Genomic DNA, 280,501 nt, shown 5'->3' with positions numbered 1-280,501 from the left:
CACAGAAGGCTGAGGTTGCAGTGAGCTGTAATTGTGCCACTGCATTCCAGATTGGGCAAAAGAGACCGTGTCTTAAAAACAAAAAACAAAAACCAAAAAATAAAAAACACACAAGGAATAACAAGTCTGATATCAGCATTCAAATTTTCCGTCCAATAAAAGACACAATAAGGCTGGGCACGGTGGCTCACGCCTGTAATCCCAGCACTCTGGGAGGCCGAGGCAAGTGGATCATGAGGTCAGGAGATCCAGACCATCCTGGCTAACACGGTGAACCCTGTCTCTACTAAAAAATACAAAAAACTAGCCAGGCGTGGTGGTGGGTGCCTGTAGCCCCAGCTACTCAGGAGGCTGAGGCAGGAGAACGGCGTGAACCCGGGAGGTGGATCTTGCAATGAGCCGAGACTGCGCCACTGCACTCCAGCCTGGGTGACAGAGTGAGACTCCATCTCAAAAGAAAAAAAAAAGACACAATAAGAGACAAAATGCAAGTGGCAGACAGGGAGAAAATAAGATTTAAAGGCAGAAAGAATTACTGCCGAAGAGCTATAGAGGATTCTTAGAGAACAGTACAAAAAAAGAAAAAAATGGGCAAAGTAATCAAAGATGTACTTCATGAAGGGAAAATAGAAATATCGTGAAAGCATCGGCCGGGCATGGTGGCTCACGCCTGTAATCCTAGCACTTTGGGAGGCCAAGGCGGGTGTATCACGAGGTCAGGAGATTGAGACCATCCTGGCTAACAAGGTGAAACCCCATCTTTACTAAAAATACAAAAATTAGCTGCTAATTTTTTGTACTTTTAGTAGAGACAGGGTTTCACCATGTTAGTAGCCAGGATGGTCTCGGATCTCCTAATCTTGTGATCTGCCCATCTTGGCCTCCCAAAGTGCTGGGATTATAGGCGTGAGCCACCATGTCCAGCCGATAGGTGGTTTTAAAGGCAAGCAGGGAGAAGACAAACCACCAGTGAATGACAAAAATTATTACAACAGATCACTTAGCAGAAAAACTGGAAAACCAAAGGTAATGGAAGGCTACTTTCAAAGTGCTGAAGGAAAAATCTATCAATCACACTAATTCAAGAGTAAGGGTGAGATAAAGACTGTTTCAGAGGCTGGGTGTGGTGGCTCATACCTGTAATCTCAACACTTTGGTAGGCCAAGGTGGATGGGTCACTTGAGCCCAAGAGTCTGAGACCAGCCTGGGCAACATGGTGAAACCCATGACACAAAAATCAGCAGGGTGTAGTGGCATGCGCCTGTTAGTCCCAGCTACTTGGGAGGCTGAGGCAGGAGAACTGCTTGAGCTCTGGGGATTGAGGCTGCGGTAAGCTATGATTCACTCCAGCCCGGACAACAGAGTGAGACTCTGTCTCAAAAAAAAAAAAAAAATTCAGAAAAGCAAAAGCAGAGTTCATTTCCAAGGATACTAGTCAGAGGAATTAGAAAATATTGGTCTTCAAAAAAAACCCCAAGAATGAAGGAAGGAAAAACAAAGGAATTGATGAATATGATGAATGTGGGCTAGGTGTGGTGACTCACACACCTGTAATCCCAGCACTTCAGGAGGTTAAGGTGGGGGATCACTTGAGTCCAGGCATTTACGACTAGTCTGGGCAACATAGTGAGATGTCATCTCCTTAAAAAAAAAAAAGTTGATGAATGTATATTTTTTTTATTTTTTATTTTTTTGAGACGGAGTCCCGCTCTGTCGCCCAGGCTGGAGTGTAGTGGCCGGATCTCAGCTCACTGCAAGCTCCACCTCCCAGGTTCATGCCATTCTCCTGCCTCAGCCTCCCAAGTAGCTGGGACTACAGACACCCGCCACCTCGCCTGGCTAGTTTTTTTTTGTATTTTTTAGTAGAGACGGGGTTTCACCGTGTTAGCCAGGATGGTCTCGATCTCCTGACCTCGTGATCCACCCGTCTCGGCCTCCCAAAGTGCTGGGATTACAGGCTTGAGCCACCACGCCCGGCCCGATGAATGTATATTTAAATCAAATCCAATGTTGACCATATGAAATGCAGAAATCATGACTTAGAATTAATGGAACAGGCCGGGCGCGGTGGCTCAAGCCTGTAATCCCAGCACTTTGGGAGGCCGAGACGGGCGGATCACGAGGTCAGGAGATCAAGACCATCCTGGCTAACCCGGTGAAACCCCGTCTCTACTAAAAAATACAAAAATCTAGCCAGGCGAGGTGGCAGGCGCCTGTAGTCCCAGCTACTCGGGAGGCTGAGGCAGGAGAATGGCGTGAACCCGGGAGGCGGAGCTTGCAGTGAGCTGAGATCTGGCCACTGCACTCCAGCCTGGGCGACAGAGCGAAACTCCGCCTCAAAAAAAAAAAAAAAAAAAAGAATTAATGGAATAGACTAATTACTGGACAACAGCGGCCAATGAGGTGGGAATGGGGCAACAAAATCAAGTGTTCTGAAGTCCTCAGGTTTTTCATGATTCATGTTGGACCTGCTCATGTCAGAAATAAAAGAATAAATGTAGTATAAAACTTCTAAGCCCACAGAGCAGTGGTTTTTAACCAGGGATGATTCTATTTCCAGAAGATACTTGGCAATGTTTGGAGATGATTTTGGTTTTCAGTCTGACTAGGGGGCAGATGTTCCCAGGGGCCAGGGATGCTACTAAATATCCTATAATGCACAGGATAGCCTTCCACAACACAAAATGATCCAGCCCCAAATGTCCACAGTACTGAAGTTGAAAAACATTGTAGAGGTCAGAATTAAAAACAAAAACAAACAAACAAAAAACCCGATCAATCCAGAAAGCTGGCACGAGGTAAAAAACAGCACAAAAAGGACAGGCTAAATAGAAAGTATAAAGTAAGGTATCAGCAATTACAATAAACATAAATGGCCTTGATAGGTCAGATAAAGACTGCATTAGACTGTATTAAAAACATGTTTGTAACAGGCATCCCTAAAGCAAAAAAACATAAAAGCCAAAAGCGAAAGGATGGGACAGGTCAATGCCAACCAAAGAAGGGTTTTATGGCTCTTTACAAATCAAAGAAAAATTTGAAGTAAGGATCACAGGGCAATGTACCAGTAACAATGTGCCTCAAAACACAGAGCAGGCCAGGTGCAGTGGCTCACGCCTGTAATCCCAGCACTTCGGTAGGCTGCGGCAGGCGAATGATCACTTGAGGTCAGAGTTCAAGATCAGCCCGGCCAACATGGTGAAACCCTGTCTCTACAAAAACACAAAAATTAGCCAGGCAAGGTGGCACATGCCTGTGATCCCAGCTACTCAGGATGTTGAGGCAAGAGAATTGCTTGAACCTGGGAGGCAGAGGTTGCAGTGAGCCAAGATCGAGCCACTGAACTCCAGCCTGGGCAGCAGAGCGAGACTCCGACTCAAAACACAAACAAAAACAAACAACAACAAAAAATGCAGCAAGGCCAGGTAGGTTTGTAGGAAGAAAATAGCAAATCAAAGCACAGTGGGAAATTTTATTTTTCTGTTTTTTGAGTTTTTTTCCTGATCAAATACTTCAGATTATATTTAAATTTTTAAAAATGTTTTAATGTAATTGTTTAATTTTTATAATGGGGGTCTCAGTATGTTGCCCAGGCTAGCCTCAAACACCAGAGCACAAGTGATCCTCTTGTCTCAGCTTCATGAGTAGCTGGGACTACAGGCACATGCCACTGCAACCAGCCGTAGTGGGAGGTTTTATTTTACTTATTTAATTTTTTTTTATTTTTATTTTTTTTGAGATGGAGTCTGGCTCTGTTGCCCAGGCTGGAGTGCAGTGGCACAATCTCGGCTCACTACAAGCTCCGTCTCCCAGGTTCACGCCATTCTCCTGCCTCAGCCTCCCGAGTAGCTGGGACTACAGGCGCCCGCCACCATGCCCAGCTAATTTTTTGTATTTTTAGTGGAGATGGGGTTTCACCGTGTTAGCCAGGATGGTCTCGATCTCCTGACCTCGTGATCCGCCCACCTCAGCCTCCCAAAGTGCTAGGATTACAGGCATGAGCCTCCGTGCCTGGCCTAATTTTTTTTTTTTTTTGAGACGGAGTCTCACTCTTGTCACCAAGGCTAGAGTGCAGTGGCATGAGCTCGGCTCATTGCAACCTCTACCTTACCTCCCGGGTTCAATCAATTCTCCTGCCTCAGTCTCCCGAGAAGCTGGGATTACAGGTGCCCACCACCACGCCTGGCTAATTTTTGTATTTTTAGTAGAGACGGGTTAACATCATGTTGACCAGGCTGGTCTCAAACTCCTGGCCTCACGTGATCCGCCTGCCTTGGCCCCCCAAAGTGCTGGGATTATAGGCATAAGCCATTGCACCTGGCAGGTGGGAGGTTTTAATGAACATCTTTTAGAAATGAAAACTCAGAAGAACAGAAAAGAGTTACGCAGGCCGGAATGTAGTTAGCCAATCTGATCACACAGCTGGATGAAAATCTACGTACCAATTAGAATAAAATGCTTTCTAAGCACAAGTGGAACATTTGCTAACACTGACCAGGTCAAAGAAAAAGTTCAGCAAAGTCCAGACTACAGCCTCTTGACTTCGAGGCAGCAAGTTAAAAGCCAGTAACAGAAAGAAAACCAAATACAAGAAAACAACAAGTAAAGCAAACCCCTATTTATTTGGAAAAATAAAAACTTGTTTTGCAGTAATTGACAGATCAAAGAAAAAACTTGACAGAAATTAGAAAACACCTAGAACAGGGCAGGCACAGTGGCTCATGCCTTGTAATCTCAGCACTTTGCGGGGCAGAGGCAGGTGGATCACAAGGTCAGGAGTTCAAGATCAGCCTGGCCAATATAGTGAAACCCCATCTCTAATAAAAATACAAAAATTAGCCAGGCGTGGTGGCATGCACCTGTAGTCCCAGCTACTCGCGAGACTGAGGCAGGAGAATCGCTTGAACCTGGGAGGCAGAGGTTGCAGTGAGCCGAGATTATGCCACTGACTCTAGTCTGGGTGACAGAGCAAGACTCCGTCTCAAAAAAAAAAAAGGAAAAGAAAACACCTACAACTACACAATGATGAAAACAGCACATCTCAAAACACGCGGCAAATGAGAATGCAGAATGCAGGTAACAGTTCCTAGACTGAAAATGCTGGTCTTTAATGCCTGTATTTTAAAAAGAAGGCTCAGTCAGGCATGGTGGCTCACATCTGTAATCCCAGAACTTTTAGAGGCTGAGGTAGGAAGATCACTTGAGGCCAGGAGTTTGAAACCAGCCTGATTATCATAGTAAGACTGCGTCTCTATGAAAGAAAAAAAAAATCAGCTGGGTGTGGTAGTGTCACTCGCCTTTAGTCCCAGGTAGTGGGGAAGCTGAGGCAGGAATATCACTTGGGCCCAGAAGTTCAGGAGTTTAAGGCTGCAGTGAGTCCTGATCGCATCACTGCACTCCAGCCTGGGTGACAGAGTAAGACCTCTCTCCAAAAAGAAGAAAAAGAAAAAAAAAAAAAAAAAAGGACTAAAGATGAAGTACTGTGGGTCCTGAAGCTTCAGGTGGCAGCAAGTCAACAGTCATGGTGTTGAAATGAATGGCAATAACACATTCTGGGATGTGGGTAACGCATGGTGCTCTCAGAATGGTCTTGTTGGCTTCACTGTATGACTGATGATCCCCCAACAATAAACAATCTACTGCTTGTAAACTCACTGGACAAGCCATAAAGTCAAAGTGAGAGACACTCCAGAACAATATGTACCTTATTCCACCACTAGAAAGAAGATTCAGGAGTAAGTCCCACCTTCAACAGTATAGATAATAAAAAAGTTTAAAGTACAGATAATAAAAAACAGTTTAAACATGTAAAAAATGGGACTTTTTATGTATTTGTACTTTTAGGGCTCATCATTAACTTGATTATAATTGACTAAAAGAAAAGAAGACCAAAGACTAGTGACCTCACTGTTCAATTTACAACTTATGGGACAGAACTATGGACTAAAACAATGGGAGGTGGAAAGAAAGTGTTAACAAAAATCACAGCAGAGGCTGGGAGCGGCAGCTCACACCTATAATCCCAGCACTCTGGGAGGCCAAGGCAGGTGGATCACCTGAGGTCAGGCATTCGAGACCAGCCTGATCAACAAGATGATACCCCGTCTCTACAAAAAACATAAAAATTAGCCGGGTGTGGTGGTGGGCGCCTGTAGTCCCAGCTACTCAGGAGGCTGAGACAGGAGAACCACTTGAACCCAGGAGGCGGAGGTTGCAGTGAGCCGAGATCCTAGCACTGCACTCCAGCCTGGCTGACAGAGCAAGACTCTGTCTCGGGGGAAAAAAAAAAATTGCAGCAGAAATTATGGAAACTAAAAACAAGAAACCAGTTGAGAAAATGAAGAAAACCAAGTCTGTCATTTGAAAAGACTAATGAAAGAGGCCATTAAAAAACAGCAAGAAAAAGGCCAGACATGGTAGCTCATACCTGTAATTCCAACACTTTGGGAGGCTGAGGCAGGTGGACTGCTTGAGGTCAGGAGTTTGAGACCACCCTGGGCAACATAGCAAGACCCCATCTCTGCAAAAAATACAAAAAAAAAAAAAAAAAAGAAAAAGCTGGGCGTGCGGGTATGTGCTGCGGTCCCAGCTACTTGGGAAGCTGAGGTGGGACGATCGCTTGAGCCTGGGGGTCAGAGGTTGCAGTGAACTCCAGCCTAGGTGACAGAGCAAGATCCTGTCTCGATAAATAAATAAAATGTTTTAAAAAGCAAAAATGAACACCTAAGTGATATTAATTGTCAGACGGGGGTTTAACTAACAGTGGAAGGTTAGCAAAATGGCAAAGTTGGATTTATCCTAGAAATGTAAGGACTAGGAAACACTGGAACATCTATTAATACAATTCCCCATATTACCAGATTAAAGTAGAAGACAGCTCCCTTACACCTTACCCCAATACATTCAGAAAGTAATATGAGAAAATCTCACCAAGACACATGATCAAAATACTCTCAGATTCAAGTAATAGATCCTTTAACTCAATAAATTCAAAAAGTACTTTAAGGAAACCTCAGACTCCTAAGGAAAATTCTTCACAATTAGGGTCACAGGGAATTAATGTGAACATCACACCTTAAACATCAGAAAACAGGAATCATCAGAATCATTTACTTTCAAGTCCAGGCCAAGACCTTGGACACTTGCTATGTGCACAGCATTCGGCAGTGATGTGGAGGGGTCAGCCAGTCAGGAGGACCATGCTCCCAGCTGTCACCCCTGGGTGCTGCAAGGACCTCTCCTGTGGAAAGGGCTCCTGAAGCTGCCCTGCCACATGACATGCTTCCTGTTCTGAACCTTCTGCATAGACTGGGGTCTGGCATGGTCTGTGGCCATCCTGTGAAAACAAGAGACTTGAAAGCACCTCCCTGAAGGTTTGTGAAGCGAGGATGCACGTGTACAGTTAAATAAAACAGGCCGGGTGCGGTGGCTCACGCCTGTAATCCCAGCACTTTGGGAGGCTGAGGCAGGCTGATCACATGAGGCCAGGAGTTTAAGAACAGCCTGGCTGACATGGTGAAACCCCATCTCCAGTAAATATACAGAAATTAGCTGGGCATGGTGGTACACATCTGTAATCCCAGCTACTCAGGAGGCTGAGACACGAGAATTGCTTAAACCCAGGAGGTGGAGGTTGCAGTGAGCCAAGATTGTGCCACTACATTCCAGACCAGGAGATAGAGCAAGACTGTGTCTCAAAATTTAAAAAAAAAGAAAGAAAATAAAAGATAAGATAAATCAGACATATACAGGGTGGTATCATTTATGGAAATTTTTCAGACACATAAAATATTCTCTTAGAAATAAAAATACAGCAATGCCTTGGCAAGACACCAGCCAAGACTGCGATTATGTCTCTCTTGGGGATAGGGAGGCTAACTCACCTTGAGGAACAAAAGGCATGTCCATTTCATCAATAACAGATACTTCCTTTGTTGAAACAAAACTTAAACACCACCAAGAAAGTGAAAACACAATCCATCAAATGGGAGAAAAGATTTATATATGTGTATCTAGAATATAGAAAACTCTTACAATTCAATAATAAAAACACAAAAACCCAATTTTTAGAAATGGGCAAAGGATCGTGTCTTAGTTCGGGCTGCTACAACAAATACACTGGGTGGCTTAAACAACAGAAATCTATTTCTCACAGTTTTGGAGGCTAGGAGATCCAAAATCAGCGTGTCAGCATGATTGGTTCTGGTGAGGGTCCTCTTCCTGGTTTGCAGATGGCCACCTTCTCAGTGTGCCTTCACAGGGCAGAGCAGGAAGCAGGAGCTCCTGAGAGCTCTCCTGTCTCCTCTTATAAGAGCACTGATTTCATTCAAAAAGATTCTACCCTTGTGACCTCATTACCTCCCACAGGCCTCCTCTTCAAATACCATCACAGTGGGGATAAGGCATCAACACACGAATTCTGAGGGGATACTACATTTACCCCACAGGAGTTCTGAATAGGTATTTCCCCAAAGACGACATACAAATGGCCAATGAGCACATGAAATGATCAACATCATTAGGTATTAGGGAAATGCTGATCAAAACCATAGTGAGACATCACTTTACACTCACTAGTATGTTCAATATTTAAAAACAAACAAAAACAGTAGCAAGTATTGGCAAGGATATGAAAAAACTGGAATCTTTATTCACTGCCGGTGCAAATGTAAAACAGTGTAGCTACTTTGGAAACCAGTCTGATGATTCTCAAAAAGGAAAATATGGAGTTATCATATGATGCAGCTATTCCGCCTGCTATGGGTTCGATATGGTTTGTTTGTCCACACCAAATCTCATGCTGAAATTTAATCCCTACCGTGGTGGTGCTGGGACACGCAGCCTACCGGGAAGGGTTTGGGTCATGGAGGTGGAACCCTCATGAATGGCTTGGTGCTGTTCTCACAGTAATGAGTTCTTGCTCTCATGAGACTGGATTGGTTCTGGGGGGAATGAATTAGTGCCCCCAACAATAGGCTGTTATAAGGCCAGGACATCCCTTGGGTTTGGCTCCCATTAGTATGTGCCCACTTCCCCTCTGACCTTCTCTGCCATATTTTGATGTAACATAAAAGCCCTCACCAGAAACCAAGCAGAACTATGAGCTGAATAAACCTCTTTTCTTTGTAAATTACCCAACCTCAGGTATTCCTTTATAGCAACACAAAATGGACTAAGTTTTAGTACCTACACTCTCACGTATCTACTCAAGAAAAATGCAAAAATATGTCCACAGATAAACTTGTAGATGGATGTTCATGGCAGTACTATTCATAAAAAACAAAAGAGAGGAAACAATCCAAATAAATGCCCAACAACGGATGAATGGATGAACAGATAAACAAAATGTGATATATCCACACAATGGAATACAACAGCCATAAAAAAAGAATAAAGTACTAATCCCTGTTCTAACACAGATGAATCTTGAAAACATTATGCTGCATGAAAGAAACCAGACACAAAAGACCATATATCGTAGGATCTCATTTACATGAATTGTCAAGAACAGGCAAATCTACATAGACAGAAAGTTGGCCAGTGGTTGTCAGGGGTTGGGGGAGAAGTGGGGAGAACAGGGATTAACTGCCAATGGGTACAGGTTTCTTTTTGGACTGATTAAAATGTTCTGAAATTAGATGGTGGTTATGGTTGCACAACTCTATGAACACACTAAAAGCCACTGAACTGTGCACTTTGAATGGGTGAATCATATCGTATATGAGTATCTCCACAAATCTATAGTAAGTGCATAGAAGCATTCAAGAATAGTGCTAGGAATGCTACGCACATGTTCCCTGTAAGCGGGCAAGTCTCCTTCAGCCTGACTTGCAACTCTTTCTCAGCTTGGCAGTATTACCCAGAAGGGCATATGGTTGGTTATCTCCAGAGGTGTTAGGTTGTCACAAAGACTGAGGCAGGGGGAGCTGCTAGGATCTGATGAGCCTGGGCTGAGGATACCAGACAGCGTACCATGCTCAGGACCACCCCACATGATGCCTGACCATCCTGTGGACCAATGTTCCTGCAGGTAGCCACCTGGGGTACTTGAGAACAGGACATCACATGGGCTATACAAGACATTAGGGGGAAGGTGCCTTCATTTTTAGGAGAAGGAGGCATATAGCAAATCCAGATGCTGCCCTGAATTCATGGACTCATATCCCACTCTAAATTCTCTCTTCTTGTTGAAACTTGGCTATTCCAACTACATCCCTTGCTATAGTCTGAATGTCTGTGTCCCTCCCCAGAATTCATATTGAAATCCTGACTCCCGAACGCATGGCATTAGGAGGTGGGTCTTGTGTGGTGATCATATCATGGAGGTAGGGCCCTCACTGTTGATATCAGTGCACTTAGGAGGCCCCAGAGAGCTCCCTTGCTCCTTCCACCCCATGAGGACGATTAGAAGGCATCATCTATGAAGCAGAAAGTGAGCAACGACACTCACTAGACACTGAATCTTCTAGTGCCTTGATCTTAAGACTTCCCAGCTTCCAGATATGTAAAAAATAAATTTTTGTAGTTCATAAGCTACCCAGTTTATTGTATTTTGTTACAGCAGCCTGAACAGATTAAGACATTGTCAGTCGATGAGGGCCTGAGTGCCATCGTGAAGTAACAGATGATCACACCTATACAGGAGAACAACAGGACAGGCTTAAGGAAAATAGTGTAAATTAGGACATTTAATATAAAAATCTCAATTTAATTAGGATTGTTTTAAAAATCTCTCTTATTATTTTTAGCCATATAATGGTAAAAAAAAATTATGATTGTGAATATCATTATTTGAGACAGGGTCTTGCTCTGTCACCCAGACTGGAGTGCAGTGGCATGATCACAGCTCACTGTGGCCTCACCCTCCTCAGCCCAAGCGACCCTCCCACCTCAGCCTGTCAAGCGGCTGGGACTATAAGTGTGTGCCACCATGCTCAGCTAATTTTTTTTTTTTTCTGTAGAAAGAGGGTCTCACTATGTTGCCCAGGCTAGTCTGGAACTGCTGGCTTCAAGCAGTTCTTCCGCTTAGGCCTCCCAAAGTACTGGGATTACAGGTGTAAGCCACCAACCACACTTGGCCAGTACAAAGATTATGTTGTAAAAAATTCATCTTGATGGTAGTTCACATATTTTGGGGGTTTCCTATTTTCTCCCTCTTCCTCTGACACTCTCCATCACACACACTCTCTGAAGCCCCCAGTATTACTGATTCTCTCCCCAGTTTGTCCTCTTCCCTATTGTCATTAGTGGAAGTGATCTCCAATGCTCCCCCGCCCCACCCCACGCCCCCCCTGCCCTGCCCTTCCCTTCCCTTCCTTTTTTTTCTGAGACAGAGTTGCACTCTGTTGCAACTGCAGTGGTGTGATCACCGCTCACTACAGCCTCGACCTCTCAGGCTCAGAAGATCCTTCCACCTCAGCCTCCCAAATAGCTGGGACTACAGGCATGCACTACCATACCCAGCTAATGTTTTGTTATGTTTTGTAGAGACGAGGCTTTGCCATGTTGTCCAGGCTGGTCTCAAACTCCTGGTCTCAACTTAGACACCTGCCTCGGCCTCCCAAAGTGCTGGGATTACAGGCGTGAGCCACTGTGACCGGCTATCTCCAAGAATTTCTACACACCGAATACTGTCCCAGCACATGCAGAGACTTCAGGAGAGAACTGTTTTGTGTGATAAGTTGCCCCAGTGCTGTTGCAAGTCAGAACACAAGGAGTGACTGACTCATTGCCTGTTGAAAAGACAGCCTGTTTGTCTTGCTGCAACCTGCTTAGTACTTAGAACCTGTTTTCACCAAGGTACTCTCTCTCTTCCTTTCCTACTTAATCCACCTGGTCTGTGTCCATTTCCCTAACATTCACTGTTTTAGCCGCATCTACTTATTCTTCACTCACTTCATCCAGTTCCACTGAAGACAGTGAATTCTGACTGTTCTATTTCTCTTATTCCAAACATAGTCTCCAACAACTAAATGCTTCCTATGTCTTCTAGGGTAGCTATGCCCAAGCATTTAAAAACAGAAACATGAATTGTTAATACAAATGTCTTTTTTTAATTGATTCTTTACACAGACTTAGGGCTTTAGAATTTTAAAAATTATATGGATATTTGATAATACCAGTAAATTAAGAGTGCACTGCAAAACAGATTATAAACAGTGCACATTACATAAAAATTAACTCAAAATCGATCAGCCTAAATATAAAAGCTAAAACTATAAAACTCTTTTTTTCTTTTCTTTTTTGTTTTTTTTGAGACGGAGTCTCACTCTGTCGCCCAGGCTGGAGTGCAGTGGTGCGATCTCGGCCCACTGCAAGCTCTGCCTCCTGGGTTCACGCCATTCTCCTGCCTCAGCCTCCCGAGTAGCTGGGACTACAGGCACCTGCCACCATGCCTGGCTAATTTTTTCTACTTTTTTTTTTAGTAGAGACGGGGTTTCACTGTGTTAGCCAGGATGGTCTCGATCTCCTGACCTCATGATCTGCCTGCCTTGGCCTCCCAAAGTGCTGGGATTACAGGCATAAGCCACCACGCCTGGCCCTTTTTTTCTTTCTTAAGAGACAGGGTCTCACTCTTTTGTCCAGCCTAGACTGCAAGGTGCAATCACGGCTCAACACAGCCTCAATCTCATGGGCTCAAGTGATCCTCCCACCTCAGCCTCCTGAGTAGCTGGGACCACAGGTGCACACCATCACACCTAATGTTGTTTTTTTTTTTTTTTGAGACAGAGTCTCACTCTGTCTCAGGTTGGAGTACAGTAGCATGATCTCAGCTCACTGCAACCTCCACCTCCTGGGCTCAAGTGATTCTCTTGCCTCAGCCTCCTAAGTGGCACACACCACCATGCCCAGCTAATTTTTGTATTTTTAGTAGACAGGGTTTCACCATGTTGGCCAGGTTGGTCCCAAACTCCTAACTTCAAGTGATCTGCATGCCTCAGCCTCCCAAAGTGCTGGGATTACAGACATGAGCCACCACACCCAGCCTAAATTTTTTTTTTTTTTGGTAGAGATGAGGTCTCACTCTATGGGCCAGGCTGGTCTTGAACTCCTGGGCTCAAGCAATCCTCCCACCTCAGCCTTCCAAAGTGCTGAGATTACAGTTGTGAGCCACCATGCCTGGCTTAACACTTTTTTTTTTTTTTTCTGAGAGAGAGTCTCGCTGTGTTGCCCAGACTGAAGTGCAGTGGAGTGATCTCAGTTCACTGCAACCTCCTCCTCCCAGGTTCAAGCGATTCTCCTGACTCAGCCTCCCGAGTAGCTGGGATTACAGGCATGCACCACCACGCCCAGCTAATTTTTGTATTTTCAGTAGAGATGGGGTTTCTGCATGCTGGTGAGGCTAGTCTTGAACTCCTGACCCAAGGTGATCAGCCTGCCTTGGCCTCCCAAAGTGCTGCGATTATAGGCACGAGCCACCGTACCCAGCCTGGCCTAACGCTCTTGGACGGGAGCAGTGGCTCATGCCTATAATCCCAGCACTTTGGGTGGCTGAGACAGGTGGATCACTTGAGCTCAGGAATTCGAGACCAGCCTGGGTAACACAGTGAAACCCCATCTCTACTAAAAATACAAAAACTAGCCAGACATGGTGGCATGCACCTGTCGTCCCAGCTACTTGGAAGGCTGAGGCAGGAAGATCACTTGAGCCCAGAAGGCAGAGGTTGCAGTAAGCTGAGATCATGCCGCTGCATTCCAGCCTGGGCAACAGAGTAAATATCTGTCTCAAAAAAAAAAAAAAAAAAAAGAAAAAAGAAAAAAAATTAAATTTAAATTAAAAAAAAAACAAAACAACTTTGTAGTTCAAAGAATATCACCAAGAAAGTTAAAGGCAACCCACAGAATGGGAGAAAATATTTGCAAATCACATATAGGATAAAGGACTAGTATTCAGAATATAAGTGTCACAATTCGGCCGGGCGCGGTGGCTCAAGCCTGTAATCCCAGCACTTTGGGAGGCCGAGACGGGCGGATCACGAGGTCAGGAGATCGAGACCATCCTGACTAACGCGGTGAAACCCCGTCTCTACTAAAAAAACACAAAAAACTAGCTGGGCGAGGTGGCGGGCGCCTGTAGTCCCAGCTACTCGGGAGGCTGAGGCAGGAGAATGGCGTGAACCCGGGAGGCGGAGCTTGCAGTGAGCCGAGATCCGGCCACTGCACTCCAGCCTGGGCGACAGAGCGAGACTCCGTCTCAAAAAAAAAAAAAAAAAAAAAAAAAAAAGTGTCACAATTCGATAATTTAAAAAAACTCAGGCCAGGCATGGTGGCTCCCGCCTATAATCCTAGCACTTTGGGAGGCCGAGGCGGGCGGATCACGAGGTCAGATCAAGACCATCCTGGCTAACACGGTGAAACCTATCTCTACTAAAAATACAAAAAATTAGCCAGGCATGGTGGCATGCGCCTGTAGTCCTAGCTACTCAGGAGGGTGAGGCAGGAGAATCGCTTGAACCCGAGACGAGGAGGTTTCAGTGAGCCGAGATCGTGCCATGGCTCTCCAGCCTGGGCAACAGAGGGAGACTCTGTCTCAAAAAACAAAAACAAAAAAACCACAAAACTCATTTAATAAATGGACAAAAGGTCTGAATAGACAATATTCAATAAATAAAAATGCTCAATATCATTAACTATCAGAGAAATTAAAATCTTTTTTTTTTTTTTTTTTTTTTTTTGAGACAGGGCCTTGCCCTGTCTCCTAGGCTGGAGTGCAGTGGCACGATCTCGGCTCACTGCAACCTCCACCTCCAGGGCTCAAGCGAGCCTCCTGTCACAGCCTCCTGAGTAGCTAGGACTACAGGCATGTGCCACCACACTTGGCTAATTTTTGTATTTTTTGATAGAGATGGGGTTTTACCATGTTGCCCAGGCTGATCTTGAACTCCTGGGCTCAAGCCAGTCCCCTGCCTTGGCCTCCCAAAGTGCTGGGATTACAGGCATGAGCCACTACATCTGGCCAAAATATAAATCTAAACCACAATAAGATACAACTTCATACCCAGTAAGATAGCTGTAATCAGTTCTACTCCTAGGTAGCTATCCCAAAAGAAATTAAAACATGTATTCTTGGCTGGGTGCAGTGGCTCATGCTTGTAATCCCAGAACTTCGGGAGGCCAAGGCAGGCAGATTGCTTGAGCCCAGGAGTTCGAGACTAGCCTGGGCAACATGGCGAACCCTCTTCCATACAAAAAATACAAAAATTAGCCAGGCATGGTGATGCACACCTGTAGTCCCAGCTACTCAGGAGGCTGAGGTGGGAGGATCGCTTGAGCCAGAAGCAAAGGCTGCAGCGAGCTGTGGTCATGCCACTGCACTCTAGCCTGTGTGACAAAGTGAGACTCCATTTCACACAAAAAAAAAGTGGAAACAATTAAATGTCCATCAACAGATGAATGGATAAGCAAAATATGTTCTGTCTACACAATGGAATATTCTTTTTTTTTTTTTGAGACAAAGTCTCACTCTCTCACGTAGGCTGGAGTGCAGCGTGAGCTACCACGCCTGGCAACAATGGAGTATTCTTCACATGCTGGCCAGGCATGGTGGCTCACTCCTGCAATCCCAGAAGTTTGGGAAGCCGAGGTGGGTGGATCATTTGAGGTCAGGAGTTCAAGACCAGCCTGACCAACATGGTGAAACTCTGTCTCTATTAAAAAAATACAAAAAAATTAGCCGGGCATAGGTTGGACAAGGTGGCTCACACCTGTAATTCCAGCACTTTGGGAGGCCGAGAGGGGTGGATCACCTGAGGTTGGGAGTTCGAGACCAGCCTGACCAACATGGAGAAACCCCATCTCTACTAAAAATACAAAATTAGCTGGGTATGGTGGCACATGCTTATAATCCCAGCTACTCAGGAGGCTGAGGCAGGAGAATCACTTGAACCAGGAGGCGGAGGTTGCAATGAGCCAAGATTGTGCCATTGGACTCCAGCCTGGGCAACAAGAACAAACTTCCATCTCAAAAAAAAAAAAAAATTAGCCAGGTGTGGTGGCCCTCGCCTGTAATCCCAGCTACTGGGGAGGCTGAGGCAGGAGAATTGCTTGAACCTGGGAAGCAGAGTTTGCAGTCAGCCCGGATAGCTCTACTGCACTCCAGCCCGAGTGACAGAGCAAGACTCCATCTCAAAAAAAAGAAGATCCATGCTACAACATGAAACATTTTCCTAAGAGTAAGAAGTCACATACAAAAGACCACATATTGTAGGCTATTTACATGAAATGTCCGTAATAGGCAAATCTATCAGACAGAAAGTAGATTAGTGATTAGCTAGGGCTGGAAGGGATGGCAAAGATGGGGGAGTAACTGCTAATGGTATGGGTTTTCTTTTTCAGGGGTGATGAAAACACTCGAAGACTGGCTGTGGCAATGGATATACAAGTTAGTTAATATAATAAAAAAAACACTGAACTGTACACTTAAAAGTGTAAATTGTACGCTATGTGAATTATATTTCAATAAAGCTGTTTAAAAGAGTAACTGTGTCAATTCTGTAAGGGTCAGAATCCCTGGTCTAGACCCCATCTGCCATATTTCCGGTATTTTAGGACTTTATGAGGGAAATAACAGTCCTTGCAGGGCTGTGCTGAGTTCATGTAGACTTCCATTCCCTGGCACTCACCTCTGAAAGGCAGAGGGATCCACTCAGGCCAGGTGCGTGGATACTTGACATCGATGGCTGCTGGACATTAGCCATTTATGCCCATCCACACGACTCCAGCCATCTCTGTGGAATACCCATAATAATGTTTACTTTACTTGTTCACAACTTTTTAACAAAAATAAATCATTTACCAACTTTACTCCCATCCTGATAAAGTCAGTCATGTGATTGCAAGTGCGATAAAGAGTCTGATTCCATTTTGGATGGTTGCTGACAGCTTTCAAGCCCCCACCCCTTTCTCTTTCTCCCTCTCATCTGGGCATGCTAACAAGAAAGTATGAATGTTTCCTCCTTGGTGCCAGCAGGAAGTTCAAACTACGCAAGCCCCAACCCCAACGCCAATATCTAATCACAAAGAAAGCCCAGCCAAGGCCAGGTGCACTGGCTTACACCTGTAATCCCAGCACTTTGGGAGGTCAAGGCAGGGGAATCGCTTGAGCCTAGGAGTTCAAGGCCAGCTTGGACAATGTAGTGAAACACCTTTAGCCAGGCGTGATGGTGCATACCTGAAGTCCCAGCTACTTGGGAGTCCAGGAGCTCAAGGCTGCAGTGAGCTGTGATTGTGCCACTGCACTCCAGCCTGGGTGAGACAGCAAGACCTTGTCTCAAAAAAGAGAAAACAAAAACTAACAAAAATTATATAGTATTGGCCGGGCGCAGTGGCTCACGCCTGTAATCCCAGCACTCTGGGAGGCCGAGGCGGGTGAATCACGAGATCGGGAGATCGAGACCGTCCTGGCTAACACGGCGAAACCCTGTCTCTACTGAAAACTTCAAAAAATTAGCCGGGTGCGGTAGTGGGCAGGCGCCTGTAGTCCCAGCTACTCGGGAGGCTGAGGCAGGAGAATGGCGTGAACCTGGGCATTGGAGCTTGCAGTGAGGTGAGATCATGCCACTGCACTCCAGCCTGAGCGACAGAGCGAGACTCCGTCTCAAAAAACAAACAAAAAAAAATTATGTAGTATCAACTTGAAAAAGTTTACTCAAGACCTCAAAGGGCGGCCAGGCGTGGTGGCTCAAGCCTGTAATTCCAGCACTTTGGGAGGCCGAGACGGGCGGATCACGAGGTCAGGAGATCGAGACCATCCTGGCGAACATGGTGAAACCCCGTCTCTACTAAAAATACAAAAAACTAGCCGAGCGAGGTGGCGGGCGCCTGTAGTCCCAGCTACTCCGGAGGCTGAGGCAGGAGAATGGCGTAAACCCGGGAGGCGGAGCTTGCAGTGAGCTGAGATCCGGCCACTGCACTCCAGCCTGGGCGACAGAGCCAGACTCCGTCTCAAAAAAAAAAAAAAAAAAAAAAAAAAAAAAAAAAGACCTCAAAGGGCATTTGAGTAAGTGAGGAGCTAGACCAGGTACACAGATGAAAGGGCCAGGTACTGAAACCAGGACAACTCTCACTAGACCCGTAAAAGCAATGCCTTCCAAGCAAATCTCTGGAATAATTTTACTGAAGCATGACAAAATTCACATTGAAGAAGACAGCTCCTGAATATCCATGACAACTCCTTAAAAAACAAAAGGAAGAGAAGAAGAAGAGCTGGGAGTAGTTGTTTTGCCAAAAGTCAAGGATTCTCCTTAAAGTTCCAGTAGGCAAGCAACCCAGTGAAGGTACAGGAAGGACAGAGCCCCAAACAGACTTGGAGGCATATAATAGTTTAGAAGGTGGGAAAGGTGGCCTCACACATTAGCACAAGTAAGTATATCTCTTGCTGTCTTTTCAGATGGAAAAATAATTACAATTCCAAATTCACTCACACTCGCCCACATGCTTATAAGACCTACATAGTATGTGAGAAAAAAATTTTTTTGAATGATTAGAAATATAGAACTAGGCTAGGCGCAGTGGCTTACGCTTATAATCCCAGGACTTTGGGACGCTGAGGCAGGTGGATCACCTGAGGTCAGGAGTTCGAGATCAGCCTGGCCAACACAGTGAAACCCTGTCTCTACTAAAAATACAAAAATTAGGCCGGGCGCGGTGGCTCAAGCCTGTAATCCCAGCACTTTGGGAGGCCGAGATGGGCGGATCACGAGGTCAGGAGATCGAGACCATCCTGGCTAACACGGTGAAACCCCGTCTCTACTAAAAACACAAAAAAAAACTAGCCGGGCGAAGTGGCGGGCGCCTGTAGTCCCAGCTACTCGGGAGGCTGAGGCAGGAGAATGGCGTGAACCCGGGAGGCGGAGCTTGCAGTGAGCTGAGATCCGGCCACTGCACTCCAGCCCGGGCGACAGAGCAAGACTCCGTCTCCAAAAAAAAAAAAAAAAAAAAAATACAAAAATTAGCTGGGCATGGGGGCAGGCGCCTGTAATCTCAGCTACTCGGGAGGCTGAGGCAGGAGAATTGCTGGAACCTGGGAGGTGGAGCTTGCAGTGAGCCGAGATTGCGCCACTGTACTCCAACCCCGGGCAACAACAGCGAGACTCCGTCTCAAAAAAAAAAAAAAAAAAGAAAAAGAAAAAGAAATATAGAACTACAAGAATATCTTTGAGTTATCAGGGTAGAAAAATGCTGTTGTTATTGTTTTGTTTGTTTTTTTTCAGATGGAGTCTCGCTGTGGCCCAGGCTGGAGTGCAGTGGCGTGATGATGACTTACTGCAACCTCTGCCTCCTGGGTTCAAGAGATTCTCTTGCCTCAGCCTCCTGAGTAGCCAGGACTACACGTACCTGCCACCACGTGCAGCTAATTTTATATCTATATCTATCTATCTATCTATCTATTTTTTTTGAGAGAGTCTCGCTGTGTAGCTGGGCCGGAGTGCAATGGCGTGATCTCTGCTCACTGCGACCTCCGCCTCGTTCAAGCAACTCTCGTGCCTCAGCCTCCCAAGTAGTTGGGATTACAGGCATGCGCCACCACACTCAGCTAATTGTTTATATTTTTAATAGAAATGGGGTTTCACCAAATTAGCCAGGCTGATCTCGAACTCCGGACCTCAGGTGATCTGCCTGCCTCAACCTCCCAAAGTGCTGGGATTACAGGCATGAGCCACAGCACACAGCCGAGAATGTTTTGTTTTGTTTTGTTTTTTAAAGAGACAGAGTCGGCCGGGCGCGGTGGCTCAAGCCTGTAATCCCAGCACTTCGGGAGGCCGAGATGGGCGGATCACGAGGTCAGGAGATCGAGACCATCCTGGCTAACCCGGTGAAACCCCGTCTCTACTAAAAATACAAAAAACTAGCCAGGCGAGGTGGCGGCGCCTGTAGTCCCAGCTACTCGGGAGGCTGAGGCAGGAGAATGGCGTAAACCTGGGAGGCGGAGCTTGCAGTGAGCTGAGATCCGACCACTGCACTCTAGCCCGGGCGACAGAGCAAGACTCCGTCTCAAAAAAAAAAAAAAAAAAGAGACAGAGTCTTGCTTTGATGCCCAGGCTTCAATGCAGTAGCATGATCATGGCTCACTGCAATCTTGAACTCTTGGGCTCAGCAGCTATGACCATAGGAGTATGCCATCACACCTGGCTTATTTTATTTTATTTTATTTTATTTTTTTCAGATGGAGTCTTGCTCTGTCGCCCAGGCTGGAGTGTAGTGGCGCGATCTCGGCTCATTGCAAACCCCGCCTCCTGGGTTCGCGCCATTCTCCTGCCTCAGCCTCCCTAGTAGCTGGGACTACAGGTGCCAGCCCCCAATGTCCGGCTAATTTTTTGTATTTTTAGTAGAGACGGGGTTTCACTGTGTCAGCCAGGATGGTCTCGATCTCCCAACCTCGTGATCTGCCCGCGTTGGCCTCTCAAAGTGCTGGGAATACAGGCGTGAGCCACCACGCCCAGCCATTTTTTTTTTTAATGTTTTGCAGAGGTTGGGTCTCACTATGTTGCCCAGGCTGGTTTCAAACTCCTGAGTTCAAGTGATCCTCCAGCCTCAGACTCTCAAAATGCTGGGATTAAGGCATGAGCCACTGCGTCAAGCCAAAAAAATTTTTTTTCTTTTTTTTTTTTTTTTTTTTTTTGAGACAGTGTCTGACTCTGTCACCCAGGCTGGAGTGTAGTGGCATGATCTCGGCTCACTGCAACCTCCGCCTCCTGGGTTTAAGCGATTCTCCTGCCTCAGCCTCCCGAATAGCTTGGATTGCATGTGCCTGCCACCATACCCGCCTAATTTTTATATTTTTAATAGAGACAGGGTTTCACCATGTTGGCCAGGCTGGTGTTGAACTCATGACCTCAAGTCATCCGCCTGCCTCAGCTTTGCAAGGTGCTAGGATTATAGGCGTGAAACACCGCGCCAAGCCAAAGAATTTCTTAAACAACTTACAAAAGGCACAAAACATAAAGAAAAAGATTTGAAACATCTTACTATATCAAAATGAGTAATACACCATGAACATAAAAGAACATTCAAAGTACCATCTCTAGAATGGCTTATCAATTACAGAAGGGAAAAAGTGGAGGATCCCGGCGAGAGCACTTTAACCACATGACAGAAGTCTGATCACCACCAGCCTCACGTGCTTCCTGACATGACACACCAAGAAGAACATGATGTCACTCAGACAATGCCCTGCCAAAGATAAGAGTCTGAATTTAATACTGGGAACATCAACTGAACATCAAGTGACAATCTACACAACCACCAGCTGGGTCTTTTAAAAAAATATCAATTTCATGGGAAAAAAAAAAAAAAAGAAAGGGGAGTGCCATTCAAGGTTGAGGGAGACTAAAATAACATGACAAGTAAATGTAACACAGGATCCTGGATCAAAAGAAATACCCAAAAAACCATACAAACTATATCAGCTACATACAAACTATATCAGACAAGAGTTCTGTATCAATAATAAAGTACCTGGGGCCAGGTGCAGTGGCTCAGTCCTGTAATCCCAGCACCGTGGGAGGCCGAGGTAGGCAGATCACTTGAGGTCAGGAGTTCAAGACCAACCTGGTCAACGTGGCGGAACTCCATGTGTACTAAAAAGACAAATATGAGCTGGGCATAGTGGCACAATGCCTGTAATTCCAGCTACTTGGGAGGCTGAGGCAGGAAAATCACTTGAGCCTGGGAGGTGGAGGTTCCAGTGAGCCAAGATTGCACCACTGGACTCTACCCTGGATGACGGGGATAAGATTCTATCTTTGGCTGGGCGTGGTGGTTCACGCCTGTAATCCCAGCACTTTGGAAGGCTGAGGTGGGCGGATCACGAGGTCAGGAGATCGAGACCATCCCGGCTAACACAGCGAAATCCCATCTCTACTAAAAATACAAAAAATTAGCTGGGCATGATGGCGGGCGCCTGTAGTTCCAGCTACTCAGGAGGCTGAGGCAGGAGAATGGTATGAACCCGGGAGGCAGAGCTTGCAGTGAGCCGAGATCATGCCACTGCAGTCCAGGCTGGGCAACAGAGTGAGACTCCAACTCAAAAAAAAAAAAAAAAAAAAAAAACAGATTCTATCTTAAAAAAAAAAAGTATACTTTGGTGTGATAATAACACTAGTTTTGTTCAAGAATGTTCTTTTTGGTTGGGTATGGCAGCTCACACCCGTAATCCCAGCACTTTGGGAGGCCAAGGCAGGAGGACTGCTTAAGGCCAGGAGTTCAAGACCAGTCTGGGCAACATAGTGAAACCTCATCTCTATAAAAAATACAAAATTAAAAAACAAGAACGTTACTTTTCTTACAAGATCCTGGCTGAAGTATTTCAGAGTGAGGTATGATATTTACAACATACTTTCAGTAACTCAGTCAAAAAAACTAAGTGTATGTAAATATATGTCTGTACCACACCTACCTCTGCAACACCTGCTGTCTGTATGAGTGTGTGTGTGTAAAATATAAAAAGAGAACCCGGCCGGGCGCGGTGGCTCAAGCCTGTAATCCCAGCACTTTGGGAGGCTGAGAAGGGCGGATCATGAGGTCAGGAGATTGAGACCATCCTGGCTAACATGGTGAAACTCCATCTCTACTAAAAAATACAAAAAAAACTAGCCTGGCAAGGGGGCAGGCGCCTGTAGTCCCTGCTACTCGGGAGGCTGAGGCAGGAGAATGGCGTAAACCCGGGAGGCGGAGCTTGCAGTGAGCCAAGATCTGGCCACTGCACTCTAGCCTGGGCGACAGAGAGAGACTCCATCTCAAAAAAAAAAAAGAGAACCCTATGTCAGAGGTGTTTGAACCAAAGCTAACCTCCATCTTAAATGGGGACTGGGTAAAATAAGGCTGAGACCTACTGGGCTGCATTTCCAGACAGTTAACGCATTCTAGGACACAGGATGAGACAGGAGATTGGCAAAAGATACAGGTCATAAAGACCTTGTTGATAAAACAGCTTGCAGTAAAGAAGGCGGCTAAAACCCACCAAAACCAAGACGGCGACGAGAGGGACCTCTGATCCTGCTCCCACTAGCACCATGACAGTTTATAAATGTCATAGTAACATCAGGAAGTTACCCTACATGGCCTAAAAATGGTAGGCATGAATAATCCACCCCTTGTTTAGCATAGAATCAAGAAATAACCATAAATATGGGCAACCAGCAGTTCTTGGGGCTGCTCTATCTATGGAGTAGCCATTCTTTCATTCCTTTACTTTCTTAATAAACTTGCTTTCACTTTACTCTGTGGACTCACCCTGAATTTTCTTTCCTGAGATATAAGAACCCTTTCTTGGGGTATAGCTCCGGTCCCCCTTTCTGGTAACATCTATGCATGTGTTTGAGGCAGGGAGAAGAGAAAGATAAAGCTGATGTGGCAAAAAGTGTTAATAATATGAGAATCTGGATGGTTTTACAAGTGTTAAACTATTCCTGCAACTTTTATGCAACTGTGGAACTTTTCAAAATGAAAAGCTGGGTGAAGAGAGAGGGAAACAAGCAGTAGAATGGAGGAAAGTCACTTGCTGTGGGAAAAGAAAAACAGACAAAAGCTGGGTATTCAAAACGTACTTTAACAAGCCCAACTTCCAACAGCTAAATTTTTTTACTTGGCAAAAAATAAGGGACCTTTTCGGGCTGATGGTAATTTTAATAAAGGTTTAGGTTGCATTTGTCAAAACTCATCAATGGTACAGTGAAGATCTGTGCATTTCACTGAAAGTCAATTTTGGCTCAAAAAATTTAAAAAAGCACTATTGAACTTTAATTCATGGTGAGCACAGTGAGCTGTCTGAGGGAGAAGTGTTGTGATATATGCGACTTACTTTGAAATGTTTCCAAAAATAAGTGGATTCATGGATGGCTGAAAGGATGGACAGAAGGAAAGGTAAGGGATACAGTAAGTTCAGCAGATGTTAACGGGGTCTTTCACTGCACAAGTCTTTCAGCTTCTCTATCTAAACCAACATTTTCTGTCATAAAATATTGAGACTGGGAGAGTGTACAAAGGAAATAAGCCACTAAACCAAGGAAAAAGACAGCGAAATGGTCACTAAACAGGTGCAAAAATGCGGCCCTCACTGAGAACTGCGGTAAAACATGATTTTGCAATATCAAATGGAAAAACACACAGGTGATCTAACACCTGTGAGACTGAAAGGGGAAGCAGCTCAGCCCCCTGGCTCACGGCCACCAATTCAGCCGGAGGCCGACCCAAGCCTACACTGGCCCTCCCACCAGCCAGTAGAAAAGCGGTAGACTCGGGGGTTACCCCAGGGACGGACCAGGACCCGGACCCCAGCAGGCGCGGCAAAACTGTCTCTATGGGAGGGCGGGATAGAGATGCGAGCACGGAACTCACGGGTGACTCTAAGGAAAGAGCGGGGGCGTCCAGACCAGCCCGGGAGCCACCTCGCCCTCAGAGGAGTGACCCCAATCGCCACAGAGCGTCCCCACCCGCCAGGACAACTACGCCCCTGGCCAGACCCTCGCCCTAGCGAGCCCGACATGCCCACTACCCACGTGAAACCCACCCGCGGACGCGCCCCTCGCCTCCCCACAAGGACCCGGCGGGCCTCCACCCGCCAAGCCGTCCCCCCGAGGGAAACGGAGGCAGCGCAGGGCTCAGGGATGTGTTGGCACTTACAGTTGGCGGCCGGCGGCAGCCATGTTCCGGGCGATTGCGCTTGCGCGGCTGCCGGGAGACGGATGTGCGCGTGCGCGGAGTCCCCGCGCTTACCCAGCCCAATGCTGGAGCTGCCGCGGGTAGCGGGTTATTAGCCCCGTGGACTTGCCTCAGGGCGGACGCGCAGGAGTTTACTTTCTCCTATGGCCTCCGCTGATTTTTAACCCGATGCTATCATTATTTTGTTATAGAGTCTTCCTTTTACTTACTGCATAATTTCCTAAAATATTTCTATAACCTTTTTTTTGAGATAATGTTAAAATTCAGAATAAGTACACTCATTATTCATTGGCAATATAATTATTTACTGGGTGCGTGGCTCACGCCTGCAATCCCAGCATTTTGGGAGGACTAATTTGTTAAAATGACTAGATCTAAGAAATGTAAACAAAGCCAGTAACTTTCCTCTGTAGTAACAGCCGGTTGAAAATGAAAACTACACATTGTTTTCATTCTTTCAGTGATTCTCTTAAACTTTAGCATGGGAAAATTGGAAGCCTAAATATTTACTGACAGGGAAGAGAGAAATTGTGGTATGAGAAAAGGAGCAATAGGGGGTGGTTAAAACAAACGGACTGGGCTCACCTAAGGTCAGGAGTTCCAGACCAGCCTGGCCAACATGGGGAAACCCCGTCTCCACCAAAAATACAAAAATTATCCAGGCGTGGTGGCAGGCGCCTGTAATCTCAGCTCCTTGGGAGGCTGAGGTAAGAGAATCGCTTGAATTCGGGAGGTGGAGGTTGCAGTGAGCGGAGATCGCACCATCACACTCCAGCCTGGGGGACAAGAGCGAGACTTTGTCTCAAAAAAAAAAAAAAAAAAGACTAACTTATATACAAGATGGACAGTTCTCCAAAAACTGAGTGCAAAAAGTAAACTGTGCACTTATCCACATGATACAACTTACGTGGAAATAAAAGACACAAAATCTGTTATACAGAGATTCATACATAAGTAGTAAAGTAACAATAACATGGACTAGATAGATTGTCCAACCTCAAGAAAGTGGCACCTGAGGGGAGAGAGGGGAAAGAGTTGGGGAAGAGACAAAGGAGACCTCAGTTACACCTGTGATGCTTGATACGAAAAAACAAATCAAAATCTGAAAATCTGACTATATGTTAACACAGGTAAAATCTAGATGATACATGGGTGTCATCTTTATTATTTATATATTATTCTATTACTCTCCGAACCTCTCCGCAGGTTGAAATACTTCACAATTTTGAAATGAAAATTGGAAAAAAAACTCTAATCCAGAATAGTGATTAAATTGTCACTCACAATAGTGATGCTGGGAGCAACTTGGAAATCAATTAGCAAAAGCAATAAAGGATTTTCATGAAGAAAATACAAAAACCTCATTAACAGACCTAAAGTTAAGTTCAGAACACAATGACATATTATTCCTGAATGGAAAGTATTTTTTTTTAATTTCTCCATGAAGGCCTACATATTTTTTAAAAATTTTTTTTTTTTTTTTTTTGAGACGGAGTCTCGCTCTCACCCAGGCTGGAGCGCAGTGGCACAATCTCGGCTCACTGCAAGCTCTGCCTTCTGGGTTCACGCCATTCTCCTGCCTCAGCCTCCCGAGTAGCTGGGACCACAGGCACCCGCCACCATGTCCGGCTAATTTTTTGTATTTTTAGTAGAGATGGGGTTTCACTGTGTTAGCCAGGATGGTCTCGATCTCCTGACCTCGTGATCCGCCCACCTCGGCCTCCCAAAGTGCTGGGATTACAGGCGTGAGCCACCGCGCCCGGCCTATTTTTTTAAAATATTAAAATATCAGACTGGGCACAGTGGCTCACGCCTGTAATCCTAACACTTTGGGAGGCCAGGCTGGGGGAATCACCTGAGGTCAGGAGTTCAAGATGAGTCTGGCCAACATGGTAAAACCCCATCTCTAAAAACATAAAAATTGGCTGGGCACGGTGGCTCATGCCTGCATTCCTAGCACTCGGTCTCAAAAAAAAAAAAAAAAAAAAAAAAAAGATCTTCACAAAACTACTAAACAAAATTATAGCAATTCCAATTCAAAGACTCCTCCCCACCCCCGCCATCTCACAGAATAAAACAACTTAAAGATCATATGAAAAGTCCAACAGTATCTGGTTAAAAGAATAGTCAGAGGCTGGATACGGTGGCTCACGACTATAATCCCAGCACTTTGGGAGGCCGAGATGGGTAGATCACTTGAGGTCTGGAATTCAAGACCAGCCTGGCGAACATGGTGAAACCCATCTGTACTAAAAATACAAAAATTAGCCTGGTGTGGTGACGAGCACCTGTAATCCTAGCTACTCAAGAGGGTGAGGCAGGAGAATTGCCTGAACCTGGGAGGCGGAGGTTGCAGTGAGCTGAGATCGCACCACTGCACTCCAGCCTGGGTGACAACAGGAGACAGGGTGCTACTCTGTCTCCAAAAAAAAAAAAAATCAGACACCCTTTATTAGATACTAAAATGTATCATATTAAGCAGATGGGCTAAAACAGGCACTAAAACACACAAATATCAGAAGAGTAGAAGAGTATGAAAGAAGAGATGAGTAAAAGTAATCTAGTAATAAAGTTAACAATAAAGCATAACATCATTAATAATAACAAGGGTGTTTTTTCTGTTCAGTGGCAAAGAGAAATCTTTAGTGCTAAGTATTGTGCTGGCACAAGTGTATATTCTTTTTTGTAGTTTTTGAGACTGGGTCTCACTCTGTCCCCCAAGCTGGAGTGCAGTGACAAGATCTCAGCTCACTGCAACCTCCACCTTCCAGGTTCAAGTGATTCTCCTGCCTCAGCCTCCAGAGTAGCTGGGATTACAGGCACACACCACTACACCCGGCTAATTTTGGTATTTTTAGTAGAGACGGGGTTTCACCTTGTTGGCCAGGCTGGTCTCGAACTCCTGACCTCAGGTGATCCATCCACCTCAGCCTCCCAAAGTGTTGGGATGACAGGCGTGAGACACTGCGCCCGGCCACAAGTGTATATGCTTCTAGGTCACAGGTAGGCTATCTTTTTCTGTAAAAAGCACAGTAATAAATATTTTCAGCTTTGCAGACCATAAGGTCTCTGCCATGACTACCCAACTCTGCCAGATAGCAGCCTAGATAATACTAAACAAACGAGTGTGACTGCATTCCAATAAAACTTTACAGAAACAGAAGGCCCACTGAGGCCATTGTTTGCCAATCCTTGTTCAGGAATTATCTGTTTATTCTTGGGGTAGGAGATTTTCTACATCAAGATAAGCATCCCAGAAGTCATTTACAAAATGACTTTTTTTTTTTTTTTCTTAGGGATGGAGTCTTTGTTGTCTAGGATGTAGTCCAGTGACATGATCATAGCTCACTGCAGCCTTGACCTCATGGTCTCAAGCAATCCTCCCATCTCAACCTCCCCAGTTGCTGGGACTACAGGTGTACACCACCATGCCTCTAATTTTTTTAGTAGAGATGGGGTCTCACTATTTTACCCAGGCTGCTCTCAAACTCCAGGGCTCAAGTAATCCTCAGCCTCCCAAAGTGCTGGGGTTACAGGCATGAGCCACCTTGTCTGGCCAACATATGTGATCTTTTTCCGTTTTTTTTTTTTTTTTTTTTTTTTTTTTGACAGTCTAGCTTTATCGCCCAGGCTGGAGTGCAGTGGCGTGATGTCGGCTCACTGCAGCCTCCAACCTCTGCATCCCCGGTTCAAGCGATTCTCCTGTCTCGGCCTTCCCAGTAGCAGGGATTATAGGCACGTGCCACCACGGGTGGCTAATTTTTGTATTTTTAGTAGAGACAGAGTTTCACTATGTTGGCCAGGCTGGTCTTGAACCCCTGAGCTCAGGCAATCCGCCCGCTTGGGCCACCCAAAGTGCTGGGATTACAGGCGTGAGCCACAGTTGTTGCTTCTTTAATGGGGCACTCAAGGCATTTTGTTGCTGGCTCAACATCCCTTTCAGGCCCTCACTGACCTATGCCACACGGCACTTGCGCCCAGGGATAAAGAGCCGGATCAGCTTCTGCTCACCCCAGTCCTCTTGCCAGAAAAGCCCTCTGGCCTTTGTCCAGTTGCTGGACGCTGCCTCTTCTTTCTGGTTGGTCTCCTCCTCCAGGAGGCATTCGCGAACGCCCCAGTGGAGCCACACGGTCCATGCCTCTTCCACTTACTTCCCCAGGGCTCACATTCCACAACTACTAAATCAACACCGACAGACTCATAAGCAGCCCCTTCCTCGTCCTTTTTTCCCTCCGGAGCTCGGGAACGTCTGCCGGGGATGAGGGGGTCTCGCAGACCACCCCCCGCTAAGCGGAGGTTGGGGGCTGTCACCTGGCCAGGTGTCCGGGGACCGGCTCGGGCGGCTGACACCGCAGTCCACGAGAAGCGAGGATGATCCTTGGACTGTGGGCAGGATCGCTGGCAGGGGAGGCCCTGCCCGGAAGGCGGGATCTGGGGACGATCCCCATTCCTACCAGCCGCAGACGCGGAGCGCACAGGAGTCGCCGCAGCCCCAGCCCGTGCACCCACAGCGGAGCCGAGGCCGCAACTCCGGGCCTGTCGGCCGGAACCCGCAGCTGTGTCCCGGGCCGTCCAGGTTGCGGCTACCCCTTAGAGCCCCGGGCCCCGCACTACTCTGCAGTGGCTTGGAGACTCCGGGTCATCACGCCCCTCCGCCAAGGCGGAAGCTGGACCCTCCGCTGCACATGCGCGCCCACTGCGGCGCAGTCGCTGCGCATGCGTATGCTTCCACCGCCTACATCTCCCAGAAAACCCCGCGATGTGGTGCTCCACCGCTTCATCCCTCAGGTTGCGTTAGCCGCGACGATGGCGCCCTCTAGCGGCAGCAGGTAGGCAGTGGGGGTCCTGGGCGTGGCTGTATGCCCGTGTTCTGGGAGGATACCTGGCGCCGACCTTGAAGGGACCTGAACGTGAGAGGGAAAAACGCCCGTGATGCCAAGGCTTGGGCAGCGGACAGCCAAAATCCTGAAACCCCGAGATGCTCCCTGTGATTCACTTTCCAGAGGCCCCTCAAGGCCCCGACGCTGGCCCGGAGGGCGGTCGCTGACTATCTTGAGACTGAAGCTCACTTTAGGATCCTGGGCGTTCCTGTCAGTTTTTTTATGAATACAGGGAAAACCAGTGGCTTACTGACAGTTAGTTTAGAAACTCCCTGAGGAGGGCCGGGCGCGGTAGCTCGCGCCTGTAATCCCAGCACTTTGGGAGGCCGAGGCGGGCGGATCGCCTGAGGTCAGGAGTTCAAGAGTAGCCTGGCCAACATGGTGAAACTACTAAACATACAAAAAATAGTCTCTACCAAACGGGCACCTGTAGTCCCAGCTACTCAGGAAGGCTGAGACAAGAGAATCGCTTGAACTCGGGAGGCGGAGGTTGCGGTGAGCCGAAATCGTGCCATTGCGCTCCAGCCTGGGCAACAAGAGTGAAACTCAGTCGCGAAAGAAAGGGAGAAAGGGAGAAAGAGAGGGAGGAAGGAAAGAAGGAAGAAAAGAGAAAGAAAGAGTCTCTGAGGAGCAAGCAATTCCCTCAGCCAAAGAGGTAAGAACTGCAAAATAAATATTGCATTTACCTTACCCCAACATTGTATTAAGAACATTTTCAAACAGGCAGAAAATTTGAAACAATTGTGTGGGCCCGGCCCAGTGGCTCACACCTGTGCTTTCTGCACTTTGGGAGGCTGGGAAGGGAGGGTCGCTTGAGCTCAGGAGTTCGAGAACAGTCTGGGCAACATAGTGAGACCTCATTTCTAAAAAAAAAAAAATTTTTTAATTAACCGGGCTTTGTGGCACGCACCTGTAGTCCCAGCTACTCAGGAGACTGAGGCAGGAGAATCCCCTGAACCCTGGGATGTTGAGGCATGATTGTACCACTGCACTCTAGCCTGGATGTCAGGGTGAGACTCTGTCTCACAAGAAAAAAAAAAAAAGAATTGTGTGAACACCCACGTATCCAGCCCCTGGGTTAGATAATTAATATTCAACAATATATGCTTGAGCCAAGTATCCATTATTGCATTTATTTCGATAGTAATTAAACAGGGGATTGAGTGACTATGGGCCAGCCGTGGAGGCTCATGCTTGTAATCCCACACTTTGAGAGGCTGAGGCAGGAGAATCACTGGAGCACAGGAGATCAAGGCTGCAGTGAGCTGTGATTGTACTTCAGCCTGGGTGACAGAGTGAGACCCTGTCTCATAAGAGAAAACAAACAAACAAAAAAAGAGTGACTAATGGACTCAAGCCAATTAGCATCTGCTTATTAGCACATATGCTTTCTAGTTGCATAAACTGAGTCAAAAGATTTCATTTCTCTAAAACTTTGTCATTTAACTATCACAGCAGAGTATAACATACATTGCTGTATGAGGACTGCATTAGCTAATACCTGTGCGCTCTGCATGATAAACCTTCAATGCAAATCCGCTGTTTAATTACTGAAGCATATTTTGGAAGAACTGCTACAAGTACAATTCCTAGAAGCTAGAAAGAATGGCATAAACATTTAAAATAGTTTTAGTCATATACTATGAAATTTCCTTTCATATGTCTTCTACAATCAGTGTGAGAAGGTCATTGCCACCCACGTTCACCCAGCAGAGACTCATGTTCTCTAAGCTTTGCATGTCTCTATTGTTTTCTGGTTTTCTGTTTTGTTTTTTTGAGATGGAGTCTTGCTCTGTCACCCAGGCTGGAATGTAGTGGCACGATCTCGGCTCACTGCAACCTTCGCCTCCTGGGTTCAAGCGATTCTCCTGCCTCAGCCTCCTGAGTAGCTGGGACTACAGGCGTGCACCACTACACCCAGCTATTTTTTGTATTTTTAGTGGATACAGAGTTTCGCCATATTGGCCAGGTTGGTCTCGAACTCCTGACCGCATGATCCACCCGCCTCAGCCTCCCAAAGTGCTAGGATTACAGGCATGAGCCACCATGCCTGGCCTGTTTTCTGTTTTTGTGTAACAACTTACCACAAAATTAACAGCTTAAAAACCACATTTTTTTCTGCTCTTTTTTGGAAACGGAGTCTCGCTGTGTTGCCCAGGCTGGAGTGCAGTGGCACCATCTCGGCTCACTGCAAGCTCCACCTCCCGGGAAAAACCACATGTATTTATTATCTCACTGTTCTTGTGAGTCAAGAGTCTGGACATAGCTTAACTGGGCCCTCTGTTTAGGATCTCCAGAAGTAGCAATCTAGCTGTCAGCTGGCTACATTCACATCTGTAGACTTGATTGTAGAAGAATCTACTTTCACGTTCATTCAAGTTGGCTAAATCCATTTATTTGCAGCTGTAGAGCTCACAGTAGCTTCCTTTTTTCAGGCCACCAGCAAGAGTCGGTAACTAAGCCTTCTCATTTATTTATTTAGACAGAACCTCACCATACTTTGTCATCCAGGCTGGAGTGCAGTGGCGCAATCATACTTTACCACAGCCTCAACTTCCTGGGCTCAAGCATTCCTCCTGCCTCAGCATCTCAAATAGCTGGGATTACAGGCATACACACCACCATGCCTGGCTAATTTTTAAAAATTTTTTTGTTTAGCCGGGCATGGTAGTATGCACCTATAGTCCCAGTTACTCGGGAGGCTTAGGCAGGAGAATCACTTGAACCCAGGAGGTGGACGTTGCAGTGAGCCGAGATTGCACCATTGCACTCCAGCGTGGGTGACAGAATGAGATTCTGTCTCAAAAAAAAAAAAAAAGGTGGAGACTAGTCCTCACTATGTTGCCCGGGCTGGTCTCAAACTTCTGACCTTAAGTGATCCACTGGCCTCAGCCTACCAAAGTACTGGGATTACAGGTGTGAGCCACTACCATCGGCCAAGCTCTGTTTCAAAGACTTTTAACTGTTTTGGAACATCTGCAAAATCCCTCAGCTTTGCCAGATAACCTAAACTAATCATAGTGTCACAACAGGAAGTGCCACAGGTACCATCATAGAATTTTTTTTCTGTCACAGTATACAGCCCAGAAATTGAAATGTATTGTTCATTTAAATTGCATAGTTTGTTTGTTTGAGATGGAGGCTTGCTGTGTCGCCCAGGCTAGAGTGCAGTGGCACAATCTTGGCTCACTGCAACCTCCGCCTCCCAGGTTCAAGTGATTCTCCTGTCTCAGCCTCCCTAGTAGTTGGGATTACAGGTGCACGCCACCATGCCTGGCTAATTTTTTTTTTTTTTTTTTAAGTAGAGACAGGGTTTCTCCAGACTGGCCAGGCTGGTCTCAAACTCCTGACCTCAGGTGATCTGTCTGCCTCAGCCTTGCAAAGTGCTGGAATTACAGGCTTGAGCCACCACGCCCAGCTTAGCTTGCATGTTCTTTTTTTTTTTTTTGAGACGGAGTCTCGCTCTGTCGCCCAGGCTGGAGTGCAGTGGCCGGATCTCAGCTCACTGCAAGCTCCGCCTCCCGGGTTTACACCATTCTCCTGCCTCAGCCTCCCGAGTAGCTGGGACTACAGGTGCCCGCCACCTTGCCCGGCTAGTTTTTTTGTATTTTTTAGTAGAGACGGGGTTTCACTGTATTAGCCAGGGTGGTCTCAATCTCCTGACCTCGTGATCCGCCCGTCTCGGCCTCCCAAAGTGCTGGGATTACAGGCTTGAGCCACCGCGCCCGGCCTGCATGTTCTTAATAACCAGCAAATTTGCACATGTCCTGTAAGTCTGTTCATTAGCTACCCAATTGTTGAGGAGACTGGTCACTTCATATAGTTCACCCACGTCTGTGCTGGAGTCTGTCTCACAGCTGCGCATTAAGTTTTATGTAACAGCTCCCTGGCTTCCTTTTCCTCTGATTTTTTTCTGTCTGGCTTCTCCAGGCGTCACAGTTAAGGATCAGTAGATACTGAGATGGAGTTGGAACTGCAAAAGGTTTATTGGGGGACATACCTCACACCTCTATTCACACCACATGAGCTAACATCCTGTTTGTTAAAGCTAGTCTCGTGTGTTTTAGTCCTAAGGCAAGGAACAGGGAGAGGTTCTGTGTTAATTATCCACTGCTTTGTAAGAAATTACCCCAAAACATAGCAGCTTAGGCTGGGTGCGGTGGCTCAAGACCAGCCTGGCCAACGTGATAAAACCCCGTCTCTACTAAAACAAATTAGCAAAGCATGGTGGTGCTCTTCTGTAATTCCAGCTACTCAGGAGGTTGAGGCAGGAGAATCGTTTGAACCCCGGAAGCAGAGGTTGCAGTGACCAAGACTGTGTCATTGCACTCCAGCCTGGGCAACAGAGTGAGACTCTGTCACAAAAACAAAAACAAAAACAGGGGCCGGGTGCGGTGGCTCACACCTGTAATCCCAGCACTTTGGGAGGCCGAGGTGGGCAGATCAAGAGGTCAGGAGATTGAGACCATTCTAGCTAACACAGTGAAGCCCCATCTCTACTAAAAATACAAAAAATTAGCCAGGCGTGGTGGCGGGCGCCTGTAGTTCCAGCTACTCGGGAGACTGAGGCAGGAGAATGGTGTGAACCCGTGAGGCGGAGCTTGCAGTGAGCAGAGATCACGCCACTGCACTCCAGCCTGGGCGACAGAGCGAGACTCCATCTCAAAAAAAAAAGAAAAAAAAAAAGACAAGACAAGAAAAGAGAGTGAGGAGTGACTAGTAGCAGATATTGATCTGTTTTCTCATCAGCCACCTGGAGAGACTGGGCTTATTCTTATTTGCTCAATCACTCCTGGCAAGACAGATTTGGAAACAAATCCACATGCTTTGGATCTGCTTAATCCCAGCATTTTCTCTCCAGCTCTTAAAATTATGGTTTTTAAATAGACTGAACAAGCCATAATTTATTTGTTCAATGAACAATTGTAGAAGTGTAAAAATTTGCCGGGCGCGGTGGCTCAAGCCTGTAATCCCAGCACTTTGGGAGGCCGAGATGGGCGGATCACAAGGTCAGGAGATCGAGACCATCCTGGCTAACACGGTGAAACCCCGTCTCTACTAAAAATACAAAAAATTAGCCGGGAAAGGTGGCGGGCGCCTGTAGTCCCAGCTACTCGGGAGGCTGAGGCAAGAGAATGGCGTAAACCCGGGAGGCGGAGCTTGCAGTGAGCTGACATTCGGCCACTGCACTCCAGCCCGGGTGACAGAGCAAGACTCCGTCTCAAAAAAAAAAAAAAAAAAAAAAAAAAAAAAAAAAAAAAAAAGAAGTGTAAAAATTTATCTGATTTTTTTCCAGATTGTGAAACTATCATCAAAAACAAAGAGATAACCAGGAAGGAAGACATTTATCTTAAAACCATATGCCAAGCCAGGCATGGTGGCTCATGCCTGTAATCCCAGCACTTTGGGAGGGTGAGGTGGGTGGATCACAAGGTCAGGAGTTTGAGACCAGCTTGGCCAACACGGTGAAACCCCGTCTCTACTAAAAAAAAAAAATATATATATATATATATATATATATATATATTTACACACACACACACACACAAAACTTAGCTGGGCATGGTGGTATGTGCCGTAATCCCAGCTACTTGGGAGGCTGAGGCAGGAGAATTGTTTGAACCCAGGAGGCAGAGGTTGCAGTGAGCCAAGATTGCGCCACTGCACTACAGCCTGGGTGACAAAGCAAGACTCCGTCTCAAAAACAAACAAACAAAACCAAAAACAACAACAACAACAACAAAAATGCCATCCTGAAAATGGAAAGATTCACAAAGAATGAACTTCATTTCTTCACATTTGGAAGAAACCAGGACTGTAAGGTCCACTTAGAGAAGCAGAAGGAAGACCAGGAGGGATGGGTGGAATAAATGATGCTTGAGCAACACTGATTCAGGAGGGAGGCTGCAAGAATAAGAAATGCGCAGCTAATGTCAAGTAGAATTCAAGCCTTCTTCCACTAAACAATATTCTGTTTTGTTTCATTTTGTTTTGTTTTGTTTTTGAGATGGAGTCTCACTCTGTCACCCAGGCTGGAGTGCAGTGGCGCAATCTCGGCTAACTGTAAGCTCCGCCTCCTGGGTTCACGCCATTCTCCTGCCTCAGCCTCCTGAGTAGCTGAGCCTACAGGCACCCGCCACCAAGCCCGACTAATTTTTTGTATTTTTAGTAGAGACAGGGTTTCACCATGTTAGCCAGGATGGTCTCCATCTCCTGACCTCGTGATCCGCCCACCTCGGCCTCTCAAAGTGCTGGGATTACAGGCGTGAGCCACTGCACCCAGCTTTGTTGTTTTTTGAGACAGAGTCTCACTCTGTCACCCAAGCTGGAGTGCAGTGGCATGATCTTGGCTCACTGCAACCTCCACCTCCTGGGTTCAAGCAATTCTCTGCCTCAACCTCTCAAGTAGCTGGGATTACAGGCACCTGCCACCACGCCTGGCTAATTTTTGTATTTTTAGGAGAGATGGAGGTGTCACCATCTTGGCCAGGCTGGTCTTGAACTCCTGACCTCGTGATCCACCCGCCTTGGCCTCCCAAAGTGTTGGGATTAAAGGTGTGAGCGACCATGCCCAGCCCACTAATCAATATTCTTATCAGCAAACACCACTACATACATGATTCATTGTAAAACAAAGTTCAGATTTAATAAACCATAAATGCACAGGGAAAAACCCCTGAAAATCATGATTTGGGGAATGCTTTTGGTCAAAACACTCAACTTCTTAGACTTGCAAGTAGTTCAGTGTAGAAAAGCCTTATATATGAAATATACGTAGTAAATTTTTTAAGTGTAGCACAAGCCTCAGTCAATGTAAGAATTCAGGTTAGAGAGAGTTCAGTTGAATGTAAGGAATGTGGGAAAGTCTATTCAGAGCTCCTCTCATCTTTGGTTTGAGAGCACTCACAGAGGTGACAAGCCCTACAGATGTTCTGAATTGTGAGAAATCCCTGTTTATGGTAAATACTTTCTGACATCAGAGAAGTCATACTGGAGAGAGACCATATAAATGTAATATATGTAGAGAAGTCTTTAAACAGAGCTCAACCCCAGTGGTGTATAAGTAAACTCTCTCAGGAAATAGACCTTACAAATGTGTTGAGTGTTGGAGAGTCTTTATGGAGAAATATTTCTTTCAGTATGTTTCAGAACTTATACAGGAGAACAATACTATAAATGTAATCGCTGTAGCAAAGGCTGTAGATACAAATTATACCTTATTCAATATGAGACAATTTATACTTGTGGGAAATTATATATTTGCCGTGAATTTAGGAAATTCTTCTAAAGAAGTGAACACTTTTACCCTATAGCTAAGAATCTATAGAGACACCTTATAAAGGTGAACATTCAGGGAAAGGTTTTACACTTTGCTCCTCCACTACTGAAAAATCAGAGAAGACACACTGGAGAGCAAAGCGATGGATATAGTCATCATGGGAAAGGCTTCAGATGCAGCCTAGCCCTTATGATGTGATATCAGAGGACTCATACTGAGGAAAACCCCATACATGTAATTTGCGTGAAGAGCATTTGGGAGTTTTTCTCATATTATTGAACATAAGAGGACTCATACTGGAGAACACTATGAATGTAGTCAGTGTTGGCAAGCTTTCAACCGTGGCTTTTACCTTATTTGACACCAGGAAATTCATACAAATTAGAAAAACTCATTGAAAAAAAATCAATGTAGAAAAGCTATTGGTTGGAATTCCATTTTATTTGACATCAGGGATAAATTATAAAGGAGGCAAAAGCCACCATCTGTTTTTTAACTCTTAAGTACCTGAATGTAACCAGACTGCAAACTTGTGACTCCCTGCAGCCACAGATCAGCAGGGATAAGTTCTACTCTACATATGTCCCTAATTTGCCATAGAAACACCCATTTGATGGGGACTTAGGGTCTAGGCCTGATAAACAATGTCTCATAGAAATGTCTGTCATACACAGCCGGGCTCAGTGGTTCACGCCTGTAATCCCAGCATTTGGAAGGCCGAGGCGGGTGGATCACAAGGTCAGGAGATCAAGACCATCCTGGCTAACAAGGTGAAACCCCGTCTCTACTAAAAATACAAAAAAATTTAGCCAGGTGTGGTGGCGGGCGCCTGTAGTCCCAGCTACTCGGGAGGCTGAGGCAGGAGAATGGTGTGAACTTGGGAGGCGTAGCTTGCAGTGAGCCAAGATCGCGCCACTGCACTCCAGCCTGGGGGACAGAGCGAGACTCCATTTCAAAAGAAAAAGAAATGTCTGCCATATGCCTGTAATCTCAGCTACTTAGGAGGCTAAGGCAGAATAGCTGAACCCAGGAGGTGGAGGTTGCAGTGAATCGAGATCACACCACTGCACTCCAGCCTGGGCGACAGAGCAAGACTCCATCTCAAAAAAAAAAAAAAAAAAGGTTGCCATAGATAATCATGGCTGGGCACGGTGGCTCACACCTGTAATCCCAGCACTTTCGGAGGACAAAGCAGGTGGATCACTTGAGCTCAGGAGTCCAAGGCTAGCCTGTGCAACATGGAGAAACCCCATCTCTAATAAAAATACAAAAATTAGCTGTGCGTGGTGGTGCATTCCTGTAGTCCCAGCTACTTGGGAAGTGATGATTGCTTGAGGAGGTCAAGGCTACAGTGAGCTGAGATGGTACCACTGCACTCCAGCCTGGGTGACTAAATGAGACCCTGTCTAAAAAATGAAAAAAGAAGAGAAATGGTTGTCATAGGTAATCACATGTAAATGTTATCAATGGCAACAGCTTTTCTGTTTTTCTACATCACATATGAATAGAAGAACCACCAACCTTGAAGAGTGCTGCAGAAATCATACACCTTTTAGTGTCATGGGTGTCATTATGTGTATGATTTTATGATAGTCCTAGATGAGGGCTAAAGGATATGCTATCAATTTTTTTCCTGCATAATCCAAATATTATCACTCCAAACAAATCAGAGAGCTTTATACTAACTTGCCAATACTTTGCCAATGGCATTCTGCTACTTACTTAAATAGAGGCATCATAAAGAGTTGTATGTTGGCCGGGCATGGTGGCTCACACCTGTAATCTCAGCACTTTGGGAGGCCGAGGCAGGAGGATCACCTGAGGTCAGGAGTTTGAGACAAACCTGGCCAACATGGTGAAACCCTGTCTCTACTAAAAATACAAAAATTAGGTGGGTGTGGTGGCACATGCCTGTAATCCTAGCTACTCTGGAGGCCGAGGCAGGAGAATCCGTTGATCCCGGGAGGCGAAGGTTGCAGTGAGCCGAGATTGTGCCATTGCACTCCAGCCTGGGTGACAAGAGCAAAACTCCGTCTCAAAAAAAAAGAAAAAGTTGTATGTATGTTCACATTTCTAAGGGCATGCCCAGTGTCTTGGCAGGGTTAAAAAGACATCGTAGCCTGGTGAAGTACCCATACTCCAAAACTGGTGCAAACTTCACAACTTTCATTGAAAATCTCTTACAAAGGGCACAGGAGATGAGCAGCATTGGTTTCTCTTCTGAAACCCTGGACATCAGAAGATAAGTGAAGATTCCAGAAACAAAAAGACTCTGATTTCAGGATTTGATGCTCAGCAAATATATCATTCACAGATATGAGGAGAGAGTAAGCACTACAGACCTGTTAGCATTCAAAATTTGTATTCTTTCTGGAAAAGTTGCCCAAGAGAACATAATAGTAGTTTCTCACAATGGAAGTATGAGCCATGTCCCCAAAAGACATCTAAAAGGACATCCGTAGAAGCATTAGGTCATAAACGGCCAAAACTGGATACAGCCCAGCAGTCCCTCAATAATAAAATGGACAAAGTGTGGTCCATCCATAGTGGAATTCTACTCAGCAATTTACCAAACATGAACTACTGATACATGCAGCAACTTAGATGACTCTCAAACACATTGTGCTGACTGGAAGAAGCTAGACACAGAAAACCATAGACTATATGATTCCATTGATAGGAAGTTTGAGGACAGAAACAAACTTATGATGATAATCAGGATAGTAGTTAACTCTGGGAGATATTAACCAGGAAGTGGTACAGGGTTTTGGAAAGATATTTTCTGTTGACCTGTGTGATGGATTTTTATATATGGGTATTAAATATTTATATATTTAGACATACATAAAAAATCTCATCAAGCTGTGACAATTTGGACTTTATGCCTATATATATGTATATATATGTTTAAAGTTTATATAGTTTACGTATATAAAGTTTATATATAAACTTTAATTTAATTAATGTTTTGAGACACAGTCTCACTCTGTTGCCCAGGCTGGAGTGCAGTCGTGTGATCTCTGCTCACTCCAGCCTCTGCCTCCTGGGTTTAAGTGATTCTCCTGCCTCAACCACCTGAGGAGCTGGGATTACAGGCAAGTACCACCACACCTAGCTAGTTTTTGTATTTTTAGTAGACAGTGTTTCACCATGTTGGCCAGGCTGGTCTGGAACTCTTGACCTCAAGTGATCCTAATGCCTTGACCTCCCAAAGTTCTGGAATTACAGGTGTGAGTCGCCATGCCTGGACTAAACTTTAATTTTAAAAGTTTTAAAACAGCTGGGCGTGGTTACTCGTGCCTGTAATCTCAGCACTTTGGGAGGCTGAGATGGGCGGATCACGAGGTCAGGAGATCAAGACCATCCTGGCCAACACAGTGAAACCCCGTCTCTATTAAAAAATACACAAATTAACCAGGCGAGACAGCCCATGCCTGTAGTCCCAGCTACTCGGAGGCTGAGGCAGGAGAATCGCTTGAATCCAGGAGGTGGAGGTTGCAGTGAGCTGAGATCGTGCCACTGCACTCCAGCCTGGGAGACAGAGCGAGACTCTGTCTCAAAAATAAATAAATAAATAACAGTTTTAAAACTATATGCAAGCTGGCCGGGTGCAATGGCTCACGCCTGTAATCCCAGCACTTTGGGAGGCCGAGGTGGGTGGATCATGAAATCAAGAGCTGGAGACCATCCTGGCCAACATGGTGAAACCTTGTCTCTACTAAAAATACAAAAATGAGCTGGGCATGGTGGCAAACGCCTGAAGTCCCAGGTACTTGGGAGGCTGAGGCAGGAGAATCACCTGAACCCAGGGGGCAGAGGTTGCAGTGAACCGATATTGCGCCACTGCACTCCAGCCTGGTGACAGAGCGAGAGTCCGTCTGGAAAGAGAGAGAGAGAGAGAGAGAGAGAGAGAGAGAGAGAGAGAGAGAGAGAGAGAGAGAGAGAGAGAGAGACCTATATCAAGCTGATGGGATGATGGGATCCAAAGGACTTATGCTGCCATTTTAAACAGTCTCAAAACAAAAGATAAAGCAAATGAATCTGCCGCTGCTGTGCTATGAGTCAGGATGCTTGCTGGGCTGGTAGCAACTAGCCCACCTCATCAGATAATTTTTATTCACATGCCTGGAGACTTAGACAGCCAGAATAGCTTCAGGATCAGTATGATCCAGCAGTTCAACAATGTCTTCAAATACTCAGTTTCCCTCCACCTTTCCCATCAGTGGTCTGCAATATTGATTATTCTTAAATTGCTCCCATTGACAGCAATATGGCTCAGCTGCTGCTGCTTTTTTTTTTGGAACGAAGTTTCACTCTTATTACCCAGGCTGGAGCGCAATGGCACGATCTCGGCTCACTGCAACCTCTGCCTCCCGGGTTCAAGTGATTCTCCTGTCTCAGCCTCCTGAGTAGCTGGGATTACAGGCACCCACCACCACGCCTGGCTAATTTTTGTCTATTTAGTGGAGACAGGGTTTCACCATGTTGAGCAGACTGGTCTTGAACTTCTGACCTCAGGTGATCCACCCGGCTTGGCTGCCCAAAGTGCTGGGATTACAGGCGTAAGCCACTGCGCCCGGCCAGTGTGGCTCGGCTTCTTTCAAGAGACTGGGCTTTGTTTTCTGTGTTAGTTTCCTATCACCACTGTAACAAATCACTACAAACTCAGTGTCTTAAAACAAGAGATAAGATAAATATTAAAATAAGACAAATAGATTCTCTCATTTCTGAAGGCCAGAAGCATGAAATCCATACCTGGGCCAAAATCAAGCTGTTGGACAGGTTGTACTTCTCTTGGAGGCTCCAGGAGATAATTCATTCCTTGCTTCTTCCAGCTTATGGTGGCTGCTGGCTTTTTCCTTTTTTTTTTTTTTTTTTTCTGAGACAGAGTCTTACTCTGTTGCCCAGGCTGGAGTGCAGTGGCGTGATCTTGGCTCACTGCAATCTCCGCCTCCCAGGTTCAAGCAATTCTCCTGCCTCAGCCTCCCGAGTAGCTGGCATGACATGCACATGCCACCAAACCCGGGTAATTTTTGTATTTGTATTTTTAATTTAATTTTATTATTTATTTATTTTTTGAGACAGAGTCTTGCTCCATCACCCAGGCTGGAGTGCAGTAGCACAATCTCGGCTCACTGCAACCTCTGCCTCCTGGGTTCAAGCCATTCTCCTGCCTCAGCCTCCCCAGTGACTGGGGTTACAGGCGCACAACACCATGCCCAGCTAATTTTTAAATTTTTAGTAGAGACCGGGTTTCACCATATTGGCCAGGCTGGTCTCGAACTCCAGACCTCGTGATCCACCCGCCTTGGACTCCCAAAATGCTGGGATTACAAGTGTGAGGTACCACGCCCGGCCTATTTTTATTTTATTTTAATTTTTTTGAGAGGGAGTCTCACCCAGGCTGGAGTGCAGTGGCATGATATCTGCTCACTGCATCCTCTGTCTCCCAGCTTCAGGCAATTCTCTGCCTCAGCCTCCCGAGTAGCTGGGATTACAGGCACCTGCCACCATGTCTGGCTAATTTTTGTGTTTTTAGTAGAGATGGGGTTTCACCATGTTGGCCAGGCTGATCTTGAACTCCTGACCTTGTGATTCACCCACCTCAGCCTCCCAAAGTGCTGGGATTACAGGCGTGAGCCACTGTGCCCAGCCAGCTTTTGTATTTTTAGTAGAGACGGGGTTTCATCATGTTGGCCAGGCTGGTCTCAGACTCCTGACTTCAGGTGATCCTCCCGCCTCGGCCACCCAAAAGGCTGGGATTACAAGCGTGAGTCACCACACCCGGCCTGCTGGCATGTTTTGACTTGTGGCTGCACAACTCTGGTGTCCACCTCCACAGTCCCATCACCTTCTCCTTTTCTGCGTATGTGCGGTCTCATCTGTCTCTGCCTCCCTCTTTTAAAGATACATGTGATTACATGCACAATCCAGGATCATCTCCCCTCGCAAGATCTTTAAATACATATGCAGCCCCTGTCCCTATATAAGGCAACATTCATAGGTTCCCAGAATTCGGGCCTGACATCTCTGGGGGCCATTTTTCAGCCTAACACACTCTCCTAACTTTTAATCAAAGTCCTGGGCTTCACTCTCCGTTCATGTTCATTGCTTTGACACTTGTCATGGACAGGAGGGTGCCCTGCACTGACTGGCTTGGACCAGTGCTTCAATGCCCGTGGATTAATCACTGCAGCAACGGAGACAGAATGAGGCCAGTGGGCCATCCCCTGGAGCTGAGATTGACGGGCAACTTCACCCATAGCTGCCCAAAAGGGTATCTGGGGTGTTCTGAGGATGCTCTGGGGTGTATTTGAGGAAAGGGATGAGTGGAAAGGTCTCATAAATGAATCTTTTTTCTTTTTTTGAGATGGCGTTTCACTCTTGTTGCCAGGCTAAAGTGCAGTGGCACGATCTCAGCTCACCACAACCTCTGTTTCCTGGGTTCAAGCGATTCTCCTGCTCAGCCTCCCGAGGAGCTGGGATTACAGGCATGTGCCACCACGCCCGGCTAATTTTGTATTTTTAGTATACACGGGGTTTCTCCATGTTGGTCAGGCTGATCTCAAACTCCCGACCTCAGGTGATTCGCCTGCCTTGGCCTCCCAAAGTGCTGGGATTACAGACGTGAGCCACCGCACAGCCTCACATGAAGACTTTTCTCTCCCTTTCTCAGTCTCTTTCTGTCTCTGTCTGTCTCTGTCTCTTCTCTCTCTCTCTCATGTTTTGAAATTCTGGATTCCCTCCTATACCCAAGGGAGAGCTCACACTTCTCCCTTACCTCAGTGGAATGCCATCTTTCCCTTCCAGCACCCCATTCAGTCCTCCACCAGGGTCCCCAGGTCCTGGTAGCTAGCTGCTCCCTGGATATTGGGACTTCACTCAGTTCCAGATTTGTGTTTTGTTGTTGTTTTTTGTTTTTTAGACAGGGTCTCACTCTGTTGCCCAGGCTGGAGTGCAGTGGCCTGATCATAACTCACTGCAGCCTTAATCTCCCGGGTTTGAGAAATCCACCCACCTAAGCCTCCTGAGTAGCTGGGATTACAGGCACATGTCACCATGCCCAGCTAATTTTTTAATTTTTTTGGTAGAGATGGAGTCTCACTATGTTGCCCAGGCTGGTCTTTAACTCCTGGTCTCACGTGATCCTCCTGCCTCAGCCTCCTAAAGTGCTGGGATTGCAGGCATGAGCTGTCGACCCTCAGTTCCAGATCTTTGCTGGCAGCAAGTCCAGAAACTTCCGCCCAGATCTGGTTTGTGGCCTTATAACTTAACGTGAGGAGAGGTCTCTGGGGTAGATGGGCTCCACCCAAGCTGACTTTTGTGCCAGCTACTGTGGCTGTGCCACCCACCTTCATTGCAGCACAGTCCAGTGCCTTCTATGGATGACAAAAAAAACCAGCTACACTCTTTTCCAGCTTTTCTCACAGCCAGGACATGGATACATGTGTTAATCCTGGCTAACAGGGTCAGAGCAAGTCAACAACAGAGAAGTCTTCTGAAAATTTTGTATTACTTCTTTTTTTTTTTTTTGAGAATAAGTCTAGCTCTGTTGCCCAGGCTGGAGTGCAGTGGTGTGATCTCGGCTCACTGAAACCTCCACCTCCCGGTTCAAGCGATTCTCCTGCCTCAGCCTCCCAAGTAGCTGGGACTACAGGCGCGCACCACCACTCCTGGCTAATATTTTGTATTTTTAGTAGAGACGGGGTTTCACCGTGTTGACTGGGCTAGTCTTGAATGCCTGACCTTGTGATCCACCTGTCTCGGCCTCCCAAAGTGCTGGGATTACAGGCATGAGCTGCTGCGCGCAGCCAAAATGTTGTATTACTTCTTTGTGGTAGGGAGAGTAATGCCCCCTTTCCTTCAGAGATGTCCACATTCCAAACCCTGGAACCTATACATATGTTACCTTCGCATGGCAAAGGGGACATTGAAGATGCCACTAAGGATCTGTTTTTGTTTGTTTTAGAGACAGGGTCTCACTCTGTCATCCAGGCTGGAGTGCAGTGGTGTGATCATGGCTCACTGTAGTCTGGAACTCCTGGGCTCAAGCGATATTCCTGCCTCAGCTTCCTGAGTAGCTGGGTCCACAGGTGCATGCCACCACACCCAGCTATTTTTGTTGTTGTTGTTAAGACAGGGGTCTTGCTCTGTTGCCCAGACCGGTCTCGAACTCCTTGGCCCAAGCGATCTTCCTGCCTCAGCCTCCCAAATTGTTGGGATTACAGGTATGAGCCACCATGCCTGGCCAGATTCTTGAGATGGGTAGATTATTCTGGATTACTTGGGGTGGGCCCTATTTAATCAAATGTCTTTGTATAACTTGAAGCCGGAATCAGAGATGATGATGTGATAATGGAATGAGAGATTTGAAGAAGCTACACTGCTGCCTTTAAAAATGCAGGAAGGGGCCATAAGCCAAGGAGTGCAGGTAGTCTCTAGAAGCTGGAAAAAGCCAAGAAATGGATTCTCTCCTAGACCCCCCAGAAGGACCACAGTCCTGCTGACATTTTAGCCTAGTAAGACCCATTTTGGACTTCTGACTTCCAGAGCTGTGAGCCAACAAATTTGTTGTTGTTTTAAGACACAAAGTTTTGGTAATTTGTTACAGTGGCAATAGAAAACAAATACACTTCCTGATGCCACCTTCTTTAGCCAAATGTTGCATGGCTACATGCTAGACTTGGAACTGCAATCACCATCTTAAGACTGCAAAGATGTGTGCCTCCGAAAAAACCAGGGCCATACACTGGGGAGGGCTGAGTTAAAGGATGGACAGTGCCTGGCTACAGCTTATACTTGAGCCCAGGAGTCAGCCCTAGAAGCCCTTACATCTGGATTTAATTACATTTTTTGTTTTGTGACTTTTCTTTTTGTTTGTGCTGAGACAGGGTCTCTTGCTCTGTTGCCCAGGCTGGAGTGCAGTGGCGCGATTACAGCCTCGACTTCCTAGGCTCAGGCGAGCCTCCCACCTCAGCCTCCTGGGTACCTGGGATTACAGGTATACACCACCATGCGCAACTCGTGTTTTTGTTTGTTTTCGTAGAGATGGAATCTCACACAAACAACTGGGCAAGTATGTTGCTCAGGCTGGTCTTGAACTCCTGGGCTCAAGCGATCCTCCCATCTTGGCCTCACAGTGTTGGGCTTACAGGCATGAGCCACTGCGCCCAGCCTGGACTTAATGAAAAAAAGAACAACTTTTTTTTTGAGTCAGAGTCTTGCTTTGTCATCCAGGCTGCAGTGCAGTGGTATGATCTCAGCTCACTACAACCTCTGCCTCCTGGGTTCAATTAATTCTTATGCCTCAGCCTCCCAAGAAGCTGGGATTACAAGCATACATCACCACACCTGGCTAATTTTTGTATTTTTAGTAGAGACAGGTTTTTGCCATATCAGCCAGGCTGGTCTCAAACTCTTGACCTCAAGCAGTCCACCCACCTCAGCCTCCCAAAGTACTGGGATTACAGATGTGAGCCACTGTGTCCAGTCAGTGAAATTTAAGATAATGAATGGTGGTGTAGTGTCACTTCTGCCAAAACTACACCTTACATGATAACCCTTTCTTGCTCCCCACCAGCTTCTGCTCTCAATTCTCGTTTGGTCATGCTGAGCCACGGTTTCGGGTCTCCTAGAAGCAGCCATCACAGGTAACCAGTTCTGCCGGCTCGGGATGGCCCCTGCTGCCCTGACTCAGAGACACTTCCTGTAAGGCAGACATCTCATGCAGAGCAGAGGCCACTACAGTCAGAAGGAAGGGCCTGGTAGCCTCAGAGGCACAGCCAAGGGGCTGCAACAATGGAAAGAAGATATTCCACAGGTCCAAGGATGTGACATGGAAGCACCCTCTGGGATGTGGTGGACTCAAGAGATCCATGCAGATGTGGGTGCTGTCTCTCTCTCTTTCTCTGTTCTTCATAGAGTGTGGCATGGGTCCTCTCTGGGTGAAAATAGGTGCCCAGAATCACACACTTCCATTCAAAATAAATTGTGTCAACCTGCTGAACCACAAAATGATTCCCTCGCCATGGCCCCAAAGAGCTCTGTGATAAGAACTGTATGCTATTGATGGATCTGAAGTCTAAATTTTGGCAAAAGCAAAGAACACGCCTGAACCAGTCATTTCTGCAGGTGTTTCTCCTTAAGATGAGTTTGAAGCCAATTGGTTATGTGAAGAATAGCAACCAGTTCTTTCTCTCACACTGGAGGAGGGAGAAGCAGAAACAAAGTTCAAGGGTCAAGCCTCCCAAAAGGCTCTGTTGTAATCCTATGCGCTCTTTCATCGTATCTAGTGATGAATTTGGGTAACTGACACTTTACTCTTTGGCCATCCATCCTCGAACTTGATAAGCATTTTCATTTACGTAAGTTTACTTGTAATACTTCCAAAACTTATCTTCACATTTCCCAGCGAACTAATTTCAGACATTTTATGTTTTTATGATTCTATTGTGAAAGGAACCTCCATTTCAATATACCCGTTGCAGGTATAGATTTTGTGCATTGCTTTATGGTGTTGATTTGTCCATCTTTTTTATTCTGCCTGGCTTATTATAATCTTGATTTTTTAATTTTTCAATTGGGTTTTTAAAGTATGTTAATGTTAATAAATGCATTTTTAGGTTTCCTTTCCCAATTATTACAGCACTTAGGTCTATTTCATATCAAATTGATTTATTTATTAAGACAAGGTCAAGCTCTGTCACCCAGGCTGGAGTGCAGTGGCATAATCAGGGCTCACTGCAGCTTCAACTTCCTTAGCTCAAGATCCTCCTACTTCAGCCTCCTGTGTAGCTAAGACTATAGGAGTGTGCCAACACACCCAGCTAAGTTTTTTGCTTTTTTAATACAGATGAGGTTTTGCTATGTTGCTCAGGTTGGTCTTGAACTTCTGAGCTCAGGTGATCCTCCTGCCTTGGCATCCCAAAGTGCTGGGATTGTAAGTATGAGCCTGGTCTCATACTTTATTTGTAGTAACAAGAATATCTGGAAAATGTTCAATACTGCTGAGAGCAGATTTCTTTCATTTTCGATGTGTGTATCCTCCATGGTTGTTGAACAGAGGAGTAAATAAGAAAAAGACTCAAGAGAGATGGGAGTCAGTTCTCATCAGAGAAAAAAAGGTCTATTCCCAAGGCAGAGAAATATTGAGATGGGTTGTGTTCAGGACTAGCAGGAGGTGTGTGGCTGGCTTGTTCCTTGTCTACATCCTACTGGCCTAAAGAAAAGATGCCCCACACTAAGGACAGCAAGAGGGAAAGAGTGAGCCGCCTCCTCTGTGACTTCAGTGGGCAGCTTAACTAGCACCAGGAAAGACCTATACTTGCAGATTTTCTTTGTGAGAAAACGGTGTTGGTTATTTGGGTTTTTATTTATTTCCAACCAAACATGCCTTAACAGATACAGGGTGCAAAGGTGGTACTAGATTATTCCAAACCGGCCTCGCTGGTTTGTCCGGCATTCTGTGGACTTCCTGCATTCCTCTTTGAGGCAGGTCATTTTCTGGAGGTTGTTTGTGATCAGCCTCTGCTCAGAGCCCAAAGTCTTAGCCTCTCCCCCATGTGCTATGTCCAGTGTGGATTATCCTGATGGTGAGCTTACCTTTGATGTTGGGGGAAACAGGCAAAGAATGAATGAGCAGCAGTAACCAAAGAGCCTCTCTTCTGGGAACAAAGCTATGATACTAATAATTCATAGTTCAAATGCACATTAATTTTTACAATACGTTCCCAAGCTCTCAGAAGTTCACAGAGGTGTCCTCAATGCTCACACTTCAAAGACGGAAAGACACATCTTTCTTCTTTTTAAAAACGATTTTAAAATGTGTCCCCCTTTACATGGAACGATTTGAGATGCTCTGTGTGATGAAAGAGAGACAGAGAATGATGAGTGGAAATCAAATCCTGGGTCCAGGATTCAGTTGCACAGCTGGTTTAGGACTCAGTTGAACACCACCAGCTGCCATAATGGTCCAGCTGTCATTATCGTTTGGGCCAACTTATAGCTTTACATATTTTATTCTTAGTCATATGTTGCTTAATTTGAACCAATAGAAGACCATTGATTTAAAAAAGCATATGGGGCCGGGGCAGTGGCTCATTCCTGTAATGCCAGCACTTTGGGAGGCCGAAATGGGCGGATCACCTGAGGTCAGAAGTTTGAAACCAGCCTGACCAACATGGTGAAACCCCGTCTCTACTAAAAATACAAAAATTAGCCGGACGTCATGGCATCTGCCTGTAATCCCAGCTACTAAGGAGAATGACGCAGGAGAATCGCTAGAACCTGGGAGGTGGAGGCGGAGGTTGCAGTGCCATTGCACTCCAGCCTCGGCAATAAGAGCGAAACTCCATCTCAAAAAAAAAAGCATATAGAAGAATATTAATATATTTAAATAACTCAGTATCGCAATAAACCTATGTCTGACTATGTGGAATATATATATATTTATTTGAGATGGAGCCCCCTGTAGTAGAGACAGGGTTTCACCATGTTGGCCAGGTCGGTCTCGAACTCCTGACCTCAGGTGATCCACCCACCTCAGCCTCCCAAAGTGATGGGATTACAGGTGTGAGCCACCGCACCTGGTCCTATGTGGACTATATTAAGAGAGAAAAAGTAAAAATTAAACTTTGCAATTGAATGAAATAACTACTATTTCTAAAACACACATTTTCACTTATGATCCATAATGCCTTCTATGCAATTCAAAATTCCAGATATTTTCTAACAGAAAATTTCTCCCTGTTATGAGTCTGCAAAATTTATATGAACAAGGCTATTTATATTTTGTCTCTCTGCTACCTAGTGTAAATATTCTTGTATTTTGCTACAGATATACTCATGTGTTTGATGGTCAGATGCTACCCCAAACCTCTTAGGGATTTATATACTGTATGGTGTAAATACATTACCATCCTACTAAAATCCAAATGATTGTGAATTACAAAATACATCTGGCCCAGAAGGTTTTGAACAAGCAATCAAGGCACTGTCTAAATCCAACAATGATGAATAACATTTTTTCAACATTTTACATGCTTAATAGTTAACATTTCTTCAGAAGTCTTTTTTTTTTTTTTTTTTTTTTTTACAAATTACAATAAATTAAACAGCATATTTAATTTGCTAAACAGGAAAAGAGTATGCAATTACTAAAAGTTGAATTTAAATGGCTCTCATAAATCAATCTTCAATAATATACTTATTTAAAACCATCTTTAGGTTGGGTGCGGTGGCTCATGCCTGTAATCCCAGCACTTTGAGGGGCCGAGATAGGCGTATCACCTGAGGTCAAGAGTTTGAGACCAGCCTGGCCAACATGGCAAATCCCCATCTCTACTAAAAATACAAAAATTAGCCAGGCATGATGGCACGCCCTGTAATCCCAGCTACTCAGGAGGCTGAGGCAAGGAGAATCGCTTGAACCCGGGAGGCAGAGGTTGCAGTTGAGCCAAAATCGCGCCACTGCTCTCCAGCCTGAGTGAAAGAGCGAGACTCTGTCTCAAAACAAACAAAACATCTTTGGCCAGTCATGGTGGCTCACGCCTGCAATCCCAGCACTTTGGGAGGCCGAGGCAGGAGGATTGCTTGAGCCCAGGAATTCAAGACCAGCCCTGGCAACACACTGAGATCTCATCTCTACACAAATATTTGTTAAAAATTAGCGAGGTGTGGTGATGCACACCAGTAGTCTGTCCTAGCTACTTGGAAAGCTGATATGGGAAGAACACATGAGCCCAGGAGGTTGGGCCAGCAGTAAGCCATGACTGCTTTCCAGCCTGGGTGACAGAACAAGACCCTGTATCAAAAACAAATTCTTTTAATCAAAAATCAGGTTTTATCCTATACCACATAAATAGAAATCATTAGAAGAATTTCCACCAGCCTGGGCAACATGGTGAGGTTTCTGTCTCTACAGAAAAATACAAAAGAGGCCGGGCGGGGTGGCTTATGCCTATAATCTTGGCACTTTGGGAGGCTGAGGCGGGCGGACTGCCTGAGGTCAGGAGTTCGAGACCAAGCTGGCTAACACGGTGAAACCCTGTCTCTACTAAAAATACAAAAATTAGCCAGGCATAGTGGTGCATGCCTATGGTCCAAGCTACTTGGGCAGCTGAGGCAGGATAATCACTTGAACCCAGGAGGCGGAGGTTGCAGTGAGCCAAGATTGTGCCACCTCACTCCAGCCTGGGCGACAGAGCAAGACTCTGTCTCCAAAAAAAAAAAAAAAAAGTCAGCCAGGTGTGGTGGCGTGCACCTGTCCTGTAGTCCCAGCTATTTGAGAGACTAAGGTGGGAGGATCACTTGGGCTCAGGAGGCGGAGGCTGCAGTGAGTTGTGATTGCACCAATGCATTCCAGCCGGGGTCACAGAGCAAGACCCTGTCTCAAGAAAAAAAAAAAAAAAAGAATTTCTAAGGGGGTTTGCTTCCTTGCGATTAAGGGCCTCCATCAAACTTGAATATGAAGGGTTAGACGTATCCCTATTCAAATCCGGAACAAAACAAGACTGACTATTAGTAAACATGACTACTTGACATAGCTCTGTCATACTAGCTAGGACTATACAATGTTACTTTTTTAAAGTTGAAGTATGGAAAAGGAAGATATCAAATTACTTATTAATTGGGGATAGTGTTATATCTATAATAGACAAGAAAAATCCAAGGAAATATTATTAGACTGTAAGATATCTGCAGTCTCTAAGTAAATACTCCTATGCCAAAATCAACACACTAACAGCAACAACAATTAAACAACGTGTAGCCTGAGGTTGGATCCTCCACAGTGACCAAAAAAACTAACAACCCGTGGAACAAGTTTAGCAGGCAATGTACAGGACCACCAGAGGGAGGCAGAGGACTGCTGAGACCTGCCAGGAACTATTAAGAAAGAGTGCACAGTGCCCTGAGCACCGAGAGAGATCATCAAGGCCCTCAGATCCCAAGAAGACAAGACCATACCAGGACCTGGGACCTAAGGAAGATACGAAAACACCAGATGTCGGTCCTTGAGGAAGCCAAGAGAATACCTCCTTGTCCTGAGCTTCCAAGGAAGATGAGAGCACCCTGGGTCCAACGATGGTGGCACACACCAGGTCCTGGACAGTTAGAGACTTCAGTTTCCTCTCCCTAGACATAAGAACCTCAGCTTCCAGGAGCAAACTGGACCACAGGGGGACACTGGGCAGAGAATACTGCTCCTCCTCCCCAGTGCCTGGGGTACAGTTAGCCCTAATCATCTCTCCAGAACTAGGGTGGACGTTTGGCCTCATTCCCATCACACTTACGGTCCACCTAGTCTTCCCTCCTTCCCCTTGCATACCCCTGACCTTCCTACTCCCTTCCTCTAATCCCCAGAACTAGGGTGGACATTTGGCCACGTTCCCACCACACTTCCGGTCCTCCGAGTTTCCCTCCCCTCCCTGACCTTGAGTGACACTTGGCCCTGTCCACCCTCACTTCTAGGCAGGACCCATCTCCCAGAAACATAGGTGTCGTCAGTCCCAACTCCTGCACACTTCCTGCTCTCCCAGTCCTCGCCTTCTTTCTCGCCTTTGAAACTGGTGGAACTACAGTACCTCCCCACTCCCCCCCGCGACTTCCGTCCTCCAGTCGCGCCCCCTTCCCCAAAAGTTGCGTGGACCCTAGCCCCGCCTCCTTCTCCCCGCCCTCCCTGTCCCCGCCCCTCCACCGAGATGGACGGCCAGTTAGGCCCGCCCCCTGCACTTCCGGCCCTACCCGCCCTTCCTCTTCCCAAGGGACGTCATAATTAATCCCGCCCCCACCGCCACCAACTAAGCATCACCTACTCCGCACTTCCGGCCTGACCCCTGTCCAGCTCCTTTCCTATCTCCAGCTTCTGCTCTGCCCCAAGAGTGGTCGCCTTCGTGGCAGGGCACGACTCTCTTCCAGCTCGGGTCGCCGCCCACATTAGTGTGGGGCCCTGCGGCCTAGCGTCCCTCATCAGAGGCTTCCCCTTGCCTAGCTGGACCGCCGAGGGACATCGACGAGTGCCCTCCTCCTGCCTTCCCTGGCTTCGCCTGCCGCCCCTAACCGGCCGGTCAAGATGGCCGCCGCTGGGTGAGGCGAGCTGGCACGCCGCGGGGGCATCTGGGAGTTGTAGTCCGGGACGGCGGGCTGACGCACTTCGCCGCCGGCCGACGGGCGCCATTGTGCGGCGCGCGCCGGGTGAGTGCCGCGCGAAACATGCGTCCGTCGGGGGCTGCGCTGGGCGGGTCCGGAACCGTTAGTTGGGGGCGAGCGCGTCCTCTGCATTTCCCGCCGAGCTCGGGTACCCGGAGCTGGCCGTGCCTGCAGTCCTCCCGCCGCTCTGTGGGATGGGGTCGGTGACCCGGAACCCCGAGGGGAGACAGTGCTTTCGGGGCGCCGGGGTGGAGAGAACAGATCGCCTCCGGGAGCGTGGGGTCTGGGCCAGGGAGGCGATCCCCTCCGATGCGCGGGACAGAGGAGGCTCGGTGTCCTCTCGGGGAGGGGAAAACTGGTGCTATCCAGTACTGTGGAGTCCTGTGACTCACTCTGGGCGTTTTCCAGTTTGGCTGGACTTGTCATTTCCCGCTGAGGGAGCCGTTCCTGGGCGGAGGCTGGGGTAGCTCCCCAGCGGAGCTCTTACGCCTCTCCCTCCCCTCCCAACTTCGGTTTCCTCAGGACTCTGCCCACTTCCACCAGAGACACATTGAGAAGGAGGAAACTATGGCCTCAAGGCTTCCGACGGCCTGGTCCTGTGTGAGTAGAGGCTTCCTTCGGCTTTTGTGTCCGCTGCTGCACCTGGGGGGATGCGGATGGTGGTGAGATACCACCTTCCCTGAGATACCCCCGTCCCCCAGAGCACCTCGGGGAGGGGTAGATTGGTTGGGCAGGAGAGATCCTGCGTGATAGTGGAACCGCAGGTGGTTTGGTTTTCCAAGGGTGTAGTTAGAGTGGAGACCAGATTGTAGGGGCTTCTGAAGGCCAGGTCAAGGCTCTTCCTTGTATCCTTTATACTGGGAAGAGTAATTGACAGGACTTTTGTTTGTTTTTTTGTTTTTTTGAGATGGAGTCTCCCTCTGTCGCCCAGGCTGGAGTGCACTGGCGCCATCTTGCAACCTCCGCCTCCTGGGTTCAAGTGATTCTCCTGCCTCAGCTTCCTCGAGTAGCTGGGACTACAGGCGTGTGCCACCATGCCCAGCTTTTTTTTTTTTTTTTTTTTTTGTATTTTTAGTAGAGACGGGGTTTCACCATGTTGGCCAGGCTGGTCTCGAACTCTTGACCTAAGGTGATCCGCCCACTTCGGCCTCCCAAAGAGTAATTGACAGGTCTATGCAGGGATCAGGCTTATGTTTAGATTTCAGCAGATAAATTGGCATTGAGCAAGAGGTGACAGCAGCAGAATTCAATAACAAATAGAAAAGACAGGTGAGGATGGATCCCTGACAGGTGAAGGACATAGAAAGAAGCATCAGGGCTCTGGGTAGGGGCTGACAGCTTGGGTGTGATGGTGCAGCTCAGAGAATTCCCTAGGAGGCATACGCACCACTCTCAAAGTCAGAATTTTCAAATGAATAAGAAATAGGGCCGGGTGTCGTGGCTCACGTCTGTAATCCCAGCACTTTGGGAGGCTGAGGCAGACGGATCACGAGGTCAGGAGTTCGAGACCAGCCTGACCAACATGGTGAAACCTCATCTCTACTAAAAATACAAAAATTAGCCGGGCGTGGTGGTGTGCACCTGTCATCCCAGCTACTCAGGAGGCTGAGGCGGGAGAATCGCTTGAACTCGGGAGGCAGAGGCTGCAGTGAGCTGAGATTGCACCACTGCACTCTAGCCTAGGAGACAGAGTGAGACTCTGTCTCAAAAACAAACAAACAAACAAATAAATAAATAAATAAATAAAATAAAATAAATGGACAGGTTGTCATATGCTACAGAGGACTCATGTGTTGCTCTCCTTATTGTAACCTGAATAGAGTCAAGCTTGGGTTTGCTTGGGGTTTCAGACAAAGACAGAAACTCAGGATGAGACTGCCAGAATGTCCTTGGGTCATCTTGTAGACCATTCTGTGCTTTCACTGGCCTGGTCAGCCTCCCCTGTCTTTCTTTTGTCATGGATGCGGACGGCCCATGGCTGAACAAGAATCTGGATTTTTAGGAACCAGTGATCTTTGAAGATGTAACACTGGGTTTTACCCCGGAAGAGTGGGGACTGCTGGACCTCAAACAGAAGTCCCTGTACAGGGAAGTGATGCTGGAGAACTACAGGAACCTGGTCTCAGTGGGTAAGGCTGGCCTCCAGGTCAATAAGGATCTGTGTAGCACCTCAAAGTATGTGTCTGCTTGGGTTCAGACTGCAGGGGCACCAGTAGGAAAAGGGCAGCTTTTCAGTATGACTTCTGAAGCCTTGCCTAGTCCATCCCTCCCTGAATACCAGGGAGATGGGTCTGTGGGGGATGTTTTCAGCTGCAATAGTGGATGCTTATTGTTTTTGTAACAAGAGCTCCAGCCAGGCATGGTGGCTCAGCTCAGGAGACTAAGGCAGGAGGATTGTTTGAGCCCAGGAGTTTGAGACCAGTATGGGCAACATAGACCCTGTCTCTATTTAAAAAAACAAAACAAACAACTCCACAGAAATTCCAGACAATGTGATGCCAGTGTCCCAACGGTTTAGGAGTAGCACCAAAGAGCCTGTCCCTGCCAGGCACGGTAGCTCACGCCTGTAATCCTGGCACTTTGGGAGGCTGAGGCAGGCAGATCAGTTGAGGTCAGGAGTTCTAGACCAGCCTGACCAACATGATGAAACCCTGTCTTTACTAAAAATACAAAAATTAGCCAGGCACCCCAACTACTTAGGAGGCTGAGTCAGGAGAATTGCTTGAACCTGGGAGGTGGAGGAGGTTACAGTGAGCTGAGATTGGATCACAGCACTCCAGCTTGGGCAACCAAGCAAGACTCTGTCTCAAAAAAAAAAAAAAAAAGGCCTGTCCCTTCAGACTCTGGTTATTGTGAACCTTTCCATGTTCCCCCTACTCATTGCACAGCTGTGGCTCCAAGCATTGCATCTGTGCTCAAGGCAGAAACAAGGAGAAGGGGTAGCCCCAGCCAGGTCTCTTTCACAGCTGTTATGTTGAACCAGAAAGCAAAAGCTTTCCCAGCTGACCGATCTGTCTTTGTGTCTGGCTGACCAGAATTGGGCCCCTTAGCTGCTTGGCAAAGGAGTCTTAGAAAGCCAGCAACAGGGATGGATGGAGTTGTGTTCACCACTCTAGGCCAGAAGTCATGTATGTCATGCCTTAGCAGGGGAGAAGCTGGAGATGGCTTGTGCTGCAGTAGGATAGCATTTTCTCCCGAACACAGACCCCCACAAGCCCTGTCTCTTTTCCTTTGAGCAGAACATCAGCTTTCCAAACCAGATGTGGTATCTCAGTTAGAGGAGGCAGAAGATTTCTGGCCAGTGGAGAGAGGAATTCCTCAAGACACCATTCCAGGTGAGAACCAGACATGGGAAGCCCCCACAGGGAAGGGGCCAACTGATTAGTCAGGGACCCATATCTTGGAAAAGCAGTAGGCATTGGGATACCCCAGATGGGGTGCTGTGATGAGCAGTTGCAGAACCAAACTGGCCCCAGAATCAGCAGTGTCCTGCTTGGTTGAAAGTGAACCTGTTGCCGGTGGCAGGTGATACTTGTGTTGACAGTAGAGGCTCCCTTAGTCTGTTACATGCATTGTCTACTCTGCCTTCCCCTCATAACCACTGGTAACCCTGGTGTGTATTTCCAGCCAGACTTTCTTACGTAGGCTTATGTGAATGTATGCGAATATATATATACATTTTGAGGGTGTTATAATACAGACAGTTCAGCTTCTTTTTGATTTGGAGACTGGCTCTCACTCTGTCACCGAGGCTGGAGTGCAGTGGCATGATCTCAGCTCACTGCACCCTCTGCATCCTGGACTCAAGCTGTCCTCCTAACTCAGCCTTCCAAGTAGCTGGAACTATAGGCAAGTACCACCATGCCCATTTAATTTTTTTTTTTGTAGAGACAGTGTTTCACCATGTTGCCCAGGCTGGTCTTGAGCTCCTGAGCTCAAGTGATCCACCCACCTCAGCCTCCCAGAGTGCTGGGATTTCAGGCATGAGTCACCGGGTCTGTCTGGTCTGCTTTATTTTATTTATTTTTTGAGAGATGGCGCCTCACTCTGTTGCTCAGGCTGGAGTGCAGTGGTATGATCTCAGCTCACTGCAACCTCCGCCTCCCGGGTTCAAGTGATTCTCCAGCCTCAGCCTCTGCAGTAGCTGGGATTACAGTGTGCACCATGACTCCAGGCTAATTTTTGTATTTTTAGTAAAGGACAGTTTCACCATGTTGGCCATGCTGTTCTTGAACTCCTGTCCTCAAGTGATTCACGCACCTTGGCCTCCCAAAGTGCTGGGGTTACATGCATGAGCCATTGTGCCCGACCTCCGCTTTATTAACAGCTTCGGTGTGGTCCACATTTGATTTTTCTTCTTTTGATGGACATTAAATTTACTACAGAAAACCTCCTTGCATACTTTGTTTTTGCATGAATGAGTTGATTTTTCTGTAGGTTGGATTTCTAAAAATGGAACTACAGGATCAACCAATGTTGTAAACTAAAAATCTGGTAGTGACAGATTACCATCTCAGATCCTTTAAGGCCAGGCACAGTGGCTCACGCCTGTAATCCCAGCACTTTGGGAGGCTGAGGTGGGAGAATGTTTGAGACCCTGTCTCTCTAAAAAAAATAGGCCGGGCACAGTGGCTCGTGGCTGTAATCCCAGCACTTTGGGAGGCCAAGGCAGGCAGACTATTTGAAGTCGGGAGTTTGAGACCAGCCTGGCCAACATGGTGAAACCTCATCTCTACTAAAAATACAAAAATTAACTGGGCATGGGCCAAGTGCGGTGGCTCACGCCTGTAATCCCAGCACTTTGAGAGGCCGAGGCGGGCAGATCACGAGGTCAGGAGATCGAGACCATCCTGGCTAACACAGTGAAACCCCATCTCTACTAAAAATACAAAAAATTAGCTGGGTGTGGTGGCAGGTGCCTGTAGTCCCAGCTACTCGGGAGGCTGAGGCAGGAGGATGGCGTGAACCCGGGAAGTGGAGCTTGCAGTGAACTGAGATCATGCCACTGCACTCCAGCCTGGGCGACAGAGCAAGACTCCTTCTCAAAAAAAAAAAAAGAAAAAAAAAATTAGCTGGGTGTGGTGGTTTGTGCCTACTTGGGATAATCCAATCCCAGCTACTTGGGAGGCTGAGGCAAGAGAATCGCTTGAACCCAGGAGACAGAGGTTGCAGTGAACAGAGATCATGCCACTACGTGACAGAGTGAGACTCCATCCCCCCCCATAAAAAAAAAAGTACAAATATGTATGTATATACATAAATATAAGTCTTTTTTTTTCTTTCTTTTTTTTTTTTTTTTTGAGGCGGAGTCTCCCTCTGTCGCCCAGGCTGGAGTGCAGTGGCCAGCTCTCAGCTCACTGCAAGCTCCGCCTGCCAGGTTTACACCATTCTCCTGCCTCAGCCTCCTGAGTAGCTGGGGCTACAGGCGCCCGCCACCATGCCCGGCTAGTTTTTTGTATTTTTTAGTAGAGATGGGGTTTCACCGGGTTAGCCAGGATGGTCTCGATCTCCTGACCTCGTGATCCACCCGTCTCGGCCTCCCAAAGTGCTGGGATTACAGGCTTGAGCCACCGTGCCCGGCCAAACATAAATCTTTTAAAATAGGCAAGGCACAGGGCTCATGCCTGTAATCCCAGCAATTTGGGAGTCCAAGGCAGGAGGATTGCTTGAGGCTAGGAGTTTGAGGTTATAGTAAGCTATGATCGTGCCACTGCACTCTAACCAGGTTGACAGTGAGACCCAGTCTCAAAAAAAAAAAAATTTAAAATCCTTCAGAATACATAGAGTTGCTGAAGTAAATGACAGCTCTTTTTCTTCTTTATCAACAGCAATTTGTAATGGTCTTTTGAAGGTTTGCAGATCTGATGGGATAAATACAATGTGTTCAATGTAGTTCACATTTTCCTCACAATGGACCAAGTTGGACATATTTTATAAATCTATGGCCTGTTTGTATTTTTTCTTTTGTGAGTTCATGTATTTTCCCATTTTTTTCTTTTTTATTTGTAGGAATTCTATATGTTCTGGATGTGAATATTGAAATATCATATCCTAGACCATGTATTGTCTACCTTTCTGTAGTCTCTATACAGAAGTTTTATAATTTCTTTTTCTTTTCAAATATGTCTTTATTTCTGTTCTAGATTCTGTATCATATATAGGTAGATTATCCAAACACTTTAGTGTGTTGTGGTATTTGTTATATACCTCAAACTGCTGCATTCAAGCAGTTCTCCTGCCTCAGACTCCCAAAGTGCTGGGATTACATCACTTAAATTTTTTTCTTTTTAGTTCAGTTTATCTGGAATGTCCTTTTATATATGGATGGGGTTCATCCTCTGCTTACTGGAAATACCAGTTTGTTATGGACTAAGTAGCTATCTTTATATACAGGCCTCTATGGACTCTCCCTTCATCTTTTCTGTCTGAGTAAAAGCCATGTTACTGTGCTTTGATATATAATGGTTCCCCTTGTTATTAAAAAAAAAAAAAAGTGTTAGCTGGCTTTAGCCATCTATTTCTCCAGATAAACACTTACTCTCAGCTTGTCAGTGTTCATTGAGAAAATCCTGTTGGGATGTGTATTACATTTAATTAGGTTTTCATTATTACTGTTACCTGGTCAAGTTAATCCTGCCTCATGGTCTTGCATAGTTGTTCCAGATGAACTTGTCATGCTCGTAAATTCTTTGATCTTTTTTGGCCGAGCACGGTGGCTCACACCTGTAATCCCATCACTTTGGGAGGCCGAGGTGGGCAGATCACGAGGTCAGGAGTTCGAGACCAGCCTGACCAACATGGTGAAACCCTGTCTCTACTAAAAATACAAAAATTAGCTGGGCGTGGTGGCGGGCACCTATAGTCCCAGCTGCTTGGGAGGCTGAGGCAGGAGAATCACTTGAACCCAGGAGGCAGAGGTTGCAGTGAACCGAGATCATGCCACTGCACTCCAGCCTGGGCGACAGAGCGAGACTCCATCTCAAAAAAAGAAAAAAAATTCTTTTCTCTCTCTCTTTTTCTTTTTTTTTTGAGACGGAGTCTCCCCCTGTCACCCAGGCTGGAGGGCAGTGTGATCTCGGCTCATGCAACCTCCACCCCCTGGGTTCAAGTAATTCTCGTGCCTCAGCCTCCTGAGTAGCTGGGACTACAGCCATGTTCCACCATGCCTGGCCAGTGTTTTTATCATCTGTAACAGTTGTGTTACATCATGCAGTTGTGTTCATCGTGGGTAGTATGTCCAAAATCGTGTGAAGCTCAGAGTGTGAAGAGTTGGTATCTAGTCTGACTTAAATGGAAAAGTTAGGTTTTGATGAGCTTGATGCTGGATTCTGCTTTGATTCAAATCAGTTTTATCTGGATTAACAAATAGTCATCTTGTCTTTTCTAATGAATGAAAATCGGCAATATCTCCTATTTCCCTTCTAGAGCTTACTAAAGTGGTCACACGATTCTCCTTTGAGCAGTTAACATAGGAGTATAATATTTATAGAAGTGCTTTTGTAACGTGCTGCTGGAGTCCTGAATTTCTAAAGGAGTTTTGTGTCAGTATTCGTAAGTTACGTTGGGGAGGTGGTTTTCTTTGTGTGTTTGCTTGGTCAGCTTTTCTATCAGTGTGCTGAATGCAGAGCACACTGGATGCTTTCCCTTCTCTTTGTTTTCTGTGCTGTGATGCAAGCGGCATCAGAACTACCCACTTCTGGCAGTACTGAGCTGTGACATCCTCACCTAACTCCCATCCTTGGTGATGACCTGTTTGCCACAGAATGGAGGACTAGAGTCTGTGACTCTCCCCGACCCCCAGCCTTTCTCTGGGCCCTGTTTCTGGTTTCTTTGTATTTCAGCTTCCTGGCTCAGCATTAATATTTTGTTTTTCGTTTCCACATTCAAAGTTTTTCCTTCCGTTCCCTTCACTGAAAATCTTTGTTAGCAAAAGAGGTCACTAAACTATTTCACCTGCAAGGTCTCCAGCAATGCAAGTACTTTGTATCTGCCTGCAGTGGTTTCTGTGCCCCTTAGTTTTTGAGACGGAGTCTTGCTATATCACCAGCCTGGAGTGCAGCGGCGCCATCTCGGCTCACTGCAACCTCCGCCTCCCAGGTTCAAGTGATTCTCCTGCCTCAGCCTCCTGAGTAGCTGGGACTACAGGTGTGCACCACCACATCCAGCTAATTTTTTGTATTTTTAGTAGAGACAGGGTTTCACCATGTTGGCCAGGATGCTCTTGATCTTTTGACCTTGTGATCTGCCCACCTCGGCCTCCCATAGTGCTGGTATTACAGGCGTGAGCCACCGCGCCCAGCCCAGCCTCCTGATCTTCCTTTTGGTCTTTATGTCTCTGGATTACTCAGGCTGTGACAGGTCTGCATTTCATCCTTCTTGGCGCTCAGGACCCATGTTCTGAATGGGCAAACCTCCAGGCCATACACTTCTGGATGATCTGGTAGTATCCTAAATCTGGCTGGTATCTGGGGCACTGTGGGTGCCACACATCTTGGGAGAGCTGGCTCTACAGGTGACAGACTCAGGTTGGTGTCCCAGAGTCAGAGGCCACATGAGGGGAGGCTCATCAGGAGGTACTGTTGCAGCTTAGGCCTGAGGTGATGGGTGTCCAACTCATCTCTGCTCTGTCACAGAAAGAGTCCTTAACTAGATGCTGTCCTTCCTCTTCTCCTTCTCTCACCTCACAGATCTTTATGGAGGGCCTTTTCTGTCCTGTGCAATATACTCACTAAAAACTTTGGTGATAAACCAAAGCACTTGCATAATCCCTACCATCTTAGACGTCATAGTCTAAGCAATCATGGCCTTTCACAAACATGTTACACAGATACAATGATAAACGTACTGAGAAGGAAAAGAACCTGGTATAAAGAGGGGGAGCAGTGGGGAATTACTTTGGAAGACCTAGTCAGGAGACACTGCAGGGGTGAGATTTAAGCCAATTCCTGAAGGAAAATAAGTCCGTGGACATACAGGATTAGTGGTGAAGAGAGCTTCTAGGCATGGAGGCACCATTTGAGGTGACTGTCAGATGGGAAAGAACTTGGCATTTTGAGGGGCCCTTCGAGCCTAGTGGACTAGGAGCAAGTAAAATGAAGGGATGAGACGCTGCTTTTCACAGCACAGCTCACTCAGGGTGGCTTGTGAAGCAAGAATTGTGGTATGTCACAGATTGGAGGCAAGCAGGGCCTGCAGTTACACCTGGTAATACCTGCTAACGTGGTAATAAGTGGCCTGAGAGTAACAGCACATTGGGGGAGAGTCAGGTGTGTGTGATTCATAGGTGAACTCAGTGGGACTAGGCGAATAATTGAGAGGCATGAAAGAACAGGCCACCAAGAATTTCTCATAGGTGACTGTGTCTAACATATTTCGCATGTAAAGTCGGACCTCCTGCACATAACAAAATGCCACAGATACTCAAGTCCCCAGTATAAAATGGTGTGCATATGACCTACTCACATCCTCCCATATAGTTGAAGTCATCTCTAGGTTACTTATAATACCGAATATGATGTAAATGCTGCGTAAGTAGTTGTTATACTGTTTAGGGAATGGTGACAAGGAACAGAAGTTTGCATATGTTTAGTACATTTGCAGCCATCCTTTATATATATTTTCGAGTTGAGGTGTCACTCTATGTATCACCCAGGCTGACGGGTAGTGGCATGATCATGGCTCACTGCAGCCATGAACTCCTGGGCTCAAGTCATCCTCCTGCCTCAGCTTCCCGAGTAGCTTGGTTACATGTGTGTGCCATTACACCTGGCTAATTTTTATATTTTTTTGTCACCATGTTGCCCAGGCTGGATTGAGCTCCTGGCCTCAAGCAATCCTCCACGTGTCAGTTTCCCAAAGTGCGGAGATTACCATCTTTAGCCACCATGTTTGGCACATCGTTCTTTTTTTTTTTTTTCTCAAATATTTTCAATCCAGAGTTTGTTGAATTCACAGATGTGGAACCCACAGAAGATACAGGTCCAACTGAACATTCTTTTTGTCAATATCTTTTTTCTTGTTTTTTTTTTCTTTTTTTTTTTTAGAGACAGAGTCTCGCTCTGTTGCCCAGGCTGGAGTGCAGTGGCGCCATCTCAGCTCACTGCAAGCTCCACCTCCCGGGTTCACGCCATTCTCCTGCCTCAGCCTCCTGAGTAGCTGGGACTACAGGCGGCCACCACCACACCCGGCTAATTTTTTGTAATTTTAGTAGGGACGGGGTTTCACCATGTTAGCCACGATGGTTTCGATCTCCTGACCTCGTGATCCGCCTGCCTTGGCCTCCCAAAGTGCTGGGATTACAGGCGTGAGCCACTGCCGCGTGGCCTTTTTTTTTTTTGGAGAGTCTTGCTCTGTCACCCAGGCTTCTGGCAGGCATTGGTGCAATCTTGGCTCATTGCAACCTCTTGCCTCCTAGGTTCAAGTGATTCTCCTGCCTCAGCCTCCTGAGTAGCTGAGACTACAGGACTGTGCCTGTATGTGTCCATCGCTTCTTTTAAAAATATGATAAAGGGACCAGGTGTGATGGCTTATGACTGGAATTCCAGCACTTAGGGAGGCTAAAGTGGGAGGATCAGTTGAGCTAAGGAGTTCAAGACCACCTGACCAACACAGCAAAACATCATCTCTACTAAAAATAAAAATAATAAGCCAGATGTGGTGCTGCATCCCTGTAGTCCCAGCTCCTTCGGAGACTGAGGCAGGAGGAGTGCTTGAGCTTGGGAGTTTGAGGCTGCACTGATCTGTGATTGTTCCCCTGCACTTCAGCCTGGGCAACACAGCAAGATACCATCTCAAAAAAAAAAAAAAATATATATATATATGTATATAAAACGAGATAAAAGGGCCAGGTGTGGTGGTACATGCCTGTAACCCCAACACTTTGGGACGCCAAAGCAGGAGAATTGCTTGAGGCCCGAAGTTTGAGACCAGCCTGGGAAACATGGTGAATACAAGTCTCTGCAAAAAAATAAAAATTAGCCGGGTGTGGAGGCAGGAGGATCACTTCCGCCTGGGAGGTTGAGATTGTAGTAAGCTATGTTAGCACCACTGCACTCCAGCCTTTGTTTCAAAAATTGTGTGTGTGTGTGTGTGTGTGTGTGTGTGAGAGAGAGAGAGTGTGTGAGATAAGGGAGAAAAATAATTTCTGAGTTTTTGGCATTAGCCAAGGATGTGGGGATGTCTAGTAAAGACCTAGACTTTGCTGAGGAGAGGAAATAAGGGGTTTCTGTTTTCTGTGCTTTTTGTGTTTTGTTTTTTACCTTTTTTTTTGTTTTTTTTTTTGAGGCAGGGTCTCACTCTGTCACGCAGGCTGAAGTGCAGTGGCCCCATCTCACGTCACTGCAACCTCCACCTCCCAGGTTCAAGCAATTCTCCTGCCTCAGCCTCCTGTGTAGCTGGGACTACAGGCACCTGCCACCACACCTAGCTGATATTTTGGATTTTTTAGTAGAGACAGGGTTTCACCATATTGGCCAGGCTGGTCTTGAATCCCTGACCTCAAGTGATCCTCCCACCTGGGCCTCCCGAAGTGCTGGGATTACAGGTGTGAGCCACCACACCTGGCCTGTTTTTTACTTTTTATGTTGAAATAATTTTTAATCTTCTTTTTCTTTTTTGAGATGGAGTCTTACTCTGTCACCCAGGCTGGAGTACGCTGGTGCGATCTTAGCTTACTGCAACCTCTGCCTCCCGGGTTCAAGCGATTCTCCTGCCTCAGCCTCCTTAGTAGCTGGGATTACAGGCATGCACCACCATGCTCAGCTGATTTTTGTATTTTTAGTAGAGACAGGGTTTCACTGTGTTGGGCCAGGCTGGTCTCGAACTCCTCAGGTGATCCACTTGCCTCGGCCTCCCAGAGTGCTGGCATTATAGGCGTGAGCCACCACACTCGGCCCCTATGTTGAAATAATTTTAAACAAAAATTTACAATAGGCTGGGCACAGTTGCTCAGGCCTGTAATCCCAGCACTTTGGGAGGCCCCAGGTGGGAGGATTACTTGAGAAAAGTGTCAGCAACAAAGTAAGACTCTCTCTGTACCACAAACAAAACAAAACAAAACAAAACAAGCGTTGGGGCACATGCCTGCAGTCCCAGCTACTTGGGAGACTGAGATGAGAGGATTACTTGAGCCCACGAGGTTGAAGGTGCAGTGAGCCAAGGTCATGCTACTATATCGCAGCCTAGGCAACAAAGAGAGATTCTGTCTTAAGAAAAAAAAAGGTCAGGTGCGGTAGCTCAGGCCTGTAGTCCCAGCACTTTGGGAGGCCGAGGCAGGCAGATCCCAAGGTCAAGAGATTGAGACCATCCTGGCCAACATGATAAAACCTGTCTCTACTAAAAATACAAAACTTGGCCGGGCACAGTGGCTCACACCTGTAATCCCAGCACTTTGGGAGGCCGAGGCAGGCAGATCACAAGTTCAGGAGATTGAGACCATCCTGGCTAACACGGTGAAACTCTTATCTCTACTAAAAATACAAAAAATAGCTGGGTGTGGTTGTGGGCACCTGTAGTCCCAGCTTCTCGGGAGGCTGAGACAGGAGAATGGCGTGAACCCGGGAGGTGGAGCTTGCAGTGAGCCGAGATAGCATCACTGCACTCCAGCCTGGGCGACAGAGCAAGACTGTCTCAAAAAAATAAATAAAAATAATAAATATATAAATAAATAAATAAATAAATAAAAATACAAAAATTAGCTGGGCGTGGTGGTGCTCGCTTGTAGTCCCAGCTACTCAGGAGGCTGAGGCAGGAGAATCGCTTGAACCCAGGAGGCAGAGGTTACAATGGGCCGAGATGGCACCACTGCACTCCAGCCTGGTGACAGAGTGAGACTCTGTCTCAAAACAAACAAAATATATATACATACACACACACACACACACACACACACACACACACACACACACTAATAGTATGGATAACTCAATAGCTTTCACATTGATTGAAGTTTTTGAACTGTCCCATGTCTTAACTGATTCTTGGAATGACAAATGAATGAGAAGGCACCATGGAGACACTCAAAGGTTTCCAAAGTCAGTCGAATACACCTATTTATACCTAAGAAGGACATCCACACAGCACATAAAAACATCCGTTTGGAAGTCATAGGTGTTTAGAATGGAATGCTTTACTGTGAGTGTGAGATGAGAGAACTGTCTTCTAAAGTGGTCGGTTTCTCCCAACAATGGCATGGCTGTGCCTCTAATTAATGCACAGAATTGGTATTGAGCTTAGACTTGGACCATTTTGACAACTCACCCTGTGTGCTTCTCCAGCTTCCCATGATAGCAAGAATGGCAGTTAAGTCAGCAGTTCCCAACCTTTTTGACACTAGGGACCAGTTTTGTGGAAGACAGTTTTTCCATGGACCTTGGGGTGGGGAGGGATGGTTTTGAGATGAAACTGTTCCACCCCAGATTATGAGGCATTAGATTCTCATAAGGAGCATGCAGCCTAGATCCCTCACATGCACAGTTTACAATAGGGTTCATGCTCCTGTGAGAGTCCAGTGCCACTGCTGATCTGACAGGAGGCGGAGCTCAGGTGGTAATGCTCACTTGCCTGCTGCTCACCTCCTGCTGTGCAGCTTGGTACCACTTCATGGCCTGGCAGTTGGGGACCCTTGGTTTAAGTAGAAGGGAAACAAATGCTAGGACAAATGGCATTCATCCTCAGGAAAGCACTGAATAAGGAATGATGCTGTGACAGTAAGCAATGTAGAGAAATAAATTAGGCGGCACTCAAATCTTCAGCTCTCTCTAATTTCCCTTCAAGAACCATTGCCATATATGTGGCTGTTGGGTGGAACACTTGAGATGTAAACTGTTAAGAGTTTAGTCATTAGGAAAGGAATGCAGGGAAGAGACTATCATGAAGGTCATGATTTAGGAAACCCTGCAGGGCATTTTACATTTTTTACTTCTCAAGAAGTTAAGTAGGGGCCAGGCACAGTGGCTCATGCCTGTAATCCCAGCACTTTGAGAGGCCAAGGTGGGCAGATCATTTGAGCTCAGGAGTTTGAAACCAACCTGGGCAACATGGTGAAACCCTGTTGCTACATAAAATACAAAAATTAGCCAGGCATGGTGGTGTGTGTCTATAGTTCCAGCTACTTGGGAGGCTGAGGTGGGAGGATGGCTTGAGCCTGGAAGGTGGAGGTTGCAGTGAGCTGGGTTCTGCCACTGCAGAAAAGAAAACAAAGTTAAGTAGGAAATGAGTCCTACAAATAAGAACTTGGCAGCTTTTTGAAACATAGACCAAACGTGAGTCTGAAAAAATAAGTTTGATGAGGAGAGTGTTTTATTGGGAGGAAGAAAGCCAAATTCTTCTTGAGATTCCTTCCTTTGTATAGCTTGAGAAGGTCACACAGGCCATGGAGTGATCAACGGCATACCATTATTTTATCCAAGAACAAGATGGAATAAATGTGTTTAGTTTGAAAAAATTCACTTTCAGTCTGTCTTTGCCCTCTTTAATGTTTTTGCCCTCTTTAATGTCTTTGCCATCTTTCATGGGACATTAACCAGCAAACACCCCCAATGAAGTAAGTCCTTTTCACGAACTTTTCAACATCTGAGAACTCACACAGGGAAGAAACCTCAGAAATATGATCATGTGAGGGAAGATTTCTGGCCTAACTCAGTCTTATCTTGAGAGAATTCATACTGGAAAAGTTCTTACATTGAGTATTGCATCGAAGAGCTTCTGAAACCATGAGAATATAATTGCTGTGGGAAAGATTTAATGCATAGCTCTCTTACTCAGCATCACAGAAGTTGTACTAGAGATTACCTAAGAACATAGGGTTGGAAAGGCTTCGGGTGTCCCAGAACTCAGTGGCAAGGGTCCCTCTCTGAACACAGCATTTTGGGAACCCCTTCAGTAGGAGTCCTCATTGTTTTCAGCATCAGAGGACTCATATGGGCAAACATCCTGTGAATGTAATCTGTGCAGACAAATAACCAGCCTTAACTCTCAACTTATGTGACAGAACGAAAAAAATGCACACTGGAAAGAACCCCATTGAATAATAAAATTGAAATGTCTCATCCTATTTTTATATCATGTTGTAGAGAAGGCAAAGCCTACATAAAACACTGATAAGTATGTAAATGTAGTTAGTCTTGTCTCTTCTAATTTGCTTATTATCTGACCTGAACATTTAGAACAAATATTTAAAATATGGATGAGAGCAGGTGTTCTTTTCCTTCTGTATGTCCCCATTTGCTAACACAATGACTGAATTACTAGGAGCTCAGTACATACTGTTGAGCGAATAGATGTCTGAAGAAGTTGCAGGAGACAAGAATATGTCTTCAAAGAAGACTGAATATAAGGCAAGGCTTTGAAACAAAAGGGTAGGTAAGAGAGGGTAAAGGAAAATCTTTTTTTTTTCCCCCCCAAGACGGAGTCTCGCTCTGTCGCCCAGGCTGGAGTGCAGTGGCGCAATCTCGGCTCACTGCAAGCTCTGCCTCCCGGGTTCATGCCATTCTCCTGCCTCAGCCTCCCATGTAGCTGGGACTACAGGTGCCCGCCACCACGCCCAGCTAATTTTTTTTTTGTATTTTTAGTAGAGACGGGGTTTCACCATGTTAGCCAGGATGGTCTCGACTTCGTGATCCACCTGTCTCCGCCTCCCAAAGTGCTGGGGTTACAGGCGTGAGCCACTGCGCCCAGCCAGGAAAATCTTTACTTTGAGTGCTACAAAGAACTTTGCAGGGCCCACATTCTTGGCAACTAGGTTGAGTCTGGAATGTTGGGTGGCTGTCAAACATGTTTTGGCTGGAATTCAGTGAAGCAGAGTGATTTCATGCTTTGTGATCTTTTATTGAAGAACACTTTACATTCTGTGCCACCTCCCACATATCTGATCTCTAAGACTTATGTAAATCGTGACCCTCTTATCTGGGGACCACTCTCCCTGTGTTTCAGGGCATGTACTCAGGGATAACTTAAAAGCCTGAACTGTCTTAGCTAGTAATTAAGAAGGAAAACAAATGAACTAAGTGTTTGAAGCAGACATTTTTTGGGGGAAAGAAAAATACCATCAACAGTCCTATAGAAAGGAACAATGGCTTTAAGGGAATAAAAAAAGAATAACAATAAATCAGAAATAGAGAAGAAAATAATATTCCAAGAACTCATTTTGTGGGTAGACAAAATGCCAAAATGACTTTGAGTAAGTAAAGAATAAATAACCAAACAGTAAACCTGTATAGGGGAAAAGAACCTGTACGGATATTTTACATGTAGTTTTTAGTTACAGTACTTTGCACAGCTGTTACAAAGAATGAGAAACCTCTTTATGACTGATTTGAAACCGTATGTGTGTACTTAAAGTATATGACATTTTAATATATAAATATATATAAACTATTAAAATTACATTCAAGTGTGCTTGCTTTGGCTTATACTAAAATTGGAACAGTACAGAGAAGATTAGGATAAAAATTTTAAATTTAAATTTAAAAATTTAAAAATAAAATACACAGTCAAGTGCGAACACTTACAAATATGGTTGTGTGTCAGTTGATTATCAGTGGAAAAACGTGGAGGCTTCTTTGGAATTTTATATTAATTTTTGGAGGTGCTGCCCATAACCGTGCTCAGAGAATGGAAATGGTAGCTCCTTCCTGTTGTGTCACTGCTTCCTGGTCCAGTTCCTGACACAGTATAGGTGCTCAGTAATTATTTGTTGAGTGTAGGAATGAACAAACAAAACATGGAAAGATTTTTGGAAAAGTATAGAGTTGACAAAATTAGTCCTAGGAGAAACATTAAAATTAACTTTCTTTTTTGTTTTTGTTTTTTGTTTTTTTAAAGAACAAATTGACCACTTGCATCTGAGTACTGCCCTGAGCAGTGGAGATTTTTTAACTTCCCATTAAAGACAGGGCTGGGTGCAGCGGCTCACACCTATAATCTCAACACCTTGGGAGGCTGAAGTGGGAGAATTGCTGGAGCCAATAATTGGAGACCATCCTGGGCAGCATAGCAATTCCTGGGCTCTACAAAAAATTTAAAAATTAGCCGTGCATGCCAGGGTGCACACCTCTGAAATACTATTAAAATGATACCATTTGGCCGGGCATGGTGGCTCAGGCCTGTAATCTCAGCACTTTGGGAGGCCGAGGCAGGTGGATCACCTGAGGTCAGGAGTTTGAGACCAGCCTGGCAAACATGTCGAAAGCCTGTCTCTACTAAAACTACAAAAAATAGCCAGGTGTGGTTGTGGGCGCCTGTAATCCCAGCTACTTGGGAAGTTGAGGCAGGAGAATTGCTTGAACCCGGGAGGCAGAGGTTGCAGTGAACCGAGATTGCACCATTACCCTTCAGCCTGGGTGACAGAGCAAGACTCTGTCTCAAAAAAAAAAAAAGATTCAGCAAAATGACATTACAAAATAAATTTATAATAATAGCTTGGCTTGGCCAGGTATGGTGGCTCACACGTGTACTGGGGTGGCTCAATCCCAATACTTTGGGAGGCCAAGATGAATGGATCACTTGAGGCTAGCAGTTCAAGACCAGCTTGGCCAACATGGTGAAACCCTGTCTCTACTAAAAATACAAAAAATTAGCTGGGCGTGGTGGCATGCACCTGTAATTCAGGAGGCTGAGGCATGAGAATGGCGTGAACCCGGGAGTCGGATGTTGCAGTGAGCAGAGATCGCACCACTGCACTCCAGCCTGGGCTAAGGAGTGAGATTCTATCTCAAAAAGAAAGAACAAGCTTTGGTTTACACCAGGAATATCAAATTTGACCTGGATATACAAAAGATATTAAAACCTTTAAAAAGTTACACCAAAGAATAAATTATTAAGGATGAGCAGGACCTATTTGAAGAAAGTCATAAGTGCTGGAGTGTGGAATACTTGATAAAATAGAAGTATTAACTTATTTTGAGGGCTTAAAAAGGCTAGAAGTACTGATGTGTTTCAGCACTAGTGTCCTGAAGTCATTCTAGCCATCAACCTCTGGAGAAATGCTGCTGGAGCCATTTTACCATGGGACCAGAAATACAAGTCCCTGACATGGGCTTGGCTGAAAAGAAGCAAGTGGGGTGCAAACTATGTGTGCTCTCATGTTACAAAGAAGCTATGTTGAACCAACAAATATTACTTGAGCACTTGCCAGGATTCCAGGTACTGTTCCAGGACTGGATCACAGTGACGAGTGGGGCAGGTCTTACACCTGCTTTCATTGGGCCTACATCCATTCCATGGCTGACTGAATCAACAGAAATGAGCTTGCCCATTCATTACCTCAGTCGCACTGGGCACCTTTCAACTGCTCATTGACCCTGCAGCTAATGCTACTATGTTGGACAGTACAGATTAGAACATCTCATTTATAGAAAGTTCCATTGGACAGCACTGCTCTAGATAGGGTGACAGACATGATAAATTAATCAGATATTTGGGATGGTAATCTGTTGGAAAGAGAAGGAAACAATGGGATATGTTGCTGGGGGACAAGCGAGATATGGGTGGACAGCAGTAGTTTAGAACTAAGCAGGAAGATGGTTCTGAGGAGGTGACATTTGAGCTCAGAGCTGAATGGGAAAGGCGAACCAGGTGAAGATGTTGGGGAAGACTATACCAGGCAGGAGGGTGGTGCACATGTGGATCTCTGGATGAAAGGCCTTATTCTAGGAAAAGTAAGATGCTGGCTGTGGGAGACCCCTTTAGTGTCAAGGGCATGAAATAACAGGGTTTGGAACCCAACTCCTTTGTTGCCCACTATGTTAGGCCGTTCTTACATTGCTATAATTACCTGAGACTGGGTTATTTATGAAGATGAGAGGTTTAATTGACCCACAGTTCTGCAGGCTGTACAATGGTGGCACTGGCATCTGGTTGGCTTCTGGGGAGGCCTCAGGGAGCTTTTTACTTATGGTGGAAGGCAGGGAACAGGCACATCATGGCAAAAGCAGGAGCCAGAGAGAGGAAGAAGGTGCCACACACTTTTTTTTTTTTAGACAGGGTCTCACTTTCACCTAGGCAGTGGTACGATCATGACCCACTGCAGCCTCGACTTCCTGGGCTCAAGCGATTCTCTCACCTCAGCCTCCTGAGTAGCCAGGACTACAGGCGCATGCTGCTACACCTGGCTAATTTTTTGTAGAGATGGGGTTTTGCCATGTTGCCCAGGCTGGTCTAGAATTCCTGGGCTCAAGCAATCCACCTACCTCGGCCTCCCAAGGTGCTGGGATTATAGGCGTTAGCCACTCTGCCGAGCCACACTTAACAACCAGATCTCGTGTGAATTAACTTATCACCAGAAGGATGGTGCTAAGCCATTCTTGATGGTTCATCAGGCCCCACCTCCAACACGGCATCACTTTTCAACCTGAGATTTGGTAGGGACACAGAACCAAACCATATCATCCACTCTGCAACCCTGGGCAGGGTTCCTAGCCTATCCCAACATGAATTTCTTTATTATTATTATTATTTTTTGCTTTCTGAGATGGAGTCTTGCACTGTCGCCCAGGCTGGAGTGCAGTGGCACAGTCTTGGCTCACTGTAACCTCAGCCTCCCAGGTTCAAGCGATTCTCCTGCCTCAGCCTCCCGAGTAGCTAGGACTACAGGTGCACACCACCACGCCTGGCTAATTTTTGTGTTTTTAGTAGAGATGGGGTTTCACCACGTTGGCTAGGCTGGTCTCAAACTCCTGACCTTGTGGTCTGTCGGCCTCAGCCTCCCAAAGTGCTGGGATTACAGGCGTGAGCCACCGCGCCAGGCATATTTCTTTTGTGTATGGGTTGTACATTTGCTTCCTGTGACTGTGGGCAGCCTTCGTGAAATGGTGGTACTGTCATTCATTCGAAAACTGAGTGATGTCAAGATCATCAGCAGCCTTTGGCAGATCCTCCTCTAGGCTCTACTTTGGGGTGTGAGATCCACAAGTCCCAGTTGGCAGCCTCAGTGGTCCACTGGAGGAGACAGACGCAGAAGGTAATCCAACAAGGAGCTTAGTGGCACTGAGGGAATGATGAGAGAGAACAGGAAAGCTGAGAGCTTTCCGAACAAGGAGGAAAAGTGATGGGGTACTGTGCCCAGGGATTAGGGGAGCTGAGGGTAAGTACTTTTCTGACTCTTCCCCCACAAGCTGCTGAAAAGATCATTGCTTTTTGTTGTCTTTTGGACTAGTATACCTGGCTAATCAGCATTCACTGGGAAACAGCACTGTGAGGAAGACAGCTGCCTAAGGCCTGTTTGTCACTGTGGAAGGGAAGCAGCAGAGAGGTAGAAATAGCCTGAGAGAAGAAAATAGTGTCAAGAAAGAGAAAGTAGCAGCTCCCCTCAGCCCTTACACATGCTGTGCCTGGACAGTATCTAATCACTTCGGCTGAAGAAACTCAGGCTCAAGAAGTTAATCTCTTGATTAAACCCCTTGCTCTGAGCCTCAGTGAATTTGTTTCATAACCCATTAGACAGTTGTAGGTGAGGGGACTGCGTTGCTACGGGCTCATTCAGCTGCTGCGCTCAAAGCCATTTGGAGTTCCAGCTGATAGGGATCATGCAGCTCCACATGAGTGGGTTGGGTCAGTCATGTCTCTGGAATGAGATGGGTGGAATGAGAATCCAGTTCCACCTCTGCCTGCTGGTGAACTTAAGAGCTTCCATTTTCTTCTCCATGAAGTGGAGCAGCTAATTTCCTGGAATAGACAGTGGTAAGGATTGTCCTAAAGGTCTTGGGATAGTCTGTGGGTTGAGATGTGGAAGACTGAGGTGCACAGAATGAGTCCATCACTTCCCCACCAGTTTCTGGGTTCGTGGCCTGTCTTGTTCACTGTGGTGTCCTTGGTTCCATAGCACGCAAAAGGTGCTTTATGATAACTGTGTACAGAACAGAGTGTGGCGCCTCATGGGTTGATGATCAAGATTAAAGCAGAAGTAAGTACATTAGAAGCGGGTGGGATGGAGTAGAAGAATCCAACAGTTTTCCTAGGGGCTAAGGCACTAAAATCCCTCAAGGAATACAGAAAGAAAATTTTAGAAATTTATGAAGTAACATGTTAAGATTTTTTAAGTGTCATGCATGATTACCTAAAATAGTGCTGGCGGCCCAGTGCTGGTCTCCCACTGACCCCCCCTAGGAAGTAAAGATTCAGTTGGTGCATGTCCCATGTCCTAGGCATTTAGTCCACTGCTGCTGGGCCGCCAGTAAATCTTATCCCCAGCTGCTTCTCAGGAAAAAGTCAAGCTTTAAGAGCTGTAATTGGGGCCTGCGGTGGCTCACACCTGTAATCCCAGCACTTTGGCAGGCTGAGATGGGCGGATCACCTAAGGTCAGGAGTTCGAGACCAGTCTGGCCAACATGGCAAAACCCCGTCTCTACTAAAAATACAAAAATTAGCTGGGCATGGCGGCGGGCACCTGTAATCCCAGCTGACAGAACTGCTTGAACCAGGGAGGCGGAGGTTGCAGTGAGCCGAGATCGCGCCACTGCACTCCAGCCTGGGCGATTAGGAGCGAAGCTCCGTCTCAAAAAACAAAACAAAACAAAAAAACGCTGTAATTGAGAGAAAATAAATGAAGTATGCCCTCAAATGAAGAAAAGTTATTTGGGGCAAAGTAAGTCTCCAGAAGTCCTAAGAAACAGAAAGGGAATTAAATATAGATCACAGCAGTTATAAATGAGCTGGAGAGGGCAAGCCCCCAAAATGAAAATACCTCAAAAGCTTATTTGGGGGAAGAGGTTGGAAATAGGTGCTCAAGTGTGTCTGATTAATCTTATCAAGAAGAAAAATCACTTCAAGCGTAGACTAGGAATGGTCAAGAATTAAAAGCGTGGCTCAGGTCCTGCTCTACAACTGCGCCACCTCGCTGGAAGGACGGCGTGGGCTGCAAGGAGGCGGCGCGGCCGCTGGCTCTGGGCGGATCCCAGCGCGGAGCTGACTACCTGGGCCCGTGCCAGCAGCGGGCACCTCCAGTCAAACCTGCGCAGCGCGCAAACAGGAAGCCCAGACAGACCAGGGCTTGTACTCGAGGAACGGGAGAGGGAAGGGGTTGGGAGCCGCCTGCTGTGGCCTCAGCGGAAGGTCTCCCCCAGCCCGCGAAGTCCAGCGAAATACTTGCAGGTGGGGCAGGCGTGGAAGCTCCTGCCGCGCTGCCCCGTTGCCCCATGTAGGCTCAGGACGTGTCCCTGTCAGCGGGGAGTGGGGAGAACGGTACCGGAAGCCCGTGTCTCGGAGGCTGCTGGGAGCTGTAGTGCCCGCGGGTGACGTAGTTCTGGGCGCTTTTCCGGGTCCGGGAGGCGGGGTTAGAGGCGTGGCCTGGAGGCGTCGACCCATTTCGCTGGCAGAGAGAGCGAGTCTTGTGTGGACGGTGATCTGGGCGAAAGGGTCAGCTTATGGTTGTGGCCTCGAATTCCTGAGTGCGCGATGACGGAGACCAGGGCCGAGGAGGGTCTTGTGCAGGCGGCCGCCGGGCTCTGAAAGATGCTTCCGCTGGAGCTTTTTTATTTTTAACGTAGCTGCAGCTGTTGCACACTAGTAATTTTATGCCCTGCTACCGCTTTTCTGCGTTGTAGTAATCCCGCTAAAACTAGTGCAGGTTTTACTGCTTACAAGGGAGTTTTTAACAATTTTCTTAAACTGTGTTACAACACTACCTGTTCTTCCGACTTTGTCCTAACACACACCGCGCGGGGCAGGAATTGTATGTTGTGGAAATAAAGACCTAGGCCGTCCAGATGAGCACACGCAGAGGTTGACTCAGAGCCAGGTATAGTAGGGAGCCAGCCATGGTCCCTTGTGTTCCGTAGAGAGGGTCAAAGGCAGGTAGGGAGTGAGAAGACGTGCATTTATAAGGGAGGGTTCTGAGTGGAGAACCCTATTGGCTTGGCGGGGAACAATAAAAGGGTATATGGCAGTCATCTAAGTCCTGACCTGTGCTTGTTGCCAGAGGTTGTGGGTCAGTGCTGTGTTAGCTATATTTGGTTTGGCTGTGGTGTTTTTATTCATTCCCTTGGTGCCTGTATACCTATCTTCATCTCCGAATAGCTCCAGTAGATTCATCCAGTGAACGTATCTGTGGTTCCTTGCTGTGGCTTTGCTAGTTCATGCTGAGCTACTTCCTGGTGGAATTGTACTGACTATTTATACTCACAACAGCAAGGGTGAAATTGCAGGTTTGTTCTTGTCGTTGCCACTAAACATTACAAATATCAGAAGTAAGTCATAATCTGTAGTTATTTATGCTTTTATATTTGTTTTTAAGGCTTCATTTGTTAGGGACAATGTCAGGCTTGGTAACCAAGGCTGGAGTACAGTGGTGCAATCATAGATAACTGTAAAATCAAATTCTTGGGCCCAAGCAGCCCTCCTGCCTCGGGCTCCCAAGTAGCTAGGACCACAGGTGTATGCCATCACACCCGACTAATTTAAACTTTTTTAGAGACAGGGTCTTACTATGTTGCCCAGGCTGGTCTCAAGCTCCTGGCGTGAAGCGAATCTCCTACCTCGGCCTCCCAAAGTGCAGGGATCACAGGTGTGAGCCACTCTGTTGGCCAGATTATTTAGAATTAGCATTTTAGAGGGGAGTTTTAGTGGGCTTTCTTGTTTCCTGTTGTTTTGTGCTGCCTCCTCAGCATTTCAGGACCGTCCTGGAGTTCAGTTTAGCAGTGTGCTCTTGTGGACTCTGTGCCAGGACCCAGAGCCCCTGCCTTTCCCAGATATCCTCGTTCTTGTCCCCAGTGGAGGTTGGAGAAGGTTATTTTTCCTGTGACTGTGGATACATGTACAGTGTCACAGACCCCTTGTCAACCCTCATTGCCTTTTGTTCTTTTCCCTATAACAGCTATATGGAGATATAATTCACACATTGTAAAGTTCATTCTTGTTAAGTGTACAGTTCAGTGTTTTTAAATATATTCACAAGGTTGTACAGCTTTCACTACTAATTCCAGAACATTTTCTTCACCCAAGAAAGAAACCCCATACCCATTAGCAGTCTCCCACCAATCCTCTCAATTTCTCCATTTCCTAACAATTACTAATCTACTTGTCTGTCTTTGGATTTTTATATTCTGGACATTTCATATTATATGTCGCCTTTTGTGTCTGGCTTATTTTACTTAGCACGATGTTTTCAAGGTTCACCTGTGTTGTAGCATATATTAGTAGTACTTCATTCCTTTTGATTGCCAATATTTCATTGTATGAATAGATCACAATTTGTTTATACATTCCTCAGTTGATAGACAATGGATTATTTGTACTTTTTGGCTATTATGGATAACACTTCAGTGAACATTCTTATAGAAGTTTTTGGGGGCATATGCTTTCAATTTTCTTAGCTATATATACTTGGGGGGAATCTCTGGGTCATGGATAACTATGTGTTTAACTTCTGAGGATTTGCTAACCTGTTTCGCAGAGTGGTACAGCATTTTATATTCCCACCAACAGTGTATGAGTATTCCAGTTTTTCCACATCCTCTCCTGTTACCATCATCTGTGGTAACAGCCATCCCAGTGGGTGTGAAGTATATTCCACTGTGGTTTTGACTTGTATTTCCCTAGTGACTAATGATGTTGAGCATCTTTTCATGTGCTGATTCTCATTTATCTTGCTCTGCTTTTGACTTACAGAGTATCCTGAGCTCCAGCTGGACCCTAAATTGGATCCTCTTCCTGCTGAGAGTCCCCTGATGAACATTGAGGTTGTTGAGGTCCTCACACTGAACCAGGAGGTGGCTGGTCCCCGGAATGCCCAGATCCAGGCCCTATATGCTGAAGATGGAAGCCTGAGCCCAGATGCCCCCAGTGAGCAGGTCCAGCAGCAGGGCAAGCATCCAGGTGACCCTGAGGCCGCTCGCCAGAGGTTCCGGCAGTTCCGTTATAAGGACATGACGGGTCCCCGGGAGGCCCTGGACCAGCTCCGACAGCTGTGTCACCAGTGGCTACAGCCTGAGGCACGCTCCAAGGAGCAGATTCTGGAGCTGCTGGTGCTGGAGCAGTTCCTAGGTGCACTGCCTGTGAAGCTCCGGACATGGGTGGAATCGCAGCACCCAGAGAACTGCCAAGAGGTGGTGGCCCTGGTAGAGGGTGTGACCTGGATATCTGAGGAGGAAGGTAAGTGGAAGGGTGGGTAGAGGGACAGCTTAATGAGGGTGTCTTGGAGGACCCTGTAGGGGAGATAAGAACTCCAGGCTTCCTGGGAAGGTCGTGGGAAGGATTGTGCCCACTCCATACAGACTGAGGACATCCACGTTCCCCACGTGTTCCTGAGTCAGAGCCACTGAAACCCCATTCTTTAGCCCTTCGTGGGCTTCTGATGGATGCACACAGATGAAGTGCTTCATTTTCATCCCTCTGGCATCCCTGCTGCACCATAAACCCTATAGCACTTGATAAGATAGATGGGACTACTGAGCTCACGGAGCCTGCAGTAGCAGGAGAGACAGAGATTTGACAAATGAGAATGCATAGAAAAATGCTGGGGCTGCGAGGAGCTCGAGGTGATGGTAAGGTTCATGAAGGTCTGCAGCTGACACCTGGTGTGGAGTGGAACGTGGTCAGGGTAAAGAAAGCGGGTAGGAAAGATGTGCCATGTAGAGGGAAGCACCGCCTGTAAGGACCAAGATGGAAGGGATCACAGTAAATGCAAAACTCAGAAAAATCGGGTATGTCTGTGATGGAAGGGAGCAGAGGGTGGAGCTGGCACAGCCAGTGGGGACTTTAGTCCTAAAGCAAAGCAAAATGTTCTTCTAAAACAGTAGCGTTCGATCCCTGCATTCCAGAAACTGGTGGCACTACTGGATTTGACCTTTAGAGATCCACCAGGCTGCATGTGTGGTGGATGGTGGACAGAGGATGGGGGTGAGGCTGGACACACAGGCTACCCGCAGCTATTGCCATGCCCTTTGACGGGTGGTGTCTCGGATAGGAACAATGGTGATGGCCGACTGGGGACAGTACACGTGTGGAGTGTGTATTTGGAAGTAAGACTCCAAGACTCGGTTTCTTCATCAGGCTGAGTTTCACAGCGTGTGCGTGCTGCTGCATTGCTCACCTCCATTTTCCACATTCACGGGTGCCCAGAAGAGGTTTCTGATGTGAGCGAATGATTGACTGGTTGATGTTTGTGATTGTGGGGAAGGGGAAGGTATCCTGCAGGGGGATGGTGGGATTCTAAGAGGCCAGGGCATCCTGGAGATGCAGGTATCCGAGGCAGCAGGGCAGGCACTTGCATGAGTTGTGTCAGATGCACCAAGTCTGGGGTGCTGTACTTGGCAGAATAATTGCCCCAAAGGTGTCCATGTCCTGCCTCCTGGACCCTGTGAATAAGTTGCCTCACATGACAAAGGGAACTTTGCAGAAACAATTAACTTAAGGATCTTGAGAGGGAGAGATGCACTGGATTATTTGAGTGGATCTAACATAACCACAGGGGCCCTTAGGAGAGGGAGGTTGGAGGGTCAGAGGAGATGTAATGATAGAAGCAGCTGATAGAGGAAGAAGCCATAAGCCAAGTGTTTGGGGTGGCCTCTAGAAGCTGGAAAAGGCAAGGAATGGATTCTCCCTTGGAGCCTCCAAAAGGAACACAGCCATGCTGACACCTTCATTTTAGCCCAGTGAGGCACAAACCGGACTTATCTCCAGAACCATAAGGTAATACATTTGCATTAATCTGAGCCGCTGGCATTGTGACAATTCACTATAGCAGCAATAGGAAACTAGTTAGTTAGGTGCCAAGGAGACAGTTGTAGGGTTAATGAGGTGAAAGTCAGTGAATTCACCCTTTGTTTAACCTCAGGGGTGAATGAAATAAATTAGTGCCACAGAAGACAATGGGAAGAGGCTTTCCAGAGAACCCTGAGAATCTCACATTATGTGATCAGTGTGTTAGCTGGGACTCTTGGATGTGACTGCTGCAAAGCCTTGCACAGAATGGCTCACGGGAGAAGGAGAATTTATTGAAAAAGTTCCATGGTGCTTGAGCATCAGGCAGGGCTGGACCCAGGAGCTCCAGTAGTGTCCTCCAGACTTGTTCTGTGTCTCATTCTTACCTCTTCTGCTCTCCACTGGCTTCACTCATGGGCAGGCTGTCTGAGTGAAGAAACAGGGATTTCTGTTTCCCAAATGTTCCAGCTAAAGCCTTGTTGGCTCCAATCATCTGGCTGTAGGCTGTGTTCATCCCAGATCTAATCACTGTGGCCAAGAGAAAGGGATGGCCCACTGGGCCAGCCTAAGTCATCTTGTTGCCCACCTTGATGGTGGGGGTGGATTAGCATTGTGGAAGCCTGTAGACCATGTGGGGTCATGTGAGGAAGGTTAGAATGAAGGAGCTGTGGTTAGAGGCACCCTCGGGCTGGGTGGAGCTGTTGTTTCCTTAGGTGGAGGAGCCTTGGTGATGTTCACTTCAAGATGGCTGCATGTTGTGGGTCCGGGGACAGTCTCACCTTCCACGAGGTGGGAGGAGAGAGGGAGGAAGGAAGAGGTGCCTGAATAGGTGGGGTGGAGGGCTTGGAGGCCGGAAACAGGGGCTTTGACTCTAAGGAGGAGGTGTCAGTCAGCTGCCTCACAGGAGGGGCTGGGGCCCTCAGCCGCCCTCGGCAACGGAAGGAGTGGTCTCAGCAGTGAGGACACTGGTGCCCTGTGACCCTTGGAGGGTGAGCCATCCTGGGCCCATCCAGGTGCGGGCACTCGGGCACGTGCTGTGAGGGGAGCTGAGCTGGTGAGAAGGGAGGATAGGAACAGAGGCTGTCATGGAGTCACAGTTCGATGCAGGTGTGCGGTGGCCCCATGGGTTGCAAAGAGGCCACCCTTGGCTTGCCCAAGGGTCCCCACACCTGCTGACCTCCTCTGGTTGGTGTCTCCTCCCAGTACTTCCTGCAGGACAACCTGCCGAGGGCACCACCTGCTGCCTTGAGGTCACTGCCCAGCAGGAGGAGAAGCAGAAGGAGGATGCAGCCATCTGCCCAGTGACAGTGCTCTCTGAGGTAAGCGGGGAGTGTCACCCTTTTTTGGTCACAGCATCTCCTATGGGGCAGGCCCACCCCTGAGGCATCCACTCTGCCCTGGGCTTTCCTAAGACCTCCCACAGGCTGGGGCATTCTGAGATTCTGAGCTCTTAGGTCTGTGCTGAAGCAATCTGAGTATGAAGAGCAGCCCTGCCCTCCAGCCACCATGGCGTCATTGGGGACAAGGCATGGTGAGTCAGGAGTTGAGAAAGCAGGAGGCAAAAGGGAAGGAACTAAATGTTTACAGAGACTTGAGAGGTGGAACTACCACAGGCAGGCACATCTGTATGTAGGTCAGAACAAGAGAGCCCTCATTCAGAAATGCATACTTAGGTATTTATCTTTGTTATCTGGGGTTTGCTTCAGAATAACCCAGAGCTGGGGTGTGGGTGAAAAAGATTGGTTTTGATGTGCTGACCAGTAGGGTAGTGGTATGTATGTGTCATTGGTCAGAGCTGTTTGCACTGCAAGTGGCTCATACTGGCTCAAGCGTAGAAGTAAATTTATTGGCTCTCATGTTTTCTCTAGTAGGCTTCAGGCAAGGCTGCATCCAGGTGCTCCCAGGTGATGGGAAGAATCTCTGGCCAACCTGTTTCATGGCTCTGCTTTCTCCCCTTTCTTCTTCTTCCTTCTTCTTCCTTTTTCTTCCTCCTCCTCCTCCTTTTTTTTTTTTTTTTTTGAGATGGAGTTTCGCTCTTGTTGCCCAGGCTGGAGTGCAATGGCGCAATCTCAGCTCACTGCAACCTCTGCCTCCCAGATTCAAGTGATTCTCCTGTCTCAACCTTCTGAGTAGCTGGGATTACAGGCAGCCACCACTACACCTGGCTAATTTTTGGTTTTTTTTTTTTTTTTTTTTTTTTTTTTGAGACGGAGTCTCGCTCTGTCGCCCAGGCTGGAGTGCAGTGGCCGGATCTCAGCTCACTGCAAGCTCCGCCTCCCGGGTTTACGCCATTCTCCTGCCTCAGCCTCCCGAGCAACTGGGACTACAGGCGCCTGCCACCTCGCCCAGCTAGTTTTTTGTATTTTTTTTTAGTAGAGACGGGGTTTCACCGTGTTAGCCAGGATGGTCTCAATCTCCTGACCTCGTGATCCTCCCGTCTCGGCCTCCCAAAGTGCTGGGATTACAGGCGTGAGCCACCGCGCCCGGCCAATTTTTGGTATTTTTAATAGAGATGGGGTTTCACCATGTTGGCCAGGCTGGTCTCGAACTCCTGACCTCAGGTGATTCACCTGCCTTGGCCTCCCAAAGTGCTGGGATTACAGGTGTCAGCCACCACGCCTGGCCACTCCCCTTTCTTCTTAGGCAGATTCTGCCCCATGTAAGCAAAATCCCTCAGATCCTGGTAAAGCAGGTTGGGCTAAACTGACTTCCTGGTCAGTTCCCCAGAAAGGACCAGTCATGGCTGTGCCAGGGTGACTGCCCTCCCCCAGGTCAGCCCTGTCGACAAAGGCAGGGGCTTAGTTGTCATTTCCACCAAGTGGGAAGACAGTATTAATAGATGGAGAACCCTCTGCAGTGGGAAGATTTCAGCACTGGGCAAGCTGGATAGAGCCGTTAGGATGGAGTTGTTTGCTTGTTGCACTTGGAGCTCTTTATGAAGCAAGGGCTCTGCGTCCCAGCCTGAGACCCAGACCCTGGTTTGGACCCATAGAACTCTTGTGGGCCCTGGGTTGGTGTCTCTGAGCAAATCCCCAAAGCAAGAGAGTCCCTAGCACAGTGAGCTCTGTCAGAACCTCCCAGCTGGCCTTTCTTCTGCCCTCACTGACAACCCTCTGACACTCTTGCTGAGCATAGACACACGTGTGATGTTACAGGAGCCAGTTACCTTCCAGGATGTGGCTGTGGACTTCAGCCGGGAAGAGTGGGGGCTTCTGGGCCCGACGCAGAGGACTGAGTACCGGGATGTGATGCTGGAGACCTTTGGGCACCTGGTCTCTGTGGGTAAGGCCGTGCCCCCTCTTCACCCACCTCAGGGCTGGTAGGCCACAGGAGCCCCAAGTCAGGGGTGTTTACCTTCTCTGGACTCCACACTGGGCATTCCCTCAAGGGGCCCTTGCTCCGTCCAGGGCCTGTTAAGTGGAACTGTAGACTTACAGGGGTGGGGACATTGGTTGGCCAGAAGCAGCCTTAGGTCCAGTGAAGGAGTGATTTGCTATCTATCTCCTAAGGGAGTATAAGAGAACAGGAACTCGAAGAGCTCAGAGGATACTCCCTACCCTTTCTGTCCCTTGTTCACCAAGGTCAGTGCTCCCCTCCCTGCTGCTTCATTGCTTTTCAGTCTCTCTCCAGGTTGCATAACTCTACTTGGAAAAAAAAAAATCCTGACTTTTGAACTTAATTATGCATTTCATGCTCTCAGACCCATCCCAGCACATCTCCCTGTTGTATCCACATCTTTTGTTTATTTTTTTCAGGGTGGGAGACTACATTGGAAAATAAAGAGTTAGCTCCAAATTCTGACATTCCTGAGGAAGAACCAGCCCCCAGCCTGAAAGTGCAAGAATCCTCAAGGGATTGTGCCTTGTCCTCTACATTAGAAGATACCTTGCAAGGTGGAGTCCAGGAAGTCCAAGAAACAGTGTTGAAGCAGGTGGAGTCTGCTCAGGAAAAAGACCTTCCTCAGAAGAAGCACTTTGACAACCATGAGTCCCAGGCAAACAGTGGTACTCTTGACACAAACCAAGTTTCGCTCCAGAAAATTGACAGCGTTGAGTCCCAGGCAAACAATGGTGCTCTTAACACAAACCAAGTTTTGCTCCAGAAAATTCCTCCTAGAAAACAATTGCGCAAATGTGACTCACAAGTTAAAAGCATGAAACATAATTCACGTGTAAAAATTCATCAGAAGAGCTATGAAAGGCAAAAGGCCAAGGAAGGCAATGGTTGCAGGAAAACCTTCAGTCGGAGTGCTAAACAGATTACGTTTATAAGAATTCACAAGGGGAGCCAAGTTTGCCGATGCAGTGAATGTGGTAAAATATTCCGGAACCCAAGATACTTTTCTGTGCATAAGAAAATTCATACAGGAGAGAGGCCCTATGTGTGTCAAGCCTGTGGGAAAGGATTTGTTCAGAGCTCTTCCCTTACACAGCATCAGAGAGTTCATTCTGGAGAGAGACCATTTGAGTGTCAGGAGTGTGGGAGGACCTTCAATGATCGCTCAGCCATCTCCCAGCACCTGAGGACTCACACTGGAGCTAAGCCCTACAAGTGTCAGGACTGTGGAAAAGCCTTCCGCCAGAGCTCCCACCTCATCAGACATCAGAGGACTCACACTGGGGAGCGCCCATATGCATGCAACAAATGTGGAAAGGCCTTCACCCAGAGCTCACACCTTATCGGGCACCAGAGAACCCACAATAGGACAAAGCGAAAGAAGAAACAGCCTACCTCATAGCTCTCAATCCAGTTGAAGAAACCCTTTCAGCTTGACCCTGCAATATAACGTGCACAGGCCTGCTTGTGAATCAGAACTGAATGTGAAAGGGAAGCATTGAGTGAGGACATTCCCAGAACCAAAGGACAACTGAGGAGACTGCCCAGCACATAATGAATAAATAAAATGAGTGAAGAGTTATTAACATTAGTTGGAAAAAAGATTTCCCATTCACTTGATATTGTTTGTTCACTCATTTAGTCATTAAAAGTGAGATTAATAAAATCTGAAATGTTATATAATAACTTTTAAAAAGCCAGGTAATTAATAATCTGCACTGATACTATATCCACAGTACCACAGTATTTATGTATATGAATTAAGGATTAAAAGATAGTGTGGATAAATAAACTATTGATCTATTTCTGTGTAGAACCTCTGTATTTCCTGCCTACTTAAATATCTCTATAGTAATGATTAATATTTAAGGAACATTAAAACACAAGGAGGGAGATTATCAGATAGTTCTAGAAGATTCTGTGCAAGGCTGCAGCACCTTGAACACAAGATACTATGTGAGTTGGGATGACTAGATCTTTCTATTCCTTAGGGGGTTGTCATGACATGGTTAGGTGGAGGTAAGGAAAACTTAAACCAAAAGGGCTGGAAACCCCAGGCAAGTGTGGGGCTTCCTGGGAATACTCATGTTTCTTTTGTTTTTTTGACACACAATCTCGCTGTGTCACCCAGGCTAGAGTGCAGAGGTAGAATCATAGCTTACTGTAGCCTCAAACACCTGGGCTCAAAGGATCCTCCTGGCTCAGCCTTTCAAGCAGCTGGGACTACAGGCATACACCACCATGCCTAGCTTCATTTGGTTTGTGTTTCCATTTTTCCTGAGAGACTGTCACAAGGAAGGCAACTGCTCTGGCCAGGAGCCCATCACTTAAGCAAAAAGACACTGGCAGTACTAGAGCATGTATTTGCCCACAGTTCACATTCTTTCTCCAGGTCACATAGCCCATAGTATATGACCCGCTCCATTCTTGTTCTAGGCTCCACTTTTGCTCTTGAGTTCTGTGTAACATTTAAAAACATAAAACTCTGGACCAAAAATACTTAGGTTCAAGACACTGGTTGAGTGCTACTCCGCATAGCTTCTTTAGAACCCTCGGGTCTTGCCGACAAGGGTGAGGTGCAGTCATGCCATCTAGGGTGAGAGTACCTCCTTTCTCTGCAGAAATGAAACACCCTTGGAGACAGGACCAGAGTAGATGCCTTGAGCCCATGTGCCTGGAGAATGACAGTGGTACACCAGCAACCCTATTGCCATTCACACATTGGGCATGGGCCTTGTGGCTGCTATGTTGCTTCTAGTCATTTCAGCACTTTAATATGGCACATGTTGCTTCTTTGAGAACATATGAGTTGAAGAACTTGCCCAGGGATGTTAGTTGGTAAAAAAAAGCTTCCTCAGCTGTTCAGAACTCTACAATATAACCTCTCAAGAATGAACCAAAGAATAGGACCCTTGAGATTAGAATCTGGTAAACTCAAAATTCCCAGATTCCAAATCCTAGACAGAGGTGTGAGTCCAAAGCTTTAGTGATGGCTTCAGGAACTGAGGTGATGGTTTGAGCTGGGTCTGGGAAAATAAGGGACCCAGGAGTAGGAAAGGGGGGGAGAACATTCTAGGGTATGAGAGAGCTAATTGGGACTACAAGGTACAAGGCCAGTGGGTCCATTCCAAGGTATGGAAATGGCTCATCTCATGGCTGGCACTTGGGCTTGAGGTGGCTCTAAGGCTGAGTTCAGTTGTGTTGGGTTCTCTCATCCGAAGAGCTAGGGTTCCAACAGAATTAGGCAGAAACAGCATGGCTTTTTCAGACCCAGCCTAGGTCCCATGGTGTCACCCTAGGACAGTCTATCCTTTACAAGCCAGTCACTAAGGCCAGCCAGATTCAGTGGGAAGGGGGTTAAACTCCATCTCTTGAAGGGAGAGTAGCAAGGTTAGGAAAGGCAGGAGAGTGTAGTGGCCAACTCTGGATAAGGTCTACAAGTATGCCAGCATTTACCTTTAAATACTGTGTATCCCCACCTGTACTTGCAAGACAGGAAGAGGAAGGCAGGGAGAGAGACTGCATGTGTGGAAGCTGACACACTAGACACAAGTATTAGATGTGGTTTAAATCCTGACTGTGCTCCTCACTGGGTCTGTGATTGTCAGAAAGAGGATTAATGCCTGGCGGGTCCACATTCCATATATCCAGTACACCAGTGAAAAGGTACATGAGGGGCCAGGCGCAGTGGCTCAAGCCTGTAATCCCAGCACCTTGGGAGGCCGAGGAAGGCGGATCACGAGGTCAGGTGATCGAGACCATCCTGGCTAATAAAGTGAAACCCCATCTCTACTAAATAAAAAAAATTAGCCGGGCATGGTGGTGGGCACCTGTAGTCCCAGCTACTCGGGAGGCTGAGGCAGGAGAATGGCGTGAACCCCAGAGGTGGAAGTTGCAGTGAGCCGAGATCGCGCCACTGCACTCCAGCCTGGGCAACAGAGCCAGACTCTGTCTCAAAAAAAAAAAAAAAAGAAAGAAAGAAAAGGTACATGAGGCTGGGCACAGTGGCTCATGCCTGTAATCCCAGAACTCTGGGAGGATCATTTGAGGCCAGGAGTTAGAGATCAGCCTGGGGAACAGGGTGAGATCCTGTCTCAAAAAACATAAATAAATAAAATAAAAAGCCAGGTGTGGTGGCGCACCTGTAGTCCCAGCTACTCAGGAGGCTGAGGTAGGAGGAATGCTCCAGCCTAAGAGTTTGAGGCTGCAGTTAGCTATGATTGCACCTCTGCACTCCAGCCTGTGTGAGAGAGAGACTTTGTCTCAAAAATAAATTGAAAATTTGTAAAAAGAGGTTACAAAAATGTTAGCTTCTTTGAGAACACATGCAGTTGAAGAACTTGCCCTGGGATGTTAACTGGTAAAAAACAGTCTTCTCAGCCATTCAGAACTCTACAGTATCACCTCTCAAGAATGAACCAAAGAGTGGGACCAATTCCAGCACATCCACTTATTTGTTCAACAAGAGTATCGTTATCATTTACCAAGAAGATTATCCAGCCAGTTGAGCAAACTCTGATTAATTTTAATAGGTTTTACTAAAATCTCTTGGATTTCCATTCTTTTATGTTTCTAATTTTTACGTAGTTTTCTTCTGAATACAAAGTAACAGAAGATTTGATTTTTTAAAAATCGCTCTTTCCACCATCCTTTGATGCTGTCCTCACGGTGCAGATGAATATCCTGGCTGATGTTCTTAAGAGAATCAACAATGCTGAAGAGAGGCAAAAGACAGATTCTTGCTGGGCGTGGAGGATAACGCCTGTAATCCCAGCACTTTGGGAGGCCAAGGTGGGCAGATCACAAGGTCAGGAGATCGAGACCATCCTGGCTAACACGGTGAAACCCCGTCTCTACTAAAAATACAAAAATTAGCCGGGCGTGGTGGCAGACGCCTGTAGTCACAACTACTTGGGAGGCTGAGGCAGGAGAATGGTGTGAACCCAGTGGGCAGGGCTTGCAGTGAGCCGAGATTGCGCCACTGCACTCCAGCCTGTGCGACAGAGTGAGACTCTGTCTCAGGAAAAAAAAAAAAAAAAAAAAAAAATATTATTAGGCAGTGCTCCAAAGACATTCTCCGGTTTCTAATTGTGATGATGAAGCATGGTTACATTGGTAAATTTGACATCACTGATGATCACAGAACTGGGGAAATTGTTGTGAACCTCACAGGCAGGTTAAACAAGTGTGGAATGATCAGCCCCAGATTTGATGTACTCAAAGTTCTAGAAAAACGGCAAAATAATCTGCTTCCATCCCGCCAATTTGGTTCCATTGTACTGACTTCAGCCGGCATCATGGACCACGAAGCAGCAAGACAAAAATACACAAGAGGGAAAATCCTGGGATTCTTTTTCTAGGTGTGTAATGCTTACAAATAAAATGCCTCAGTGGACTACAGTGCATCCAAAAACATAAACAAAATCACTGACATTTGCACCACACAAAAGTTATCCTCCAATAGTGTGATCTTTCTTTCTTAGGGTGTAAAACCACACTCGGGGTTGTGGTATTTGATGCTGTGCGAAATGATTTTGCCTTTCCCTCATAGCTCGCGATTCCCTGTCACTGCTGTGAGAATTTGCGGGGCTATTCAGCATGGCCAGCATGGGTCCGATTGAGGAGGGTCCATCCGAGTTGCACAGGCTACGGAGTGGCTCCCCGGGTGCTTTCCAAGGCCAGGTCTCCACCTCGAAGTGCGTCAAAGGCTGCAGGCCCGGGGGAGGCTGACCAGGACCCGAGGGAGGACGACAAGCGAGGGGGACGTTGGCGGAGGGGTTGTTGGCGGGGGCGTTTAATGGCGGAGTCGCGACCCAGCCGAGCCCACAGCTGTAGGAGGCTGGTTCTGCCTCTCTCCCGAAGCGTCGCCCCGCTAAGCTTCAAGCACCAGTGCACACAACTGCCGACTTTCCAGAGCCCACAGTCGGCTTCACGCTGGAAGCCGGAAACGAGAAGTCCCCAGAGCCCGCGTGCGCTGCCCTCCCGAACTGACCTACCGAATCACCGCACCGCTTCACGCTGGAGGCCGGAAACGACAAGTCCTCAAAGCCCGCGCGCTCTGCCCGCCCGAACTGATCTACCCAATCACCGCACCGCTTCACGCTGGAGGCCGGAAACGACAAGTCCTCAAAGCCCGCGCGCTCTGCCCGCCCGAACTGATCTACCCAATCACCGCACCGCTTCACGCTGGAGGCCGGAAACGACAAGTCCTCAAAGCCCGCGCGCTCTGCCCGCCCGAACTGATCTACCCAATCACCGCACCGCTTCACACTGGAAGCCGGAAACGACAAGTCCCCAAAGCCCGCGCGCTCGGCCCTTCCGAACTGACCTACCCAATCACCGCACCGCTTCACACTGGAAGCCGGAAACGACAAGTCCCCAAAGCCGGCGCGCGCGGCCCTTCCGAACAGACCTACCTAATCATCGCACCGCTTCACACTGGAGGCCGGAAACGACAAGTCCCCAAAGCCCGCGCGCTCGGCCCGCCCGAACTGACCTACCTAATCATCGCACCGCTTCACACTGGAGGCCGGCAACGACAAGTCCCCAAAGCCCGCGCGCTCGGCCCGCCCGAACTGACCTACCTAATCATCGCACCGCTCCGACCAAGCGGCGACACACGATGCCCAGTAAGAGTCATAAGCAACCTGCCTCATCCAATCAGCGTCTCGCCTGCCCGGTTAGTTCCTTGTCTTGCCCAACCAGATTCTTGCCTCCTCCAAACCGCTTCTTGCGTGTGCCTGTGCCTGGCCCAGTCAGCGGCTTGCGCCTCTTCGCGCCCCGCCCCGGCCTGGTGGAAACAAACTCGGGGCCATTTTGGCTACACCTGGGAGCAGGGCGCCCCGCGGCTGGCTGCGGCCCTGCGAAGATGAATGGCCCCGGATCTGTGGCGGCCCGCCTGCCCCCTGGGGACCCCGTCCTCCGCCTGGGGGGTAGTGTCAGGTGCGTTTGAACCAGAGCAATTCCATCTTGAATAGGGGCTTGGTAAACTAAGGCTAAGACCGGTTGGGCTACATTCCGAGTAAGTTAAGGCATTCTTAGTCCCAGGATGAGATAGGAGGTCGGTACAAGATACAGGTCATACAAACCTTGCTGATAAAGCAGCTTGCGGCCGGGCGCGGTGGCTCAAGCCTGTAATCCCAGCACTTTGGGAGGCCGAGACGGGCGGATCACGAGGTCAGGAGATCGAGACCATCCTGGCTAACACGGTGAAACCCCGTCTCTACTAAAAAGTGCAAAAAACTAGCCGGGCGAGGTGGCGGGCGCCTGTAGTCCCAGCTACCTACTTGGGAGGCTGAGGCAGGAGAATGGCGTAAACCCGGGAGGCGGAGCTTGCAGTGAGCTGAGATCTGGCCACTGCACCCCAGCCTGGGCGACAGAGCGAGACTCCGTCTCAAAAAAAAAAAAAGCAGCTTGCAATAAGGAAGCCGCCCCAAACCCACCAAAACCAATATAGTGATGAGAGTGACCTCTGGTCGTCCTCACTGCTACACTTCCACCAGCGCCATGACAGTTTACAAATGCCATGGCAACGTCAGGAAGTTATCCTATATGATCTCAAAAGGGGAGGCGTGAATTATCCACCCGTTGTTTAGCATATCATTAAGAAATAGCCATAAAAATGGGCAACCAGCAGTCCTCAGGGCTGCTCTGTCTATGGAGTAGCCATTCTTTATTCCTTTACTTTCGTAATAAACTTGCTTTCACTTTATGGACTGGACTTGAATGCTTTCTTGCGTAAGATCCACAAACCCTCTCTTGAAGTCTGGATCGGGACTCTCCAGTAACAGTGAGAGCCCAGACTGGAGCCGGGTGGTCGCAGGTTCCCAGGGGTTTGGGGCCCTAGGGAGGTTGGTCTGTGCAACCGCCAGGCCCGGCCGATGTCTCCTCATCAGGCTCAGGCGCACGCGCTGTGCTGGCCTGGCCATCAATCACAGGTGAGAAGCATCCCGTTCCCGCCTTGGGAATTGCCCAGCACCTTCCCATCCTAGATGCCCAGCCTGGCCTGGCCACGGACTCTTGGTGAAGGGTCGGGTGGCGCATCACTCAGCTGTGGTAGTGGTGATGATGGCAGGGGTGCTGGGGGACTCGAGCTGTGTCCTGAGCAGAAACTTGAAAGAAATGTGAGTAGCTCTGCCGAGACCACGCATCTCCAGGCACTCCCAGTAGGGGGAATATCGAGATGCTTACCACACCAGTTAGTGTTTTGCCATATCCAGGACCCTCAGTCTTATTTACTGACTAAAAATTTTTATTATTTATTTATTTATTTATTTTTTTTTTTGAGAAGGAGTCTCGCTCTGTCGCCGAGGCTGGAGTGCAGTGGCGCCATCTCGGCTCACTGCAAGCTCCGCCTCCCGGGTTTACGCCATTCTCCTGCCTCAGCCTCCCCAGTAGCTGAGACTACAGGCGCCTGCCACCTCGCCCGGCTAGTTTTTTGTAATTTTTAGTAGAGACGGGGTTTCACCGGGTTAGCCAGGATGGTCTTGATCTCCTGACCTCGTGATCCGCCCGTCTCGGCCTCCCAAAGTGCTGGGATTACAGGCTTGAGCCACCACGCCCGGTCATTTTTTGTATTTTTAGTAGAGACGGGGTTTCACTGTGTTAGCCGGGATGGTCTTGATCTCCTGATCTCGTGATCCACCCACCTCGGTCTCCCAAAGTGCTGGGATTACAGGCGTGAGCCACCGCGCCCGGCCTGCTGAATAATTTTTTTAAATCCATGCGTTAAAATTCAAAATTTATAAACTGATTAAAAAGGGGTCATTCGGGTCGGGTGCTGTGGGTCAGGCCTGTAATCACAGCACTTTGGGAGGCCTAGACGGGTGAATCACTTGAGTTCAGGAGTTCCAGACCAGCCTGGGCAACATAGCAAGACCGCATATCTGGGAAAAAAGAAAGAAAAAAAGCTGGGCATGGTGGCACACACCTGTAGTCCCAGCTACTTGGGAGGATCGCTTGAACCCAGGAGTCGGATGCTGCAGTAAGCTATGGTTGCACCGCTGCACTCCAGCCTGACCAGCAGAGGGAGACCTTGTCTCAAAAAAAAGAGTGGTGGGGTGGGGCCTTTTGGTTATTTACTTGCCAAAATAAACGTGAGTTAAATACAGTTGGTTAAAGGCCCAGCGCAGTGGTTCACACCTGTAATCCTAAAACTCTGAGAGGCCGAGGTGGGCGGATCACAAGATCAGGAAATCGAGAACATTCTGGCTAACACGGTGAAACCACGCCTCTACTAAAAATACAAAAAAATTAGCCGGGCGTGGTGGCAGAGGCCTGTAGTCCCAGCTACTCGGGAGGCTGAGGTAGGAGAATGGCATGAACCCAGGAGGTGGAGCTTGCAGTGATCCGAGATGGGAGGTGGGTGGATCCGTTGAGGTCAGGAGTTTGAGAACAACCTGGGCAACCTGGAGAAATCCGTTCTCTACCAAATATGCAAACATTAGCCAGGCAGGCCTGTAGTCCCAGCTACCCAGAATCCTGAGGCAGGAAAATCCCTTGAATACAGGAGACAGAGGTTACACTGAACTGAGATCACGCCACTGCACTCCAGGCTGGACAAGGAGTGAGACTCCATCTCAAAATCATCATCATCATCATCATCATCATCATCTACAAGGGAAAATGGCAAAAGTTAAGACAATTTTGAACAGGAAGAACAAGGTAGGGAGTGTCTTACCAAAATGAAAGTGTATTGTTAAGCTGAAGTAATTAAAACTGTGACCCTGGGCCGGGCGCGGTGGCTCAAGCCTGTAATCCCAGCACTTTGGGAGGCCGAGACGGGCGGATCACGAGGTCAGGAGATCGAGACCATCCTGGCTAACACGGTGAAACCCCGTCTCTACTAAAAATACAAAAAACTAGCCGGGCGAGGTGGCGGGCGCCTGTAGTCCCAGCTACTCGGGAGGCCGAGGCAGGAGAATGGCGTAAACCCGGGAGGCGGAGCTTGCAGTGAGCTGAGATCCGGCCACTGCACTCCAGTCCGGGCGACAAAGCGAGACTCCGTCTCAAAAAAAAAAAAAAAAAAAAAAAACTGTGACCCTGGAGCAGAGACAGATCAATGCAACAAAGCTATGTAGAGATGGCATTTGTGGCATATGATAAAGCAGCCATTTTCAAGTTATCCAGAAAAGAGGGAATGTTCAGAAAATGTGCTGGGAGAGTATATAGTTGTCGGGAAGAAAATTAAGTCAGACCTCCATAATACCACACAGAAAGTTCAATTTCAGAGGGATGAAAGAGCAAACATAGGGTCGGGCACAGTGGCTCATGCCTGTAGGCCGAGGCGCGGGTGGATCACCTGAGGTCAGGAGTTGGAGATAAGCCTGGCCAACATGGTGAAACCCCATCTCTACTAAAAATACAAAGATTAACCAGGTGTGGTGGCGGGCGCCTGTAATCACAGCTCCTCAGTGGACTGAGACAGGAGAATTGCTTGAACCTGGGAGGCAGAGGTTGCAGTGAGCCAAGATCGCGCCACTGCACTCCAGCCTAGGTGATGGAGCAACACTCTAAAAAAAAAAAAAAAAAAAAAAAAATGGGCCAGGCGCAGTGGCTCACGCCTGTAACCCCAGCACTCTGGGAGGCCAAGGTAGACAGATCACCTGAGATGAAGGGTTCGAGACCAGCCTGGCCAACATGGAGAACCCCATCTCTATTAAAAGTACAAAAATTAGCCGGGCGTGGTGGTGGGTGCCTGTAATCCTAGCTACTCAGGTAACTGAGGCAGGAGAATTGCTTGAACCCGGGAGGTGGAGGTTGCAGTGAGCCGAGACAGAGCCACTGCACTCCAGCCTGGGCGACAAGAGTGAGGCTCTGTCTCAAAAAAAAAAATCAAACTCAACAATTTATCCAAAGGGTGACAGTATATTCAAACTCAGTTTGCTTCAGGAATGCAAGAATGCTTCAGGCTGGGCGCGGTGGCTCACGCCTGTAATCCCAACACTTTGGGAGGCCGAGGCGGGCGGGTCACGAGGTCAGGAGATGGAGACCATCCCAGCTAACACGGTGAAACCCCATCTCTACTAAAAATACAAAAAATTAGCCAGGCGCAGTGGTGGGCGCATGTAATCCCAGCAGCTCAGGAGGCTGAGGCAGGAGAATGGCACGAACCTGGGAGGCGGAGCTTGCAGTGAGCCCAGATGGCACCACTGCACTCCAGCCTGGGCCACATAGTGAGACTCCATCTCAGAAAAAAAAAAAAGAAAATGATTTAAAAGATCAAAAGGAAAAATAAACGCTTATGACAGTCAAGAAAATTATAATCAAAATAATAGTCAAAGAACTGGCCTTGCTTGATATTAAAATGCCATTATAATCTCAACCGAATGGTATTATTATTATTATTATTATTATTATTTTGACACAGAATCTCACTCCGTCGCCCAGGCTGGAGTGCAATGGCGCGATCTCGGTTCACCGCAACCTCCGCCTCCCGGATTCAAGCGATTCTCCTGCCTCAGTGTCCCGAGTTGTTGGGATTACAGGTGTCCGCCACCACGCCCTGCTACAGAGTGGTGTTATTGTAAGAACTGACAAATGGATGTGTAGAAGAAAAATGATAGCTTATTTGAAAAGTGATTTTGGGAGAATTCTAGCTCTCCCGGTAAGCTGATGCCTGCATCAGACCCCAAACAAAAGTAATTCCTAATAGACTAATGATTTGTGTGTTTTTAAAAATTTTTTATATTTTGAGACAGAGTCTTGCTCTGTCACCCAGGCTGGAATGCAGTGGCATGATCTTGGCTCACTGCAACCTCTGCCTCCCAAGTTCAAGCAATTCTCCCCACTCAGCCCCACTAGTAGCTGGGATTATAGGCATGTGCCATAATGCCCTAATTTTTGTATTTTTACAATTTGCCCTAATTACATAATGCCCTAATTTTTGTATTTCACAACATGGTGAGACCCCGTCTGTATTTTTAATAGAGATGGGGTCTCACCATGTTGGCCATGCTGTTCTCAAACTCCTGGCCTCAAGTGATCCACCTGCCTCGGCTTCCTCAAGTGCTGGGATTACAGGCTTGAGCCACTGCACCTGGCCAGATTTGCATGTTTTAAAAAGTGCAAAAGAAAATTTAGAAGACTACATAAACATAAAATCTATGGCTTGCAATGCTTTTTTAAGCAAGACCAAAAAACTCATATCTATTCATAAAGGAAGAGTAGACATATATAATTTACATAAAAAGAATTTTTTTTTTTTTTCCGAGAGTCTTGTTCTGTCACCCAGGCTGGAGTGCAGTGGTGCAGTCTCGGCTCACTGCAACCTCCGCCTCCTGAGTTCAAGCGATTCTCGTGCCTCACCCTCCTGAGTCGCTGGGATTACAGGCATGCACCTCCACGCCTGGCTGATTATTGTACTTTTAGTAGAGAGGGGTTTTGCCGTGTTGGCCAGTTTGGTCTTGAACTCCTGGTCTCAAGTGATTCTCTTTTTTTTTTTTTTTTTGAGACGGAGTCTCGCTCTGTCGCCCAGGCTGGAGTGCAGTGGCCGGATCTCAGCTCACTGCAAGCTCCGCCTCCCAGGTTCACGCCATTCTCCTGCCTCAGCCTTCCAAGTAGCTGGGACTACAGGCGCCCGCCACCTCTCCCAGCTAGTTTTTTGTATTTTTTAGTAGAGACGGGGTTTCACCGGGTTAGCCAGGATGGTCTCAATCTCCTGACCTCGTGATCCACCCGTCTCGGCCTCCCAAAGTGCTGGGATTACAGGCTTGAGCCACCGTGCCCAGCTCAAGTGATTCTCTTGCCTCAGCTTCCCAAAGTGCTGAGATTACAAGCATGAGCCACTTCATCTGGCCTAAAAAGATTTTTTTGTATGCTAAAATAGATACCACAGATTTTAAAAAGGAAATAAATTGTGTACTGAGAAAAATATTTGTTACACAAATGACAGACGACATTAACATTTATAAACTATCACGAGCTCCTATAAAGTGCTAAAAAAGAAAAAAAAATTAATTAGACAAAACACAGAAAACAAAACCCAAATAACCAGTAAGAATATGTAAAGATCCTGAAAGCACAAGTAGCTAGGGAATACAAATTAAATGAAATGTTACTTTTACCCAAAATACTGGCAAAATACAAAGGATAATACCCAATGCTGGAAAGAATAGGGATCATTATTCTCACTTTGGAAAGCAATTTGGCAATACCTAAGAGAATTAAAAATACACTTATCCTTCAACTTGTGCAGTCCCACTGGAGAGTCTCTGACCTATAGAAATGAAGGCACTAATCCTAGGTGTTCAGGGGTGTTTACTACAGTATTGTTTATGAGTGTTTGGAGACAGAGAAGGGTGTGGGAGGTGAATGCTAGGATTTTACACTGGAAGAGGTGCAAATGAGGGGGGAAGAAGTAGGCTGGAGCAAATTGAAATCTATGTCTGCTATAATTAGTTAAGAGAAAATATGAATGTAAGGTTCAATGTATGAAGTTTTTCTTTTTTCTTTCTTTTTTTTTGAGACAGTCTTGTCTTGTCGCCCAGGCTGGAATGCAATGGCATGATCTTGGCTCACTGCAACCTCTGCCTCCCGGATTCAAGTAATTCTCCTGCCTCAGCCTTCCGAGTAGCTGGGATTACAGGCATCCACCACCATGCCTGGCTAATTCTTGTATTTTCAGTAGAGACAGAGTTTTACCACGTTGGTCAGGCTGGTCTTGAACTCCTGACCTTGCGATCTGGCCACTTCAGCCTCCCAAAGTGCTGGGATTACTGGCGTGAGCCACCGAGCTCAGCCACAATGTATGAAGTTTTACTAGACATGTAAAAGTGAGCATGTGCTTGGGCAAAAATGAAATAGAGTCATCCAAAAATCAAAACATAGATTTGATTTCAGGATGGGAGTCTATGTCATTTTCTGTTTGAATTTTCTGTTATTTCCTGAGTTCCAACTTTTTTCCACTGCAGATAATTCATATTATAATATTTCCATAAACCTGGCTCACAGAATAAAAGTTTGAAAAGTTTATTTCAATAATCATTAGAAAAATTATGGCTGGGCACGGTGACTCATGCCTGTAATCCCAGCACTTTGGGAGGCCGAGGCGGGCGGATCACGAGGTCAGGAGATTGAGACCAGCCTGATCAACATAGTGAAACCCCATCTTTACTAAAAGTACAAAAATTAGCTGGGCGTGGTAGCACATGCCCGTAATCCCAGCTACTCAGGAGGCTGCGGCATGAGAATCGCTTGAACCTGGGAGGCAGAGGTTGCAGTGAGCTGAGATCACGCCACTGCACTCCAGCCTGGGCGACACAATGAGACTCCGTCTCAAAAAAAAAAAAAAAAAAAAAAAAATTATGGAAGTGAAAAATTGTGCAAAAATGAGTGTGCACCAACTTTCTGTCAGAGTTTCACCTTAATCAACTAATAAGAAAGCAAACAAAAGATAAACTGTACAAGCATGCCAACAATAATCTTTATTTCTGCCATGTTTTACCCTTTAATATTCACAAGAAAAGTCATACAGGAGGAAAATTTTATAACTATAGTAAATATAGACAACTTTAACAACACTAGATCTATTGACCAAAAGGAAAAAACAAAAAACAACCCCCAGTATATCCCTAGCTGTATACCAGAGAGTCTTAAAAGATAAAATAATTTGGCTGGGTGCGGTGGCTCACGCCTGTAATCTCAGCACTTTGGGAGGCCGAGGTGGACGGATCACGAGGTCAGGAGATTAAGACCATCCTGGCTAACATGGTGAAACTCCGTCTCTACTAAAAATACAAAAACAAAATTAGCCAGGCGTGGTGGCAGGCGCCTGTTGTCCCATCTACTCCGGAGGCTGAGGTGGGAGAATGGCAGAACCCTGGAGGCAGAGCTTGCAGTGAGCTGTGATCATGCCACTGCACTGCAGGCTGGGCGACACAGCGGGACTCTGCCTCCTCAAAAAAAAAAAAGATAAAATAATTCATATGATTATAATAAATGTGAGAAAAACTTCTTTTACAGCTCTTGTCTTTCTCAAAGGGGGAGGACTCCTCCTTGACAGAAACCCCATGGATGTATTCAACATGGTAAATCGTTTTGATGGAACTCTCACCTACTTGCACATCACAACTTATACCAGATAGAAAATTTATTAATGTAATCAATGTGGAAAGTTTTTCAGCCTGGTGCTCCCACCTTGTTAGACACTGCATAACTCATACTGCAGACTCTGGGAATATCAGGAACATCAGAGAGCTTTCAGCAGGAGGTCTTATCTAATTGGGCAATAGAAAACTCACACTGAAGAAAAACAATTCCATTGTAATCAATGTGAGAAATCTTTCAGTGACATCCTTGATTTTAATTTGCATCAAGGAGAGCGTAATGGGGAGAAGCCTTATGAATGTATTCAAGGTAGGAAATCTTGCTATACAGCTCTGGGTTTGTTGCACATAAAATAACTCATACTGGAGAGAAGCTTCATGACTGTAATCAGTGTTGGAAATGCTTCAATTACAGTTCTCACTTGTTGCTCATCAGATAAATCATACCTCAGAGAAACTGGGAGTGTCCTGAGTGTGACAAATCAGCTGTAGCTGATTACTTATTTGGCATCAGAGATTTCACACTAGAGAAAAACCTCATGAATGTCACCAGTGTGGAAAATCCTGCGGCAAGAATTCTCACCTTACTGAACAGCAAAGAACTCATTCTGGAGAGAAGCCTATAAATGTAGTCAATGTGGAAAAACTTTCAGACAGAATTCTTACCTTCTTGTGTATGCATCAAAAAATTCATATGGTCAAAAACCAACATGAATGTCTAAATGTGAAAAAGCCTTCAGGAGACTATCTGACCTATGGAACACCAGATAATTCATAATAGAGAGAAAGCGTATATATATAATCAGTGCAGAAAGGCCTTTCAGGCAGCATTCTAGTCATGTCAGGCACCAGATAACTCATTCTTGAATCAAACTGTTAATGAACTTTTTATTTTATTTTATTTTATTTTATTTTATTTTATTTTTTTTTTGAGATGGAGTCTTGCTCTGTTGCCCAGGCTGGAATGCAGTGGCAGGATCTCGGCGCACTGCAAGCTCTGCTTCCCAGGTTCACACCATTCTCCTGCCTCAGCCTCCCAAGTAGCTGGGACTACAGGTGCCCACCACCACGTCCGGTTAATTTTTTGTATTTTTAGTAGAGATGGGGTTTCACCATGTTAGCCAGGATGGTCTCGATCTCCTGACCTTGTGATCCGCCCGCCTCGGCCTCCCAAAGTGCTGGGATTACAGGCGTGAGTGACCACACCTGGCGAATGAACTTTTTAAATTGAGACAGGGTTTCGCTCTGCCTTCCAGGCTAGAGTGTAGTGGCAGGATCATCACTCCCTGCAGCCTCAACCTCTTGGTCTCAAGTGATTCTCCAACCTCAGCCTCCCAAAGTGCTGGGGTTACAGGTGTGAGGTATTGTGCCCAGCCATAACATTAAAAATATTTTCTTCCCCTTTATTTGGACATCAAGGTAAAAGTAACTTTTTTTTTTTTTTTTTTTTTGAGACAGGGGCAGGCTGGAGGAGTGCGGTCGCACCATCTCGGCTCACTGCAACCTCCACCTCCTAGGCTCAAGCCATTCTCCTGTTTCAGCCTCCTGAGTAGCTGGGATTACAGGTGCCTGCCACCACACCCGGCTAGTTTTTGTATTTTTAGTAGAGACAGGGTTTTGCCATGTTGGCCAGGCTGGTCTTGAACTCCTGACCTCAGGTGATTCACCTGCCTCAGCCTCTCAAAGTGCTGGAATTACAGGCATAAGCCACCGTGCCCGGCCAAAGGTAACATTTTTAATGTAACAATATATGGTCATTCTTTGCTCTTATGACACAATCCTACAAAAGGCAATCACTAAGCTTAAGCACTAAGCCTAAAAATGAATAATATAAACACTGATGTGGAGAAAGTTGTTCCTCAGACGACTGCATTATTGATACAGACATGGAAACAATAGACAGAGATGTAATATCAAAGTTCTTATTAAACATTTTTCCACGTGAGACCCTGTGTGTAGTTTCTTTAGGCAGATTCTGTAAGACATAAACATGCTACAAAGTGAAAAATGCATGATGTATCTGATTGTTTCACCATATTAAAGTATGTTTGCAGCCATGCGCGGTGGCTCACACCTGTAATCCAGACACTTTGGGAGGCCGAGGCAGGCGGATCATGAGGTCAGGAGATTGAGACCATCCTGGCCGATATGGTGAAACTCCAACTCTACTAAAATACAAAAAATTAGCTGGGCGTGGTGACGCGGGCTTGTAGTCCTAGTTACTTGGGAGGCTGAGGCAGGGGAATCGCTTGAACCTGGGAGGCAGAGGTTGCAGTGAGCCGAGATTGCAGCATTGCACTCCAGCCTGGGCAACAAGAGTGAAACTCCATCTCAAAAAAAAAGAAAAAAAAATTAAATCACTATAATCCTAAATCTCATTAGAAATATCAGGATAAATCCAAAATATATTTTTTCTTAAAAAGTAATTTTACATTGAAGAAGTCTATAATGGCTACCCTAGTAATAATGAGTCGTTCTAGTGCACAGATTGTGGTCTCTGAAACACATTTCCCACTAAAAAGAACCAGGCTCCTCAGGGAAATAACAGATTCCAGGGCTGAAGCAGGACATTTGCAGAATGCCCATACCAGAAAGCAAAGAAGCTATCAAAGAGTACTGGGGTCATGTCACAAGGACATAGGAGCAAGCTTGAAGGAGCTCCTCTTGACCAAGGTTGGGTCAAGTGGAGAATTAAGTTATTCACTGAAATGAATTAAAACACACTCAATATGTTAAAAATCCACATATGGCTGAATCCATATTCAGTGTTTAAATTACCCCAATTGTATCTTTTTTATATTTTACTTATTTGAATTAGGATATGAACAAAGTTCATACTTTTGTTTTGAGATGGAGTGTCGCCCTATCACCCAGACTGGAGTCCAGGTGCGACCTTGGCTCACTGCAACCTCCGCCTCCCTGGTCAAGCGATTCTCCTGCTCCAGCCTCCTCAGCCTGTAATCCCAGCACTTTTGGAGGCCAAGGCGGGTGGATCACGAGGTCAGGAGTTTAAGACCAGCCTGGCCAACATGGTGAAACCCTGTCTCTATTAAAGATACAAAAAATTAGATGGGTGTTGTGGCACACGCCTGTAATCCCAGCTACTTGGGAGGCTGGGGTAGGGGAATCGCTTGACCAGGGAGGTGGAGGTTGCAGTGAGCCGAGATTGCGCCATTGCACTCCAGCCTGGGTGATAGGGCAAGACTCCATCTCAAAACAAAACAAAACAAAACACAAATAAATGGAAATAAAATGAAAAATCACATGTGGGAGAAACCATATGAGACGTCAGTACATATTAACCAAATGCAAGGTATGAACTTTGTTCATATCCTAATTTGAATAAATATAAAAAAAGGCACAATTGGGGTAACTTAAACACTGAATATTTTATAATATTAAGAAACTATTCCTAACATTATAGGTGAATTAATGATTGTGTAGTTATTTTAAAAAATCATTCTTTTGCCGGGCGTGGTGGCTTATGCCTGTAATCCCAGCACTTTGGGAGGCCAAGGTGGGCGGATCACGAGGTCAGGAGTTCAAGACCAGCCTGACCAATATGGCAAAATCCCGTCTCTACCAAAAACACAAAAATTAGCCAGGCGTGGTGGTGCATGCCTGTAATCCCAGCTGCTCAGGAGGCTGAGGCAGAAGAATTGCCTGAACCCGGGAGGCAGAGGTTGCAGTGAGCCAAGATCGTGCCTGGCAACTGCACTCTAGCCTGGGCGACACAGTGAGACATTGTCTAAAAAAAAAAAAAAAGTCATCCTTTTTTCCCATTATATCTTTTTTTTTCTAATAGGTCTTGCTGTTGATTTTTAAACAGCTTGAGACGTAATTCACATACCATTCTCCCACTTAAAATGTACATGGTTTAATATACTCACAGTTTTACAACCATCACTACAATAAATTTTAGAACATTTTCATTATCCCAGAAAGAAGCCAGAGTTTCTCAAATTCCCATTGACTGGAATTTCTCCTCAATATTCCCTAGGCCCTGACAACACTTTGTGTCTTCGGATTTGCCCATTCTAGAAAAAAGCATTGTCTTTTAGAGATATTCTTTTTTTTTTTTTTTTTTTGAGACAGAGTCTCGCTCTGTCACCCAGGCTGGAGTGTCTTGGCTCACTGCAAGCTCCACCTCCCAGGTTCACACCATTCTCCTGCCTTAGCCTCCCGAGTAGCTGGGACTACAGATGCCCGCCACCATGCCCAGCTAATTTTTTGTATTTTTAATGGAGATGGAGTTTCTGTTAGACAAGATGATCTTGATCTCCTGACCTCGTGATCCACCCGCCTCGGCCTCCCAAAGTGTTGGGATTACAGGCGTGAGCCACAGCGCCTGGCTCTAGAGATACATTCTTAAATTCTTAAGTATTTATGGATGAAATGATGTGTCTAGGATTTGCTTCAAAATAACCCTGGGAGCTGGGAGCAGGTAGGGATAGAGTAAAAGGCAGAATGCTGACAGTCAGTGAAGCTAGGTGAGGGTGATTGATGCATGGGTGAAACAGGGGGTTTCATTACACTATTTTCTCTACTTTTGTATGTTTGAAATTTTTTTTTTTTTTTTTTTTTTTTTTTTTGAGACAGAGTCTCGCTTTGTAGCCTGGGCTGGAATGCAGTGGTGTGATCTCAGCTCACTGCAAGCTCCGCCTCCCAGGTTCGTGCCATTCTCCTGCCTCAGGGGATCACAAGGTTAGGAGATCGAGATCATCCTGGCTAACAGGATGAAACCCCGTCTCTACTAAAAATACAAAAAAATTTTTTTTTTTTTTTTTTTTTTTTGAGGCGGAGTCTTCACTCGGTCGCCCAGGCTGGAGTGCAGTGGCGCGATCTCGGCTCACTGCAAGCTCCGCCTCCCGGGTTCGCGCCATTCTCCTGCCTCAGCCTCCTGAGTAGCTGGGACTACAGGCGCCCACCACCGCGCCCGGCTAATTTTTTTGTATTTTAGTAGAGACGGGGTTTCACCGTGTTAGCCAGGATGGTCTCGATCTCCTGACCTCATGATCCGCCCGCCTCGGCCTCCCAAAGTGCAGGGATTACAGGCGTGAGCCACCGCGCCCGGCAAAATACAAAAAATTAACCAGGCGTGGTGGCGGGTGTCTGTAGTCCCAGCTACTCGGGAAGCTGAGGCAGGAGAAAGGCGTGAACCCGGGAGGCGGAGCCTGCAGTGAGCTGAGATCGCACCACTGCACTCCAGCCTGGGGGACAGAGGGAGACTCCGTCTCACACACACACACACACACACACACACACACACACACAAGACTGAGGGAACCTTCCCAGGAAACCCCTAGCAGCCTTATTTCTCCTTGGCCAGAATACCCTTGCCTAATTCACACAGCAAGAGGCTTGAGTCCATTCCGATTAGCTTAGAATCCATCAAGATCCCCCCTTAGGGAGTTAGATTCTAGATTTCCTGGAAGAATCTAAAAATTGCGGGGTCGTGCTAGCCAGGTATGAAAATAAGCAAGTAAAAAGGTGACGACTGTTGGGTAAAGCTATCGACAAGGTCAGGCACAAGACAGTCAAGCAAAGGAAGGTTAGTCACAGATGCACCCCAGACACAAAAACACAGACCAGGAGCTGAGGATGCCTGAGCCACAGTGGTTCCCGCCTATCTGGCATTCGTAGGAAAGTTTCCTGTGTTCTCCCTCATTGAAGAGCCAGGACGGGTCAGCAGGTGGTGGGTCTCAGACACTGAGGCCCACAACGCACTGAGACTGAACATGAGACCATTTATAAAAACAGAACTCTGACCCACAACTTCTGCAGCAATAGGTACGAAACAGAACTTGGTCACTAACTGCCAGCCTCCCTATTTTTTTCCCTGTCCCACTTAGGAGCTACCACAGAAAGCCAAATAGGCTCGACTGAGCAATCACCCAGGACGAATCGCCGCCTCCAGTTAGCGTGCTTCCAGCTTCCACACGGAATGCTCCAAGTGGGCACACCCGGGGCTTGTTTCTGTCACTAGGACGCGACCCCACGCCCAGGCTGTCCCCGAGTCCCTGCCACAGGCGCAGATGGTGGCGGGCGCCCTTGCCCCTGGGCTTCCGGTTAACGGCCTCGGACCGTTCTCATGGCGGTCTTCGTCTCTCACCCCAGCAGGCCAAGGCGCCGGGAAGGCCCCTGAGGAGATGACAGCGCCGAGTCCCATCAGGCGCTAGTCCCGCCCTGGACGCCGGGCGCCGCCTCCACAGTCTCGGCTTCGGTTGCTGGATGAGAACCAGCGTGGCCCGTTCAAGGTGGAGGGCACAGGCGCGCCAAGGAGCAGAGCCGCGGGAAGCAACTCCCTAAGCCACAATGCTAGTCGCGAACACAGGAAAAAGCTCGTCTCGCCGCCGCGGGACGCCAAGCTCCCGCCGGCAATGAATATACCTGTGGGAGCAACGGCCGCGGCGCGGAATTCTGGGAGTTGTTCGTGGCGCGGAGCGCGGGCACGTCCGCCGGCCACCGGAAGCAGCGCCATTGTCCGGTGCGTGCAGGTGAGTCTGGCCCCCTCAAGGTTGGCGCGGAGGTTTCACTGTTAGCCGGGTGCGGCCGGAGCGCAGGACCAGGCCAGAGCCGCCCCAAGGGACCTGGGCGTGCCGGAGAAACGAGCAGGGCCTGCGGGGGTCCCTCATGCGGCGAGGCCGGGCAAGGGCAGGGGCCTGATGGGATCGGGATCTCTCCGGCCTCAGGGACAGGGAAGGCCAGTCCAGTCAGATTTCCCCTGCCGCAGCGCCCGGCTGGGTCTGAGCTTGTCGGGGGGCTCTTGCTGCAGAGCTGGGAGGGAACTGATAGGGCCGGGCCCCCTCGCAGGTCCGGGCAGGGGACTGGGCGGGCCCTCCCGACAGAGGGGGCCTGGGTCGAGGGCTGCAGGGGCTGGAGATTCAGGCCGGAGTATGGAGCTCTGGGGCTGCCGACCCAGTGGGCCTCTCCCGGCCCTTTTTTCCTCCCGCAGCTCATCTTCTGCGGCTTATCCACAGGTGGCAGCCAAGAGCCTCCTGGTACAGCGGCACCAGGTGGCGCCTATTGGACCCCAGAGGTCATCCCAGCTCCAGACGTGGACACATTTTCTTCCAATGGTACGTGAAGCTTGAACCTTGAAGAGAACGTGTGTATTTTTCAAGTGAAGAGAAGATTAAGGCCAGTCCTGGCAGGGCAGGGGTAACTGGGGTGTTGGGAGCCTGCAGTGGTTAAGCGCTGCTGGTGCACCCCAGTGAGAGACTACAGAGGTGAACAGGATGGGATGTGTATGTAACGCCTGTAAGTGAGGGATCGGGGTTGCATTTGTGTTGGGTGATATTTGATGGGGACCGTACAAGGCAGTGCTAATGAGGAAGGCATGGGGTTGGATTTCAGAGTCTAAGGGAGTAGGGAAACATCTGATTGTGGAAATGACTCCGTTTAAGGAGGGATGCCAAAAGACAGGAAGGAGTGGAGGAAGACTGTGTTTCTGTTTCCAGCGTGGAGCCAGGATAGAAGTCACAGTGCAAGCAAGTTGTGGAATTCCTGGTCAGTCTCTGCATGGGAGTTGAGGAGCATGTGGGTGACATGACTGAATGTGGAGGAGGGAATGGCAGTGGCAGGAAGTCCAGGACGTTTGGGCTGGACATGTAACCTGGAGTAGATTGGAAACATCACCCCACAAGCAGGGAAGGAGAAAACTGGAAAAGGAAAGAGAAAGCAACTCCTTCCCTAGCCCTGCAGCCAGAGGGACTTCTGCCAGTTCAGCCCCCACACAGGTCCAGTATGAGGAACAGAAGGAGAATTTTATGTCCAAATATAATCACTATGAATACATCTGTTGTGCCCCTTTTGCAGGTCAGCACAATGTTAAGCTCCGTAAATGCAACTCAGTTCTTTCAGGATCCTCACAAGGCAGGGCTTGCTGTCTTTCCAGATGTCTACAGATGAGGAAACTGAGGCCTGGAGAGGTTAAAGAGGCCCGTTCAGAGTCCTACAGCAGCAGGTAATGGAGGCAGTACTTTGAAAGCAGGTTGCAAAGTGAGTGTTCTCAGCCCTTGCCCTTGGATGCCTCCAGACAAGGAAGGACAGGGTTAGAGAGCAGAGATGGACACAGGCAGTGAGAGATTCCCCAGGGAAGGCCAGGAGCATCAGGACAGGATAGTATCACATAGGATATTGGGCAGACCTCTTGGGTGTGGTCTACATTTGTGTTTGTGTGTGTGTTCAGGAATGAGAGAGCAGGGCAGGGATGGGCAAGATAAGGAGGGGAAAACAAAGTGTTGGTCACTCTGTTCAGGCCTCAGCTGAGAGGAGAAGAGGCATGGGGGTGGGGCACTGGGCTATGGATTCATCTTGACCAGAGAGAAGACATCTGACCTCAGAATTTGAAGGGAGCTACTAATGAGTGCAGGCTTGCAGGAGTTTGTGTGCCAGGAAGTTGAAAGAGTCCAGAGTCATCCCTTGGAGTGAATTAAAAGGCTGATTTGTCTGCAAAGAGAGGACAGTGGTGGAAGGGGGCTGAAGTAGGGAGTGAGATCATGAGCTTGCAGCTGTAAGGGGATGGTGACTGAGCAGATACTGGTGTTCCTGAACTCGTATACCACCCAGGACTCAGAAACTAGCAGGGTTGGGCAGAGAGGGCAGTCAAGGGCATGGGCAGATTACACAGAACAAACAGGTCAGAGAGGCCAAGAGATGGACCTCAGGCCAAGGATGCTAAGAAAAAGAACAGGGGCATTGGGCTGGGCTGGGCTGGGCTTGGGTGTACCAGATGGGGAAGCTGGGAGCCTGAGTGGTAGTGTGCTTAGGGCTATGAGCCATGGAGCTCCCCACTTCTCACTCCCCAACCACAAGGCCTCAGTTAAGTTTTACTCCAGTTCTTTCTGCCTTGGTTTCCTCTTTCAGAAAACAGGGTAAATGCTGATAATTGTCTTTGTGGGGTTACAAGAAAGATCAAATGCATGAATTCAGGCAGAGAACAGGGTACAGTGCCTGTCCTATAGGAAGTACAGCCTGAGTGGTCAGTGGATTCTGAAAGGTAGGAAGGCTTGGGGCATTTTCTAGGGAAGGAGGCTGAGATCATAGGCCCCAGCATGTTTTGATTCATGTCTTCATTATTATTTTTTTTTTACCGACGGAGTCTCACATGTTGCCCAGACTTGTCTCGAACTTCTGACCTCAAGAGCGCCTCCTGCCTTGGCCTCACAAAGTGCTGGGATTATATGTCTTTAATACAGAGCAGCTTTTTGTATTTTTCAGCCGTGCAGTTTATTTTATTGTGAACTGTTTGTGACTGTCACCTCTCTTTCTCATAGATCGTTATTTTCATTAAAGAAGCTTAAATATTTTGTCAATTTCAAAAAAATAGTCCTGGTTTTTTTTTTTTTTTTTTTTTTTTGGAGACAGGATCTCGCTCTGTCACCCAGGCTGGAATCGTGGCATGACCTTGGCTCACTGCAGCCTCCGCCTCATGGGTTCAAGCGATTCTTGTGCCTCAGCCTCCCAAGTACTGGGACTACAGATGTGCGCCACCACACCCAGCTAATTTTTTTATTGTTTTAGTATAGACAGGGTTTCACCATGTTGTCCAGGCTGGTCTTGAACTTGAAAAGTAATAGAAAACATAATATGTAATGGCAGAAATATGACTAGTTTTCACAGTAAATGTGAAGGTAGAACTCTTGTTTTAGTAGACACTTTGAATTGAAAATAAAAAGTTAAAGATACGTGCTACTTAGAAGAGTCAGATGATCCAGGCTTTGACAAACAGGTGGTAGGATGAGAATAGATCCATCAGTGAAAACAAATAAGGAAACGGGTGGCAAGATAGTATCAGATAAGGTAGACCTTTAGTTCAACAGCATGAGGATACTTTTCTCTTTTTTTTCTTTTTTCTTTTTTTTGAAACAGGGTCTCACTCTGTCACCCAGGCTGGAGTGCAGTGATGCCATCACAGCTCACTGCAGCCTTGAACTCCCGGCTCAAGTGAGCCTCCCACCTCAACCTTCTCAGTAGTTGGGACTACAAGTGTATGCCACTACACCCAGCTAACTTTTTGATTTTTTTGTAGAGATTCGGTCTCACTTTGTTGTCCAAGCTAGTCTCCAACTCCTAGGCTCAAGCAGTCTTCCTGCTTTGACCTCTGTAATAGTCTGTTCTCATGCTGCTAATAAAGACATACCCGGGCCAGGCGCGGTGGCTCATGCCTGGAATCCCAGCACTTTGGGAGGCAGAGGTGGGTGGATCACAAGGTCAGGAGATTGAGACCATCCTGGCTAACATGGTGAAACCCTGTCTCTTAAAAAAAAAAAAATACAAAAAATTAGCCGGGCATGATGGCAGGCACCTGTAGTCCCAGCTACTTGGGAGGCTGAGGCAGGAGAATGGCGTGAACCCAGGAGGCAGAGCTTGCAGACGTGATGTGAGTTGAGATCGCGTCACTGCACTCCAGCCTGAGCAACAGAGCGAGACTCCATCTCAAAAAAAAAAAAAAAAAGACATACCCAAGACTGGGTAATTTATAAAGGAAAGAGGTTTAATCGACTCACAGTTCCACATAGCTGGGGAGGTCTCACAATCATGGCAGAAGGCAAAAGAGAAGCAAAGTCACACCTTACGTGGCAGCAGGCAAGAGGGTGTGTGCAGGGGTACTCTTCTTTATAGAAGCATCAGATCTTGTGAGACTGTCACAAGAACAGCAAGGAAAAGACCTGCCCCCATGACTCAGTTACCTGGGTCCCTCCCATAACATGACACGTGGGAATTATGGGAGCTACAATTCAAGAAGAGATTTAGGTGGGGACACAGCCAAACCACGTCAGCCTCCAAAAGTGCTGGGATTACAGGCATGATTACAGGATTAAGGCCTGGCCTTATCATCTCTTTAGTGATAAAAGGCTATAGGAAGAAGATACATTAATCTTGAATGTTTATGGGCCAGACACCATAGCATAGATATAAAACAAAAATTGTGTACTTAAAGGAAATATGAGAAGGACTATATGAGAAACTAAAACACTGATCTTAGAATTTGATCAGGAAGACAAAATAGAGTATAATAAATTATTTTAAGTATGGTGTCAAAGTAGATAATTCATAGATTTATCTACACACTTCTGTCTGTAATATATTCTGCCCACGGAAAATTAGAAGGCCTAGATTTTCTTCTGTGTACTCAAGGCCCCTGCTTTATTAGATCTGTAAATCATTGAGTTCCCTTGGCCCTGGGTCCTGTTCCCTCTCTGTAGCTCGATTGTTCCTGTTTAGTTTAAGTGCTGCTGAGTCTCGTGGACTTAAATATCTTTATTGTGGTGCCCCAATTTCTTCTCTGGGCTTCAGGCTGGCAAACGTAACTGGCTGTGTAACATTCCCACTTGGAAATTGTATCCAGCCTTAACATGTCTTGATTCCCCCACTCCTTCTTGTTCACTCTGGGAAAAGATAGAAACTTTCCCAAGTTCTTGAATCTAGAAAAAGAGATGTCATTATTGAGCCTTCGCTCCCAATTCTATTGCATAACTGATTATACTTCCAATGTAGAGAATGAATCTGCCCACTTCTCTCCATTTTGCTGTCCCTTGAGTCCAGGCCTTTGGTGATAGCCACTTCTTCTCCTTATTGCACCTTTACTCCCCACAGTGGATTCTCCAGCCTGCCAACATCTACATAAGCCCAGCAATGCCTTCTCTCTCTCTGAGATAGAATTCTAAACTTGTATGGGACTTTCTCTAGCTGTGGCCCTTGCCTTTCTCTATGCTCAGGTCATGGGATGTGCCAGGGTCTTCCCAATCTCTGGGGTGAGGTTTCCAGTCTGCCTCAGCCTCTGCCTGTGCATTGGAGTGCCTCCCCTCCCTTAACCTCATCCTGTGGCCGTAGCACTATAGTCTTTCCTTAATCCAATGCTGACTGCACTTCATTATTCTTGCCTGTTTGCTCATGTGGCCTCCCTGCTACCTGGGAAAAGGCCGCACAGGCTGGGGTTGTGCCCTTGCTGAGTCTGGGTCCCACTTACATCCCTGGCCTGGAGCCTGGCACTTGGAGCGAGCCCAGAGTTCATCATTGTTAATGGTGACACTGCTGCTTTTCCTCTCTTACTGCGTTAGAATAGCTCAAGGAGCAGTTCTTCCCTTTGCATGTGTACCTGTGTGCAGCATTCTGGGAGCTGCCTGGCAATTCTGCTTTTGAATATTTAACCTAAACATACACATGCAGAAAGGCAGGCATGTGTGAAGGCAAGAGTGGCCATTATAGGGCCGATGTGAGGGTGAAATTTGGAAAAGTCGTAAATACTCAAACATTAAACTCTGAGGGTCTGTGATGCGCTCAGTACAGAGGGGGTGTGGGTTTCTGGCTCAGGAGCCTGCCATTGTTGTCACTTCTCCTCCTCTGTCTCTGGTCCTCCCACCTCCCTCACTGTAGCGATCATTGTGGTGACACCAGGCTTACCCCCAACAGTCTCCCCATCTAAAGATCTTCAATGTGGGTCTCCTCTTTCCACGTAGGGTCACGTATTCACAGGTTGTAGGGATTAGGATGTGGCCATCATTCAACTCACTACAGTCACGGTTAAAAAAAAAAAAAATTGCAAAGCCCTGATCAGCATGCAAAGGGACAGGCAGAACAGGGAGGGGACACAGGATGCAGGTTTGGTGGTGTCAGGGTGAGTTTCTCCTCCTTGTGCAGGGGAGGCAGAGTGTTCAGCATTTGCTGTTACTGTGTCCTGACTGACTGGCCTCTGAGTTTTTCTTTGTGTTCAGGAAGAGAAGGTGGTGAAACTAAACAGGGCTGGGCGCTCTGCGGCTGCAGGTTTTCTTCACATCTGCTGGTGTGTGAGGTTGGCCTCAGGCTGAAGAGTCCTGTGCCTGACACAGCCTTGCCCGCAAGGTTCTTCCTCCCTGTAAAGCAGTTTCTCAGCTCAGCACAGTCAGCATTTGGGGCCAGATCATCCTCTAGGGCTGCCCCGTGAGCTGTAGAATGTTTTACACCTTCCTACCCTCTGCCCACCAGACGGCAGCCAGTAGCTGTCCCCTTCTGCACCTCCTCCCCACTCTACTCCCACCAAACTCCCGAAACTGTCTTCAAACGTGGCCAAATGTTCCCTGAGGCAAAACTGCCCCCAGTTGAGGACCACTGCTGTGAAGAAATGGCCCACCTTTCTCGAAATTCCTGAAGGCCTGTTTCTTATTAAGTAAGCCTGGCGTTCACTGTGTGCGGGTCCTTGAGACCATTCACAGGTTGACCAGAAGGACTCACAGAACTCTGAAAAGCTCTTATATTCACAGTTACAGTTTAGTACATTGAAAGGATACAGATTAAAATTACAAGGCTGGGCATAGTGGCTCACGCCTATAATCCCAGCACTTTGGGAGGCCGGGGTGGGCGGATCGCCCAAGGTCAGGAGTTCGAGACCAGCCTGGCCAACATGGTGAAACCCCGTCTTTACTAAAAATACAAAAACTAGCCAGGTGTGGTGGCGCGCACTTGGGAGGCTGAGAAAGGAGAATCGCTTGAACCCAGGAGATTGAGGTTGCAGGGACCCAAGATCACGCCACTGCACTCCAGCCTGGGTAACAGAGCAAGACTCCGTCTCAAAAAAAAAAAAAAAAAAAAAAAAATTACAGTGGGCAAAGGCACATAAGCTGGAGTCCGGGAGAGGCCAGGACCAGCGTTCAGCTCATTCAGTGCTCAGTGAAGCTGCGTAGACAGTGCTTAATTCTCCAATGACCGTGTGGACCAGGAAGCTCACCCAAGCCTTGGTGCTTAGGTTTTTTCATTGAGGGATCTGTTATGTAGGCATGGAACCCATATAAATTACTTTGGCTACTCACGCCCTCCAGAGATCCCCCTAATACACCATGGCCCAGTGCCCCTGGCAGGCAAAGACATTTTATCAGGCAGGATAGCCCAAGGGCTCAGAGGTTACCCCCCAGCAGCCAGTCAAGGATCAGACCTTTCTTTTTCTTTTTTGAGACAGAGTCTCACTCTGTTGCCCAGGCTGGAGTGCAGTGACTGGATCTCTGCTCACTACAAGCTCCGCCTCCCGGGTTCATGCCATTCTCCTGCCTCAGCTTCCCGAGTCGCTGAGACTACAGGCACCCGCCACCATGCCCGGCTAATTATGTTTTTAGGAGAGATGGGGTTTCCTTGTGTTAGCCAGGATGGTCTCGATCTCCTGACCTTGTGATCTGCCCACCTTGGCCTCCCAAAGTGCTGGGATTACAGGCATGAGCCACCGTGCACAGCACAGACCTTTCTTAAGAATGTGCAGGGTGTCGGCCAGGCATGGTAGCTCACGCCTGTAATCCCAGCACTTTGGGAGGCTAAGCTGGGTGGATCACTTGAGGTCAGGAGTTTGAGACCAGCCTGGTCAACATCCTGAAACCCCACCTCTACTTAAAAAATACAAACATTAACTGGGCATTGTGATGCACGCCTGTAATCCCAGCTACTCAGGAAGCTGAGGCAGGAGAATCCCATGAACCTGGGAGGTGGAGCTTGCAGTGAGCTGAGATCATGCCACCGCACTCCAGCCTGGGCGACAGAGTGAAACTCCTTCTCAAAAAAAAAAAAAAAAGAAAAAGAAAAGTGCAGGGTGTGGACGACCCAGGCTTGCTAAACCAGCCCTGCACACTCCCTGTAATGTGTGTGTGATGTGGCAGTGTGACCATTTCAGCATCAGGGAATGATGGGTTTAGCATTTACCTTTTTGGGGTAGGGGTCGTCTTTTTCTTTTCCTCCTCCTCTTTCTCCTTCTCCTCTTTCTCTTTTCCTTTCTTTTTGTTGTTTGAGACAGGGTGTCACTCTGTCACTGAGGCTGGAGTGTGGTGGCACGATCACTACTCACTGCAACCTCAACCTCCGGGGCTCAAGCAATCATCCTGCCTCAGCCTCACAAGAACCTGGGACCACACGCATGCACCACCATGCCCGGCCAATTAAAAAATATATATATGTATATATATTTGTAGAGATAGGGTCTCCCTGTGTTGCCCAGGCGATTCTCGAACTCCTGGGCTCAAACGATGCTCCCGCCTTGGCCTCCCAAAGTGTTGGGATTACAGGCGTGAGCCACTGTGCCTGGCCCACTTTGTTCTTTTGAGTAAGTTTAATGTTGGGAGTCAGATAAATGTGTACATACTCACACCAATTCTAAGTCTTGCAAGTTGAACATTTTGTCATAGCTTATGTTATATTTTAAAACTTTTTTGGTAAGGTGTGAATGCCTCCTCCCCAAACTTGTCATCTAATAGCAATTCTAATCATTCACATTCCATTTCTTTTCTTTTCTTTGTTTTTTTGAGACAGAGTCTCGCTCTGTCACCCAGGCTGGAGTACTGTGGCGTAATCTCAGCTCACTGCAAGCTCCACCTCCCGGGTTCTTGCCATTCTCCTTCCTCAGCCTTCTGAGTACCTGGGACTATAGGCGCCCGCCACCATGCCGGCTAATTTTTTTGTATTTTTTAGTAGAGACGGGGTTTCGCCATGTTAGCTAGGATGGTCTCGATCTCCTGACTTCGTGATCCGCCTGCCTCGGCCTCTCAAAGTGCTGGGATTACAGGCGTGAGCCACCGCGCCCCGCCTACATTCCATTTCTTTTGTGTGTGTTGGTGCCTTGTCTGTCCTCCCCTGGCACTGAGGTCGCGTGCAGTTCTTTGCATTGCATTGTCTTTGTCTTCTGTTTCAGCACTGAATTTGCTGTTCACTTCTAGCTCTCTCTTTCCACTTGTTCTTGGAGGACTTGAGTGCTTGGTTTGCCTGAAGAATGTTATGTGTCTGTTCGGAAGAGAGATTAGGACCTGCCACGAAGGTCATGCCTAGAGGGGAGAGTATCCCTGCAGAATTCAGCGTAGGAAAGGAGGCCTCAGGCACCAGGAGTGTTTGAGAGCAGGAGAGTACTTTGAAGAGATTACCTGGGAAATGAGAGCATCACTGGGGTGACGTCCCAGCAGCTGCGAGTGTTGAGGCTCCTGTGAGGTGGCCCATGCTTAGGCTCTATGTTCCTGGCCAGAGCGGGGACCAGCACCCCAACATCTACAGGAGATGATGCTGGTGGAAGAAGTTTCCCCAGCTTTTGAAAGGAAAGGTGAAAACTGCCAAAAAATATGGCACAGAGAAAGCGAGATTTCCACAATGCGCGGCTTGATACTTGATATTCCAGGGAAATTTTTTTTTTTTCTGAGAATATGGGGCAAGAAAAATCCCAGCGTTCAAACCGGAAGAATGATAAGTGTTCAGCGTCTGCAATGGCTGCCTTTATCTGCTCTTCTAGCCCAGATGGGAGTTGTTTCGCTTTTTGTTTTGTTTTTTTTTTTGAGACAGGGTCTTGCTCTGTTGCCCAGGCTGGAGTCCAGTGGTGTGATCTCAGCTCATTGCAACCTTGATCTCTAGGGCTCATGCAGTCCTCTCATCTCAGCCCCTACCCTCACCAGTAGCTGGGACCGCAGACCATGCCCGGCTAACGTTTTGTGTTTTTGTTTTGTTTTGTTTTGTTTTAGACAATGTCTCACTCTGTCGCCCAGGCTGGAGTGGAGTGACGCAATCTCGGCTCACTACAACTCAGCCTTCCGAGTAGATGGGTTTACAGGCACAGGCCACCATGCCCAGCTAATTTTTGTATTTTTAGTAGAGATAGAGTTTCACCATCTTGGCCAGGCTGGTCTTGAAACCTGACCTTGTATCTGCCCACTTCAGCCTCCCAAAGTGCTGGGATTACAGGTGTGAGCCACTGTGCCCGGCTGGCTAACATGTTTTTTTTTTTTTTTGAGACAAAGTCTGGCTCTATCGCCCAGGCTGGAGTGCAGTGGCGGGATCTCGGCTCACTGCAACCTCCGCCTCCTGGGTTCACACCATTCTCCTGCCTTAGCCTCCCAAGTAGCTGAGACTACAGGCACCTGCCACCATGCCTGGCTAATTTTTTGTATTTTTAGTAGAAATGGGGTTTCACTGTGTTCACCAGGATGGTCTCGATCTCCTGACCTTGTAATCCGCCCGCCTTGGCCTCCCAAAGTGCTGGGATTACAGGTGTCAGCCACCGTGCCCGGCCTGGCTAACGTTTTTATAGAGAGGAGGTCTCACTTTGTTGCCTAGGCTGGTCTTGAGCTCTCGGACTCAAGCAGTCTGCCTGCTTCAGCCTTCCAAAATGTTCGGATTCCTGGCATGAGCCACCACGCTGGCCTTTGGGGTCAGAGTTCAAGGCTCTTCATGAACTAGAAAGCATTGTACAAATGAAAGGCACCATCAGGTCGAGCGAGCGTAGTCATATGAGCAAAGGCAGAGATACCGGATGCGTTTCTGGAATGTTCAGTGGTCTTGAGTAACCTGTTGGAGCCTGCAGAGGGTGTGCTTTAGTGCCGATGTGGTGATGGGAGTCAGAGGTGTGGAAGGGTTTGGTGCCACTCCGGAGGGTTTTTGCCAAACTCCCAGTAGGACATTGATGTGACTGCTGCAAGGGGATTAGACAAGCAGAAGATAGGAAGGGTTTGGTGACTGAGTTCAGGAGAGAGGGTGACAGGCGTGCCCTGGCAGTAGGCAGCATCCTGGCACTTCCAGCTGAGACCAAGGGAGGGCATCCCTGGACAACACCCCCTCCCAGAGCCGAGGGAAGTTCCCTGCGCCGCCCTGCTGGGGAGTGTCACATCCTCCTTGTCCCCACGCCCCCATTGTCATCATTTCTGAAAACTTATGATATATTGTGATATATTGTGATATGATATATTGTGATATGCTATATATGATATATTGTGATATATTATATATCACAATATGATACATTGTGATATGCTAAATGTACAATTACTTAGACACCTGGCCTCCATCTCCCTTCCTTAGTCATGAAATGATAGGAAAAATGCCCCTCCTTGCCCTTGACTGCTGAGGGGGCTGCTGCGTGTCTGGGCTCACAGCTGAGACACCCAGCATGTGACTGGGCACGTCCCCTGAGCCTGAGGTAGCCCAGGTCTGTACTCAGGCGTGAGGCCCATTCCCGCACCTGGGAAGCCCTGCTTGTCGCTGGCCAGCCCGTCGTTCTCTAGGGTAGGTGTGGGCCCTGGAGGTGTGCGGGAGCCGAGGGGCTGAATCTCTGCTTGTTTTCCACTCCAGACTGGTCTGTTGAGGACCTCTGCCCTCTACACAGCAACCTCTTCAGGTGCAGGGAGGAAATGGAAGCACGTTCTAAGCTGGTTCCGCCCCAGGTGAGTGGGGGTCTTTGCTCTCAGTGCCTTGGTCTCCACAGATGTAAAATGGGTCCAGGAATAGCGCCCACTCCGGCAGGCTGTCACACAGGAGTGCTCCAGCGCGGGCCAGTGCTTCCCAGTGAAACGCTCCAGTTCCCTGCAGTAAAGTGCGGCACCCGTCACCAGCATGGACGAGCCTAGAGCTCCCTGGACTAGACCCAGCACAAGTCTCCCATACCTGTTCCACCAGGCCAGGTCTGTGCTTCCGACATTTTGCTTGTGGTTGCTCCTCAGGCCCTTGAGGATGGATGGAGCTGAGCCCTATACCCCGACAACCACACTGGGCCCTCAACCCTCATGGACACCCCTGGCTGGGGGAGTGTCCCCTTAAAGCACTGTAGTTACCTACCTACAGGGTCCCCTGTAAATGGTGAGGGCCCTCTCTTCCTGGCTTGCAGACAGCCATTGTCCCACTGTGTCCTTAGGTAGTGAGGAGAGAGAAAGAGAGCACGCATGCACTCTGGTGTCTTTTCCTCTTCTTATTTTATTTTCTGATGTAGTATCTCCTATTGCCCAGGCTGGAGGGCAGCAGCGCGATGTTGGCTCACAGCAGCCTTGAACTCCTGGGCTCAAGCGATCCTCCCACCTCAGCCTCTCCAATAGCTGGGACTACAGGCATGCATTAGCATGCTTGGCGAATTTATTATATATTTAGTGAGGACAGGGTTTTGCCATATTGCTCAGGCTGGTCTCAAACTCCTGGACTCAAGAGATGCTTCAGCCTCAGCCTCCCAAAGTGCTGGGATCACAGGCATAAGCCACCATGCCCAGCCTCTTCCTCTTCTTATAAGGACTCCAGTCCTATTGGATTAGGGTCCCACCCTTATGACCTCACTTAATCTTAATCACCTTCTTTCGGGTTTTTTTTGTTTTTGTTTGTTTGTTTTTTGAGACAGAGTCTTGTTCTGTTGCACAGGCTGCAGTGCAGTGGCGCAGTCTCAGCTCACTGCAACTCCACCTTCTGGGTTCAAGCAATTCTCCTGCCTCAGCCTCCCAAGTAGCTGGGATTACAGGTGCCCACCACCACACCCAGCTAATTTTTTGTAGAGATGGGGTTTCACCATGTTGGCCAGGTTGGTTTCGAACTCCTGACCTCAAGTGATCCACCCACCTCAGCCTCCCAAAGTGTTGGGATTACAGGTGTGAACCACCACGCCTGGCCCCTAATCACCTTCTTAAACAGTTTTTAAACATTTAACCTTAATCACCTTCTTTGTTTGTTTTTTTGTTTGTTTATTTGTTTTGAGATGGAGTCTCGCTCTGTCACCCAGGCTGGAGTAAAATGGCACGATCTCAGCTCACTACAACCTCCGCCTCCCAGGTTCAAGCAATTCTTCTGCCGCAGCCTCCTGAGTAGCTGGGATTACAGGCACGTGCCACCATGCCCGGCTAATTTTTGTATTTTTAGTAGAAACTGGGTTTCATCAGGTTGGCCAGGCTGGTCTCGAACTCCTGACCTCGTGATCTGCCCGCCTCGGCCTCCCAAAGTGCTGGGATTATAGGAGTGAGCCACCGTGCCTGGCCAATCACCTTCTTAAACAGTCACTTTGGGAGTTAGGGTTCAGCATGTGAATTTGGGGAACAGTTCATTCTATAGCATTAGCCTATTGAAAACACACCACAGCCCTGATTTGTCCTACAGGCTGTAGTTTTCCCACCCCTGATTTAGAGCATCTTTCTTACCTCATTTCGAATCTGTGATTTTGTAGAGAGGCAGTGGGTGAGGATCTCCTAGTGGAGTTCCTGTCATTTCCAGTCCAGAAATCAGGACCACTGCTGTGACTGGCAAGAGGTGAGATGCCCAGCAAAGGAACGGTACAGACCACATACATGGAGCTGTCCCAGTCCATTTGGGTTGCTATAATAAGATACCTTAGAATGAGTAATTTACAAACAACTGAATTTACTGCTCACAGTTCTGGAAGCCGGTAGGTGCAAGATCAGTGTGTCAACAGAGTTGGTCTGGTTGGGGCCTGCTGTCTCATAGATGGCACCTTTTATGTGTCCTCATATGGTAGGAGGTGAGCACAGGCGCCCCTCTAGCCTCTTTTATGAGGACATTAATTGCCTTGTAAAGACCCCACCTCTTAACACTATCTCACTGGGTATTAGGTTCCAGTGTATGAATTTTAGTGGGGGACACCAACATTTAGGCCTTAGCAGGTACCTCCATGAGGGCATGAGGACCTGGGGTCTCTGAGCAGTAACAAATGCCCTGTTTCAGGCATCTGTGTGCTTCGAGGACGTGGCTATGGCATTCACACAGGAGGAGTGGGAACAGCTGGACCTGGCCCAGAGGACACTGTACCGAGAGGTGACACTGGAGACCTGGGAGCATATTGTCTCCCTGGGTAAGGGGCTGTGCCCATGGAAGGAGGTTCTACCCCCAGGACTCAAAGCTGTACCAAGTTCTGAAGGGTGTTCCGGGATGGGCTGGAAGATACTGGAAGCAGGTCCCTTTCAGGTGCAGGTCCCAGGGGTTGCCCCTCACTCTAGCTCTGGGACAGGACTTGTAGTCCCAGCAGTGGGGAGTTTCCTCGGGATGGCACTAGGGGCTGAAGTTTGGACCCAGGACATGGTTCTTGGTTTCCAAGCAGAGGAGCAAGTCCTTTTTCCCTCTTTGACCAGGGCTTTTCCTTTCCAAATCTGATGTGATCTCTCAGCTGGAGCAAGAAGAGGACCTGTGCAGGGCAGAGCAGGTGGCCCCCCGAGGTAAGAGCAGACCTTGTGGTGAGCAACTCACAGTTAACGAACTTGGACAGAGAGCTCTCCGCAGGGCCCCAGGGGCCAAAGAGGGAGCCTTGTTTGGAGGAAGCTTCCTTGGGTGCTCTCTGCAGCAGTTCCCCCGTTCAAAGGAGTTCACCCATTCGAAGTGTGCAGTTCATGGCTTCCAGTGTCTTCCCTGAGTGTGGAACCCTCATCATAATCAGTTCCAGAACAGTTCGTCATCCCAACCATTTAGGCCTCTTTACTTGATTTGTTTTGTTTTTAATTAATGTATTTTATTATTATTTTTTGAGATAGGGTTTCACTCTGTTGCCCAGGCGGAAGTGCAGTGGCGCTATCTTGGCTCACTGTAGCCCCCACCTCCCTGGCTCAAGCAATTCTCATGTATCAGCCTCCCTAGTAGCTTGGACTACAGGTACACACCGCCACACCTGGCTAATTTTTTTGTTTTTGTTTTTTAAGACAGAGTTTCGCTTTTGTTGCCCAGGCTGGAGTGCAATGGCACAATCTTGGCTCACCACAACCTCCACCTCCCAGGTTCAAGTGATTCTCCTGCCTCAGCCTCCCAAGTAGCTGGGATTAGAGGCATGCGCCACCACGCCTGGCTAATTTTGTTTTTTGTTGTTGTTGTTGTTTTTGTTTGTTTTTTTTTTAGACGGAGTCTCGCTCTGTCACCCAGGCTGGAGTGCAGTGGCACAATCTCGGCTCACTGCAAGCTCCGCCTCCCGGGTTCATGGCATTTTCCTGCCTCAACCTCCCGAGTACCTGGGACTATAGGCACCCGCCACCACGCCCAGCTAATTTTTTGTACTTTTAGTAGAGACAGGGTTTCACCATGTTAGCCAGGATGATCTCGATCTCCTGACCTCGTGATCTGCCTGCCTCGACCTCCCAAAGTGCTGGGATTACAGGTATAAGCCACCGTGCCCAGCCCTAATTTTGTATTTTTATTAGAGACGGGGTTTCTCCATGTAGGTCAGGCTGGTCTTGATCTCCCAACCTTGGGTGATCTACCCACCTCAGCCTCCCAAAGTGCTGGGATTACAGGCATGAGCCACTGTGCCCGGCCATTAATTTTTGTATTTTTAATGGAGGTAGGGTTTCACCATGTTGCCCAGGCTAATAGACTTTATTTTTTAGAGCAGTTTTAGGTTTGTAGGTAAGTTGAGGAGAAAGTACAGAGTTCCCATGTCTGCTGTCCTACACACACACATGCAGTTTCTCCTGCTGTTAACAGCTTGCATTTGTATTGTACGTCTGTTACAATCGACAAACCTATCTTGAGGCATCTTTTTTTTTTCTTTTTTTTCAGACAGAGTCTCACTCTGTCACCAGGCTAGAGTACAGTGGTGTGATTTCAGCTCACTGCAACCTCTGCCCCCAGGTTCAAGCGATTTTCCTGCCTCAGCCTCCCGAGTAGCTGGGACTACAGGCACGTACCACCACGCCCAGCTAATTTTCGTATTCTATGGAACCCGGCCAGGCGCGGTGGCTCAAGCCTGTAATCCCAGCACTTTGGGAGGCCGAGATGGGTGGATCACGAGGTCAGGAGATCGAGACCATCCTGGCTAAGATGGTGAAACCCCGTCTCTACTAAAAAATACAAAAAAAAACTAGCTGGGCGAGGTGGCGGGCGCCTGTAGTCCCAGCTACTCGGGAGGCTGAGGCAGGAGAATGGTGTAAGCCCGGGAGGTGGAGCTTGCAGTGAGCTGAGATCCGGCCACTGCACTCCAGCCTGGGCAACAGAGTGAGACTCCGTCTCAAAAAAAAAAAAAAAAAAAAAAACACAGCCACACAAATGCCTGTATACATGCAACTCCATCTCACTTTCCCATTCAACAGCAAACACCAGATTCCAAACGATGCTGGGGCCAAACAGTATTGTAAGAATATCAAATGTTTCCTCCTTAGATTATCCAGGTCAAATTTATTCCAGTTGTGAAGGATGCAGCCAAGCAGGGAGTCAGATGGAATAGATGGAGTGCTTCCTATTATTGTCTGTAAGAGAGAAAATCCTAAGGAGGGTGTAGTACTATTCCTCAGAACCTCAGCCTAGGGTGTCCCCTTTGGAGAGGTTGAGGTCTGGAGTTGGATCCCCCAGGGGATCTCCCTTTGGGGTCGAATCTTAGAGTGTCAGACATCTCTGTCTTTAGGTGGGCACCAGTGCTGCTTTATATGTTTTCCCTCCAGTGGCGATGGTCTACTGTGAGCTTTCCTTTGGTTTCTGGGTGTAATTCCAGACTTTTAGTATCCCACCAATTTCAATGTGATGTATCTTCCTGCATTTCTCACAAGACTAAGGAGGTTCCCAAACATTGCAGAGTTAATAGTACCAAGGTTGCTGGGGTATTCTCCATGAAGGAAAGATCCAGGGGTATGTAAAAGACTGGGATTGAGAATTTCTTGTTTTGTTTTTTTGAGATGGAGTTTTGCTCTTGTTGCCCAGGCTGGCTGGAGTGCAGTGGCATGATCTTGAGTCACTGCAACCTCAGCCTCCCGGGTTCAAGCAATTCTCCTGCCTCAGCCTCCTGAGTAGCTGGGATTACAGGAGTGTGCCACCATGCCCAGCTAATTTTTTTTGTATTTTTAGTAGAGACGGGGTTTCACCATGTTGGCCAGGCTGGTCTCGAACTCCTGACCTCAGGTGATCCACCCGCCTTGGCCTCCCAAATTGCAGGGATTACAGGGGTGAGCCACTGCACCTGGCCAGGATTGAGAATTTCTGTGGGGTTCAGGGCAAGCAAATTGATGCTGAAGCAATGACCATGAAGCTATGGGATCCCCTCAGTGGAAGTCTGAGATGTAGAATGTCTACTGAAGCTGGTGGACCCCAAAGGTCTTCAGGCAGTCAAATAAATGAAGTAAGAGAAGGTAAGTCAAATGCATGAGATACATTATCTTTTGCCCTTTCAGGCTAACTCTAAGGAGAATTTTACATAAGAAAAGAGGGTTTAAGTCACTGGAAACATGCGTGAGTTCACCCTGGACGAGCTGCCACTGCCACTTGCATCACAGATGGGGATCAGGGACTATAACCAGAAAAGATAGAAAAGAGTCTTTTCCCCTTCTGGGCATGGCAGCCATCCCCATATACGCCTTGGCCTTCAGGCAACACTGGAGGGTGACCCTGGCCAGCCTCCCTCAGTTACCAAGGAACTACTAGGAAAAGGCAGCTGAAAGACTGAAAAAGAGAAAAGGAAAAGGACTAAGGTCCTTCACCTGAACTGGGTGATGGTGGTCAGGCTCTTCAACACGGAAATCTTTCCGTTTCACCAGAGAGTGGCGCTGGCCAGAAACTTACAGTTGCTTTCATGCTTAGGTGCTGTCCACCAAGGGTTCATAAGTTGGAAAGAGAAAAAGAGAGAGAAAAGGGTTCCCCTATATGGAAAAGGGAAAAGAAAAAGAGAAGAAAAAGAAACCCCAAACTTCGAGCTTCCCTCTGGCTGGCTCACCAAAATATGTTACCAGTGGAGGGTGTCTAGGTTCTTGGCATTTTGTTCTTTTCCTTTTTTTTTTTTTTTGAGACGGAGTCTCACTCTGTTGCCCAAGCTGAAGTTCAATGGCGCCATCTCAGCTCACTGCAAGCTCCACCTCCCAGGTTCACGCCATTCTCCTGCCTTAGCCTCCCAAGTAGCTGGAACTACAGGCGCCCGCCACCAAGCCCGGCTAATTTTTTGTATTTGTAGTAGAGACAGGGTTTCACCGTGTTAGCCAGGATGGTCTCGATCTCCTGACCTCATGATCCGCCTGCCTTGGCCTCCCAAAGTGCTGGGATTACAGGCATGAGCCACCACACCCAGCTGGTTCTTGGCGTTTTTAACAAAGAATTGGACAAAACACACAAAGCAACAAAAGAAGCAACAAAAGCATAGATGTATTGAAACAAAAATACACCTGCAGGCTCAAGCAAGGCTCAAAAGCAATAGTCACAGAATTTTCTGGGGTTTAAATGCTCTCTAGATACTTCCCATTGGTTACTTGGTTTATATCGTATGAAGTAGTGGCTCATGACCAGTCTGATTGGTTGTGGAAGGTGGCCAAGCAGAGGCTGAAGTAAAGTTACAAAGTTACGCTCTGTGCAGACATCTGATGGGTTGCAGGAGGGAACCAATCAGAGGTCCTTTCCATTTTTCATCTGCAACACAGAAAGTTGGGGAGAGTTGCAAAGGGAGTAGCCTCTGACCCTTTGTTACGTGGGCATGGAAATTTAGGGTTTTACTTTTGATTCAATTCATGAAGTCAGCATGAATCAGCCTTAGGCTCCCTGCCCCCAGACCCTATTCTCCTGCCTCACTGGCAACCACGGATCTTTATCCTGTCTCCATAGTTTTGCCTTTTCCAGAATGTCATAGTTGGGGTCATTGACTATATAGCCTTTTCTGACTGACTGCTTTCACGAAGCAACGTGCATTATGTGTATCTTCACAGCACCCTCTCACGTTTCCCCCAGGCCGGAGATGTTGAGTTTATCTGAATTTGTCTCATGTTTTCCTGCTCCTCCTTCCTTGTAACTCTCTCGCCTGCAGCCTCTGTTATTTCTTCCTCTGAAGGCCCACACTTACTTATCTACCCTCCTCCCTGGGCCATGCCCTTCACACCATACCTCAGTCATGTCATTCTGGATTCTGTTTACTGTCAGTCTTTCTGTATGGCATAGACATCCCTCTTGACTGGCCTGTGAAGACAGCCTCTTTCCTCATTTCATGCTCCTAATGGAGAAGCCACTGCAAGATATTTAATGTCCTTCACCTGATTTTCCATGGCCAGGCAAAACCCGGACACAACTCAGCCACACAATGACTTCTTGCCTGCTTCTCATCCTCAAATACCCTTCATTGGGCTATCGTTTCTTTTGAAAACATCCTCCTGGCCGGGCGCGGTGGCTCACGCCTGTAATCCCAGCACTTTGGGAAGCTGAGGTGGGCGGATCACAAGGTCAGGAGATCGAGACCACGGTGAAACCCTGTCTCTACTAAAAATACAAAAAATTAGCTGGGCACGGTGGTGGGCGCCTGTAGTCCCAGCTAGTCAGGAGGCTGAGGCAGGAGAATGGCGTGAACCCAGGAGGCAGAGCTTGCAGTGAGCTGAGATCGCGCCACTGCACTCCAGGCTGGGGGACAGAGCGAGACTCCATCTCAAAAAGAAAAAAAAAAAAGAAAACATCCTCCCATGAGGGATTCCACAGTGACTTCCACAGAGCTGGGATGAGGACAATGCAAGAACGAGAGTGCTAGGTGTGAGGGTGCTGGGTGTGAGCGCACCAGGTGTGAGGGTGCTGGGTGCACGTAAGGATCTGGCCTAGGAGGGAAGAGAGCTTTTGATTGAGAGGGGGGAAAAATCCTCTCAGAAGTCAAGGGATGGCCACAGAGTGTAGTTAATGTATTGCCAAAGGATCCTGTGTCCTCATGTGCTCAGAGAGCGATGCATGGGAACTTGACGCAGGCCTCAGTAGTGATGACTGTGGTGCCGTGCGACCATAACGAACAGAGCGACAAGCAGAGGAGGGATCTTTAGGACCTGGACAAGGATCCTAAGCTGGGAGCCTCTGCCACTCATTTCTGGAGGCTCCGTATCTTCAACAGTGAGGAATCCCCACCACCACAATAACAAGGATGGCAAGATCAACCATGTTCTGTAATGTCAGTGCCAGACACTGTGTGAGGCTCACATAGTGATTCATTGATGCCTCAAAGTAAATCTTGTAGGATAAACATTCTTTCTTCTGGCTACAGCAAGGAAAGTGAACCTCTAAGAGGCTAAGGACCTGTCTGAAGTGGCAAACAGTGAAGCCCAGGTGCAGCCAGTCATGCTGCCCATGCTGCGTCGGAGACCATGCAGTCTTTTCTGGAGAGTCTATCGGGTCAATTCTGGATTATGCTTAAATAAATTTTTCTGTTTGCAGCGTGAAGAAATGGTAGAATTGGTGCATTAAGAATATGAAGTCAGTATTGATGTTTGAGATGCAATTACGAGATCCAGAAGTGGAGCAGAAACTGATATTCTAGGACTAAGCACCAGTTAGGAGTCTGTGTGTGTTTCCTGTGGCCGCTGTAAAAAATTACCACCAACCTGTTGGCTTAAAGCAATGCAAATTTATTCTCTAAAAGTTACAGAGGCTACAAGTCCAAAATGAGTGTCACTGGATCGAAATCAAGGTGTTGATACGGCTGTGCTCCCTCTGGATGCTCCAAATGGAAAATGCATTTCTGTCTTTTCCTTCTCCTATTGGTTGCAGCATTCTTTCCAGTCTTCAGATATCGTCTGCTGTGTCTTCTCATCACCTTCTCCTCTGTGTTTCAAATCTCCCTCTGCCTTTCTCTTATGGGAACACTTGTGGTTACATTTAGAGCCCCCCTGGGTAATCCAGAAAAAAATCCCCATTTTAAAACTTTTACCAGGGTGTGGTGGCAGGCACCTGTAATCCCAGCTACTCAGGAGGCTGAGGCAGGAGGATCACTTGAACCTGGGAGGTGGAGATTGCAGTTAGCCAAGATTGTGCCACTTTGCTCCAGCCTGGGCAACAGAGCCAGGCTCTGTCTCAAAAATAAATAAAATTAAATTAAATTAAAATATTAATCACAGAAGGGTACGTTGGCTTGGCTGTGTTCCCAGCACTTTGGGAGGCCAATGGGGGAGGATCACAGGAGCCCAGGAGTTTGAGGCTGCAGTGAGCCATGATTGTGCCGCTATCTGGTCTGTTCAACACAGCAAGATCCTGACTCTAGAAAACTAAATAAGTAAATAATAATAATAAAATTCTAATCACATCTGAACAGTTCCTTTTTCCCAAAAGTTCACATTCACAGGGTCCAGGGGCTTAGAACATACATATTTTTTGCAATGATTAATGGCTTTATATCCTGCAGACCCAGTTCATTCTGTGGATTTCTCTTTTTATCTTCACCTCCCTGCTTATTCTCTTTTTTTCTTTTCTTTTCTTTCTTTTTTTATTTTTTATTTTTTTTTTTTTTGAGACAGGGTCTCACTCTCTCACCCAGACTGGAATGCAGTGGCCCAATCTTGGTTCACTGCTACCTCCACCTCCCAGGCTCAAGCGATTCTCCTGCCTCAGCCTCCCGAGAAGCTTAGACTACAGGTGCCCACCTGTAGTCTGGCTAATTTTTTTATTTTTATTAGAGACAGAGTTTTACCATGTTGACCAAGCTGGTCTCTAACTCCAGACCTCAAGTGATTCACCTGCCTCAGCCTCCCAAAGTTATGGGATTACAGGCATGAGCCACTGCACCTGGCCCCTCCCTGCTTATTCTTTTGCCCTCTATTTGGGGACCAGGGTTACTTAGTCACTTCTTTATTATGTTTGTGTGTATTTTGCACTTTACCACTGATACCATGTTTGCTGATCCATCTGTGCTTTTCACAGCGTGCATACAGATTACAGTTTGTAGCTTGGAAACAAACCAGAGACACCTCTGTTACACAGTTCTTCATCCCCCTCCCCCTCTGATGCTTCTCCAGTAACTCAGGCATTTTGGATTTCTTTCAGACTGGAAGACTACCCTTGAGGAGAATAGGTTGAATTCTGAAAAAGATCGAGCTAGGGAAGAACTGTCCCACCACGTGGAAGTGAAACAATGTGTACAGGAGGAGCCACCCTGTTTGGTGTCATTAGGACAAGCGCACAATCAGAGCAACCAGTTAAGGGAACACCAGGAGAACTCCTTGAGGTTCATGGTACTCACCTCAGAGAGACTGTTTCCTCAAAGAGAACACTGTGAGCTTGAACTTGGGGGAAGTTATTCTCTACCTTCTACTTTAAGCCTTCTACCTACGACATTACCTGCAAGTGCAGGTTTCCCTAAGCCTAACTCACAGGTTAAAGAGTTTAAACAAAATTCAACTTTCATGAATCATGAGAAAAATGGAGCAGGTGGGAAGCACTGTGAGAATCGTCAGCATGCCAGAGCCTTGTGTCAGAGCATTTACTTGAGTAAACTTGGAAACACTGAAACAGGAAAGAAAAACCCTTGTGAACATATTGTTGGTCATGACTCTCTCAACTATAGTTCCTCCCTTTGTTTTCATGGTAAAACTTTTTCAGTGAAGAAAAGTGATGACTGTAAGGATTATGGAAATCTCTTCAGTCACAGTGTGTCTCTGAATGAACAGAAGCCAGTGCATTTTGGAAAAAGTCAGTATGAGTGTGATGAATGCAGAGAAGCCTGTTCTGAGAGTCTGTGCCTTGTACAAACAGAAAGAAGTGACCCTGGAGGGACCTCCTTCAGAGGTGAGGAAGGCTGTGCTGCCTTCCCTATGGCCTCATCTTTTTCTGACTGTAATATCATTCAGACTACAGAGAAGTCATCTGTGTGTAATCAGTGTGGAAATTCTTTCAGCTGTTGTTGTAAGCGCATATACCAGAGAACACAAACTGGAGAAAAGCCCTTCGAATGTACTCATTGTGGGAAATCTTTTAGTCAGAGCTATGACCTTGTCGTACATCAGAGGACACACACTGGAGAGAAGCCCTATGAGTGCGACCTATGTGGGAAATCCTTCACCCAGCGATCCAAACTTATTACGCATCAGCGAATTCACACTGGAGAAAAACCGTATCAGTGTGTTGAATGTGGAAAATCCTTCAGGTGGAACTCTAACCTCATTGTACATCAGAGAATTCATACTGGAGAGAAACCGTACGAGTGCACTCACTGTGGAAAGTCCTTCAGCCAAAGCTATGAGTTAGTTACACATACAAGAACCCACACTGGAGAAAAGCCCTTCAAATGTACTCAATGTGGGAAATCTTTCAGCCAGAAGTATGATCTTGTCGTACATCAGAGGACACACACTGGAGAGAAGCCCTATGAGTGCAACCTGTGTGGGAAATCCTTCTCCCAGAGTTCCAAACTTATTACTCATCAGCGAATTCACACTGGAGAAAAACCGTATCTGTGTATCGAATGTGGGAAATCCTTCAGGTGGAACTCTAACCTTGTCATCCATCAGAGAATTCATACTGGGGAGAAACCGTACGAGTGCACTCACTGTGGAAAGTCCTTCAGCCAAAGCTATCAATTAGTTGCACATAAAAGAACTCATACTGGAGAAAAGCCCTATGAATGTAACCAGTGTGGAAAAGCCTTCAATCGAAGCACTCAGCTCATCAGGCATCTGCAAATTCACACTGGGGAAAAGCCGTACAAATGCAATCAGTGTGATAAAGCCTTTGCGAGGAGCTCCTACCTTGTGATGCATCAGAGAACTCACACTGGTGAGAAACCTTTTGAGTGCAGTCGGTGTGGGAAAGCCTTTACAGGGAGCTCTAACCTTCTTTCCCATCAGAGAATTCATTCTGGAGAGAAACCCTACGAATGTAGTGACTGTGGGAAATCCTTCCGGCAGCGATCTCAGCTTGTAGTGCATCGACGGACACATACTGGAGAGAAACCTTAGGAGTGCAGTCACTTTGGGAAAGCTTTCAGCCAGAGATCTCCCCTCATCATGTACCACAGGACACCTGTCAGTGGGAAGAGCTATCAGTGTGATGTGTATTAAGGCCTTCAGCCAGCAGTAGTGACTCATTAAACATCAGAGAATGCATCCTGGAGGAAAGCCCTATGAATGCATTGATTGTCGGAAAGCCTTCAATGGTCGCTCAACCCTTAGTAAACACGAGAGGACGCACACTGGGGAGAAACCCTATGAATGTGACCACTGCGAGCAAGCCTTTAGCCAGCGGTGTCAACTTACCAGGCATTGGAGAGTTCATACTGGAGAGAAGCCCTATGAAGGTTAATGTGGAAAAGTTTCCAGTTAGGATACTTCCCTTATTCAACATGAGAAAGCTCATGGGCAAGAAACTCTCTGAATAACCAAGATGGAGCCAGATGCAGTTGCCAACACCTGTAATCCCAGCACTTTGGGAGGCCAAGGCAGGTGGATTGCTTGAGCCCAGGAGTTTGAGACCAGCCTGGGTAACATGGCAAAATCCTGTCTTTACAAAAAATACAAAAATTAGTCTAGCATGGTGGTGCATACCTGTAGTCCTAGCTACTCAGGAGACTGAGGTGGGAGGATCACTTGAGCTTGGGAGGCGGAGGTTGCAGTGAGCTGTGATCATGCCATCACACTGCTGCCTTATGAGAGAGTGAGACACTCTCTAAATAAATAATAACCAAGATAGGAAATTTCCCTGCCATACCCCCTTTACTAGAAATCAAGTGGCTAAAACATGACTCTCAGAGTGGGGCTTCATGACCATGTGCCTCAGAATTGCCTGGAGTGTGCACTAAAATTGTATTATGATGCTCACTCTAGCCAACTGAATAAAAATCTCTGGTAGTAGAATCCAAGAGTCTGCAGTTTCTAAAATCACACAGGTGGGTGGGCACAGTGGCTCATGACTGTAATCCCAGTGCTTTGGGAGGCTGAGGTGGGTGGATCACCTGAAGTCAGGAGTTTGAGACCAGCCTGGCAAACATGGCAAAACTGTCTCTATTAAAAATACAGGCCAGGGGCCAGGCGCGGTGGCTCACGCCTGTAATCCCAGCACTTAGGCAAGGTGGGTGGATCACAAGGTCAGGAGATTCAGACCATCCTGGCTAATATGGTAAAACCCTGTCTCTACTAAAAATACAAAAAAATTAGCTGGGCATGGCAGTGGGCACCTGTAGTCCCAGGTACTTGGGAGGCTGAGGCAGGAGAATGGCATGAACCCAGGAGGCGGAGCTTGCAGTGAGCCAAGATCACACTAGTGCACTCTAGCCTGGGCGACATAGCGAGACTCTGTCTTAAAACAAAAAAATACAAGCCAGGCGCAATGACTCATGCCTGTAATCACAGAATTTTGGGAGGCAACGGCAGGTGGATTACCTGATGTCAGGAGTTCGAGACTAGCCTCACCAACATGGAGAAACCCCGTCTCCAATAAATATGCAAAAATTAGCTGGGTATGGTGGTAGACACCTGTAATCCCAGCTACTCGGGAGGCTGAGGCAGGAGAATCTTAACGCAGGAGGCAGAGGTTGCAGTCAACCAAGATCGAGCCGTTGCGCTCCAGCCTGGGCAACAAGAGTGAAACTTCCTCTTAAGAAAAAAAAAAAAGGACTCTGGTGAGGCATGGTGGTTCATGCCTATAATCCCAGCAGTTTGGGAGGCTGAGGTGGGCAGATAACTTGAGGACAGGCATTCAAGACTAGCCTAGCCAACATGGCAAAACCCCATCTCTACTAAAAATACAAAAATTAGCTGGGTGTGCTGGCACACGTGTGTAATCCCAGCTATTCGGGAGGCTGAGGCATGAGAATCGCTTAAACCTGGGAGGCAGAGGTTGCAGTTAGCCGAGATCATGTCACTACACTCTTGCTTGCGCAACAGGGCGAGACTGTCTCAAAAAAAAAAAAAAAAAAAAAAGGACTCTAAGCTGGCCAAAATGGCTCATGCCTATAACCCCAGCGCTTTGGGAGACCAAGCCAGGCAGATGACTTGAGCCCAGTAGATTGGGACCAATCTGGGCAGCATGTTGAGACACCATCTCTACAAAAGAAATACAATTAGCTGGGCATGGTGCTGCACACCTGTAGTCCCAGCTACTCTGGAGGCTGAGGCAGGAGTATTACTTGAGCCTGAGGGTGGTGGGGGATCGCACCTGCAGTGAGCTGAGATCACACCACTGCATTCCAGCCTAGGCACCAGAGCAACACCATATCTCTAAAACAAAACAACAAAATATTGGACTCTGAATATTTCAAGGATTTGGTTGTGTTTAAACTTTGTTGCTCAGTTGGTTGGATTGTAATCAGAACTGGCAGTATATTTATATGGAAAATACTTATCAGATGATGTGAAAACAGGAGCCCAAATAGTATGTTCACAGAAGGTTACAAGCACATAATTTAAATTGGTCCACTCAGCAACATGTTCCCTAAAAGAAAAAAGCATAAATTGACAGTAGTGGGGAAAGTGGAAGAGGCCATGTCTGCATTCATTCATTCATTTTTTGGAGACGGAATCTCACTGTGTCGCCCAGGCTGGAGTGCAATGGCACAATCTCTGCTCACTACAAGCTCCGCCTCTTGGGTTCACGCCATTCTCCTGCCTCAGCCTCCCGAGTAGCTGGGACTACAGGTGCCCACCACCACGCCCGGCTAATTTTTTGTATTTTTAGTAGAGACGGAGTTTCACTATGTTAGCCAGGATGGCCTCGATCTCCTGACCTCGTGATCCGCCCGCCTTGGCCTCCCAAAGTGCTGGGATTACAGGTGTGAGACACCATGCCTGGCCACATTTATATTTATTTTTTGACACAGGCTGTTGCTCTGTCACCCAGGCTGGAGTGCAGTGGTGCAGTCACGGATCACTGCAGCCTCAACCTGGCTCAAATGTTCCTCCTGTCCTAGCCTCCTAAGTTCCTAAGTAGCTGGGACCACAGGCATGTGCCATGAAGCCTGGTTAAATTTATTTTTTTAGAGACAAGGTCTCATCATGTTACCCAGGCTGGTCTTGAACTCCTGGGCTCAAGTGATCCTCAGCCTCGGCCTCCCAAAGTCCTGGGATTACAGGCATGAGCCACGGTGCATGCTATTACTGCACATTTAAGCAGGATAGGAGCCAATGGGAGGGCGGGCACGGTGGCTCATGCCTGTAATCCCAGCACTTTGGGAGGCCAAGGCAGGTGGATCCCTTGAGGTCAGGAGTTTGAGACCAGCCTGGCCAACGTGGTGAAACCCCATCTCTACTAAAAATAGAAAAAATTAGCCAGCTGTCATGACATGTGCCTGTAATCCCAGCTACTCGGGAGGCTGAGGCAGGAAAATCACTTGAACCCAGGAGGTGGAGTTTGCTGTGAGCCGAGACTGCGCCATTGAACTCCAGCCTGGGCAAAAAAGCGAAAAGCAAGACTCCATCTCAAAAACAAAACAACAGAAGAAAGTGCCGGGTGCGGTGGCTCACACCTGTAATCCCAACACTTTGGGAGGCCGAGGCGGGTGGATCACGAGGTCAGATCAAGACCATCCTGGCTAACACGGTGAAACCCCGTCTCTACTAAAAATACAAAAAATTAGTGGTGGGCGTCTGTAGTCCCAGATACTCGGGAGGCTGAGGCAGGAGAATGGTGTGAACCCAGGAGGCAGAGCTTGCAGTGAGCCAAAATCACTCCATGGCACTCCAGCCTGGGCGACAGAGCAAGACTCTGTCCCAAAAAAAAAAAAAAAAAAAAAAAGGCAGACGGAAGTATAGCCAAGAGCCAAACATACAGAATGAGGAAAGCTGGACAGGGTCAGGTGAGGAGAAGCTGTGGCAGCAGATGTGGCAGCCCCCAGCAGAGCCATAGATTAATAGACCAGAACGTAGGTTAATCAAAGGTCTGTCCATGAAACTCAGGCTCCTCCCCATTTCTTTTTTTTCCTGCCTGGCATTAACTATCTGGCTGTGGGTTAGCAAAAAGTTAAGTAGGGAAGGAGCCATGTGCTAAAAGATTAGTTCAGGGGACAACGGAATCTGATGTATTTTGGTCTGTAGCAAGGGCTACTTTATTCTGGCATTTCAGAACTTTTTACCTGATAGCTGGTTCTCGCCCTCTTCACCCTCAAGCACAGTGTACTCTTAAAGCAGCCCCGCCTGTCTGTGGAGCTTCCTGTCTGCTTTCTCATAGCCTCTTCAATATAGGTGGCAGGCAAGGAGCAAAAGATAAAGTCTCCATTGTGAAAGAAGGTATCTAAGACAAAGCAGAAAAGACAGATATTCAGAGGAACCAAATATTCTTTGTTTTTTGAGATGGAGTCTTGCTCTGTTGCCCAGGCTGTAGTGCAGTGGACTGATCTTGGCTCACTGCAACCTCCACTTCCCAGGTTCAAGCAATGGGATTACAGGCATGTGCCACCACGCCCAGCTATTTTTTGTATTTTCAGTAGAGATGGAGTTTCACCATGTTGACCAGGCTGGTCTCCAACTCCTGACCTCAAGTAATCCGCCCACCTTGGCCTCCCAAAGTGGTGGGATTATAGGCATGAGCCACTGCGCCCGGCAGAATCAAATATTTAAAGCATCTTGTTAATCTAAAAGTGAGTCAAGAAAGGGTTACAAGGCTGGGTGTGGTGGCTCATGCCTGTAATGCCAGCACTTTGGGAGGCCAAGGCGGGTGGATCATGAGGTCAGGAGTTCGAGACCAGCCTGATCAACATGGTGAAACCCCGTCTCTACTTAAAATACAAAAATTAGCCGGGCGTGGTGGTGGGCGCCTGTAATCCCAGCTACTTGGGAGGCTGAGGCAGGAGAATCACTTGAACCCGGGAGGTGGAGGTTGCAGTGAGCCAAGATCGGCTGGGTGCAATGGCTCACGCCTGTAATCCCAACACTTTGGGAGGCTGAGGCGGGCGGATCACAAGGTCAGGAGATCGAGACCATCCTGGCTAACACGGGGAAACCCTGTCTCTCCTAAAAATACAAAAAATTAGCTGGGTGTGGTGGCAGGCGCCTATAGTCCCAGCTACTCGGGAGGCTGAGGCAGGAGAATGGCATGAACCTGAGAGGCAGAGCTTGCAGTGAGCCAAGATCACACCACTGCACTCCAGCCTGGGCGACAGAGCGAGACACCATCTCAAAAAAAAAAGGGTTACAAATAAAAAATAATGCAGATATTTTGATAAAATAGAACAATGAGAACAAGAGCAGACTCTGACTTTACAAGTAAGATTGTTCAATGTTAGATGTAAAATGTTTATTGAGAAACAGAATGCTCATTCCCTGGTGCTGCAAAGAAATAGCACCTCGAACATAACTTTAATTCTCTCAGCAAGGCCGTTTTTACTTTCTGCAGAAAGGGTACTCATCACAGATGGAACAATGGCAAGAGCACACCTGATCAAAGGAGGGAAGCAATTTTTATTCGTTACGTAGTTTGTCCCTGCTACTGTGTCCTGTCTCCATTGGCTGCAGCCAGACTGCACAGTCTAAACTAACACTAGATTGGCTAACGTTTAAAACTTTTCGAAATAGGCAACAGTAATGGAAAGACAAAGGAAAAGAGGAAGCTGCTTATGCCAGATACAGAAGGAGCATAGGCTGTGAGCTGGAATGTGCCTGTGGGCACATCCAGGACAAATATCTTGGTTAAGGTACAAGGACATAGAACATGCTACGTGCCTATGAGCATGTTTAACAGCCACATAGGATAGAGCTTAACAAAGACTTATCAGCACAAAGCAAGGAGGCTTCAAGGAAGTTAGTTTATAAGAGAAACTTACTTTTCAACATTTATGATTTATTCTTTAACAAGAAGGGAAACTTTGAAGAGGAACTTTTACTTTCCACATTGAACAAATAAGTAAGAAAAAGACAAAGGGAAACTTCCCCAGGGCTGCAAGGAAATTTTCAGGTCATGCCATGTATGATCAGAATTAATAAGACCCATGCACCGTGGAAAATTGAGAACACTGCGATTAAAAACAGATGGCAGGCCTGGTGTGGTGGCTCATGCCTTTAATCCCAGCTCTTTGGGAGGCTGAGGCGGGCAGATCACCTGAACTCAGGAGTTCGAGACCAGCCTGGCCAATATGGTGAAACCTCATCTCTAATAAAAATACAAAAATAAGCCAGGCACGGTGGCAGGCGCCTGTAATCCCAGCTACTCAGGAGACTGAGGCAGGAGAATCGCTTGAACCCCAAAGGTAGAGGTTGCAGTGAGCTAAGATTGTGCCACTGCACTCCAGCCTGGGCGACAAAGCAAGACTCTGTCTCAAAAAAAAGAAAAGAAAAACATGTCAGGGCCGGGCGTGATGGCTCACATCTGTAATCCCAGCTACTTGGGAGGCTGAGGCAGGAGAATCACTTGATCCCAGGAGGTGGAGGTTGCAGTGACCTAAGATAGTGCCACTGCACTCCAGTGTGGGCTACAAAGCGAGTCTGTCTCAAAACAAAAACAAAACAGATGGCAGGGCCAGGCGTGGTGGCTCACACCTGTACTCCCAGCTACTTGGGAGACTGAGGCAGGAGAATCGCTTGAACCCGGGAGGTGGAGGTTGCAGTGAGCTAAGATTGTGCCACTGCACTCCAGCATGGGTGACAAAGCGAGACTCTGTCTCAAAAAAAAAAAAAAGAAACAGATGGCAGGGGCGGGCATGGTGGCTCACGCCTGTAATCCCAGCACTTTGGGAGACCCAGGCAGATGGATCAGTCTAGGTTAGGAGTTTGAGACCAGCCTGGCCAAGATGGTGAAACCCCGTCTCTACTAAAGATACAAAAATTAGCCAGGTGTGGTGGTGCATGCCTGTAATCTCAGCTAGTCAGAAGGCTGCGGCAGGAGAATTGCTTGATCCCGGGAGGTGGAGGTTGCAGTGAGCTAAGATTGTGCCACTGCACTCCAGTGTGGGCAACAAAGCGAGACTCTGTCTCAAAAAAAAAAAAGATGGCAGGGCTGGGCCTGGTAGTTCACGCCTGTAATCCCAGCACTTTGGGAGACCGAGGCAGGTGGATCACTCTAGGTTAGGAGTTTGAGACCAGCCTGGCTAAGATGGTGAAACCCTGTCTCTACTAAAGATACAAAAATTAACCAGGTGCAGTGGTGCACGCCTGTAATCCCAGCTACTCAGGAGGCTGAGGCAGGAGAATTGCTTGAACCCAGGAGGCAGAGGTTGCAGTGAGTCGAGATCGTGCCACTGCACTGCAGCCTGGGCGACAGAATGAGACTCTGTCACAAAACAAACACAGAGCAGATGGCATGGCAGAACCTTCTCTAGAGAAAAGAGTTTTCAATCTAGGAAAGGAATAGGGTAAGAAAATGAATGTTTATTCACCCATAACTTAAAAAAAAAAAAAGATAATTGTAATTGAAGGCTACAAGGTAAATCGTGCTCATACTATACAAATCCTGCTAGAGGGTTATAGTTCCTATGTGAAGGTAACTTTAGAAAGTAGTGTTCACTTGACATTGATGTAGTAATTCCTGCTGGAGGGGCAAAAAGCTCATGAAATTTAAATAAAGGAGGAGGAGATGCAGTCAGATGTGTTGCTTGACCCTTCAGGGAATGGCATTTGCATAGCTGTGACATGAACCCCAGGTATTGGCTTTTTTTTTTTTTTTTTTTTTGAGGAGTCTCACTCTTGCCCAGGCTGGAGTGCAGTGGCGCGATCTCGGCTCACTGTAACCTCCACCTCCCGGGTTCAAGCGATTCTCCTGCCTCAGCCTCCTGAGTAGCTGGGATGACAGGTGGGCGCCACCACGCCCGGATAATTTTTGTATTTTTAGTAGACACAGCGTTTCACCATGTTGGTCAGGCTGGTCTCCAACTGATCCACCCACCTCAGCCTCCCAAGGTGCTAGGATTACAGGCGTGAGCCATCGCACTCGGCCTGTATTGGCTGTTAATTTTTTTTTTTTTTTTTTTGGAGACAGTCTTGCTCTGTTGCCCAGGCCGGAGTGCAGTGGCACCATCTCGGTTCACTGCAAGCTCCGCCTCCTGGGTTCACGCCATTCTCCTGCCTCAGCCTCCAGAGTAGCTGGGACTACAGGCACCTGCCACCATGCCCAGCTAATTTTTTGTATTTTTAGTAGAGATGGGGTTTCACCGTGTTAGCCGGGATGGTCTCGATCTCCTGACCTCGTGATCCGCCTGCCTTGGCCTCCCAAAGTGCTGGGATTACAGGCGTGAGCCACTGCACTCGGCCTGCTTTTCAGTTTTAGGAAGTAACACATGGCTGGGACCTGACAACTTCACAGTGGCGGGCACTGTTGTCATTATTCCTGTCACTGACAACGTCAGCCCCACCTGCAGATGTGGGAGAGTAGACAAGGAAAGAAGTAGTGGAGAGTAGAGGTTCAGGCTTTTCAATATGATATGTAAGTTCACTTAGGAGATGAAAAAGCTTGAAATGTAATATGAGAGGAATTGGAAGCAGATGTGAGTCAGATCCTCACCTGTCAGAGCAGGAAGTTAGTAAAGACTGAAGATGATTGGCTGGATGTGGTGGATCAGGCCTGTAATCCCAGCACTTCGGGAGGCCGAGGCGGGCGGATCACCTGAGGTCAGGAGTTTGAGACCAGCCTGGCCAGCATGGTGAAACTCCGTCTCTACTGAAAATACAAAGATTAGCCTGGCGTGGTGTTGGGCACCTGTAATCCCAGCTACTCAGGAGGCTGAGGCAGGAGAATCATTTGAACCCGGGAGGCGGAGGTTGCAGTGAGCCAAGATTGCACCACTGCACTCCAGCCTGGGCAACAGAGTAAGACTCCATCTCCAGGAAAAATAAAATAAATAAAGATGATCAAAGATTAGCGTTACAGAGGTGTCCTCGAGAAGAACTGGAACAGAGATGATTAAAAGTGGTTGGAGGTGGGTAGGGTGGATGTGGTGGCACACACCTGTAATCCCAGTACTTTGGGAGGCTGAGGCAGGTGGATCACTCAAGCCTAAGAGTTGGAGACCAGCCCGGGCAACATGGTGAAACCTCGTCTCTACAAAAAATATGATAATTAGCTGGGCATAGTAGCACATGCCTGTTGTCCTAGGTACTCAGGAGGCTGAGGTGGGTGGATCACTTGAGCCTGAGAAGTTGAGGCTGCAGTGAGCTGAGATTGCACCACTGCATTCCAGCCTGGGCAACAGAGTGAGACCCCATCTCTTTAAAAATGAAAATAATCCCTTGGATTTAAAGGGAGTGGGTTAGTCCTTGAAGATTTGATTTTCCAGATGTCTTATCAAGAAAAAGTCGAGAAGGGTGGATCATGAAGTCAGGAGTTCAAGACCAGCCTGGCCAACATGGTGAAACTCCGTCTCTACTAAAAATACAAAAATTAGCTGGGCATGGTGGCGTGTGCCTGTAATCCCAGCTACTCAGGAGGTTGAGGCAGGAGAATTGCTTGAACCAGGACCTGGGAGGTGGAGGCTGCGGTGAGCTGAGATTGCGCCACGGCACTCCAGCCTGGGCTACAGAATGAGTCTCCTTCTCAAAAAAAAAAAAAAAAAAAAAGGCTGTGCACGGTGGCTCACGCCTGTAATCCCAGCACTTTGGGAGGCGGAGGTGGGCAGATTGTGAGGTCAGGAAATCGAGACCATCCTGGCTAACACGGGGAAACCCCGTCTCTACTAAAAACACAAAAAACTAGCCGGGCGAGGTGGCGGGCACCTGTAGTCCCAGCTAGTCGGGAGGCTGAGGCAGGAGAATGGCGTGAACCCGGGAGGCGGAGCTTGCCGTGAGCCGAGATAGTGCCACTGCACTCCAGCCTGGGTGACAGAGCAAGACTCCGTCTCAAAAACAAAAGAAGAAAAGAAGAAGTCAGTGTGTCCCAGGGAGTGCAGACCTGAGAAGGTGATGATATCCTGGGACTGGGTGGAAACCGTTCTGAAGGGGCAAGACGGGCATGTGAATCTGCATTACGGCCAAGTACTGAATGTACTTCCCCATGGTCACCCTGCCAATCACCTGTTTCCTTTTCTTTTTTTTTTTTTTTTTTTTTTTGAGACGGAGTCTTGCTCTGTCGCCCAGGCTGGAGTGCAGTGGCCAGATCTCGGCTCACTGCAAGCTCCGCCTCCCGGGTTCACGCCATTCTCCTGCCTCAGCCTCCCGAGTAGCTGGGACTACAGGCACCCGCCACCTCGCCCGGCTAGTTTTTTGTAATATTTAGTAGAGACGGGGTTTCACCGTGTTAGCCAGGATGGTCTCGATCTCCTGACCTCGTGATCCACCCGTCTCCGCCTCCCAAAGTGCTGGGATTACAGGCTTGAGCCACCGCGCCCGGCCTGTTTTCTTTTCTTAAAACCTTTTGCAATAACATAGCCCTCATGATTCAAAGGACAACCTGAGGTTTAGATGAAAAATGCTTTGTCTGTTGTCACCTGAGCAGAACAGGTAGGCTCTGCTTCTTGCTTAGATGGTGGGTCCCTCTGTTGCGACCAACGCCTCCATGTAGCTTTCCAAACGGCCAGTGTTCTTTTTCCTAGAGGAACCCCACAACAGATCCAGCAAATTGGTCAAAGCATTCAGCAATTCTCCCTGACCAAGCCTCCAGTCTTAAAGAAGCTTTTCTTCAGCAAGTCTTGAAATGGCTCGGTACGAGAGTCAGTTGCAGACCATGTATGCAATGCCCCCGTGTCCTTTCCAATATGGGGGCTCTGTAGGTGATGGGAGCAGGGATTTGGTGGTTCTTCTCTGAGACTGTGCCCAGTGGGAATCACACAGGAAGAGAAATATGTGTGCAAGGCATGGAGGACAGCAACTACTATGTATGGAGTGAATACATCTGGCCATGCTCTCTCTGCTAGGATCAAAGAAGGGAAATCCCGGGCCAGGCACAGTGGCTCCTGCCTATAATCCCAGCACTTTGGGAGGCCGAGGCTGGCAGATCACCTGAGGTCAGGAGTTTGAGACCAGCCTGACCAATATGGAGAAACCCCGTCTCTACTAAAAATACAAAATTAGCTGGGCGTGGTGGTGCACACCTGTAATCGCAGCTACTTGGGAGGCTGAGGCAGGAGAATAGCTTGAACATGGGAGGTGTAGGTTGTGGTGAGCCGAGATCATGCCATTGTACTCTAGCCTGGGCAACAAGAGTGAAAACTCCATCTCAATAAAGAAGAAAGAAATCAAGAAAGTAGAAAATCATATTATCATATACTTCAATAGCACAACAAAAGTACAAATTAATAATTGTGGATATTTTAGAATATATATGAAACAGCTGTTTGGTCAAAGAGGAAATAAAAAAACTAAATCTGTTTAAGTAAAAATAAGTACTTTATATCAAATGATCAACATGAATACAAAATACCAAAGCTTGCCTAAAGCCTAGGCCAGGAATGGTGGCTCACGCCTGTAATCCCAGCACTTTGGGAGGCCAAGGTGGGTGGATCACCAGGTCAGGAGATAGAGACCAGCCTGGCCAACAGGCTGAAACCCTGCCTCTACTAAAAATACAAAAAATTAGCTGGGCGTGGTGGCGGGTGTCTGTAATCCCAGCTATTTGGGAGGATGAGGCAGGAGAATCGCTTGAACCCAGGAGGCAGAGATTGCAGTGGGCTGAGATTGTGCCACTGCACTCCAGCCTGGGTGACAGAGTGAGACTCTGTCAAAAAAAAAAAAAAAAAAAGCCTATTCTATAGACAAGTGTGTCTCAAGTTTTTTGTCTCAAGACCCCTTCACACTCTTAAAGTCACTGAAGACCCTAAACAGTTTTTGTTTTGTTTTGTTTTCCCCTGAGACAGTCTTGCTCTATTGTCCAGGCTGGAGAGCAGTGGCACGATCTCGGCTCACTGCAACCTCTGCCTCCCAGGTTCAAGTGATTCTCCTGCCTCAGCCTCCCGAGTAGCTGGGACTAAAGGCACCTGCCACCACGCCTGGCTAATGTTTGTATTCTTAGTAGAGACGGGGTTTCCCCATGTTTGCCAGGATGGTCTCGAACTCTTGATCTTGTGATCTGCCCACCTCGGCCTCCCAAAATGCTGGGATTACAAGCGTGAGCCACCGTGCCCGGCTCCTAAACTGTTTTTGTTTATGTAGGTCCTATCAGTATTTGGTGTATTAGGAATTAAAACAGAAAAAAATTAATATGTTTTATTAAGATAATTTTTCAAAATAAACCCATTCTATGTTAATATATAGGTTGAGCTGTGTCTCTTCCCAAAATCGATATGTTGAAGTTCTAACCCATAGGACCTCAGACCTTATTTGGAGACAGCATCTTTAAAGAGCTAAAATGAGATCATTAGAGTGAGCCCTGGTCCATTATGACTATTGTCCTTATAAAAACAGAAATTTGGAGACAGATAGCTTGTCACACACAGGAAAAATGCCATTTGAAGACAAAGTTAGAGATCTACAAGCCAAGGAATGCCAGAGATTGGCAGCAAACCACCAAAAACTAAGGAAAGGGATGGAACATATACTTTCTTGTAGCCCTCAGAAGGAACCAACTGTGCCAACACATTGATCTCAGACTTCTGGCTTCTACAACTGTAACAAAAATTTATGTTGTTTAAGCCACCCCATTTGTAGTATGTTGTTACCAGAGCCCACATGACTAATACAACATATTTTTTTAAATCACCTACTTTATGAAAAACAGCATTTTCCAAAACAGAAATAGGGAGAAGAGTGGCATTGTATGATATTTTTTCAAATCTCCTTAATGTCTGGCTTCACTGAAGGCAGTTGAGTTCCCATAGCTGCATGTCCCCATTGCATCTGTTACAATATGACTCATCCAGCAGCCTCTGGACAACTGTATTGTATATTCCCATGAAAATGAGAGTGAAAGGAGAGAGGAATAGCACTGGGTAGTCCAGGAGAATGGAAAAACCCAAACGACAACTAAAACAAGCAGTAGGCAAAGAAACCACAGAATAACAAAATCCAAAATAAGGGAGAGAAGACAGCCAAAACTGGTCAGGGTGACATGTCCATGACTTTTCCAGGCAAACCCAAATAAGGGAGAAAGGGGGTGGTAACTGGAGTGGGGGTGGGGGGAGGGCGGTGCCTGAAATCTCCTCCTTTTCCAGATGCCAGTGACTATTCCACCCATAATTAAACACCCATAAAATGAGAAATGCAAACAACGTTGGGTGTGACTCAGGAGCCAGGAACCACTCCCTCACACTTGTCTCCCGTGTTTCCTTTCACTTTGCAATGAAAGCTTCTGGCTTTTCTGCTTATTCTGATTAATCCCTGAATTCTTTCCTGCGATGGCTTCAAGAACCTGGACACCAACTGCCACTGGCATCCAGTGACCCTCCTGAGCCCTCTGGCAACAAAAGAAAATGCCAACATCTTATTATTATTATGAACCTAGTTTTGAACCCACTGATACCTTGAAAGGATCTCAGGAACATCTAGGGCTCCCTGACCCACACTTTAAGAACTAATGCAATCGACAAACTCCTACCTTATAATCAAGGAGATAAACAAGAACTAGAAAAAAAAAAAAAAAATAGACTGGGTGCGTTTTTGTAATTCCAGCACTTTGGGAGGTCAAGATGGGTGGACTGCTTAAGATCAGAAGCTCAAGACCATCCTAGGCAGCATTGCAAAACCATATCTCTACAAAAAAAAAAAAAAAAATACAAAAATGAGCCAGGCATGGTGGCATGAGGCTGAGGTGGGAGAATCCTTTGAGCCCAAGAGGTTGAAGCTGCAGTGAGCCGTGATGCTCTCTGGACTGGGCAACAGACAAGACCTTGTCTCAAAAATTAAAAAAAAAAAAAAGAAGAGGAGGAAAGAGGAAATAATAGGACATCAAAATAACGGATTCCACACCATTAGAACTAGGAGGAAAGCTGAGCCCAGTGACTGCCTCCAAAATGAACACACAGGTTTGGGCACAGTGGCTCATTCCTGTAATCCTAGCACTTTCAGAGGCTGAGGCAGACAAGATTGCTTTGAGCTCTGGAGTTCGAGACCAGCCTGGGCAACATGGCAAAATCCAGTCTCTATAAAAATTAGCCCGGCTGGGCGCAGTGGCTCACGCCTGTAATCCCAGCACTTTGGGAGGCCAAGGCGGGCAGATCACGAGGTCAGGAGATCGAGACCATCCTGGCTAACATGGTGAAACCTCGTCTCTACTAAAAATACAAAAAATTAGCCGGGTGTGGTGGCGGGTGCCTGTAGTCCCAGCTACTCGGAGGCTGAGGCAGGAGAATGGCGTGAACCCGGAAGGTAGAGCTTGCAGTGAGCTGAGATCGCACCACTGCACTCCAGCCTGGGCGACAAAGCGAGACTCCATCTCAAAAAAAAAAAAAACAAAAAAACAAAAAAACCCCGGTGTGGTGGCTCTCACCTGTGCTCCCAGCTACTCAGGAGGCTGAGGTTGGAGGATAACTTGAGCTTGGGAAGCGGAGGTTACAGTGGGTGAAGATTGCACCACTGCATTCCAGCCTGGACAACAGAGTGAGACCCTGTCTCAAAAAACAAACAACAAAAAAAGAACACACAGGCTTCCCCTAAAGAGAAGATAATAGATCCTTGCACACCTGCCCCTACCTCTCCAACACTGGTGGCCACTGTTCAGGGGAAGGCAATAGATCCTCCTAGTATCTTCTTTGCCTGCAGAGAAGGGGGTGCTGCTGGCAGCTTTTTGGGACTCCCAATAGAAGACAGATTTGGTCTCCTGGAAGGCTGCCTGATCGAGTTCCCACAGCAGCTGCCGCTTGCTCAGGTGAGTGAAGACATCTGTCAAAAGACAGAATTTTATTTTTATTTTTATTTTTTGAGATGGAGTCTCACTCCGTCGCCCAGGCTGGAGTGCAGTGGCGCAATCTTGGCTCACTGCAACCTCCACCTCCTGGGTTCAAGCCATTCTCCTGTCTCAGCCTCCCAAGTAGCTGGGTTTACAGGCACCTGCCACCACACCTGGCTAATTTTTGTATTTGTAGTAGAGACAGGGTTTCACCATGTTGGCCAGGCTGGTCTCAAAATTCCTGACCTCAGGTGATCCACCCACCTCAGCCTTCCAAAGTGCTGGGATTACAGGCATGATCCACTGCACCCAGCCAAAAGAAAAAATTTTAACAAATTTGGTAAAAGATCAAATTGGCTTTTATTTGTGATTCATAAATCTGGGCAGCCTCCACTCTGCAAAACAGAATGACGGCTCCCACCGGGCAATGGTAGAATAGTGGTTTTTGTAAGGTGGGAACAAGGAAACAGAACAATAGAGAAAAGGCTAATTAGTTAACTAACTAGGTTACTTTTCTTGTAGGGATTAAAGCAGAGGGGACTTCCTTATTATGCTGACGCAGGTAGACTGGAAATCTGGTTTGTTTAGGGATCTACCTGCTTAAAGTATCAATCTGATTATGTGGCATTTAGCCTAAGTGACTCTGTCTTGGTTTGGTCTGGTCTCATGAGGCCTAGAGCAGGAGCTCAGTCCAAAACCATGTCCTCTCATAATTTTGTGTAACTTGCCTAACACCTGCTCCTTCTCAGGAGCGAGGTCCAGCAAAGAGCAGAGAGGGTACAGGGCCAGAAGGATGTGAGAGAGTGTGGCCAGCTCGAGCCCCTCAGGAGTCAGCTGCTCCGTCCCCACTGGTGACTTCTTCACTCCTTCAACACTGTGTGAAGGGCCATGTCATGGTTGATCTTCAGTCCCTCAGACTACACCATCAGCCCCATGGGGGTGAGCAAATAACAAGTAACTACATTCTTCCCTGCTATGTGTCTGGCTCTTAGTAAAAATTAAACAAAATTAAAAATTGTTGCGGTTTGAATGCAACATGTTTTTTTTTTTTTTTTTTTTTTGAGACAGTCTTGCTGTTTCCCAGGTTGGAGTGCAGTGGCCCGACCTCGGCTAAAGGCAACCTCCACCTCCCAAGTTCAAGCGGTTCTCCTGCCTCAGCCCCCTGAGAAACTGGGACTACAGGTGTCTGCTACCACGCCCAGCTAATTTTTTGTATTTTTAGTAGAGACGGGGTTTCACCATACTGGCCAGGCTGGTCTCGAACTCCTGACCTCGTGATCCGCCCGCCTCAGCCTCCCAAAGTGCTGGGATTATAGGGGTTAGCCACCGCGCCACACTTTTAATAAACATTTTAATGGACTACAACAGACCCACAGAAAAGACACATCACAAAGTGAACATCCACAAGGAGAAGCAATAGGACTGTCAAAGGCATTCGACCCAGAGCGACTCCATTTTGAGTGAGGACTAGGAAAATGAGGCTGGGCTGCATTCCCAGAAAAGTAGGTATTCCTAACCTCTAGATGTTTACGGTTAAGGGAACAAATTAATAATGTTTACTAAAACAGACCCAGACTTGGGAGTGTCCAGAAATCCTGGTATCTAGAGAATAAAGGCATTCCTAATTTTGCTTTAAAAATAATATAGATTCTTGAAAAATACAGTAATTAAGAAATTAATTCTTTTTCACAAACCCTTGTAGCAGAGCACATCTCCCCAGAATCTATTTTTAGCCTATATATACGCAAGCATTGTGCCTAGGGTGCATGCATTCCTCCTCTTACTTTCAGGAACGTCCTACTGTCTATGGAGTAGCTCTTCTTTCACAACTTTACTTTTTTAACACACTTGATTTTACTTTGCACTGCCGACTCGCCCTGAATTCTTTCTTGCGCGAGATCCCAGAACCCTCTCCCTTGGGGTCTGAATCGGATCCCTTTCCTGTAACAGGACCAGCGCTCCGAGACTCCCCACTTCCAGCCGCTACCCCCAAAATCTTTTTTATGAACAAACCCCTAAGTCGTCCTGTGACTGATGCGTGTGCGTTTTAGGCACCGCGGAGCAGAGGGTAAAGCGGAACAGCCACGGGCCTCCTCCCGCGCAAGCTCCCGGGAAGAGCAGGCCCGGCCCGCGGAGATGTGCACTGCCCCCAGCGAACGATCCCCAGCCCCACAATCCGCCATCTCTGGGTCCGCCCGCGCTCCCTACCCATGACTGAAGCCTCTGGTTGCCCGCACCCTAGCGGGTATCGCAGCCCGGAGCAACACCGCCCCCACCAGCCCCAACTGAGCGCTCCCATTGGCCAGACGCCAGCGGGTGGAGGCTCCCATTGGCCATCGGCCATAATACTTCCATTGGTCGAAGGCCAGGCCGGCAGAGGCTCCCATTGGCCGAGAGCTGTGGCTCGCCGCACAACCTACTGGGAGTTGTAGTCGCCGCGTCGCCGGTGCGGCCGCCATTGTCCGGCGTTCGCCGAGTCGGGTGGTCCCCTTTGGCTGGAGTGCCTCTCTGGTCTGGGGATCACCTCAGGCGCTGTCCTTCACTGGGCGATCCAGCATGGACCCTGAGGACGAAGGGGCAGCGGGGGTGATGTCTGTGGGGCCGCCGGCGACCCGGCTTCAGGTAACAATAACAACAATAACGACGGCCGCGGGCTCCGGGCAAGCGTCTGCCGCTGAGACTGGCCCTTTCACCTCGCGGCGCGATGAGGGCGGCGCCGCTGTTAAGCCCTTGACACGTGGGGAAACTGAGGCGCGGGTCGGGGCGTGGTGACCAGCCTGGCGGGTCAGAGGGGGGACCGGGGTTCCAACCAGGCGCTTGGCCCCCGAATGCGCATGCTCCACGGGGCCGTGTCCTCCCCAGGGCTGGGGTCGGTCATTCCCGAGAGAATCCTGCAGGCCCAGCTCCCGCGTTCGGCTCCGCCCGGCGACACCGTTACCCGTTCCAGGAAGGTCTGTCCTCGTGTTGACGGATAACAGTAACTGTAGCGTTGGCCGAGTGCCCAGGTGGCACGAATCATCGAATAGAGATGCTTTAACGCGTGGAGTCAGCCGACACCCACCGGGACCCCAGCACCGCGGAGCCCCTGCCCTGGGGTTTGGGCACAACCTCTTGGGGTCAACGATGGGTCACCACGCACTGAGTGTGACGAGAGTGACTACCAGGGTCGTCCCCTGCGAGACTGTGGGAGAGCTGCAGTGCAGGGCGGCCAGTGCTTGCAGGGCCATCTGGCCAGGAGAGCTCCACTTTCTAGACAAAGTGGCTGCTGCCTGTGTTCTCCATAAAGTGCTGCCTCGCCTGGCAGGAAACAACAATAATTATACTTCCTCAAGCTCTGCAACTTTGAAATTCTGTACTTTTTTTTTTTTTTTGTCGTTGGTTTGTTCATGGGGATTTGCATTATTTCAGATTTGGTACACAAAGTGAGACTTGATAATCTTAGGTTGCAGGTTTTCAGATGTGTGTTACTTCAAATTTGCATGAGATGCTACCACATTTTAGTTTGTTCTTGCTGTGGATGGGGGACACCGAATGAGCAATAAGAAAGGCTTGAGAGAAAGTGTATTAGTTACCTGTTGCTGTGTAACTCAAAACTTTGTGACCTGGAACAACAATAAAGATCTCACAGGTTCCGACAATTAGGAGTACTGGAATGACCTAGCTGGTGGTTCTGGTCCAGGCCCATGAAATTACAGTGAAGATGTCAGCATAGCTGTTGTCACCTGAGACTTAATTGAGGCTGGGGGATCCACCTCCAAGATGGCTCACTCACATGTCTGTTGATGGGAGACCTCAGTCGTTCTCCATGTGGGCCTCTCTTTGGAACTGCTGGGGATCCTTTCAACATGGCATCTGGCTTCCCACAGAACAAGCGATCCAGGAGAGGGCAAGGTAGACACTAACACCTTCCATGACCTGAATTCAGAATTCACACTCCTGTCACTTCCACAGTGTCTTACTGGTTACAAAGTTAACCTTGTTCAGTGTTGGAGGGGACCACACCAGGGCTGGAGGTCATTGGCAGAGGTGGTGGGGGAGCATCTTGGAGACTGTCCATCACAGGAGACAAGGACCAGAATGGAGAGCTCCAAGGTCCAGTGTTTTATCTGGTTATCTGTGTCTGCTGTAACAATTCACTAGAAATTTTGTGGCTCAGAACAACATTTGTCCTTAAGGTTCTGGAGGTCAGAAGTCTGAAATTGGTTTTCTGGGCTGGAATCAAAGTATGAGCAGAGTTACCCTCCCTACCAAGGCTCTGTGAGAGCTACAGACCTTCTGTTCCTTGCCTCATGGCCCTTTGCCCGTCTTCAAAGCCAGCAGTGTAGCATGTTGCTTCAGTGATCATATTGCTTTATGTCTTCTATAGTCACAGCTCCCTCTGTCTACCTCTCATAAAGACACTTGTGATTGCAATTAGGTCCCACCTGGATAATCCAGGATAATTTTTCTGTTTGAAAATCCTAATCACATCTGTACAGTTCCTTTTACCATATATAGTAATATTCACAGGTTCTAGGAACTAGGACCTGGATATCCTTGGAGGCCATTATATATCTCAGTCTACCATACCAGGCTGAGAGGAGCCATCCAGTATCCAGTGATGAGAAGGAGCCACTCACGTGTTTTAAGCAGGACTGGCATAGGGTTGAAAACCCACTCATGCATTAGGGGCTGGTGGAAAGGGAGATACTGACAGCTCAACTAAGGCAGTGGGGAAAAGAGAGGAGTGGTTAGGGCCCAGTGGCCAGGTGTTGGCTGATACTGGGGTGGCCTGGGCAGCAGAAGAATGTGTAAAGGAGAAACATCTGAGCACAGCCCCACCCCTTCAGGCTCCAGAAGTGCAAGACAAGAGGGATCTGATGTGGGGCAGAAAGAACATCATGAGACAGCAAGGAGTGGGCTTCTGCTAGAATTCCAAGAAGGAGGCCAAGAGGAGGCATGAAGGACTTGTATGATACTACGGAGAACTCTCATGGCTTGGACAGACCAGTACTCAGTGGACCTGGTGTCTAGGCTGTCACCAGTGACTCTTGCAGAATGGGTGATGATGGGAGGTGGGGGCAGGAGGCATGGGAAGCACGTATCAAAATTGGTGGACATTCTGAGTGGAGGAAAGTGAAGACACAGAGACAGGAGCAGAGACCTCAGTTTCCAACCAAAGGCATCTTTCTGTATGTTTCCTATCAGAGCCACCTGCTACCTGTACTAAAATTTCTTTCGTGTTTTTTAATCTACTCACGTTTTTCTTAAAAGGAAATGTCCTTTTAAAATTGAAGTATTTGGGGCCTGGTGCAGTGGCTCATGCCTGTAATCCCAGCACTTTGAGAGGCCGCAGCAGATGGATCACTTCAGGTTAGGAGTTCAAGACCAACCTGGCCAACATGGTGCAACCCCATCTCTACTAAAAGTACAAAAATTACCTGGGTTTGGTGACACATGCCTGTAATCTCAGTTACTTGGGAAGCTGAGGTGGGAGAATCACGTGAACCTGGGAGATGGAGGTCGCAGTGAACCAAGATTGCACCCGCTGCACTGCAGCCTGGTCAACAGAGTGAGGCCCTGTCTCAAAAAATAAAAAAATTGAAGTATATGGTGTGTGTGGTTTTGTTTTGTTTCGTTTTTTAACCTAGCAGCAACACTGATGGTTTGTGGTTTTGATTTTTCATTTCCCTGATGACTAATGATGTTGACCATCTTTTCATGTACTTATTTGCCATTTGTGTATCTTCTTTTATATATTCTTCAAATAACTATACAGATTTTTTGCCTGTTTTAACTGGGTTGTCTTTTTATTACGGAGTTGTATGTGTTCATTACATACTCTAGATACAAGTCTCTGAAATGTGATTTCCAATTATTATCTCCCATTCTGTGAGTTGTCTTTTCACTTTCTTGCTAATGTCCTTTGAACTACAAAAGTTTTTGTTTTGATTACATTTTGTTGCTTATGCTTTTTGTTTCATATCTGAGAATCCCTTGCCAAATCCAAGGTAACAAAGATTTATCTCTGTTTTCCTCTAAGAGTTTTATAGTTTTAGCTCTTACTCTTCATTTTATTTATTTATTTTTGAGACAGAGTCTCGCTGTGTCGCCCAGGCTGGAGTGCAATGGCACGATCTCGGCTCACTGCAACCTCTGCCTCCTGGGTTTAAGCAATTCTCCTGCCTCAGCCTCCTGAGTAGCTGGGACTACAGGTGCATGCTGCCACACCCGGCTACTTTTTCATATTTTAGTAGAGATGGGGTTTCACCATGTTACCCAGGCTAGTCGCGAACTCCTGAGCTCCAGCAATCAGCCCGCCTCAGCCTCCCAAAGTGATGGGATTACAGGCATGAGCCCCCGTGCCCAACCTCTTACATTTATGGCTTTGTTTTTATTTTATTTTATTTTATTTTATTTTATTTTATTTTATTTTATTTTATTTTATTTCTCTTTTGTTTGTTTGTTTGTTTGTTTGAGACAGGATGTCACTCTGGTTGCTTAGGCTGGAGTGCAGTGGCATGATCTTGGCTGGCTGCAACCTCTACCTCCCAGACTCAAGCATTCCTCCTACATCAGCCTCCCAAGTAGCTGGGACTACAGGCAGCCTGGCTAATTTTTTTCTTTTCTTTTCTTTTCTTTTTTTTTTTTTTTTGTAGAGGCAGGGTTTTACCATGTTGCCCAGGCCGGTCTTGATCTCCTGGACTCAAGTGATCTGCCTGGCTCAGCCTCACAAAGTGCTGGGATTATAGGCATGAGCCGCTCTGCCCAGCCAGCCTGATTTGTTTTGAGTTAATTTTTATATATAGTATAAGGTAGAAGTCTGTGTTGGTTTGAATGTGTCCCCCAAGTTTCATGTGTTGATAGTATTTGAAGGTGGTGACTTTTGGCAGAAATTTAGGATTAGAAAAGGTTATCAGGATGGGACTCCCTTGATGGGACTAGTGGCTTTAGAAGGAGAGAGAGACCTGAGCTGGCACAGTCTTACCCTCTCACCATGTGATGCCCTCCGCCATCTTATGACACAACTAGAAGGCCCTCACTGGATGCCAGTACCATGATATTAGACTTCCCAGCCTCCAGAACTGTAAGAAATAAACTTTTTTTTTTTTTTTTTTGAGTCGGAGTCTCACTCTGTCGCCCAGACTGGCGTGCAGTGATGCGATCTTGGCTCACTGCACGCTCTGCCTCCTGGGTTCACACCATTCTCCTGCCTCAGCCTCCCATGTAGCTAGTACTACAGGCGCCCGCCACCACACCCGGCTAATTTTTTGTATTTTTAGTAGAAACAGGGTTTCATCATATTAGCCAGGATGGTCTTGATTTCCTGACCTCGTGATCTGCCCGCCTTGGCCTCCCAAAGTGCTGTGATTACAGGCATGAGCCACCACGCCCGGCCCAGAAATCAACTTCCTTTACCTAAGTTATTGAAAGAGAGAGAGAACAAAACTTTCTTTATAAATTACCTCATCTTTAGGAGGAGAAGGTGGGAGGATCACTTGAGGTCATGAGTTCGAGACCAGCCTGGCCAACCAACACGGAGAAACCCTGTCTCTACTAAAAAATACAAAAATTAGCTGGATTTGGTGGTATGTGCCTGTAGTCCCAGCTACTCAGGAGGCTGAGCCAGGAGAATGAACTGAATCCAGGAGGCAGAGGTTGCAGTGAGCCAAGATTGTGCCACTGCACTCCAGCCCAATTGACAGAGTAAGACTCCATCTCGAGGAAAAAAAAAAACACAATAAATTATCCAGTCTGTGATAATTGGTTACAGCAACAGAAAATATGCTGAGACAGGGACTATCTTTACTCTTTTCCATGTGGCTATCCAGATGTCCCGTAGGAAGTGTTTGTAAACCACTTAATCATTATACAGCCCCCAAGGGGTGATGCTTTGTTGACATGGAAACTGGGAAGCAAAGATGCTTCTTGGGGACGAGGTGACTGAGCCAAGACTCTGATCCAGAAATATCTGGCTTTCAAGCATGGCTGCAGAAGGGTTTTGTTTATGGGACACATTTTAGGTAATGTCGCATCAACTTATAAAAGTCAGAATTATTCACATAAAGGCCACGTGCGGCAGCTCACGCCTGTAATCCCAGCACTTTGGCAGGCCGAGGCAGATGAATCACTTGAGGCTAGGGGTTTGAGACCACCTTGGCCAACATGGTAAAACCTCGTCTTTACTAAAAACACAAAAATTAGCTGGGCGTGGTGATGCGCTCCTGTAGTCCCAGCTATTAGGGAGGCTGGGGCAGGAGAATCACTTGAACCCGGGAGGCAGAGGTTGCAGTAAGCGGAGGTGTGGCACCACTGCTCTCCAGCCTGCGTGACAGAGCGAGACTCTACCTCAAAAAGAAAAATAATTTTTCACATAAAAATCTGACCTAATTTTCGGCTTCTCTTCAGAGATGAGCAGTTCTGACAAAGGGGCCTGTATTTTCCCATAATCAGTCAGTTCTGAGTCCCAGCTGCTCCTTCAGACAGGGTCCATGCTCCCTCTCACCTCCAGTCCCACCACTCACAGGTGAGTGTGGGTTCTGACACTGGCCCACTTCTGTCATGTGAGCCTGCTTTGCCCTGAAAGCAGGTGAATTTCTGACCCCAGCCTCATGTCCTTCTCTTTTCAGGAAGGATGGCGAACCTCACTTTGGATGTTTTTTTTTTTGAGGTGGAGTCTCGCTCTGTCGCCTCAGCTAGAGTGCAGTGGTGCAATCTTGGCTCACTGCAAGCTCTGCCTCCTGGACTCAAGTGATTCTCCTGCCTCGCCTTCCCAAATAGCTGGGATTACGCATGTGCCACCACGCCCAGCCAATTTCACTTTGTATCTAAGTGTTAGTGAGTGTATTAGCTAGCTGCTGTGTAACACACTGTCCTAAAACAGTATCTGTTTTACTTAAAACCTGCAAATTGGTGGTTTAGGCCACTCTCTGCTGGTACCGTCATCTGTCTTGACGATGTAGGTCAGCTCTGCTTGGCGTTGATTTGCTGAGTCCTCTCACATGTCCTCACTGTACAACCCACACCTATGTGTAGTGGCCTAATAGGTGACCAGTGAGACCCGACTCCCATCATTCATAACGTGCAGTCTCTCGTGACACGGGCCTGCCTGTTTTCTCCTTTTCCATTCTTCCTCTGCCAGAAAGCACTGATGGAGATAGTCCAGCTGATTGAGAATGTGTGTGATGTTTCAGGAACCAGTGACCTTCCGGGATGTGGCTGTGGACTTTACCCAGGAGGAATGGGGGCAGCTGGACCCTACCCAGAGGATCCTCTACCGTGACGTGATGCTGGAGACCTTTGGGCACCTGCTCTCCATAGGTAAGACCAGCTTCGCGAGGTGCGACAGCTGATTCTCCCCGGGTTATAAGTCCTGGGGCCTCTGGTGTGAGGACCTGATCTTGGGTCCTCACTCCCTGTGGGGAGTGCATGAAGAGGGAGGTCTCCCCTTTTCCATCGCAATGCAGAGCTTCACCGACTTCGCCATGTTGTGAGGCGCCCACATGTCCTCTCAGTCGGGAGTCTGGTCTGGAGCCCGGGGTTGTTGTTTCTGTCCCGAGCAGCCCCTCGCCTCCTGTGTTTTTCCCCATTTCCAGGTCCTGAGCTTCCGAAGCCTGAAGTCATCTCCCAGCTGGAGCAAGGGACCGAGCTATGGGTGGCCGAGAGAGGAACCATCCAGGGCTGCCATCCAGGTGAGAACCCGTCTGTGGGAGCAGCTAATGGGAGCAGCCCGCAGGTCACTGGAGACGCCCGTCATGGAAAGAGTGGTGGTGGGTGGTCCTGAAGACCACCCCATTCACTAGGAGTACACAGGACTCAGCATCAGTCACGCTGACAGCTCTCAGTATAGTGAGACCAACAAAGGGGAAAGGCGCATGGGGATAAGTCAGAGGATGAGCCTCCAGAGTCCCCTCACTGTGGAGTCACTCAGGATGTGCCAGGCTCCCCAGCACTCAGGTGTGACACCTCGTGAGACACGAACTCTACCAGGGAATCTTGTCAGAGACTCAGTGCTAGGAGTTTTGACTGAGGCTGTCACATAGACACTCTCTGCCTAGCACAGACCAAGGTTCCAGGCTACCAGGAGAAAGCCAGTGTTTAGAATAAACCACATAGTGTGTGCACTCTCATCAGTTAGGGTGGTGGGAACCATCCCCAAATCCAAATTCTCAGTTGCAGCCAAGGGCTAACCTTGTGAACAGGCTTCTCCTAAGAATGCTGGTCTCAGGCCTGCCCTGTTAAATCTTTTCCGCACAGTGCTCCATAGCCTTCTCACCTGAGCTCCCCATCTTCTAAGCTCAGAGGTCATCACCTCCGCTCCAGTGCTGAGAGTCCCACCCCTTCCTCCCTCTCAGCCTCATCTTCCTTTCTAGGTTGCAGGTCATTCCCTCTCTCACCATCCTTCTCAGCTTGTCCTCTCTGTGGGATCGTTTCTAATGTGTGAACCTGCTCTTCATCTTCTCCATTTCATTCTTGCATGTCCAGATTCTTTGTGTTTTGTGTTTTGTTTTGTTTTTAAGACAGGGTCTCACTCTGTCGCCTAGGCTGGAGTGCAGTGGCGTAATCATGGTTCACTGCAGCCTTGACCTCCGTAGTTCAAGTGATCCTCCCACCTCACCCTCCCGAGTAGCTGGGAGTACAGGTGTGCACCACCATGTCCTGGTAATTTTTGTATTTTAAGTAGAGATGGGGTTTTACCATGTTGCCCAGGCTGGGCTCGAACTCCTGGGCTCAAGCAATCCACCTACTTTGGCCTCCCAAAGTGCTGGGACTACAGGCATGAGCCACCGCGCCTGGCCCATTTCAAGATTCTTAATCACAGCTACGATATTCCTTTTGCCACATAAGGTTCCAGGGATTGGGATGGGGACATCTTTGAGGGGCCATTATTCAGCATACCACATGATTAAAGAGAGTAAAATTTTTAATTATTTTTAAGGAAAAGAAGCCTAGTCAATAGAAGAAGACCCCGTCTCTACAAAAAAATTTTAAAATTATCTGGCATGGTGGTGTGTGCCTGTAGACGTAGCTACTTATGAGGCTGAGTGGGGAGGATCACTTAAGCCCAGGAGTTCGAGGCTACAGTGAGCTACGATGGCACCACTGCACTCCAGGCTGAGCAACAGAGCATTAAAAAAATAAAGGAAAAGAGGCCGGGCATGGTAGCTTACGCCTGTAATGCCAGAATTTTCGGAGGCCGAGGCGGGTGATTCGCTTGATTCCAAGAGTTCAAGACCAGCCTGGGCAACCTGGCAAAACCACATCTCTACAAAAAATGCGAAAAAATTAGCTGGGTGTAGTGTTGCATGCCTGTGGTCTCAGCTGTTCAGGAGGCTGAGCGCAGGAGGTAGAGGTTGCAGTGAGCTGAGATCATGCCGCTGCACTTCAGCCTGGGCAGCAGAGCAAGACCTTGCCTCAAAAATAAAATAATGGTAAAGAATCCCTGTCCAGGCAGCTCCCACTCCCAGTGCACTCACAGGGGTTTGTGGGCTCAGGGATGGCTGGGCGATCTCAAGCCCCTCCTTGGCTCCTGTCACTCATCTGGCATCATTCCTTACTGGTTCCCTCTTGTGGTTGCTCAGCTTCGCCTGCTGCAGGTCACCTCCTGGCTGACTGCAGTCCCAGCTCTTCTCCCACTTCCTCTCTTCATCAACTTCTCACCCTCTCTCCAGAGACTCCGTGGCTTCCCAAGTGCCAGGCTCAGTGAGTCGTTCTGGGCAGCCGGGAGTCAGGCTGGCGTTGGAGCCTGTCTCAGTCTCAGCGCTCTTTGCTGTTCCTGGCCCGGCCAGTTCACCCCACTAGTGTTCTCAAGTCCCCCTCCTCCGGATGCTCCTCCGCACTCTCCCAGCAGGCAGCGTTAGTCTTGGCCAGGGTCACAGTGTTGTGTTCAGTCTCCATGTTTCGTCCATGTTGTCTCTCAGCCAGTCTCCTGGCTCACGAGCCTGTTCCGTGGATGTTCCTGAGGACCTGCCATGTGCTGCTGTTTGTGCTGTGGATGCAGCAAAGAATGACAGGAAAGGCTGAGCCCTCACTCAGCATCTGGGAGATGAAAGTCTGAGATGGATGCCAGTGCCAGGCCGTGATGAGGCTGTAAAGGAAAATACACCTGGGGAGGGCAAGGTGGGGCACTCATGCCCCAGGACTGGCAGGGAGGCCACTCTGAGAAAGTGACTCAAGCTGGGGCACAGGGAGCAAGGTGGGCAGATGTCTGGGGATGAGGGTTCTTGGCAGAGGGAGCAGCAGGTGCAAAGGGCCCCAGGAGGGAGTATGGGGGATGCATTGGAGGGATGTGAGGAACCATGTGGGGAAGAGTGGGCTTGGGGCAAGAGTCAGGAGGTCAGGCCAGCCAGGGCATGGTGGAGAAGGGCACAGGGTCATATCCACCCTCAGAAGTGACTGCACAGTGAATGGAGGAGTGACCAGGACTGGCTTGCAGTGGGGAAGAGGGTGGGTCTGTTTGGTTTTGCATAATGGCTTTATTGAGATACAATTCACATACCGTAAGTTCACCTATTAAAGTGTACCATTCAGTGGTTTTGAGTATATTCTCAGATTGTGTGCATCTATACTATCTAATTCCAGAACATTTCATCACCATCTTAGTCAGCTTGGGGTACCATGACAAAATACCACCGCGTGGGTGTCTTATACAGCATTTATTTCTCACAGTTCCATCGGCTGGAATTCTAAGAGCACAGTGCCAGCTAATTCGGGCCCTAGTAAGGGCCCCTTCCTCGATTGCAGAAGGCCGCCTTCTCTCTGTGCCCTCATATGGCAGAGAGAGGAAGCAAGCTCTGTGGTATTTCTTCTTATAAGGTCACTAATCTCATTCTTAAAGGCCCCACCCTCATGACCTAATCACCCCCCAAAGGCCTCATCTCCAAATACCCTCACATTGAGGATTAGGGTTTCAACACAGGAATTTTGCTATTGACATTCAGTCCATAGCAGTCACCCAAAAGTCACCCATTAGAAGTCACTCTCTGTCTGTCCCATCCCCTGCCCACCAGCAACCTACCTTCTGTCTCTGCGGATTTTCCTGTTCTAGACATTCCATATGAATGGAATCTTCTAATTTGTGACCTTTGTATCTGGCTTCTTTCACTCAGCGTAATGTTTTCCAGCTTATCCACGTTGTAGCATATGTCACTACTTTGTTCTTTTTTGTGGCTGAATAATGTCCCATTGTGTGGATAGACCATGTTTTGCTTATCCACTTGTTGAGGGGCATTTGGGTTGTTTCCATTTTTGCCTGTTAATTAACAGTGCTGCTGTGAACATAGTGTATAAATTTTTGTGTGAAGTGACTTATATTTTAGAAGAAACCTCTGGGTGCTATGTAGAGAGTCAATATTTTTTTTTTTTTTTTTTTTTTTTTTTTTTTTTTTTTTGAGACAGAGTCTCGCTTGGTCGCCCAGGTGGGAGTGCAGTGGTGTGGTCTTGGCTCACTGCAAACTTCGCCTCCTGGGTTCAAGCGATTCTCGTGCCTAGGTTCCTGAGTGGCTGGGACTACAGGTGTGCACCACCACGCCCAAATAATTTTTGTATTTTTAGTAGAGACAGGGTTGGCCAGGCTGGTTTTGAACTCCTGACCTCAAGTGATCCTCCCGCCTCGGCCTCCCGAAGTGCTAGGATTACAGGCAGGAGCCACCGGACCTAGCCAGACAGTCATATTTGGGGGCCAGAGGTGACTGAGCAGGAAGCCTGGCACCTGGCCAGCTTCAGCTGCTCCAGCATCTCTCCTGTTGTCAAGCTCTCGTTCATTCATTCCCTCGAAACGTTCCTTCAGCATTCACTGAGACAGATATTTTTGAGCTTCTACTACTTGTCATTTCTAGGCACTGGCTGTGAGCGTTGTAGTGTGGTGAGGTGGACCCGGAATGAATGAACACATGACGTGTATTTTGATCAGGACGAGAGCAGATGAGAGGGCTTGAGGAAAGCAGAGGAGCCTGGCTGATAGCAGAGTCCCTGTCCTAATCCCCAGAACTGGTTATCTCGGATACTGGGTGAGCAAGAGGGTCAGAATCAGAAAAGGAGATGTGACAACAGAAGCAGAGGTGAGTGAGAGAGATCTGAAGATGCTGTACTCGGCTCCAGAGGTGACGGAAAGGGCCAGGAATGCAGACGGCCTCTAGGAATGGGAAGATGCAAGGATTTTCCCCAGAACCTCCCGTGGAGAAACCAGCCCCGCCAACACCTTGATTGTAGGACTTCTGCATCCCAGAACTATGAGATAATAAGTGTGTTTTAAGTTACAGCAGCGAACAGGGAACTCATACCTTCACTTCATTGCCAGTGCATGACCCACAGCAGGTGCCCAATAAATGTTTGTTGAATGAGCAAAGCCGTGTTTGATGTTAAGAAGAGAATCGGGGACTTGCCAGGGCAGCTGGTTAGGACCCCAGTTCAATATCAGGCCTACGGTGTTGGAGGCCTGTCCCCCTTCCTTTGTTCTCTCCCAACAGCTCAGAGATCTCTGGGTTTTCTTTCAGGCTGGGAGCCTCCATCTGAAAGCCAAGCATCACGCAAGGAAGAGGGCCTTCCTGAAGAGGAGCCATCCCGTGTCACGGGAAGGGAAGGATTCCCGACAGGTGCTCCTTATCCCACCACGTTAGGGAAAGACCGGGAGTGTCAGAGCCAGGGTCTGGCACTCAAGGAGCAGAGTAACTTGAAGCAGTTGGAATTTGGCCTCAAGGAAGCACCAGTTCAAGATCAAGGCTACAAAACTCTCAGACTCGGGGAAAACTGCGTCCTGAGTTCAAGCCCAAATCCATTCCCGGAGATCTCTAGAGGAGAGTATTTCTGTACTTACGACTCACAGGTTACAGACTCAGAACGTAACTCCAGCTTAGTCAGTCAGCAGACAGGCTCCCCAGGAAAACAGCCCAGTGAAAACAGTGACTGTCACAGAGCTTCCAGTCAGGCCATTCCAGTTACGGAGCTCACAAAAAACCAGGCGCAGGACAAGCCCTACAAATGTACCGACTGTGGGAAGTCGTTTAACCATAACGCACACCTCACTGTGCACAAGAGGATTCATACGGGAGAAAGACCTTATATGTGCAAGGAGTGTGGGAAAGCCTTCAGCCAGAACTCCTCCCTCGTTCAGCACGAGCGTATCCACACTGGAGACAAGCCCTACAAGTGCGCCGAATGTGGGAAGTCTTTCTGCCATAGTACACACCTTACCGTCCACCGGAGGATTCACACTGGGGAGAAGCCCTATGAGTGTCAGGACTGTGGGCGGGCCTTCAACCAGAACTCCTCCCTGGGTCGGCACAAGAGAACGCACACTGGGGAGAAGCCGTACACCTGCAGTGTGTGCGGGAAATCCTTCTCTCGGACCACTTGCCTTTTCCTGCACCTGAGAACTCACACCGAGGAGAGGCCCTACGAGTGTAACCACTGCGGGAAGGGCTTCAGGCACAGCTCATCCCTGGCCCAGCACCAGCGGAAGCACGCAGGGGAGAAGCCTTTTGAGTGCCGCCAGCGGCTGATCTTCGAGCAGGCGCCAGCTCCCACAAAGCATGAATGGACAGAAGCCCTGGGCTGTGACCCACCTTTGAGTCAAGATGAGAGGACTCACCGGAGCGACAGGCCCTTCAAATGTAATCAGTGTGGGAAGTGTTTCATTCAGAGCTCTCACCTCATCCGGCACCAGATAACTCACACCAGAGAGGAGCAGCCTCATGGGCGAACCCGGCGGCGGGAACAGTCCTCGAGCAGGAACTCACGCCTAGTTCAGCATGAACACTCGAACTCCAGAAAGAGCTCTGCAGGCGGAGCAAAGGCAGGGCAGCCGGAAAGCAGAGCCCTGGCTTTGTTCGACATCCAAAAAATCATGCAAGAGAAAAACCCCGTGCACGTTATTGGAGTGGAAGAGCCTGCTGTGGGCGCTTCCATGTTATTTGACATCAGAGAATCCACATAGGAGAGAAACTTTGCTGATGACTTTTAACCACAGGTACAAAAATGTGGTAAGTCCACATAGTGTACTCATGAAAAGAGGGGCTGGGGGTAGAAATGTCATTGGTGACTTCTGACTTTCTGAGGAAATGACGCTTCCCAAGCACCCAAGGTTGGTTGGTCCAAATCTGTCAAACTCAGTGCCCTCTTTAGAGAGATCTTTTGTGACATTCCTTCCATTACAGCACAGTGAGTTCACAGGTAATATAACCCACCCACCTGTGTAATGTCAAGAAATCAATATGCAACCCCATTTTGTAAAGGATCATTAAAATGAAAGTAATTTATGGTAGAGCAAATTGTAGAGTTACGTGTACTGACTTGGTGCACTATTTCTCCTTGTCACTGTGGGCCCAATTTTGCCAGGAGACCTAGGACAATAGCCTGTTGCTTGTGGACTGGTAGAGGGTATGATGTTGACCATGGCAATACTGTGAGGGGCCTTCCCATGTGGAACGTGACCTTCCAAAGTAGTAACCAACTCCTGGAAACGTTTTTAACAACACAATGTGCTATTATTGCATTTCTGGGAAATTCTGGGTAAATTCCAGGCATGCAGCAATTAGCTTGTGCTTATGTGTGAAGTCAAGTTAGGTTCTCAGTTCATACCCTGAAAACTGCTTATTCCACATCTGTTGATGTGGTCCACTGGGGGCAGTTCTGTTCCTCACCATCTTTGCAGCATGCATGGCTCCTGCCCACATTTCAGCCACACCCCCAACCCACTTACATGACTAGCCCCCATGAAATTTCACAGCATTCCCTGCAGGGTAGTGTCACAGCTCCTCTTGAAAAACATCTGGTGTTGCTATGAGCCAGAGGGTCTTTGTTTTTTTCTTTGAGATGGAGTCTTGCTCTGTCACCCAGGCTGGAGTGCAATGGTGCAATCTTGACTCACCACAACCTCCGCCTCCCAGGTTAAAGCAATTCTCCCGCCTTAGTCCCCTGAGTAGCTGGGATTACAGGCACCCGCCACCACAGCCAGCTAATTTTTGTATTTTTAGTAGAGATGGGGTTTCACCATGTTGGCCAGGCTGGTCTCAAACTCCTGACCTCATGATCCGCCCACCTCGGCCTCCCAAAGTGCTGGGATTACAGGCGTGAGCTACCACGCCCAGCTGAGCCAGAGGTTCTTAACTGGTGGTGCTCTTGCCTCCAGGGCACATTTGGTGACATCTAGAGACATTTTTGGTTGCTGTGCCTGGAGGCAGGGTGCCACTGTCATGTAGTGGGTAGAAGCCAGGGATGCTGCTCAACATCCTATTGTGCCCGGGACGGCTCCTCAGCAAAGGATTCTCTAGCTCCAAATGTCAGTAGTGCCAAGGTTGAGAAGCCACCTGGGTATAAACCCAGCCCAGAAATGCAGCTGACATTTTTAAAACTTCAAGCTGGGTGTGGTGGCTCACGCTTGTAATCCCAGCACTCTGGGAGGCTGAGGAGGGCGGATCACTTGAGGTCAGGAGTTTGAGACTAGCTTGGACCCCTGGTGAAACCCTATCTCTACTAAAAATACAAAGGTTAGCCAAGTGTGGTGGCGCGTGCCTGTAATTCTAGCTACCTGGGGGAGGCTGAGGCACAAGACTTGCTTGAACCTGGGAGGCAGAGGTTTCAGTGAGCCGAGATCGCACCACTGCACTCCAGCCTGGGTGACAGAGCAAGACTCTGTCTCAAAAAAAAACAAACAAACTTCAAATTGATTGATCAGGGCTGGACTAGAAATCATATAAGCTTGATTTTAACAAATAGTGTCATTAGCTAGTTTATACATGATGTATTTTTAGTACATCCTTTACTGTTTTGCAGCATTCATAACTGATATGAAATAAGGAAGATAATCCATTATTGTTATTATTAGTTTTTTTTTTTTTTTGAGACAGGGTCTCACTCTTTTGCCCAGGCTGGAGTCAGTGGTGTATAATCACTGGTCACTTGCAACCTTGACCTCCTGGGCTCAAGTGATCCTCCCACCCCAGCCTCCCAAGTAGCTGGGACCACAGGCATGCGCCACCATTCCTAATTTTTTTTTTATTTTTTGCAGAGACAGGGTCTCACTGTGTTGCCGAGGTTGGCCTCGAACCTTAGCGTCCCAAAGTGTTGGGATTATAGGCATGAGCCACTGTGCCCAGCCACTTATTTTTCTGAATAACCTTTAAGGATTTATTGTGGACATTTTCAAACATGAGTAGTATGTTTTTGCTGGTACACCCACCTACCTCCCCCACACTCTCCTGCCCTGGATATATATATAACCATGTTCCTCCACTGGGACAAAACCATTTCACAATCATACTAAGCTGTCATTTCGCATTTTTGCTGTGCCCTGATAGTGTGAAAGCCATGGCGGGTAAAACTGCCGAGCCTGAGTTCAAAGCAGGGCAGTAGCCCTGAGGGTGTTCATATTCTTCTCCACTGGGCATTGCAGTAAAGAAAAAAGAATTTCACTTAATTTCTTTTTTTTTTTTTTTTTGAGACGGAGTCTCACTCTGTTGCTCAGGCTGGAGTGCAGTGGTGCGATCTTGGCTCACTGCAGCCTCTACCTCGCGGGTTCACGGCATTCTCTTGCCTCAGCCTCCTGAGTAGTTGGACTACAGGCGCCCACTACCACGCCTGGCTAATTTTTTGTATTTTTAGTAGAGGCGGGGTTTCACCATGTTAGCCAGGATGGTCTTGATCTCCTGACCTCATGATCTGCCCACTTTGGACTCCCAAAGTGCTAGGATTACAGGTGTGAACCACCGCACTTGGCCCTCTTTTTCTTTTTGAGATGGAGTGTTGCTTTGTCGCCCAGTCTAGAGTGCAGTGGCACAATCTTGGCTCACTGCAACCTCCACCTCCCGGGTTCAAGCAGTTCTTTTGCTTCAGCCCTCTGAGTAGCTGGGATTACAGGTGCGCACTACCACGCCTGGCTAATTGTTGTATTTTTAGCAGAGATGGAGTTTTACCATGTTGGCCATGCTGGTCTCAAACTTGTGACCTCAAGTGATCTGCCCGCCTCAGTCTCCCAAAATGCTGGGATTACAGGCGTGAGCCACCATGCCTGGCCTACTTTCACTGACTTTCTGTGATGAAACAGGAAAAATTAATTTTGTTAAATCTCAACTAGAACTATATTGTCATTATCACATTAAACAGATATCAAATATCTAGTGTTCAAATGTTCTGGGTTGCCTCATAAATTTTGTTTTGTTTTCTATTTGTTTCATGGTAATCATAATCTAAACAAGATCCACACAGTGCATTTGGTTGGAATTTTTCTTTTTTTAAAAAAAAACAGAGACTTGCTGTGTCACACGGTTCACTGCAACCTCCCAGGTTCAAGCGATTCTCCTGCCTCAGCCGCCCCTGTAGCTGGTACTACAGGCATGCACCACCACACACAGCAAATTTCTTGTTTGTAGAGATGGGGTTTTCCTACATTGCCTAGGCCAGTTTCAAACTCCTGGGCTCAAGCGATCCTCCCACCTTGGCCATCCAGAGTGCTAGGATTACAGATGTGAGCCACGCACCCTGCCAAACAGCAATTTGAATAACCGTGTTGGAATGTTTGAGCATTGGAACTCATTAGCATCAGAACTTCCCGTGTCCATTCTTGCTTTTTGGATGCTGGGAGTGTGACAACTCAGCTATTCAATCAAAGCAGAGCTAGCTTCCAGGATGCCAGAGCCAGCTTTGTGGTTCATCTCTAGAGGTTCAACAGGACACTGTGGATGGCCCAGGTTCGTTTCTCTGCACTTAACTTTTTGGGGTTGTCCTCAAAACATTGCCTGTGTCAGTGCTCACTTTTCACAGCAACTCTGGCCTCCTACCTTGACCTGCGCCACTTCTATCTCCTTAGATAACCTTCCATTCGCATAGCTAAATGCTGCGTCCTCAGACACTGCCACAATAATTGTTCTGTGAGTTAGTACCATTTTACAGATAGTCAAAATTAGGCACAGGACAAAAGTTAGTAGTAACTAGAATAAAAGTAACCAGCCCAAGCTAGGAAGTGGTGGAGTTAGAATTTGATGTCAGCACCCAGCTGACCATGGCTTAAACAGATAAGGCTTTGTTCAAAGGCTGTCTTTCCAATGGCTCAGCTGTGTCATAGCCAATGTTTTCTGCAATTCTCTCAACCTTTCCATCGTGATCACGGGGATACTATGGCTCCAGCCCTTGCATCCACAGTGAAGACTGAAAGAAGGGAATGGGCAGGCCAACACTTATCTCTGATGATGTTTAAAGGAAAAACATTCCCAGAAGCCTGCAGCACATGGCCCCCTAAGTCTCATTGGCCACGGATGGGTCAGGGGGCCACCCCTAATAGCAGCGGGGCTTAGAAACCTCGTATTTACCTTTCTACCCTCTGTGGTGGAGACAGGTAGGAGAGAAGTCTTGGGAAGTGGATGATGGAGGCAGCTAGCCGTATCTGCTGCTTTTCTCCTTCAAGCTCTTGGGAGAATTGCTTGTGCTCCCCATTCCCTTGGTGGCAGCTCACACCTCAGACCCGCTGTCCACCCCTACTGCTTCACACAACCCACTGCAACCACTGTCCAGGGCACCACCTCTGGTGTCGTCTCTCTTCATCCCCAGGACTGTGAAGCCTGCTAACCTCTTTGCAAAGCTCCATCTCCTTGCATTGTGGGGTTCCTTCCAATTCTTCAGGGACTTCTCAACCTCCCGTTAGCCCTCCTAAACGTTGGGGTCCCTGGGGTCTTGTCCCAGGGTCCACCTTGTGCTCAACGCCCTCCCCAGGTGTCATCCACATCCCTAGCTTTGTGCTGCTCACTCCCAAATCAGTCTGGTGCTTCTGAGATTTGGGCTTCAGACCCAGACAACTGCTGTGTGCTGCTGGGCAGCTCCCCGAGGTGTGCCGAAAGCTCCCCAAACCCAGCCTACCCCAAACAAAACTCATTTTCCACCCAGACTAGTCTCTGCTTCCCTGATCCCCTTCCTGGAGGCTGTTTCCACTCGCCAACCCTTCATGGAAGCCAGAAAATCAGTCATCAGTCTTCTTGACCTCTCCCCTTCCTCAATCCATGGAGTTAGAGGTCCTGTTGATTTTGCCATGTAAACATTTCAGATTTGCTTACTTCATTTCATCCCCACTGCCACCAACAGTGCAGGACGGCCCTAAGAGGAGAAGCAATGTGCTACCAAGCACCCCAGCCAGAATGTGAACCAAAGAGTCTGGTACCAAAACCCTATTCGTGATCATTCCTCCTTTCTGCTCCACCAGCAGTTTGGGGCACAGGCTTGGGAATCCAGACAGGAAAGTCCCTCCCCTCTGAAGCAGTGGGACCAACAGTGACAGCATGGTTCTGGACAGCTGTGGAAGTCAGGCCTGTGATTGCCTCATTCCCTCCACCTTGGCCCCCAAAACGGCCAGCCCTGAAGGGGTCACAGTTGATACTTCTCTGAGAGGGCATGGGGTTGGCTGAGGTTATAGCAGCCTCACTGAGTGGTAAGCTGGGATTAAGCAATCAACCGGAACTCAGCGAGCCTTGAGTTCTCAAAGGGGGTGTGGGAGGGTTCTTATACATCTTCTGTGGAGGGCAGTTTATCAGTCTCTAAATTACAAATACGTAAACCCTTTGTCTCACCAAACCTGCTGGGAATGAATCCTACATATATATTTATATGTGTGCAGGCTACATGGTTTTCCTTATGCTATTGATTTTAAAAGTAAAAATTTAGAAACAACCTCCTTGTCCACCATGGGGAACTGGCTAAGTCATTTATGGTGGAATAGTGATCATATTCTTAAAAATGAAGACTCTTTATATACAGCTTGAATATTCCTTATCGAAATGCTTGGGACCAGAAGTGTTTCAGATCTTTGCATATTTTCTGTTTCTCATTTCAGTTCACATTTTCTAAACATGATATTCCTACTGATTTCCTTGTAGATATTTTGAAACAGAGAAGAAACTCCTCTGTGGAAATTACTGTTAACTAGGGAAAAGACATGTTTTTTTTCTGTTTGTAAAAGTAATGTGAGTTCTTTGTAGCAAAACTTGGAAAATGCATAAAAGTAAAAATATATATATATGAAAACTTGTGTAAAATTCCTTATACTTTAGCCATCCATAGATGGTCCTTACCATTAGGATTTTACTAATTTTCATTGCAATTTTTCTTAAAATATATATGTGTGTCTACACATACATATAGTGTACACTAAATTTTACATACACACAGAGGAATATATATGTGTATAGTTATCTTGTGTTTAGAAATTTGGAATCCCTTCTAGTTCTCTTGTAACATATGCTTACTATATTTTGATTATTTTCTCTATGAATTTCATGTAGCTTTTTAAATTAACTTTCAGGAGGATTGTAACAATGTGCTCTCCACCCAGTATTTTACCAGCCTTGAGTTTTCTCAGAGGGGGCATTGGAGGGGTTCTTATACATTTCCAGTGGGAATGTGAATTGATACAACTTCTGTGGAGGGCAGTTTATCAGCCACTATGTAAATTACAAATACATAAACCCTTTGTCTAAGCAAACCTGCTGGTAATGAATCCTACACATATATTTGTATGTGTGCAGACTGTACATGGTTTTCATTATGCTATTAATTTTAAAAGTCAGAATTTGGAACCAACCCTCCGTGTCCACCATGGGGAACTGGCTAAGTCATTTGCGGTGGAATGGAGATCATAGCCTTAAAAATGAAAACTCTTTATATACAAGTTGAGTATCCCTTATCCAAACTGCTCGGGACCAGAAGTGTTTCAGATTTCAGATTTTTGAATTAGGGATCCTCAGACTATGCTAATGTGAGAAAGAGCTCCAAGATAGTTAAGTAGATAAAACAAGATGTCAAACTGTAGAGTATGTTTCCATTTATTTAAAGAAGAAACAGGCTGGGCGGGGTGGCTCATGCCTGTAATCCCAGCACTTTGGGAGGCTGAGGCAGGTGGATCACCTGAGGTCAGGAGTTCAAGACCAGCCTGACCAACATGGTGAAACCCCATCTCTACTAAAAATACAAAAGCCGGGTGTGGTGGTGCACACTTGTAATCCCAGCTACTTAGTAGGCTGAGGCAGGAGAATCACTTGAACCTGGGAGGTGGAGGTTGCAGTGAGCCAGTGTTGTGCCATTGTACTCCAGCTTGGGCAACAAGAGCGAAACTCCGTCTCATTCATAAATAAATAAATAAATAAACATTTGTTTATATGTACACACAATCTCTGAAAGGGTAAAACTGTCAAGCATACTGGTTGGCCAGGAGAATTGGGAGGAGAGTGATGAGGAATAATTTTCATTCTTTATCCTTCTATATTTTTGGAATCTTTGAAACATGTAAAATTATTACCAGTTCAAAAAATAAATTTAAACAAAAATCTTAACTCTTTCAAATTAAAGTAAGTTTGATAATTTCTTTCATTGTTTACTGTCTGTGTCCCCCACACAATCTTCACATGAACAGAGACTGTGTGTCTTGGTCATATTCATACTTGTTCTATATATACTCGTGTGTGTGTGTTTGTGTGTTCAGTTGACAGAAACAGTTGAGTGTAAAACAGCTTTAACTCGACGATACCAAAGATGTAAGATAAAGGTCCCTGGAAGGTGGCTATAGTGCACACATACATTTCCAAGTTACTTTTTAAAATTTCCTGTATCAGTGAGCCCCAATTATGAGAGCCCCCTACATACAAGTTGTAGGCAACAGCCAAGTCCATTTCCAGTGTTATTTGCATGTCCTCCAAGGTATTCAGGTTGTTTCTGCAATGGGTAACTGGAAAGAAATCTCCATCCAGTCTGAAAAGCAGTCTCCCGTAGGTCTCTTGTAAGGAAATCAACATGGACATCTTCCAGAATGCACTGTACAACATGGTAGCCACTAGTCATGTATAGGTATTTAGATGTAAATACGGTTTTTTAAAATTTTATTTAAATTTTTTTTTCATTTATAGCAACAGGGACTCACTATGTTGCCCAGGCTGGTCTTGAATTGCTGGGCTTAAGTGGTTCTCCCACTGTGGCCTCCCAAAGTGCTGGGATGACAGGCGTGAGCCACCGCGCCAGGACGATAACTGATATAATTTTTTTTATTTTTTATGACAGTCTCACTCTGTCGCAAAAAATATATAATTTTTATTTGTTTTTATTTTTATTTATTTATTTTTTTGAGACAGAGTCTCACTCCGTCACCCAGGCTGGAGTGCATTGGCGTGATCTCGGCTCACTGCCAGCTCCACCTCCAGGGTTCACGCCATTCTCCTGCCTCAGCCTCCCAAGTAGCTGGTACTACAGGCGCCCACCACCACGCCCGGCTAATTTTTTGTATTTTTAGTAGAGACGGGGTTTCACCGTGTTAGCCAGGATGGTCTCGATCTCGTGACCCCGTGATCCGCCCGCCTCAGCTTCCCAAAGTGCTGGGATTACAGGCGTGAACCACCGTGCCCGGAAATAGCTGATAGAATTTTTAAAGACCCTTCTGATGATCTGACCGTGGTAGGAATAGGGAGGGGTAACGCGAGTCAGTTTGCACATTGGGAACCTCCTCCACTAGGTCATACAGGCCTTTTGTGTGTAGATGGAATTATCATGTCCCACACTGTACCGGGGCACCTCCCTCGATTAAGGTGATTTGCATAATGCAGGGCCTGCCTATTATTAGGGAGTCTCCTGAACATACGAATGTACAGGGACTGCATACACCTGTTGCTCAATTTCTAGCTAAATGCCTGGAGGTAGGGGATAAATAAATGGCATTCATACGGTGTAATGCCATGTTTCAAAAAGTTTTCAAAAATTGTTCAGTGGAGAAATGTGCAGGGTCAGTGGAATAAAACAAGTGTGTAAAATTAGATGATGATTGTTTTATACTCTATACGGACAAACCTAAATTGGAGGGCATTTTGGAGAACTCGCTTGGATACATGAAAACTGCCAAGATCATTATAAAGAAACAACAGGATCCATTCTAGATTGAAAGCAACTTGAAATGATACAGTAGAGTGTAATGCGTGTTTAGTTTGTGCTTGAATAAAAGATGAAAACTACGTAAGACGGGCCGGGCGCGGTGGCTCAAGCCTGTAATCCCAGCACTTTGGGAGGCCGAGACGGGCGGATCACGAGGTCAGGAGTTCGAGACCATCCTGGCTAACACGGTGAAACCCCGTCTCTACTAAAAATACAAAAAACTAGCCGGGCGAGGTGGCGGGCGCCAGTAGTCCCGGCTACTCGGGAGGCTGAGGCAGGAGAATGGCGTAAAAACCCGGGAGGCGGAGCTTGCAGTGAGCTGAGATCCGGCCACTGCACTCCAGCCTGGGCGATACAGCGAGACTCCGTCTCAAAAAAAAAAAAAAGAAAACTACGTAAGACATTGAGACAATTGGAGAATTTAGCATACGGACTGGGGATTGGGTACAGGCTTCAATATCATTACTTGGGTGAGTGGAAGAACGTACCTGTTCTTAAGGGACATCTGCTTAAGGATATACAAGATTCGGGGGGAAAAATATCTCCAAACGATATACTTTTATATCTATGTGTGTACATGTGTGCCCGTAGAGCAAGAAAAAAGTACACATGCTGTATATTTCAAAGAACATATAAAACCATGGATGTCAATATACTTCCCTTTAGGTGCGCTGCCTGCGCAGAACCGACAGGTTCTGACCATCTGCAGCTCCCACGCCCCGCTTCCGGCCCCGCAGCGCTGGGAACTCCATTTCCCAAAAGGCCTTGTATCCCGTGCATGCCCGTTTCCAGGCAGGAAAGCGAAGGGCCTTCTGGGAGGTGAAGTCCTGGGCGGCCGCTGGCCACCGGACGGAAGTGCGTAACGGAAGTGCTGGCGGCGGTGTGTAAGACGCGGCCGGGCGTGCGGACTATCGCGGGGCCTGCTCTGAGGAGGCTGCCTCAGTGGTGAGTGGTGTGTGGAGGAGCGGCGAGGGTGACTGTGAGGGATGGACAGGCGCCCTGGCCTGAGCGTGCTGGCGGTGGGAGTGAACGAGTGGGCGGGTGGGACCCGTGAGGCAAACGCGACCCCCGGTGGGTGCGGGCAGAGGCGCGCGCGGTGCGTGAGGGCGCTACCTCCCGTGTCTGGCCAGGTGTCACCGCTTATGCGCTCCTGGGAGGGGAGGGTCCTGTGCTGCAGGCCGAAGGAATGAGGGTCCACTGGACGCTCTATGAGCAAACCGCAAACTGTTCTCATGAAGGCAGGATGTCGGCAAACTGACAAACCGCGTCTGCCCCCAGAAAGAATGCTGGGGGGCAGTCATGCGCCACATCCCGTGCTCCTTGAGGTTATCTACAGGAACATCTGGAACCTGTTGAACAAAGAAAGCAATTATGTGGGCCTGTGTTAAATCAAATAGCTGACCGACAGTTACCCCTTCCTCCCTATTCACTCTACCTAATAAATATGAAGGGCTGTAAAAGCTCAGGGCCCTTGTTCCCTAGAATCAAGGAGCCCCCTGACCCCTTCTTTCAAACAGATCCTTTTGTCTTTGTCTTCATTTCTGCCTTCGTCCTCCACTTGGTCCAGAGGCAACCCTGACAAGTAGTGCCCGACCAGGGACCTGAACGAGGAAGGTCTGCCAGAGCAGAGAAAGTGAAACTGATTAGAGGAACTAGGAACCCCTGGAAGGAAGAGTCTGCAGGTGGAGAATATAAGGTCAGTTCCCTGAGGAGTTTCTGAATCAGGGTAACATGGGGCAGAATTTGTCTACTGAGGAGCAACATTATGTGCAGCTGCTTAAAGTTTTACTTAATCTGGTGCTCAGGTTAGTTCTCAAACATTAAGCTTTTACAGGAGGTTATTACACATAACCCATGGTTTCTGCAGACAGGTACTCTGGCTGTGGAAAATTGAGACCAAGTAGGAGAAGGATTGAAACGAGCTTATCAGAAAGCTCTTAAAGTGGATCCTTCTGTTTTCTCTGCTTGGGGTTTGGTCTGTACTGCCCTCCTGCCATTGTCCCCTTCTTATTCTGCTGGACAGCAGGAGCTACGTTCTGAATCTCAAAAATGGCAGAATCTTTTGTCTCACCAACAGCGCCTATTGAAAATGATAAACAGGAGAGGGAGGATGAGAACTGGCCTGTACTGCCCCCAGTAGCAGAAATAGAGATCCCAATACAAAAAATTCTGCGTGCTGCAGCCATAGCTGGCGAGCCACTAGGACCTTGCGCTTTTCCTATCACCTTAAGGCCTGATCCAAATAATCCATAGCAGTTTATTCATGAACACACTCCAGTAAAATTTAAATTATTGAAATAATTAAAAGCTAGTGTGGTTACTAATGGAATACACAGCCCATTTACTTTAGGATTGTTAGAATCTGTATTCAGCGCTGTGTGCTTCCCACCCTTGGATATAAAGCATTTAGCTTGCACTTGTTTGTCCGCTAGTGCATATCTGACATGGAATTTAAATTGGCAAGAAATGTGTGCAGACCAGGCTAGACAGAATCTTGCCGCTGGACATGGGAACATTACAGAGGAAATGCTGTTGGGTAGTGACTCTTATTCAGACCTGGTGCAACAATTGCACTTCCAGATGCTGCTTACCATCAGTGTGCCTTGGCCGCTAAGCATGCCTGGGCCACCATTCCTGAGAATGGGGTCCCAGTATGATCTTTTCCGCATATCATGCAAAAATCACAAGAGCTCTATGCACAGTTTATTGCATGGTTACAACAGGCAGTGCAGCGTCAAATTCCTCATACTGCTGCTGCGAAAATGCTTACTTTGACCCTAGCTTTTGAAAATGCAAATGCAGATTGTAAATGTGCATTAGCACCTGTGAGATGTACAAAGAGCTTGGGAAATTTTTTTTTTTTTTTTTTTTTTTTTTTTTTTGAGACGGAGTCTCGCTCTGTCGCCCAGGCTGGAGTGCAGTGGCCGGATCTCAGCTCACTGCAAGCTCCGCCTCCCGGGTTTACGCCATTCTCCTGCCTCAGCCTCCCGAGTAGCTGGGACTACAGGCGCCCGCCACCTCGCCCGGCTAGTTTTTTGTATTTTTTTAGTAGAGACGGGGTTTCACCGGGTTAGCCAGGATGGTCTCGATCTCCTGACCTCATGATCCACCCGTCTCGGCCTCCCAAAGTGCTGGGATTACAGGCTTGAGCCACCGCGCCCGGCCGAGCTTGGGAAATTTTCGCAAAGCCTGTGAGGTGTGGGAACTGAACTCCATCGTTCAACAATGTTAGCTCAAGCAATGGCTAATTTAGTAGTGAACAAATCTGAAAAGGGCCAAGGGTTGAGCCCTAAAGTGGGAAAATGTTATAACTGTGGAAAAATTGGACATTTCAAAAAAGAATGCCATCAGACCTCTAGGCGGAAGGGATCTTATAATGCAGTACCTGCCCCCTCCCCAAACACACACACACACACAAACACCAGGACTCTGCCCTTGCCATAATAAAGGAAATCATTGGGCTAATCAATATTGCTCAAAATTTCATCAGAATGGCACCCCGCTGTCAGGAAATGAAAATGGGGCCTGGGCCCAGCCCCTCAAACAATGAGGGCATTCCCCATCCAGGCCACAACCCGGCTACAGGGGTGAGTTCCTGGAGGAACATTGACTCCCTCTCCTCTGGAACACCTGGGAGTGCAGGATTAGATCGCCCAGTCAGAGAAAGGGTCACGTTAGTTGGAGGAGAGAAACCCACCAAAATTCCCACCGACATTTGGGGACCTTTGCCAACAGGATATAAAGGATTAATTTTAGGCCAAAGCCATCTTAACTTACAGGGCATTACTGTGGTCCCTGGGATTGTTGACTCTGATTATGAAAGAGAAATTCAAGTAATTGTAATGTCACAACATCTTTGGGTTTTTAAACCTGGGGAATATATTGCTCAGCTATTGCTTATTATTATTATTCTCTGCAAATTACACCCTTCTTCACAAAAGGAGAAAACAGGAAATCAAGAATTTGGGAGTACAACTACACATGAAATTTACCCATCCCAACCCATAGCTTCTAATTGACCCACCTGTGCGGTGCAAATTAAAGGAAAGAAGTGCTATGGACGTGTGGACACGGGAGCAGATGTTTCAGTAATATCCAAAAACAGTTGACCCCCATCTTGGCCCCTGCAATTAACCTCTACATCCTTAGTGGGAGTAGGAACAGCTCAAAGTGTTCAACAGAGTGCCGAAATTTTACTTCGTCTCGGTCCAGATGGACAGCCATGTACTTTTCAACCTTATGCTGCAAATCTCTGGGGCTGAGATTTACTTACAGCATGGGATATGAGACTCACAAATGAAAAGTTTGATAATCCAGGATTTAAAATATTGAAGGAAATGTGATATCAGAGTGGGAAAGGCTTGGGAAAGTTCCTACAGGGAAACCCCAATCCAATATCGGTAACTGGGCAAACGGATAGGACAGGGCTAGGGCATCAGAATTTCTGATAGGGGTCATTGATACTTCTCCTCCACCCACTGCCTTGCTGCTAGAGTGGCTGACTGATAAACCTGTGTGGGTGGATCAATGGCCCCTATCACAGGAGAAACTGACTCAACTCCATCAGCTGGTAAGAAAGCAGTTGGATGCAGGCTGTACAAAAGAATCAGTTAGTCCTTGGAATTCACCAGTATTTGTGACCCCAAAAAAGTCAGGAAAATGGCAACTGCTGCATAATTTGAGAGTTAATGCACAAATTAAACCAGTGGGTGCATTACAGCAAGGTCTGCCATCCCCGGCAGCCATTCCAAAAGATTAGCCTCTTGTAGTAATAGATCTTAAAGACTGTATTTTTTTTTTTTTTTTTTTTTTTTTTTTTTTTTTGAGACGGAGTCTTTGCTCTGTCGCCCAGGCTGGAGTGCAGTGGCACGAACTCGGCTCACTACAAGCTCCGCCTCCTGGGTTTACGCCATTCTCCTGCCTCAGCCTCCCGAGTAGCTGGGACTACAGGCGCCCGCCACCTCGCCCGGCTAGTTTTTTGTATTTTTTAGTAGAGACGGGGTTTCACCGTGTTCGCCAGGATGGTCTCGATCTCCTGACCTTGTGATCCGCCCGTCTCGGCCTCCCAAAGTGCTGGGATTACAGGCGTGAGCCACCGCGCCCGGCCAAAGACTGTATTTTTAATATACCATTACACAAGAAGGACAAGCCTCAATTCGCCCTTCTCTGTGCCTTCTGTTAATCAGAGAGAGCCTGTCTCTCATGATCAATGAAAAGTTTTATTACCCCAGGGCATGCTCAACAGTCCTATGTTATGTCAGCATTTTGTAGGAAAAGCATTGAAGGAGCCTCAGAATATGTTTCCCACCACCTACGTCATTCATTATATGGATAATGTTTTTTTTGGTCGCTCCTACAGATCAAGTATTATACCAGTTATTCAGAGAAATAAAATGGGCTTTAACTCAATGGAATCTCAAAATAGCTCCTGAAAAGGTGCAAACAACCTCCCCATACCAGTACTTAGGTACTATTGTTACTGAAAAAAGTATTTAGCCTTAGAAAGTAGCTCTTTGTAAGAACAAATTACAAACTCTGAATAACTTTCAACAGTTATTAGGGGATATTAATTGGCTGCGCCCAATGCTAGGTATTGCTCCTTATCAACTCACTCATCTTTATCAAACCCTCCAAGGAGATTCTTCATTAGATTCCCCTTGGCAACTTACTAAGGAGGCAGAAGCTGAATTACAGCTTGTAGAACAGATGTTTCAGCAATGACATGCCTCCCGGCTACAACCACAAAAGACTTTGCTTTTGTTTTTTCTTGCTACCCCCCATTCTCCAGCAGGACTTTTAGGTCAATTCATAGACAAAATTATAATGGTAATAGAATGGTTTTTTTTTATCCAAATAGTAAAATCCTTGCAAGTTTATCTTTCTTTAGTCACACAATTTATAACAATAGGCAAGTATAGATCAAAAGTGCTTACAGGATATGATCCTGATAAAATTATTGTTACCTTGGATTCCCAACAACAGGCTGAGGCCTGGAGGTGTCGACTGCATGGCAGATCACTTTCCCTGATTTTGTAGAAATAATAGATAACCATTATCCATCAGACAAAATTTTGCAATTTTATAAAATTCATCCTTTTATTCGCCCTGTGATTACTCATCACAAACCCATTTCAGGTGGACAGACCTATTTTACCGACGGCTCTTCCAAAACCTGCACAGCCATTTATGGACTTAAACATACTCAAATAATAAAGACCCCTAGAGTTTCAGTTCAACACTCCAAATTAATGGCAGTTATTCAAGTTTTAAAGCTCAAGCTTTATTTCCTATTGTCTGTAATTCAGCCTATGCTGTAAATGTAGCTAGTTGCATTAAAACTGCCACTATCAAGAGCACCTTAAAACCAGAACTGCTTAACCTATTTCCGAGACTCCAAAAAGCTGTTTGCTCTCATGCTGCCCCTTTTCATATTTCTCGTGTCTGATCTCACACGCAATTTCCTGGGCCACTATCTCTAGGTAATGATAGAGCAGATAAATTCATCAGTTCTGTATTTCAATAAGCCCAAGCTTCCCATGCTTTACTGCATCAAAACGCCTCTGCCCTTACTTGTTATGTGTCATCTGCCTCACAGCCAGGTTCGAGCTGTTGTACAATCCTGCCCCACTTGCCAACATATCCCTGGTGTTGCACCTGTGGAAGGATGCAACCCATGAGGCTTGGCTCCAAATGAAATCTGGCAGATGAATGCTACATATATAGAGAGAGCAGCCTTTGGCAAACTCCGCTATGTTCATGTAACTATAGACACTTACTCCCATATATTACATGCCACATGCCAAACTGGGGAAACAGCTGGTCATGTCTGACGATATTGTCTGTCATCATTCGCCCATATATGGGTCCCTAAACAATTTAAAACTGACAGTGGACTTGCTTATGTTAGTCATGCTTTCCAAATTTTTTACAATTGTGGGCAATCAATCATAAAACAGGAATTCCATACAATTTCTGAGGTCAAGGCATTATTGAGCAGGCACATTAAACACTACAACGTATGCTGAAAAAACAAAAAGGGAGAATAGGAGACCAATTACCACCTCAAACAAAATTACATTTAGCCTTGTTTACTACTATGGTTTTTGTTTTTTTTTTTTGAGACGGAGTCTCGCTGTGTCACCCAGGCTGGAGTGCAGTGGCCGGATCTCAGCTCACTGCAAGCTCCACCTCCCGGGTTTACGGCATTCTCCTGCCTCAGCCTCCGGAGTAGCTGGGACTACAGGCACCCGCCACCGTGCCCGGCTAATTTTTGTATTTTTAGTAGAGGCAGGGTTTCACCGTGGTCTCGATCTCCTGACCTCTCCTGATCTCCACCCGCCTTGGCCTCCCAAAGTGCTGGGATTACAGGCGTGAGCCACCGCGCCTGGCTGCCTTGTTTACTTTAAATTGTTTGACTCCTGGTATGGAGGGCAAGACTCCAGCAGAACGACACTGGCAATTGCTAGAGGAAAAGAGGCAAGTTTATCCAAAAGTGTTATGGAAATCCCCGGAAGAGGGACAATGGAAAGGTCCGGTGGATTTGCTGACGTGGGGACGAGGGTATGCTTGTGTTTTACAGGAGATGGACAAACCGTGTGGGTGCCCTCCAGGTGTGTGTGACCATGGAATAGGAGACCAGAGGGATCCATGGTATTCAACTATGGGCCTGTTCCCTCCAGTACGAGCCATGAGCCAGCGGAATCTGAATGCGAAGACAGAACGAGGGCCGACCGGAGTCACAATGACAGCCAACCCCATAACATGGGGACAGATCAAGAAAACCACCCAGGAAGCTGAGAAACTGCTGGAGCGCCAGGGTCAGGCAAAAACCCCTGACTCCATGTTCTTGGCCATGCTAGCTGTAGTGTCCTGTGCGGTATGTTTCCCCTGTGTAGAGGCAAAAACATATTGGGCATATGTTCCTAACCCACTAGCAGTGCGATTGGTACTCTGGAGTGACACTCCTGAAATATGATCAGGGAGCGTGGGTACCAGGACCCCTAACTCCCCCTGACACAGAACAATAGCATCAATTATACCACCCCATTGGAAGGACTCCCTTTATGTATCACCACGGATATGTCACTCAACTGCAGCTGTCTTGCAGTCCAATCTTAGGCATGGTTAAATCGCCACGGAAAAATTATGTATTCATTAGGCCTCAGCTCCATTAATGTTACTGGTGTGTTCACCAATCACTTCTGGCCCCATCACTCAAATTGTATTGATTATACGGAATGGGCTCCCTTTGATGTTTCTCACCCCCCTCCTTGGACCCAGTGTCTTGGCCCCTTGGCCAGACAACTCTGTGTGAATGGGAAACATTGACTGGGGTTCCCTTGGCCATTTAGATGGGAGAGATGAAAATCAGATCTCTTGGCACAAACTTCACTGGCACTGGTGGCGGACCTTCAACACGTCTTCGCCACATCACACTGGGATTCAATCCCCCAGTTGACTGCACAACTTGCTTGGCACAGGACAGGCTTTAGCCCGGCCTTACCTTAGTGGCGTCATCTAGGAAAAAGAGGCCCAATTCAGGAATCAATATGGAAGGCAACACTCCCATTTATGAATAACAGCATCTGGGTCAGAACATTATCCAATAATAGTAATATTACTCAACACAGTTTTAATATCACCTTTGTAAAAAATATTACCAATTTATGGTTCGTGGGGTTTTTTTGTTGTTGTTGTGGTTGTTTGAGATGGAGTCTCGCTGTGTCACCCAGGCTGGAGTGCAGTGGTGCGATCTCGGGTCACTGCAACCTCTGCCTCCCGGGTTCAAGCAGTTCTCTGCCTCAGCCTCCCGAGTAGCTGGGATTATAGGCGCCCACCACCACACCAGGCTATTTTTTGTTTTTTGTATTTTTAGTAGAAATGGGATTTCACCATCTTGGCCAGGCTGCTCTTGAACTCCTGACCTGGTGATCCACCTGCCTTGGCCTCCCAAAGTGTTGGGATTACAGGCATGAGCCACCACACCTGGCTGGTTTGTATTTTTAATTCCTATGTTTTTCTACCATCTAAGAAGGAGCAACTCCAAGTAAACATCACCCAATTGACTTGTGACTCTTGTCAACTGTATCACTGCCTCAATCATAGCACAATACAAACACACAACATCCCCACTCTAATAATTCTGGGTCGTATCCCTGGGTTATGGATCCCTGTCAATTTGTCCAAACCCTGGGCTGCCACCCCTGCTTTACATTTTGTAAAACTCCTTACCCAGCTCACTCATCGTGCACATAAAGCCTTAAACATAGTAATTTTTACTGTAATCTCAGTCACACTAATAACCTCGGTTGTGGTGTCCTCAGTAGCACTACATAGTTCTATTCAAACAGCCCAATATGTAGAAAATTGGACACGTACAGCCAACCAGGCATGGATGCTTCAAAATAAAATTAATACCGAATTACAAACAAAGGTAGCAGTGTTAAAGACTACTGTTCTGTGGCTGGGAAAGCAGGTACAAAGTTTGCAATTGCAGAAGCAATTGCGTTGTCATTTCAATCATATTCATATTTGTGTGATCAATTTGGAATAGAACCAAAGTGAATATCCATGGAACCCTGTAAAAGCTCATTTGCAGGGAGCTTTTACATCCAATATTACTTTTGATATCAGTAACTTACAGAGTAAAATTCTTAACTTGAATAAGCAAACTCAAAAATAACAGCCCTCTTTTAGAAGCTTAAACAGAATTCCAGCAGGACTTAGAAAGCCTCAACCCCTGGACCTACTTAAACATAACCTCAATGTCTCTTTTAGAAGAATAATGTTGTTATGTCTCTGTTTTTTTGCTCATAGTCTATAGGATCGGGTGAACCACCAACCAGCAATTGAAAGCTGCACAGCCTGAAATTACCTTTATTCAATTAATGCAAAAATAAAAAGGGGGAGATGTTGGAGGCCGAAGGAATGAGGGTCGTGACCAACTCAATATACCACTGGAGGCTCTATGAGCGAACAGCAAACTGTTCTCATGAAAGCAAGATGCTGGCAAACTGACAAACTGTGTCTGCCGCCAGAAGGAATGCTGGGGGCAGTCATGTCCCAGGTCCCATGCTCCTTGAGGTTATCTACAGGAACATCTAGAACCTGTTGAACAAAGAAAGCAATCATGTGGGCCTGTGTTAAATAGCTGACTGAGAGTTACCCCTTCCTCCCTATTCACTCTACCTAATAAATATGAAGGGCTGTAAAACCTCAGGGCCCTTGTTCCCTAGAATCAAGGAGCCCCCTGACCCCTTCTTTCAAACAGATCCTTTTGTCTTTGTCTTATTTCTGCATTCGTCCTTCATTCGGTCCAGAAGCAACCGTGACAGTCCTGCATGTGTTGATGCCACCTGTCTGTGCAGGTGTGACCTCAGGTGTGTGAGTATCCCTTATACCTGTTATCATCACTGCCTATTTGCTCTTCCTCCAGCCTCTGGCAACCACTAATCCACGTTATGTGTCTAGATTTGCCTCTTCTGGATACTTCATATAAATGAAGTTACACGATATGTGGTTTCCTGTGTCTGGCATTTTACCACTGAACATGTTTTCAGAGTTCATCCATGTTGTAGCATATCAGTTTTTCATTCTTCTTTATGGCTGAATAATACTCCATTGTAGGCCGGGTGCGGTGGCTCATGCCTGTAATCCCAGCACTTTAGGAGGCCGAGGTGGGTGGATTATGAGGTCAGGAGATCAAGACCATCCTGGCTAACACAGTGAAACCCTGTCTCTACTAAAGAATACAAAAAATTAGCTGGACGTAGTGGCGAGCGCCTACAGTCCCAGCTACTCGGGAGGCTGAGGCAGGAAAATGGTGTGATCCCAGGAGGCGGAGGCTGCAGTGAGCTGAGATTGTGCCACTGCACTCCAGCCTGGGTGACAGAGCAAGACTCCGTCTCAAAAAAAAAAAAAAAAAAAAAAAAACTCCATTGTACGGATATACCACAGTTTGTTTACTCATTAATTCATAGACATTGGGGTTGTTGCCAACTCTTCTAATATTATAAATGCTACTGCTGTGAACATTCATGTACAGGTGTTTGTGTGGATGTATATTTTTAATTTGGGAAGGGGATGCCATGGGTGGGACCTAGGCTTGTGAAGAGCCTGGCCTGGGTGTATCTCTCTGTCCCAGGAGCGCCTGTGTGTATGGCCATGACCACACCCTCTCCTTGCTGCCTGTGCTCATTAGCCGTGCTTCATTTCCAGAATCCCAGGCCTGGGCCCCTGAAGTCAAAGCCAGGAGCGTAGAGCTGCACTGGTGTGTAGGATCAAAGAGAAGGTGGCAGTGGACCTGGAAACAAACCTGTCTCTGCAAGAGTCACTAGCAACCTGGGACCTCTGCCCAGGACTGAGACTTCAGGTGCCCCCCTACCCTGTAGCTGCTGAGGCCAAGCAATGTGGAGACAGAGCAGTGGGTGAGGTGATGGAGCCTGAGGTGCCAGGTGAGGTAGATGGTGGGGTGGCAGTCACAGTGGTATAGGGGGCAGGTACAGGGCTAGATATTTTCAGAAACCAGATATCCCTCTAAAACACACCCTGCTTCTGCTTCCTTCATTCCACTGCCCTGCCTTCCTCAGCCTGCTCTAGGCCACTACCTCCTCACAGTTCTCCTGCTTCCCATTGCCCCTTTAATCACTCTCCACTCAGCATTGGGTAGAGAGGGTCTTTTACCCCTGACTGGTGAGGCCACCCCTCACTTTAAACCCTCCATCACTGCCCAGGCCATCAGAGTATGGTTGGCAAGCTCTTATGTAAAACACAAGCAGCAGGCTGGGTGCAGTGGCTCATGCCTATAATCCCAGCACTTTGGGAGGCCGAGGCAGGTGGATCACCTGAGGTCAGGAGTATGAGACCAGCCTGGCCAACATGGTGAAACCCTGTCTCTACTAAAAACACAAAACATTAGCTGGGCGTGGTAGTGCATGCCTGTAATCCCAGCTACTCAGGACGCTGAGGCAGGTGAATCGCTTGATCCCAGGAGGTAGAGATTGTGGTGAGCCGAGATTGCACCATTGCACGCCAGCCTGGGCAACAAGAGCGAAACTCTCTCAAAAACCAAACAAACAAACAAAAAACCAAGCAGCAAATGTTGTCAGCTTTGTAGGCTCAGAGGGAAAACCAAGGATGTTACAAAGGTACCTATCTAACAAGAGAAAAACACATGTCCATACATTTTATTAATAAAATCCAAAACTTCATTAAGTGTAATTCATTCCTTAAATTAATCAATGAGCAAAAAGCTTTTCACAAGAGGTTTCATTTTATACATAGGAAACAGACCCCAAGGGATGTGAGCAGCCCAGAATCACAGCAGAGAGTGGTGAAGATTTGATCCTAGATCTGACAGACTCTACCATCATACTTGTCATTCTCAGCTTAGGAATAAGATGGGGAGGAAGGTGTAGGCACTGGGCAAATCAGGGCCCAAAGAGTCTGTTCAGTACTCTTGCCTCTGTGAGAAGGAACAAAAGGCCCCACATCTGCCCTTCCTTCCTGGGAGTCTCTGTTAGGACCTGAATTCAGTACAGCTGGAATGATCAATTTTTCTCTCTTTAGAGCACTCACCCACTTGACATCTCACTTTGTTCTCACATAGTCCTCATATAGGTATCCTATGGCTGCTGTCCTTGAAACCTGATAGCATGAAGCTGAAGCCTCAGACTATAACAGGGCACATAATTTTGCATGAAGTTCAAGAAGAGGTTGGGCTGGGCATGGTGGCTCATGCTTGTAATCCTAGCACTTTGGGGGGCCGAAGAGAGTAGATCACCTGAGCTCAGGAATTCGAGACCAGCCCGGCCAACATGGCGAAACCCTGTCTTTACTAAAAACACAAAAATTATCCCAGCATGGTGGCAGGTGCCTATAATCCCAAGCTACTCGGGAGGCTGAGGCAGGAGAAGCGCTTGAATCCGGGTGGCAGAGCCTCTAATAAGCCGAGATTGCACCATTCCACCCCAGCCTGGACGACAGAGGAAAACTCCGTCTCAAAAAAAAAAAAATTAAAATTAAAAAAAAATTAGGCTGGGACACCTTTTCCGGAAGGGCTACTTACTACAGGGGAGCTGTCTAAGGTGCTGAAATGTCCTAGCCCTGAGCCGTCCAATATGGTAGTTATGATTAAATTCAAACAAAATTACAAGTTCCATTTCCCAGTCAGACTAGCTATGCTTCTAGTACTCAGGAGCTACATGGGGCTGATGGTGCCATATTAGACAGCACAACTCCAGAACTTTTCCATCCTCACAGAACATTCTAGAGTTTAATTTGAATGCTAGTTACACAGGGCTGTGCATTTACCAAATTCACTAAGCTGAGCACTTGTACTTCTGTAAAACATGTATATGTAATTTTGAAAGCACAAAGTTTCACATCTCCGCCTGCCAGTCACTTTACCAAACAACCTTTGGTTTAACTTCTCTGTGCCCCAGTTTCCCAACCTGTAAGAGAGTAATGATAATACCTCCCCTTTGATTGGTTGAGAGTACCACCAAAGGTGTTTGCTGGCTGGCCTGACCTGCAGGAGGTGCTCAGGAAAGGGGAGCTGCTGCTGTCATTTGGTGGAAGTGGGTCCCCTTATTTGGCTACCAGGGCCTGAACACTGCCACATTCCAACACATCGTCCCCATGTTAAGGAACTCAGCATCACACAGCAAGTCCTTGAGAAGCCCAAAGCCAGAGGCAATGTGGGGGCAGCAGCACAGGTGGCTGTGGCTGCCTATGAAGACCCAGCCTAGGTCCAGAGGAGGTACCCAGATGAGGTGGGGTGTCTGTGTGGACGACGGCTTTCTGTTATAGAGGCAGGCGTCTGAGGCACAGGTCTTAAGCATCAAATCAGGAATCCTCTTTCTGTGGAACCCCAAGGCCAGTGACCCCCTTGCTCTTCCTGGGAGTCAGGAGCAGAAGGAGGGTGTGCAAGTGGCATGGCTCCCTCACAGTCACACAGGCACCCTCACCCTCAGCCCTCACACAGCCACCCTAACCCTCAGCCCTCACAAAGGCATCCTCACCCTCAACCTTCACACAGTCACCCTCACCCTCAGCCCTCACACAGGCACCCTCACCCTCACACAGGCACCCTCACCCTCACACAGGCACCCTCAGCCCTCACACAGGCACCCTCACCCTCACACAGGCACCCTCAGCCCTCACACAGGCACCCTCAGCCTCACACAGGCACCCTCAGCCCTCACACAGGCACCCTCACCCTCACACAGGCACCCTCAGCCCTCACACAGGCACCCTCACCCTCACACAGGCACCCTCACCCTCACACAGGCACCCTCAGCCCTCACACAGCCACCCTCACCCTCACACAGCCACCCTCAGCCCTCACACAGGCACCCTCACCCTCACACAGCCACCCTCACCCTCACACAGGCACCCTCACCCTCACACAGCCACCCTCACCCTCACACAGGCACCCTCACCCTCAGCCCTCACACAGGCACCCTCACCCTCAGCCCTCACACAGGCACCCTCAGCCTCACACAGCCACCCTCACCCTCACACAGGCACCCTCAGCCTCACACAGGCACCCTCACCCTCACACAGCCACCCTCAGCCCTCACACAGGCACCCTCAGCCTCACACAGGCACCCTCAGCCCTCACACAGGCACCCTCACCCTCACACAGGCACCCTCAGCCCTCACACAGGCACCCTCAGCCTCACACAGGCACCCTCACCCTCACACAGCCACCCTCACCCTCACACAGGCACCCTCACCCTCACACAGGCACCCTCACCCTCAGCCCTCACACAACCACCCTCAGCCCTCACACAGGCACCCTCAGCCCCACACAGGCACCTTCACACTCAGCCCTCACACAGCTGCCCTCACCCTCACACAGGCACCCTCACCCTCACACAGGCACCCTCAGCCTCACACAGGCACCCTCAGCCTCAGCCTCACACAACCACCCTCAGCCCTCACACAGGCACCCTCACCCTCACACAGCCACCCTCACACTCAGCCCTCACACAGGCACCCTCAGCCCTCAGACAGCTACCCTCAGCCTCACACAGCCACCCTCAGCCTCAGCCTCACACAGGCACCTTCAGACCTCATACAGCCATCCTCACCCTCAGACAGCCACCCTCAGCCTCACACAGGCACCCTCACCCTCACCCTCACACAACCACCCTCAGCCCTCACACAGGCACCCTCACCCTCACACAGGCACCCTCAGCCTCACACAGGCACCCTCAGCCTCACACAGCCACCCTCAGCCCTCACACAGGCACCCTCACCCTCACACAACCACCCTCAGCCCTCACACAGGCACCCTCAGCCCCACACAGGCACCTTCACACTCAGCCCTCACACAGCTGCCCTCACCCTCACACAGGCACCCTCAGCCCTCACACAGGCACCCTCACCCTCACACAGCCACCCTCACCCTCAGCCTCACACAGGCACCCTCAGCCCTCACACAGGCACCCTCAGCCTCACACAGGCACCCTCACCCTCACACAGGCACCCTCAGCCTCACACAGGCACCCTCACCCTCACACAGGCACCCTCAGCCTCAGCCCTCACACAACCACCCTCAGCCCTCACACAGGCACCCTCAGCCTCACACAGCCACCCTCACCCTCAGCCTCACACAGGCACCCTCAGCCCCACACAGGCACCTTCACACTCAGCCCTCACACAGCTGTCCTCACCCTCACCCTTACACAGCCACCCTCACCCTCAGCCTCGCACAGGTACTGTCACCCTCAGCCTTCACACTTCTCTCACCTCCACGTCCCGCCTTTCGCGCATCCCCTGCGGCTCTCCCACTCAGCGCCACCTCAGTCCCACAAAGGCGGGGCTGGGATCCCGTGGCCCGCGTGCTCACCAACGACAACTATAATTCCCAGCAGGCGCCGCGCCTGGGTACGCTTGAGCTTCCGGAGGACGCCGGGAATTGTAGTCCTGGCGGGCGTGGGCCCGTGGGGCGTGCTGGGAGCTGTGGTCCGGGTTGGCTGGCGCGCAAGCTGGCTCGTCTCTGCGGGCACCTCCGGAAGGGTCCGCCGGCTGTGCTGGTGAGGTGGGTTTCGGGGGTGTTCTCCGCCCTGGTCCAGGTCAAAGGGGAGTACAGCAGGTCCAGAAGCCGCGAACGTCTGGGGTGGCCAGAGTAAGATGCGGGGTACCTCCCAGCGGATAGAGAGTGAGAGGCTGACTAGGGGCCGTGAATAGACTGACTGCGAGTGCCGGACACACGCGCAGAGGATGTGACGGACTGACGGACCCGGTGTGGACGGACCGGGTGTGCACGGACCAACGGACCCAGTGTAGACGCACTCACGGACTGAATGTGGTGCGGACTGACACACTGAGTGCCGGATGGACCGACGGAGAGAGTGTCGGACCGACGGAGAGAGTGTCGGACGGACTGATTGACCGGTGTGGGGCGGGCGAAGTGTGGAGCGGGCGGACAGACAACAGATAAAATGTAGAACCAGTGGCCTGGGAGGGTGTGGGACGGACCCGTTATTGTGTCTGATAGGCAGTTCTGTGTCTGACACCTCCTGTGTGTGTATCTGACGGGTTGGAGTGTGTAATTCTGATAGGTTGAGTGTAACACTAACCACGGAGTGTGTGACTGACAGAGATGGTTGCCCTTTGAGACTTTGTAGATGGGTTGTGAGATACTGTGAGAGGGTGAGTGTGTGACGGTGTGATTTCAAGTGTGACTGATATTCTTTATGTGTCCTTGAGATAGTGACTAAGATTATGAATGACTGTGATCAGAATAATACTGTGTGATGGAAATGCTGCGAGGGCCTGTGTTTGTGTGTGTTTGTTTTTGAGACGGAGTCTCGCTCTGTCGCGCAGGCTGGAGTGCAACGGTGCAATCTCGGCTCACTGCAACGTCCGCCTCCCGGGTTCAAGCGATTATCCTGCCTCAGCCTCTGGAGTAGCTGGGATTACAGGCGCCCGCCACCACACTTGGCTAATTTTTGTATTTTTGGTAGAGACGGGGTTTCACCATCTTGGTCAGGCTGCTCCGGAACTCCTGACCTCAGGTGATCCACCCGCCTAGGCCTCCCAAAGCGCTGGGATTACAGGCTGAGCCACCATGCCTGGCCAGGCCTGTGTTTATTTGACTGATTATAGGTGACATTGAGATATTTCCTGTGTCTGGGTATTTTGAAGGCTATGGCTGACAGACCGTACCTGAGATAATATGTGTTAATATATGATTGACTGAGATTTTTATCAGGGAGACTAAAACTTGGGCTATCCACAAACAGTTTACCAAGCATATGAGAGAGGATTTATGCTTTGCCATGTCTGCAGCTGAAATTGGGCGACTATTAGTCATTCAGCTGGGCTTACGGATATGTCCCCCAGTGTGTGCTTATGTGTAGCAGGGGGCTATGGAATCCATACATCTACTGCATGTTTACTGTACACCAGGCCTGTGCTGGACACTTGTAATAAATCGCCTCACATAATCTCATAGCAACCCTCTGAGGTAGGTACCATTATCAGGCTTGGTATAAGCCATGTGTGAGAAATGAAAAGAACCACCCTCCTTGGTTGGTAAAGCAGCTGTGGATGGGGAACCTCAACCTGATAGGAGTTGAGGTTGGCTGATGAGGCTGAGGAAGTTTCAATACATGTATTTCAGAGACTGTCATGAGGGATTTCTCCAGAACAGGTGTTCCAGGGGTGCAAAAGAGAATTTGGAAGCTGTTGCTGCGTGTATTGTCATCCCTGACACCCATGCGCCTCCTTCCCCTCCCCTTCCCCAGATGATTCCCTGCATTCGTGGATGACCATGCTTAGCCTTTCCTGGTCATTCCATTTGCTTAATGCCTGTTTATTGTGAACCTGCTATAGGGCAAGTCCTGTGTATTGTGGCTCCAGGACAGTCCAGCCTCTCTGAGGAAACAGTACAGAGCTAGCGAAGAGTTACCCAGGGCACTCTGGGAAGAGGACTTAGACTAGTACCAGGTATCTGGGATGACACCTGAAGAAAGTGGCAGCTGAGATGAGGCCTAGAGAGCCCAGAGGAATCAGTCAGAGAGGGATTTCAGAACTCAAGAACAGGCCGGGCGCGGTGGCTCAAGCCTGTAATCCCACCACTTTGGGAGGCCGAGGCGGGCGGATCATGAGGTCAGGAGATGGAGACCATCCTGGCTAACCCGGTGAAACCCCGCCTCTACTAAAAAAAAAACATACAAAAAACTAGCCGGGCGAGGTGGCGGGCGCCTGTAGTCCCAGCTACTCAGGAGGCTGAGGCAGGAGAATGGCGTAAACCCGGGAGGCGGAGCTTGCAGTGAGCTGAGATCCGGCCACTGCACTCCAGCCTGGGCGACAGAGCAAGACTCCGTCTCAAAAAAAAAAAAAAAGAACTCAAGAACAGCAGGGGCAACAAGGGGTTTAGGAAGGCTATGAGAGACCCAAGAGAACTTTACAGTGCAGTGAAGGGGCTTAAACACAGCTTTGCCAGAGGTTGCCAGAGGTCACCAGCTGTCACCAAAAGGTTTCAGGATTGGGGTCTTGTTTTAGAGTAACGTTCTCTTCTTCTTGTGCCCAAGGCCTTTGCTCTTTCTCAGGCCTCCTGCATCTCTGTCCAGGGTGACTTCCTTGAGCAGAGATTCCAAGCACACTGACTGTCCTGGCTGACACTGAAGGAAAGGAAACAGAAGAACTGTAAATACTTAAAACTGTGGGAGTTGTGGATGGGAGACAAAGAGGCTACGTCTTTGAGTAAGGAGTAGTGTGTGGCCAAAGCAAAGTGTTGAGGTCTCCTAGGAGAGGTTACACTTAATTTAGGGTATTCTTCCTGACTATAAGAGAAAACAAGTTCACTGTGGGAAGTAGAGAATGTCGAGAAAAGTAATATAGTAGTCACCCCTTGTGTTCAGTTTTGGTGAGTATAGTACAATATTTTGAGAGAGAAAGACCACATTCATATAGCTTTTCTTACAGTATATTGTTATAATTGTTCTATTTTATAAGTCATTGTTAATTTCTTACTATGGCTAACTTATGAACTTTATCATGGGTATATATGTATAAGAAAAAATATAGGCCGGGCGCGGTGGCTCAAGCCTGTAATCCCAGCACTTTGGGAGGCCGAGACGGGCGGATCACGAGGTCAGGAGATCGAGACCATCCTGGCTAACACGGTGAAACCCCGTCTCTACTAAAAATACAAAAAACTAGCCAGGCGAGGTGGCGGGCGCCTGTAGTCCCAGCTACTCCGGAGGCTGAGGCAGGAGAATGGCGTAAACCCGGGAGGCGGAGCTTGCAGTGAGCTGAGATCCGGCCACTGCAGTCCAGCCCGGGCTACAGAGCAAGACTCCGTCTCAAAAAAAAAAAAAAAAGAAAAAAGAAAAAATATAAGTCTAAGTCCTCTTCCCAGAGTGCCCTGGGTGACTCTTCGCTAGCTCTGTACTGTTTCCTCAGAGAGGCTGGGCTGTCCTGGAGCCAGAGTACTATCCATGGTTTCAGGCATCCACTGGAGGGTCTTGGAACACATCCCCTGCAGATAAGGGGAACTACCATAGTATATAATACCTTGGTAAGGATGTAGAGAAATTGGAACCTTCATCCACAGCTGGTGGGAATGCAAAATGGTACAGCCAATTTGCAAAACAGCCTGGCAGTTTCTTAAAAAGTTAAGAATAGCCTGGACTCGGCCAGGCGCACTGGCTCATGCCTGTAGTCCCAGCACTTTGGGAGGCTGAGGCGGGCGGTACATGAGGTCAGGAGATTGAGACCATCCTGGCTAACACGGTGAAACCCCGTCTCTACTAAAAATACAAAAAGAAATAGCTGGGCATGGTGGCAGGCGCCTGTAGTCCCAGCTACTCGGGAGGCTGAGGCAGGAGAATGGCGTGAACCCGGGAGGCAGAGCTTGCAGTGAGCCGAGATCACACTATTGCACTGCAGCCTGGGCAGCAGAGCAAGACTCCATCTCAAAAAAAAAAAACAAAAAAAAAAGTTAAGCATAGAGTTATTATATCCAGGAATTCCACTCCTAGGTGTATACCTAGGAGAATTGAAAACATTTGCCAATACAAAAACTTGTACGCTACTATTGATAGCAGCAATTTTCATAATAGCCAAAAAGTAGAAACAACCAAATGTCCATCAATTGATGAATAGATTAACAAAATGTAGTATACGTATACAATGAAATATTATTTAGTTATGGAAAGGAATGAAGTACTGATAACATGCCTCATCTTAGCTGCCACTTTCTTCAGGTGTCATCCCAGATACCTGGTACTAGTCTAAGTCCTCTTCCCAGAGTGCCCTGGGTAACTCTTCACTAGCTCTGTACTGTTTCCTCAGAGAGGCTGAGCTGTCCTGGAGCCACAGTACACAGGACTTGCACTATAGCAGGTGCACCATACACAGGCATTAAGCAAATGGAATGACCAGGAAAGGCGGAGCATGGTTACCCATGAATGTAGGGAATCACTGGCAGAGGGGAGGAAGAGCAAGGGTAGCAGGGATGACAGTAATTTTAATGAACATTTTAAGGTTCATTAACACTTTTTTTTTCTTTTTCTTTTCTTCTTTTTTTTTTTTTTTTTTTTTGAGACAGTCTTATTCTGTCACCCAGACTGGAGTGAAGTGGCATGATCTCGGCTCACTGCAACCTCCACCTCCCAGGTTCAAGCAATTATCATGCCTTAGCCTCCCGAGTAACTGGAACTACAGGCACCTGCCACAATGCCCGACTATTTTTGCATTTTTAGTAGAAATGGGGTTTTGCTGTGTTGGCCAGGCTGGTCTTGAACTCCCGGCTTCAAGTAATCTGCCCCCCCTTGGTCTCCCAAAATGCTGAGATTATAGGTGTGAGCCACCGCGCCTAGCCCATTAAAATGTTTTTTAATGAACCTAAAATACAGCTGGTCATGGTGGCGGGCGCCTGTAGTCCCAGCTACTCCAGAGGCTGAGGCAGGAGAATGGTGTGAAGCCGGGAGGCAGAGCTCAAAGTGAGCTGAGACTGTGCCACTGCACTGTAGCCTGGGCAACAGAGCGAAGCTCTGTCTCAAAACAAAAAAAGAACCTAAAATACATACATACTCAGTGAAAGAAGCGAGACACAAAATATAATATATTTTATGATCCTATTGATATGAAATGCCAAGAATAGACAAATCAATAACCACAGAAGTATATTAGTAGTTGGCAGGGGCTGGGAGGAAGGGAAATGGGGAGTGACTTCTAATAAGTTTCATTTTAGGATGATGAAAATTGTCTGGAATTAGATTTTGGTGATAGCTACACAACTTTGTGAATATATTAAAACCACTAAAAGGGGAAATTTTATGGTATGTGAATTATATAATTATATATATATATATATATATGTATACACACACACACACTTTTTTTTAAAGTAAAAAAATGAGAGTGACTTCATAGTCCCACAACCTCGGAGGAACCCACCACGTATAGGACAACTTAATACTTTCCAGTGTTTTTAATGCCTTTTTTGGGGGAGGTGGGAGTGGTATAGCAAAGACAGGTCTCAATTCTCTATGCAGTTTTTCATTCTGACTTTTTTTTTGAGATGAAGTCTTGCTTTGTCGCCCAGGCTGGAGTACAATGGCACAATCTCGGTTCACTGCAACCTCTACCTCCCAGGTTCAAGCGATTCTCCTGTCTCAGCCTCCTGAGTAGCTGAGATTATAGGCATCCGCCACCATGCCCAGCCAATTTTGGTATTTTTGGTAGAAACAGGGTTTCTCCATGTTAGCCAGGCTGGTCTCGAACTCCTGACTTCGTGATCCACCTGCCTCAGCCTTCCAAAGTGCTGGGATTACAGGCATAAGCCACTGTGCCTGGCCCATTCTGACTCTTTTACTTAACACTATCGCATAAGCATTTTCTCATATCATTAAGAACATGAACTTTTTGGCAAGGCATGGTGGCTCACGCCTGTAATCCCAACACTTTGGGAGGTCGAGGTGAGGATCACTTGAGGATCCCTGGAGCCCAGGAGTTCGAGACCAGCCTGGGCAACATAGTGAGGCCTTGTCTCTACAAAAATAGTAATAATAATAATAATAAAATTTGGCCGGGCGCGGTGGCTCAAGCCTGTAATCCCAGCACTTTGGGAGGCCGAGATGGGCGGATCACGAGGTCAGGAGATCGAGACCATCCTAGCTAACACGGTGAAACCCCGTCTCTACTAAAAAATACAAAAAAACTAGCCGGGCGAGGTGGCGGGCGCCTGTAGTCCCAGCTACTCGGGAGGCTGAGGCAGGAGAATGGCGGGAACCCGGGAGGCGGAGTTTGCAGTGAGCTGAGATCCGGCCACTGCACTCCAGCCTGGGCGACAGAGCGAGACTCCGTCTCAAAAAAAAAAAAAAAAAAAAAAAAAAAAAAATAATAATAATAATAATAAAATTTTAAAAATTTCAAACAGAAAGTATTATCCCCCTCTGAATGTCGGTAGCACCCCCATCTAGAAATGGGGCTAGATTCTGAGAAGTAGAATTAATATTGAGACAGAGAGCCTGGCCATTTTAAAACTCTTACAACATACTGCCAAATTGTTTGCCAAAGATATTCTAATTGATTGCCCTCACCAATAGTACATGAAAGTAGTTTTTTGGCCAGGCGCAGTGGCTCACGCCTGTACTCTCAGCCCTTTGGGAGGCCAAGGTGGGCAGATCACGAGGTCAGGAGATCGAGACCATCCTGGCTAACACGATGAAACCCTGTCTCTACTAAAAATACAAAAATTAGCCGGGCATGGTGGTGGGCGCCTGTAGTCTCAGCTACTCTGGAGACTGAGGCAAGAGAATGGCGTGAACCCAGGAGGTGGAGCTTGCAGTGAGCAGAGATCGCACCACTGCACTCCAGCCTAGGTGACACAGCGAGACTCCGTCTCAAAAAAAAAAAAGTAGTTTTTTGCTGGCCCTGACCAGCATTCAATGCTCACAGTTGCCTGAGCTCAAACCCTAGCTTTGTGCCTACTGACCAGATGACTCTAGCAGCTGAGTTTCCCCAACTTTGAAAGTGGGAGTGGTAATACTGACATACAGGGCAGTGCTAAGGCTTGAATGGGATAACAGATGTAAAAGGCTAGCGTGGCCTGATAGCCAATAGGTTCCCATTGTCTGTCTGTTCCCATTTTCTTTTATTCCTGTAGCATACTATGCCCATATCCATCATAATGATTATCTTATCATGTGTTGGTCACTGTCCTTCCATTGAGGTCGTTGAGCCCAGGACCCATGTCTTCCCCGTATTTGCATTCCTAATACAGTGCTGGGCACAGAGTAGGCACCTAATAGGGGTGTGCTGAACAAAACTTATTATTGATGTATGTCCCCAGCAATTCTGTAGACACTGGGGATAAAGCAGTGACCTAAATGAAAACCCCTGCCCTCGATGTGCTGACACTCCAACAGGGGCAAGTAAAAAATAAGTAATCACATAAGTGTATCACACATCAGGTGGTGAAGAGCAAATAAAGCAGTGTAGAAGCACAGAGGCTTACTGATACGGTGTCTCTTGTGTAGAGGCCTGACTTAAATAAGGGAGAGAACACCCAACAATTATCAAATGCACTTTTTTTTTTTTTTTTTTTGAGACAGAGTCTCACTCTGTCGGCCAGGCTCGAGTGCAGTGGCGCAATCTCTGCTCACTACAACCTCCACCTCCCGGGTTCAAGCAATTGTCCTGCCTCAGCCTTCTAAGTAGCTGGGATTACAGGTGCCCGCCGCCACGCCTGGCTAGTTTTTGTATTTTTAGTAGAGATGGGGTTTCGTCATGCTGGCCAGGCTGGTCTTGAATTCCTGACCTTGTGATCCACCTGCCTCAGCCTCCCAAGTAGCTGGGACTACAGGCATGCGCCACCATGCCCAGCTAATTGTTTTGTATTTTTAGTAGAGATCGGATTTCACCATGTTGGCCAGGATGGTCTCGATCTCTTGACCTCGTGATCGGCCTGGCTTGGCCTCCCAAAGTGCTGGGATTACAGGCGTGAGCCACTGTGCCTGGCCAACATTATTTTTTTTTTAAGTTTTATTTTTATTTTATTTTTTGAGATGGAGTTGCACTCTTGTTGCCCAGGCTGGAGTGCAATGGCACAATCTCGGCTCACTGCAACCCCCGCCTCCCAGGTTCAAGGGATTCTTCTGCCTCAGCTTCCCAAGTAGCTGGGATTACAGGCGTGCACCACCACGCCCAGCTGATTTTGTATTTTTAGTAGAGGTGGGGTTTCTCCATGTTGGTCAGGCTGGTCTTGAACTCCTGACCTCATGATCCACTCACCTCAGTCTCCCAAAGTGCTGGGATTACAGGCATGAGCCACCGCGCCTGGCCTCTGGAACATCTTTATCATCCCCAAAAGAAATCCCCGAACCCATTAGCAACCACTCCCATTTGTGTCTCTTTTCAGCCTCTGGCAAACACTAATATGTTTTCCTTTTTTTTTTCTTTTTTTTTTTTTTTTTTTGAGATGGAGTCTAGCTCTGTCACCCAGGCTGGAGTGCAGTGGCACACTCTCGGCTCACTGCAACTTCCGCCTCCCAGGTTCAAGCTATTCTCCTGCCTCAGCCTCCCAAGTAGTTGGGATTACAGGTGTCTGCCACCACACCCAGCTGATTTTTGTATTTTTTAGTAGAGATGGGGTTTCACTGTGTTGGCCAGGCGGGTCTTGAACTCCTGACCTCAGGTGATCCACCCACCTCAGCCTCCCAAAGTGCTGGGATCACAGGTGTGAGCAACTGCGCCCTGCCGTGTCTGGCTTCTTTTACTTAGCATCATGTTTTCAAGGTTCGTCCATGGTGTATCATTAATCAGTACTTCGTTTCTATTTATGGTGAATAATGTTCCATTGTATGTATATGCAGCATTTTATCCATTCATCAGGTGATGGACATTTGGATTGTTTCTTTTTTGCTGTTATGAGTAATGCTCTTATGAACATTTGCGTATAACGTTTTGTGAGGACGTGTTCTCATTTCTCTTGGGTATACACGTAGGAGTAGAATTGCTAGGTCATGGGGTAACTCTGTTTAAGCTTTTGAGGAACTCCCAGACTGTGTTTCCCACAGTGGTTATCCCATCTTACATTCCCGGCAGCAGCATATGAGGATTACAGTTTCTCCATATCCTTGCCTACACATGTTATCTGCTTCTAGGCATCCCAGCAGGTGTGAAGTGCTATCTCATTGTGGTTTTCATTTGCAATTCCCTGGTTGTTAGTGACGTTAAGCATCTTTTCATGTATTTATTGCCCATTTGTGTATCTTCCTTGGAGAAATGTCTATCACATCCTCTGCTCATTTTTAAATGGTATTATTCATCTTTTTTTTTTTTTTTTTTTTTTTTTTGAGACGGAGTCTCGCTCTGTTGCCCAGGCTGGAGGGCAGTGGCCGGATCTCAGCTCACTGCAAGCTCTGCCTCCCAGGTTCGTGCCATTCTCCTGCCTCAGCCTCCCGAGTAGCTGGGACTACAGGCGCCCGCCACCTTGCCCGGCTAGTTTTTTGTATTTTTTAGTAGAGACGGGGTTTCACCGTATTAGCCAGGATGGTCTCGATCTCCTGACCTTGTGATCCGCCAGTCTCAGCCTCCCAAAGTGCTGGGATTACAGGCTTGAGCCACCGCACCCGGCCCGGTATTATTCATCTTTTTACTATGGAGTTGTTCTAGATACAGGTCGCTTATCAGATACTTGTTTTGCAAATATTTTATCCCACTCTGTGGGCTGCTTTTTCACTTTCTTGATGTGGTCCTTCAAATCACAAAAGCTTTTAATTTTGATGAAGTCCAGTTTATTTTTTCTTTTGTTACTTATGCTTTTGGTGTCATAGCTAAGAAGGCTTTGCATTATTTTCAAGTATTCATGGAACATTAACCAAAATTAACCATACACTGGGTCCCAAACCAAGTTTCAGCAAATTTTAAATGATTGAAACCATCGTAGCATGTTTTCTGACCACAGCAGACTTAATCTAGACATGAATAATAAAAAGACAACTAGAAAACCCCCAGTTGTTTGGCAATGAAGCGGGAGAGTTTTAAATGACCAATGGGACTGGGCGCGGTGACTCACGCTTGTAATCCCAGCACTCTGGGGGGCTGAGGCAGGCAGATGACTTGAGGTGAGGAGTTCGAGAACAGCCCGGCCAACATGGCGAAACCCTGTCTCCACTAAAAATACAAAAATTAGCCTCATGTGGTGGCTCACACCTGTAGTTCCAGCTACTTGGGAGGCTGAGGCAGGAGGATTGCTTGAACCCAGGAGGCGGAGTTGCAGTGAGTCAAGATAGTGCCACTGCACTCCATCCTGGGCGACAGAGGGAGACTCCATCTCAATAAAATAAATTTTTAAAACTAATTAATAGGCCAGGCGCAGTGGCTCACGCCTGTAATCCATCCCAGCACTTAGGGAGGCCGAGGCAGGCGGATCACGAGGTCAGGAGATCAAGACCACAGTGAAACCCCATCTCTACTAAAAATATAAAAAATTAGCCGGGCGCAGTGGCGGGCACCTGTAGTCCCAGCTACTAGGGAGGCTGAGGCAGGAGAATGGCATGAACATGGGAGGCGGAGCTTTCTGTGAGCCGAGATCACGCCACTGCACTCCAGCCTGGGCAACAGAGCAAGACTCCGTCTCAAAAAATAAATAAATAAAATAAAGAAATAATTAATGGGTAAGGTAGAAATTGAACAGAAATTAGAAAATATTTTTAACTAAATGGTAATGAAGATACAACATATCAAACTTGTGGTGTATAGCTAAAGCTGTGTTTAGAGAGAAATGTATAGCCTTAAATGTGTGCATTAGAAAAGAGGAAGGGCTGAAAGTCAATTATGTATCAATCTCAAACACTACAAAATAATTAGCAAATAAAGTGAGAGAACGACCATGTGGCTACCTGGGGAATGTGAGACAGAGGGAGAAAGGCTTGGCTCTGTGGGGGAGGAGCACGCCTTAAACTGGCTGGCTGTAGGTTTGCCTGGGTCTGTAGCTTAGCTCTCTGTTAACCCTTCACTAGCTGAGGGACTTTGGGCAAATCTTTTCCTCCTGTGTGTCTGTTTTTACATCCATAAAATAGCTAGAAAGTTCCACCTCCTGAGTGTGTTGTGAGTTTTAAATGAATCTACATGCAAGCCGTAGTAGCTTAGAACGGTGCTCAGCTCCCTAATTATTATGATTGTCTATGTCTTTGTGAGAGTCTTTCGCATCTCACAGGCCCCAAGCCTGTGTTTTCGCTGATCTGTAGGCATGAGGCAGGGCCCAGGTTCCATGTGATGCTGAAGCTCTGACGTTCCTGCAGGCCCAGTTCCAAGGCTCCAGCATCCTGTGTCTCACTGAGCACTGCTGCCCAATGGCCATCCCCAAGCACTCCCTGAGCCCAGTGCCATGGGAAGAGGACAGCTTCCTTCAAGTGAAGGTGGAGGAGGGAGAGGAAGCCAGCCTCTCCCGGGGCCTAGAATCCAGCCACGACCACATTGCTCACCATGAGGCTGCACGCCTGCGCTTCCGGCACTTCCGCTATGAGGAGGCATCTGGTCCACATGAGGCCCTGGCCCACCTCCGAGAGCTGTGCTGTCAGTGGCTGCAGCCCGAGGCGCGCTCCAAGGAGCAGATACTGGAGCTGCTGGTGCTGGAGCAGTTCCTGGGTGCGCTGCCCCCAGAGATCCAAGCCTGGGTGGGAGCCCAGAGTCCCAAGAGTGGAGAGGAAGCCGCTGTGCTGGTGGAGGATCTCACTCAGGTGCTGGACAAGAGAGGTAAAGGGGCGCTGTGGGCAGATTCATGGCACACTGGGAGTACACGCTGGACAGGAACATGGGAGCACAGGGCTCTGGTTTGGGGTTACTCATGCACTCATTCTCACATTTGTACTTTACCCTAACTCTCACACACTGTTGTAGACAGGTGTGTTTTGGTTGCAGGTGACCAAAAACGACCTGAAATGGGCTGAAGCAAAGAAGGGTAAGGAGGCAGCAGATACGGCTATATCCAGAAAATCTGTTGACAGCATCAGAACTCTCTTCTTCTCTTGTTCTGTTTCTCGGTTGGTTTTTTCTGTGTTAGCTTCCTTCTTATTTTAGGTTCTCTTTCCAAAGGGGACAAAGATAGCCAGGAACCCCAGGCTTACATCTTACCAATGTAGAAACCCCAGGGTAGTAACAGTAAGAGGTTCCTGGTCTGAGCCCCCACTGGCCTGGTTGGGATCTTATGTTTGTGTTTGGCCAACCAAATCCCAGGGCCTGTCAGTGAGCAACTGGCTGTTTCTCAGAGGAAACCAGATGAGGGGCTGGGTGCCTGGGGTGGCTGTTGGGGGAGATGGAAATACCAGATGTCCCTCCCTGTGCACCTTCTCTGTGCCCACCCTGGGCTGGCCTCCAGGATTTGGGTGAGTCAGACCTGCCCCAGGCTCAGCTGGACACTGTTACTCAGAGAGACCCACACAAACATCCCAACCCAGGGAAGTCCAGTGGGATGCAGGGAAGACCCAGCCTTGGGACAGTCCAGAGCAGGGAGTGGTGGCTCGTCTCAGATGGGCTTGGCCTGGCCTATTGGCAGCAGATAGGAAGTGGGTGTACCACACACTGGGAGGAAGCGTGCAGTGCGCAGGAGGAATGTGGGGTCTGGATACAGCTGAATCATCAAGGCTCAGTAGATCCAACCACTGCTTCTCTTCCTCGCCATGTGACTCCCTTGTGCCTCAGTTTACTCATGGGTAAATGGGGATTAAACGCCCACCTTAGTGGTGTTGAGAGATACAAGGCAATACCCATGCAGCACCTGAAACGGTGCCTGGCACAGATTAAATACATGGTAACTGCAACTGTTAGGATAATTTGTTCAGCTCCGGGAGAAACAGGCCTCTCTGGAACAGAGGTTGGTCTATGCCCAAGCAGATGTCACAGAGACAGGGAGAGGAAAGAGGGAGGGGCCCCATCTTCCCACAGGGTTGGCCAAAGCTCAGAGAAAGGGCAAAATGCAGAGGGAATGGTGGGGTCAGAGGCCCAGCAGTGTGATTCGCACTGATGCATTCTGGTAAAAGCAGGTGGTGTGATGTTTCTGGAGTAGAGGAAGAAAGTGGGAGGCAGGGCTAAGCGAATGGCTGGGGGAGCAGGAGAGGCTGCCTGTGGACCTGGAGGAGAAGATTCTGGAGCTAAAATCCCAACTGGGCCACTAGCTGTGATCCTGTACCAGTTACTCAACACCTTCCCTCAGCTGGATTTCAGTTTCCCCATCTGCAACAGAATCACAGCAGTACCTCCTTCTGAGAGCAGGTCAAAGCTGAAATGAGACAATGGAAGTCACCCACTGGACTTGGGGCCCAGCACATGACAAGAGCCTGATAATGGTTAGTGGCCCTGGGAGGCCAGCGGCACAGCGTCCATGGCTTACAGATGGGGAGACTGAGTCCCAGATGAGGGCAGGACTGCTTAAGGTGGTAGAGCTGGGGTTTGAGTCCAGTTTCTGCACTGCTGAACCCCACTGTGGACTTGAGCAGTGGGTATTCCACCTGTCTCTGCCTCCTCCCTGGAATTCATCCAATAGATGTGCCAGATTATGTATCCTTTGCACCCATCCAGGGCAGGTCAGTGTGAGCATTCCTCTACCTCATGCACACTCTGATCTCCAAGAGCACCTCTGCCACACTCTGCCTTCACAGTACTTTATAATGTAGGGCTTGAGAGGCCAGGTGGGTACCTCACCTACTCACCCCCAGCAGCCATATTCTCCCTGGGGTTCTACTTGCAGAAATTTTCACCCTCATGGGCATCTGGATTGATTCCCTCATTCAGTCAGAGTTCACTGAGCACCTTTGGACACATCTAGGCCTAGAGGCAACGTGTTGAGTGTGAGGGACAGAACTGCAACCTCACAGAGATCAGAGCCTGCAGCGGTGCATGTGCTCAGGGTCCTGACAAGGACAGACCCCCCCTCTCTCTCTGTCTTTCAGATCAGTTCCACATCAGGGTTTCTCCTCTGACTCTTGAGCCAAACTTGGGAGTCTTGAAAGACAGAGAGTTTGGTGGGAGGAGGAGAAATCAGAACCCATGATACAGTGTTGGATGGTGTGGGAGGACAGCCCTGCACCCTTTGTCATCCAAGCCACCAGATGAGAAACTTCCCCTTGGAACTGGGGCCAGATGTTAGGAACGAACCACATCTCCCCTTACAAAGGGTGACCGGGGCCCTCGGCAGAGTCAGGGAGGCTTGGTGTGGTAGGAGGAGTGACGCTGTGGTTCGGATTGTTTCAGGATGGGATCCAGGAGCTGAGCCCACAGACGCAAGCTGCAAGCAGAGTGACCTGGGAGAGTCAGAGCCATCAAATGTGGTCACTGAGACCCTCATGGGAGGTGTTTCCCTTGGACCTGCCTTTAACAAGGCCTGTGAACCTGAGGGCAGCTCAGAGAGAAGGTCTGGGCTAGCAGGGGAGACCTGGACAGAGCCTGTCGCCCAACAGATCCATTTCAAGAAAACTTCAGGGCCTCATAAGGATGCCCCCACAGACCAGCGTGGCCGTGAATCTGGTGCCTCGAGGAACAGTTCTAGTGCGTGGCCAAACCTCACCTCCCAAGAGAAGGCTCCTTCAGAAGACAAATTTGATCTGGTGGATGCTTATGGGACAGAGCCTCCATACACGTACTCAGGGAAGAGGTCCTCCAAGTGTCGCGAGTGTAGGAAGATGTTCCAGAGTGCTTCGGCGCTCGAGGCACACCAGAAGACCCATTCTCGGAAGACACCATACGCCTGCAGCGAGTGTGGGAAAGCCTTCAGCCGGAGCACTCACCTCGCCCAGCACCAGGTTGTCCACACGGGGGTGAAGCCCCATGAGTGTAAGGAATGTGGGAAGGCCTTCAGCCGAGTCACCCACCTGACTCAGCACCAAAGGATTCATACTGGAGAGAAACCCTACGAATGTGGGGAATGTGGTAAAACCTTCAGCCGCAGCACTCACCTCACCCAGCACCAGCGGGTGCACACGGGGGAGCGGCCCTACGAGTGTGACGAGTGCGGGAAGGCCTTCAGCCAGAGCACACACCTGACTCAGCACCAGCGCGTCCATACGGGGGAGAAGCCCTACAAGTGTGACGCGTGCGGCAGGGCCTTCAGCGACTGCTCGGCCCTGATCCGACATCTGAGAATCCATTCTGGAGAGAAGCCCTATCAGTGTAAGGTGTGTCCGAAGGCCTTTGCACAGAGCTCCTCCCTCATCGAGCACCAGAGGATCCACACAGGAGAGAAGCCTTATAAGTGCAGTGACTGTGGGAAGGCCTTCAGCCGCAGCTCAGCCCTGACGGTTCACTTGCGGATCCACATCACGGTACTGCAGTGACCGGAAATCGACCCTCGGGGCACAGCACAGCGCCTTCTTGGAGGCTCAGCATCTAAGAGAAACCCTGAGTTCCTAAAGAGCCACAAACAGGGTGGGTGATTGATGAGCTGCCAAAATGATAGGTGCCTGAGGGCAGACTCGGGCTGTCTAGAAACAACTCTGCGTTTGAGGAACCCTGATGAGCCAAGGTGATTCAGGCCAGCTGGAGAAGCTTCCAGAAGGGCCCTGAACTGCTACCCTCTGTTTCCCACTCAGGGCTGTCCCAGAGAGAAGGCAGCTGAGCTGAGGATTTGGATTGGTTCTCAGGGCCAGGCCAAATGAAGGTACATGTCTCTCAGAACTCAGCGTCCCAGGACGCTCTGGGCAGGCAGACTAGCTCGTTCTCATGTGGCTCTTTTTGCCGCTTTTCTGCTGCTTAGCCCAGAAGGGACACCTGCCGTGCCCACCTCTGTGCCTTGGCACCTGCTATTTCCACTCCAGCCTATTCTGTGCCTAACTCCAAGGCTGACTTGTGAGATGCCTTTTCCACCCTGCCTCTCTCATGGTTTCCTGTCGTAATCAGTGGTGCTGCTTGACACCTGTCCAACATGTTCCTCTCTCTCCTTTTCCTTCCACATCCCACCAGTCACCAGCACTATTGGTTTAACCTGAAGCTTATCTCTAATGCACCTCCTTTTCCACTCCTGCTACCTTATGTGAGCCCTCATTGCCCCTTGCCTGGATTATAGCCGGGGTCTCCTTCCTGACCCCTTCCTGCCTTTATTCTCTGCCCCTGTATCACTCTCCAGGGGACTCTTGCTATTACTCAAATCTGATTGTGTCACTCCAAGGTGGAAAGCTCTCTGACCCATCTCCTTCTACAGCACAGCTTCCTGAACAGGGTGTAAGTATGCCAAGATGCAGGCCGCTCTGGGCCCCGAGCAACCTCTCCAGTTATCCTCATATGCATGTATGAATATTATCATTTTTCTGTGCGTGCAGTGATGTGAAAATGGCCTCATCTCATACCATGACTCCACCTTCCATACACCAGCCACACGGAACTACTGTGGTTCCCGAAGGAGCCATACATTTTCCCACCTATGTGCCTTTGTACCCGTGCCTGGAACCCTCCTCTCCTTTGTCATCTAAAATATTTCAAATGTCCCCCAAAGAAGCCTCCGTGCTCTCCGGGAACCGACTTCAGCTTGCCCTCTCTGCTTCCCGAGCACCTCCTAGATACCTGTCTTACAACTCCTACCACATTTACTTATTTGCTCCTTGTAGAGCTTGTAGTCCGTGTTTTCCAATGATATTATGAGCTCCTGAGAGCAGGGGCCATGTCTTGCTCTCAGTATTTACAACAAACAAGAGTCAGTAGGCCCTGACTGATGTCTCTTACATGAATGTGACTGGTGCCCCCAGGAGGCAGTCACCCTGCTCTCTCTGCCCCACATTGTCCTTATGTATGTTTACATGGATGTCTCCCCAGCAGCTTGAACCCTGGAGAGCAAGAACAATCTGATTTTCCTGGGGGCCAGCACCCACATAAGCCTGGCATGCAGTGGCCTCAATAAAATGTGACTGTATTGTCTTTTTCTAGGGCCCCTGGTCCCCTGGTGTCATGGACTTAGTGTTTGCCAGCATCCTGTCCATGTGTTCTCTGGTCTCCTCTCGCAATGCTGCGTCCCTGTCCCATTGTTAGGGTCCGTGTCTATCACTGGATGTTGCAGTTTCCGTTCATTACCGTCAGGGTGTCATTCTTCATGCCTCTGTTTCTCTGATGGTCTCATCTTATGGGAACCATTTGACCTGGCGTATTGTGTACTAGTCAGTGTACTAGTCACTGTCACCATCTCTCCTTATGTATCTCCCTGTATTTGGGGCCCATTCCCTCTATGTCAAGAGTAAATGGAGCCACAAAGACTGATGAGAAAGGTTCACAACATGAAGGTAAGACTCAGGGAGACAGAGACCTTGGGGAATTATCTCTGAGGGAGTCCCAGACACAGGCAGAGATGGCCACAGAGGTTGTGGCAGAGGTTGAGAGACTGAGGGGCGACAGGCTTAGGGGAAAACTCAGAGAGCAGAGATGCACATTCCCAGTGAAATGATTGCACAGGCTTCCAGTAGGCTGGAGGGAATAGAAAAGGCATGGGCCTGAATTCAGGCTACAGAGCCGACTCGTCCCTTCAGCTACTTTTGGGACCCCCTCATCTGTAAACCAGGGACAGGACCCACCTTGTATAGTGCCTGACCCAAAGCCTGGCCCTGCACACCGGCTCTGACTCACAGCAATCATCGGCATCTCTCTTTGCCCCCTACTTGCTCAGTCTCTGTCACAAGAACTGGATCTCTATCCCCTTGATGCTCTGAGCATCTTCACCCATTTGGTCGTGAGACGTGTCTGTCCATGTCTGTCTAAAAGGGGAGGAGATGAGGGAGAAAAGAGGGAATCTACTGAGAGCCTGTGTGTGCTGCCCAGTCTACCAAGTAATTTATATACATCTCCATCCTCACACAACCATCCCTGTTTTACAGAGGAGGAAGTGGCTTAGAGAATGTAACTGATTAACTAAAGTCACACTGCCAGGAACTGGAAGCTCTGGGATTTGACAACACATCCAAGTATGTCAGCAATTTCAATAAACATGACTGAACTCAACAAACCAAGTGTAAAGACAAATTCTAACAGATTGAATTTCTTTTTGGACCAGCCATATGTTCTTTAGAAAAGATACACCTAAAACAAGGATACGGGAAGTTGAGGGCAAAGGGATAGAAAAGGATATACAAAGTAGGCATGAAACTGAAGAAAGCTGATGGAGCTGCATTAATCGCACAAAACAGACATTAACGTACAAAAGCGTTTTAAGAATCATAGGGTCACTATGTTTTTTGGGTTTTCTTTTGAGGTGGAGTCTCGCTTGGTCACCCACGCTGGAGTGCAGTGGCGCAATCTTGGCTCACTGCAACCTCCACCTCCCGGGTTCACGCCATTCTCCTGCCTCAGCCTCCTGACTAGCTGGGACTACAGGCATCCACCACCACATCTGGCTAATTTTTAGTGGAGACGGGGTTTCACTGTGTTAGCCAGGATGGTCTCGATCTCCTGACCTCGTGATCCGCCTGCCTCGGCCTCCCAAAGTGCTAGGATTACAGGCGTGAGCCACCACGCCTGGCTGGTCACTATATTTTTATAAAAGAAACAATCTAGGCCGGGCGCGGTGGCTCACGCCTGTAATCCCAACACTTTGGGAGGCCGAGGCGGGCGGATCACAAGGTCAGGAGATCGAGACCATGGTGAAAACCCGTCTCTACTAAAAAATAGAAAAAAAATTAGCCGGGCGCAGTGGCGGGCGCCTGTAGTCCCAGCTACTCGGGAGACTGAGGTAGGAGAATGGCATGAACCCAGGAGGCGGAGCTTGCAGTGAGCTGAGATCCGGCCACTGCACTCCAGCCTGGGCGACAGAGCCAGACTCCGTCTCAAAAAAAAAAAAAAAAAAAAAAAAAAAAAGAAACAATCTATTAGGAAGATGTAATAGTTCAAAACCGGGCACATAATATGAGCCTTGTAGAACACAATCACAGTAAGAAACTGACAAAATCTTAAGTGTACTTGGAAGTGCTAACACATTCTTTATGATGATAGAAAAAATATTTGAAGAAGACAGGTGCAGTGGTTCACACCTGTAATCCCAGCACTTTGGGAGGGTGAGATGGGCCAATCACTTACATTCTGGAGTGCGAGGCAAGCCTGCGCAACATAGTGAAACTGTCTCTACAAAAAATATGAAAATTAGCCAGCCTGGGCCGGGCACGGTGGATCACACATGTAATCCCACCACTTTGGAAGGCCAAGACAGGCAGATCACGAGGTCAGGAGATTGAGATCATCCTGGCTAACACGGTGTGTAACCCCTTCTCTACTAAAAATACAAAAACTTGGCTGGGCACTGTGGCTCACGCCTGTAATCCCAGCACTTTGGGAGGCCAAGGCAGGTGGATCACGAGGTCAGGAGTTCAAGACCAGCCTGACTAGTGTGGTGATACCCCATCTCTACTAAAAATACAAAGAATTGGCTGGGTGTGGCAGTGTGTACCTGTAATCCCAGCTACTGAGGAGGCTGAGGCAGGAGAATTGCTTGAACCCCGGAGGCAGATGTTGCAGTGAGCCAAGATCGCGTGACTGCACTCTAGCCTCAGCAACAGAACGAGACTCCGTCTCAAAAAAAAAAAAGGCTGGGCATAGTGGCTCACACCTGTAGTCCCAGCACTTTGGGAGGCCGAGGCGGGTGGATCACCTGAGTTCCTGGTCCCAAAGTGCCTGGCCAACATGGTGAAACCCCATGTCTACTAAAAATACAAAACAGCTGGGCGTGGTGGCACATGCCTGTAATCCCAGCTACTCAGGAGGCTGAGGCAGGAGAATCACTTGAACCTAAGAGGCAGAGGTTTCAGTGAGCCGAGATCACACCATTGCACTGCAGTCTGGGCAATAAGAGCAAAACTCCATTTCAAATACAAACAAACAAAAAAACCACTCAACCCAGAATTCTATATCCAGTGCAAACATATTTAAAGAACAAAGGCAAAATACAAACATCCTCAAATGAAGCAAACCTAAGACATACATTTCTTGCCAGCAGGCCTGCCTGAAAAGAAATGCCAAAGGAAACCCTTGGTAGAAGGGAAATGATGCCATAGGGAAAGCGGGAACTTTGGGAATTAAATGATAGAGATTGCACAAATATTTTATCTTTAAAATATTGATGGAGGCGGCTGGGCGTGATGGCTCACATCTGTAATCCTAGCACTTTGGGAGGCTGAGGTGGGCGGATCACAAGGGCAGGAGATGGAGAGCATCCTGGCTAACCCAGTGAAACCTCATCTTTACTAAAAATACAAAAAAAAAAATTAGCTGGGCGTGGTGGCAGGCACCTGTAATCCCAGGTACTTGGGGGGCTGAGGCAGGAGAATGGCATGAACGCGGGAGGCAGAGCTTGCAGTGAGCCAAGATCACACCACTGCACTCCAGCCTGGGCGACAGAGTGAGACTCTGACTCAAAAAAAAAAAAAAAGAGAAAAAGAAAAAAATATATATGGCTGGAGGCCGGGTGCGGTGGCTTACACCTGTAATCCTAGCACTTTGGGAGGCTGAGGTGGACGGATCACTTGAGTTCAGGAGTTTGAGACCAGCATGGCGAAATCCTGTCTCTACTAAAGATACAAAAAATGAGCAGGCACCGTGGCTCATGCTAGTACTTTGGGAGGCTGAGTTGGGTGGATCACAAGGTCAGGAGTTCGAGACCAGACTGGCCAGCATGATGAAACCCCATCTCTACTAAAACTAAAAAGAAATTATCCGGGCATGCTGGTGGCTGCCAGCTACTCCGGAGGCTGAGGCAGGAGAATTGCTTCAACCTGTCAGGCAGAGGTTGCAGTGAGCCGAGATCACGCCACTGCACTCCAGCCTGGGCAACAGAGCGAGAGTCTGGGGGGAAAAAAAAACAAAACCAAAAGCAAACAAACAAAACTCAATAGTAAGAAAACAAACAGGCCGGGCACGGTAACTCATGCCTGTAATCCCAACAGTTTGGGAGGCCGAGGCAAGTGGATCACCTGAGATCAGGAGTTGACGACCAGTCTGGCCAACATGGTGAAACCCCCTCTCCACTAAAAATACAAAAATCAGCCGGTGTGGTGGCACATGCCTATAATCCCAGCTACTTGGGAGGCTGAGGGGTTGAATTGCTTGACCTGGGCGGTGGAAGTTGCAGTGAGCTGAGATCATGCCACTGCACCCCAGCCTGGGCGACACAGCAGGACTCCATCTCAAAAAAAAGAAAAGAAAAGAAAAAAGAAAACAACCCAATTTTGTAAAGTGCGCAAAATACATAAACAGACATTTCATCAAAGACGCTATATAGATGGCAACTAAACACATGGGGAAAAAATACTTAACATCATCAGCCATTAAGGAAATGAAAGGAAAACCACTATTAGATATGTCTACACACCTATTAGAATAGCTAAAATAAAGTTTTTTAAAACTAAGCTGGGGCTGGGCGTGGTGGCTCACACCTGTATCCCAGCACTTTGGGAGGCTGAGGCGGGTGGATCACCTGAGCTCAGGAGTTGGAGACCAGCCTGGACAACCAGCAAGGTGAAACCCCATCTCTACTAAAAACACAAAAATTAGCTGGGTGTGGTCGTGGGTGCCTGTAAGCCCAGCTACTCAGGAGGCTGAGGCACGAGAATCACTTGAACCCAGGAGGTGGAGGTTGCAGTGAGCCAAGATCGCACCATTGCACTCCAGCCTGGGCAACAAGAGCAAAACTCTGTCTCAAAAACAAATAAAGAAGAAAAGGTTTAAAAAATTGATAAACCACTAGCGAGAGAGAAAGAGAGAGGACACATCAGGCATGAGAGAAGTGACATCATCACAGACTGCGCAGACATTAAAATGCATAGGCATATTAGGAACTAGATATTACTAAGGCAGTAAACCAGACCACTAGCAAATTTGTTGAAAAACACAAGTTATCAACTATTAGTTGATAATACTGATACGCATCTTCTGTGTGCCAGGACCTTGAGGCCCAGCTCCAGGCAGAAACTCAGCAGTGGTTGGGAAGGCATCAGATGTCAGATGGCACAAAGGGGACTCAGAGCCCAGGGATAATGGGAAAGAACACAGAGGAATCCAGCCATTTCCACAGCGTCCAGCTCTGCTGTGGGAGGCTGGGAACAGCCTAGCACTACCACCCTGTGACTGGGAGGACAAGACCACAAAATGCAACTTCCCTGAACTTCCTCTTGGTGATGAGGTTTATGTGGTCAAGGCAGAGGTGGGTATGTCTGGAACCTCAAGCAACCTGCCCATACCTGCTGGGACCAGGCCAAGGTGCCCAGTGAGTAAGAGGCAGCGTCCTGGAAGAGCACAGATGAAAGAGTCTCTGAGAAGCGTTGGTTGGCTGGGTGCTGTGGCTCCCACCTGTAATCCCAACACTTTGGGAGGCTGAGGCAGGGGGATTACTTGAGCCCAAGAGTTCAAGACCACCTGGGCAACATAGTGAGACTCATCTCCACAAAAAATAAATAATAGAAAGAAAAATGTGAGTTGGCCAGGCAAGGTGGCTCATGCCTGTAGTCCTAGCTACTCAGGAGGCTGAGGCGGGAGGATCACTTAAGGCCAGGAATTCAAGACAAGCTTGGGCAACATAGCTCTACAAAAAATAATAATTTCTAGATGTGGCGATGCATGCCCAGGCTCCCAGCTACTTGGGAGGCTGAGGCAGGAGGATCGTTTGAGCCTGGGAGATCAAGGCTGCAGGGAGCCCGATTGCACCACTGGGCTCCAGCCTGGGTGACAGAGTGAGACCCTGTCTCAAAAAAGAAAAGGAACCCATCCACTTTCAGGACACAGGATTCCAGCCCACTCAGCCCTGGGAGTCCAAGACATTTTAAACAAACTCTCTCTTCACATTTATTAATTCCTGGCAGGAATGAGGGAGCGCCCTCCAGCCCCCCAGGGAGCCCAGCCTTCTGCTGCAACAGGACGGGTGGGAGCCAGTCCAGAATCCCCCGCACTTCTGAGGACAGCAGCAGCACCCTGGGCCCGCGGCTGCATCAGCTTTCTAGACAATGGGAGAAAAGAGAAGTGGTGGAGGAGGGGAAATCTTATACCCTACTCCCTGCGGAAATCAAGGCCGACCTCCCTGACGCCCCCAGGAAGGAAGCGTGATGGGCTGCCAGCCGAGACCCCCATCTGCGCCTCCAGCTGCAGGGCCTTTGCTGGGCGCTTCCTCGCCCGTGATTCCCCCACGAGCCCTGGGGAGACCCAGAGCTAACCACGGTGCCCAAGGGAGGAGCCGGCAGAGGCCCTCCTGGAGGTGGGCACAGCCCAGGCAAACGCCAGCGGACGGGACCAGCACCCGGGACCCAGGGAAACGTCACCTGCCACCAGGAGCTCCACGGGGTCGCTGAGCTCCGACTCGAAGGTGTTGGGCCCCCAGGAGCGGTAGCGGCACCTGTAGCTGCCAGCGTGCTGGGGCCCCACGAAGGTCAGCTGGAGGTTTGCAGCGGCCTCGGGGGTGCGGACCTTCTCCACGGCCTTCGTCTCGCCCTCGCGCAGCAGCTCGAAGGTGACGTCGGGGATGGGGCCCTCGCAGCGCAGGACGGCGTCTCGGCCCGCCAGCACCGCCCCACTCCACGCTGCCCGGAGCTGAGGCCTGGGCGGGGGTCCTGGGCGGAGCGGGCGGGTGGTCGGGCCCGGCCACACCCCAGGCCGCGCCCGCACCTGCGCCTCAGCCCCGGCTTCATCTTCCCTCTGTCTTGTTCCTGAGCGCCCGCTGCCTTCACACCCTGGACCTCCGCGCGACACCTCGGTGTCTGGTGTTCCCCGCACCCCTCCCCCGGGACCGTGGAAGTCCCAGATTCCGGCCTGCTCTGGGGTTTCTGGGGTCCCCAGCCTCGGTCACTTGGACGGGTGAAGGGAAAAAGAAATGATGGAGAAAACGGTGCTCCTTCAGGGAGGAACCAAAAAAGGACATGCCATTTATGTCAGTAGATGAGGTTTTTTCCCTCCATAAGTTTAACTTAAATTTAAAAGTGTATTTAAGGTGCCGGGCGCAGTGGCTCACACCTATAATCCCAGCGCTTTGGGAGACCGAGGCAGGCGGATTGCCTGAGCTCAGGAGGTCGAGACCAGCCTGGGCAACACGGTGAAACCCCGTCTCTACTAAAATACAAATAATTAGCCGGGCGTGGCAGCGTGCGCCTGTAATTCCAGCTACTCGGGAGGCAGAGGCAGGAAAATTGCTTGAACCTGGGAGGCGGAGGTTGCAGTGAACTGAGATGGCGCCACTGCACTCCAGCCTGGGTGACAGAATGAAACTCCATCTCAGAAAAAGGATCAACTGTAAGGAATCAAATCTTACAAAATCATGGAAGATTTTGGTAATGCTGTTGATAATTTCAGGGAAATTAATGAAGTACATATAAGTACTTGATTTAAACATGTATTTTATTCACTAGTTTGAGTATCTTGCCATGGAAGATACTAGCCCAGCCTAGCAGAAAAGTGCAATATGTATAATATACTTTCGCATTTTAAAAGTTATATTCCCTATCCATTTTGAAATGCTGGGCTAACTACATGAAGTTACTTGCAATTAATTGACACCTAATCAGGCATTTTGAAAGCTTGATTGGATTGATTATAATGTTGAAACTTGATAAAATCGTAATGTTGATTTTTACTGTGAAACGTAAACACATCCTAGTTTAATTTTGTGTCTTAGTGTGGATTTACAAATTTACTACAGTTATTCTGAGCCGGGAACACAATCAGATTTCAGGCCAGTTTGATACTGGCTGTACTTAATTCTAACAGGAGAGTAGGACATTATACTAAATGTTATGTCAGTGGGACTGTGTTGTCTGCGGAGCTTGGTAAATTAATCATTTTCTTCAGACTTGAAGGAGAGTGATAAAATCTGGAGTTAGGATACTGATGTACAATTTAAAGATTAAACTTTTTTTTTTTTTTTTTTTTTTTTGAGATGGAGTTTCGCTCTTGTTACCCAGGCTGGAGTGCAGTGGCACTAACTGGACTCACTGCAACCTCCACCTCCTGGATTCAAGTGATTCTCCTGCCTCAGCCTCCAAAGTAGCTGGGATTACAGGCATGCGCCACCATGGCTGGCTGATTTTGTATTTTTAGTAGAGACGGGGTTTCTCCATGTTGGCCAGGCTGGTCTTGAACTCCTGACCTTATGATGCACCCACCTCGGCCTCCCAAAGTGCTGTGATTACAGGCGTGAGCCACCTTGCCTGGCCAAAATTAAACATTTTTCATCAATTGTGGAAGGTGGCTTATAAAACTGCAAGAATAGGCCATGCATGGTGACTCACGACTGTAATCCCAGCACTTTGGGAGGCCGAGGCGGGCAGATCATGAGATCAGGAGTTCAAGACCAGCCCGGCCAACACAGCGAAACCCCATTTCTAATAAAAATACAAAAATTAGGTGGGCGTGGTGGCACGCGCCTCTAATCCCAGCTACTCAAGAGACTGAGGCAGGAGAACTGCTTGAACCCAGAAGGCGAAGGCTGCAGTGAGCTGAGATTGCACCACTGCTCTCCAGCCTGAAAGAATAAAAGTAAGTTACCCAAAAAGCAAAAGGAAGAGGGGAGGGGAGGGGAGGGAGAGATGGGGGGGAGAGAAGGAAGGGGGGGAGAGAGAGAGAGAGAGAGAAAGAAAAGAAAATAAAGAGAAAGAAAAAGGAAGGAAAGGAAACGAAAAGAAAAGAGAAAAAAGAAAAGAGAAAACAGTGCTCCCAGCAAACAGCATGAACTCAAGGTCTGGAGGTCAGACCTGTGCTCTCAGGCTCCCCTGGGCTCTGAGTCCTGGAGATGTCGATGAGGAAATTAAAGGGACAAACAGAGCTGGGGACGGCGGGGCTGGGGAGAAGGACATCAGCCGTGCGCCTGCTGGCCCGGGGCCGGGGCTGGGGGGCCAGTATGACGACTGACATAGCCAGTAAGAAAAAACAGAGCAGCCACAGAGCTGCACGGATCTGACCAAGAAAACCTGGGTCCAGCCTCCCTGCTGCTGACTACGATGCTACACGTGACCTACGGGCTTGTGACCCGCGGGAAATAAGCCAAAATTCCAGGCGTCCCCAGGACCCTCGACCACCGATCGCCTGCTCCCCGCCAGAGTAGTTGATGGGGGCTGAACCAAGGCCCAGAGCGCCGCCGTCAGACGCCCAAGGAAAGGCGGGCAAAGGCAGGAGGCCCCGAGGGGCACCGAACCCGCGCCCGCCCTCGCTGGTGCCCCGCCAGCTCACCGTCCACGCGCAGCTCCAAGCGCTCGCTGGGCGCGGAGCCCCCAAAAGGCGGCTTCAGGTCCACGTAGACGCAGCTGTAGTTGGCGGAGTCGGCCACCGAAATGTTGTGCAGCTCGAAGAGCGCCTCGGTCCCAGCAGGGCTCTGGAAACGGTGCACGCGGCGCCCGCCGCCGTCCTCGCGTACCAGGGCGAAGCGCGCGCCCTCCAGGGGCGCCAGGCACCGCAGCCGCACGCGCGTGCCGGGCTCCGGGTTCCGAGTCGCAGGCTCAGCAGTGAACTCCGGCGCAGGCAGCGTCTCTGCGGAGCAGCACGCGGGTTGACCCGGGCGCCGAGAGGATGGCTCGGCCCTAATGCGTGGTCTGGCCTCGCGCTTTTTGCTTTGGCTGAGTCTTTTGCCCGCAATGATCTGGCCAGTTTCCTCCCTCGCCTCCTCCGGCCCCTCCCCACCTTTCCATCCCAGTCCTTCTTGGATATCTCACACGCACGCACCCTTTCACTGTTTCTTAGTAATTTGTCTATAGACACAGACGGGAAGCGGGGACGGGGACATGTTTTGTGCATGGCTTGATGTCTGGTGCACGATGCCGCTCAGTAGTGGATTTGCTCCACGAGCGTCTTCTGCGCACCGCCCCAATGCCCGCGCCACCGAGGGGCCCCTGTGGTCCGCTGGGCATGGGGTTCGCTGTCCCGTGCTCAGAGTTTGCTAAACACCATCAGGCCCAGGGCAAGCGAGCAGAGAAGCTGCCTCAGGACAGGCCCTCAGTGCCCGCGCAGACCTGGCAGCCGGGATGGGACCCCGGCCAGGTGGTGCCCCCTGTGGCCTGGGCCAGACCTGTTCACCCAGTTATTCTTTGTGGGGCCTGAAGGTTGCCAAGCTCATCGTCCCATTGGCAGTTCAGGACCTTTAATGGTGGGGCGGGGGGGGGGGGGGGGGAGGGGCGGTGGGTGGGTAAAGTTGGGATTGAACCCTGGCCCAGAGTGTTGCACTTCCCCAGACTCTACACCTGGTACTGCTCCTGCTCCCCGGGGACCCAGCAAGGCCCCTGTCCCTACTGGCCCCGGCTCACCATCGCTCAGAATCAGCTCGACTGGCGTGCTGTCCTCGGACCAGGCGTTTTCGTTGTCATGCAGCCGGTAGCGGCAGGTGTAGTGACCTCCATCCCCCAGGGCCACCGCGTTCAGGTGAAAGAAGATGCGGTCTGGGCTGGTGCTGCTCCTGGGTACCAGCAGCTCTTTCTCCCCGCGCCACAGCTGGAAGTGCACTCCACTCAGGGGAGCCACGCAGGCGAGGGTCACCTTGTCGCCTGGGCTCAGGACCTGGGCGGACTCTCCATAGTGCATCAGTGCAGGTGGTGGTGGTGCAGCTGCAATGCAGGCAGCATTACTGGGCTGCCCCATCCCTGGGGCTGCCCTCTGCCCAGTCCCCAGACCTCTGCCCTCCAGGTGGCAGTCCCAGGAACACCCTTCCATTCTTTTTTTTTGAAACGGAGTTTCATTCTTGTGACCCAGGCTGGAGTGCAGTGGCGCCATCTCGGCTCACTGCAACTTCCGCCTCCTGGGTTCAATGGATTCTCTTGCCTCAGCCTCCCAAATAGCTGGGACTACAGGCACCTGCCACCACACCTGGCTAATTTTTCTATTTTTAGTAGAGACAGGGTTTCACCATGTTGGCCAGGCTGGTCTCAATCTCCTGACCTTGTGATCCACCGGCCTCAGCCTCCCAAAGAGCTGGGATTATAGGCATAAGCCATGGTACCCGGCCCACCCTTCCATTCTTTGGGCATCCTCTGCCCAAACTCCTTCACAACCATCAGACCCAGGCAACTGTGTGGCCAGCTTCCTGGACCTGGTCCTGGGCAGGGGCATTCAGCATGGAGGTCAGGGTCAATGTGGTCATGCCCCCTGTAACCCCCTCCCTAGCATCTCCCAGAGATGATTCCCACAGTCACCGAGCTCCTCAATGATCACAGTAGCGCTGGGCTCAGAGAGGGCGCCTGCCACATGGGTCCGGTAGCTGCAGCTATAGTTGCCAGCCCGGTGGACAGGAAAGGCGGCCTCCACACCCTCCTGGGCCTCAGGCATCTCCAGAAACTCATGGTCGCCTTCCCGCCTCAGCAGAAAAGTCACACCCCGAAGCCCGCCTCGGCACACTGCTGTTGTGTTCAGGCCGGGTGTGATCCAGGACACAGGCGTCATTGAGAGCCAGGGAGGAGGCAAGGACTCTGTGGGTGGGGTGGAGTTGAAGAGTGGTTCTGTATAACACGGGAGACAGGGGAAGCCCAGCAGAACCTGGGACCCATCCTCAAAAAATGTGAGGGAGACAGGGATGGAGGGCATTGCTGGGAAAAGGCAGCCAGGCACTGGTGGAAACAAGGCGTACAGCAAGAGAAAGGAGTGCGTGGGAGCTGTATGGCATGCTGGGCCTGCTGGGGACACAACCATTTATTCCTCACAACACTCTGGGGTTAGCACAGATATCACCCCATTCGACAGATGGGAAGATTGAGGCTCAGAGACATCAGGTGACTTGGAGGACGGGAGGCCCCCCTGTCAGCCACCTACTCACTGCCTCCTGGCCCCCAATTCATGCCCCAGCTTACTTGGCCCCGTCAGCTCCAGGAGCTTGCTCAGCTGGGTCCATCCTGTGAACAACCCTGAGCGGCAGCGGTAGCGGCCCCGGGTGTCACCCGTCAGCAGGAACTGGTGCTTGATGGCAGGTGAGTCAAGGTGCACGGGCTCCTGGGCCACCCCATTCTTGAACAGCTGGAAGTCTGGGGTCCCCAGGCGGGCCTGGCACGTCAGCATCACATTGGCTGAGGGTTTCAGCAGCGATTCGGACTCTGCCCACAGGCTGGGCTGGGTCTCATAAACTGCAAGGGGTGGCTGGGATCAGTTCAGGGCCACAGGGACAGGGCTCACCCACGGCCTGGGCCCACCATTCCCAGACCTCAGCCCTGCACTCACATGTGGCTGCTTCTGTCACTGGGCCCACGGGGAGACCTGCGGAGACAGCCCCTGTGAGTCTCCCGTTCCAGCCCCTTCCCGCCCCAGGGACCCAGACCCCAGGAGGCCTCACCCCAGAGCAAGAGAAAGGCCACCAGCATGGACATGATGGTCGTGCTCACTCCGGTGCAGTGAGTGTCTGGGCTGAGCGTCTGAAGCAATGAGGCCCCAAGGGAGGGTGGCGGGGGCAGCTCGGACACTGACCTCGTCCCGTGTTTGTCCTTCCCGGAAGGCCAGGGCAGGGCCCCCATGAGGTGAGGGCAAAGGGCTAACTTCTGAGGCCTCAGGATGCTCAGCAACAATTATGATCAATAGTCATGGATAATTAATAAACTAAATCAACAACGAGTCATAAAATGATGCTAAAATCACTTCATCCTCATTTCAGTGCTGGATCTTGTTCTAGAATGGGACCCTGAGCTCTCCCCACTCTGCCTGGAGCTGCTGAGGTCAAGGGGACAGTGCCAGGGCTGAAGCCCAGTAAGCCCCTCCCTGTCACACCAAACTGCATGTGTATTTGGGGATTAGCCCCAGCTCAGAGCCAGGCTCTCTGAATTCTTGAGAAATCTGAACATTTCCTGCCACCCCCCACCCCAGGGAAACGGCAGCAACCCTTTGAGGAAGATACACTGTCTATTCTTGCCGCAGGACTGGTTCTTCCTTTAAAAAGATTGTTTTCCCTGCAACCGAGGGGCCATGTGTCTGAGGACTGACCTGGGTCTGTAAACTGGGTATCACTTGTGAATCTTGCAGTTGCCTCATAAATGGAACCCCATTCTCTCCAGCCACCCCTTATCCCCCCAGAGTTCTAACTAGTCCGGCACGCTGCAAATGGACAAGTGTGAAATACACTCCCAAGAGATACTACTATGCTTCAAAATAACTGCAAGGTTTTCATTCATGTAATTGGCATAAACCTGGGGAACAAGGATGGCGACGGCATCTAAGGGTAATTGATCAAGGAGGATGGGACACAACAGTGGACTGGATCAAGTCTATCTACAGGTGACGACTTACGAACATTCAATTTAAGATGTAAGCTTGTGCAGCTTGAAAGATACTGAGTTTGTCTGACAGCTTGACTAAGACCTGGACTCAATGGTGGCCCAAATTCAATGAGGTTGAATTGCTAGAACTTCCTTGGTACAGGGAGAGTAGGAATTTTGGAGAAAGGAATCCAAAAGCTTAGGGATACAGGAAACGTTGAAGTGGGTTTAACGTATACATTTAGCATGTGCCAGATCACGTACACACAGAGTACCAAGGAGGATATCTTTGTTACAAAAGCACTGGGAAATACATTAGTCAGTGGGGCACCCGTATCCCTGAAACTTGCTGCAGTGGCAGTCCTCTGAAGGGCAGTATGGCCCTTGGAGTTGCTGCCATTGAAACGGCCTCTCTGATTTTGGTGATGAAAGATGGACGTGACAGAGCTCAAATAACAGGGCCTACCTGCCAGAGATGAAACTTGGATTCATCATGATTGGCAGCAGGAACAAGGAGGTGATCAGAATGTTTTAACCCTCAGGGAAGCAAGGATTGCTTCTACTAGGGAGAAAGGCTCAGGATTACTTGGAAGGTTGAAGATTCTTTTTTTTTTTTTTTTTTTTTTGAGACGAAGTCTCGCTCTGTTGCCCAGGCTGGAGTACAGTGGCGCAGTCTCAGCTCACTGCAACCTCCGCCTTCTGGGTTCAAGCTATTCTCCTGCCTCAGCCTCCCGAGTAGCTGGGACTACAGGTGTGCAACACCACGCCCGGCTAATTTTTTGCATTTTTAGTAGAGACGGCGTTTCACTGTGTTAGCCAGGATGGTCTCAATCTCCTGACCTTGTGATCCGCCTGCCTCGGCCTCCCAAAGTGCTGGGATTACAGGTGTGAGCCACCGCACCCAGCTGAGATTCTCTTTCAACAACTATTGATTTGGCAAATGCTTTCTTTCCATCAATATGCAAGGACCACCAAAACTATCTTCTTTCTGTTTGGCAAGGACAAAAGTACACCTTCACAGCTTGCCTCAGGACTAAATCTGCAACTTTTTTTTTTCTTAACTACCCAACCTTGTTATGCAACCCTTCCCTTCCCCTCCCTTCCCCTCTCTTTTCTTTTCTTTTCTTTTTTCTCTTCTTTTCTTTTCTGATGGAGTCTCACTCCGTCACCCAGGCTGGAGTGCAGTAGTGCGATCTTGGCTCACTGCAACTTCTGCCTCACGTATTCAAGCGATTCTCCTAACTCAGCCCCCCAAGTAGCTGGGATTATAGGCATGCACCACCACACTCAGCTAATTTTAGTATTTTTTAGTAGAAATGGGGTTTCACCACGTCGGGCAGGCTGGTCTCGAACTCCTGACCTCAGGTGGTCCACCTGCCTCGGCCTCCCAAAGTGCTGGGATTACAGGCATGAGCCACTGCGCCCAGACACAATTTTCTCATTCTGTCATAATCCCTGCATAGCTCTTGATCATTATGACTTCCCACAGAATATCATGCCCATCCACTATATGGACGACATCAGCTGCTTGGGTCACAAAGTGGCAGGTACCTTAGGCAACTAAGTTAAATACATGCTAAGGGTCCACCTTCTGGTAAAGTGCCTAGTGTTCTGCAGCCTGTTAGGACAGCCCCTTCTAAGACGACCAGTTGTTGCAATATGCACTATCTACCACTAGGAAAAGGGAACAACGGTTGGTGGGCTTCTGGATTTTGGATACAATGTATACACTCAAGTGTGCTTATCCAGTCCACGTATCATCTACAATTTTTTGTGGGGCTCAGAACAAGAGAAGTCCATATGGCAGGTCCTGGATACAAAGCAAGCTGCCACCTGGGCCCTAGGACCCAGAAGATTCAACATGCCTACTGGATCTGGTGCAACCCAGAGTTTGTGGCACATAAGAATACTGAACTGAAGCCAGGCGTGGTGGCTCACACCTGTAATTCTAGCACTGTGGGAGGCCAAGGCAGGAGGAGTGCTTGAGGCCAGGAGTTCAAGACCAACCTAGCAAACACAGGGAGACCCCATCTCAAGAAAAAAAAGAGAGAGAGAAAGAGAAAATACTGTCTCTCCTGCACCCCCTCAAAGTTCCAGCAACCACCATGGTTTAGCCTTTAGAGACCCAAGCCCCCCTTCCCAGCTCCTAGGATCCGGTAAAGCCACCTGTCTGCATAGCACCCCCAGCTCGAGGTGGGCCACATCACAGACTCGAATCGCTGCACAGGTCCACGTGCAAGGGACTTTTTGCTCCCCAGTAGAGAAGAACTGGGTGGCGCCAACCGGAGGCCCGTGGATGTGATGATGCGTCCACAAGAAGCCAGCAGTGTGTCAAGCCGGACAGAGTTATCCTTTAAAACGAATCCCAGTCACCACGGTGGAGAGAACCGAGGCAGGACGGAGAAGTGGACAGAACTCCGCTCCTCTCCCCCGCCCTAGGCCTCCTGCTACCCTCAGGGTCCCCAGAGCCAGGCCTCTAAACCTCCTAGCCCTTGGCCGGAGACAGAAAACCCGTGTACAACTTCCGTTCTCGCTGGGGTGGAAGGAGGGAGGAGAGGGGACTCACACCCTGCCCTTGTTCCCTGCCGGAGCAATTTCACACAGTTCTCAGAGGAGACCACCACACCTGTCGGAGACCCCAGTTCTTGCCCACCTCTGCATGGACGAACCTCTCGCCGAAGTGGAGCTTACTACCTTCCCTGAGGTCAAAAGCCCATCCCACATGTCCCAGCCAGGTCTGGGTGGCCGGTGGGGCTATTGTCAAAGGGACTGTGCAGCCAGGGTTCCCCACGCCCAATGCCACCCCTGCACTCCCAGCAGGAGGGCGCCCGCACTGGTGGCCCGAAAAAGGCTGGGCACCCCGCAGTGCCGCGTGTCCGCGACCTCCCGCTCAGGCGCGTCCTCGGGTCAGGGCGCAGTGCGGCCCCCGTGCCGCTTCTGGTGCTCTTTGAGGTTGGAGCGGTGGCTGAAGGGCTTCCCGCACTCGCCGCAAGCGTAGGGCCTCTCGCCCGTGTGCGTACGCCGGTGGCTTACGAGCTCCGACTTGCGCACGAAGGCCTTGCTGCAGTGGGCGCAGACGAACGGCCTCTCGCCAGAGTGCAGGCGCTGGTGCTGGCGCAGCTCGGAGCTGCCGCGGAAGGCCTTGCCACATTCTGCGCAGGCGAACGGCCGCTCGCCCGTGTGCGTGAGCCGGTGGTGCGCCAGGCCCGAGCTGCCGCGGAAGGCCCTACCGCAGTCGGCGCAGGCGAAGGGCTTGGCGCCCGAGTGCGTGCGCTGGTGGCTGAGCAGGTTGGAGCGCTGACTGAAGGCCTTTCCGCACTGGGCGCACGCGTGGGGCTTCTCGCCCGTGTGCACGCGCCGGTGCTCCGCCAGGTAGGAGCCCACGACAAAAGCCTGGCCGCACTCGGCGCACTCGAAGGGCCCCTCGTCCGTGTGCGTGCGCTGGTGCTGCAGGAGCTGAGAGCTCTCGCGGAAAACCTTTCCGCACTCGGCGCAGGGGAAGGGCTTCTCGCTGCTGTGCGTGCGCCGGTGCTGCCGCAGCCCCGCCACGCGCACAAAGGCCTTGCCGCAGTCGGGACAAGCGTGTGGCCGCGCGCCCGCGTGGATCTTCAGGTGCTCAGCCAGGTTGGAGCTCTGGCTGAAGGCCTTGCCGCAGTCCGGGCAGGCGTGTGGCCGCGCGCCCGTGTGCACGCGCTGGTGCTCCAGGAAATTGGAGTTCCAGCTGAAGGCCTTGCCGCAGTCCGGGCACTCGTAGGGCTTCTCGCCCGTGTGCGTGCGTCGGTGCTGCACCAGCGTGGTGCTTCGACCGAAGGACTTGCCGCAGTCCGGGCAGCGAAAGGGCTTCAGGCCGCTGTGTGTCTCCTGGTGGTGGATGAGCTGCGAGTGCGCGCGGAAGGCCTTGCCGCACTCCCCGCAAGCGTAGGGCTTCTCGCCGCCGTGGATGCGTTGATGCTGGCTGAGGTTGGAGCTCCAGGCGAAGGCCTTGCCGCACTCGGGGCACGTGTACGGTTTCTCGCCTGTGTGCACGCGCCGGTGCTGCAGCAAGTAGGAGCTCTGGCTGAACGCCTTGCCGCACTCCCCGCACCGGCAGCCGGGCTCCTCTGGGAGAGGCGAAGGGCGCAACGTCCAGTCTACATACTCCTGGGGCCCATCCCCGTCCCGCCCACCATCTGCGGGGCCCAGCTTCCTGTCGGGGCCCCCCTGTTCGTCCGCCGCCCCCAGTGTGGCTTGCTGCCGCTCGCCGTCCCCTGCCTCCCCTGGGACCTCCGCGGAGTCTTCCCAGGACCCCCAGCCTCCAGACACAGCCCCCTCAGAGGGGCGCCTCGTGGCAGTCTTCACACTGCAGAGGCCCTGGCCTTCCTTTGGGGCCATCTGCAGGTTCCTCCCTCCTGGGGACTCCATCTCGCACCTGTGACCTAAAACAGGAGAGAAAAGGTAAGTGCCTTATAGAATACAAAGAACACAAAGACAGAGGGCCTTTGGGAGACATGACGGTGGGCTGTCATCCCCACTCTTCTCCTTCACGGCCCTGGATGCCCAGTGCCCTCTGGAGCCTGGAGCAGGAAGTTCAGCAGGCGGGCTAGACACTCTGGGCCTGCCTGACAGGGCCACGTGCACATCCCTACACCTGGCCCCGCCCAGCAGGAGGGGAGGGGGCGCCAGCATCGTGGAAGAACTCAAAGCTGCCTACGCACCTGCACTGGCTGTACTGTGGCACCACTCTCCTCCCCTTGCTTGATTCCTGCTGCAGCCGCTCCACCAGGGCGGTGGCCTCCTCAGGACTGCCTGGCCACTGCTCCTGCGCGTAGGCCTGGATCTCCGGGAGCAGTTTGCCCAATAACTGCTCCAGCACCAAGAGCTCCAGCATCTGCTCCTTGGAGCAGGCCTTGGGCATCAGCCACTGGCAACACAGCTCACGCAGCTGAGCCAGGGCCCCTCGGGGCCCTGCTGCCTCCTCGTAGGGGAACCCCCAGAAGCACTGGCCAGGGCTCTTCGAGCTGGGCTCACCCACCATCAGTTCCAGTGGACTCTGGAGGACCTAGGGGGCCAGGGCTGATGCCCCACTCGTCTGGGCAGCCATCCTGCCCCTTCCCCGGGAGGGGAAGGCAGCTGCATGGCCCAGGGTACTTTCTCTGGAGCTGGAAACAAAGGTGAGCCTGTGAGCACAGCAAGGCCACGAAGGTCCCCTCCTTGGGACCACCTGAGACTGAGTAAAAATGGAAGAATGGGGGTATCAGCGCTTCTGGCCCCCAGCGTCAGCATCTTTGCCCACCTGTGTGTCCAGGTGCCTGAGGGACACAATGAGGTGCCATGGCTGTTTGTACCATCCATTCCCCTCTCCCCGCTTTTCTTGAGGGTCCCTGCCCTGCCCTGTCTCCTTGGCTCCCTTCATCCCACACACAGAACACCTAAGGCAGAGATTGTGAACAGGACACCCGGAGTCAGACCAGCAGATGGGTCCTGTTTGTCCCCTCCAGGAAGTGTTTTAAAAATGTAAGTTAGGCCAAGCACGGTGGCTCACGGCTGTAGTCCCAGCACTCTGGGAGGCCGACGCAGGCAGATCACGAGGTCAGGAGTTCCCCAAGACCAGCGTGGCCAACATGGTGAAACCCCCTCTCTACCAAAAATACAAAAATTAGCCAGGCATGGTGGCAGGTGCCTGTAATCCCAGCTGCTCGGGAGGCTGAGGCAGAGAACTGCTTGAACCTGGGAGGTAGAGGTTGCAGTGAGCTGAGATCGTGCCACTACACTCCAGCCTGGGTGACAAAGCGAGACTCTGTCCCAATAAAATAAAAAGAGAATAAAGTACTGATACACACTACAAGGTGAATGAATCTTGAAAATATTATGCTAAGTATAAGTGAAAAAATTCAGACACAAAATACTTCATATTGTGATTCCATTTATATGAAATGTCCAGAACAGATAAGTCTATAGAGACAGAAAGTAGATTAGTGTTTGCCAGGATCTAAAAGGAAGACAGAAATGGGAGATACAGCTGTGGGAGTGATGAAAATATTCTGGAATTAGTGGTGATGACTGTGCAATACTGAATATACTAAAAACCACTGAAGCATACACTTTAAATGATGAATTTTATGGTATTTATGTTTTTTAAAAAGTTAACCAATCTCAAAAGCTTAAAAACTATGACTCCATTTATGCAATTCTTTCTTTTTTTTTTTTTTTTTTTTTTTTTGAGACAGGGTCTGGCTTTGTCACCCAGGCTGGAGTGCGTTGGTATGATCTCATCTCCCAGGCTCAAGCCATCTTCCCACCTCAGCCTCCCAAGGAGCTGGGACATCAAGTGCGTGCCACCATACCTGGCTAATTTTTTATTTTTTTATTTTTGAGATGGAGTTTCACTCTTTCGCCCAGACTGGAGTGAAGTGGCACAATCTCGGCTCACTGCAGCCTCTGCCCCAGGATTCCATCGATATTCCTGCCTCAGCCTCCCCAGTAGCTGGGATTACAGGCACCTGTAATTTTATTGTATTTTTTAGTAGAGACAGGGTTTCACCATGTTGGCCGGGCTGGTCCCGAACGTTTTTTTTTTTTTTTTTGAGAGGGAGTCTTGCTCTGTCGCCCAGGCTGGAGGGCAGTGGCACCATCTTGGCTCACTGCAAGCTCTGCCTCCTAGGTTCACACCATTCTCCTGCCTCAGCCTCCCAAGTAGCTGGGACTACATGTGCCTGCCACCACGCCCTGCTAATTTTTTGTATTTTTAGTAGAGATGGGTTTCACCATGTTAGCCAGGATGGTCTCGATCTCCTGACCTCGTGATTCGTCCTCCTCGGCCTCCCAAAGTGCTGGGATTACAAGCGTGAGCCACCACTCCCGGCCTGTCAGCGGGTCCGGAACTCTTGACCTCAGGCGATCCACCCACCTTGGCCTCCCAAAGTGCTAGTATTACAGGCGCCAGACACCTCGCCCAGCCTATGCAACATTTGTGAAATGACAAAATGGTAGACATGAGAACAGATTACTAGTTGACAAAAAGAGGTTAACAAGGGGCAGAGGTAGGAGGGAAGGGTATGCGGCTCTGAAAGGGCAACACGGGGATCCTGTGGTAATGGAAATGTTCTGCATCTCGGTTGTGATACTGTACTCTAGTTTTTCTTTCTCTTTTCTTTTTTTGAGACAGAGTCTCGCTTTGTTGCCCAGGCTGGAGTGCAGTGGCGCGATCTGGGCTCACTGCGACCTCCGCCTCCTGGGTACAAGCGATTCTCCTGCCTGAGCCTCCTGAGTAGCTGGGATTACAGGCACCAGCCTCTACTCCCGTCTAATTTTTGTGTTTTCAGTAGAGATGGGGTTTCACCATGTTGCTCAGGCTGGTCTTTAACTCCTGAGCTCAAAGGATCCACCCGCCTTGACCTCCCAAAGTGCTGGGATTACAGGCATGAGCCACCGAACCTGACCTCTAGTTTTTCAAGATGCCACTTTTAGGGGAACTGTGTAAGGGTACATAGGGTATGCATTATGTGTTACTGCATGTGAATTTATAATTACCTCAAATCAAAGGTTAAATTTTAAAATAAAATGACATCCGATTTCAATAAAAATCCGTATTTGTGTATCGAAGACCCAGAAATCCGGGCTCCCAAGGGCCCATGTTTCTTAAGGTGGAGCCAGGCACCGCTGCCCCTTCATCCAGGGCCTGTGCTGTGGGACCCCGACTCGCCAGCCCCCAGCCCCACCTAATAGGGCTGCCGTCCTGAGTCCGTCCTCGTCGTGGGATACCATGTGAGCCCCGGAAGGTCCTTCCTGTCGGCCTCGCTGCTCCAGCCTCCCCGAGGCTGCCCGCGTGCCCTTTCTGAACCTGAACGCCTCCTCCTCACCACGACATGATCAGAGCCACCTCCCGCGTCAGTCCCAGCGCCCACGCCCCCAACAACGGGCATTCGTCTGTCCGGTCCCGGGTATTTGTGTCTCCCCACCAACCCCCAAGGTCTAGAGTGGACAAATACGGGGTGGATAAAGGGGAGGAGGCTGCGGCCGGGTGGCGCGAGGCCTGTGCGGGCAGCTCCGCAGGCTCGGAGGCGAGGCCTCGCCTGGTGAGCTCCGGAACTACGAGGGGTGGGTGGGGGTTGATGAACGAATAAATGAATGTGGGAAGAAATGATGGTGCGGCAGGACATGAAGGCGGAGCCACAAGGCTGGAGGAGTGATGAGTGAATGAGTCAAAGAATAAACGAGCAGGAGGAACGATGCCACAGAACTGAAGGCCACGACGTTCGCGTTCACCGAGCTGGCCGCAGACGGGAGCCGTTTCCGCCCCGACCACGGTCGCCTCTGGCCCGTGCAGAGCTACTTCCGGGCCGCTCTGGAGGGCGCGGAGGCCTATCTCTGTGATCCCAGAGGGCACTGCTCAGGGCCGAACCCCGCCCTGCCCCGCGCGGCGGGAGTGGCTGGAGCTGGAGGACGGATCTGTGCTTGGCCGGAGGGTGTCCGTCGGCGTCACTCACCGTCCTCAGCCCGCCCCTGCGTCCACTACGCGCTGCCTGAGAGGGGCCCGCACGGAGGCACGGGGAATGGTAGGAGGGGGGTACCGGGTCTCCTGGGAGGCGCGGTTGCTTTCGGCGGAGCGGCCCAAAGCCTCGCGGTTCTCCCCACCGCGCCTGCGTAACTGTGGCGCGGCTGCGGGCGCGCGCCTTCTGGTTCCCGTGGGGCGGTGCCAAGGCCGAGCTACTCTGGCGTCCTGCGTTGCCATGGATGCGCTCCGCCCCTTCCTGTACCCGGCGCGCCTCTGCGGCACACATCCAACAGCTACACAGGCGCCAAGGGCTGCCCGGGTCGTGAACGCAGGTCGGGCCGATGTAGCTCCTCCCTGGCCGTCCTCCTCTGGCCCCAGGCCGTCTTTACCACCCTGGAAACTCGCTGAGTTCACGCCACTGAGCTGCATCTCACACCCACGCACTGTGGAACACCCACTAAGCTGGCATCCCCTAGAGTCGGTATCTCGGAAGCTAAGCAGGGTCGGGCCTGGTTAGTACTTGGGAGACCGCCTGGGAACAGCGGGTGCTGTTGGCTAAAATAAATAAGCAGGGCGCGGTGGCCCACTCCTGTAATCCCAGCACTTTGGGAGGCAGAGGCGGGCAGATCACGAGGTCAGGAGTTTGAGACCAGCCTGACCAATATGGTGAAACCCCGTCTCTACTGAAAATACAAAAATTCGAGTTGTTGGCGTGCGCCTATAATCCCAGCTACTCTGGAGACTGAGGCAGGGGAATCACTTGAACCAGGGAGGCAGAAATTGCAGTAAGCCGAGATCGTGCCACTGCACACTCCAGCCTGGGTGACATAGCAAGACTCCGTCTCAAAAAACAACATAGACCGGATGCTGTAAGCTAAAATAAATGAATAGCTAGAGATGGGGTCTCGCTACATGGCCCAGGTTGGTCTTGAACTTCTGGGCTCAAGTGATCCTCCCACCTTGGCCTCCCAAAGTGCTAGGATTACAGACGTGTGTGAGCCACTGCACCCGGCCTCCATGAGCTTTTTTTGTACCAGTTTTTCCCAGTTTGTACTAGGGAGCTCTCACCCCAGCCCAGGTGGTTTGGGCAGGTGTGGGTACATGGCCCAGGTCCGCAGCACGGGGCAGTCCATCCCCCTGGCCCTGGCAATGGTCACTTTGGACCTGTTAGCATCATGGGACTTCTCTCTGAACTGTTAGGGCCTCTATCTGCTTTGAACCTGAGGCTGTGAGCACCTGTCAGCTGGGGCAGCTGCTGCCTTCTTGCCCTCATGAGGGATGAATCTGTTAGAGAATGAAGTCCATACAGAATGAGGGATGGTGTGTTAGTTTCCTGTGGTTATGCAGCAAATTACCACAAATTTGGTGGCTTAAAACAGCAGAAATATATTCTTTCACAGTTCTGGGGACCAGAAGTCTGACATCGATATAACTGACCTGAAACAAGATGTTGACAGGGCCGAGCTCCCTCTGGAAGCTCTAACGTAGGACCTTTGCTTGTCTTTTTCAGCACCTAGAGCTGCATTCCATGTATTCCTTGGCTTTTGGTCCTTTCCTCCATCATTGAATAACAGGTAACGTCTTACTCTTTCTCTCATTAATTAAAATATTTAACATATGTTCGTTTTATCTCATTTGCCTGAGAGTCAATTTTAGCTTTAAAAAAATTTTTATTGGCCGGGCGGGGTGGCTCAGGCCTGTAATCCCAGCAATTTGGGAGGCAGAGGTGGGCGGATCATGAGGTCAGGAGTTTGAGACCAGCCTGACCAACATGGTGAAACCCCGTCTCTACTAAAAATACAAAAATTAGCCCTGTGTGGTGGTACATACCTGTAATCCCAGATACTTGGGAGGCTGAGGCAGGAGAATTGCTTGAACCTGGGAGGCAGAGATTGCAGTGAGCCGAGATCGCACCACCGCACTTCAGCCTGGGTGACAGAGCTAGACTCCGTCTCAAGAAAATTAAAAAAAAAAAAAGCGGGGCTGGGCGCAGTGGCTCACGCCTGTATTCCCAACACTTTGGGAGGCTGAGGCAGGCAGATCATGAGGTCAAGAGATCGAGACCATCCTGGCCAACATGTTGAAACCCTGTCTCTACTAAAAATACAAAAATTAGCCAGGCGTGGTGGCATGTGCCTGTAGTCTTGGGTCACCCATGCTGGAAGAATTCAGCTGCCTGGCCATGAGGAAACTCAGGTCTGCGGTCCTGTGGAGAGGCAGTGGAGCAGTACATCCTCCAAACCCAGTGGGGCCTTCAGATGATTGCAGTCTTGGCTGCCATGTTGACTTCAACCTTGTGAGAGGCCTTGAGCCAGAACCACAGGCCAAGCTGGTCATGAATTCCCCACCCACAGAAAATGTGTGCAATGATAAATGTTTGTTTATTTTTTTTTTTTTTTTTTTTTTTCCCCAAGACCTTTTATTTGTTTAAAATACTTTGGTGTCAGCAGAGTCTGAGCAGACACATTACTCATGATGCTCAGGAGACCTGGCAGAGCCCCGCTGAGCTCTTCTAAGTATGTGGAACTATTAAACGCGTGGCACTAAAAGGGAACAGACTCCCGAATTACAGTTCATTAACGCAGTTATGCAACCCGCTTCCTTTTCTGTTTAGCCACTGGTTACTTAAGGTTTCCAATAAGGTTTGGGAAAAGGTCACATGTACTCAAAGATGAGAAACAATGAACCAGCCTTAAGAGTTACAGCAAGTGAGTTTAAAAACACCCACCCCATCAATAGCAGCTAAGCTTCCTTCACCACCCCCACCAGGGCGGGTCTCAGAGTGCGCCCATGCAGCTTGTACCCCACTTTGCTAACTAGGGCCACTGTGCCCGGCTCCTTCCCCTCAACGGGCGTGTGGAACAAGGCCTCATGTTCATACGGGTCGAACTTGGCTCCGACAGGGTTCAATTTGAGCAAGCCATGCTTTGTGAACACCTTCTGGATCTGGACTTCAGTCATGACCAGCCCCTCATAGAGGTTCTTCAGGTGAGGGTTATCGTCTTTAATTTCTTCTTTAGGAACACACTGTGTTGCCTTCTCCAGAACGTCTGCCACCTCCAACAAGTCCTTGCAGAAGGCTTGAATGCCATATAATTTTGCCTCCTCTACCAATTTCTGGCTCCTCTGCCGCAAGTTCTCAGTGTCTGCCAAAGCTCGTTTATATTTTTCCACAGTCTCCTTCAGCTGCTCCTCCAACTTAACCTTCTCTTCCAGGAGGGTCTTCTCTGTAGCAGGAGGATCTGCCTTCTGTTCACTCTGACCCACGTCCTCTTCCAGGTTCTGGCCACTGTTCTTTTGTTTCGTGGCTGTGCACAACAACCGGGGAGATGGCCTGAGAGACAACGCCAGAGCCGGAAGACTGCGCCGCGCCAGCCTCACGCACTGAGCCGCCATGACTGCCACTGCCTGCCGCCGCCGTCGCCGCGCACGCACCAGGCGTGCGTGCAGGCAGCTATACCCATGTTTGTTTATTTTTGAGACAAAGTCTTGGTCTCTCACCTAGGCTGGAGTGCAGTGGTGCGATCTCAGCTCATTGCAACCTCTGCCTCCCAGGTGTGAGGGATTCTTGTGCTTCACCCTCCCAAGTAGCAGGGATTACAGGTGCATGCCACCATGCCCGGCTAATTTTTGTATTTTTAGTAGAAATGGGGTTTTGCCATGTTGCCCAGGCTGGTCTCAAACTCCTGAGCTCAAGCCATCCGCCCAGCTCAGCCTCCCAAGGCACTGGGATTACAGGCCTGAGCCACAACGCTTGGGCTGGAGCATGCCCTTGATATGCGGACTAACCAATCCAGAGCCTCACCGCTGGCTCTGTCTGGTCCACACACCACAGGAGACAATATTCCTCTGTCTTAATCATCCCAGGAACAGGAGCCAAGCAGCTGGGGGACACTCCCACAGCTGAAGGCCCACAGGAATCACTCCAGCTAGCCAGTCCTGTGCTGTAGAGCTCTGCTCTGCCTTGTTTTTCCCTTGGAAACCCCAGTAAAGGCTCTGGCTTAGAGCTCCCCCTTGCTTCTGCCCCTGCTGCCTCCCACAGATGCTGGTACTTTCTCATGTGTCCTTCCTCGTGGGCCGCGCCTCCTGTTTCCAGGATCTGTAAGCATGATGGACTTTGTTTTCCTGAGCTTGTCCTGTGTCTCTTCTTCTGGCCACACCTGACTGAGCAGCACATAAAAGCCGCAGAACACCAGGAGAGCTGCTGCTTGGGGAAATTCTGCGGCAAGTGTCCTGGGGGACTAGGGGCAGGGCAAGCACTGCTCTCCCTCTCCTGGAGGCTGGGGAGAGCATCAAGGAGATTACCAGGTAGGAGGACCATGGGCAGAGCCTGCCTCATCAGGATGCTTTTCCCAGAACAGAGGGTAAAAATGTAAGCCCCTGGTGGGTGAGTCCTGGATTAACCAAGACCTGGGCCTTTTGGAGGCTGCGGAAGACAGAGAACACTGTGAGGTGAGTTTCTCCTGGGTGGATTCCCCAGGGGCCTCTGAGGCTGGTTTCAGGCCCTGCCCTTTGGCTGCCCCACTGGAAGCTCTGAGCATCCACCCTTCAGAGGCGCTTTCCCTGGTCTGACCTTGGCAAGGGCAAATAAGGTACTCCATGGGGGGTCACCAATGTCTGGGGCGTAAACAGTGCCCGTCTGCACAGTAGCATGAGGGCCACAGAGTGTGGTAAATGTCAAGTGACCAGCCCAGGCGGTCCCCAGTGTGGCTGCAGGGGCCACCTAGGATTCTTCTGTTTGGGGGTCCCAGGCCACACTTGGGGAACCCTATTGGAAGCAACAAGGCCTAGGCCCTGAGGGCCCAGGGCTCTAGCTGAGCCACGTTCAAGCATCCTCCCGGCCCTCCCAGCTGGTGTGAGGAGGAAACCGCATGCCAAAGGGCAAGGTGCTCTGCACAGATCTGTCCCTAGTCGGCCTGCTCCAGTGCGCCTGTGGAGTGGGAGCCTTGGGTCTGTCTGGAACCAGCGTGGATGAAATGCAGGGAGAAACTGGAATCAACGCCATGGACAGCCACTTACATAGCTGGGAAAAAGCATGCTGTGCTAGATCCCGGTGGACTCACCTCTGCGGTGCTGGGGACTTCGTACTGACACCTCAGGCACCCACTTCCACTCACATCGCGGAGGCTTGGGGAGATTCAGTTCGGTCTGGAGTCCGGCAGGGGACGACAATACGGCGACCCCGACCGTCAGTCAGACCAGGGCAAGCTTGCCAGGGCATCGCACTTCACCAAAGGGAACCCTTTCTGCCGCGACTACGGAGCCGCCAGGGCCGGGACAGGCACAAGCCTGCTCTGAGGTCTCACCTCTGGAGGGTTACGAGCTGTGCCAGGCCGGCTACGGTAGAGCATGTGCAAACACCCCGAGGTCGGTAGAGCGAGTGCAAACACCCCGAGGTCCCAAGGCTCCTGAAGCCGCCTAAGGGGCATGAGAGGCCCTAGGTTCGAATCCTGCCTTCACCGTCTTATGGTTGTGCCTCTGGAGAGTCACTTTTCCCCGTTTCCTCGCATACCAGAGAGCCGAGTAACAGGCACCGCGGCTCTGTGTGGACAGAGATGGTGGACACAGTGTCTGGGCCAGATCTGCGGCCACTCGAGATTATTACTGCTTATGCTGCAACCGGATGCTGTGTGCCCTGTTAGAAAAGGTCAAATAAAACTCGAGTTAGTGGAAGCCTATGGACGCCATGTGTACAAAGTGAAGTTTAATCAAGGTTACAAACGGTGGGTTTTCCGGGACAAAGGCCCCTCCTCAACGCAGGGTTCGCTTGGGCGACGCGTCGGCTCCCAGTGGTTAAGGCGCGGAGCGGCCCGCGTGGCGCTTCTGGTGCTCGTTGAGGTTGGAGCGTTGGCTGAAGGCGCGGCCACACTCCCCGCACGCGTAGGGCCGCTCGCCCGTGTGCGTGCGCAGGTGGCGCACCAGGCTGCAGTTGCGCACGAAGGCTTTGCCGCAGTCGCGGCAGATATAGGGCTTCTCGCCCGAGTGCAGGCGCTCGTGCTGGCGCAGCTCGGAGCAGCCGCGGAAGGTCTTGCCGCACTGGGGGCAGCCGTAGGGCCGCTCGCCGGTGTGCGCGCGTTGGTGTTGCACCAGGCCCGAGCGGCCCTTGAAGGCCTTTTCGCACAGTGGGCACGCGTAGGGCTTGGCGCTGCTGTGCGTGCGCTGGTGCCGGCTCAGGTTCGAACGCTGGTTGAAGGCCTTGCCGCACTCGGGGCAAGCGTAGGGCTTCTCGCCAGTGTGCACACGCCGGTGCTCCACGAGGTGCGAGAACAGCCCGAAGGCCTTGGCGCAGTCGGCGCACTCATACGGCTTCTCCCCGGCTCCCGACCCCCGTCGGGGACTCAGCTCGCCGCAGTCCCCGCAGGGCGGGCACCCCAGCCGGAAGGCGCGCCGGGCCAGGACTGGGCCACGGCGGTGGCGCTCGGCCGAGTGAGTCTTCTGGTGGCGGTACAGGCCGGAGCAGCGCACGAAGGCCTTGCCGCACTCGGCACACTCGTAGGGCCGTTCGCCCGTGTGGATGCGCTGGTGCTGCAGTAGGCTGGAGGTGCGCGTGAAGGCCTTGCCGCACTCGTCGCAAGCGTACAGCCGCTGGGCCGGGGGGTTGGGGACACCCAGGCGAGGTCGCGAGGTTTGGCTGCACTCAGGACACACTGGGGGGCCCTTGCCCGTCTGCTGCTGGTGGTTGGGGCGGAAGCACTTCCCGCACTGGGCACACGGACGGGGCTCCTCCATCGCCTGCAGCCGCTCCTGGGGGATTCGCAGGGCCCTCCACGCAAAGGCCTCGCCGCACGCGCAAGCCTGGAGCTGCTCCACCGAGGGGCTCCTCCCGCGGGAGGTCGACTTTGGGGTCTTCGGGCAGGTCGGCGCGCCCGTCCCCAGTTGGCACGGCCAGCAGTCCGTGTGGACCTCACACAGTTGAGTCCGGGGGCGGTTCCGGAGCCGCTCTGGACAGGGTTCACACACGGGTGGCGTCTCCCCAGCGGGCACCCCGCGAGGCCGCGCCAGGCAGGAGTTCCTGCTACAGTCCCTGCCACGCGCCGGGCACCCACAGGGGTCCTCCCCGGCCTGCAGCCCCTCGCGGGTAACTAGCTCAGGGTCCTGAGAAGAGGTGGGGCTGCACGGCTCCCACACGAGGAGTCTGGTCTCTGCACTGTGCCGGGTCCCCGAGCCGGGGCTCACCCCGAGGTTGCAGCCCTGGGAGCCCCTGCCTGGGGGAGTCATCCTACCGTCCGCCATCCCTCCACGCAGGTCCCCCTTTTGAGTGGGGCGGCTCCTAGCTCGGTCCTGTTCGAGGGGCCTCGGCTCCTCGGGCCTTTTCTCCCAGGCCCCAGAGGCACCCCGGGCATTGGCCGTGGAGATTCCTCCCTGCCCAGCCTTCTGGGCCAGAGCCTCCATCCTGGGGCACAGAGTTCTGGTTGTAGGATCTGGAAGAGCAGAGAAGAAATGGAGGTTTGCAGTTCCCAGGAGAACAGAAGTGGAGAACTGGGCCAAAGAGCGACCATCCCACAGCTGGCACCTACTGGGCGGCCCCCAGCTCTCTGCAGATGCGAAAGGGGAAATGGAGTGATATAGGTAGGGCCTCCTGCCCCTCTTCAAACTGTCACCACCCAGACCCCAGAGAACAGCTTCCCAGGCTCTCCCTGCCCGCATCTCTGCTCCTCCCCAACACTAGCTCCTAAAACACTGTCCCCCTGGCTAAGGCCCTCCCTGGTCCCCCTTCCCCAAGCAACAGGGACTCCCCTGTCGCTCAGCTGCCAGCTCCCCAAAATCTCACTTACTCCTGGCCTCAGCTTCTCAGTGGCAAGCCCACACTCCGGGTCCTCCTGGCTCCATTCACTGCCATTGTCCATGTCTTCTGGGAGGTGTGAGGTGGACTCACCTGACAGCTGAGAGCCTGGCCAGGAGATCCACGCTGCAGAGGCCAATGCTGAGCTGCCCCTCCCCTCTTCAACCAGGTAATGGTGGTTCTCTCAAGCCTGGCAGCCTCATCTACAAAATGGGTATGATAACGGTAAGTATAAACAGCTGAGTAGGGAGACAGGCAACCCAGATCATTCCAGCAAGTGTGGACATTAGCAAGGCCTAGTGCCTGCTATTACTATTTTAAAATTCTGCTGTGGCTACATTAGTTACCTACTGCTGCTTTAACAAACTGCCACCCCCATAGTGGCTTGAGACAGTGCAAACGTGTTATCTCACAGTTCTGGAGGTCAGAAGTCCTAAGGGAAGGTTTCAGTAGTGTGGGTTCCTTCCTGAGGCTCTTGGGGAGGACGTTTGAGGACAATTTCCAGCTTCTAGATGCCACCTACTTTTCTTTCTTCCATCTTCAAGCCAGCAGTAAGACATCTTCGTCTCTCTGGGTTTGTCGTCAAATTTCCTTATACTCCTTATAGGACTCTGACCCTTCTGCCTCTTGTGATCACACTGGGCCAACCACATATAATCCAGGAATCCCCCCCATCTCAGGATCCAAAACCTCACCACACTCAGTTCTTTTGCCTTGGGAAGTAACATATTCACAGGTTCTAGGGACCAGGACGTGCACATCTTTCAGGGGGCCCTTATCCTGCCTACAACGGGACTTTGCCGAGATACACACACGTGCATATATACATATTCGTCTCCTAAGCAAGCAACTGAAGAGCAAGTGAAAACAAAGGACGGCCGGGCGCAGTGGCTCACGCCTGCAATCCCAGCACCTTGGGAGGCCGAGGCAGGTGGATCTCCTGAGGTCGGGAGTTTGAGACCAGCCTGATCAACATGGAGAAACCCCATCTCTACTAAAAATACAAAATTAGCCAGGCGTGGTGGTGCACGCCTGTAATCCCAGCTACTCAGGAGGCTGAGGCAAGAGAATCACTTGAACCCGGAAGGTGGAGGTTGCAGTGAGCCAAGATTGCACCACTGCACTCCAGCCAAAGCGAGACTCCGTCAAAAAAGAAAAGAAAACGAGAGAAAGAGAGAAAGGAAGGAAGGAAGGAAAGGAGGGAGGGAGGGAGGGGCCTGGAACGGTGGCTCACGCTTGTAATCCTAGCACTTTGGGAGGCCAAGGCAGGCGGATCACGAGGTCAGGAGATCGAGACCATCCTGGCTAACACGGTGAAACCCCGTCTCAAAAAATTAGCCGGGCGGCCGGGCGCGGTGGCTCAAGCCTGTAATCCCAGCACTTTGGGAGGCCGAGACGGGCGGATCATGAGGTCAGGAGATCGAGACCATCCTGGCTAACACGGTGAAACCCCGTCTCTACTAAAAAGTACAAAAAACTAGCTGGGCGAGGTGGCGGGCGCCTGTAGTCCCAGCTACTCCGGAGGCTGAGGCAGGAGAATGGCGTAAACCCAGGAGGAGGAGCTTGCGGTGAGCAGAGATCCGGCCACTGCACTCCAGCCTGGGTGACAGAGCCAGACTCCGTCTCAAAAAAAAAAAAAAAAAAAAAAAATTAGCCGGGCATGGTGGCAGGCGCCTGTAGTCCCAGCTACTCGGGAGGCTGAGGCAGGAGAATGGCGTGAACCTGGGAGGCAGAGCTTGCAGTGAACCATGATCGCGCCACTGCACTCCAGCCTGGGCGACAGAGCGAGACACCGTCTCAGAAAAAAAAAAAAAAGGGAATTTTCCTCACTGTGTTGTGATGTGAAGTTTCTCAGCCTCACACGAGTGATAACCGCACTATCCTCCTGTCCCCTCCCTAGATCTTATTGTTTCCAGAACAAAGATGGATCTGTCCAGTGCAGCCTTCGGACTATGAATCCCGGATGGCTAACGTCACATGCAGAGCACAAGATGGACACACTTGTGGCACCTTCTAAATCACCGCTTCATTGAGCACAGGAGCTCAGATTCTTCTCCTTTGTCCTGTATTCCTTTTTCTGTGGAAAGCAGATATCCCCTTATTTTATTTCTTTATTTTTATTTATTTATTTATTTTGGGACGGAGTCTCCGTCACCCAGGCTGCAGTGCAGTGGCATGATCTCAGCTCACTGCAACCTCCGCCTGCCGGGTTCAAGCAATTCTCCTACCTCAGCCTCCTGAGTAGCTGGGATTACAGGTGCCCACCACCACGCCAGGCTAATCTTTGTATTTTTAGTAGATACAGGGTTACACCATGTTGGCCAGGCTGGTCTTGAACTCCTGACCTTGTTATCTGACCACCTCAGCCTCCCAAAGTGCTGGGATTACAGGCATGAGCCACCGTGCCTGGCCAGATATCCCTTGATTTATTTATTTGTTTGTTTACTTATTTTTATTTATTTAGAGACAGGGTTTCATGTTGCCCAGGCTGGAGTGAAGTGGCACGATCTTGGCTCACTGCAATCTTCGCCTCCTTGGTTCAAGCAATTCTCCTGCCTAAGCCTCCCGAGTAGCTGGGATTATAGGCATCCGCCACCAAGCCTGGCTAATTTTTGCATTTTTTTTTTTAGTAGAGCTGGCGTTTTACCATGTTGACCGGGCTGGTCTCAAACTCTGACTTCAGGTGATCCACCCATCTTGGCCTCCCCAAATGCTGGGATTACAGGCGTGAGCCACCACACCTAGTCGATATCCATTTATTAAATGTCTCAGAGGGCCGGGTGTGGAGGCTGAGGCAGAAAAATCGCTTGAACTCGGGAGGCGGAGGTTGCAGTGAGCCAAGATGACGCCACTGCACTCCAGCCTGGGCGGCTGAGTGAGACTCCATCTCAAACAAACAAATAAATAAATAAATAAATAAATTTATCTCCGAAATCTAAGTATTTAGTGAGATGTCCTTGACCTGATGTCACTTTTTCTGTATGTTTTGCAAATTTCTAACAGGCAGTTGCCTTGGGCCACCTGGTGGCCTGAAATAACATGACCAGGAGCTAAAAGGACTCACGAAGCATTTAACCAAGACTCTACATGTTGACTTTTCAGCCAAGGACACTTCAGGGCGACTGGCCGCAGTTCTCCAAAGGAAGCTGCTGCCAGTTGTCCCTGGGGGGTTATTTCGTTCTTGGACATCATGACCACAATGACAGAAATGCATTGATGACCAGCACTCTGGGGATGAATGTTTTTGAGTGGAAATTAAACATACCGAACTGCTTAAAGACAAAAATGCAGAGTTGGACAAGTTCTGCAGGTCATGAAGGGCTTTCGCAGCAGCCAGGCCCGGTTCCTGCTCTGCTCTATGGGAGGCTGCTGGCCTGAGCTGGAGAGCAGAAAGGCCCAGAGCAAGGGTTCAGCAGGTACTGGTTCCAGGCCAGGCATTTGCTAATAAACCAGGGTGACAGTAAGGACAAAGGGACTCTGGTGTGATGTGAGGTTTCTCAGCCTCACTTGTCACACGTGATCACTGCACAACCCTCCTATCCCTTCCAGGCCTGTATGAGACAGGAAAGGTGAGGCTGCCCCTCCCCCTCTGCACCTTAAAGCCACTCAGGGTCTGGGTTTTCCTGAGACTTCTGGAGCCAGATGCAGACTCACAAAGGTGCTGATCCTTCCTCGATCTTCCTCCTTTAAGAGTGGCACTAGTCAGGTCTAATTTAGAGAAAATCTATCACCTTCCCCCCACTGTGGGCTCTGCCACTTGGTGCCTTCGTTTCTCCACCTATCAAATTAGCCAGCTGGAGCTTGTGACTCCAAGAGGCATGCTTGGAAGTAAGGAACTTCTCTGAGTAGGAGTACGTCTGGGTGGTGCTGAACACCAGCATGCTTTGCCCTGTGGCCTGGACTGTGCACAGGGTGACCTGTCACCTCCCACACAGGTGGAAGGGTGTGAGAGAGAATGGACACTCAGTTACAAACATCCTCTTCCCAAACACTTGTGGATCTGAGTCTGAGGCTCCTCCTTCCAGGTGAGGGGTTGGCTGGCTGCTGTTGTAGCTTGTTATTCTCTTTCTGTCCCTTCTGCCCTCAGGTCTTGACCATGCAGCTTCCCAAGAACAGGATGGGGAATGATATCGGCATATGGGGAGGCAAGCAGCCATGGGTCCTACCTGCTCATGGGCACTAACCGTCCCAACAGCAGGTGGACGTGAATCTAACCCACAACAGATACCAGAGTAGAGGGAGCTGGGCTCCCTGAGTCCGGATGGGGTTCTCACAGGCCCCCACAGCGAGACAAGGGAAGCCTCTCCAGAATGTGGAGTATGGACTCACTGTGTGAATAAAGTAAATGAGCTGGGGCGTGGGGGGGAGGTCCCGATTTCAAAAAGCACCACTCATACACCAGGACTGGCAAAGCTGCTGGCAGTAAGCTCTGTCTTGGGGCTCCCCAACTGCAGGTGAGCTGACTGGCCTCAGCTGGCACTAACCACGCTCAGTGTTTGCCCTGAAGACCAGAAGACCTGGCAAAAAAGAGGAAAGCAGAGAACACGCTCCGACCTGGCTGGTGGGGATCCAGACAGTGCAGCTGCCGTGGAAACCTCCAGTTCCACAGAAAGGTAAAGATGGAGCTGCTACCGCACCCCCAGCAATTCCACCCCGAGGTATCCGCCCAAGAAAAAGGAACACAGGCATTCAACAAACACTGGCTGACAGATGTTCACAACAGCACTGTTCACAGTAGCCAAAATGGGGAAACAAGCCAAGTATATAAAATGACAAACGCACAAATAAAATGTGGTATATCCATAGAATGGGATATTATTCAGCCATAAAAAGGGATGCGTACTAACACATACTGCAACATGGACTTTAGAAAACATGGGAAGTAGACGGCCGGGCGCGGTGGCTCAAGCCTGTAATCCCAGCACTTTGGGAGGCCGAGACGGGCGGATCACGAGGTCAGGAGATCGAGACCATCCTGGCTAACACGGTGAAACCCCGTCTCTACTAAGAAATACAAAAAACTAGCCGGGCGAGGTGGCGAGCGCCTGTAGTCCCAGCTACTCGGGAGGCTGAGGCAGGAGAATGGCGTAAACCCGGGAGGCGGAGCTTGCAGTGAGCTGAGATCCGGCCACTGCACTCCAGCCTGGTCTACAGAGCAAGACTCCGTCTCAAAAAAAAAAAAAAAAAAAAAAAAAAGAAAACATGGGAAGTAGAAGTGAGTCCCAAAAGACCACATATTACATAATTCCGTTTATATGACATATCCAGAATAGGTAAATCCATAGAGACTGAAAGGAGATTAGTTGTCGCCAGGGGCTGAGGGGAAAAAGAATGGGGAGTAATTGCTTTATGGATATCGAGTTTTGTTTTAGTGTAACTTAAATGTTCTGGAAATTATCATGGTGATGGTTGTACAACATAGTGAACATATTAAAACCTAAACAATCTACTAAAACCTGGCCAGGCGGTGGCTCACACTTGTAATCCCCGCACTTTGGGAGGCCAAGGTGGGAAGATTACCTGAGGCCAGTTCGAGAACAGCCTGGCCAAAATGTGGAAACCCCATCTCTGCTAAAAATACAAAAATTAGCCGGGTGTGGTGGCACATTCCTGTAGTCCCAGCTACTTGGGAGACTGAGGCAGAGAATCGCTGAAACCTGGGAAGTGGAGGCTGCAGTGAGCCGAGATCGCACCACTGCACTCCAGCCTGGGTGACTGAGCAGGACTCCATCTCCAAAAAAAAAAAACCATATATGTGTGTGCGTGTATATATATACACATATATATGTACACACGAAAACATGGCCGGGCAAGTAGCTCACACCTGTAATCTCAACACTTTGGGAGGCTGAGGCTGGCGGATCACGAAGTCAGGAGACTGAGACTATCCAGGCCAACAAGGTGAAACCCCGTCTCTACTAAAAGTACAAAAAACTAGCCTGGCAAGGGGGCAGGCGCCTGTAGTCCCTGCTACTCGGGAGGCTGAGGCAGGAGAATGGCGTGAACCTGGGAGGCGGAGCTTGCAATGAGCTGAGATCGCACCACTGCACTCCAGCCTGGGTGACAGAGCGAGACTACCTCTCAAAAAATATGTATATACACACACACACACACATATAATTACATATATATTTAGAGTATATATTTATATAGAATGTAAATACATATATTAGATATATATATACTAAAACCCAACCTGAATTGTAAAATGATTTATTTGTTACATGATTTATATCTTTTTGTTTTGTTTTCTTGAGACGGAGTCTCCCTTTGTCACCCAGGCTGGAAACCAGGGGCACGATCTCAGCTCACTGCAACTTCCGCCTCCCGGGTTCAAGCAATTATCCTGCCTCAGCCTCCTGAGTAGCTGGGATTACAGGAGCACACCACCACGCCCAGCTAATTTTTGTATTTTTAGTAGAGAGGGGGTTTCACCATATTGGCCAGGCTGGTCTCAAACTTCTGACCTCGTGATCCGCCCGCCTCGGCCGCCCAAAATGCTGGGACTACAGGTGTGAGCCACTGCGCCCGGCTGATTTATATCTTTTAAAAAAAAAAAAAAAAAAGTAGAATGCACCCATGCCACAGTGTTCCTGCCTGCAGCCTGCCAGGCGTCTGCCCACCCTGTAACATCCGGGATGTCATTTGAGCCCTGGTCACATGAAAGCACTGCATGGGATTTTGTTTGTTTTTATTATTTATTTATTTTTTTGGCACAGAGTCTCATTCTGCGCCCAGACTGGAGTGCAGTGACACACTCTCGGCTCACTGCAAGCTCCGCCTCCCAGGTTCAAGCAATTCTCCTGCCTCAGCCTAGCGAGTAGCTGGGATTACAGATGCCTGCCCCCTACGCCCAGCTAATTTTTGTATTTTCAGTAGAGATAAGGTTTCACCATGTTGGCCTGGCTGGTCTCAAACTCCTGGCCTCAAGTGATCTGCCCCTCGGCTTCCCAAAGGTGCTGGGATTACAGGCACGAGCCACTGCGCCAGGCCGAAGGTGGTTTCTTTTAAACAATACATTTGTATTGAGAAAAACAAGTTCCTGGCCGAGCGCGGTGGCTCACACCTGTAATCCCAGCACTTTGGAAGGCCGAGGCGGTCGGATCACGAGGTCAGGAGATCGAGACCATCCTGGCTAACACAGTGAAACCCTGTCTCTACTAAAAAAATACAAAAAATTAGCCAGGCGTGCTTGCGCCTGTAGTCCCAGCTACCCAGGAGGCTGAGGCAGGAGAATGGCGTGAACCTGGGAGGCGGAGCTTGCAGTGAGGCGAAATCAGACCACTGCACTCCAGCCTGGGTGACAGAGCAAGACTCCGTCTCAAAAAAAAAAAAAAAAGAAAGAAAAGAGAGAAAAACAAGTTCTTTTAAATCTCTAGGTGAAAATAAACTAATTTCTCACACACAGCCAAGTCAACTGCGTACCAGAGTACCAAGCATAGTTTCCACATCAGAGGCTTAAGCTCTGGGGTAAAAGCATTTTCTTTAACCAGGTGTCTGTTAATTCACTCATATCAAAGAGAAAACTTGGCTGGGTGTGGTGGCTCATGCCTATAATCCCAGCACTTTGTGAAGCCAAGGTGGGTGGATGGCTTGAGCCCAGGAGTTAGAGACCAGCCTGGGCAATATGGTGAAACCCTGTCTCTATCTGGAAGAAAAAAAAAAGGCCAGGCGCGGTGGCTCATACCTGTAACCCCAGCACTTTGGAAGGCCGAGGCAGGCGGATCACGAGGTCAGGAGTTCGAGACCATCCTGGCTAACACGGTGAAACCCCGTCTCTATTAAAAATACAAAAAATTAGCCGGGTGTGGTGGTGGGCGCCTGTAGTCCCAGCTACTCGGGAGGCTGAGACAGGAGAATGGCATGAACCCAGGAAGGCAGAGCTTGCAGTGAGCCGAGATTACGCCACTGCAGTCCAGCCTGGGCGATAGAGCGAGACTCTGTCTTTAAAAAAAAAGAAAAAAAGAAAAAAAATGGCCGGACGTGGTGGCTCACGTCTAATTCCAACACTTTGGGAGGCCAAGGCGCATGGATCCCGAGGTCAGGAGATCGAGAGCAGCCTAGCTAAGACAGTGAAACCCCATCTCTACTAAAAATACAAAAAATTAGCCAGGCAAGGTGGCACGTGCCTGTAATCCCAGTTACTTGGGAGGCTGAGGCAGGAGAATCACTTGAATCGGGGAGACGGAGCTTGCAGTGAGCCGAGATCGCGCCACTGCACTCCAGCCTGGGCGACAGAGTGAGGCTCTGTCTCAAAAAAAAGAAAAAGAAAAAGGAAAAAAAAAACAAAACTATCTGGGTGTGGTGGTGCATGCCTGTAGCCCCAGCTACCAGAAGGCTAAGGTGGGAGGATCGCTTGAGCCTGGGAGATCGAGGCTGCAGTGAGCTAAGATCGCACTACTGCATGCCAGCCTGGGCAACACAGTGAGACCACATCTCAAAAAAAGAAAGCAAAGAAAACTCATTAGAAACTGAACATGCTCCCTGGGAATGATATTCAGGGCACAGGGCAATTCCTTACAAGGGCACATGCCCAAGGGCATTGCTGCCACCAGATGGGAAATTGTGACTTGGGAGGGAGGAGACTGAGGGCAGGACACAGGACATGGAGACACACATTCTGGTCTGTCTGACCATGCAGCTCTGTCCACACCCAGGCTGCCCGCTGGCTCCCAACCACCATCCCCAGTATCTGGTGTCTGTCTCTCACAGGTGTAGGCTTGTCTCTCTGGAGTCCGTCTGCTGGCCATGGACCTGGCTATTCGGGGCAGGCCCATCCTGCCCACCTCCCCACACTCTCTCAAGCTTCTGTCTGAGCACTGCAGGTTTTGTAGTGTTCCCTAGTCTGCCTCTGAGAGGCCAGGCTGACTGAAGAGCTCCTGAGAAAGCCACCAGGACTCACTGCTAAGGGGGTCAGTCCAGGGTCATTGCCAGGCTGGGATGTGAGGTCCCCACACACAGGGCCGGGAACTCCCCAGCCATAAACTCTGATGGGGGTACCAGTGTGGACTCCAGCCCCTTACACGGTGGAGGGAGCATGCCACTATGGATGCTGAGCAGCAGGAGATCAGGGGCCCCGCCTTCACAATGTGCCATCCCAGAAGCCCCACAGTCAGGATCTGGACCTCTCTGACATAACTCCAGGTCACAGGGACCCAAGTGTCAGGGATGGAGGGACCTGGCCACCTGCCTTACTATTAGCTCCAAGGCTGCCAGCTTCATGTCACAGTCTGTACAACAGCTGGTGGCATGAACAGAGCGAGGATCAGCACTCAGCATGACTTCCTAGAACTCTAGGGACTTAGGGGCTGAGGACTTCCCAGGTGAAAGACCATACCTGGGGCAGCCTGGCCAAACAGCGACAATTGGTCACCATGGAATCAATGGACAGGCCCAAGAATGGATGGGCACATGAGGTCACCCAGGACCGGCAGCTTCCACTGAAGGAGGCTGTAATAGGTTGAAAGATGTCCCTCAGCCTGCAAAAGATATGTCCAACGCCCTAACCCTGGAACTCTCAGAATGTGACCTTCTTAGGTCTTTGCAGACATAAGTAAGGATCTTGTGATGAGATCACTCTGAATAACCTGGGTGTGTCCTAACTCCAATGACAGGTGTCCTTATGAAGGAGGCAAAGGGAGTTCTGACACGGAGAAGAGGAGGCCATGTGAAGATGAAGGTTGATATTGGAATGATGCAGCCACACTCCAAGGAACACCTGGAGCCACCAGAAGCCAGAAGAGGCAAGGAAAGACCCCCACCCAGAGCCGTCAGAGAGCACAGTCCTGCCGACACCTTGATTTCAGACTTCTGGCTTCCAGGACTCGGAGAATTTCTGTTATTTTAAACTGCCCAGTTTGTGGTAGTGTGTTATAGCAGCATAGAAACTAATAGAGACTGATCTAGCACCCTCGACAGAATGGGTGTGTTGTGTGGGGCTGTCCTGATCCCTAGTGATGGGGAGTCAGAGGACTGCCCAGTGTCTGAACAGAGGGTTGGGGAAGCTGGGTTGTCCTGAAGAACCAGCAGTCCCCACTTGGCAGAAAGGGACCCTGAACTCGTGAGAGGTGGGGGCTGAGGGGCGCCTGCTGGCCATGTGCTAAGAGCATCTTCGGATTGGTCCCCAGATGCCCTGCTCCCATGGGTGGCTCCTCTGCTGCAACAAGAACCTGCCTCCCAGCACCAGACACAGCAGGTGGGAGCTGTGGACCATGGCCGAGTCTCTTCATCTCCTCGATCTGCTCCCAGGATGCACTGTCCAACTATCCCACCTGTAGGTAGGTGACATTCCAGCCATGGACCCATGATCTGAGGTTGAGCACAGCAAACACAATCAAGGCTCTGGGTCCCAGGCCCCAGGAGCCCATCCTTGATGGTGCATTACAGCTCTCCCAGGCTGTTCTGACAGTGATCTCCCATCTGCCCCAGGTGAGCATGCTTGCACCTGGGTGCTTACCCAGCTTTTCTAGTTGTCCTCAGGGCTTCTGGTGTTGGGAACAGGATGCAGAGCTACCAATTTAGGGGGACTGAGAGGTTAACGTGGCCAAGGCTGAACCCTGCAGAACTGCAGAGCGACAGCACACACAGGAAAGCTATTGCGGTTCCACATCCTCATGGAGGTTGGACACGGCACAGTGAGGTCTTATTTGCCCAAGAGAATGTGACGGGAAGCCGCTGGGCACGGTGGTGCATGCCTGTAATCCCAGTTACTCGAGAGGCTGAGGCTGAAGAATCGCTTGATCCCGGGAGGCAGAGACTGCAGTGAGCCGAGATCGCGCCACTGCACTCCAGCCTGGGCAATAAGAGCAAAACTCCATCTCAAAACAACAAAAACAACAACAATTAAAAAAAAAAAAAAAAACCAGAATGTGCAGAGAAGTCAACGTTGGTGGCTCTGAGGTGTGGAGGACACAGGCTAGTGCCCAGCTCAGCGTGGCTCCACCTCTCTGAGCCAAAAACCAACCTCGCCCACACTGACAGTCCCAGGGGACACAGACTCTAGCCCCTATGTCCAATTCTACACTGCGCACGCAATGGGAAGAACAGTGCACCACGCATTGTACAGCAGAAGAAATGTCCTCTGAGTGCAGGCACAGCTCCCTTCTGTGCCTGTCCTCCCCACAGTGCCTCCACCCTCAAGGATTAGCAAGTTTCAACCCTCGCAGGACATCCAGTCTCAGGGCCAAACGGTGCTGCATCCTGCTCTAACAGTGAGTGAAGGAGGGGGCCGCAGACAAGAAGAAATGAACAAGGAGACAATTTAAGAGAGAAAAAGACGTGAAGAACATCAGACAGGGAGCAGCGCGAGGGCGCCGGGGAGGGAGGCAGCGAACTCTTCGGGTCTCTGTGAGGAGCGGGCATGAAACCGGTCTGGAGACAAGGTAAGGGAAGAGCAAGTGCAAAGGCCAGGATGCGGGGGCAGAGGCGGTAGGGAGGCCGGCGTCGGCCTCGGCTAGCAGGTGGGCTTGACTCCGAGAGTCGCAGGCCGCCAGGATGCGTCCCGGGCCTGGAGCCTCCCCTCGCGGGCTTCAATGACACCCAGCACGGAAACGCGGGGGCCAAAACTACAGCAGCCCGTCCCGCCCGGAACTCAAGGTCGCGACTGCTGTGGCCGGTCCGGACCCGGAGCGCGAGGACCGGAAGTGCGCGGCGTCAAGCCTCTGCCCCGGGCCCCGCCCGCGGAGGTGGAGAGGGGACTGGGGTGGTGGCCGCGCTATGCGCCGGGAGGTCCCCGCCTCGCAGGCCGAGGTTGCGGGTCCGCGCAGAATGCCACTTACTCGCTGGAGGCGGCCCGCACGGGTCCCCTGGTCCCCGCCCCGCATGCAGCGCGGAGCCGTCCTCCCGCCACCTCCGGGCCGCCGCGGCACTGAGGGACCCAGGCCACAGCAAGCGCAGGCAAGAACCCGCGCGGTGACTGCTGGGAAACGTAGTCCCGTCTTGTCCCGCTTTGGCGCTGCGGAGAAAGCGGTGTAGCGGGAGGCTTGGGTTTCCGTTGTCGTAGAAACAGAGGCCGGCCCCACCTACAAGGCAGGACGCGGCTGCGTCGTCGCCAAGGAAACGGCGTTCCGGACAGGGCCGCAGAGTCTCGCCCATTCCTCCTCGTGAAAGCGGGTGATTGGTCATGATGATGCTTGATAGCCTCCTTCTCCCAATCTGATTTCTAAGAGGCCCCAACCCGGAAACGACTTGCCGCTCGCAGCCTCCCCTCGGGTGGGCGGGTTGGGCTGTGAAGCACTTGGGAAGCTCTGAAGTGTCCTGGTGAGCGCGTTGCGAGTCAGACCGATAACATCAGAATCTGGGAGTGGGCCTGAGCATCTGCGCGTCAAAAGTCCTCAGTTGAGTCTACTTTTTTGTTGTTTTTGGTTTGCTTTTTTGAGACAGGGTCTCGCTCTGTCGCCCAGGTCAATGCAGTGACACCATCACGGTTCACTGCAGCCTCGACCTCCTGAGCTCAAGCGATCCTCCCACCTCAGCCTCCAGAGTAGCTGGTAACACGGGCGCGCGCCACCACGCCCGGCTAATTTTCTTTCTTCTCTCCCTCCCCGTGCCGCCTTCTTCCCATTATCCCGCCCAGGCTAGTCTCGAACTCCTGTACTGAAGCGACCCTCCCACCTCACCCTCCCGAATAGCTGGGACTATAGGTGGGAGCCACTATGCCTGGATCATTTTTTTATTTTTATTTATTTATTTCAGAGATAGACCGTATGTTGCCCAGACTGGTCTGGAACTCCTGGGCTGAAGCGATCCTCGTGCTTCAGCCTTCCAAATTGCCAGGACTACAGGCTTGAGCCAGTGCACCAGGGCCCTAGCCTGGCCCCCAGTTGATTCTAACATGTGCGGCCCCTTTGGGGAACCACGGCCTCCCCAGCCCCTTTGGGTGTTGCGGACTCTAGGGCCCTCCCAGGTAGGATGAACTGGTCAGGCCTCCTACCCATTTGTCACCCAGCTCTTGCCCCCATCTGTTGTGTGGCTCCTGCCCTCCATAGGGACATCTAATTTTGTTGGCCAGTCCAGCACATACATACGACCCAATTTGCCCTACCTTTCTGCCTCCACCGCATCTGCTTCAGGGATGCTGGGACTGTCCCACTCCCTTTCTCCATCCTTTGGGTGTCTGGACATGGAAAGCCTTGTCAAGAGGTCTAGCTCCCTGCCCAAGTACAAAACTCAGGGCTCACCAAGCTCATTGAGGGCGAGCAGGAGGCTGAAGGGCACTTGGAGGGCTGCCCGCCTTGTGGGTCCCTTGGGGGCTGAAGAGAGTTGCACAGGAAGGCCTTGACAATTGTCACAGATAAAGGAGTGCAGATATGTGACAGGTTCAGCCACTGGCCCCAATTGGGACAGAAGTAGGATTTCTTTTTTTTTTTTTGAGACAAGAGTCTCACTCTGTTACCCAGGCTGGAGTGCAGTGGCTGCGATCTCAGCTCACTGCAACGTCTGCCTCCCAGGTTCAAGCAGTTCTCTGCCTCAGCCTCCTGAGTAGCTGGGATTATAGGTGCCCACAACCACGCCTGGCTAATTTTTGTATTTTTAGTAGAGATGGGGTTTCACCATCTTGGCCAGGCTGGTATTGAATTCCTGACCTCGTGATCCACCCGCCTCGGCCTCCCAAAGTGCTGGGATTACAGGTGTGAGCCACTGCACCTGGCCTGACACAAGTAGGATTTCTCACGCCTGTGGGTGCACTGCTACTGGAGGAGTCTTGAGCCCATGTGGAAGAACTTCCCACTCCCAGGCACAGAAAGGGCCTCCCTCTGGAGTGAAGCATCTGGTGGTACCACAGGCCTGGCCACCACACAAAGGCCTTGTCCCTGCAGGGCTGGCATGGGTTGACTGGCAGCCCTGGAGTGGAGTTTGAAGCACCAGTCAAAGGCCTTACCACTTGGCAGCATAGGTGTGGGGGACTTGTCTGGAGGGGACTGGCTATGGGGTCTGTGACAGTCTGTAGGCTTTCTTCTTTTTTTTTTTTTTTTCAGACGGAGTCTCGCTCTGTCGCCCAGGTTGGAGTGCAGTGGCCGGATCTCAGCTCACTGCAAACTCCGCTTCCCGGGTTCACGCCATTCTCCTGCCTCAGCCTCCCGAGTAGCTGGGACTACAGGCGCCCAACACCTCACCCGGCTAGTTTTTTGTATTTTTTTTAGTAGAGAGGGGGTTTCACCATGTTAGCCAGGATGGTCTCGATCTCCTGACCTCGTGATCTGCCTGTCTCGGCCTCCCAAAGTGCTAGGATTACAGGCTTGAGCCCCCGCGCCCGGCCTTTTTTTTTTTTTTTTTTTTTTTGAGACGGAGTCTTGCTCTGTCGCCCAGGCTGGAGCACAGTGGCCGGATATCAGCTCACTGCAAGCTCCGCCTCCCGGATTTACGCCATTCTCCTGCCTCAGCCTCCCAAGTAGCTGGGACTACAGGCGCCCACCACCTCGCCCGGCTAGTTTTTTGTATTTTTTAGTAGAGACGGGGTTTCACCGTGTTAGCCAGGATGGTCTCGATCTTCTGACCTCGTGATCTGCCATCTCAGCCTCCCAAAGTGCCGGTATTATAGGCTTGAGCCACCTCACCCGGCCGGCTTTCTTCACTTCTACACAAGCCTGTTGTCTAAGTGACCCTGCAGGGTTCTTGCAGGGGCAGCACCAGAGAAGCATCTTGTGACAACGGTCACACAGGAGTGATTTCAGGAACAAGACTCTGAATCAGGCAAGGACCTGGAGAGGAAGCTCCAGTGGGGCACCCACCCAAGGGGTCCAACTTTACCAATCCCGCAGGTCCCTGGGCTAGGGCTTATTCTATGTCTGCAGGCCTGGGACCCTGCACCCTGGAGAGTTGTCCTGCTACTGGCCATCCCTCCACAGAGGTCCCCCTCTTGGCTCTATGCTGTCCTCAGCAGAGGGCCTCTACTCCATTTCAGGCCTCTTCTGAGGGCCCGGGCAGCTTACTGCGAAGCAGCCTCAGGGGATGGAGGCTTCAGCAGGGCATCTTGGCTCCCCAACACAGAATCCTGGTTGTAGGATCTGGAAGAACAGAGGAGAAATGGAAGTTGGCAGTTCCCAGGGGGGGAGAAGGTGTTGGTGAGCCATGAAAGCAAACCCCAGTGGCTGAAGCATCCTGGAATACTTGGCCAGATTTCCTTAAGAGAGAGAGAGAGAGAGAGAGAGAGTGTGTGTGATGGAGTCCCATTCTGTCACCCAGGCTGGAGTGAAGTGGTGTAATCTTGGCTCACTGCAACCTCCACCTCCTAGGTTCAAGTGATTCTCTTGCCTCAGCCTCCCAAGTAGTTGAGACTACAAGCGCCCGCCACCACGCCCAGCTAATTTGTATTTTTAGTAGAGATGGGGTTTCACCGTGTTAGCCAGGATGGTCTCGATCTCCTAACCTCGTGATCCACTGTGCCCAGCCCTCTTCTGTCTCTTATAAGGACACTTGCCATTGGATTTAGGGTCTACCCCACTAATCCAGGATGCTCTCGTCTTGGGATCCTTGACTAATTTACATCTGCAAAGATTTTTTTCCAATAGGTCACATTCACTGGGTCTGGGTCTTTTTGGGGGCTGCCGTTCAATCCATTATAGGTGGGCATCCCATGGAAGCAGACAGTGGCTGGGCCAAAGTAGCCCATGAAGGATCAACCATGGGCACAAGATCAGGTTTGGGATATGGCAAGGCCAGGCTTGGCTCTGCCAGGCAACTGGGTGGACTGAATCCAGCGCACCCCAAACGAGTTGATAATCAGGTTGGTGACTTCAACAGACAACCAAAGTGCCAGTAAGGACATTAAGGAGCCATCATGGCCAGGTGCGGTGGCTCACACCTGTAATCCCAGCACTTTGGGAGGCCGAGGCGGGAGAATCACAAGGTCAGGAGATCGAGACCATCCTGGCTAACACAGTGAAACCCCGTCTCTACTAAAAATACAAAAAAATTAGCCGGGCGTGGTGGTGGGCGCCTGCAGTCCCAGCTACTCAAGAGGCTGAGGCAGGAGAATGGCGTGACCCCGGGAGGCAGGGCTTGCAGTGAGCCAAGATTGGGTCACTGCACTCCAGCCTGGGTGACAGAGCAAGACTCGGTCTCCAAAAAAAAAAAAGGAGCCATCACAAGGACATAAGATCAGCTGACAGTAGGACTGTGGCTGGTAGGGTGGACAGGCAAAGTGACTGCCTGGAGAGTGGGCAGGTGGCCCAGCAGGGCCCAGAGGGTGCCTTCCCAGAAGTGAGGACTCCAGTCTGGGGCCACTCAGGATGGACACAATGTACCAGAAGTGAGGTAGATCTCTGCAGAGTCCCTGGGGTCCTCATCCAGTCTGAAGAACACAGCACTAGCAGCCCTAGACCTATGAGGTCATATTCTGCATCTTACCCTAGCACCTTGGGGACCTGGGGAGGCAGGACCACCCTGGGCCTGGCAGGCGGGTGCATGAGTCTTGGCTCTGTAGTATTCACCACCCCACACCTGAGGGCACCTGCCCTCTGCAGCATGGTGGGTCATTCTCATGAGGTCTATAAAGATGTCCATTATCAAGTGACCATGGTGGCCAGGCCACAGGGTTCACATTGACCTTGCCTGAGATTGCATTCTCCTTTCCACACTGAAGGGGAAAACAGGTTCAGAGGGGTGGGCTGAACCTATCCTGATGAGTGCTGCCTGTTTGCTCCCACCCTCCCTACAACCAGCACTCCCCCATGCCCCTCACTCAAGACCAGGGAGGAGCCCACCTAGCCCCTCCTGCAACCACGCAGACCCCAGTGAGAGCCCCAAGGCTGCTACTCTGCACAGGATGGAGGGCAGGGGTAAAGGCCATTGGGTGGTGGCAGTTGGCCGTGCCCCTCACCAGAGACTGACCCCCTGACCAGGCCAGCTTCAGGGCATGTGTCCTTTCCTGAGCTGTAACTGACCATAGTCCATGGGGCCTACTGTAGGGAGTCCTCAGCAGCCAGACAGAAATGCCCCTGGATTGGGGTAAGAAGAGCCTTTACAGGCAGGCAGTGAAGAAACACAGCTGCTGGGCATCTGCTATGTGCATGCCTCAGGGGTGGGAGTAGAGGGCAAGCATAGCCCTGGGACCTGGGTCAAGTGGCTGGGCCCTTGGGATCTCGAGTTGGAGGGATACCCCCTTGGAGGCAGAGGTGGGCATCAGAGGGCGGCCCCAGGTGGTCCTGGAGTCTGGCCTCGTGAAGGCCACGTCTATGCGTGCTGCAGGCAGACATACAGTCAACAGTGGTCGCTACCTCTGGAAACCCAGTTCTGCTCATGAGACTAGGTCTAACAAGCTGGGACAGGCAGAGGGATATGAAGGAGTCATGGGCAGGCATACTGTCCACACTGGCTGCCAGGGTGGCCAAGTGAATAGAGTGAGCTGGGGCACTCACTACCGTGCCAACCCCACGCACGGATGAGGACCCCGGGTCGAAGACCCACGTCCTCAATCCCACGCAGTAGCTCAGGCCCTCTGAGAGGGTTCGCTGTCTGCCCAGCCAGGCCTGAGCTGTTCAGAGGGCCTACCTGTTCAGAGGCAGCTGGGGGAAGGGACAGAAGTGAGGGGGGGGGCAGCGGATTGTTTGCTGGCGGGAATAATCTCCTTCATCTCATGGCTTAATCTTCCATCCCTCCTTCCAGTCTTTGGCTAAAAACCTATGTTTCTGGCCCCCGGAGAGGTCGGCCCGTTCAAGAGGCACCCCTGAGAGCCAGGTCTGCAGACACGAGTGCTTCGTGACGTTAGCCCTGAGGGCAGGGAGCTGCCAGCCCTCGCGCGGGCTCCCCGGCCGTGGAGGACGCAAGGACAAACACGAAAGGCCCCCGACCTGCCGACTCCCTCCTCCCGGACACTGCGCGTAGCCTGTAGGCTACCTCCGTGCTCCACCCCGAGCGGGTAGCGCTGCTCCAGCCGCCGCAACCCCGGGCCCTCGTGCTGGCCGTCTACCCTCTTTCGCGGGCGCGATTAGTGCATAGCAGAGGTGAAGGGCGCGCAGGTTGTGGGGGAACCCAGCGTGGTATGACAGGAAGGGTCCCCCGGGAAAAAGGCCCAGCGAGAGGCTTGGGACCCAGGACTCCCGAGCGTGGCGCTCCTAGGTCGGGAGGTGGGGGAGGGGCCGCGTGTGGGCTGGCGCATGCGCGCGGCAACCCGGACCTGTGGAGTGGCGGTGACTACTGGGCCCCACTCCGCCAACCCAGGTCCGCAGCACGCGCGTGCCTGTGAGGCGGCTGTCGCCGCGGAGAGGAGCCAGAGGGAACTGAACTGGCTACTCCCGCGACAGGTGGGATTTAAGGTCAGCAGCTGAACAAAGAAGCGAGCGCGGACCGGAGTTTTTTACTTATTAGACATGGCGGCGTTGGCCTCACGGAAATCTCTGCGTTTCTGCAGGCGCCCACAAGACAGGGCAAGTACGGGGTAGCGAACATCCGCCAGACCCGCTTCTAGAGCCGCTTTTGCAACTGCGCATGCGCCTGGGCTGCACTCGTTCCGTCTAGCCCAAAAGGTTCCTCTACATCCTTCCTCCGGATTGGTCCTTAGGGACATGATGGCCTATTACGCAAGCGTCGCCCCTGCTGACCCGGAAGTTTTCTTCCCAGTTAAAAGCGTTGGCCCGCTGCGCGCGGCCTCTTCCTGTCTGTGCCAGGGCGGCGCGTGGTCTTCCGTGAGCGACAGAGACGCTCAGGCTGTGTTCTCAGGTGAGACCGCCGCGGGGCCGGGGATCCTAGGGACGGTTCATGGTCTTTCCGGGATAGTGCCCCGCGACCTAGGCCTTTTCTCATTAGGTCTCACTTCTGTCTCTGGAAAAAAAAATGTAGAAGAAACGGTCGCGGTACCAGTTACTCTTGACTTCTTCTTGGTGCTTCGCTGCTTCTAGGTTTTCCCCATAGCAGGGCTTGGGGATCTTGGTTTGGACTATGCAGTTGTACTCTGAGGGGAAGTTTCTATTTCTTAGGCACAAAGTGCAGTCTTTTGCTCTGTGTAACTTTCCCTCCTTAATAGCAGCCCCTAGAACCTTCATACTGTCGGTCAAGAATCGAAACTTTTGGGTTGATTGTGCCACGCAGTACCTACCGTGGTCCTTGATGTCATATAGCGGTCCCACCTCACGGCCAAGGAAACAGCCCAAGGCAGAATGTTGACTTGGGTCAAAGACCGTGTGAATGGCGAGGTTGTGGTTTGAATTACAGCCGATGCAACGTAAGGACATTTGGCATCTGCTGAACCGTTGTACCTTGGTCCCAGTGCAGCAGCTGTTGACTGGTGGGCTGCCAAGTCTTGCGCCCAGGGGTTCTAGGTGAAAGACAGATGCTTCTTGCTGAGAGCTGAGTAATTTTTCTAGTGCTTGAAAACACGTTCACAGCCTGTCTTGGTCCTTTGCAACCCCCCAGTTCATCAGCTCTGCAGCTAGCCTCAGAGTTGGGGATGGGTGCGCCTCTGCTCCATGCTAGCTGGGCTCTGACGTTTTTTTCCTGTCATCACCCTGTCCCAGGATGACCGAGTGGGAGACAGCGGCACCAGCGGTGGCAGAGACCCCAGACATCAAGCTCTTTGGCAAGTGGAGCACCGATGATGTGCAGATCAATGATATTTCCCTACAGGTGAGGGGAACTTGTGATTGGCCTTCCCGGCTGGGGGCGGAGATTATTCCAGGAAGGAACACATCAAACTTCTTGATGTGCCACTAAGTCGAGAATGGAGGTCATAACAGGTAAAGAAGGGATTCCTTGACCACCACATCTACCATATCCGCTCTTACGTCCTGTTCAAAGATGACTACAACTTTTGTCACGAGAGGACTCCTTCACCAGAAGGAGCATCACATCTCACATATGATATTTTTGTTACTGTTTTTGTAGTAAAATACATAACACCCAGTGTCGTTCTTCTGCATGTGAATATCCGGTTATCCAGTACCATCTCTTAAAGAGAGTTTTTTTCCCCCAATTGAATGGCCTTGGCCACTTGTCAAAAATCAGCTGGCCGTAGATATATGGGTTTCATTATGGACTCTCAGTTGTATTCCATTGGTCTATATGTGTGTCCTTATGCCAGTACCACACTTTCTTGCTTTGTATTAAGTTTTGCAATTGGGAAGTGTGAGTTGTCTTACTTTGTTCCTACTCCATACAGTTTTACACATACCCTTTTTCTCCCCTCCCCACCAAGGCATCATTAAGAATTTTGTGGGCCTTAGGAACTTTCGCTTTTGTGAGCCCTTCCTCCATTAAAAGAAAGTATTTGAAATTATGTTTTGTGACTACATTGGTATAAAGATGAATATAGTTTGGGTTGTACTTTATTCACTTTCCTCCTCTTTTTCTTTTTTTAATCATTAAAGTTTTATCTTGGAGGTAGGATTGCTCTCTGTCACCCAGGCTGGACTGCAGTGGTATGATCACAGTTCACTGCAGCCTCGATACACGTGGGCTCAGGGGATCCTCCTGTCTTAGACTCCAATTAGCTGGGACCACAGGTGCATGCCACCAAACCTGCTACCTTTTGTTTTAGAAAGAATGAAAACTTCTTTGTTGTCTGTAAAGATGTCAGGGGACTTAGACACCTTACCTAATGGATAATTCAGCCTTGTTTTTCACTCTGAATATCTTGTAGATCTTTACTTCATGGGTTATTTCAGGGGATCCACAAACATTCATTCATTCATTCATTCATTCATTCATTTATTTATTGAGACAGAATTTCGTTCTTGTCGCCCAGTCTGGAGTGCAATGGCACAATCTCGGCTCACTGCAGCCTCCGGCTCCCAGGTTCAAGTGATTCTCCTGCCTCAGCCTCCCGAGTAGCTGTGATTACAGGTGCCTGCCACCATGTCTAGCTTTTTGTTTTTTTGAGACAGTTTCACTCTTGTTGCCCAGGCTGGAGTGCAGTGGTGCAATCTTGGCTCACTGCAACCTCTGCCTCCTGGGTTCACACGATTCTCCTGCGTTAGTGGGGAGGGGAGAAAAAGGGTATGTGTAAAACTGTACAGAGTAGGAACAAAGTAAGACAACTGACACTTCCCAAGTGCAAAACTTAATACAAAATTCTGCTGTCCCGAGTAGCTGGGATTACAGGCAAATGCCACCGTGCCCAGCTAATTTTTGTATTTTTAGTAGAGACAGGGTTTCATCATACTGGTCAGGCTGATCTCTTTAACTCCTGACCTCAGGTGATCTGCCCGCCTCGGCCTCCCAAAGTGCTGGGATTACAGGCGTGAGCCACTGTGCCCGGCCTAATTTTTGTATTTTTATTAGAGAGGGGTTTCACCATGTTAGCCAGGCTGGTCTTGAACTCCTGACCTCAGGTGATCAACCCGCCTCAGTCTCCCAAAGTGCTGGGATTATAGGCATGAGCCACCACGCCTGGCCTTATTTATTTATTTGTGAGACAAGAGTCTCACTCTGTCTCCCAGGCTGGTGTGCAGTGTTGCGATCTCTGCTCACAGCAACCTCTGCCTCCCAGGGGTCAAGTGACTTTCCTGCCTCAGCCTCCCAACATACTGGGGTTATAGGCATGAGCCACCGTGCCCAGCCCACAAACATTTTCATTATAGGCCCAGATAGTAAGTGTTTTAGACTTTGTGGGTCACATTGGGTCTCTCTTTTTTTTTTTTTTTTTTTTTTTTGAGATGGAGTCTTGCTCTGTCACCCAGGCTGGAGTGCAGTGGCATGATCTCGGCTCACTGCAACCTCTGCCTCCTAGGTTCAGGTGATTTTCCTGTCTCAGCCTCCCTAGTAGCTGGAACTATAGGTGCATGCCACCACGCCCAGCTAATTTTTTTATTTTTAGTAGAGACAGGGTTTCACCATGTTGGCCAGGCTGGCCTCAAATTCCTTGATCTACTAAACATTTGTTAGGTGCCTGTTCCGCTAGGGAAATAAACATCAACAAGAGTTCACTGTATTTTAAACACCTGTGCAGGGCTCCACTGTTGGACCAAACCCTTGCTGGGGAATTTGGTGTTTGCAATTTTTTGCTGCATAATGAAAGCCCTTCACCAGAGTGTGAGTTTTTTTTCTTGCAGCCAGACTGTGAAATAGTACTGAGAGTTTCAGTGTCTTGTGTTCTTTTCCCATCATTCCTTGTATTTGTAGAAACAGGTAGTTTGTATATATTCTCAGGGGCAAGTGATAGAATGGCCTTGGGTACATTTTGTAATGGAACTATCAACAGCAGTCTTTGAATACACATAGCTCCTCTCTTCCCCTGTACATACACGGGGTTAACATTTTGGCATTTTTCTAGATTTTTGTGGGGGGATGGCTATGTAAGTATAAGAAGGCTTGTTAAATGATTGTTTTAAAACTGTGGTTCTGGGCCAGGCGCAGTAATCCCAGCACTTCGGGAGGCCGAGGTGGGCAGATTATCTGAGGTCAGGAGTTTGAGACCAGCCTGGCCAACATGGTGAAACCCTGTCTCTACTAAAAATATAAAAATTAGCCGTGCATGGTGGTACGCACCTGTTGTCCCAGCTACTGGAAGGCTGATGCAGGAGAATCGCTTGAACCTGGGAGGTGGAGGTTGGGGTGAGCTGATATCATGCCATTGCACTCCATTCTGTCCAACAAGAATGAAACTCCATCTCAAAAAAAGTCTGGGCCGGGCATGGTGACGCATGTCTGTAATCCCAGCAACTTGGGAGGCTGAGGCAGGAGAATTGCTTGAACCCAGGAGGCGGAGGTTGCAGTGAGCTGAGATGGCGACATTGCACTCCAACCTGGGTGATAGAGTGAGACTCTGTCTCAAAAAAAAAAAAAAACCAAAAAAACAGAAAAGTTCTCAGCCAGGTGCGGTGGCTCATGCCTGTAATCCCATCAGTTTGGGGAGCTGAGGCAGGCAGATCACCTGGGGTCAAGAGTTCGAGACCAGCCTGGCCAATGTGTCGAAACCCCATCTCTACTAAAAATACAAAAATTAGCCTGGCATGGTGGCGTGCACCTGTAGTCCCAGCTACTTGGGAAGGTGAGGCAGGAGAATTGCTTGAACCTGGGAGGCGGAGGTTTCAGCAAGCCAAGATTGCACCACTACACTCCAACCTGGGAGACAGACTCCATCTCAAAAAACAAAAAACAAAAAAACTGTAGCTCTTATGGTCCCCTGTCTTAGGGGACACTTAGCAATGTCTGGATACATTTTTAGGTGTGAAACTGACCGGTATGGTGCCAGGCACCATGGCTCATGCCTGTAATTTCAACACTTTGGGAGCCCAAGGCGGGCAGGTCGCTTGAGGTCAAGAGTTCAAGAACAGCCTGCTCGAAATAGTGAAACCCCTTCTCTATTAAAAGTACAAAAACTTTAGCTGGGCTTGGTGGCGTGTGCCTGTAATCCCAGCTACTCAGGAGACTGAGGCAGGAGAATCACTTGAACCCAGGAGGCAGAAGTTGCAGTGAGCCAAGATCGTGCCACTGCACTCCAGCCTGGGCAACAGCAAGACTCAGTCGAGAGGGAAAAAAAAAGAAAGAACAGGCCAGGCGCAGTGGCTCACGCCTGTAATCCCAACACTTTGGGAGGCCGAGACGGGTAGATCACGAGTTCAGGAGTTCAAGACCAGACTGGCCAACATAGTGAAACCCTGTCTCTACTAAAAATACAAACAAAAAAAAAAACTAGCTGGGCATGGTGGCAGGCGCCTGTAATCCTAGCCACTCTGGAGGTTGAGGCAGGAGAATTGCTTGAACCTCGGAGTCAGAGGTTGCAGCAAGCTGAGATGGCGCCACTGCACACCAGCCCAGGCAATAGTGTGAGACTCCGTCTCAAAAAAAGAAAGGGCAGAGGGTTGCCAGTGGCATACCAGATGGCTGTTAAACATCCTATAATGTGCCGGATAGCCCCCCAAACAATTATCTGGTCCAAAATCTAGTCTCCTTAGATTCCCACTCTTTGATTATAAAGGAAGTGTACTTTTTAGCGACTTGGTAAAGTCACCTGTTCAGGGTTTTTTTCCTCATGGTGGATGGGGCTTATATCCCAGTCCCCTATGGAGGCATACCAGGATCCCAGACGGCTGTTGGACTACCCCGAATGGGTACTCGATTTCTCCTCTGGTGTCTGGCCAACACCCATGCTGCACCTGACCATTTTCCCTTCATTTCCTGCTCCCTGCTGCCCCAGGATTACATAGCAGTGAAGGAGAAGTATGCCAAGTACCTGCCTCACAGTGCAGGGCGGTATGCCGCCAAACGCTTCCGCAAAGCTCAGTGTCCCATTGTGGAGCGCCTCACTAACTCCATGATGATGCACGGCCGCAACAACGGCAAGAAGCTGATGACTGTGCGCATCGTCAAGCATGCCTTCGAGATCATACACCTGCTCACGGGCGAGGTAGGGCTCTGTGGCCTGGTGAGGGCAGGCTGTGCCCTCAGTACATCCCAAAGCCCCACGGTGTGTATGCCAGGCTTATCCCCTGTGTGGTGTGGTCACTCTTGTTTTAGGGGTGAGGAAGAGGGAGGAATGCATGGGGCTGGATGTCAGGCTCATAGCCCCCTTCTCTCTAGAACCCTCTGCAGGTCCTAGTGAACGCCATCATCAACAGTGGTCCCCGGGAGGACTCCACCCGCATTGGACGCGCCGGGACTGTGAGACGACAGGCTGTGGACGTGTCCCCACTGCGCCGTGTGAATCAGGTGAGCCTGGGGCTTATGCATGTGGCAGGGTGGACACAGCCACGGGAGTGGGTGGGGTCTTGCCTAGGGCAGGAAGGCTTGTCTCTGCCTACATGTTTTACCTGCAGCATCACTTCCTCTAGGAAGCCTTCCTGGATTCCCACCCTGCATAGGGGCAGATCCAGGCTCTGGGTCGTCTTCTGGACCACATTTGGCAGAGGTCTTTCCTTTGGGTGTATATTTTTACACTGTGTGTGTATATGTACTTTTTTCTTTTTTTTTTCTTGGATAGTTTGAGAATCAGTTGCAGACAGATTGTGTTTCCCCTGAACACAGCAGGTGTCTTAACAAAGATGACCTACCCGCATCGTCATCCCCAGGAACGAATTTAACAGTAATAGAAAAATCAGTCATTGTTGCATTTAGCATCTGTCCCCAGAATGCCCTTTTTTTTTTTTTTGAGACGGAGTCTTGCTCTGTCGCCCAGGGTGGATTGCAGTGGCGGGATCTCAGCTCACTGCAAGCTCCGCCTCCTGGGTTCACGCCATTCTCCTGCCTCAGCCTCCTGAGTAGCTGGGACTACAGGCGCCCACCACTACGCCCGGCTAGTTTTTTGTATTTTTAGTAGAGACGGGGTTTCACCGTGTTAGCCAGGATGGTCTTGATCTCCTGACCTCGTGATCCGCCCGTCTCGGCCTCCCAAAGTGCTGGGATTACAGGCTTGAGCCACCGTGCCCGGCCTCAGAATGCCCTTTATAGTGGCTCATTGTCAATCGGGTCCAAGCTAAAAGCAAATATATTGCCTCTTTTTTTTTTTTTTTTTTTTTTTTTTTTTTTTTTTTTTTAAATTGAGATCGAGTCTATGTCGCTCAGGGTGTTCTTGAACTCCTGGTCTCAAATTATCCTGTCCCCTCAGCCTCCCAAAGTGCTAGGATTACAGGCATGAACCACCACACCTGGCCGCATTTTTTGTTGTCGTTGGGTTTTTTGTTGTTTGTAGAGGTGGGCTTTCACCACGTTGCTCAGGCTGGTCTCAAACTCCCTGCCAAAGTGATCTTCCTGCCTCAGCATCCCAAAGTGTTACAGGCGCAAGCCACCGCGCCCGGCCATCTAGCAGTTTGCTGTTGCGACGGGTCTCAATCTCCTGTCATTGGAGATGCAACTTCAGCCTGTGTGTGTGTGTGTCTGGACACTTGCTCTTGTGACCCTCTATCTGATTGCAAATCTGGCATGATGCCACCTCCCCTTACCTCTTGTCTCAGTGGACCTATGGGTGACACGGCTGACAGCATCTCTTGGGGGTGGGCCCATGGTGCTGGGAGGACCGCAGTCTGTCCTTTTAGCCTGACCCCTGCTCTCTTCCTAGGCCATCTGGCTGCTGTGCACAGGCGCTCGTGAGGCTGCCTTCAGGAACATTAAGACCATTGCTGAGTGCCTGGCAGATGAGCTCATCAATGCTGCCAAGGTGAGTGAGGGCACTCTGGTTGGGGGGTCTTAAGTTCGGCATTTGTGGGGGTCCTTCAGAATTCAGAGCTGACTGTCTGTCTCCTTGCAGGGCTCCTCCAACTCCTATGCCATTAAGAAGAAGGACGAGCTGGAGCGTGTGGCCAAGTCCAACCGCTGATTTTCCCGGCTGCTGCCCAATAAACCTGTCTGCCCTTTGGGGCAGCCCCACCCACCTCTGCCGTTGTCTGTCTTCGTTGGGGGTGATGTGGGTGGCATAGTCCTGGTGGCCTTGGGAGCTGCTCACCTTCCTGACCTGTTTGCCTGTGGGGACCTGGAAGCATTGCTGACTCAGAACCGTGGCACCCCAGGGCTAGCAGGTGGGGCACCGGAAGCAGGCCAGGCTGCCTGGAGTGTTCCAGCAGGTACTGGAAATGAGACGGGGTTGTCCATAACTTCTGAGGGCGTGGCGTGTGAGATGTTGCTGTGGTCTGGGTGGGTGGGTGGCTTGGTTGCCTGTGAGGTCTGGGTAGTCACAAGACCATCCTGAGAGGCTTGTCACCTTGAAGTAGCCCTGGGGAGAGCAGGAAAGCTCAGCTGTTGGGGCCACTTGATTTCAGATCTCTAGCTTTGCCCCCCTCTTGGAGTGTGGGCTGGTTTCACCCTGGCTAGGTTGTGCTCCTGGTTTCCTCCCCAGCCACACTGGTTGTGGCTGCAGCCCAGGCCTGTACGCCCGGTTTCCGTGGGCTGTACGGGTTCCCTTCCGCCAGTGTCCATGCAGTGTCATCAGGCTGCTGGGGACAGGTCGGGACCCACCCAGGGCCACAGGCTGGTGACTCTGGTAGAAGACTCATCAGGTTCTGAAGGGTGGGGTGGGGTGGGCCCAAGCCCACCCTTCCACAGCCCCCATCATCTGGCCAAGGCAGGCTTGGTGTTCATCCTCGTGGCACTGGCCCAGGGGGCGGGGCAGGCAGTCAAACGGGTCCAGCGAGTACCTGGGACCTGGAGGGGTGGCCCCAGATGAGCGCCCTCCCCCTGGGAGGGTACTTTTGAGCCCAGCTGCAGGTAGGCCAGAAACGGTCAGAACAGGCAGGGACACGCCACTGGCCAGAGGGAGGAGGCGTCCACAGGTAGGAAGGGTCCCACAGGCTGGCTGGGGTCTGTCATTGCTCTGTGGGTGCCCCCTGGCTCCTGTGCTTGGCTCCTCTCTCAGCAGAGTTCCTTTCCCAGCCTAGGTGTCAATGTCTCTTCCACTGGGGTCTTGTATGGTCCTCCAGGTTCTCTCCACCGAGCTCCTGAGGGCTGCATATTTCTGCTCCTCTCTGGGTTAGGTCTGGAGTCCTCACCATCTCCGTGTTCAACTTGTCTACATTTCCAATTCAGGAACTGGTCCCCCGTGGGTCCATTCCTATCCCCAGTCTCTGCCTCGGGCCTCCCCATCTCCCCTGCTCCTGGACATAACTATACCCTTCTCGGGATGGTCCTGCTCTGTACTGGGGGATCTTCTCTAAAGTACAGTCCTCAGTCTTCCCTGGATTCCCTGCTGGTCTCAGAACCCGCTCCATGCTCCACCGCCTTCTTCCCTGGCTGACCTCCTCTCCTCGCAGGTCCGTCCCGATGCCCTGCCCTCGGCCGTTCTGGCTCCGCCATTCCCGGGCCCCCCAGGGCTCGGGTCCCAGCTCCCCAAGCAGAGGGGAGGACCAGGAGGAGGAGGAGGAGGAGGGGGACGGCAGCCCAGGCTCCAGCCCCATCCTGTCCCCCGCCTCCCCGGTGGAGTGCCTCATCTGCGTGTCGTCTTTCGACGGCGTGTTCAAGCTGCCCAAGCGCCTGGACTGCGGCCACGTCTTCTGTCTCGAGTGCCTGGCGCGCCTGTCGTTGGCCACGGCGGGCGGCGGCAACGCGGTGGCCTGTCCAGTGTGCCGCGCACCCACGCGCCTGGCCCCCCGCCGCGGACTCCCCGCGTTGCCCACGCAGTCCGGTCTCCTGCCCCGCGACGCGCGCGCGCCGCCCTCTCGCCAGGGCTCCGTGCGCTTCGACCGGCGCCGCGGCCTCCTCTACCTGCGGCCGCCCCCGCCCCCGCCCGGGCCGCGCAAGGCCCGCGCCCCGCCGCCCCCGCCGCCTCTGCGCCTGGGCCGCCCGCTGTCGCGCCGCCTGTCGCTGGCCAGCCCGGCCTGGGTCTTCAACGTGGCCGTGGCGCTGGCCGTGCTGGTGGCCGCGGGCCTCGTGGTCTCGGGCGTCTACATCTTCTTCCTCATCCCGCACGCCACCTCCTCCGGCCCCGCGCGGCCCCAGCTCGTGGCGCTCGCCCCAGCGCCAGGCTTCTCTTGGTTCCCGCCGAGGCCCACGCCGGGGGTGCCCTGGACCCCCGCCTGGACGCCGCGCCCCACGGGCCCTGACCTAGACACGACACTGCCAGGAACTGCAGAAGACGCGCTGGAGCCCCAGGCAGGCCCCGAGGATCCGGCGGAGAATGAGGGGACGCTGGACAGGCGATCGGACGGCACGTGGGGCACAGAGGCTGGCCCCGGCTGGGCCCCGTGGCCACGGGGTGCGAGGAGGCCGTGGGGCCCACAGTAAGGGCGCCAGCACTGCAGTCCTGCCGCCAGGCCTGGCACCTCCGTGTTATCTGGGGCCTTTAGCAGGGCACACAGCACTTACCTGTTTCTCCAGGCTGGGGCCTGGGGCAAGCATCGCTGGCATTGTCATCGTGGGGCTGGACCCTCTCAAGGAGCAGACACCGCAGTCATCCCACAAGGATCCTCTGGGAACACCCCTGACTCCCATTCTTGTGGCTGTACAGCGGAGGGTGCCCTGACCGTGACCTCCATAAGGGTCCTGCTAGGGCTTGCTCCTGCTCCGGAACCCCTACTCCGTGGGGGTGCAGGTGGAAGCATCCCTGATCCTCATCCCTTGTAGGAGTCCAGCTGTGGACACCCCCGACTGACATCCATGCAGGTGCCCGGCCAGGGGCAGCCCCACACGGATCCCTGAACGGGTCCTGCTGGGAGTACCCCCATTCATCCTCACCACAGAGTGCCGGCGGAGCGTCCTTACCAGCACCGGAGGCCGAAGCACTCATCCTTCGGACTGGCCACAGGTGGCAGCCATCTTTGGAGGGCAGAGCTGCTGCGGCTATTATTCCCTGGTTACGGCGCCTCCCCAACTGGCCCATTGCAGGAGATGTCCCACCTCTCCGTCCATCTGTGGAGTTTGTTTTCTACTGCCTGCAGGCTCGGCCTGGGTGGGCTCCAGCTGTCTACATGCTGGTCCTGGGTGTCGAGTTGCCATGCTGCACACCTGGTTGGGGCTGGGGCTCAGACTTGAAGGAGCAGGGTGTCCTGGCCAGGGCTGGGGAGGAACTTGATCTTAAAGACTGGCACCCGCCCCAATCCTAAGTCCCAAACTGCTCTGGGAGCCTCCACTTCCCCCTGGGTCGTGGCTTCTAGATTCCTCCCAATATGCTGTGGTGCAGCTGAGCTCATCATGGCTCAGAGAGGCCAAGGTCACCCCAGGGGTCACACAGAGGCAGACAATGGTGGGGGTGGGAGTCCTGGACCTCCTTGGTTAGCCAGAGGCATCCTAATCCCTTTCCCTGGCCACCAGAGTCCCCATCACCCCCGATTAATATCTTGGTGCCAGTTACTGCAGTTCTTCCTCCAGGGCTCCATCTGTCCTGCTCAGCCTCCTTTCTTGTGCCTCAAGGTGAACCCTGAGCCTTCCCGATAGACAGCAGCCTGCAGGGAAGGTGGTGTATGGGCTCCTGTCCTCTTCCTCCCAGAAGCCTTCCTGGGTTAGTTATGGGGGAAGATGGCAGCTATCCTCTGTGCAGACTGAACCTGGGGCTTCTGTTTCCTCCCAGGCCCTGCACCCCGCATCCTGCCTCACCTCACTCTGGGATGGAGTGCTGTGTTTTGGGAATGGGCACCCAGCATGTTCCAAAGAGAAATATGACTTCTACGTGGCTGGAGGCTCCTGTTTGATTTGTTTACATGTGTTCTCAGCACCGGTATACCAGCATACAGTAGGTGCCAAACAAGGGAGTGTCAGAATTGCAGGTGACCCAGGCAACCTGGGAATGCACCCTGGGCCCAGGACTGTCTAGAGCTAGCTCTGGTGTAAACTGCTGCTTCCAGGTGGGACCAGAGGAGGAATACTAGGGAGTCCATAGTGTGTCTTCCCAGACCAGTTCGTGCCCACACCCACATGCCGATGTCACCCACAGGGGCTGGGACCAGTGTACTGAGTCACTGGGCAGCCACAGCCCAGCCTCATAGGGAAGAAACCTGGTCAGACAGCAGCAGAGTTGGTGGTCTATTCATTTTCTCTGGCTGCTGTGACAAAATACCCCCAACTTAATTATTTAGGACATGCGTTTATTTATTTATTTGTTTTTGAAACGGAGTCTCGCTCTGTCACCTGAGCTGGAGTGCAGTGTGATCTCCGCTCACTGCAACCTCTGCCTCCCGGGTTCAAGCAATTCTTCTGCCTTAGCCTCCCAAGTAGCTGGGATTACAGGCGCCCGCCACCATGCCTGGCTAATTTTTGTATTTTTAGTAGAGACAGTGTTTCACCATGTTGGTCAGGCTGGTCTCAAACTCCCAACCTTGTGATTTGCCCACCTCGCCCTCCCAAAGTGCTGGGATTACAGGCCTGAGCCACCGCGGCCAGCCTTATTTAATTAATTATTATTATTATTATTATTTTCTGAGACAGAGTCTTGCTCTGTAGCCCAGGCTGGAGTGCAGTGGCGCAACCTTGGTTCACTGCAACCTCTGCCTCCTGGGTTCAAACGATTCTCCTGCCTCAGTCTCCCAATTAGCTGATATTACAGGCGCCTGCCACCATGCCCGACTTTTTGTATTTGTAATAGAGACGGGGTTTCACCATGTTGGCCAGGCTGGTCTTGAACTCCTGGTCTTAAGTAATCTACCCACCTCACCTCCCAAAGTGCTGGGATTACAGGCACGGGCCACCATGCCTGGCTAAACACACACTTACTATCTTGCAGTTCTGCAGTCCAGAAGTCCACGATCAGTTTCCCTGGGCTGAAGTGGATGTGCCCATAGGGCTAGTTCTTTCTGGAGGCTCTAAGAGATAATCCACTTCATTAGCTTTTCCAGCTTCTAGGGCTGCATTCCTTGGCTCCTGGCTCCTTCAAAGCCAGCAGTGCAGGATCTTCAAATCTCTCTGACCCTCCTGCCTCCCTCTTTCACTTATAAAGGACACTATGAGCACATGGCACCTACCCCGATAATCCAAGATTCCTACCCCATCTCATGATCCACCTACCCCATCTCATGATCATTAATTTAATCACACCTGCAAAGTCCATTTTGTGGTGTCAGGTAAAAGATTCACAAGTTCCAGGGATTCGGACTGGGATATCTTTGGAGGCCATTATTCTGCCTACCATAGGGTCTCAGAGATCCTCCTCATTGCTTCCCTCTCCCACCCAACCTAGGAGAGTGGGGGTGTGCAATAGTAGATCTGACCCAGACGGGCCAAGCAGGGGGTCAGAAAGGGGCCCTTGCCTGGTGTTGCACAGAAGAGGGAGAGAGGATGCTCTCTGCCTGAGGGTGTTCCAGGAAGGCTGTCTGGAGGAGGCAGCTATGTTCTAAAGGATGCTCAGGAGTTGGCATTGAGGCCAGTGGCATAGCCTGCACAACACAGGAGGACCTGGGGAGGCCAGGGGTGGGGCTGAGGGTATTGGGTGGGGCTGGCCCCACTCTCTGTCTTAACCAGCTCGCTCCCAGGGGCTTTTGTGGCTTCTGCACTCTTATCAGCTTAGAGCCAGGGGCCTCATTCTCTCTTGCAGTAAATTGAGGCTGATAACTGAGCCTAGGGTTGTCGAGCATCTGGTCTGCTGATTACTACCTTAGTGCCCGGTGTCTGCCTGCCTACCCACTGCCTTCAAACAAAGGGGCTGCCTGAAACCACCCAGGGGGATGCCTCCCACCCTTGCCCAGCCTCAGCCAATCTCCTCTTTCTCTTCTTCAGAGCTGGAGTTGTGCCCTTCTAGCCTCTCTCTGACCACCCCATCACTAATGTACACCCTGCCCCTTAGCACTTCGGCCCCAGACTTGCTCTTCCTGGCAGGCCTGGGTGCTTGTGAAGCCCGGTGCCAGAGGGCCCAGCACGGGACAGCCTTTGATTCTCTTTTCTGTAAATGAAGGACAATAAATCCTCTTTTTCCTTCATCCACAAGTGTTTACTGAGCGCCTTCTGTGTACCAGGCCGCACCAGTGTGCGGAGCAAGGACCAACCTCAGGGAGCAGACGAGGTCCAGGGGGCTGAGCCAACCGAGTCATGGTTCTGCTGGCATTGCCTCCCCCGCCACGCTCAGGGGTCCCCTGCTCCCCAAGCCCTTCCCAAATCCTGCCGTCCAGCTCTCCTACCCACCCTGCAGGAGGGACGCCAGGGCCCGGTTTTCGGGTTCCGCCACTCTTTCCTCAATGAGGGTCGGAGAGGTCCCTGCCCACGCCAGACCCATCCCCGGCCGTCGCGACACCCTCTTGTGATCAGGCCGAGGGACCAAGGACCAAGAGCGGGGCTTCGCCGGACGCTGGGAGGATCACTGTCCAGACTGACAGATGGGGAAACTGAGGCTGACCAGCTGGGCAGGTGTTGCATTCGAACCTGGGTCCTGGAAGCGTTCTGCAAGATCCCTTCTCACCTCAACCGCACGTGCTGGCATCTTTGGGTTTCCCTCTTTCCCAAGATCACAGCTGCAGTTCTCTCCTTCGCCCTTAGAGTCACGACCCTGCCTTCTCCCTCCTCATGCCCCGGGCTGGCCCCGCCCAGAACGCGGAGAGGCCGTCGGGGAAGCGCGGACCAATCGGAGGCCCTATGTAGGGTTGAAGAGGCGGGACTCTGGTCGCCATAACAACTCATCCCGCCTGCGCTGCGCCTGCGTCGTCGCCTCCACACCGCAGCCCAGTTAGGTGAGACAGGGAAGGCGCGCCAGACTCGACGGCCAATCAGGGACCCGAAGCCAGCGTTGCCAGGACGACCACGTTGCGCCGCAGAATGCGTCAGGCTCCGGGGCCGCGGGGAACTCTGGGAGCTAGCTGTAAGAACAGCACCAACACTCGGATGGCGTTGGCGAGGGGAAAGGCTGCGGCGCGCAGAGCGAGGCTGTGGCGCCCAAGGTTGTGAGACTCGAGGTTGCGGCACCCCAAGATGGGGGACAGGAGGCTGCGGGGCTTTAGGTGAGCAGCAAGCGAGAGAGCCAGGCCCCTCGAGCGCCCTCACGTGTTTTGTCCCCATGCCACGCTGGGGCGGGTCTGTGGCACAGTCTCGCGGGCTTAAGTTGTTGGGGGGCGGTGGCTGTGAGTACAGATCATATAGTTATGAATACATTTTAACGCAGATCCAAACAGGATAACGTGAGGATCCTATATAGTGAGACTCCTCAAAAAAAAAATTTTTTTTTCTTTTTAGCCGGACGTGGTGGCCTGCGCCTGTAGTCCCAACTACTCGGGAGGCTGAGGCAGGAGAATCGCTTGAACCTGGGAGGCGGAGGCTTTATTGAGCCGAAATGGCGCCACTGCACTCCAGCCCGGGCGACAGAGCGAGAGACTCCGTTTGAGGCGGGGGGGAAAAAAAAGCTTTTTTGGCAGGGCGCGGTGGCTCAAGCCTGTAATCCCAGCACTTTGGGAGGCCGAGACGGGCGGATCACAAGGTCAGGAGATCGAGACCATCCTGGCTAACACGGTGAAACCCTGTCTCTACTAAAAGCCGGGCGAGGTGGCGGGCCCCTGTAGTCCCAGCTACTCGGGAGGCTGAGGCAGGAGAATGGCGTGAGCCCGGGAGGCGGAGCTTGCAGTGAGCTGAGATCCGGCCACTGCATTCCAGCCTGGGCGACAGAGTGAGACTCCGTCTCAAAAAAATTCGAAGTCAAATTCGAACATAGGTTGATTGGATCACATAGCTGACCTGCCCTAACCCCACACCCACCTGCAAACCTGGTTAGTGCTGATGTCTTCTCATCCCAGGGAGACTAGGGTTCGGACTGGCTCCCCTGGGGCCCGGCTTGGCGTGGCAAAGCTGGGAGTCTCGCCCTAGGTTGGGGTTTCCTCTGTTCTGTCAGCTGCTGCAGAAGGAGCAGAGGGTGATGGGAGAAGTGCCTAAGAGGGGCCACAAGCTACCTGTGGCCTGTGGCCTCCCACCAGGGGGATGGATGCTTTCATTTTTATCCTTGTGGAAAACTTCACATTAAGTACTGGACTTCTTCAAAGAATCTCCCAGATATCTACTTGTGCTTTCAAAAAAATTACAGCTTTTTTGAAAAATAATTTACATACCATATCATTTGCCTATTTAGAGTGTACAGTTCAAGGCCGGGCGTGGTGGCTCACGCTCACGCCTGTAATCCCACCACTTTGGGAGGCTGAGGTGGGCGGATCACCTGAGGTCAGGAGTTCGAGACCAGCCTGACCAACACGGAGAAACCCCATCTGTACTAAAAATACAAAATTAGCCAGGTGTGGTGGCACATGCCTGTAATCCCAGCTCCTCGGGAGGCTGAGGCAGGAGAATTGCTTGAACTTGGGAGGCAGAGGTTGCAGCGAGCCAAGATGGCACCATTGCACTCCAGCCTGGGCAACAAGGAGGAAACTGTGTCTCAAAAAAACAAAACAAAAAAACCAATAGATCTGAATAGACCCCTCACCTAAGAAAAATACATAGATGGCAAATAGGCATATGAAAATATGCTCCACATCATAAGCCATTAGGGAATTGCAAGTTGAAACAATAATGAGATACTACTATACAACTATTAGAATGGCTACAATGCAAAACACTGACAGCACCAAATGCTGGCAAGGTTGTGAGGCAATGGGAACTCTCATTTACTGCTGGTAGAAGGGCAAAATGGTGTATAGCCACTGTGGAAGACAGTTTGGCAGTTTCTTACATAAAGTTAAATGTAGTCTTACCATATGATATGGCAGTCACACTCCTGGGTATTTGCACAAATGAGAACTTACGTCCATGCAAAAACCACACAAATTATTATAGCAGCTTTATTCATAATTGCTCAAAACTTGAATCAACCCAGATGTCCTTCAATAGATAAATGGCTAATCTCTGTTACATCCGCACAATGGAATATCATTCAGCAATAAAATTAACTTGGCTACCAAGCTATGAAAAGGCATGGAGAGGTCTGAAATGCATATTGGTAAGTGACAGAAACCAGACTGAAAAAGCTACATACTGTATGATTACAAGTTTATGACATTCTGGAAAAAGTAAAGCTATAGAGACAGTAAAGCAGTGACTGCCAGGGGCTCAGTGGGAGGGAGGAAGGGAGGAATGAATAGTAGCACAAGTAATTTTTTGGGGGCAGTAAAAGTATTTTGTGCCATATTGTAATTGTGGATACATGAGTTTATGCATTTGTGAAAACCCACATAATGTACAATACATACGGGTTTAGTTAATAATGTACTAATATTCATTTTTAAATGTTAACCAATAGGCCAGATGTGGTAGCTCACGCCTGTAATCCCAGCACTTTGGGAGGCTGAGGCAGGCGGATCATGAGGTCAGGAGATGGAGACCATCCTGGCCAAAATGGTGAAACCCTGACTGTACTAAAAATACAAAAATTAGCCGGGTGTGGTGGCATGTGCTTGTCGTCCCAGCTACTTGTGAGGCTGAGGCAGAAGAATCTCTTGAACCCGGGAGGTGGAGGGTGCAGTGAGATCGCGCCACTGCACTCCAGCCTGGGTGACAGAGCCAGACTCCATCTCAAAAAAAAAGTGAAACTAAAGTGAGGTCCAATGAAGCAGTGCCAGGAAAAACATAATGAGTTGTTAAGCCCAGGAAAGGTAACTGGTTAAGAGTAAGAGCTTGGGCCTGAGACTTCCTGGAATCAAACTGTAGCACTGCCTCCTACTGGCTTTATGACTCAGGGCAAACAGCCTATGGGAGACTCAGGCCCCCTGGACCCTCTACTCCTCTGCTCCACCCACGGGAGAGATCAGGCCCATCTCACAGAGAACAGATTTTCCTTTTTTTGAGATGGAGTGTCACTCTGTTGCCCAGGCTGGAGTGCAGTGGAGCCATCTCGGCTCACTGCAAGCTCTGCCTCCCAGGTTCACACCATTCTTCTGCCTCAGCCTCCCAAGTAGCTGGGACTACAGGCGCCCACTACCATGCCTGGCTAATTTTTTGTACTTTTAGTAGAGACGTTTCACTGCGTTAGCCAGGATGGTCTCGATCTCCTGACCTCATGATGCACCTGCTTCAGCCTCCCAAAGTGCTGGGCCGCGCCCGGCCAGGAACAGATTTTCAAGAACAATTCGAGGATATATATTAGCCCAGGACAGGTTATGGGATGACCAATGTCTTCAAATTAGGCAGAAAGAGGGGACAAGTTGGGGACAGGGTACATGCGTCAGGGGAAGTAGGCAAAAAGGTGGACTGTTTAGTAGGGGATCAGGAACATAGAAAAGTGGCAAGGCTAGTGACCTTGGTACCCAGACACCAGGGGTATAACTCCAGGTACTAGGTGTGAGAACAGCTCAACTCCAGGGATACTTCCATCCCCAGCCTGCAATCTCCATGGCTGAGCCTCTGATAACTTTTGTGTTATTCCTGGTTTCAAGTCTACCTGGTCCATCAGTCAGTGCTCTTGTCTGCACTCCAGTTGGGGGAACTCATGAACTGTAAAGGGCAATCCTGTGGGGGAATGAACAGGTTGGTCAGTCCAGCCTAGGGCAGACTGACCCACCATGGCAGTCCAGGGGGACTGATGACAGGCATGTACCATGAGCTTGGGGGTGTCCCACCTGCGTCTCCACTGGAGAGAATACACAGGAGTCATTGAGGAACAGGGTTGCAAGGACTATCTGAGGATATGGGGTCAGCTGAGGACATGTTAAGGAGAGGCAAACATTGCACAGCTAGACACTGAGAGAAGGGGACAGAGTTGGGGCATGGCCAGAAAACTGGAATTGGGGAGCTGACAGGAGGCACCAAGACCTGCGAGGGCACAGGCTGGGCACCAGGTGAGAACAGCCCACACCTGGGGGCATTCACCGGGATAGATCTCTTCAGGGTCCCTCTGCCACAACTAGTTTTGAGTTTATGTGGTCCACCTGCTGGTGGGAATGTAGAAGCCATCAGACCTATGGAGGATGAGTTTTTCAGAGTCCAGCCCAGGAGAGGCCAAAACACCATGCCCCAGCAAGTGAGAATAATCCTTACTCCAAGACAAACACAGAACTGCACAAAATGAACATCCAGGGAAGGCTCCCAGGCAGGACCCGGTGGCCCCACACGCACCCATGTCAGTGCATGCAGTGCCTGGAATCTTACAGGAAGTGACCGAGTTGGACGTGACCTGCTGCGAAGATTCAGAGACTTCTGAGCCCCGATCTTGGCCACTCGTGGCCCTTGGGTAGACTGGAGTGTCCACTCAGTCACTTGTTAGAGGAGGTGGCATGATCTGGGCCTCAGTGCCACGACCAACAGCGACTTCCAAGGGGAACATGGAAAGAGCAGAGGAAAAAAACTAGAGTTTTGGCTGGGGAGAGTGGTGATGCCAGTGATCTGACCCAGCACCTAGTGCGAAGTTCTCCTACATCACTCTGAGGCAGAAGTTCCTCTGGACCTTGCCTAAGACCTCTGTTCGTCCGGGGGGACACAGGCCCACATGCTCTTAACATAAACGCGTCTGACTTCAGCGCAAGACACCCAGGAGCCCGGTTACTCTCCTGTCAGCGTCCTCACCTGATGTGTCCCAGACGCCGTGCCCTGACGTACTCAGTCATGTACTCACCCTCCTGTCCCAGGCCCCCATACCTGAGATCACCATGGCCTGATATGGGGTAGACTACGAGTCTACCGTGCCTCAGCCATGTGCAGGGCGACGTGTCCCTGACATTCACACCTGTGGCCCACAAGTCGCCCGCACTATGGGGCGCGGAAAGCCCAACACATCTGAAACACAACCGCTGACCTTCCCCCGACACCGCCTCTTAACGAGGTCCCCCGGCCCCCGGTCCCAGACGCTCTTCGAAGACTTGCCTGATGACAGGCATGTACCATGTTTCTGGCTGGGACGTTTTTCTGAGCCTTGCTCCGGGCTCCGTAAAGCGGACACGGTGCTAAGGGGAGAGGATTTCGGGGCGGTTGCGGGCACAGGCGGGCTTCTGCGGAGGCCCTGGCGAACGCCCCCGCGCGGCGCGGTCCGATGGCCCCACGGGGCCGCCCCTCCACTGTGAGGTCACCGGAGCTCAGCAACGTTCACTGCGGCCAGGACGCGTACAGGTCATCGAAGCAGAACTTTCCGACTCTCGCGCCTTCGCTCGTTGGCCCTGCACATAGATGGCATCAGTCTGGTCACCAACCTCTTGTCGCTTTGGGCTGGACACAGTTTCCAGTAGTAACACCAGAGGCATCAATAAGACCAGCGGACCCTCCTCCAAACCGCCCACGGCCCAGCGATCCCACTGCCGCAAACTGCCCCAAAGCCAGCGCCGAGAGCCGAAGCCGGAAGCCCCGCCCCGCGCAGGGCCCGCCCGATCGTTCTTCTTCCTGGGCCTCCATTGGCCAAGTCTGAACGGTCGCACGTCGAGGCGCCTTATGGGAAATGTAGTTCACGCCCCGCTTCAGGAGCTAGCTGCGCCCTCCCTTATCGCCTTGGCAACTACCCAGCCGCGCCGCGAGGAGAGCCGGGAATGGAGGTCGTCGCGTGAGGGGCGCCGAGCTACGGGAGGCGGAGGCCACGGGAGTTCCGGGAGTTCCGGCGTTGCCCGGCGGTCTGCAGTCCTCGGCGGGAAATCTGCCCCGGCGCCCCAGGCAGCTCTGCGTGGGCCGGAGTGACTTCCTCGCGATCCCCTGGGCGAGGTGAAGGGCAAGGACCCTTGCCGCGCCTTCCACGCTCCGTGCCCCACCGGCGAGTGGCTCCATCTTCCTCGGACTTGTCGCTCGCGGACAGGCGCCGTGGGTCTCCCGGGCCTCCGTACCGTTCTCCTTCCCCGCGGCTCCGGGAAGCGGCTCCCTGTCTTCGGACGCGTTTCAACCGCTCGGGGAGAGCTTCCCGGGAAGATTCCACCGCGGCCGAGGGTTTCAGCCCCTGGGACGCGTTTCGGCTGAGGCCGTGGGTCCAGGCCACGGGTTCCGCCCGCACTGTCCGATGGCCGGGGAGGCGGAGGTGAGCAGAGGGTGCCTCCGAGGAATGAGGGGGGCCGCCAAGTGGGGGGCGGCGTGTGCCAGGGCAGAGTTGGAGGAGGGCAGGAGGTCTGCGTATGGTTCTCGGGGGAGGTCTTTGACGCAGGGCTGGGGCATGCCCTTGGCAGTGGGAGCCATTGGAGATGTGCCGCAGGACTGGGACAGGATGGGGTCGTAGTTGCTGTGCCAGGCACTGTGGAGCCGCATGTGCAGAACGGCGTGTGGAAGGCCAGGCGATTGCCTATAGGGTAAACTGGGGAGGTTGTGCTGAGGGTGTAGAGTTTTAGGCATTCTCCTGTCCAGTTTTGTGCCTGTCGAGCAGGAGGCAGACTGGACCCTGGGACCGGGTACTTGGGACCTAAGGGAGAAGGATGAGCATAGGTTTGGTTGCGTCTGAGAGGTGTGATTTCTGGGACTGGAATTGGCAGGCAGGAGATAGAGTGAAGCCTGTGTGCTTGGCCCTGCACATAGATGGCATCAGTCTGGTCACCAGCCTGTTGTCGCTTTGGGCTGGACACAGTTTCCAGTAGTAACACCAGAGACATCAATAACACCAGCAGCTCTGATATTCCTCTGGGATAGGAGAAGGAAGGTATAAGGGTATGTGTAGGGAGTATAGTGAGGAGGGGTGTGGGTCTCACAGGGAAGGATAATGTCGGGGAGATGTGATAGGACCCTGAGATACAGGTCAAGGGCCTGAATATGTCCATCTGTCCATATTTTGGTTGTTTTTTTCTGCCCATCATTGACCCCAAGGTTCAGTTGGACCCATCATTGCAGGGCTTGGTGATGTTTGAGGATGTGGCGGTATATTTCTCCAGGGAGGAGTGGGGGCTCCTTAATGTGACCCAGAAGGGCCTATACCGGGATGTGATGCTGGAGAACTTTGCACTCGTTAGCTCACTGGGTAAGTCTCTCACACTGTCCCTCAGCACACTGACTACCCCCGCATTTTCCCCATGCGAAGTTCTGTCCGTAACGAAGCCAAACCACAGGAGCTGCTTCTTCCCAGATTCCCTGTTGTAGGTGTTGTGGGTGGTGGGACTCGGCTGTGTGCTCTTTCTCTGCCTTTCTCTGAGCAATGCTGTTGGCAGTCTCAACACCTCTTGCCCCAGGAGCCAGTGGAGCAGGTTTTGGGGGTCAGATGTTTCATAGTTTGCCCACCAAATCCCACCAAGCTCTGCCTCTTCCTGGCCAGTGACTCTTGAAGACATGGCTTCTCTGTGCTCCGGGTTTTGCCTTCCTACAAAATAAATTTTGCAGGGACCTCCCTGGGCCAGCCTTGACCCATGAATTTTAATCAGAACAGTTTGAGGAATATTACCTTTTTTTTTTTTTTTTCCTTTTTTGCGACAAGAGTCTTGCTCTGTTGCCCAGGCTGGAGTGCAGTGGTGCAATCTTGGCTCACCACTACCTCCGCCTTCAGGGTTCAAGAGATTCTCCTGCCTGAGCCTCCCGAGTAGCTGGGACTACCGGCTCGTGCCACCATGCCCGGCTAATTTTTGTATTCTTAGTAGAGATGGGGTTTCACTATGTTGGCCAGGCTGGTCTCGAACTCCTGACCTCATGATCTGCCCACCTTGGCCTCCCAAAGTGCTGGGATTACAGGCATGAGCCACTGCACCCAGCCAATATTGCCATCTTAGTATTAAATCTTTAGGTCAATGAACATGGGATATGTTTTCATTTATTTAGCTCTTTTGTTTTTTCAATGTTTTGTATTATCAGTGTACAACGGTACTACTTTTTTTTTTTTCTTTTTTTGATGGAGTCCCTCTCTGTTGCCCAAGCTGGAGTGCAGTGGCGCGATCTCAGCTCACTGCAAGCTCCGCCTCCGGGGTTCATGCCATTCTCCTGCGTCAGCCTCCCAAGTAGCTGGGACTACAGGCGCCCACCGCGCCCCGCTAATTTTTTGTATTTTTAGTAGAGACGGGGTTTCGCCATGTTGGCCAGGCTGGTCTTGAACTCCTGACCTCAGGTGATCCACCGCCTTGGCCTCCCAAAGTGCTGGGATTACAGGTGTGAGCCACCATACCTGGCTTGATGCTATTTTAAATGGAATTGTTTTTTTAATTTAATTTTTGACTGTTTGTTGTTAGTTGTAGAAATGTAATCAGTTTTTGTATACTAATCTTGTATCCTGTAGCATTACTAAGTCTGTTTATTAGTTCAAATAGTTTTTTAGTGGATTCCTTCCTATTTCCATATATAAGATCATGCTATCTATGAATAGAAATAGTTTTACTTCTTCCTTTGCCTCACTGACCTAGCTAGACCCTCCAGTACTTTATTCAGTAGAAATGGGGAGAGAAGACATCCTTGTTCCCTATCTTGAGGGTGTTCAGTCTTTCACTATTAAGTATGGTGTTAGCTGTTGGTTTTTTGCAGATGCCCATTTCAGGTGAGGAAGTTCCCTGCTCTTTCTAGTTCATTTAATGTGTTTACTAAGAAAAGTCACGGTCAGGTGCAGTAGCTCATGCCTGTAATTTCAGCACTTTTGGAAGGCCAAGGGGGGTGGATTACCTGAGGTGAGGTCAGGAGTTCAAGACCAACGTGGTCAACATGGTGAAACCCCATCTCTACTAAAAATAAAAAATTAGCCGTGAGAGGTGGCACATGCCTGTAATCCCAGCTACTTGGGAAGCTGAGGCAGGAGAATCGCTTGAACCTGGTAGGTGGAGGTTGCAGTGAGCTAAGATTGTGCCATTGCACTCCAGCCTGGGCAACAAGAGCAAAACTCCGTCTCAAAAAAAAGAAAAAAGAAAAGAAAGGTCACTAGATTTTGTCAAATGCTTTTCCAATGTCTAATGAAATAATTGTGTGATTTTTGTCCTTTCTTCTGTTAACGTGGTGTATTACAATAATTGTCTTCTTTTTTTTTGAGACGGAGTCTTGTTCTGTCTCCAAGCTGGAGTGCAGTGGTGCGATCTCGGCTCACTGCAACCTCCACCTCCCGGGTTCAAGTGATTTTCCTGCCTCAGCCTCCCGAGTAGCTGGGACTATAGGTGCACACCACCATACCCAGCTAATTTTTGTATTTTTCATAGAGATGGGGTTTCACCATGTTGGCAAGGATGGTCTCAATCTCTTGACCTTGTGATCTACCCGTCTCAGTCTCCCAACAGTAATTGATTTTCAAATGTTCAACCTTGCATTACTGGGATAAATTCCCTGTCATGGCTTATAATACTTGTTTTTTTATTTTTTGAGACAGAGTCTTACTCTGTCACCCAGGCTGCAGTTCAGTGGCACAATCTCGGCTCATTGCAACCTCCACCTCCTGGGTTCAAGTGATTCTCCTGCCTCAGCCTCCCGAGTAGCTGGGATTACAGGCATGAACCACTATGCTAGGCTAATTTTTTTATTTTTAGTAGAGACGGGGGTTTCACCATATTGGCCAGGGTGGTCTTGAACTCCCGACCTCAGGTGATCCACCCGCCTCGGCCTCCAAAGTGCTGAGATGACAGGTGTGAGCCACCATGCCCGCCCAGTGGTGTAGTTTTCTTATAATGTCTCTGTATTGAGTATGAGGGTAATTTTGGCGTCAGTGGATGAGTTGGGAATGTTTCCTTCTCTTCTGTTTTCTGGAAGAGTTTGTTAATTATTGGTGTTAATTCTTATTTCAGTATTGTTAGTATTCACCATTGAAGCCATCAGGGCTTGGGGTTATGTGCCTGTTGGGGGGAAAGTTTTTAAATAACAACAAGAAAAACCTCTTTGTTACACTTTTATTTAGATTTTTTTATTTCTTCTTGAATCAGTTAGTTTTGATAGTTTGTGTCTACTTGGGAATTTGTCCATTTCATCTAAGTTATCTAATTTGTTGGCATACATTTTTACATAGTATTTCATTATTTTTTAATTTTTCCATTCCTGTTTGAAGTTGTATTGAGTCTTCTCTCTGTTTCTTGTCACTCTAGGTAAATGTTTGCCAATTTTGTTGATTTTTTCAAAGAACCAAATTTTGGTTTGTTGATTCTCTTTTTTAAATCTCTGTTTCATTTGTTTCTGCTCTAATATTTATTATTTTCCTCCTTTTGCTATCTTTGGGTTTAGTTGTTTTTCTTTTTCTTGTTCCTTGAGATGTAAAGTTAGGTTATTGGTTTGAGATCTTTTAAAATATGGGTATTTATAGCTATAATGTTCCCACTAAGCACTGCGTTTTCTGCATCCCATGATTTTTTGTTGTTTTTTTTTTTCTTTTTCTATTTTCTTTTTTTTTTTTTTTTTTTTTTTTTTTGAGACGGAGTCTCGCTCTGTCGCCCAGGCTGGAGTGCAGTGGCCGGATCTCAGCTCACTGCAAGCTCCGCCTCCTGGGTTTTCGCCATTCTCCTGCCTCAGCCTCCCAAGTAGCTGGGACCACAGGCGCCCGCCACCTCGCCCGGCTAGTTTTTTGTATTTTTTTTTCGTAGAGACGGGGTTTCACCATGTTAGCCAGGATGGTCTCGATCTCCTGACCTCGTGATCCGCCCGTCTCGGCCTCCGAAAGTGCTGGGATTACAGGCTTGAGCCACCGCGCCCGGCCTCTGTTTTCTTTTTTTACTTTTTCTTTTTGAGATGGAGTCTTGTTGCCCAGGCTGGACTGCAATGGCGTAATCTTGGCTCACTGCAATCTCCACCTCCTGGGTTCAAGTGATTCTCCTGCCTCAGCCTCCCAAGTCGCTGGGATTACAGGCATGTGCTGCCATGCCCGGCTAATTTTTTTGTTTTTGTTTTTGTTTTTGTTTTTTGAGATGGAATCTTATGCCGCCCAGGCTGGAGTGCAGTGGTGCAATCTTGGCTCACTGCAACCTCCGCCCTCCAGGTTCAAGCGATTCTTCTGCCTTAGTCTCCCAAATGGCTGGAATTACAGGCATGTGCCACTATGCCTGATTTTTGTATTTTTTTTTTTTTTTTGTATAGACGGGGTTTTGCCATGTTAGCCAGGCTGGTCTCGAACTCCTGACCACAGGTAATCTGCCCACCTCGGCCTACCAAAGTGCTGGGATTACAGGCGTGAGCCACCGCGCCTGGCCTAATTTTGTATTTTTAGTGGAGACGGGGTTTCTCCATGTTGGTCAGTCTGGTCTTGAACTCCCGACCTTACATGATCCACCCGCCTTGGCCTCCCAAAGTGCTGGGATTACAGGCGTGAGCCACCGCCCGGCCTGTTGTGTTTTTATTTTCATTCCTCTCAAAGTACTTTGTAATTTTCATGTGATTTATTTGTTCTTCGATTCTGGATTTTTAGGAATGTTTTGTTTAAATTCCTTAAATTTGTGCATTTCCCAAATTTCTTTCTGTTGTTGATTTCTGTTTTCATTCATTTGTGGACAGAGAACATACTTGATGTTATTTCAGTCCTTTGAAATCTTTTGAGACTTATTTATTTATTTGTTTGTTTGTTTGTTTTGAGACAGAGTCTCACTCTGTCGCCCAGGCTGGAGTGCAGTGGCACGATCTTGGCTCACTGCAAACTCTACCTCCTGGGTTCACATCATTCTCCTGCCTCAGCCTGCCGAGTAGCTGGGACTACAGGCGCCCGCCACCACGCCTGGGTAATTTTTTTTTTGTATTTTTAGTAGAGACAGGGTTTCACTGTGTTAGCAAGGATTGTCTCAATCTTCTGACCTTATGATCCACCCGCCTCAGCCTCCCAAAGTACTGGGATTACAGGCGTGAGCCACTGCACCCGGCCGAGCCTTATTTTATATCCTAGCAAATGGTATGTTCTGAAGACCGTTCCATGTGCACGTGACAATGTATATCCTGCTGTTGTTAGGTGGCATGCTCTGTAGGTGTCTGTTAGGGCTAGTTGGTTTTCATTGTTGTTCAAGTCTGCTATGTCCTCGTTCATTTTCTTCTTAGTGGTTCTATTCATTATTGATGGTAGGAAATTACAATCTTTACTATTGCTGAACTGTCTGTTTCTTCAGTTATGTCAGTTTTGGTTCATAGAAAGGCTTTTTTTTTTTTCCTTTTGTTTGTTTGTTTCTGTTTTTGAGACGGAGTCACACACTGTCCCCCAGGCTGGAGTGCAGTGGCGCAATCTCAGCTCACTGCAAGCTCTGCCTCCCAGGTTCATGCCATTCTCCTGCCTTAGCCTCCCGAGTAGCTGGGACTACAGGTGCCTGTCACCACACCCGGCTAATGTTTTGTATTTTTAGTAGAGATGGGGTTTCATCGTGTTAGCCAGGATAGTCTTGATCTCCTGACCTCGTGATCCACCCGCCTTGGCCTCCCAAAGTGATGGGATTACAGGCGTGAACCACCATGCCTGGCCTGTTTGTTTGTTTTTGAGACAGGGTCTCACTCTGTTGCCCAGGCTGGAGTGCAATGGTATAATCATGACTCACTGATGCTTTGACCTCCTAGGCTCAAGCAATCCTCTCACTATGGCCTTCCTAGTAACTGGGACTGCAGGTGGTGCATGCCATCATGCCTAGCTAATTAAAATAATATATATATATATATATATTTTTTTTTTTTTTTTTTGAGACGGAGTCTCGCTGTGTCTCCCAGGCTGGAGTGCAGTGCCGCGATCTCGGCTCACTGCAAGCTCCGCCTCCCGGGTTCACGCCATTCTCCTGCCTCAGCCTCCCAAGTAGCTGGGACTACAGGCGCCACCACCACGCCCGGCTAATTTTTTGTATTTTTAGTAGAGACGGGGTTTCACCGTGTTAGCCAGGATAGTCTCGATCTCCTGACCTCGTGATCCACCCGCCTCGGCCTCCCAAAGTGCTGGGATTACAGGCTTGAGCCACCGCGCCCGGCCAATAATATATTTTTTGTAGAGTTGGGGTCTTACTGTGTTGCCCAGGCTGGTTGCGAACATCTGGGCTTAACGATCTCCTACCTCACTTTCCAGAGTGCTGGGATCGCAGGCATGAGCCACCATGCCCAGCCTGTTTCTTTTACTACCTGTCGCCCGCAGGACTTGCACCTTCGAGATCCCCTGTGTTTTCCCAACTGGAGAATGATGAACAGTCGTGGGTGCCCAGCTGGGTGGATGTGACTCCAGTCAGCAGAGCAGAAGCCAGGAGAAGTTTTGGTCTTGGTAAGTGGAGTGGAGGGGAATACCTTGGTTTCAACAGTAGGCTCACAGAATGCTGAGTATCTGCATACACTGTTACCTTGGTGTTGAGGGCAGTGACCATACCTTATTTCCTTCCACCTTTCCTGTCTTATCTGGACACTGTGCAGTCTGCCATCTCTACCATGACTTTCAGGCCCCGCATGTTCCTGCCTGTCTGGCCTGTGTCTCCTCATTGCCCTTCTCTGTATCTGTGCAGAGCTGTCTATTATTGGCGACTCAGTGCGTGTCTTGAGATGTGCTCATATCCTTAAACAGGTATTTGAACTTCAGCCCATCCTTAATTTTTACTTAAACACTAGCTACTACTTTGGAATCACATTTTGCTGGGTCTAGATGCATGCCTCCTCATAATGCTTGACTGTCCCCAGCAGCCAAGGCCCTGCTGAAACCGTTTGCAGAGGGGTGACTTGGAGACCCCACTTCTCTTCCCTGCACTGCATCCTATCTTGTGCCTTCATCTCAGTTGAGGTTTTCCTTATTCTGTAGTCTGGTGGAGCCATGTTCAGTTGGGCCAGGCTTTCCCAGTCCAGACCTTTCCTAGCAACCTTTCAGCAATTCTTTTTTTTTTTTTTGAGATGGAGTTTTGCTCTTATTGCCTAGGCTGGAGGGCAGTGGCGCGATCTCAGCTCACCGCAACGTCCGCCTCCGGATTCAAGTGATGCTCCTGCCTCAGCCTCCCGAGTAGCTGGGATTACAGGCATACGCCACCATGCCTGGCTAATTTTGTATTTTTAGAGGAGACGGGGTTTCGTCATGTTGGTCAGGCTGGTCTTGAACTCCTGACCTCAGGTGATCTGCCCAGCTTGGCCTCCCAAAGCACTGGGATTACAGGCGTGAGCCACCGCGCCTGAGCCTTTCAGCAATTCTATGGAGTCCCTTTGGGTGTGTCTGACTCAGCAATTCTATGGAGTCCCTTTGGGTGTGTCTGACTCAGCAATTCTATGGAGTCCCTTTGGGTGTGTCTGACATGCACTGGCGATGAAGGTACCCCTCCCTCTAGTTCAACTCTTCGTAACAGATTCATCTCTGCTTTCAGATGGTCTATGTAGAGTGGAGGATGACAGAGCCCGTCCCGAGCATCTAAAGAGCTACAGAGTCATCCAGCCCCAGGACACTCATGGTGAGGGGAAACCAAGAAGGCACACTGAGCATGGGGCAGCCTTCCCACCTGGTTCCAGTTGTGGGCAACAGCAAGAAGTCCATGTGGCAGAGAAGCTGTTCAAATGCAGTGACTGTGGGAAGGTGTTCTCAAAGGCCTTCGCCCTCCTTGACCATCTGATAACGCATTCTGAAGACAGACCCTTCAGACGCCCAACAGGCAGAAGTGCTTCCAAGGAGACGTCAACTCACATTAACCCCCGAAAAATTCAACCTGGAGAAACAGCCCATGTGTGTAATGAGTGTGGGAAGGCCTTCTGTTACCCGTCCAAGTTGAGGAAACACCAGAAGGTTCACACAGGCATAAAACCTTTTAAGTGTAGTGACTGTGGGAAAACCTTCAACCGCAAAGACGCCCTGGTTCTACACCAGAGGATTCACACTGGAGAAAGGCCTTATGAGTGCAGCAAATGTGGGAAAACCTTCAGTGTTCTGTCTACCCTCATTCGGCACCGGAAAGTGCACATTGGAGAAAGGCCCTATGAGTGTACAGAATGTGGGAAGTTCTTTAAATACAGTAATAGCTTCATTCTTCACCAGAGAGTTCACACTGGAGAAAGGCCTTTTGAATGCAAGCAATGTGGGAAAGCCTACGTGACCCGTTCAGGCCTCTATCAGCACTGGAAAGTCCACACTGGGGAACGGCCCTATGAATGTAGCCTGTGTGGGAAAACCTTCACTACCAGATCCTACCGGAATCGGCACCAGCAGTTCCACACTGAAGAGAGGTCTTATGAATGTACAGAGTGTGGGAAAGCCTTCAAACATAGTTCCACCCTCCTTCAGCACAAGAAAGTCCATACTTCAGAAAGGCCCCAGGAGGACAGGTCACACGGGAAAGTCATTAGCTGCTGGCACCGTGTTCATCAGGAAGGGTCTTTTTCCAGAAAGGAGATGGAGGAGAGTGGCCATGAGAGTGCCATCTGAAAGAAACTAAACCTTGTACATCCCAACATCCACCCCGGGGAGAGTTCCCATGTGTGCCTGGCGTGTGGGAAGCTTTCAGGAGCCACACTGCACTCTGACTCGCCTGGGGCTGTTGGGAGTGTCACATCACTGTCAGTTTACCCACCGCCATCCTCCTCTGTCCACCCCGTAAGGTCCCTACAGCAAGCGGGACAGGAGACCTTGTGCTCCTTGCTCTAAACAGTAGAGAATCATTAATGGTAGAGCCCAAAACAGACCTCATTCCCTACCCTTGACTGGTTTAGCTGTGGACATGACCCACCTCTGGCCAGAGGAGCTGAGCTGGTATCTGCTGGGTGCTTCCTGGGAAGGTTTACCATTTTCATGGACATGGTTGACATCATACGTGGTATTTGTCATGCTCTAGCATGGACTGTCTCATACTGCTCTGGACTGTGTGGCAATAAAGGCTTTATCGTTTAAGCCGCTTAATTTTTTTTTTTTTTAATATTTTTGAGATGGTCTTATTCTGTTGCCCAGGCTGGAGTGCAATGGTGCCATCATAGCTCACAGCAGCCTTGAACTCCTGGTCTCAAGGGATCTTCCTGCTTCAGCCTCCTGAGTAGCTGGCACTACAGGTGTGTGCCATCACACCTGGCTAATTTTTTTTTCTTTCTTTTTTTTTTTGTAGACAGGGTCTCACTACATTGCCCAAGCTGGTCTCGAACTCTGAGCCTCAAGCTATTCTCCTGCCTTGGCCTCCCAAAGTGCGGGGAGCCACTGCGCCTGTCCTAGTTTTTTTAGAGACAGGGTCTCACGCTCTTGCCCAGGCTGGAGTGCAGTGGCGTGATCCTAGCTCATTGCAGACTTGAACTACTGGACTCAAGTGATCCTCCTGTTTCAGCATCTTGAATAGCTAGGATTGTACTTGTGTGGCACTACGCCTGGCTAATTTAAACATTTTTTTATAGAGACAGTATCTTGCTACATTGCCCAGGCTGGTCACGAACTCCTTGCCTCAAGCAGTTCTCTTGCCTCAGCCTTCCAAAGTGCTGATATTATAGCTGATATTATATTATATCTATATACTATAGATATTATAGTGCTGAGCCACTGTGCCTTGCCAAGTCACTTTTAATATTGAGGTTCTGGGGCTGGGCGCAGTGGCTCACATCTGTAATCCCAGCACTTTGGGAGGCCGAGGCAGGCAGATCACGAGGTCAGGAGATCAAGACCATCCTGGCTAACATGGTGAAACCCCATCTCTACTAAAAATACAAACAAAATTAGCCGGGTGTGGTGGCAGACGCCTGTAGTCCCAGCTACTCAGGAGGCTAAGGCAGGAGAATGGCGTGAACCCGGGAGGCGGAGCTTGCAGTGAGCAGAGATCGCACCACTGCACTCCAGCCTGGGCGACAGAGCGAGACTCCATCTCAAAAAAAAAAAAAAAAAAAAAAAAATTGAGATTCTGATCCCTGTGCTTGGAGAGATTGAGAATAGAATCAGGCACTATCACCATAAGTTGAGGGAATGGCTTTTGTGGGGGTGGTCTCTTGAGTTTTTTCTGTCTCACTGGGGATGGCGGGATGACAGAAAATAGCTCTAATCAAGGTTGGCCTAATTTGTTTTGGCCCCTGAGTCCTCCAGGGAAAGACTTGTAGTCTGGATGTCAGGCTTTTTTTGTGGGTCCGGAGCTCACCTTGAGGAAGGGAATAGTTGGTGAGAGATCTTCTGTATGTTTATGGACAGGAAAAGTTGCGTTCTTTGTTCCCAGGGAATGTTCCAGAACTTCCAGCATTAGTCAGAAGGAGCTGTTTCCATTTTCAGCTCAGAAGCCATATTCTCCAAAATCTGGAACATGGAGGTAAGTTCTAGACTGACTGTAAAACCCTTAGGGGCCTG

At 49.4% G+C, this 280,501-nt stretch overlaps 13 protein-coding genes and 4 long non-coding RNA genes across 59 annotated transcripts in view; 10 read left to right on the top strand and 7 right to left on the bottom strand.

Moving 5' to 3' along the window:
• Positions 1-29,298, bottom strand: part of ZNF329 (zinc finger protein 329) — a 34,160-nt gene extending 4,862 nt beyond the window's left edge. For 2 of the 17 annotated variants that reach the window (XM_038006447.2, XM_073015800.1), the window contains exons 1-4: positions 24,622-26,619; positions 21,457-21,578; positions 21,018-21,171; positions 16,623-16,727 (exon numbers count right to left, since the gene is read on the bottom strand). Coding sequence is in view for 1 of the 17 variants with exons in the window: in XM_073015799.1 (XP_072871900.1) it covers positions 6,428-6,518 (91 nt within the window). In the remaining 16 variants the exon portion in view is untranslated. Of the gene's footprint in view, positions 1-6,427; positions 7,253-16,622; positions 16,728-20,951; positions 21,172-21,456; positions 24,519-24,621; positions 27,679-28,671 lie in introns of those variants that run through there. The other 15 variants (XM_073015802.1, XM_038006452.2, XM_073015803.1 and 12 more) reach the window with 11 other exon arrangements.
• A 12,369-nt stretch (positions 29,299-41,667) lies between these two features.
• On the bottom strand, positions 41,668-52,739 carry LOC103235440 (uncharacterized). Of its 4 annotated transcripts, none has more exons than XR_012093069.1 (3): positions 52,632-52,739; positions 51,852-51,920; positions 41,668-48,676 (listed from the first exon to the last, which is right to left on the bottom strand). It is a non-coding gene; the product is annotated as an uncharacterized lncRNA (long non-coding RNA). The 4 variants fall into 4 exon arrangements; XR_012093070.1 differs by having other exon boundaries at positions 51,852-51,951; positions 52,632-52,727; XR_012093071.1 differs by having other exon boundaries at positions 52,628-52,716.
• A 68-nt stretch (positions 52,740-52,807) lies between these two features.
• On the top strand, positions 52,808-84,751 carry ZNF274 (zinc finger protein 274). 5 transcript variants are annotated; one of them, XM_007998413.3, is made up of 8 exons: positions 52,808-53,010; positions 53,488-53,565; positions 54,968-55,094; positions 56,205-56,300; positions 77,566-78,048; positions 80,803-80,918; positions 82,755-82,881; positions 83,355-84,751. In XM_007998413.3, the coding sequence occupies exons 2-8, from the start codon at positions 53,533-53,535 to the stop codon at positions 84,335-84,337; spliced, it is 1,965 nt and encodes a 654-aa protein (XP_007996604.2). In that variant the 5' UTR covers positions 52,808-53,010; positions 53,488-53,532; the 3' UTR covers positions 84,338-84,751. The 5 variants fall into 5 exon arrangements, with proteins under 5 accessions (XP_007996604.2, XP_007996608.2, XP_007996605.2 ...); XM_007998414.3 differs by lacking the exon at positions 52,808-53,010 and adding an exon at positions 53,036-53,164; XM_007998415.3 differs by lacking the exons at positions 52,808-53,010; positions 54,968-55,094 and having other exon boundaries at positions 53,176-53,565.
• Positions 84,752-103,208: 18,457 nt separating this feature from the next.
• Positions 103,209-144,699, top strand: ZNF544 (zinc finger protein 544). Of its 13 annotated transcripts, none has more exons than XM_073015782.1 (7): positions 104,444-104,476; positions 104,960-105,058; positions 105,877-105,945; positions 116,040-116,131; positions 118,398-118,524; positions 118,802-118,885; positions 126,405-130,697. In XM_073015782.1, exons 4-7 carry the CDS (start codon positions 116,099-116,101, stop codon positions 128,312-128,314), a joined length of 2,154 nt encoding a protein of 717 aa, XP_072871883.1. In that variant the 5' UTR covers positions 104,444-104,476; positions 104,960-105,058; positions 105,877-105,945; positions 116,040-116,098; the 3' UTR covers positions 128,315-130,697. The 13 variants fall into 13 exon arrangements, with proteins under 13 accessions (XP_072871893.1, XP_072871892.1, XP_072871881.1 ...); XM_073015783.1 differs by lacking the exon at positions 104,444-104,476 and adding an exon at positions 117,883-117,965 and having other exon boundaries at positions 104,957-105,058; positions 105,798-105,945; XM_073015784.1 differs by lacking the exon at positions 104,444-104,476 and adding an exon at positions 117,883-117,965.
• A 756-nt stretch (positions 144,700-145,455) lies between these two features.
• Positions 145,456-166,312, top strand: ZNF8 (zinc finger protein 8). Its single transcript, XM_007998422.3, has 4 exons — positions 145,456-145,646; positions 152,198-152,324; positions 152,600-152,695; positions 157,499-166,312. Exons 1-4 carry the CDS (start codon positions 145,581-145,583, stop codon positions 158,935-158,937), a joined length of 1,728 nt encoding a protein of 575 aa, XP_007996613.3. The 5' UTR covers positions 145,456-145,580; the 3' UTR covers positions 158,938-166,312.
• Positions 166,313-168,729: 2,417 nt separating this feature from the next.
• ERVK3-1 (endogenous retrovirus group K3 member 1) lies at positions 168,730-178,165 on the top strand. 3 transcript variants are annotated; one of them, XM_073015796.1, is made up of 4 exons: positions 168,730-168,839; positions 169,462-169,590; positions 175,474-175,770; positions 177,711-178,165. In XM_073015796.1, the coding sequence occupies exons 3-4, from the start codon at positions 175,477-175,479 to the stop codon at positions 177,744-177,746; spliced, it is 330 nt and encodes a 109-aa protein (XP_072871897.1). In that variant the 5' UTR covers positions 168,730-168,839; positions 169,462-169,590; positions 175,474-175,476; the 3' UTR covers positions 177,747-178,165. The 3 variants fall into 3 exon arrangements, with proteins under 3 accessions (XP_072871897.1, XP_072871899.1, XP_072871898.1); XM_073015797.1 differs by having other exon boundaries at positions 168,764-168,839; positions 169,412-169,590; XM_073015798.1 differs by lacking the exon at positions 169,462-169,590 and having other exon boundaries at positions 168,731-168,839.
• On the bottom strand, positions 168,833-184,275 carry LOC119627160 (uncharacterized). The gene is made up of 3 exons (XR_012093066.1): positions 183,651-184,275; positions 173,858-173,918; positions 168,833-169,243 (listed from the first exon to the last, which is right to left on the bottom strand). It is a non-coding gene; the product is annotated as an uncharacterized lncRNA (long non-coding RNA).
• On the top strand, positions 183,860-200,775 carry ZSCAN22 (zinc finger and SCAN domain containing 22). Of its 3 annotated transcripts, none has more exons than XM_007998424.3 (3): positions 183,860-183,937; positions 195,167-195,620; positions 198,114-200,775. In XM_007998424.3, exons 2-3 carry the CDS (start codon positions 195,218-195,220, stop codon positions 199,190-199,192), a joined length of 1,482 nt encoding a protein of 493 aa, XP_007996615.3. In that variant the 5' UTR covers positions 183,860-183,937; positions 195,167-195,217; the 3' UTR covers positions 199,193-200,775. The 3 variants fall into 3 exon arrangements, with proteins under 3 accessions (XP_007996615.3, XP_007996614.3, XP_037862386.2); XM_007998423.3 differs by having other exon boundaries at positions 183,861-183,942; XM_038006458.2 differs by lacking the exon at positions 183,860-183,937 and adding an exon at positions 184,299-185,373.
• A 5,720-nt stretch (positions 200,776-206,495) lies between these two features.
• Positions 206,496-213,105, bottom strand: A1BG (alpha-1-B glycoprotein). The gene is made up of 6 exons (XM_038006460.2): positions 212,991-213,105; positions 212,627-212,896; positions 211,976-212,248; positions 211,094-211,390; positions 210,027-210,323; positions 206,496-207,418 (listed from the first exon to the last, which is right to left on the bottom strand). Exons 2-6 carry the CDS (start codon positions 212,829-212,831, stop codon positions 207,021-207,023), a joined length of 1,470 nt encoding a protein of 489 aa, XP_037862388.1. The 5' UTR covers positions 212,832-212,896; positions 212,991-213,105; the 3' UTR covers positions 206,496-207,020.
• A 680-nt stretch (positions 213,106-213,785) lies between these two features.
• ZNF497 (zinc finger protein 497) lies at positions 213,786-222,806 on the bottom strand. The gene has a single exon (XM_073015793.1). The coding sequence runs from the start codon at positions 218,414-218,416 to the stop codon at positions 216,923-216,925; it is 1,494 nt and encodes a 497-aa protein (XP_072871894.1). The 5' UTR covers positions 218,417-222,806; the 3' UTR covers positions 213,786-216,922.
• Positions 222,807-222,826: 20 nt separating this feature from the next.
• On the top strand, positions 222,827-228,170 carry LOC119627150 (uncharacterized). Its single transcript, XR_012093064.1, has 3 exons — positions 222,827-223,000; positions 223,999-224,062; positions 226,531-228,170. It is a non-coding gene; the product is annotated as an uncharacterized lncRNA (long non-coding RNA).
• On the bottom strand, positions 224,865-225,955 carry LOC140711790 (grpE protein homolog 1, mitochondrial). The gene has a single exon (XM_073015795.1). It carries the CDS (start codon positions 225,882-225,884, stop codon positions 225,231-225,233), a length of 654 nt encoding a protein of 217 aa, XP_072871896.1. The 5' UTR covers positions 225,885-225,955; the 3' UTR covers positions 224,865-225,230.
• Positions 228,171-228,177: 7 nt separating the features above from the next.
• Positions 228,178-242,168, bottom strand: ZNF837 (zinc finger protein 837). 2 transcript variants are annotated; one of them, XM_007998427.3, is made up of 3 exons: positions 242,049-242,168; positions 230,264-230,474; positions 228,178-229,909 (listed from the first exon to the last, which is right to left on the bottom strand). In XM_007998427.3, the coding sequence occupies exon 3, from the start codon at positions 229,878-229,880 to the stop codon at positions 228,282-228,284; it is 1,599 nt and encodes a 532-aa protein (XP_007996618.3). In that variant the 5' UTR covers positions 229,881-229,909; positions 230,264-230,474; positions 242,049-242,168; the 3' UTR covers positions 228,178-228,281. The 2 variants fall into 2 exon arrangements, with proteins under 2 accessions (XP_007996618.3, XP_007996620.3); XM_007998429.3 differs by having other exon boundaries at positions 230,365-230,474.
• On the top strand, positions 233,598-239,987 carry LOC140711791 (uncharacterized). The gene is made up of 3 exons (XR_012093065.1): positions 233,598-234,612; positions 234,726-234,884; positions 239,886-239,987. It is a non-coding gene; the product is annotated as an uncharacterized lncRNA (long non-coding RNA).
• A 6,642-nt stretch (positions 242,169-248,810) lies between the features above and the next one.
• RPS5 (ribosomal protein S5) lies at positions 248,811-256,510 on the top strand. The gene is made up of 6 exons (XM_007998444.3): positions 248,811-248,928; positions 249,723-249,831; positions 254,342-254,551; positions 254,725-254,853; positions 256,199-256,297; positions 256,388-256,510. Exons 2-6 carry the CDS (start codon positions 249,724-249,726, stop codon positions 256,454-256,456), a joined length of 615 nt encoding a protein of 204 aa, XP_007996635.1. The 5' UTR covers positions 248,811-248,928; position 249,723; the 3' UTR covers positions 256,457-256,510.
• A 648-nt stretch (positions 256,511-257,158) lies between these two features.
• RNF225 (ring finger protein 225) lies at positions 257,159-260,630 on the top strand. Its single transcript, XM_007998443.3, has one exon. It carries the CDS (start codon positions 257,839-257,841, stop codon positions 258,850-258,852), a length of 1,014 nt encoding a protein of 337 aa, XP_007996634.3. The 5' UTR covers positions 257,159-257,838; the 3' UTR covers positions 258,853-260,630.
• A 2,674-nt stretch (positions 260,631-263,304) lies between these two features.
• On the top strand, positions 263,305-279,082 carry ZNF584 (zinc finger protein 584). 3 transcript variants are annotated; one of them, XM_038006462.2, is made up of 5 exons: positions 263,305-263,483; positions 263,716-269,443; positions 270,241-270,367; positions 276,374-276,496; positions 277,572-279,082. In XM_038006462.2, the coding sequence occupies exons 2-5, from the start codon at positions 269,426-269,428 to the stop codon at positions 278,618-278,620; spliced, it is 1,317 nt and encodes a 438-aa protein (XP_037862390.2). In that variant the 5' UTR covers positions 263,305-263,483; positions 263,716-269,425; the 3' UTR covers positions 278,621-279,082. The 3 variants fall into 3 exon arrangements, with proteins under 3 accessions (XP_037862390.2, XP_037862389.2, XP_072871895.1); XM_038006461.2 differs by having other exon boundaries at positions 270,217-270,367; XM_073015794.1 differs by having other exon boundaries at positions 263,306-263,483; positions 270,282-270,367.
• The last annotated feature ends 1,419 nt before the right edge of the window (positions 279,083-280,501 follow it).

This window comes from Chlorocebus sabaeus, chromosome 6, assembly GCF_047675955.1.
Source record: "Chlorocebus sabaeus isolate Y175 chromosome 6, mChlSab1.0.hap1, whole genome shotgun sequence".
In the NCBI taxonomy this organism is placed as follows: Eukaryota; Metazoa; Chordata; class Mammalia; order Primates; family Cercopithecidae; genus Chlorocebus; species Chlorocebus sabaeus.
This window is presented reverse-complemented; position numbering and strand designations above follow the sequence as displayed.

Coding starts and splice junctions, on each gene's coding strand:
- ZNF274 (XM_007998413.3), top strand. CDS start 53,533: ATGGCCTCAAGGCTTCCGACGGCCTGGTCCTGT. Junction 56,301..77,565: donor TCCTCAAGACACCATTCCAG/GTGAGAACCAGA, acceptor TTTGACTTACAG/AGTATCCTGAGCTCCAGCTG. Junction 80,919..82,754: donor CAGTGACAGTGCTCTCTGAG/GTAAGCGGGGAG, acceptor GTGATGTTACAG/GAGCCAGTTACCTTCCAGGA.
- ZNF544 (XM_073015780.1), top strand. CDS start 104,360: ATGAATATACCTGTGGGAGCAACGGCCGCGGCGCGGAATTCTGGGAGT. Junction 104,477..104,934: donor CCATTGTCCGGTGCGTGCAG/GTGAGTCTGGCC, acceptor TTCCTCCCGCAG/CTCATCTTCTGCGGCTTATC. Junction 116,132..118,397: donor CTAAGCTGGTTCCGCCCCAG/GTGAGTGGGGGT, acceptor GCCCTGTTTCAG/GCATCTGTGTGCTTCGAGGA.
- ZNF8 (XM_007998422.3), top strand. CDS start 145,581: ATGGACCCTGAGGACGAAGGGGCAGCGGGGGTGATGTCTGTGGGGCCG. Junction 152,325..152,599: donor TGGGCACCTGCTCTCCATAG/GTAAGACCAGCT, acceptor CCCCATTTCCAG/GTCCTGAGCTTCCGAAGCCT. Junction 152,696..157,498: donor CATCCAGGGCTGCCATCCAG/GTGAGAACCCGT, acceptor GTTTTCTTTCAG/GCTGGGAGCCTCCATCTGAA.
- ERVK3-1 (XM_073015796.1), top strand. CDS start 175,477: ATGGACAAACCGTGTGGGTGCCCTCCAGGTGTGTGTGACCATGGAATA. Junction 175,771..177,710: donor TAGCTGTAGTGTCCTGTGCG/GTATGTTTCCCC, acceptor TTTTGCTCATAG/TCTATAGGATCGGGTGAACC.
- ZSCAN22 (XM_007998424.3), top strand. CDS start 195,218: ATGGCCATCCCCAAGCACTCCCTGAGCCCAGTGCCATGGGAAGAGGAC. Junction 195,621..198,113: donor TCAGGTGCTGGACAAGAGAG/GTAAAGGGGCGC, acceptor GGATTGTTTCAG/GATGGGATCCAGGAGCTGAG.
- A1BG (XM_038006460.2), bottom strand. CDS start 212,831: ATGCTGACGTGCCAGGCCCGCCTGGGGACCCCAGACTTCCAGCTGTTC. Junction 210,324..211,093: donor CGAGCTGATTCTGAGCGATG/GTGAGCCGGGGC, acceptor GCTGCTCCGCAG/AGACGCTGCCTGCGCCGGAG. Junction 207,419..210,026: donor CTTGGAGCTGCGCGTGGACG/GTGAGCTGGCGG, acceptor CGCTCCGCCCAG/GACCCCCGCCCAGGCCTCAG.
- ZNF497 (XM_073015793.1), bottom strand. CDS start 218,416: ATGGAGTCCCCAGGAGGGAGGAACCTGCAGATGGCCCCAAAGGAAGGC.
- LOC140711790 (XM_073015795.1), bottom strand. CDS start 225,884: ATGGCGGCTCAGTGCGTGAGGCTGGCGCGGCGCAGTCTTCCGGCTCTG.
- ZNF837 (XM_007998427.3), bottom strand. CDS start 229,880: ATGGAGGCTCTGGCCCAGAAGGCTGGGCAGGGAGGAATCTCCACGGCC.
- RPS5 (XM_007998444.3), top strand. CDS start 249,724: ATGACCGAGTGGGAGACAGCGGCACCAGCGGTGGCAGAGACCCCAGAC. Junction 254,552..254,724: donor TACACCTGCTCACGGGCGAG/GTAGGGCTCTGT, acceptor CCTTCTCTCTAG/AACCCTCTGCAGGTCCTAGT. Junction 254,854..256,198: donor CACTGCGCCGTGTGAATCAG/GTGAGCCTGGGG, acceptor CTCTCTTCCTAG/GCCATCTGGCTGCTGTGCAC.
- RNF225 (XM_007998443.3), top strand. CDS start 257,839: ATGCTCCACCGCCTTCTTCCCTGGCTGACCTCCTCTCCTCGCAGGTCC.
- ZNF584 (XM_038006461.2), top strand. Junction 270,368..276,373: donor TGCACTCGTTAGCTCACTGG/GTAAGTCTCTCA, acceptor TGTCGCCCGCAG/GACTTGCACCTTCGAGATCC. Junction 276,497..277,571: donor CAGGAGAAGTTTTGGTCTTG/GTAAGTGGAGTG, acceptor CTCTGCTTTCAG/ATGGTCTATGTAGAGTGGAG.